The sequence below is a fragment of the Haliotis rufescens genome, unplaced genomic scaffold (genome assembly GCF_023055435.1).
Source record: "Haliotis rufescens isolate VD_foot unplaced genomic scaffold, xgHalRufe1.0.p SCAF_7, whole genome shotgun sequence".
Taxonomy (NCBI): domain Eukaryota; kingdom Metazoa; phylum Mollusca; class Gastropoda; order Lepetellida; family Haliotidae; genus Haliotis; species Haliotis rufescens.
In genome coordinates, this window is record NW_025964361.1 from 54,491,945 (window position 1) to 54,780,302 (window position 288,358).

The 288,358-nt window shown below is 41.6% G+C and overlaps 6 protein-coding genes and 1 long non-coding RNA gene across 28 annotated transcripts in view; 3 read left to right on the plus strand and 4 right to left on the minus strand.

Annotated features, from left to right (window-relative positions):
- Positions 1 to 7,482: 7,482 nt before the first annotated feature.
- LOC124133707 (phospholipid-transporting ATPase IA-like) lies at positions 7,483 to 130,521 on the minus strand. Of its 4 annotated transcripts, none has more exons than XM_048388276.1 (41): positions 130,325 to 130,521; positions 66,588 to 66,708; positions 65,435 to 65,534; positions 64,422 to 64,520; positions 63,941 to 63,986; positions 55,060 to 55,174; positions 53,579 to 53,648; positions 52,404 to 52,531; positions 51,910 to 51,980; positions 51,139 to 51,236; positions 50,371 to 50,479; positions 49,133 to 49,260; positions 48,615 to 48,692; positions 48,046 to 48,134; positions 47,123 to 47,189; positions 45,300 to 45,411; positions 44,567 to 44,649; positions 43,911 to 43,960; positions 43,098 to 43,167; positions 42,209 to 42,293; positions 41,195 to 41,334; positions 40,633 to 40,680; positions 39,995 to 40,085; positions 39,433 to 39,497; positions 37,999 to 38,088; positions 37,490 to 37,572; positions 37,118 to 37,223; positions 35,990 to 36,067; positions 34,944 to 35,054; positions 32,996 to 33,070; positions 30,095 to 30,217; positions 28,262 to 28,340; positions 27,545 to 27,606; positions 26,720 to 26,776; positions 24,175 to 24,282; positions 23,949 to 24,037; positions 23,143 to 23,241; positions 22,317 to 22,402; positions 21,129 to 21,158; positions 10,599 to 10,642; positions 7,483 to 9,996 (listed from the first exon to the last, which is right to left on the minus strand). In XM_048388276.1, the coding sequence occupies exons 1-41, from the start codon at positions 130,368 to 130,370 to the stop codon at positions 9,943 to 9,945; spliced, it is 3,483 nt and encodes a 1,160-aa protein (XP_048244233.1). In that variant the 5' UTR covers positions 130,371 to 130,521; the 3' UTR covers positions 7,483 to 9,942. The 4 variants fall into 4 exon arrangements, with proteins under 4 accessions (XP_048244233.1, XP_048244234.1, XP_048244232.1 ...); XM_048388277.1 differs by lacking the exons at positions 21,129 to 21,158; positions 32,996 to 33,070 and adding exons at positions 17,868 to 17,888; positions 31,360 to 31,434 and having other exon boundaries at positions 130,325 to 130,520; XM_048388275.1 differs by lacking the exon at positions 32,996 to 33,070 and adding an exon at positions 31,360 to 31,434 and having other exon boundaries at positions 130,325 to 130,520.
- A 41-nt stretch (positions 130,522 to 130,562) lies between these two features.
- Positions 130,563 to 164,491, plus strand: LOC124133708 (exosome complex component RRP45-like). The gene is made up of 14 exons (XM_048388279.1): positions 130,563 to 130,712; positions 134,284 to 134,378; positions 135,122 to 135,241; positions 136,558 to 136,660; positions 145,413 to 145,510; positions 147,196 to 147,235; positions 152,349 to 152,431; positions 154,808 to 154,940; positions 157,334 to 157,422; positions 158,910 to 159,065; positions 160,178 to 160,208; positions 161,061 to 161,202; positions 161,822 to 161,894; positions 164,363 to 164,491. Exons 1-14 carry the CDS (start codon positions 130,647 to 130,649, stop codon positions 164,436 to 164,438), a joined length of 1,305 nt encoding a protein of 434 aa, XP_048244236.1. The 5' UTR covers positions 130,563 to 130,646; the 3' UTR covers positions 164,439 to 164,491.
- Positions 164,492 to 167,472: 2,981 nt separating this feature from the next.
- Positions 167,473 to 173,664, minus strand: LOC124133709 (G2/mitotic-specific cyclin-A-like). The gene is made up of 9 exons (XM_046498192.2): positions 173,268 to 173,664; positions 172,663 to 172,915; positions 172,171 to 172,298; positions 171,778 to 172,001; positions 171,543 to 171,618; positions 170,739 to 170,867; positions 169,514 to 169,627; positions 169,022 to 169,155; positions 167,473 to 168,399 (listed from the first exon to the last, which is right to left on the minus strand). Exons 1-9 carry the CDS (start codon positions 173,433 to 173,435, stop codon positions 168,345 to 168,347), a joined length of 1,281 nt encoding a protein of 426 aa, XP_046354148.1. The 5' UTR covers positions 173,436 to 173,664; the 3' UTR covers positions 167,473 to 168,344.
- A 20,525-nt stretch (positions 173,665 to 194,189) lies between these two features.
- On the minus strand, positions 194,190 to 198,127 carry LOC124133710 (ninjurin-1-like). Its single transcript, XM_046498193.2, has 3 exons — positions 197,754 to 198,127; positions 195,833 to 195,908; positions 194,190 to 194,752 (listed from the first exon to the last, which is right to left on the minus strand). The coding sequence occupies exons 1-3, from the start codon at positions 197,834 to 197,836 to the stop codon at positions 194,321 to 194,323; spliced, it is 591 nt and encodes a 196-aa protein (XP_046354149.1). The 5' UTR covers positions 197,837 to 198,127; the 3' UTR covers positions 194,190 to 194,320.
- Positions 198,128 to 213,478: 15,351 nt separating this feature from the next.
- On the minus strand, positions 213,479 to 270,376 carry LOC124133711 (DNA repair protein RAD50-like). Of its 2 annotated transcripts, none has more exons than XM_048387628.1 (41): positions 270,248 to 270,376; positions 269,378 to 269,538; positions 268,371 to 268,454; positions 266,126 to 266,227; positions 263,847 to 263,951; positions 262,671 to 262,744; positions 261,018 to 261,123; positions 259,473 to 259,541; positions 258,741 to 258,830; positions 257,577 to 257,637; positions 257,399 to 257,476; positions 255,030 to 255,106; positions 252,851 to 252,952; positions 250,468 to 250,537; positions 249,984 to 250,084; positions 248,063 to 248,167; positions 247,025 to 247,126; positions 245,496 to 245,608; positions 243,574 to 243,672; positions 243,005 to 243,091; positions 240,429 to 240,521; positions 239,551 to 239,585; positions 239,329 to 239,419; positions 238,507 to 238,642; positions 237,813 to 237,926; positions 234,506 to 234,601; positions 233,843 to 233,990; positions 232,894 to 232,951; positions 228,010 to 228,211; positions 227,055 to 227,084; positions 226,009 to 226,089; positions 224,415 to 224,473; positions 223,270 to 223,417; positions 222,025 to 222,198; positions 221,188 to 221,313; positions 220,367 to 220,419; positions 219,884 to 219,969; positions 217,495 to 217,634; positions 216,943 to 217,076; positions 216,484 to 216,612; positions 213,479 to 214,425 (listed from the first exon to the last, which is right to left on the minus strand). In XM_048387628.1, exons 2-41 carry the CDS (start codon positions 269,504 to 269,506, stop codon positions 214,374 to 214,376), a joined length of 3,939 nt encoding a protein of 1,312 aa, XP_048243585.1. In that variant the 5' UTR covers positions 269,507 to 269,538; positions 270,248 to 270,376; the 3' UTR covers positions 213,479 to 214,373. The 2 variants fall into 2 exon arrangements, with proteins under 2 accessions (XP_048243585.1, XP_048243584.1); XM_048387627.1 differs by having other exon boundaries at positions 270,214 to 270,367.
- Positions 270,377 to 270,617: 241 nt separating this feature from the next.
- On the plus strand, positions 270,618 to 278,900 carry LOC124133712 (N(4)-(Beta-N-acetylglucosaminyl)-L-asparaginase-like). The gene is made up of 8 exons (XM_046498195.2): positions 270,618 to 270,768; positions 271,309 to 271,459; positions 271,875 to 271,987; positions 272,275 to 272,387; positions 274,149 to 274,336; positions 275,556 to 275,663; positions 276,178 to 276,311; positions 278,108 to 278,900. Exons 1-8 carry the CDS (start codon positions 270,636 to 270,638, stop codon positions 278,200 to 278,202), a joined length of 1,035 nt encoding a protein of 344 aa, XP_046354151.1. The 5' UTR covers positions 270,618 to 270,635; the 3' UTR covers positions 278,203 to 278,900.
- A 7,424-nt stretch (positions 278,901 to 286,324) lies between these two features.
- LOC124117802 overlaps positions 286,325 to 288,358 on the plus strand; it is an 8,351-nt gene continuing 6,317 nt past the window's right edge. The window contains exons 1-3 of one of the 18 annotated variants that reach the window (XR_007218997.1): positions 286,325 to 286,384; positions 287,270 to 287,484; positions 287,720 to 287,812. This is a non-coding gene — a long non-coding RNA (uncharacterized LOC124117802). The other 17 variants (XR_007218999.1, XR_007219001.1, XR_006858351.2 and 14 more) reach the window with 17 other exon arrangements.

Genomic DNA, 288,358 nt, shown 5'->3' on the forward strand with positions numbered 1-288,358 from the left:
TGCAATGTTACAAACAAAACATATGTAGGTGAGTTACAGTGCCAATAGCACTATTTGTATTATCAACAAAATTGTAATGTTCCAAGAATTTTACTCGATTGATGCTGAAAGAGGATTTGGTGGTTAAAAATATAATGTGTGACATTGCTAATTGCTTTGTTACTATTAGCTTTTCCGCTGCCTTGCCCAGACTTGATTACTTACCAACGGCCATGACGTTTGAATATAAGGATCACTCCGTAGTCCCATTCAGCAGAACACATGGCAGCTCAAAACTTGCAAAGATTATCATTAAGCAGACCCTTGTGTGGATTTCAGGTTAGAGTATGTCCCCAGCAACCTATGCTGGTTATACCCTAGGAGATTCTGGGCTAGAATGGTCCACTTTAACCTATGCTGGTTGTACCATGGAGATTTAGTGTTAGAATAGTCCCCCTGCAACCTATGCTCAGGATTCCTGGTTAGAATATGTCCCCTGCAACCTGTGCTGGGGATTCTGTGTTAGAATATGTCCCCTGCAACCTGTGCTGGGGATTCTGTGTTAGAATACGTCCCCTGCAACCTATGCTGGGGATTCTGTGTTAGAATATGTCCCTAGCAACCTGTGCTGGGGATTCTGGGTTAGAATATGTCCCTAGCAACCTATGCTGGGGATTCTGGGTTAGAATATGTCCCTAGCAACCTGTGCTGGGGATTCTGGGTTAGAATATGTCCCTAGCAACCTGTGCTGGGGATTCTGTGTTAGAATATGTCCCTAGCAACCTGTGCTGGGGATTCTGGGTTAGAATATGCCCCTAGCAACCTGTGCTGGGGATTCTGGGTTAGAATATGCCCCTAGCAACCTGTGCTGGGGATTCTGGGTTAGAATATGTCCCTAGCAGCCTATGCTGGGGATTCTGGGTTAGAATATGTCCCTAGCAACCTGTGCTGGGGATTCTGGGTTAGAATATGTCCCAAGCAGCCTGTGCTGGGGATTCTGGGTTAGAATATGTCCCTAGCAACCTATGCTGGGGATTCCTGGTTAGAATATGACCCTAGCAACCTATGCTGGGGATTCTGGGTTAGAATACGTCCCTAGCAACCTGTGCTGGGGATTCCTGGTTAGAATATGTCCCCAGCAACCTGTGCTGGGGATTCTGGGTTAGAATATGTCCCAAGCAGCCTGTGCTGGGGATTCTGGGTTAGAATACGTCCCTAGCAACCTGTGCTGGGGATTCCTGGTTAGAATATGTCCCTAGCAACCTGTGCTGGGGATTCCTGGTTAGAATATGTCCCAAGCAGCCTGTGCTGGGGATTCCTGGTTAGAATATGTCCCTAGCAACCTATGCTGGGGATTCCTGGTTAGAATATGTCCCCAGCAACCTGTGCTGGGGATTCCTGGTTAGAATATGTCCCAAGCAGCCTGTGCTGGGGATTCTGGGTTAGAATATGTCCCTAGCAACCTATGCTGGGGATTCCTGGTTAGAATATGTCCCTAGCAACCTATGCTGGGGATTCCTGGTTAGAATATGTCCCTAGCAACCTATGCTGGGGATTCCTGGTTAGAATATGTCCCTAGCAACCTATGCTGGGGATTCCTGGTTAGAATATGTCCCCTGCAACCTATGCTTGGTGCACAAGGTGACATCGATGCTCACAACATCAGTCACTGGATTCCCTGGTCCCGACTCGATTATTTACAGGCTGATGTCATAAGTGACATACTACTGATTGGCATGAAGCTGTAACGTTTAAAGTTTTAACAGACAAACTTCAAGGACTCACTGAAATTGTTCTTACAAAAAGACTCAAGATGATCATTCAGTACGACAGACATAGTTTATTGTACATAACAATACAATGGGTAGGCACAGCTGAGAGAAATATATTGCAATTTACAAAGCTTTACACAGGTATATCAGATCAGGATAATAATTACGAAACATTTCTGTACAGAACTCAATACTAAAGCAGACGGTACTGAGTGAAATAGAACCTACAGGTACAAGAGACACATTCCTTAAAATTTCTCTCGTAAAACAAACATGATATCTAAAAGATTAAGAAAGAAGATTTGTTATTTGTTTACCAAACTACAAAGGACCTGTTCGATTGGATGGTATTTTACATATATCAGTTTCTCGTATCAACTTAACATTAATTAACAGGTTCTATTTAGTTCTTTTCAAGATGTCACAGGCTACTGTCGCAATCGTATCTAGATACCTGTTGATGTCACTCACTGAAAGTTTTCCATCTCCTCCATGTTAAAGAGAAAGTGGAAATGTCTAATCTTCTACAGTTTGTGTATATTACATGATACCTTACATTTAGAATTCAGCACCAGGAAGTTCACAGCCACACGACAATACCCTATTACCATACTACTCAACTTATGATAAGGAAATGGCGTGATGCCATTACTGCATGTTACGAGTCAAGACAAGTGAATCAAGAAAAAGAAAAATTATCTTATTAAAAGTTGAGTAGTATATCTGAAATCGCTGTTCCCTGATGCCGCAACAAAACACTGCGGTTATGTCAGTCGGACAATGTTACATGATTCTTAGGTCCATGTGAGAAAAGCAATTCATTTTCCCCGACATGTTTACCTTAACTGGTTCATAATTTAATCTCGCTGATTACATACAAAACAAACACCCTAGTATCTATCAACCTAAGTTTGAAATAATGACATGCTGCTTCCCTTACAACTGTCGTGTATTCATATATCAAAAAGATATAACTTGTTAAAACTGTTTTAAATGTTCAAATTAATGACATTTTATGTGAAGTTGAAATAAATATTTGTGTGACAAGGTGATTAACTTAACAAAAGCACACTAATATAATAACCTTGCAACTACTGCAAGAGACAAACTTCATATATAGAATACAGTTAAACCAAATGAAAAAAGGTTAATAAACAGTACTTAAGAATACTTGTTATTGACCATCAAATATGAGTGGCGTTTCACTGCAAGTATGGTGTTTGTACAGTTTAATGTGACTTAACCTGCAATAACCTGCTGGATTTCGAGTACATCTTCATCGTCGAGGCACATATTTCAGAAGATCCTCTAGTTTAGTGATTCATCATGATGCAAATTCATAGAAAAGGGTGATTTTATGTTCCATTTTATGGTAAAGTTATGTTGACAAAATGCAATGAAAAGAAAATGTGCAGTAACATTTCCAGTCTTGAATGTGAGATAAGATTGATATCAATAACATGAAATAAGTCTTTTTAATTCACTACTGAACATGGATTAGCGTGCTCTTAGCTCCATGTAATAATATTGTAGGAACACCATACAGACCACAAGTCCCCAGCTTAGTGAGCTAATGCTTAAGCCAATGGACTTGCCCAATGCTGTATAGGGAATTATTCGTAAGGAGAGTTAAAACACTCGTTAATACTACTCAACTTTGATAGGGATAATGAAACATGTTATACTGTTATTAAACTCCAAGGACAACAAGTGGCAATATCTACTCATGTCAATCTTAAACGTCAAATAAAGCTGAAAATATGACAGCTCCATGGCAACATAATATATTATTCCTATGACCTTGTCTCCAATCAATCTGTTACATTCAGTCTCCACTTGAATTAAAATCATGATCCCTTTCAAAAGTTGAGTGGCATTATTCATAAAACCCATACATACTGAAATGTTTAACAGACATAATTAATTATTAGGGGTAAGGAGTTATTTACCACCAGCCATTGATCAATTAACCATTAAGTGGGTTAAAAGCCATTTCAGGTAATTTGCCTTAACAGGTTTAGGTGTGAAAATTCCATTTGTCATAAGTCATTTTCGTAAATCGCTAGTTACAGATGTGAAATTAGGAACACAAGTAAAAGTATGGATTCAGTTCGTAACTGGAACAGAATATTTAGGGATATCGCAAGCTGGAAGCCGTCAGCAAAGCTAATCAGCAACAATTTAAAGCTAATCAGCAACAATTTGAATAATGCTTCAAGTTATGATAAGATGATATAAACACATATGGTCTTCTAGTGTTGCATGAAACTAAAATAATGATGTGATAACCTTGTGTTACCATGACACAGGTCTGTTATATGCAAGTCATTCTTTAATTCACTGGGACAGAAGGCTGTGACTAATCAGGAAACACACATACAAGATCTGAAGTGAAATCTAGGAGGAACACTGTTGCAGGTTCACTTCCTGCACAATGAGCTGACCTGGACACAATAACATAGTGCATACTCTGTCTAGCATACAGTTGCTATAGATTGTCATATTTGACATCAATATTCCTGCTACATTATAGCTGACACCCCTAATGTTCAAGGACTTGTTCAAGGACATGTTCAAGGATAATATCTTATTCACAAAAGACCAGGGACTTGCTGCACAAAGTGGTCTAAGCCCCAGGGCTGTCATAAGTCGATGTTGAATTATGGAGTTACAATTGCCTTAGCGCTAACATGGCTTCATGAAACAAGACCCTGATAAATTAATTACTTGGTTTACAGACAGACTAAATGTATTGACGGGAAGTAGTCTAGTCAAATCTCTTTAGTACGAAAGTCTGTACTTTACTAAGAAAGTGTTATTCCAAATATAACATTTGTTAAGTTTCTTCTTGTACGTAGTTTTAACTTCAAATCCAAGGCTTGAATAAGGCCAGGCTTTTTATATTTTTAGGATTACGAATTTTTCAGCCCAAAGTCCAGGGTTTGAGGAGGGAAAAAAAAAATGCACCTGTCTTTTTAATGCAGAATGCCTGTGGCATTCATAAATTCATATGTTTTATACTAAAAGGTGATGATAACAAATAAAATAAAAATAACTGACTACGCGGCTATCAGCGGGGAAAAAAAATTGGAAATCTGATTTTTTTTTTTTAAATTCTAAAAAATCAGAGTCTGCGGGTCTGAAATGCGAAAAATATAAAACGCCTGGCCTAAAAGTGGCCTTATCAACTGACTCATTATCAGGAAGTTTCTACTGAATTCCTATCAGTCAATACTACACCACTGTTGTTTCCCTGTACCTTCCCACCAGTCAGAGACCATATACCGGTATATGGTCTCTGCACCAGTCAATCAGGACACATTTCAATTTTGGCCTAAAACATATCTGACACAATGCTAATTAATATAGATCTATCTAGTTGTTACAATCATCCAATGACTTGTGCCAAAAGTGTTACATTAGGAAGTTGAAGTAGGTGGGTCTAGATCGCATTTAACCCCAAACAATTGGAAGAAACAATGTGCAACAAGTGGTAGGTCATCACGTCTTACTGACATGTTAATTGTACTTGACAAAACCTTGTAAGAATAGGACAACACATTTCTTCAGTATGTGACGATTGATTAAAGCTTGTTTCCCTTTAAGTATCTAGAATACACTTCCCAATCATGGTCAAGGATGAGACGATTCCCCTATTCATCAAGTGCGCAACTTTCTGTTTCCTAGCCAGATTAATGATCTTACATCATGGTTCATTAAGAGGCATTATGGGATATCACTGAACCACATGAAAGGGGGCAGTCCAAACATTTCATGTGGAATATAAAATTTAATTCCTTGGGTTTAAGGGATATGAGACTTAAAAGTTTTTCATAGAGACAAGAATAACAGCCCTGATCATAGTTTTAATCTTAAAATGTGCGGAATATTTTAATTTGAATGTCAGAATTTCAACAATTACACCATTAATTTGACCTCAAACGTTTGAACTGCTCCCCAAGTTTCTTTTCCTGATACTTCTACTGCATTTGAACATTTATTTTACTTTTTACTATCACTTCATGGCAATTGTGTTATTTCTGTACTTTTCCTTCAATACTATCTGTAAAACCCAATGCATTTATTTGACTTATTGATATCCTTTGCCAGAGTTGAGATGTAATTTTCTAGCATTCTTCGTGTACTACACACTAACCAGGTAATCAGTGGCCTCATCAGCTGCTACAGCACAAGCCAACATCATCAGTTTAAAAATTGATGCAGTCCTTTAACAATCTATCAATTCATGTAAAATATCTGTCACAAAGTCAATACCAAGAGCACCATTAAAGTTAAAAGATTACACATTTCAAAGTCCCTGCAGAAGCTATCAGTAATTATTCTGCACATGCATTATTAGTTCTATGTCTAGATCACAATTTATATAAACTGGTCTTTCAAACGAAGATTGACCCTTTTGCATTTCACAGAGCAGAAAAGAAAACTTAAAAGTCTGCTTTGCTAAGCAACTCCTGAATTAAACAGAGTAGAAAACTACAAAAACATGATTATACATGGTGAACCTGACAACTGGTCCATCCCGCACACACAGCTATGCTGACATACGATTAAAACATTCTATGTTACCATAACACCAATTTCTCAATTTAAAAAAAACTGTCAACGGATCAAAACCTTGATTTTTGACTTGACGGGCTAATGCAGACCATACTCCCATCCTAAGCTCAAACAATACTTGTTACACAATGCAAATACATATACCACTTAAAAGAAGTTAAGGACCACCTGGTCATTTTGGGACCACCATCCCCATGTCCTTGTACATTTTTTTCTTGACCCTCCCTGAAATGACAAAATGAAAACACTTATTTTATAATAAAATGGCCATTTTTCATAACCCTCCCTAAATATGTGTATTTTGTTTTAAGACCCTTCCCTGGAAACAGTCATATCTTTGGTGACCCTCCCCGATTACCTCTGAGCTACCAGGCCCGGCCCTCAATAGGATGGCCCTTAACTTCCTTTGTGTAGTATATATATAAATATGTGCCTTCCGAACGTTTTTTAAAACAAACTTATATAACATTACCCCTAAAACAATCTGTGAGTGTTTTGGGTCACTTCAAGCAATATTTCCATTCTATGACAGCTAGGGAGCCGAGGAGCTGGGGAGCCGGGGATACAGGGATACAGACTTCATACATGGTACCCATATAGGAGTCAAACCCTGGATTCAACAAGTGAACACTGTAACCACTGTGCTACCCCACTATCCTCTTAAACATCAATGAACACACCCCTCTAATAACAATATGACGAACCCCTCGGAGATCCTACGATGCACCTTGCTACAAGGACCAATCATATTGCAGCATCCCTGTGTGTGGATGAACCTGGTAGTGTATCACAGCCTGTTAGAGCAAATCAACGTCTGTGAGATGTGATAAATACACACCGTCACAGCTAAATCATAAATAATAAACAAAATTAAGAAATGGTGGTGAGCAAAACATCCAATCAAATCTACTGAAAGTGAGCTAACATTGACAATGCTATTACCGTATTCAACGTAATAAGCGCCCCGCTCTAATAAGTGCCCATGGCGATATTTGCTAATATATTGGCTAGTGCACAATCACAATTAGCACCCCTTCTGATTGACCAATGTACACAAGACTTATTTATTCGTGTATTATACGTACTCGTGTGTTATATGTACCCTTAATTATGGGCAATCAAATTCTGGAAAAATATATCTGTCGTATATAAACATTTCAGGGTGTCAGCATAGACCACAAAATTTACGTTCACCATTTACCAAAATAATATTCTAATAAGAGACCCTTATTTCTAATTTTGAGAGTGCCCTTGGCGCTTATTACGTCGAATACGGTAAACAGAATTCAGGGTGGACACCAGAGACGTGGTAATTTCAAACAGAGAATACACATCCATCGCCCCTGACCACAATAGAAGCGCGTGATCTACCACCATGTGAGCAGAAGGGAACTACTTATGGACACACACAGATCTATAATAGGCCAATTCAAATAAAATTCTTGTTTCTCAAAACCAATGAAAATCATCTTTGGCCTGAATGGTTTTTTTAAATATACATGTCAATTAATTTTGTTATAAATAAAAATAGGTTTTGATCCATGAATGCTGAAATATCTCTGTCCATTGAGCTTACAAAACATTTTATATTTCAACTAACTGTATCTTTCAATTATTATATTGATAATCATACGGTCTGTGTCAAAATGTTCTAAGACCAAATTTATCCATCAATCTCTTTAAGCATGTTACTCCTTAGCTGTCAAAGGCTGAGCTTACTAGAATCTTTACTAGAGTCTTTACTAGAGTCTTTACTAGAATCTTTACAAGAATCTTTACTAGAATCTTTACTAGACCAAATCTCTACTGGACCAAATTTATCCATCCGCATCTTTTTCAGCAAATCTTACTCTTTGGCGGTCAAAAGCCAAGCTTACTAGAATCTTCACTCGACTTGGGCTTCTGACTACAGGCTAAAGTCACAGACTTTATTATAAAATTAGAATAACAAACCGACTCACCCACAAGGCAGTGAGAAACAAGGAATTGTTTAGCTGGCCTGACATCACAACACCAGAACACACATATCACATACACGCACACACACACAAGTTTCGACTCCAGCAGTGAAAACAGTCACTGGGTGGGGAGATCCATGACACATTCGACTCCGTGAAGAGTCTTGCTGCTTGTGGAGACTACCATCATTAAATATTTTCTAACCATAACACTTTTTCTGATCCATCATCACAAACTTTTCTTTATTGCAACTTCTTTAGAAGTGCGATTGATCATACTGACCATGTTTTTTATCACAGAGTCCTGATTTCATATGCATTGATAACTCGGACAGCTATTTAGCAAATGCATATAACAGATGCCGACTCATCACCCACTATCATTGCTAGTATCATCCCGTATGAAAGTAGAAAGTGCATCCGATATCCAGTGGCTAGGCAGGCATTCCTCAAGTAGCTTGACATTGATCCGGGCAATGACCTTGACCTTTGGTAATGTCAAGAGTGGATGTCAATATGCTACTGCTGGATGCATGCCTCGTAATTAAGTGATCTATAAGGATAAATGTGCTATCAAGTTCAGTGAAAAATATTTCTAAATTCTAAAAAAGATATTGTGATAAGGAACTTCAGGGACCCGAAGATCAGTCCAAAGATTCCTAAACGTTGTGATCGTTTGCAATAAGGCAATACAAAAGCCTTTTCAGAACCCTTTCGTGGGACTGCTTTAGGAATAGCAATATCGTAAGAGAGAGTGAGTGAGGTTTTACACAATGTTTAGGCAATATTCCACCAAAATGAAAGGAATGGATGTAGACACTGCACTCTTGTGAGGATTCAAACCCTGGTTGCGTTGTGCCAAGAGGACATTTTCACCACCAGACTACTCCCCCACCCATCAACATTTGTAAGACATGTAGTATAATGCATCATTATACAGAATAATACTGAACGCAGGACACTGAAAATGACGACACTACCACAGTTGACGATAATATGCACAGACATGATTATAACATAGATAAATGTACAATTTCTCAGTCTACACTATATACATATAACAGATAATCTTTGAAAAAATAAATCTCAGAAAGTTAGAAATTTCCTTTAGGAGTGCAAGCCAGCAAATACATTATGTTTCCTTTCTCTGGTGGGTCAAGGTTAAAGGTCATATATTTGGAGGGGTCAAGGTCAATAGGCAAAAAGGGTAAGAGGTCAAAGACAAACAAGACACTTTAAAGTTTGGGGAAGAAGGAGCAAAATTCAATACTGACAAGAAAATAGTAAATTTGGAAGATTATTTCTATTCTAATTAATGTCAAAAAGATGCTTTCCGATTAAAGTTATATTGACTGACAATGTGAAAAACAAAACAATTACCTTGGATAATACTAGAATTTGTGGAATAGAGATTTTCTATATGGTTGTAAATACGTTATATGTATTTAACCATTGAACACATATTCAGAGTATTCTGAGCTACTAACTCAAAAACAAAGCAATTCGGTGTAAGAATCCAATTTAAAGTGTGGAGTAGTGGATTGTCTGATGAGCTGATGAGGATGTTCTAGGTAGCGACCATGCTGAACAATGGCACAATAGTCATGCTGAGATCCGAGGACAGGAGTTGTCTCCCTTTGCTTGTTGTTGGGCTACTACAATCCTTCCGGCTTCTCTTTCGTGGTGTCGTATGCCCGGATGTATTCGGCCTGAAACACAGTCATTACTGATTACAACCAAACCCATCTCAGCTCTATTGCAGAATGTCAACTGATGCATATATTCTAAAGTTGTCATTGTTTGGAATACTTGTTGTGATATATATCTGAATCGTAGTGTATATTAATATAGTGCTTCATGATGCCAGAAATTCTACACTATGTTGTGACATTTAACAGACTGTCATTTCTTTGGCATCTTTCAATCACTGAAAGTATGACATCTGATTGGCTAAAAAGACATGCATCCTTCGTTTGATTGGGCGATATCTGTTCAGGGTCTGATGTGAACCCTGGAGGCAGATTTGTCAGCTCTTGATGGTGGGAGCCGGAGGTATTGATTCTGAGGGACAGATTCTGTTTGAGTGAAATCAAATGAGTGAGATGTTTGATCAGTATGTTTGCACCATGTCATTTCAGCTTGATGTGAGAGGAGAGTCTGAAGCAATGCAGGTCTTAGACTTTTACGTTTGAAAAATCAAAACGATAACAACAGTCTCCTTTTTCCATTCAACTTTGGGTAAATGGATCCTTGAAAAGTGAAAAAAGGCGACTGCTTCTATCCACAAAATAGTCTGTTTGCGTTAACTTACCTGTGGCACGACTCCATGCTCTTCCTGTGAGAAGGCGTATCCATCTGAAATAGTCAACAAGTTAACAATCCACTGGTCACAAGACTCACCCACACCCATGTCATTAGTGACGATGATTAAAATAAACTCACAAAAAAAGCAAAAGCAAATATACCACCACTGAAAGGGTTAGTACACAATACTTAAAAACATACCTTATATGCTCAAATAGCAACAAGATAACAAATAACATAAGCTTTATTCATAATTGATTTTTTATCTGAAAAACTAACATCACATATACTACTAAACTTTAGATAGGGATATTCTTTGTGTCCTGATGGGGATAAATCTGACTGGATGTTTGAGGATGTGGGCGTAGGAATAGGATGCTATTTAGACTAGAAGTGATCCCCACTTCGACACTCAGAATATCCCATCAATGTTAAGAAGCATATTTTAGCTGCTTTTCCTAGTTTAGCCACACACTGTAGACCAGCAACTGAGGCGATCTGTAAGAGGATTTTGTTTACCATTTTATAAGACCGTTCCCTGTATTTGTTTGTTTGTTTTGTTTGTTTGTTGTTTAACACCGCACTTGGCAATATTTCAGCTATATGACGGCAGTCTGTAAGTAATTGAGTCTGGACCAGACAATCCAGTGATTGACATCATGAGCATTGATCCACGCAATTGGGATACGATGACATGCATCAACCAAGTCAGCGAACCTGACCACCCGATCCCGTTAGTCACCTCTTACAACAAGCATAGTCGCCTCTATCGGCAAGCATGGGTTGCTGAAGACCTATTCTCACCTGGATCTTCGCGGGTCCTATTCCCTGTATACAAATGAGTATCCTATATACTAAACAAAAAGAGTTAGGGATCATAAATATTTTTATGAAATTGTCTGCTCAGTCTTCACTTGAAAAAAATGTCACCAAAAATCCTCATGATCCCAAAACCTTTCTTGTTCAGTATATATACTACTCAAAAGAAGTTAAGGAACACCCGATTCTTTCACATTACTATAGTTAATCTGTAATGCCATGACAGATTAACTTCTACAATTTGAAAGAACTGGGTGTTCCTTAACATTTTTTGAGTAGTATATAAGATAAGAATGCACTGATATTGATATTGAGTTTGTTCAAGAGCGTGTCCCGAAGATACAAGCTGTACATTGTATTTCTTTACAACATCTACACCATGTGCTCTAAGCCTTCACAAACATGTGCTATGCCCTTTTGCAGGCGAAAAACATATCTATATTCTTCGTTTTTATCCTTTCCATAGCCAAAACAAATTGGAACATAATGATTTTTCATGTTTCAAAACGTTGTATGTTTTTTCAGGTAAACAACCATTCCGGGATTGAAATAATAAAATGATGAAATATTATTTCTCAAAACACAGGACACATTTCCTCCTAGGAGCTCCACTTCTGAACATTTAGTCATTTAGTCATGTTTACAGATGAATATCTTCAGAAGTTCGATATGAAACTAAGGTGGAATTGTGTCATTAGCCCTGGGAAAGCTGCATAAATTGCAGCCTTACAGCTCGTTGATGTGGGATGTTAATAATGATACGTTAGAGAAATCATTACGAAATATACAAATTAGTGAAAAACATATCGAAAACTAGTTACATTTAATCCTGGATTGGCTGCTCTCTTGAAAAAAACATAATGGTGTATTGAAACCAAATGTTCAATATATTCACGTTTAGGTTCTTAACATATTTCTCGTTTCTAATGATGCACCTGCCCCTTAAACTGCCCATGACCACACGTTGTAAGCCCTGTTTAGAAATGTGTCTTCATGATTTGACACAGGCTGCATAACTGACTATCTGTACATGGCATTAAACAGGGATAGCTCCAATGATTTGACATGGACTTGAAACTGTGTGTCTGACTGTCCAAACTGACGGTCCGAACTGACTGTCCAAACTGACTGACCGTCCGAACTGACTGTTCGAAATGACCGTCCGAACAGAGTATCCGAACTGACCGTCCGAACTGACTGTCCGAACAGACCGTCCGAACTGACGGTCCGAACTGACTGTCCGAACTGACTGTCCGAACATGGGACTCAACAATCCATCAAACAGAAAATGGTAAACGCGCAGAGCTGGGACCATGTTAGTGAGAAATGTTGCTTATTGTCTACTTTTTGTCTACTCATTGTCTACTTATTGTAAACTTATTGTTTACTTGTTGTTCTACTGATAATGCTATGCTTGCATGTCCAACAGCGCTGAGCTTAATCTGCCTGCATTATGAAGCACTTGGATAACCTGTATGTACATATAGCAGTATATAACGTCTCCTACACTAGGTGTTAGCCTAGGAGATTCAAACATGGAAGTCGGAAAACAAACCTGTTGTATGACTAGATAGCATCACTTCATTTGTTCCCTTTATTTATTTATTTATTCCCTTTTCATTACAATGTAACATCTTGTTTGATGTTGCCATTCCTTAAAAACCAAACACATTTTGCATTAAAATAAAATATAATCCTGTGCAGGAAAATACCGTTACTGAACCTGGTAGATTTCTAAGTTACAATAATTGTTGTCAGTGCTTCCATATTTAGTGTATTCTAACAGTGTAGGACCGCCTCCATTGTCTAGTGGCAGAGCATCCACGGTTCCATCGCCAGCCCCGTCAAACCGAAATATGTTAAACGATGGTACTTGATGTTATCTTGCCTGGCGCTGGGCAATAAAGGGCTAAAACAAGGACTGGTCAGCTCGGACTCAGTATACTGTGTTCAATAATCTTGACCTTTGACCTCAGCTTACCTCTGACACAACAGTCGCTATCGTTGAATCTGATTTCTATCAGTAATGACCCAGTTGGTCCAGGCCTCATGTGACAATAGGATAGTGATAAGCGAGTCAATGAGTGTGTTATTCAGTTATATCACAGCTCGTCAGCTGGGAGGAAAGCCACAAGTGATTCAGGTCTTTTGATGTTTACCACTTTGGTGAAACCTGCAATCACACGTATGGTGTTGACAAACCTAGAAAAAGGCCAACATATATTTCCAATTATCCATTAGGTTTCTGGCACACCTAAGGGATGACTGGACCAACTGTGCATGCCCCAGAAGATGTATAAGTGTTCAGTCAACTTACAGCGCCCTCTAGGACCCGATGGAACCACGAATAGTACAAGAGTGAGTGAGTGAGTTGGATTTAACACCACTTTTAACAGTATTACAGTTATACAGTGTCAGCTTAATGTGCAGCTTGGGTTCTAGTTACAACACTGTCACACACACTCGACTGCAGTGATGAGCGAGTGAGTGTCATTTTACATATCCTTTAGCAATATTCTAGCAATATGAAGGTGGGGGACACCAGAAAGTGGGGAGTTGAACCCAGTCTTTGGTGTGACAAGCAAACGCTTTAACCACTAGGCTACCCCACCTCCCCTAGTGCAGCGATGACTTGGTATTACACAACTGCCACATGCTGATTTGCATATCACGTGACCAGACTCTTCTCTTGTTTGTAAACAAATGAACTTATTCTGAAATCTGAGAGACTGTTCTAATACAAGCCTTTAAATATTGTATAACAACATATCTGCATACATCTGTGACTGTATCACAAGCTCTGGATAGGGCTTTGATGACTGGAGGTGGAGCTGTACAACCAGTGCAATCAAAGAATAAATATGCAAATGGAAATAGTTTTTTTATGTTTCAGGATATTTTCTCAATGAAAGTTAAAAAAATCGTCAAAAATGAAACAGTTGAAAAACATGAAATATGTTGATTGGACTGGGTGAGATGAGATGAATCGTCAACACCTCGCTGCCGTGTGGCAGAGGTGCTAGGTTGCTTGCATGGAACTCTGGGTAGGAGAGTGCAGTCACACTGAGTGCTGGATCATATCGAGGAGTGTTGCTATAGTAGGGAAGGGGAGACAATCCAGGAACTTCGTCTCAACTCTAGGCATACATGGGGCGAGTTAATGTCAGGCACACATCTAAACTAACAGCTATAACTGAATGTTTCAGACACTGTCATAGTTAATAACTACAAAAGTATTAGGAATTTCAAGCAAATGATGTGAATAACAAAATTATAGGTTAATGGTTACTATTTCAGCTTTTTGTCAGAACATTATGAAATTTATTAGACTGAACCTTGTTAGCGAGACTGTTAAAGACTGTCTTCAAAGCTGATTGTTACATACTGAACCTTGTTAGCGAGACTGTTAAAGACTGTCTTCAAAGCTGATTGTTACATACTGAACTAAGAAAGTAAGGGATCATGAATTTTGGGGGGATATATTTATGAAATTGTATATCAGTCTTCACTACATGGATGGATGGATGGATGGTTTGTTGTTTAACGCCGCACTCAGCAATATTCCAGCTATATGACCGCGATCTGTAAATAATCGAGTCTGGACCAGACAATCCAGTGATTAATATCATGAGCATCGATCCACACAATTGGGATCGATGACATGCATCAACCAAGTCAGCGAGCCTGACCACCTGATCCTGTTAGTCGCCTTTTACGACAAGCATAGTCACATTTTACGGTAAGTATGGGTTGCTGAAGACCTATCCTACCCCGGCGTCTTCATGGGCCTCTTCACTACAAAATATCCCCCAAAATATTCATGACCCCTAACTTATTTTGTCCAGTATAATAACCCTATCCAAGCAATAAGTCTAAGTGAAGAGCTGGAATAAATCCTTGTCCCATAAGAGTCATGCAGGAGTGTCAGTGGGTACATCTCACAAACCATCCTCGTCTGTCCAGTGCATTATTTCTCTGTTCTATTATGATGAACATCTTCGACCCATTCGCCACAATACTTTTGTTTCCGAATTGATGTCACCATCTCTATATATCCTATCTCATAATTTAGCACCTAATTCCCTTGACACAATAGGATCCCAAATATAGACATCCCATTAATTAGTTTGTTTGTTGTTTAACGCCGCACTCAGCAATATTCAAGCTATAAGACCGCGGTCTGTAAATAATCAAGTCTGGACCAGACAATCCAGTGATTGACCTCATGAGCATCGGTCAACGCAATTGGGATATGATGACATGTATCAACCAAGCCAGCGAGCCTGACCACTCGATCCTGTTAGTTGCCTCTTACAACAAGCATAGTCGCCTTTTACAGCAAGCATGGGTTGCTGAAGACCTATTCTACCCCGGATCTTCACGGTCACGTCCCATTAAATTATACTGTTCTCTTGTGATTGAAACAAGCGAATCGACTTTTCCCTCAAATACAACCAGAACGTCTTGTAACATAAAGACTTCCCTCCCTAGTCTCAGTACTCAAGAAAACATCTTTTACATTTAAAAGTGGGTGAGTAAGTGCCTTTCCAGCAATCCAGCAGCTTCTCACAGCGATTCATCTAAAAGTATATTTATTAAATTCTTCTGATTCGACTAAATATATCGAGGTGTCACTTGGATAGGTCACCATTTTGAATGTAGATCTATTCCAAACTCTTGCCCAGAAGTGTAATTTTGATTGGTCATTTCATAGTGAGTGAGTATGGCTTTATGCCGCTTTTAGCAATATCCCAGCAATATCACGGCGGGGGACACCAGAAATGGGCTTCACACATTGTACCCACGTCGGGAATCGAACCCGGGTCTTCGGTGTGACGAGCAAACGCTTTAACCACTAGGCTACCCGACCGCCCCGGTCATTTTATAATCAAGAGCAATTCTATACTAAGCTGGTGACCATGGAGATCGAGCTGGTGAAGTAACCTAGGAAACAAAGGTATGCTGGCGACTGGGCCCAAGGGCACATCATGGACACATGATACACTGGAGAATCAATGATGATGACAGGCACTTGTAGCAGAAAATAACAAAACATACGTAAATAAAAAATAAAAAAAACCACTGCAATATGTCTCTGGTTATGTCTGAGACAAGATACAAGTGCCTGTGCGTGCTCTGAGTCATCTTAGCACTGAGACCTATGGTGGCCGTTGTGCTCTGAGTCATCTTAGCACTAAGACCTATGGTGGCCGTTGTGCTATGATGGCATTGACTGAGATGAGCTGAATGAGATGTTTTAAAACAAGGTTCACAGCAAACAAATCATTTGTTCTTTTAAAACCCCTTATCCATTGTCCCAAGTAGAGTTTTGGGGAGGTTGTGGAATTTTTCAGATCATGAACATGTTACTATATAAGGTACATAATAATAATAATAATGTCGCCAGTGAATGCTCATGCCACTACTACCCTGGTCAATGGAACAGTCAGGATTCAATTTACATTTTCAGCTCCCTGGGGAGTATACACCACAGTATATCTTAAACTACTTTGCCAAAAGGCTAAGGATTAATATAGGCCTCAGCAAAACCATAAAGTCTAAAAAATATATATTTAAAATTTAGTCTTCCATATGAACTACCAAAAATGTTATCAAATCAAGTCTGTGTTCTCCTGTCTCTCTGAAGAACAGATAATTAATATGCTGTGACCTCAATACTGTACTAGTCAACATTTGCTATGGGCCACACCTTGGACAAAAGATGACTATTTTTGTCCTTAGCAAAATGTTGAGTAGTGTTTTGTTCCCATATTTGATTAAAGTTAATATGCTGATTGAAGAATAGACGTATTAATAATTTCATTCCCATCACTTATCAGGACAGCCCCAAAATAAACAAAAATAGTTATATCAAAAAATTGTTTACTTTTGTTGTCAAGCCAGACCACTTGTTTGTATTGTGTTACCGATTGTCTTGACCAATACAAAATGAGTACAAACAAAATGCTTTTGGTGCTGAGTTATATCGAAAAGCACAAATAAGAAAAAAACCCATAGAGGCAACAACCAAAGAATTTTGGCTGCCATTTTGAAAATACCTGTTGACTTAAGGTCTACTTTCTTAAGTTCTTGAAATAAAAACATGTGAAGATAATAGAAAGAAAAAGTTGAAACAAGCTACATTTCAGATCAAAAATAATCTTGCTCATTTTAAAAAAACACATCTCAATCGAAAGAAACAAGAAACAAAATAGGTCTGGCCTAAAAAATTGTAAACCTCCAAATCTCATGGTGAAGAATAAGTTGCCTGAAGAGGTGCACAAAAAAACTCATGGCGCAAAAACCTGCCACTAAAATAAAACACTCCTGTCAGCTGTTTGTTGTTAACCATCTCCCACAAGTAGTGCTAATGATATACCAAGTCGTGTTAGTATTTGTTGCCATGGCAACAAGTGAGCAGCAACACTAAAACAATCAGTACTACAACAAAACTTACTTGACATAGTGGGTGATGGCGCTGTTTAAAACAAGCATGCTTATCGTCAACATAAAGTGGCCACAAAAATCGCAAGGGGGTTCAAGGTCATTCACACAAATCCTTGATGTGACTTCAAATGCTGAACATTGTACCAGTTATTAAAACCTTTTGTCTGAAGCTTGATATAGACAAGTGACTTGCAGCTATATAGCTACATACACTTACACACAAAACACACAGCCCCAACAATACACACAGCCACAGCAACACACACAGCCACATCAATACACACAGCCAAGCATACACAGCCACATCAGTACACAGCAACACATACAGCCACAATACACACAGCCACAGCAACACACACAGCCACATCAGTACACACAGCCACAGCAACACACACAGCCACAGCAATACACACAGCCACAGCAACACACACAGCCACAGCAATACACACAGCCACATCAGTACACACAGCCACAGCAACACACACAGCCACATCAGTACACAGCAACACACACAGCCACAATACACACAGCCACAGCAACACACACAGCCACAATACACACAGCCACAGCAACACACACAGCCACATCAGTACACACAGCCACAGCAACACACACAGCCACAGCAATACACACAGCCACAGCAACACACACAGCCACAGCAATACACACAGCCACATCAGTACACACAGCCACAGCAACACACACAGCCACAGCAACACACACAGCCACATCAGTACACAGCAACACACACAGCCACAATACACACAGCCACAGCAACACACACAGCCACATCAGTACACACAGCCACAGCAACACACACAGCCACATCAGTACACACAGCCACATCAGTACACACAGCCACGCATACACAGCCACAGCAATACACACAGCCACATCAGTACACACAGCCACAGCAATACACACAGCCAAGCATACACAGCCACATCAGTACACAGCAACACACACAGCCACAATACACACAGCCACAGCAACACACACAGCCACAGCAACACATACAGCCACAGCAACACACACAGCCAAGCATACACAGCCACATCAGTACACAGCAACACACACAGCCACAATACACACAGCCACAGCAACACACACAGCCACATCAGTACACACAGCCACAGCAACACACACAGCCACAGCAATACACACAGCCAAGCATACACAGCCACAGCAATACACACAGCCACATCAGTACACACAGCCACAGCAACACACACAGCCACAGCAATACACACAGCCAAGCATACACAGCCACAGCAACACACACAGCCACAGCAATACACACAGCCAAGCATACACAGCCACAGCAATACACACAGCCAAGCATACACAGCCACATCAGTACACAGCAACACACACTCAGTCTCCCTCTCTCTCGCACACACACACGCACACACAGTGCAACACAGCTCAATCAACAATACACACACACACCAATACCCCAACAGCCACAGCAACACACCCACAGTTACACGCACATACACAATATGAGGTAAAATATTTTAAGGAGGTCAAATTTCAGTGACATCTGAAGCACCATGCAATGTGTGAATGTCAATCAACCCTGTCAATCAAACAACTTCAGAAGACATTTCAACTTTGCATGAGTAAAGTGACATGGAACATCTTCCAAAATGCAACCTGGAAGCGAACATGAATTGTTAATTTCAGGTGAGAAACTGTAACTCAGGTGGTGAGTTTGGTAGTTTTGAACACAAATGTTATACTAGTATAAATAAACATTAAAATCAAGTTAATAATTTCACACTATTTGAATTTGTTTGAGGAGTAGCAAAAAATAGAAGAATAAAAATAACAGTAGCTCTTTAATTTTTCTTGCGAAAATATACAATTTTTTCAAATACAATCTTTTCTGCTTTTTGCTCCTAAAAATCAAAATATGCAATTGTTGATACTGTCTTCACAAAAAACTATACTAATGACTTAAAACACAATTTTGTTCTACAAAATATAAATAGTACTAATTCCAAGAATACAAATTCATGTAATTACTGAATGAAAAAAAACCACATTAAATAATAACATTGGAAAAATAAGAAATCACATTAATACTAGCAACTTACAATAATATATACCTGTACAGATCTAAAATATTTCACGACAACAGAGAATTAATTTATCATGCACATACAAGAAACAGATAATCCTCTTAAAGAAAAAATAAAATAAATTCATAATTAATAAGGATTTTACCAGTTACAAAATTGTCAAATTTATTTTAACACACTATTCAAACAGATTTGCAGGGATAATTCTATGGTGGGGCCTTGAGCTTTGAGCCCCTAAATTTGAGAAAAGGCCCACATTTTCAATACAGTGGGGCATTTTAACATTGTGCTGTATGGGCAAGTGTTGGTGTACCTCTGGAATATTTGAAATGTTCACATAAAGGGCCCATGTCAGAAAATACCTACAGTGAACCCTGGATTTGTTACATAACCCCTTTATGAACAAGTGATGTTTTATGTTCAAGATGTAAGCATTCTGTTATCTTTCTATTTAAGCCAATGAGATGATAACACAGAGGCCATTGTCCAATCAGAGCTTCCTGGTTAAAAAAAACTGTGAGACAATTAAAACATTAAAACATATCCAAAGGAGACAAAAGTAGAAAGGACTGCTACAATAAGTTCTATATCTGTCCAACTAAGTGATGAGGATGTTACAAGGAATCATCAAGATAACCAGGATACTGATGCTGGTCGACACTGACAATACGTTCATTATAGCACATATGTTTATACCACGGCAACATCGGGATCCCTTAATGTAATTATTAATTGAACCTACTTACCTATATGTCTATTATTTATTTGAGTGAAGTGCAATGGAGAGTAGGAGTAATTGCTTGTTAGATCAAGCCACACAGGGGTGTTAGTCATGACTGGCAGACTCAGTGAGTGAGTGAGTGAGTGAGTGAGTTGGGTTTAAACCTCTTTGAGCAATATTTCAGTTACACTGTACGCCAGCTTACTGTGGGAGGAATGTCTGAAGCGATGGGTAAAAACCAACCTGCTCATACTTGGTCCCTACAGACCATAGAAAGTCATGGAAATCTGGGATTTGATCTCATGACCAGAAGATCCTGGTATTGGTAAGGGACACAACTCTGCTCAGTGACTCTGACTTTCAGGGCATTTGTTTCATGGGACCGAGTGTGGGGGGGGGGAGGCGGGGAGGGAGGCAGGGAGGGGGTTGTGTTTGAGGGTGAGCAGATAAGGCTGGAACTGCTCACCTGACAACAGACATGAGGTTGTCTTTGCTTCTAGAAAAAGATACTTTGAATAACTTTGGGTATATATGGGGGAAAGGTTGATGGGATAAAATTGAAAAAAATAAATCAAATATATAAATTGGTAAAAGTTATGTTAAATAATGTTTTATCTTGAACAAAAGCTAGAGATTTATACAAATAAATAAAATACCAGTTCCGGTTAATGTAATATGAATTGATTTTTAATTCTAGCTTATCTCTCTTAAAACAAATATTAAGACCATAAATTGAAGAAAGAAAAACGTTTTAAAAATATTGAAATGAAGATGTAGAAACAGTGATATTTATTAAAAAAATCAATTACGTTCTGCACTGCCTGTAAACCAGAAAGGATACTTAGTATATTCCTTGGGGAGAGATGCTTATCAATATATATATAAAACTCATAACACTCCAACCAAAAAAGACTTCTGATTATTCAAGACAGAAGGGAAGCCAAACGTTTTCAGTGTGTGAGTGGGATCAGAATTTATCATCCAAAACATGCTTCCACAGAGATGTCGTTTTGGTGAGTTTAAAATTTAATGACATCAAAATGCTGTGCAGACTGTTGTGATGTCATCAGTTACCATGACGCACAACCAAATGACATCCCTAATCTGTCTGCCACTGAAACTGGTTTGCTGGATTTTTTACACTCAAGACACGGGTCTTTGCTGTTTACAAAAGTGAAAAGGTTGAAGAATGATTTTGGATGATAACTAGAATCTCACCCTCACGTGTTCCAAGCTCAAATACATCAAGACTCGTTGATAAAAGTAAAACTATCCTCACCAAGCCTTGGACATTTATAACTTTTATCAACTCATCTTGAAATAGTTATCTTGGAAGACACCCAGGGGAGATTCTTTATATTATTTGTCTTAAAGTCAAACAAGCTGTTTCCTTAGGATGATATTGCTGATGGTAGATGCCAGAGAGCCTAGAATATTTTGCGATTACAAATTGTGGTAACTGTTGTCCTGCACATAGCCTACGCTAGCTTCAAGACAAAAGGCCTAAATCCCAACTTAGCGTGATCAATCTACAGAACACCGTGAGTCAACTGAAAATGTTATGTTTGCACTACACAACCAACTAGACTTACTTTGGGTCTCTGATCAGCTCAAAAAAAAGGGAGATTACTCTAAACTGTGCAGTTCAACTTACGTGGTTGATTTGAAGATGGTGGTATCCTGCCCGCAGACCGGCCGAAGAATGAACATCCAAGAAGTCGTGCTCGCTCTGTTATAGGCCTGGAATTGAAATTTGAGAAAAACATGAACAATGACACATACCCCAATTCCTCTCACAACCTGCTCACACCAACATGTATTGGAAATGATAACTCTCAAGCAATCATTTTTTTAGCTGATTCATATCTCCAATGCATTTCTATACACAATGAATATAAAAATAATTTCCTTCAAAATACGAAATAATACTTCCTCTTTTTGTAAGCCTAGCTCTAGATGTTATACTGACTGACTGACTGAGTATGGTTTTACGTCGCTTTTAGCAATATTCCAGCAATATCACGGCGGGGGACACCAGAAATGGGCTTCACTCACTGTACCAATGTCAGGAATCGAACCCGGGTCTTTGGCTACCCGACCGCCCCTCTAGATGTTATAAGAGACTGGATATTTATTACAGGGATGAGGGTGTGTGTGTGCGGGGGGAGGGTGGGTGGGTGAGATTGGTCTTAGGCCACCCCATAATCTCACCATTCCCCTTCCCCTATAAAACTTACCAGTCTCTACTTAGCGTTTTGTGTGAAACCCAACCAGTACCCAGTCTAGATCAATACACATCAAAATATTCAATTTAGAAGCAATAGAGCTATGTTTGCATGGTCATGCTTAGTAGGACTACCAATTGACTCAAACTTAATCTGTAAGGCATAAACATAACATTTTGTGATAAACATTAGTTAAACACGTTCAGATCTGTTTATGTCTTTGTAATGGGTTATAATTCTACCATCCACTCTCACCTCTTCTTTTTAGGAGATCCATTCAATATGGCTTCTTTATTAGCGAGCTCCATCTCCTGAACATACTGCCTCTGGGTCTTGAAGTAGGTTCTCCGTACACTGCAAGTTGATCAGGTCAATCAGCACAATGGAACAACACGGTTCCCATCTTCATGACAGAACAACACTGTTCCCACTTTCATACCAGAACAACACTGTTCCCAGTGTCATGACAGAACAACACTGTTCCCACTTTCCTGACAGAACAACACTGTTCCCACTTTCATACCAGAATAACAATGTTTCCACTTTCATGACAGAACAACACTGTTCCCAGTGTCATGACAGAACAACACTGTCCCCACTTTCATACCAGAACAACACTGTTCCCACTTTCATACCAAAACAACACTGTTCCCACTTTCATGACAGAACAACAATGTTCCCACTTTCATACCAGAACAACACTGTTCCCACTTTCATACCAGAACAACACTGTCCCCACTTTCATGACAGAACAACAATGTTCCCAATTCATACCAGAACAACACTGTTCCCACTTTCATGAGACAACAACACTTTTATCAGTTTTTACCAGCAACAGCTGGGGTTCAGGACATTGACAGCTGAAAGCTCAGGACATGTCCTGGTGGTTTCTAGAAGTTCAGGACGTCCTGGTGGTTTCTAGAAGTTCAGGACGTCCTGGTAATTTCTAGAAGTTCAGGACATGTCCTGGTGGTTTCTAGAAGTTCAGGACATGTCCTGGTGGTTTCTAGAAGTTCAGGGCGTCCTGGTTACAGCTGCACTGTTTGTGCCATCTCACTTACACTTTCCAGGAGAAGTCTCGGAGGAGGGAGGCGAAGGGGATGATGACAAGGCCGAGCCAGAACACTGAGCAGCCGTAGACGTGACGGTCCTGAAACAGAGACACTTGCTGCATTATCTGGGGTACCATCAGGGTCCGGAGGCAGCTCATCATCCGTTCATGTCTGGTTGGATGAAATGGACTGTTACAACATTCAATCTTAGCCTGTGCAGACTTGAACAACTCACCATTCCCAACATCTCTGGAGCCAGGTTGATGGTTGGGAAGACGTGACTGTAGACGACAAGGAAGAGGAACCAGCAGACGATGCTGCCCCAGATTGCCAGGTGGGTCAGCTGCACAAACATACATCACACCATGAAACATTCATTGGTCAAACAACAGAACTTGTCTTGGAATTACAATTTACTTATAAACCATACAAAAGTCGTCATACTTTAACAATGATTGGACACAAATGAGCATTGTAACATAACACATAGGTTTATTTCTAGATAAATCTAAATATAAAAAGACATTATGTAATTCAGAAGAATCCATGTGACTAATCCCTTTCTCACAGTAGACTGAACCCACATGACAAAGTAGACTGAACCCACATGACACAGTAGACTGAACCCACGACACAGTAGACTGAACCCACATGACACAGTAGACTGAACCCACATGACACAGAAGACTGAACCCACAACACAGTAGATTGAACCCACGTGACACAGTAGACTGAACCCACATGACACAGTAGACTGAACCCACATGACACAGCAGAGTGAACCCAATTGACACATTAGACTGAACCCACATGACACAGTAGACTGAACCCACATGACACAGCAGAGTGAACCCAATTGACACATTAGACTGAACCCACATGACACAGTAGACTGAACCCACATGACACAGTAGACTGAACCCACATGACACAGTAGACTGAACCCACATGACACAGTAGACTGAACCCACATGACAAAGTAGACTGAAACCACATAACACAGTAGACTGAACCCACATGACACAGTAGACTGAACCCACATGACACAGTAGACTGAACCCACATGACAAAGTAGACTGAAACCACATAACACAGTAGACAGAACCCACATGACAGGGTAGACTAAACACACATGACACAGTAGACTGAACCCACATAACACACAAGATTGAACCCACTTGACACATTAGACTGAACCCACATGACACAGTAGACTGAACCCACATGACACAGCAGAGTGAACCCAATTGACACATTAGACTGAACCCACATGACACAGTAGACTGAACCCACATGACACAGTAGACTGAACCCACATGACACAGTAGACTGAACCCACATGACAAAGTAGACTGAACCCACATAACACAGTAGACTGAACCCACATGACACAGTAGACTGAACCCACATGACACAGTAGACTGAACCCACATGACAAAGTAGACTGAAACCACATAACACAGTAGACAGAACCCACATGACACAGTAGACTGAACACACATGACACAGTAGACTGAACCCACATAACACACAAGACTGAACCCACATGACACGTTGGACTGAACCAGGGGTCCGGAAAATTTAAAATCCCAATCGGACATTTGCATTTAGGCCACGCCCCCTTCAAATAGCGTATTTTAGTACGACTTTTCACACACATTACAAGTTTACGTATTCATAATATGATGAATTATGAATTGTTTCAATTTAAATTGTTTAATTCACAGGACAATTAATAACAAATAATATCATTTTAGATTTACATGGAAAACATACGTTTGTTTCTGTTATAATAACGATCTGTTAACGTAGTGAACGGTCTAATTAATATTCATGAGTTATATTCATGAGTCTGCTCAAGTGTACGCGTTGTAACATTTGGATCGAGACTATTATCCCATATTTGGTTATCACGTGACCTTACAGGAAAAGTTTTTTTTAAACAAAAGATTTTTTTAAAAACAAGACAGATAATTTAATCACAAATACTAAAATATCGTTGATAGCAATAGTTATTTGAATACTTTTTTCATCTGTACTTAATTATTGACCATAAAAAAATTGGATATCGATCGTCCGAGAAAGCAAAATGGCGGTCAATCAAGATTCAATATACGACTAGCTACTGAAAACAATAAAATCTGCCAATCCTCATTGTATGTCAACCAAGTGAAAGTCGTTAGCCACGACTTACAAAATGATCGTCCAGACTTTGAGGGTTTGGCAGATCCGCTCGACTGATCTGCATCGGTCGACTGGCTGTCGTCACGCTTTCGCTTCTTGTCTGAGGTTACGTATCGTAGCATTGTGAGGAAAATGAGGTACATCGATGATGCAAGGTATTAATGTACAGTTGTAAACACCTTTCACTCAAATTAACAAGATGTTCTCAGTAATTAATCCTCGATTAATCAGTGTCAACTCAGTTTATTGCCTATTACAGTGATTGACCGATTGGACTATCGTGTAGGTACGATGTATTTACAGCAATCAAAACAAACAAAGCTTGTCAGTGTAGTTAATCTTCATTGTGTTGCAACTGCAGACAGAAACTGCTCAGTCCTTACTGTTGATCATGTCCGGTCAAAATTTAAGAATGTCCGGACAATACTTTTTAAAATGTCCGGTAAGCAATATTTTAAAACGGACATTTGAGATTCCCAATCGGACATGTCCGGCGCATATGACGGTTTCCGGACCCCTGGACTGAACCCACATGACACACTAGACTGAACCCACATGACACACTAGACTGAACCCGCATGACAGGGTAGACTCACCCAGGTCCAGGCGCTTGTCTCCAGCCCTGCCTTCAGACAAACCGTCACCACCACATACTGAAACAAACAATCAATCTCAGCAACACAGGCATTTAACTATCACCAGAAGCATGGGATTCATGCTCATGCAGATTGAACCATGCTAAATTGAATCTACAGGTAACATTGAAAACACAGCATGTTTATCTCCATTCTATGAGAAACTATGGTGCTGGTGAAGACATTAACTGAAGCAGCATTGGTGGAGTCCAATGTTTTGAGGCGCTTTACGATCTGAATAAAGGGAACACAAACAACTTTAAGCAAAGCGGCGGTTTATATGCTCACACATACTCATAATTCTTTATGCTCATAATACTTTACTTGTATATATAAGATAGCTATGTGATAAATTGCAAAGAAAAATGAAGAACCAAGTGTGGTTTAATTCATGATAAAACATTGTTCTATCATGACGTCATTTCTGGTGATTCGAACATGCCCTCGCAACTTTAATATTGTAGTTGACCTTTGGTATTTGTAAGCCATAATTGTATATATCATGATTTCTAAATATTATCCTCCGCGGTGATGAGGACATCAAACTAGCTTTTTCAATCAGAGGTGATTATAGTGATTTGAAACCTCTGATTGACCAATCAGAATCAAGAATTTTCCAAATTAATGGTAGAATCACAATTCTTTGAACCGATTTGTTTTATTTAAATAACAATAAATGTCCACTAACATAACCATAAAGATCCTCAAGATCTAGTGCATGATAAAGGACTCATTTAAAGGCTGCCGGAAGTCTGTGCAAGACATGAGATATTGATGGCTACTTACCGTGTACACAAAGTTCCCCATGAAGAGATAGTCGCCAGTTTTACCATCAGAGAACGCAACATCTGTTGAGATACACAATATTCGTACAAGTAACTACTGAAAGAAACATTAAACAAGCAAACCACAATACATCTTATGAATAGTGGGCAGTTTTACATAGACAAACATCATTTCAGTTGGCAGTGGTGATGTACTTTTGTCTGCAGTCCTCCTGAAAGTGTTGTAGGTAATCTCTGCATATAAAAGAATGCCAAGCAGAACAGGTCAAAAAGCTGGAATTGTAAATCATCATGTCTAGTGGTGTTTTATCACAAATTTGAAATTTTCATCGACCAGATTTGTAATTCTCCTTTTTGTTAACCTATGATATATCTTCTGACTGCACCAAAAAAATCGTCTTTTCCCCCCCCCAAAACAGTATCCCCTAGCAGGGGTGTGGGCATTATGTTTGTGTGAGCACACGGAAGTCGGCTCTTACAACAAGTATGGCTAATAGGGTCACTTTTGATCAGTTTACAAACGAAATGTACTCCGTGTACAAAATGATAAAATTATACCCAGATTTTTTATACCCAGACCACATCTCAGAGTACCCGATTTTGGAAATCTCTTGATAGTCTTAATTGTAAATGTATCCATGATAGGTTCACAGCATTATATTGACTAAAATGTCTGTCCGTCCATCAATCCGTCCATCCATCCGATCTTCATGAGTACCTTGCTTCAGCGACAACAACGGCAGCCAGAACAGCAGGATGGAGTGGAAGATGGAGTTGATGATCCAGAACCAGAACACCTGCAACACAACACAACACTCATGGCTCACGATGTGGGCAGCGAACAGCTGTAAGCATCCACGTCACTCCAAACCCCGACACAAACTCACACAACACTCATGGCTCACAATGTGGGCAGCGAACAGTGTCAGCGTCCCCATCTCTCTAAACCCTGACACAAACTCACACAACACTCGTGGCTCACGATGTGGGCAGCGAGCAGTTGTCAGCATCCCCGTCACTCCAAACCCCGACACAAACTCACAAAACACTCATGGCTCACAATGTGGGCAGCGAACAGCTGTCAGCATCCACGTCACTCCAAACACCGACACAAACTCACACAACACTCATGGCTCACAATGTGGGCAGCGAACAGCTGTCAGAATCCACGTCTCTCCAAACCCTGACACAAACTCACACAACACTCATGGCTCACGATGTGGGCAGCGAACAGCTGTCAGAATCCACGTCTCTCCAAACCCTGACACAAACTCACACAACACTCATGGCTCACGATGTGGGCAGTGAACAGCTGTCAGCATCCACGTCTCTCCAAACCCCGACACAAACTCACACAACACTCATGGCTCACGATGTGGGCAGCGAGCAGTGTCAGCATCCCCGTCTCTGCAAACCTTGACACAAACTCACACAACTCTCATGGCTCACAATGTGGGCAGCGAACAGCTGTCAGAATCCACGTCTCTCCAAACCCTGACACAAACTCACACAACACTCATGGCTCACAATGTGGGCAGCGAACAGCTGTCAGAATCCACGTCTCTCCAAACCCTGACACAAACTCACACAACACTCATGGCTCACAATGTGGGCAGCGAACAGCTGTCAGAATCCACGTCTCTCCAAACCCTGACACAAACTCACACAACACTCATGGCTCACGATGTGGGCAGTGAACAGCTGTCAGAATCCACGTCTCTCCAAACCCCGACACAAACTCACACAACACTCATGGCTCACGATGTGGGCAGCGAGCAGTGTCAGCATCCCCGTCTCTGCAAACCTTGACACAAACTCACACAACACTCATGACTCACGATGTGGGCAGCGAACAGTGTCAGCATCCACGTCTCTCTAAACCTCGACACAAACTCACACAACACTCACGGCTCACGATGTGGGCAGCGAACAGTGTCAGCATCCACATCTCTCCAAACCCCGACACAAACTCACTAAAGTCAACAACCTGTCCTTACTTAGCCATGATTACATACTCAGCTTAAAAGGGATGAAAAGGTTGTTTTTGATTGTTGTTTAATGCCACACTTAACAATAATCCAGCTATTTGACATCTGCAAATAATCGAGTCAGGACCAGACAATCCAGTGATTGACATCATGAGCACTGATCTACAGAATTGGGAAATGATGAAGCTAGCCTGACCATCTGATCCAATTATCGCCCCTTATGACAAGCATGGCATGACGAAGATCAATTCTAACCCGGACCTTCACAGGTTTATAATATGACGCACGTAACATATAATTATACCAGTTGACCAAATGACTAACATTGAACATTTTCAAATCAAAGATTAGTCATCAATTACAGACAACATTAATTACAATGAAACAATTTACACTCCAAATCCTGGACTTTATAGAGAATTATAGCGATATTTGTAGCTTGAGGCAAGTAGACTGCAGCCATTCACGGTAGTGCTGATGATTCCAGATCATTTACATCATCTTTAAACATCCAACGAGCAAATGGAGCACAAGTAACCATGGTTTCCTGTTATATATTTTACCTTGACGTTGAAGAACCTTCCATTCTGGGTATCCTTGTATAACGTGGGGTTTTTCATCATGGTTTCTGCAGAGCAGTAGCGATCAAACAAACCCATCGCCAGTGGGGGCGCCGCTGTGAAGATCTGCCAGTGGGGATGCACACATTATTGATACACACAAGAACCTATGTGCAGAGATCGTGGGTAGAGGTAACAGGTCATATACACACTATAATCTACGGAACTGAAGAGACTTGCTTATCACAAATCCATCTTTTAGATATATCTCATTATTGACCTAGAACTAGTGTATGAAATAAAATCCTTTTTTTCAATATTATACTAGTAATACCATTTTCAGAATTAAGTGAAGACTATTCTTGTCTTTATAAGCATTCACAGTTGAGTATAATTATGATAAGGAGTATAAGGGATAACAACTTCTTTATTATACATAAGCAATGTTTCAGTCTACTTCTTGCCAACGTAAGGTGATTGTGGGGCAAGAAGTAGACAGAAACATTGCGTATTTATAATCGATGTCATCCATATCACTCCTTGTGATGACATTATACTTATTAAGCCTATCATGATCTGACTCTTAGAAGATATATAGATTCATAATCCTAAAACATAGCCATGCAGTGTCTATTTCACTTTGATGAACTGTCTATGTCTGAATAATACTTGTAATACATTTCAACATACATCACTTTGACGAACTTCCAATATCTTACATCCATACACTAATACATTTCAGCATATTTCTTCTATCAACATTGGGGGCAATGACTACAAACATCCAAATAACCTCTTTAAACCACAGCACCTGTGTATTAGGAATAACGTATTATTAATAAATATTTTAAATTTTTGTTTACAAATATTTTGCCATCAAATATTTTTTGATTTACCAAATATCCGAAAATCTAAATCTAAATAACATTATAAATAATATCTCACTAACAAAATTTCAAAAAGAAAGAAGTATAAAAAATTTTCACTTGTCAAACCCTTATCCTCTACCGTATATCCCTTCTTAAATCAAAATTCCAGTTATTGACATTTTTTGTTCCAGTTCAAAACGAAACAATTCATATCTCTATAAATCAATTGATTTTAAGTTTTGTAATCCCATTGCGAGGTATGACCTTCCTATAATGTATCATGGAGGTCTTAGATAGATTCATGTGGAATTCAACTGAGGTGCATGAGAGGCTGTATAAGGGGGCGTGTCAGCAGTCCTATGTCTACAGTGATCCGACCATGCAGGGCCCGGTACCTACCACATTGTACAGACCAATACTCCACCGCTCAAACAGAATCTGCCCTGAGAAGCCATTCACTATTTGAAACCAAAACTGTCAAAATAAAAATGACGGTGATGCACAACAACGGACATTAACACAGTATAGTCGACACAAAAAATGATGCACATTGCCTAGGATCACACAGAAACTGTCTACAAATACATTCATGAAATGTACATCACAAAAATTGAAAACAGATATCATGATCAATGTTCTCATGAGGTTTTGTAAATGATGTTTAAAATTACAATTTTTTAATATGAAGAAATTCTTGCAATGATTTCTTAGTGTTTAATTTGTTTTTAAAAATAACAAAAAATGTTCTTTACTAAGCTTAACAGTTTCTTTCTGTCATGAAACAGACATGAAATGAGTTGTTAGGAACGACATGGACTTCTATGTGATCCTGACAGCTATGTGCCTCAGTCAGGGACTGGTGATTTATTACAGGGGTGGTGGGCCGATGAGATTAAGTAAGGGGGTGGGGTGGGGTGGGGGTGTTATGAAAATAAAATGACACAGTATAAGAGGGGGTCGCCAAATTTTATCATCACAACAATATGGGGGGTGGAGGGGGGCATGAAAAAAAAAATACAGTTAAATTTTATTAAATGTTTTTTTTCTAAATATGAACATTATTTAATAGAAACTGGGTCGGTTGGCGCATGAAAAAATGTTACATAAAATTTGGGAGCAAGACCAATCTCATCGGCCCACCCCGCTATAAGTGATGACCAGTCCCAAACCAAGATGTCTGCCTGGGTACTATGTACGCCTATGTACATGCCAACTACATTGAGTACAGTGGGCTGTACACACTGACAGGGGCTACACTGTACACTGTACACTGTACATGCCACTACAACACATGGGCACACAACAACGGAGTGTATGCACAGGGAACAACACCCTTCGCCGGAACTATCAAAATATTTCTCGCGGTACGGAGTTAAAATCTGATTTGTGTATAGATGAATATTTTACAAGGAAACTCCATCTGTAGTGAATATGAACCAGTTGTGATGAGATATAGGCACAATCTCGGTCAGTTGATGTGAGGAGCTTGTTTCCGAAATGGATTTGAGCTGGTAATAAATTTTCAATCTTTAATGAACCCTTTTGCAAGAAACTACTTTCAATTTTAATGGATGTTTAAAATAGAGCAAGATGATGACAGAAACCTCATTATATTAGCATAACAGCCTACTGTTCTAAAGCAGGAAGTATGAGTAATGAATTATTGTATAAATCTTATATCTCTAATCACAGAAGCCGATCCAAGATTTTGAAAAGGTGTGTGCATATAATACCCATGTCACGAAGTGGCTTGGCCAAGTGCACAGTTAATATGTAAGGTGTCTCTGTAAAGGGGGTGCGAAAGTGTGTGTGTGTGTTTGTGCATACCCCTCGCACCCTCCCTCTGGATCCGCCTGTGAATCCTGTACACGACCTAACACATTGAACCATATTACCCGACTGAGCACAGACCCTGGGTGTGAGCCCCGGCAGTAGTTGTCTCCCCCTGGTTGTAGGACATGTACACGAAGGTCCAGTCATGCCACAATACTGACACGGACGGAGTACAATGACGGGCCGGCCGGTAGCCACATACCACATTATATAAACCCAGGGTCCACTTCTCAAACAGAATTTGGCCTGAAAACCCACTAACAATAGCAAACCATAGCTGAAAGAGAAGACGGCAGGGAGAAGCATGACACAGTGTTATAGGAGTCGGACAAGGGCCTGAGTCACAGCAGATGCAGTCTCATTAAGTTTTTATCTTAGTTCTTGCTACTGCTAAACAAAGATCTGAGGACATGCCATTACGGGTCACGTCAGAACGGCACCTTATCAGACCAATCAGAGCGTCTCTTACTAGATCAGAAAAGTGACGGTCGGAATGCGTTTTCCAATCATGCAACCTCGTAAAGGTTAACACGGGGTAATCCACATGACAATTATGGGTTGTCTATCATCGTCTATCTCTAGCTTCAATGGGATATACATTTGAATGGAAGAGGCTTTTCATAACTCATGGGAAGTACAGCCATACAATCTTGGCCATCTATTGGACATTTCAGAATGTTTTGTTAAGTTTTTGAATCAAAAACTTTGTAAATATACTTTTCAAAACAAAGTCTAGAATGAAAATCGACAGATGGAAACTAGTGCTGTGAACTCAAATAACCGCTTTCTGACTTACAAAAGTTGATTTCTTGTTACCCTGGTAGTTATTTCATTAGTCGGTCAATGTTTCTTGAAAAATTGTTCTGACGTGACCTGTAATGGGATGTCCTCATATCTTAGTTTAGTGGTAGCGAGAATCTAAATCAGATTTTAAGGAGAATGTAGCAGATGCTGAGCTCTCTTGTATGATGCCAGACAGAGTGCGTCAGTGAACACTGCCGCCATCAGCAACATTCCAGCTAGGTCACAGCGACCTGTTACAAGTAAACCTGGGCCAGGCAAACCAGTGGTTGACAGCATGAGCATCGATCCAAGTTATCCAGGTACGATGACACACTATCAGCAAAGTCTACATTGTGATCACCTGATTTTCATTTTCATCGCCGATTATGACAAGCGTGTGGTGTTGGGGAACTCTTCTAGCCCCGCGTCCCCACAGGAGACTGCACACAGAAACTATAGCATGATGAGATGAGGACAAGACTAGGATTAGTAATCAGGTTATAGGAAATCTTGCAGCTTTCTGAAAAGAAACCATTATGATCAGAATCACGTATATTTACACTGTACAGACATTGAATGGGATGTTGACAAATCCTCTGATGAGAAATACTTACATTCAGGATATTTTAAGCAAGCAAGTTGCTGATTATGGGAAAATACACAAGTGTCTCTTGCTGTGAAACCTGAACCATTCAGTCAGTGCTGACAATAGAGACACTGAATTATTAGGCTCAGGTGGTTCAAAATAAATGGAAGTGGTTGTTTGTTGTTTCACACTGAACTCAGTGTTCCAGTCATATGGTTGGATATTTGAATATGGACCAGACAATCCAGTTCAGTATTGTGAGCAACAATCCACACGGTTGGGGTACGAGGATACACTGTCAACCCGGTAACTGAACCGGACATACCGGTCCATTAAGTCGCCTCTTACAACTTGCATAGTTTACTTGGGACCTATTCTAACCTGGAAACCCGACAGGGGTAAATGAATGAGGGAGTTGGGATTAATGCTGATTTAACAGTTTTTCAGTTTATCACAGCCCCTCTGTCCCGAAGGCCACATGTGACAATGGTTGCATTCATCTTGGTAAAACCTGTTAGATATGGAGCTGACAGACCTGGGCCCACTTGCACAAAGCGATCTTAGCGCTAAGACTATCGTAAGCCTATGTTAAAGTATGGGAGTTACGATCATCTTAGCGCTAAGATCGCTTTGTGCAAGTGGGCCCAGGAATCATGACAGCATGAAACAATGACCAGCAGATCCTGGTAGCTAAAGGGACATAACTTGGCATCTAGACAACTAGGCCACCTGTGCCCCCTTCAAGGTGAGAAAGGTGGCCGGCCTCCAGCTGGTGTGTTACCTCGATGACGTAGAGACAGATGTTCTTGTAGAAGGAGTAGAGGATGAGTTTACACAGGCGGCTGTAGCTCCACGATCCATGCACCAGCAACAACTTCTGCAGGAACCGGAACTGTAACACACAACAGAGAGAGTGAGTGAGTGAGTGAGTGAGTGAGTGAGTGAGTGAGTGAGTGAGTGGGTGGGTGAGTGGGTGGGTGAGTGGTTGAGTGAGTGGTTGAGTGAGTGGTTGAGTGAGTGAGTGGGTGGGTGAGTGAGTGAGTGAGTGAGTGAGTGAGTGAGTGAGTGGGTGAGTGGGTGGGTGGGTGGGTGGGTGGGTGGGTGGATGGGTTGGTGAGTGAGTGAGTGAGTGAGTGGAATAGTGGGTGAGTGAGTGAGTGGGAGAGGGGGTGAGTGGGGGACTGAGCTAGGGAGGGAGAGTGTTAATGACACCAGCAATATTAGGACAGGAGACACCTAGGAATTGCTATCAAACCCATGTCCTTGATGTGAAAGTAAATATATTTACCACAATCTCATCACAAATAGACCTTTTATTCTGATACGATATCTCTTTGCCTATGGAATGTCAGGTGAACTTTCTAAACATCTAATCAGCTTCTAAATTCTCGGTTCAAGTGAGTGAAGCATGCAAACAAGTATATTTCATTTCTGTATGTTGAAAACGAAGTCAAATGGGCTGTTCCAAATGTAAATTGTTAAGGCAGCGCCATGATATTGCTGCAGATATTTTATACACCCAGTAAAAGATTTGATTTTAATGAGACTGAAAACCCCACTCCTGGAGGCACCATTGAGATACCACATTCAACTAGGTCACATATCCTTACCAACCAATGCCCACAGACTACCATGGCAGCTAGTGAGTGAGTGAGTGAGTTTGGTAATACTCCACTTTGACTACTACATGTATTTCAGTTAACTCCTGGTGTCAGCATGATGGGAGGAAAGCCCAAGTGATGTGGTTCTTGGTAAAGCCCACACGCACGAGCCAGCTCTCATATCTCAAGCTAGACTCCCTGCCAGCCTCACACCAGTGGGACGTACCTGTGCGATGGCGTAGTCTGATGCACAGGCAGCTTGCAGCCCCTCCATCCCACTGATGCCCACCCCAACATGGGCAGCCTGAAACACAGAGACTTGTACTGTAGCTGGTCAGTCTGTAACAGACGTGTCATCTTCTCCACCAGGAACATGGGAATGAACACACATTAGAGATGCAATAAATATAAGGAAGACATCATATTTCAAAATATTCCCCTTTGCGAGTGAGTGAGTTAATATTCAATGTCACATCGGCAGTATTTCAGCAATATCGTGACGAGAAGTTATACATTAATGATACATATATTAAGACTAAAGAAAAACCTGTCAACGATGGATATTACAATAACTAGAATATCACAGATTTGTTTTAAAACTAGTTGACTATGCAGTTGTGAGTGAGTGAGTGAGTATGGTTTTACACCGCTTTTAACAATATTCCAGCAATATCACGGCAGAGAACACAGGAAAATTGGCTTCACAAAATGTACCCATGTGGGGAATCGAACCCAGGTCTTTGACGTGACGAGCCAGCGCTTTGACCACCAGGCTACCCCTAGTCCCCTCAAATGGGCTGAATGTCACCTTCAAGATCATTGCACTTACATAGTGATGTGCATGCACGTTTGTGTATATGTTGCTGTGTGACTGCTTGTACTAGTCCGGGCATATGCTGGTTTTATAGAGCTAGCCCACTGAGATCCCAAACTCTATCCAGAAGACCACAGAGGCAGTCCAAAATACACCTGATACATGACATGTATAAGAATGTATGTAACATTCCAGTGTAAGAATACATAAAGAACAACCAGACCTAGTCATGGCTGTCATCCCCTCAACTGAAGCAATCTCAGCCATGTTAAGGTATGCTTGAAGCATGGAGACAAGTCTGACTTTTGATGGTGTGCCTGCTGGTATATGTTATTACCATTTGTGAGAGTAAAGCTTGAGTGGGTTTTCCTGTTTTACCAAGCATCATATGAACTGAAGCTTAAGTGGGTTTTCCTGTTTTACCAAGCATCATATGAACGGAAGCTTGAGTGGGTTTCCCTGTCTTACCAAGCATCATATGAACGGAAGCTTGAGTGGGTTTCCCTGTCTTACCAAGCATCATATGAACGGAAGCCAAACCTGAATCATGCCGACATCGTTAGCGCCGTCCCCAATGGCGAGGGTGATGGCCTTCTGGGATGACTTCACCAACTCCACCAACTCCGCCTTCTGCAGCGGCGACACCCTGGCAAAGTATACACCATTGTTAAATTGATGCTAATACCCTTGCACAGCATACACCATCGTCACACTACTGCACAATCCACACCCTGCTGACATTGTGGACAACCAATACCCATGCTGGACTTCTCATGACAAGCATGTGTTTGAGTTAAACTAAATATTTATATCACATCGGCAATATATTCAACCATTTTTTGACCAGGATGAAATATAGTAGAGCTATTGGGGAAGTGTTTATTTTTTAGATTATGATTAAATTTTACTCACCGACAACAGATAACAGCTTTGCAAGATTTAGCAATTTCAAGAAAGTCATGCCGACAGTCACAAGTGAGTGCATATTTTAATGTCTGAAACAAAATATTGTTAATAAAGAGAATAACATATTTCACATCTCAACAAGTCATGTACATGATGATAGCATCTTGATCTATCAGTTGTGTGCCAAGCATTAGACAACTAACTGTACAATTGATAATCAATGGAAAATGATGTCAACAGACCAAGTCCGAGCTCATTCCCTTTAAGATTTTTGTCACAGACTCTAGCTGTCCTATAGCACTTTGTACAAGGACTATTCCGGCCACATATCGGTGGGGGGGCCCCATAAACTGACTTCACTCACTGTACATGTGGGGAATTGAACCCTGGTCCTGGACCTTGTCAACACTTTAACCACAAGGCCACCCTACCACCACTTAAGCTTGGTACATCTACACCAGATCTTAATAAATATCAGCAGTTCCTCAACAACATTCTGCCCTAGTCAACCTTACCTGGCCGTCTATAATGAGGGCTACATCATTCTCCTTCCCGAGAGCATCTCCGAAGTCTTGTTTCCTCTTGATGAGGATATCTCTAGTACTCTACAAGAGGCATGAGGTCAGTATTAGTAGTTAATGGCAATGTAACATTCATACCGTAATCGCCATAAGAAGTGCCCTGGGTGCTTAGAATAAAAGCATGTATTAAAACCAAACACAAGTCAAACCTGTGACGGAAGACTTGAAATCAAGATAGCTACTTAGTTCAAATGTTGACCAAACTAAAACTGTTTTGATAATAGTAATGAGTGAGTGAGTGAGTTGGGTTCAACGCCGCTTTTAACAGTATTCCGGTTATATAACGGCGTGTCAGCTTAATGTGGGAGGAAAGCCCGAAGTAATGCAGGTCTCAGATGTTTACCACTTTGGTGAAACCCACGAGCACGGGTATGGTGCTGACAAACCTAGAATTTGATAATAGTAACAAGGCATTATATACACTGCCTTCTACATGGCTTCATGATCTTTCAAACATCCGTGACAAACATGAAAATATGGACCATCACGTAAATGTTTGGGCTTTATAGTGGGTGCATATAAAGATTACTTACAGCTTGGTCTAGAAGTTGGTTAGGGGCGGTTATTGGAGTGGGGCACTTAATATGGAAAATACAGTAAATACTTAGGCAATTTTACATGAGTCAGCAATATTGTTTTAGTTTCAGTGAATATATTGGTGTCAGTATCAGGGTGCACAGGTATACAAGAGCTGCATGGTCTTGTTCACAGCGAGTACAAAACATGCAGCTCATAAAATCCCATACATCTCGCTAGTGACATGTAATGAATTAATATTGTTATGAATAATAATGTTCTGATATGAGAAGCAGGCAACATCACATCAAAATGTCTGTTATGATGTCCAAATAACCAGCCAGCTAATCAGATATCTAGAAGTTTCTAATAGAAATGATAATTGTACTAGATAGCTGAGCTGAATGCAAATTCTCACAACACAAATGACTAAAAAAATAAAATGTTGGTTGACAAAGCTTTTCTTAGATGAGTAAGTTTGGTTATGTCTGTTCATAAAGCCATGTCAGTTTACATGTCATGTCGTAGGAATGCCCAAAGTGATGCTGAAGACAAAGTAGACACAGTTTATGGATGTTTAGCGATGTTTCAGTTTAGATCCTTATACCGTTGTCAGCCTTGCTTGACAACAGTATAAGGATCTATACCCAAATGTCACCTTTACAGTCATTAAAGAAGTCGTTATCCATAAATTGTGTCCACTTTGTAATTCATCAAATGCCTATCAAACAAACTGATGCTTCAGACTTTTATCAACTGTATGATTTTAACAGAGTGAATGTTTAGACAAAGTGAACTACCCAAATCAATACTACTAGGATATTCACAATTTATGTCTCCAGGTAGACTTACATCTAGGCTATGTTCATTGATTATCATCAGCTCCAGGCTCTGCGTCAGCAGCTTACACGAGTACCCTGAAACACCGCCAAACACATGTACCACAAATACATGTATGCAACAAAACAAACACACAAAAAACAAAACAAAGACACAAAAGTAATGTAAAGCCAAAATTAGCTTGCTGAACATTACTACAGGACACTACGTGCATCACTCCCAGAGTCTTCTTAAATGTGACCCTGCTATTTGTTATTTGATCCACATATTTACATGTTACAAATTATTTTCAGTACATTAGTGCATCAAAAACCTCTGACACCCCCCAACTATCATCCCCAACCCCCCCCCGTAATATTTGACACAGTCCATTATGTATGACCTTGTTGAATGTCAATCACGTCACCTTCTATTTCAAAACAATTTTGCCTGCCTTGTATCCCCACTCGAACATAAGCTGATACAAGTTAGTTCTGCTATTCATTCAGGCATTGCTGAGTAGAACTTTACACGGCATGTTTTCAGGACCCTAATATGAATAATCCATTCATGCCTTTGGCAGGTTTGTACATACCAATATTAATGGCGGTCTCTTGCTTGTCTCCTGTCAGAACCCAGATTTTGATGTCCGCCTTACTCAGTGTGTCTATAGTCTCTGGAACACCCTACAAGCAAACAGTCAATGACAACTGTAATACACAGTGTAACCTTAACTACTACTACTACTACTACTACTACTACTACTACAAAGAAGAAGAAGAAGAAGAAGAAGAAGAAGAAGAAGAAGAAGAAAGAGGAGGAGGAGGAGATGGAGAGTGACAATGAGAAGAAGAAAAAGATGGAGGAAGAGAATAAGAATGAGGAGAAAGGAAGGATGATGAGTGGGAAGAGAAGAAGAAAAAGGATCTGAAGATGAGAAGAAAAACATGGATGAGGAGAGAAGGGAAGTGGATGAGATGAGGAGAGAAGGATAGGAGGAAGATAGGATGATGAGAGGAGAATAAGGAGAGAAGGATTGGATGATGAGAGGACAGAATGAGGACAGGAGGAGAAGGATAGGATGATGAGATGAGTAGTAGAACAGGAGGTGAAATGGGGAAGAAAAGGAAGGAGGAGGAGATGATTCACCAGATTCCATTAACAAAGTTAATGCTCACTGAGCTTACCAACAGATATCCTGAGACAAAACGTGGAAAGTAAGGAGCCACTTACATCTTGTAGTTTATCTTCAATAGCTGTTGCACCTAGAAGCTTCAGGTTCTGCAACATCAATGGTGGGACATTAGCCACTGGTCAAACTAATTACGCAATTATCTCCCCTTGGCAATCTTGACAACAAGAAGATACTGACTACAGGACACATTATTTGAACATGCATGACCATAGATTTGAATTGTTTAACAAAAAAGACATCCTCACACAGACGGCAGGAGTGATAGGTTTGATGCAGCTTTGTACAAGTTTCACCATGTCACAGCTTAATGTGGGAGGAAAGACTGAAGTGATGCAGGTCTTAGATGTTTACCACTTTGGTGACAAACCTAGAAACATAACTGAGGCGACCCAGGGGTCACCGACATCATAGGTTCCTGGTATTCTTAAGGGTGCAACTCTGTACCACGAAATACTGAGCCTTAGATGAATTACATTTGAAAGAACCATAATCAGGGTGAATTTGTGATTAAAATCAATGCACACGGGATCCTGGTAGGCCTAAGGGAGGCAACTCAGCTCAGCCTTTTGATAGAAATAGAAAGGTACTGAAGTGCTTTACCCTCTCAATAAGCTCTGCTGCCTCCTCCAGCTTCTTCTCCCGGTTCTGGATGGACGTGCTGGCCTTGTAGAAGGTGTGCTTCCACTCCTCGTAGAAGTCCTCTGAGATGTCCGCCGTCGCTATACACAGCGTCCGCAAACCTGCAACAGGCACAACAGTCACAAGTAAGTTTGGAGAAAATGTCCGCAGACTACCAATAATCACAAACAAAAACTTTAAAATAATGTCATTTTTTTCTTCAAGACATAGTGTTTTTTTCTGGGAATTACTGTATCATGAAGCTTGTGATATGTTTTACCAACAACATCATGATAATAGGATTCAATATTGCATTCATATGGGAATTAAACTTCTACCATGAGTATTGCAAGCAAATGCAATCATGACTGACCTACCCCACTGTCCCAGAATGGAAATAAATGCTGATATATGCCTAACAACTTCTAAATAGAAATACTTGCTAGTATATGTCTAACAACTACAAAACAGGAATACATGCTAGTATATCCCTAACAACTACCAAATACTAATACATGCTAGTATATCCCTAACAACTACCAAATACTAATACATGCTAGTATATCCCTAACAACTACCAAATACTAATACATGCTAGAATATACCTAACAACTACCAAATACTAATACATGCTAGTATATGCCTTACAACTACCAAATACTAATACATGCTAGTATATCCCTAACAACTACCAAATACAAATACATGCTAGTATATCCCTAACAACTATCAAATACTAATACATGCTAGTATATTCCTAACAACTACCAAATACTATTATATGCTAGTATATGCCTAACAACTACCAAATACTAATACATGCTAGTATATTCCTAACAACTACCAAATACTAATACATGCTAGTATATGCCTAACAACTACCAAATACTAATACATGCTAGTATATTCCTAACAACTACCAAGTACTAATACATGCTAGTATATTCCTAACAACTACCAAATAGTAATACATGCTAGTATATGCCTAACAACTACCTATAGTTGCGAACTCCTCCAGATGTTGCAGAGTGATGTCCCTGTACAACTGAGTCTCATCTAGTCGGTCGTAGATCACAGTGTCCTGGAACAGAGGGAGTTAGTGAGTATTGCTTCCATAGTCGGTGTTGCTGCACAGAATCATGACCGGACCACACCGACCAGAGCAACAATCCAGGCAGTCGCTCTATCATGACACTCAATCAGTTCTGGCCCAGTTCCACAAAATGATCTCAGTGCTATGACTATCCAAGGCTATGCTAGAGTAAAGACGTTACGATTGCCTTATAGTGCTAAGATCACTTTGTGGAAAGGGCTCCACAGCTGTCGTACTTGCGGCAACCATTACACATCTTTTCAGTTGAAAATTCTCACATTGGGGGGACTAAAAAATATTTTTTGGCTTGATGAAGAAACAGAAAATGTTGGTGACGAAGTGATGGCTTCTGCTGTCAGAGCTGCAATAGCACCTAGATGGCTAATGTTTGCCTTGCCTGGGACTGAGTTTATGGATCTTCTTGACACTGCACACAAATTTCACTGATAAATAAAGGTTGACATGGGAAGTTACTCTTTGACCGATCATACGGCTAAAAGATCATTACCAACCTTTTAAAAAACCAACCATCCTCAGCGTTAGAAATTGGCACTAGTCTGTAGTCTTTAACAAACTGCCTAATAGTTCAGGGATTAATAGGACTAGTTGAAATTTGTACTTTAATAGGGTTTTGCTATATGTTATCATTATAAGGACAAGTGGACTAAAAATGTTAGTTTCTACCACTGGTTCGGTGTGAAACCAAAGTATCTAAAAAATAGGAAATAAATAAACAATGCTTGACTTGTTTGCTGAAAGGGCTATAATCTATGGGACACGCCCTGCACCTACCGCCCCCTTGCAGTACAGTTGTATGAGTCCGTCAGGACGCTTCACAACCACGGACATCCTCTTCCTCTCACTGAAACACAGAAACATGCAGGTGTTCACACAAGGATTAAACAGGCATCAGCCTCCAGCTTTCATATTGTAGTCAGATACTACCTCATTTCCATGTATATGGTGAGGTGAAGTGAAATGGGATTTAACGTTGCATCCAGATTATTGAGTTTCTTTGTTGTTTAATGCCGCACTCAGCAATATTCAAGCTTTATGATACAGTCAGCAAACAGTCAAGTCTGGACCAGACCATCCAGTGAGTGACATCATTAGCAAAGCAATTGGGAAACAAGGACATGCATCAGCCAAGTCAACCAAGACACAGTATACTGACTCTGAGCTGATAAGTCCTTGCTTTATACCCTTAATGTCGAGTGCCAGGAAGGGTAAAAACAAATACCATCCTTCAATGTGTTTGGGTACAATGCTATTATGCAGTCAGGGGATTGAACCACTGGTCTTGTTTCTCCAGGCAGACACTCTATCCACTACACCATGGAGGCATTTACATGCATGCTTTCACAGAGTGGTCATTTAGGAGATAGACCAAATACATTTTGAAATCTTAGGTTGTCTCACAGTAGATTTGATACCTATTATTTTTTATTTAGAACTGAGTGCTAATTTCATACCTCATTCTAACCAATCAGAATCAAGCATTCTTCAGTGTCATGGTAGAAAAAATGATTCATAGTCTGCGACAGAATCAACTTAATTTACATCTGTTAGGGTTTCATAATACGTGACTTTACAAACGTTACTCACCTTGTAAATTCTAAAACATTGAGTATTTCATAGGTTTCCACTTTACCAAACTGAAACAGAAAGAAAAACAATCCTGAAGATGAGCCATGTCCGACGATTTGATCGATAAGTAAGATCTACATTGTAATAAAACGGGTCTTACTTCTCAAAGTGCATCATATCATGTGAGCACCATGATTAAAAGCATGAAAAGATTTGGAAAATATCTGTTGACGCTAAGTTGACGGTACACATGCTTTGACAAATCCTCCAAGCGACCGAAATCTGCACATCAGTTTACGAACCGGATGTTGTTCCGTTACACAATTTTGATCGAACTATGCATACACTCGTTAGTCCATAATTCCAGCCTAGTTCGGCAAGGCTAGAAACTGGACTTTATAGTCAGTTAACTCCCTTGCCTTGGGAAGATGACCTTAATCCCCAGACCAACCTCTCTGACATAGAGCAGTATTCTGTAAATCATCTGGACTCATATTTCAACTACAAATTCAAGAATCCCAACTTGCTACTGAGAGGATGACTTAAGCGTAAATCCCCTACAGCCAGCTCACATATTAAACAACCATATTCCTATGAGCCTAGCATACATCCCAACACGTCAACAAGGGACCAAATGTTGTCCTACGTCGCCACTACAGAGCCAGAAGACTTACCACCTCTATAGACACGGTTTGGGGCGTCCGGGTCGTGAAGACAAAGCCAAATTTTCGTGCAGCCTTTACCAAAGCAGCTTCATCTGCAAGCATAGCAATTAATGTTGAGTTCCAGCATCTACCTCAAGCACTGTCTTACCAGTCATTATATCCAGATCTCTAAAGTGAAGCCCTATTTTTTCAAAAGCCTCAGGTCAATAACATACACGTAAGCATTCCATCCGAGTTCTGCTCACATTTTAACTGTTCTCTGGCAGGTCTATACCCATGGTCAAAACTTAAGGGGGCAGGTTTTCACATGTAAAATATTAACAGTTTAACCAAAAAATTAGTTTCGGCATTAATAGATCTAACTAGTAAATATGTTCTCCGGTAAAATGTCTGGTAAAACTGGTTCCAGTGGAACAAAATTACTGAGATAAAGTTGTTCAGGAGGTATGAACGCTAACACATGCACCCGCCATTTATTTAAAACAATCTAAGCATTAATAATTGTGAATTTTATAGGTGATCTTTAACCCATTTTGTGAAATTAAACATTACAGTATTACTCAATGTAAATTACCAAATCACCAATTCAATTTCCAAAACAGCTGTATCAGTGCTTGAAATATTCTCTCATTTCTTCACAATCTAAACCCATAATGAAAGGAAGCTTCTGTGTGCCCATGTTCGTCTAAAGGCCCAATCACATGTAGCCCCATGTCGCAGGTCATCGACTGTCACCACCCACCTGGAGAGGAAGCCTGGTAGGAGATCTCATTCAGGTCCAGCATGCGTTCCGGCACCACAGTATGACACACTGCCAGGAGTGTCAGGAAGTCCTGAATTGTTGATGATGTCACCTGCAGGGGAGATAACCCATGCAACTAAGTCAACAGGTTTAGAGTGAGTGAGTGAATATTGTTTTACGCCGCTTTTAGCAATATTTCAATATTTTTGGGAATCGAACCTGGGTCTTCGGCGTCGCGAGCTAAAGCCTTAACCACTAGGCTACCTGACCGCCCCCAACAGTTTTAGAATTTTTTTGTTTTCGAGACTAGTCCAGAGGACTAATGTAAGCCTTACTTCAGTCATCCTGAAGTTTGTAGCTTGTCCGGCTTGAACAAGACAAAAATGTTCACTATGTTTACATAGTCAGTTTGTAGCAGGACTGAAGCACTGATGAGAATGGGTTCAGAGTTATTGCCCTTCAATGATACAAGTGAACTACCATCACTAAAATTGTTTACCTCAGTGCAATTTAGTAGTCTTGTGCTGGTGGACAAGCGTGAATTTAAGAATTTCAAAAGCTGCGACACTGGTTTGCAATGTGAGTCATTACAACACTCTGTCACTGATGACAAATAAAACCTCTATTCATTATCATCTGATGGTCGCCTCATCTTGTGGCATGGTGGCTTGACAGTCCATTTTAAAGTGAGTGAGTGTGTATGGTTTTACGCCGCTTTTAGCAATATTCCAGCAATATCACGGCGGGGGACACCAGGATGGGCTTCACACATTGTACCCATGTCGGGAATCAAACCCGGGTCTTCGGTGTGATGAGCGAACGCTTTAACCACTAGGCTACCCGACCGCCCCCCATTTTAAAGTATTAAATCTGCGATATAGTTGATCACTTTACTGAGCCCCCTAAGCAGTGGTATGATGTGGAAAAAAAACTATCACAACTCCCAAGGAGCCCATAATACATAGGCAAGTATGGATTTTCTGTCCTCCTTTTGATATACTATATATATATACTATATGTATATTAAAAGTCAATTTAACAAAATAAATCTTAAATTTTTTTCATTTCAGAGACTATACAGTGAATCTCTTCTGAGTATCTTCCGAGATTAAATATATCAAGGCGAGTTGATAAAAGGATTTATCATTTAACTTAAGCATTTATCCATGACATAAGCTTATGACATAAAAACATGTATGTCATACCCCAATGACATAAGTATGCAAATTAGATATGCAAATTAGATAACCGGAAGAGCGAGCAGTTTGATTTGAAACTATATATTATAAGTGAAGTTACACCAGAGATATAATCAGATCACACAGAATCGTTGTTGTTACCGTTATTAAAGTTTCAATTATTCTGCAAAAGTCTGTACAAGTATTTTGTTTAAAATAATCCGAGGAACTTTTTTTCTCAGCGAATTGTTTATTTTGGTTTACATGGCTATGGGAAACATGTATCACTACGCACGAAAGGCTCGGCAAATACCGATTAACTAAGACTTGGTTGATATTTCCAATATTAAAAAACACTCGTGATGAATCCTCTATAAATATGCTTGATGACAATATTTGTACTTTTGTCTTTGGTCGTGATATATCTTTGAGCTTGGAACAAGTCATTCTTCCAACCTTTTCAGTTTGTAAACAGCAGTTTCCAGTGTCATGTAGTACAGCCAACCAGCTACAGTCGAGATTAGAGATTGTGATGAAGTAACCATCATGTCACAATGGTCTGCAATGCATTGTGATGCACTTTAATGTTTACGAAATGTCCTGCTGAAGCCAGTTTTGGATGATAAATGTTGGTGATGTACTTACATGGTTGGACTTGAGATTCTCCATGAGAGATTCATCGTCAAACTTGTGGATGCTTTCATCATTATTCCTGCAGGACAAACAGACAGACATTCAAATGCTGAGGCAAGTCAAGGGATACTCAGAGGATGATTTTCATCAGGAAAAATGCATTATTACATTATATCATTGTACAACGACTGTGTTGGTACTAGGCCATCTATATCAGGGCAGTCTGTAAGTAATCAAGTACCAGCGACAATGCTTGCAATGATGCAGTCAGACACATCACACATCGTCCTGCCGACCTTGAAGACACACAGACAGATCACACATTGTGTCCACTCATCGTCATGCCGACCTCGATGACACACAGACACATCACACATTATGTCCACTCATAGCCATGCCGACCTCGATGACACACAGACAGATCATACATTGTGTCAACTCATTGTCATGCCGACCTCGATGACACACAGACACATCACACATTGTGTCCACTCATCGTCATGCCGACCTTGAAGACACACAGACACATCACACATTGTGTCCACTCATCGTCATGCCGACCTCGATGACACACAGACACATCACACATTATGTCCACTCATAGCCATGCCGACCTCGATGACACACAGACACATCATACATTGTGTCCACTCATTGTCATGCCGACCTCGATGACACACTGACACATCACACATTGTGTCCACTCATCGTCATGCCGACCTTGATGACACACAGACAGATAACACATTGTGTCCACTCATCGTCATGCCAACCTTGATGACACACAGACAGATTACACATTGTCTCCACTCATCGTCATGCCGACCTCGATGACAAGCATTGGGTACTGGTGACTATGATGCTTCCCTAATCACAAGCAGCCTGAAGTTCTCCCTCCAAGAGGTATTCCACGTCCTCCCACTGGATCCACTCACCCGTAAGCTATGCCAGCTATGCTACACTTCCGGAATTCCATGACATTCTTAGTGAGTGTGCCGGTCTTGTCTGAGAAGATGTACTTCACCTGCAGCAGAGAAACTTGTATAACACAATGCAGACTCCACAAACATATTCCATACTACTCAACATTTGCTAATGATGAGTATTATATTAAACATATTACGTACTTGTGTTATTCACACCTGTCACCTCAACCAAATTAAATTTGCAGTAAAGGACATTTTTAAGATGTATAGTGAGGAAAAGAAATATTTTGACATCTGTCTTTGACAAGCAACATACCGAAAGTAACCCGAGATATTTTTGCAACGTTGTGTTTGTTGTTAAAACTACACTTTTACAGCTCTATTACACCAGCCGTAAAAAAACAGACAAACCATTGGTTGATATTATGAGCATTTGAGCCATCAGGGCTTATTCTTGCCAAGAACCTTAGGAAGTTTTCTATCAATTGTTTTGAAATTGTCAACGACCACTACTAAAGGCAGGGTCATGCCTTAGTGTATGAATACAGCACTCCACAGACACATATATATTTCCTCACCTGCCCAAGCTCCTCGTTCAGGTTGGAGGTCCGGGCCATGGCGGGGGTGTCCGTCTCAGCGTAGTACATATCCCGGTCCTGGAATACATCCAGAACAACATAGTACATCACGGAGAAATTGTAGTCTGAAACATGCCTCCCTGTAACAACATGAACCTACCCAGTGAAAGAAGATGACCTACCCCACCTCCCTGTACTGGTTTGGACCTACCCAGTGGATGAAGATGACCTGCCCCCACCTCCCTGTAATGGTGTGGACCTACCCAGTTGATGAATATGGCCTACCCCACCTCCCTGTAATGATGTGGACCTACCCAGTTGATGAAGAGCACCTACCCCACCTCCCTGTACTGGTGTGGACCTACCCAGTTGATGAAGAGCACCTACCCCACCTCCCTGTAATGATGTGGACCTACCCAGTTGATGAAGATGGCCTACCTCACCTCCCTGTAATGATGTGGACCTACCCAGTTGATGAAGATGACCTACCCCACCTCCCTGTAATGATGTGGACCTACCCAGTTGATGAAGATGGCCTGGATGAACTTGACGACCTCCAGGGTGACCTGCAGACTGATGGGGATCAAGTTGTTGTACAGGATGATAAATGTCAGCAGGTTGTAGCCGAAGTTGGTGGGCGGCATTTCTGGAATAGAACAGTGTCAGAGAGGTGTGAGTTCAGAGGAGTGCTGGATTATAGACAAGATTCTCATCATTCAAAGCTAAATGCACAAACTCCACTTTAGGCGAGGAGCATGCGGAAACCTTGTCTAGGTGATAAGGGTGGTGCATTCTTAAACTTAACTTTCATCAAATTAAATCAATGTTAGAAAATAACCTAGTACTCATTATCATGATGCATATAAGACTTCTAACCATGGTAGGCCAGGTACCAGTCTCAGTACTAACTCACCACGGTAGACCGGGTACCAGTCTCTGTACTAACTCACCATGGTAGGCCAGGTACCTGTCTTGGTACTAACTCACCATGGTAGGCCAGGTGCCAGTTTCTGTACTAACTCACCATGGTAAGCCAGGTACCAGTCTCTGTACTAACTCACCATGGTAGGCCAGGTACCAGTGTGTACTAACTCACCATGGTAGGCCAGGTACCAGTCTCTGTACTAACTCACCATGGTAGGCCAGGTACCAGTCTCTGTACTAACTCACCATGGTAGGCCAGGTACCTGTCCCTGTACTAACTCACCATGGTAGGCCAGGTACCAGTCTCAGTACTAACTCACCATAGTAGGCCAGGTACCTGTCTCTGTACTAACTCACCATGGTAGGCCAGGTACCTGTCTCTGTACTAACTCACCATGGTAGGCCAGGTACCAGTCTTGGTACTAACTCACCATGGTAGGCCAGGTACCAGTTTCTGTACTAACTCACCATGGTAAGCCAGGTACCAGTCTCTGTACTAACTCACCATGGTAGGCCAGGTACCAGTCTCAGTACTAACTCACCATGGTAGGCCAGGTGCCAGTCTCTACTAACTCACCATGGTAGGCCAGGTACCAGTCTTGGTACTAACTCACCATGGTAGGCCAGGTACCAGTCTTGGTACTAACTCACCATGGTAGGCCAGGTACCAGTCTCTGTACTAACTCACCATGGTAGGACAGGTACCAGTCTCTACTAACTCACCATGGTAGGCCAGGTACCAGTCTTGGTACTAACTCACCATGGAAGGACAGGTACCAGTCTTGGTACTAACTCACCATGGTAGGACAGGTACCAGTCTCTACTAACTCACCATGGTAGGCCAGGTACCAGTCTGTGTCTCGATGTTTGTTGGACCACACTGTGTTGGCAACTGTGCTGATCAGGGATAACACCACCAGAATCACAAACAGCAACAAGATCTGAAACAAGAAACATTTGGATGCTTGGTCTGTGATTATTTCATCACCATCTGAAACAAGAAACATCTTGATCCACATTGGTGCAATATAAAAATTAGATTTTAATAAACAAAACCTGCTAGTTAAAAATTTATGAAACAATGTCCTATAGACAAGGCTGGGATGGACTCTAGTAGGGCTGGGATGGGTAACTAGGGTAGGGTACTAAGTAGGACCCTGGTACCCATTAGACTACATGGTTAGTCACGTGATCTATTGTTTCATGACCAAAATTCACTATAACTACATGGACACACAATGGTTCGCATTTCTTTTTGACTATGCACATATTCCTTCTGACTTACATGTGTTTGAAAAAAGATAAAACTTCAGTCAACTTCATTGTATGCATGACCAGATCGTTTTACATGTGTATCTAAATACATTTTGCTCAAGCTACTGTCAAACTATTCCCAATCGGACATTTTGTACCTATCTTTTGAAACCATCAGCGGGTACCCAGGTAGGGTCGGGAAATAGGGGTGTGGGTAGCAGGGTAGTAAGTCTGGACTTGTCCCAGCCCTAGTCTCTAGATCAGGGAACACAGACCCCTATCAGATAAATCTAAGCAGGAAGTGATCCTCCTGGAGCTCCCGTGTCCTGACAATCCTCCAACTTACCTGTGTGTTAGTGAGTTTCTCCACATTGGACCTCTTGAGTGGTGCTGATGTTGAGTTGAGCATCAGTTTAGTCTGGGGACCTGTGTATACCACTACACCTGAAACCAGGAACAGGGGGGTGGTTACCGTGACAGTCTTCCATAGCAGAACACATGGACCAACGGGAAGAACAGGCTATATGCACTAGCCTGTACACGGCTCTTTTCAGTAGATATTAGTGTTATTATATGAACTATTATTTGCTGAGTTTACTTGACTGGAGAGAATCTTACAAGACTCAGGCTCTTTTTAATATTTTTTTTTATTTCTTTGTTTGCACGCAGCAATATTCAAGCTATAAATATGACGGTGGTCTGTAAATAATCGAGTCTGGACCAGACAATCCAGTGATTGACATCATAAGCATAAATCCACATAGTTGGGATAGGACGACATGCATCAACCAAGTCAGCGAGTCTGACCACCCGATCCCGTTTGTCGCCTCTTATGACAAGCATAGTAGCTTTTTACGGCAAGCATGGGTTGCTGAAGACCTATTCTACCCCGGATCTTCACGGGTACATCTCGCTAGTGACATGGAATGAATTAATATTGTTATGAATAATAATGTTCTGATATGAGAAGCAGGCGACAACACATCAAAATGTCAGACAGGTCAGACTTGGCTAAAGTCACAGGCAGTTGTGAGTGTGTTAGACCACCCATTCCCTCTATGGTAATTCCGACCCAGGAGTTGAGTGTGAGGCACTGATCTACCCATCCATCACTTACCAAAGATCCAGTTTGTGTTTTTGAGTATTGCTCCTCTCAGCAGCAGCTGGTCCGGCCCCACAGGGATGGCCCTGCAGAGAGAAACAGGAACATGCAGTCTGTACCATATGTCCTTGAGTATAGTGCACACTTGTACACACAAGTTACACACAAAATACTGAATCCCCTAGAGGGGGGTGCGCACTTAACTGAAACAAATAAGACATGCCACTACATCGTCATTGATCATGTCGGACATGCTGGTCTAATGCACAATAGGTCCATTTTTTTAAGAACTTTCTCCTTTGAGAAATATCTTAACTTTTTTTCAGAACAAACAATGGGTGTATTTCCATGACATGTATGATAGGTACGGTGACCTTTCATGATAAAAGGATCCATTTTTCTGATTTTCTATATGAAACCAGATATCACACATCATGTTTGATAATCCCAGTTAATGCCTGCCATTGTTCATGGGATTATCAAGAAGGGGTATAGGCTGTGAATCTTACATAGAATTTCGTGGTCTGATGTTCCCGACGAAGTCATACAGGTGTCGGTTGGGAGGCTCACACTCCACGTTTCCCTGGAAGTCCTGAAGATCCTCCCCAGTCAGCAACTTGGCTGTTTTCGGTACACCCTGGAATACACATACATCAGGCACTGATCAACTGCATCCGTTTCACAGACTGAGATAGAGGGAGGGAGGGAAGTGAGAGAGAGTGGGAGATGAGAGAGGGAGGGAGAGAGGGAGGGAGAGAGGGAGAGAGAGGGAGAGAGGGAGGGAGGGAGATGAGAGAGGGAGGGAAGTGAGAGAGTGGGAGATGAGAGGGAGGGAAGGAAGAAGGGAGGGAGGGAGGGAGGGAAGTGAGAGAGAGGGAGGGAGGGAAGGAGAGGGAGAGGGAGGGAGGGAGGGAGAGGGAGGGCGGGAGAGGGAAGGAGGGAGGGAAGGAAAGAGGGAAGGAGGGAGGGTGAGAGAGAGGGAGGGAGGGTGGGTGAGAGAGAGTGGGAGATGAGAGGGAGGGAGAGAGGGAGGGAGAGAGGGAGGGAGGGTGAGAGAGAGGGAGATGAGAGGGGGAGGGAAGGAAGAAGGGAGGGAGGGAGGGAAGTGAGAGAGGGAGTGAGGGAGGGAGGGGAGAGAGGGAGAGGGAAGGAGGGAGGGAAGGAGAGAGGGAAGGAGGGAGGGTGAGAGAGGGAGGGAGGGTGGGAGAGAGGGAGAGGGAGGGAGAGGGAAGGAGAGAGGGACAGGGAGGGAGAGGGAGGGTGGGAGAGGGAAGGAGGGAGGGAAGTGAGAGAGTGGGAGGGAAGGAGGGAGGGAAGGAGAGAGGGAAGGAGGGCGAGTGAGCGAGAGAGAGGGATAGGGAAGGAGAGAGAGAGGGAGGGAAGGAGGGAGAGGGAGGGAAGGAGAGAGGGAGAGAGAGGGAGGGAAGTGAGAGAGGGAGGAAAGGAGGGAGAGAGAGGGAGGGAAGGAGGGAGAGAAAGGGAGGGAAGGAGGGAGGGACAGAGGGATGGCGGGAAGGAGAGGGGGGAGGGAAAGGGAGTAAGGGAGGGAGAGGGAGTTAGGGAGGGAGGGAGGTCTTGGAGTTTTTATAGAGACACTGTTTCAAGAATGCTTCTTCTTTCAGAAAAGAGGAGCTGACCTAGTGACTGGACACACATTGCACACTTCCAATGTTGTCCTACGCACCTGTCTCAGCTTCAAGTTGGTCTCTCCATCAAGGTTGGAGGTCTCGATGTAACACATGGCTTGTGGCTCACTGAAAAACAAACATTAAGTCAGTAAAGATATGTCACTTGGCAGTTCACAGTAAATCAAGGGGCGGTGAGGTAGCCAAGAAGTTAAAGCGTTTGACACGGGTTTGATTCCCCACAAGGGTACAATGTGTGAAGCCTATTTCTGGTGTCCCCCGCCGTGATATTGCAGGAGTATTGCTACAAGCGGTATAGAACAATAGTCACTCACAATAAATCACAGATTTCCTGACCTATTAAATGATCACTGACATAACTCTCAACTGAAACTGAAAAATGTAGTTTGAGATACATCGAAGTGAGACATGCCCTGGCCTGACTACATTCCTTCTCAGATTCAAGGAATTAGTTGTCTTGTTTATATATTGAAACAAAAAACAATTTTTATTATTTTATCAGTCAAGTAGGATTCAGAAAAGGGATAACATAATGATCAAGAGAAATAGTGTCTTTTACTCCTTATGTTCCACCAGACTTTCCATGTTGAGCTGGCATTGTTATGCACAGTTATCTCCCTTGGCTTGAACTGGATTCCAAAGGATTTTTTTCAGGAATTTCATGGGAATATTTCTAAAAAATTCTGCAAATTTGCATGGTAATGGCATGAAAATAAATATTATTACAAACCGGACTATCCTTGAAATAACAAAAGAATTTACATCATATATTTTTTAATGAATGCTGTTGAAAAGATATCTTTAAAAAAATGAAAAAATAAATAAATACAAAATAATCATCATCATCATCATCATCATCATCATCACATACTGAATGTCAACATTTTAATAAGAATATTACATTTGTGAACAAGCCCATTTTCATTGACAAATAACCCTTTCCCAGTCGAACAGAATCCGAATTATTTGTTAAACTTAATTAAACACAGTGAGAAATGTTCCCATGGCTATCTGCTGACAAAACACTATGCTGAGATCAATATTCTTACACTTCTGTCTATCAGCAATCTCCCAACATCAAAAAGCCTCTTCATGAATGTTTAAAGCTTTGTCATTAAGTGATGACTTAGCTGCGTGAGCTTATTGATCAGAAGGCTTACAAGCTGATACAAGTATAATGAAATTAACATAAACATTTTGCATGTTTTTGTGTCAAAGAATCATTTGTGATCAAAACATAACTTTTGGTAAGACACACGTGAGCATCGAACCTCAGGCCTTTGGCGCTCCGTATCCACTACGCTACGGAGGTGGTCCGATGGTAAATCAAGAAAGCCCCTGTTAGAATGTCATTATCAAAGCAAGTGTAATCTTGTCACACTATCACAAGGGTTTGTTGCTCATCGAGAGCATTCTAAATAATACATCCATATTGACATGCTTGGAGCTGATAGTGGAGTCTACGTAAGAATTGACTTTCATTTTGTGTCAGTTCACTGATGACACGGAGACAACTGACCTTGATGACAGAAGAATAAGGTCGGCAGGAAAGAAGCCTCCATTGATGACCTTGATTATATCTCCTACCACCACCTCTGTCCATTTTACTGTCATCCAGGAAGTGTTGCGGAAAACTGAAACATACAAATTTATATATCAGCATAATATCAATGTACGATGTGGAAACAGATTAAACATCAATGACCGAGTGAGTGAGTGAGTGAGTGAGTGAGTGAGTGAGTGAGTGAGCAAGCGAGTAATTGAACCCAGGTCGTGAGTGTGATGAGCGAACACTTTAGCCACTAGGCTACCCCGCCGTCCCAATGAACAAACGAACGGGGAAACATACACATTAGTATGTTCTCATAACATTTATGTACAATTCAGAAACAGATTTAGACAATCGTGATGCATCGATAGTTTCACCAGTCATTACACATCTATTCAAAACACACAATGCTACAATATACAGGGGAATCTGTCTAAACAGAGGACTCACACAGCAATATACCCCCAGGAGAATCTGTCTAAACAGAGGACACACGCAGCAGTATACAGGGGAATCTGTCTAAACAGAGGACTCACACAGCAATATACACCCAGGGGAATCTGTCTAAACAGAGGACTCACACAGCAATATACACCCAGGGGAATCTGTTTAAACAGAGGACACACGCAGCAGTATACAGGGGAATCTGTCTAAACAGAGGACTCACACAGCAATATACACCCAGGGGAATCTGTCTAAGCAGAGGACACACGCAGCAGTATACAGGGGAATCTGTCTAAACAGAGGACTCACACAGCAATATACAGGGGAATCTGTCTAAACAGAGGACTCACACAGCAATATACAGGGGAATCTGTCTAAACAGAAGACTCACACAGCAATATACAGGGGAATCTGTCTAAACAGAGGACTCACACAGCAATATACAGGGGAATCTGTCTAAACAGAGGACACACGCAGCAATATACACCCAGGGGAATCTGTTTAAACAGAGGACACACGCAGCAGTATACAGGGGAATCTGTCTAAACAGAGGACACACGCAGCAATATACACCCAGGGAAATCTGTCTAAACAGAGGACACACACAGCAATATACAGGGGAATCTGTCTAAACAGAGGAATCACGCAGCAATATACAGGGGAATTTGTCTAAACAGAGGACACACACAGCAATATACAGGGGAATCTGTCTAAACAGAGGACACACGCAGCAGTATACAGGGGAATCTGTCTAAACAGAGGACTCACACAGCAATATACACCCAGGGGAATCTGTCTAAGCAGAGGACACACACAGCAGTATACAGGGGAATCTGTCTAAACAGAGGACTCACACAGCAATATACAGGGGAATCTGTCTAAACAGAGGACTCACACAGCAATATACAGGGGAATCTGTCTAAACAGAAGACTCACACAGCAATATACAGGGGAATCTGTCTAAACAGAGGACTCACACAGCAATATACAGGGGAATCTGTCTAAACAGAGGACACACGCAGCAATATACACCCAGGGGAATCTGTTTAAACAGAGGACACACGCAGCAGTATACAGGGGAATCTGTCTAAACAGAGGACACACGCAGCAATATACACCCAGGGGAATCTGTCTAAACAGAGGACACACACAGCAATATACAGGGGAATCTGTCTAAACAGAGGAATCACGCAGCAATATACAGGGGAATTTGTCTAAACAGAGGACACACACAGCAATATACAGGGGAATCTGTCTAAACAGAGGACACACACAGCAATATACAGGGGAATCTGTCTAAACAGAGGGCACACGCAGCAGTATACAGGGGAATCTGTCTAAACAGAGGACACACGCAGCAATATACACCCAGGGGAATCTGTCTAAACAGAGGACACACGCAGCAATATACAGGGGAATCTGTCTAAACAGAGGACTCACACAGCAATATACAGGGGAATCTGTCTAAACAGAGGACTCATGCAGCAGTATACAGGGGAATCTGTCTAAACAGAGGACACATGCAGCAATATACACCCAGGGGAATCTGTCTAAACAGAGGACTCACGCAGCAGTATACAGGGGAATCTGTCTAAACAGAGGACTCACACAGCAATATACAGGGGAATCTGTCTAAACAGAGGACTCACACAGCAATATACAGGGGAATCTGTCTAAACAGAAGACTCACACAGCAATATACAGGGGAATCTGTCTAAACAGAGGACTCACACAGCAATATACACGCAGGGGAATCTGTCTAAACAGAGGACTCACACAGCAATATACAGGGGAATCTGTCTAAACAGAGGACTCACACAGCAATATACAGGGGAATCTGTCTAAACAGAGGACTCACGCAGCAATATACAGGGGAATCTGTCTAAACAAAAGACTCACACAGCAATATACAGGGGAATCTGTCTAAACAGAGGACTCACACAGCAATATACACCCAGGGGAATCTGTCTAAACAGAGGACTCACACAGCAATATACAGGGGAATCTGTCTAACAACAGAAACTGGGACAGAAACTCTAACCATTTAGACAGTGGTCCACATACGTACACTTAATTAATGATAAAGTAATAAATTAAGTCTGGTATTGACAGAGATCCGTATTAGTCACAGTTTTGACTGATCCACTCCACTGTCACACACGGCCTCAGGTTACTGATGACAACCTTGAATCAGCAGTATAGTATGTTAGTGGCTGGAATGTTTTCCCCCAATATTAAAGACTATAAATTGTGCTACGTCAACAGTTCTGTAACATCAAACCTGACGGATTTGAACAAATGAGCATACCGTATTCGACGTAATAAGCGCCCAGGGCACTCTCAAAATTAGAAATAGGGGGCTCTTATTAGAATATTATTTTGGTGAAAAAAAACAGAGTTGAAAGATAAATTCCGTAGTTTATGCTGACAGCCTGAAATTTTTATATACGACAGACATATTTTTCCAGAATTTATTTGCCCATAATTGAGGGTGCATATTACACATGAGTGCGTATTATTCGCGAATAAATAAGTCTTGTGTACATTGATCAATCGGAAGGGGTGCTAATTGGGATTGTTCACTAGCCAATGTATTAGCAAATATCGCCGTGGGCGCTTATTACGTCGAATACGGTAGTTCCAAAAACCGATCCTAGCATTATTGCAACTGTATGTTTATGTCACAGGGGGACTGTCTCTGTGGCCTTGTGGGTAGAGTGTCTGTCTGGAAAGGAAGGATGGTGCTTCGATCCCTGGGTGTGTTATACAAAAAGATTTTAAAAGATGGTACTTGCTTTTACCCTGTCTGGCTCGGAGTCAGTATACTGTGTCTGAGTGGGGTATTCATGTTAAATTGCAGCATGGTGTCTCAGTAGGCTAGCACTAAATAGTGGCATTAGTCAGGACTAGTACAAGTAGCCAAAGACATTTCAGGCACATCGCTATATATGTCGATAATTTTGAACACAACGTTAAACACCATCTTACCTCACCTCACCTATTATATCATAGGGAGAATGTGCTCCAAGGTGTGCTATTAGCAATTAGTGCCAGAAATTGCGTTATTGTCTCTGTGTAATTAGTGCAATGGTTAGATAAATACACATCATGGTTATTTCAATTAGCACAATGACTCCATTCAAACTTGATACAACTGCCAATTTATCTTGTCTCTAGTCCTCCCTTGTTTGTTTGTTTGATTGTTATAAAACCCCACTCAGCAACACTCCAGCTTAATGACAGAGGCCAGACAAGAGTGATCAATAGTGGGAGCAACGATCCACGCCATCGGGCAATGAGGACACGCAATCAACCAACCCAACGAGCCTGACCACCCGATCCATTTGGTCACCTCTGACGACCAGCATAGATTGCTGGGAATCAATTCTAACCCGGATCCCCACAGGGGTTGGACAGAGGGAGGACTATGATTGCTTTGAAGATCACAGCCCTGAACTATTGTGAAGCTGACCATACGCCATCTCCTGGACGAAGTCAACAACACGCCTTGATGTATCCTGACAAGACACCCACATCCTAGAACGGCAAAGGATGCATCAGGAAAGACCAATCAATTTCAACAGAATGAGAAGTGTCAATCAGCCAAATGTTTGGATTAGTAAAGAGTTTGTCAGCTTGTGGGGGCTGATAATTGACTCTCAGTCTTCCTCACGCAGAGGAGTTCTCGGCAAATCAACCCCATTTTGCTCAAGGGTACTCCAATCAAAGGCCACTTTCTCTGTCGAAAATGTTTGTAACTACACTGCATATTCAAACACATGATTTGTAATCGAAAAGTGTTTGGGCAGTTTGCGACAGTAATGAAAGTAAATGTCCAGCTGCTTGTGAAGACGAAATTAGGAGCCTGAAGGTTGAACACATTGATTGATTGTGATGGACAGTTCCATGCCTAAATCACATCCTAGTCGTACGCCAACCTCACCAAGCATCCACAAAGATTTATCCCCCATCTGGACACAAAGAATATCCCTATCAAATGTTGTGTAGTGTAAATGCTTACATGTATTTCCGAATGACCTTTGACCAGTCTTTATTCAAAGCAAAGGCAATATTTTGCATCAATACTTTGCCATATTTGTTTTAAAGGCCTCTCCTCAATGCTTCTTGGTAAAGTTGGTTAAACCAGCGTTTATTCTAAGATTTACGATAGTTCAAAGTAAGGCAGTGTTCTCTTCCTGAACATGAAGCTCTGAAGACACATAGCCATGAAATTGCCTTTTGCAATTCTGGATTTTTTTAAGTCTTAATTTCTTTACGGTTACAAGGCAGCAAGCCAGACTCATGTGGAAACGAAGGTTGGGAGCATTTCAGGAGCATAAGTTTGTTTTGTTTGTTTGTTTGTTGTTTAACGCCGCACGCAGCAATATTCCAGCTGTCTGACGGTGGTCTGTAAATAATCGAGTCTGGACCAGACAATCCAGTGATTGACACCATGAGCATTGATCCACCCGATCGGGATACAATGAAACGCATCAACCAAGTCAGCGAGCCTGACCACCCGATCCCGTAAGTTGCCTCTTACAACAAGCACAGTCGCCTTTTACGGCAACCATGGGTTGCTGAAGACCTATTCTGACCCAGATCTTCACGGGACCGGGTGCATAAGCACCCAACTGTTTAATATTCATTGTGAAACTTTGCATACACATCACACAAGATGCGACAGGTGTGCTTTGCATCAGAGGACTTTAACACTGAGACATTTGTTCAAATGAGTAGCGTTCATTAACACTGATGCACACATTCATATGAAAGTAGTGTTCATTTCTGGAGCTATCCTCATAGGCTGGTGTCTTTTGCTTTTCAGATTATTAATTTTTTATGTTTAATCCATGGCAAAAACGTGTACTTCTAAGAACTGACTTCAATTCTTTTGTATTTATGGGGGTATAAATGTTTGAACTAGTGTGCATACTGTGTGAAAACTTAAATTTTGAATAAATGTCAGAAAGTGCTGAAAAGGTTCCTTATGCAATTCATGAGATTTTGTGTTTAAAGAAAAACATTCAACTTTGTTCCATTGTAGGTAAGGCACTGCTGAACTGGTGCCTTTTGCAAGTCTGGAATCTAAACTTTAAGTTCTTGCGTTGCCCTGGGAGAAGCTTATATTGAGGGTAGCATTGTTTCCAATGTCAAACTTATAAACCTTTTAATATATCTCTAAGAAATGTAAGATCAATTAGCTTAAACCATGACATTTTGAGAACTGGAACACATATAAACATGAGTTTTGTTTCAAGAGTATAGCTCTCAAAAACATTCTGAACTGCTCGAAGAGGATTTGCACATATATCTATCATTGTTCCTTTTGATTACACACAACTGGTAAGGTGGCTATTACTGTGTGGGCAATTTATCTAATACATTCCATCTTCATTTTCTATTGATTTAGATAGTTTCTTACATGAAGGTCGAGTATTAAGTCCTTTTACATTTTTTTAGTCATTTTACAAAAAGTATATGGCCCAGAATTCAAGGTAGGTCGTTGGGGGATAAATTAATAATAATTTTCCACTTCCAGATTAGTACTGCAAGAAATGAAGGAAAAACAAGTATTTGTCACAGAGTGACGAAATATCCCCCGCCTGTACACCATAGTACCAAATATGAAGACAATCCAGCGATTAGTTCTTGAGATATTGTGGCAACACCGTTTTCCAACTCCAAAAACAGATTTGCCTGCTGTGACCTTGAAAATGGGGTCAAGGTCACCAAATCTGACAGGTGTATGCGGTGTCTGTATATACACTATAGTTCCAAATATGAAGACAATCCAGCGATTAGTTCTTGAGATATCGCGGCAACACCGTTTTCTAACTCCAAAAGCAGATTTGCCTGCTGTGACCTTGACAAGGGGTCAAGGTCACCAAAACCGACTGGTGTCTGCGGTGTCTGTATATACACCATAGTTCCAAATATGAAGACAATCCAGTGTTTAGTTCTTGAGATATCGCGGCAACACCGTTTTCCAACTCTAAAAGCAGATTTGCCTGCTGTGACCTTTAAAATGGGATCAAGGTCACCAAAACCGACTGGTGTCTGCGGAGTCTGTATATACACCATAGTTCCAAATATGAAGACAATCCAGTGTTTAGTTCTTGAGATATCGCGGCAACACCGTTTTCCAACTCTAAAAGCAGATTTGTCTGCTGTGACCTTGAAAATGGGATCAAGGTCACCAAAACCGACTGGTGTCTGCGGAGTCTGTATATACACCATAGTTCCAAATATGAAGACAATCCAGTGTTTAGTTCTTGAGATATCGCGGCAACACCGTTTTCCAACTCTAAAAGCAGATTTGTCTGCTGTGACCTTGAAAATGGGATCAAGGTCACCAAAACCGACTGGTGTCTGCGGAGTCTGTATATACACCATAGTTCCAAATATGAAGACAATCCAGTGTTTAGTTCTTGAGATATCGCGGCAACAAACAGGTGGGACGTACGGACGGACGTACGGACGTACGGACGTACGTACGGACGGTCGTGAATACTATATCCCCCGCTTCGCGCTTTCGCGCGGCGGGGGATAATAAACAAGTTTTAACATGGTAAGATACAAAAAGATAGTTGATCATGTTGATTAATTTTTTTAATTAGCATAAACATTATTATACACATTATCAGTGAATAATATTTCCCCAAATTTCATTCAGACAACCAGACTGGCAACATTGCATAGTTAATAGACAAGTAGACAAGTCATCTTAAAGCTCGCCACGAAGAGTTGCAAGGCTGCTGATGCAGTGTTAAGCAATAATCACTCACTCACTCACTCAAAGCAAACACTAACAGAAGTCATCTTAAACCTTGCCACGAAGAGTTGCAAGACTGCTGATGCAGTGTTAAGCAATAATCACTCACTCACTCACTCAAAGCAAACACTAACAGAAGTCATCTTAAACCTTGCCACGAATAGTTGCAAGACTGCTGATGCAGTGTTAAGCATTAATCACTCACTCACTCACTCACTCATTCAAATCAAACACTGACAGATGTCATCTTAAAGCTCGCCACGAATAGTTGCAAGGCTGCTGATGTAGTGTTAAGCAATAATCACTCACTCACTCACCCACTCAAATCAAACACTAACAGAAGTGATCTCAGGGCAAGGACAATCAATACAGGAGGCAGCACGCTCACATCACCCTGTCACAGGTGATGCAGGTGTAGCTGTAACAGCAGAGGCTCAGCAGATGGTGCTCCAATCAATGGGGAGGTGGAAAGGCAATTAGTGAGGTCTTCCGTCACCAAAATGACAGTTGCAGTGCCAACAACATGGAATCAATGGGACAGAATTGTGTGTGCTGTGAGTGTGGCCTATGAACAGCTCTATGTTTGTTTGTTTGTTTATTGTTTAATGCCGCACTCAGCAAAATTTCAGCTATGACGGTGGTCTGTAAATAATCGAGTCTGGACCAGACAATCCAGTGATTAACATCATGGGCATCGATCTACCCAATTGGGATATGAAGATGTGCATCAACAAAGTCAGCAAGCCTGACCACCTAATATCTTACAACAAGCATTGGTTGTTTAAATCAATTCTAACCAGGATCTTCACAGGATTTATCAACCAGAAGAAACAGCAGTTCAGCAAACTAGATTTCTAATTACAAGAAGACATTGCCTCAAACATGCATTATCTTAAATATAATTCAGTGCCAGTTCATGTTGTCTGACAATTCTAAGATCAAAGAATCAATTAGTGCCACAAGAGATTTGGGTAGAAAAACTTGTCTCTCTATGTCGATGTTAAGGTTGTCCAAAGGTAGTTTTATGCAACTGGCGAATATTTTTGTTAAGGTAACCTTAACGTTAACTTTAGTCACTAAGTTCAACCTTAGTAAAGGTTGTTTTGTACAATGGTACCCTGGACCCAACCGCCACCATAGCTTCTTTTCAGAAGTGATGTCACCATCTCGATCAATTTTATCTCTTAAAATAGAAATCTTAGCACAGAATTTCTCGTGCTTATGAGAATAATGTGATTCAACGGCTTCTTTTGCATTTTGCCACTCAAATCAGGCTCTTAACCAAACTTTGGTGGCGAATGGGTCCAGGGTATTCATCAAAATATAATAAAGATGAAACACTCTGAATAATTGAGGACACACAGGAAGAAGTGGGGTTTTCCCACCTTGCGCATTGGTATGAAGTGTGGGTAGCAAGATACTATTATTTGCACAACTGATTATGGATAGTTGACAGTGAAGAGAACCTCTGTTGACAATCTGAAGATATCAGCCAAACTACAGGATTTTATGGCTATGATGTAATAGAGGTAGGGTATTCACAAGAATTATGATTCACTGAATAATTGAGGATGCAGGTATGTGAGAACCATGCATTTCTTGGAATAAAATAAAATACCCCCAAATACTTACCATTAACTTTCCTATTATTTACTGCATCATCTGCTCTGTGTCGTTTCTGCAATTAAACAAAAAATATTGTCTTAACTGTTGAATGTATTTGAAAAACATCAACAGTTTATTAAAATGAAGTTATCTTCTCACAAATTGAAGTTTATTTGAATATTTTTGAAATTCCCAAATTATGTTAGATGCTTCTGTATACGCCTGTATAATTTTATTTTTTTCTAAAACCTTAGAAATTTGAATAACATCTACAAAATGTATGTATTTGTACATTTATGTGCAGCGAAGATTTTGCAACCATCCCTAAACTTGAAGATATCAATGAAGATATATCTATACAATAAACAAAAGTATAAATACCATGGGAAATTTACATCCAAAAATGATAAACTAAATTGTTTGCATTGTGAATGGACTTTGCCTAGATAAAACCATCTCTGATAAGCAAATTGACTTTCAATGAATTGCAGTGTAAATGCTGACTTACAAAATCTTCAATCAGCTCCTTGATGGCTGACACCATAAGAATGAGCAGGAGAGGTAGTGCAGTTGTGTAGCGCCCCGTTGGGGAAACATTTGGGATTTGCTGCAAAACAAAATAACTGAGCTAGTGAGTGGGTATGGCTTTACTCGCACTTCGGCGCAGTGGTGACTCAGCATAACAACACTGCCACAGGCTAATTTGCATATCATGTGACCGGACTTTTCTCTTGTTTTTAAAAAAACACGTTTTTTCGGAAATCAGTATAGAATGGACTAACACAAGTATTTGGGGGTGCTTAACACATTGTTTTGCATAATTATATAGATATGCTACTACAACTGCGACAGTGAATTTCATGACAATATATATCTATACATCAAAGTGACCGTATCGCTAGCTCTCCGTTGGGCTTCGATGACAGCACGTGGAGCCGTACGACCAATGTAAACAAAGGATAACTACGCAAAAAACAGATAGATGTTCACGTATTAGCATACTTTCTTAATGAACCGTAAACATTCTTTGACATTTGTTTATGAAAATGTGTGGACTTGTCAAACATGAAACGGATGAAAAGCATATGCAATATCTTGGATGGACTGTGAAAGATGTGACAAATCATCACATGGTGCTGGCCTGTGGCAGAGGTACTATGCTGGCTGGCTGGCTGCCAGATGCATGGAACTCTGGGTAGGAGAATGGGCTTTACTCTGTTTTTTTAAATATTCCTGCTATGCCAAGGTGGAGGGACAGCAGAAATGGGATTCGAACCCGGGTTTCGGTGTGACAAGCCAAGGCTTTCACCACTGGGCTAACCAACTGCCTCTTAAAACTAAATGAACATGGCATGGTAATTAAACACAGACTGGTGCTCCCTTCTTACCAGTGTGAGCCACATTTCAGGTTTCCATCAAATACATTCCACCAAGTCATTTGCTAGTTTCAATAAATTAATTATTAAATAATGGGTTTGTTTTAAACTAGGTCTCAAATTGCCACATTACTGTTGACCTTACCTGTATAAGGGCAATGAAAAGGAAGAATATATTGGCATATTTCCGGAACTGCTCGAAGAGGAACTTAGGGAGAAAGGTTAATATGTTGTACTTGGCCGTACTGAAAGAACAAAATTGCATAATTGGTGAAGTGAAATAGGGTTTAACGTCGCATTCAAGATCATTGCACTTATATAGTGATATGCATGCACGTGTGTGTGTCTGCTTGTACTAGTCCGGAGTAATGCTGGCTTCATAGTGCTAGCTTACTGAGATACCATGCTGCAGTTTAACACGAGTACCCCACTCAGACACAGTATACCGACTGTGTTGACCTGTCCTTGTTTTATCCCTTTAATGAGCGCCAGGCAGGGTAACAACAAGAAACATCTTTTGATGTCTTTTGGTATGACGCGTCTGAGGACCAAACCTCGTGTGGCATTACACGGCCAAGGATCGAACCACTGACCTGCCGCTTTCAGGGCAGACGTATTGCATAATTGACACAAGTTGGTACATTTGAATTCACATAATGAGTGACCCTTACTAAAACAGTACAAGTGTGATTCATAAAACGATTACAAAGAACAAGGAAGGATACGCACTTTTTTGGCCTATGGGAAATGTAAACTTTGAAAGTTACAGAAAACTTTGTCATAATGTAATGAACATTACAACACAACCATGTTTCCGCCATGGCTCCTGGAATTTCTAGGCTAATTTCTAAGGTTGCTATAAATGATATGTAACATGTTGTTAAATGACAACTTAGTCCAAATATGCACCCAAAACTTTTGACACATCAAACCAAACTTGGTGCCTTATATAAGTATCATTTTGATTTTCAGTAGAATTCTATTATACACTGCAAACTGAGCATACTAGACCTGACTAGACCTAGAAAGACTCGGGCTAGAGGTAAAAGAGACTGTTCTCCATCTTATCATTGTTATGACAGAAACATGACAACTTCAAAAACACAAGTCCAGCAAATTATGTTTTTTCACATAAGCTAATAATAGTCCAATAAACAATGCTAAAATCTACTGAAAGTGATCCTGAGTGACAGGGTCAGCCTAGTAGATTCAAATCATTTTAGACAAAGACAGGAAAAAATATATTGTTGGTGATATGGTCGAGAGACTGACATAACTGAAGTGTCCACACAGCACACCTGATTTCATTGTGGCAGAACTTGGAGAGCTGCGGTCCATTGATCCGGATAACTCTCTGCTGGTGGTGGTCCGCCTCCTCAGTGGTCTCGGACGCCTGTGCCTCCTCCATATGCCGATAATCTGAAATACAGACACAAGATTAACTCCCTATGTTCTCAGACAACTGTATGGGCTCTGTCGTAAGACTTAAGTATCTATTCCGTGGGGATTCCATGTTAGAATAGGTCCCCAGCAACCTATGCTGGTCGTGAGAGGCAGCATAATGGATCAGGTCGTCAGGGTCAGTGACTTAGTTGATTGCATGTCATCGTATTCCGATATCATACCTCGGTTCTCACAATATTGATCACTGGACTGTCTGGTCCAGATTCGATTATATACGGGCTACTGTTAGACATCAAGTATAACGTTACACCACCAGTCATTGGTTTGTCTGAACCAATCACTTGAAACAATCAGATTTCATCATTCTCATTGCCGTAGATCTATGTTAAAGTATGATCATCTTAGCGCTAAGATAACTTTGTGGAACGGGCCCCGATCCAATATAGTGCAGGATGCAATGACTGGAATAAACAATGTTATCACACCTCCATGTCAGAATGGTTCACATGATCTTGATAAAATTCTATGTATCCCGTCTGGAGGGAAATAAATTTTGAGAGGGGGAATCAATCCTTTATACCCCCCCATGAACAATACAGGATGCACGTGGATTTCTGAGATGGAGTATAAATCCCTTATACCCGAGTTCGAAGCAAAAGAGTTAACCTCAGCTCAATCGAACATCTGTTTCTTATCAAATTGAATTTGTTTTAATTTCTTTACAATGTCATACTAAAACACATCGTAGGATACATTCATTGTAGCAGTATCTGGCGAGTGGAATTAAACCTATCGAGGGACGCATAAAACCACATGTACGCCTTGTGATACTGCTTCAACTCATATTGACCCTGTGTGGAATGGAATAGATCCCCAGCACTTTACTGCTTGTCATAAGAGGCGACTAATTGGATCCGATTGTCTGGCTTGGTGACTTGGATGATTCTGCGACATTGCCCATTACATGAACTGCTTCATTATTTTCAGACCACCATGATAAAGCTGGAATATTGCTGACTGCAGACTAAAACAACACACAAGTCATAAAACGTTGCTTAATTACCCAACCTCTCCCCTTACAGATTTTATAAACCGGTACCCCCATTCTCAACATACACACCCCACCCATTCACTCACTCACCCATCTCACACATCCACTCACATCACCAAACAAACTCATTCACAGTTATCAAAGTCAGTACATTGATTTACCAGTGATACATGTATACAATAAAATTACAAGTTTTACTGGTGTAAAAACATGTGAATAATCATGATAATAACAGAAACTGTTCAACCATCAGCTGACGCAGATTCTCTAGTATTTCATGGTAGGACATAAAATGCATAACATTCACAGTGCCCTCTACCAATATATTTCTGCCCATCTTTGATCTCTGAAATTTAATAACCAATGTTTCAGGGTTGTGATTCACCTGCAAACAAAGAATATCAACTTGTGAAACAAAAGAACTGTATTTCGGTACGAATCGTATCGCACCCATAGTATCGGGATACGTTTTGTATCACAACAACACTGTATCATCACACCTCTAATTTCAGACACCTATACTATCAAACAACAGAGAAAAATTCCTTTCAAGCATTTCAGTTATACAAGTCCTGCACCACGACTATGGAATGTATCATTTTTAGGCATTTGTTTTTACAAAAAGCCAAGGCAAGTCTAGATCAAACTAACCAAGTCTAGTTTGCTTTATCAAAACAGCAGAAGAGGAAGGTTGTTTCGAAGAAAAAATTTAAAGACATGTTTTCATTGACTAAGTGTTAGTCTTGCATTTCAGATCACAACCGGCACTCACTCCCCCTCTCAATCAGAGACAGTGAACCGCAGTGGTGTGGCAGTAGCAGTAACATGGCCTTGAATAAGAACTGCTGACCAGAACAGTACGAAGTCCTCATACCAACCTCCAATCAAATAAGACAACCCCTATGAACACAACACCAACAATTGTGACCCGCCAGGAGAGTAAGTGAGTGAGTGAGTACGGTTTTACGCCCCTTTTAGCAATATTCCAGCAATATCACGACGGGGGACACCAGAAATAGGCTTCACACATTGTACCCATGTCGGGGATTGAACCCGGGTCTTCGGCGTGACGAGCGAACGCTTTAACCACTAGGCTACCCGAACGCCCCCCAGCCAGGAGAACAGGGACCTTATGAATGCTGGGATACAACTGTGCTGTTACGTCATAAAGACGTTTGACATCAACTTTCGCCGTGAAGCTGCAGAATCGCTGATGCAGCGTTAAGCTTACTTCCACAAAAATCGCCATGTAGGCAGACTGTACACAAATATCTTATTTTTCTCATTAGCTCGTAATCTTATAAAACATTATTTCAAAACATTTGTCTTCTTACAATTAATCAGTCACCATATCTAAATTATTACAACATACATTCTTTCAAGACTGAAAATAGGATTTTGCAGAAAATTAGTTCAAATGTTTGATTCCATGTATGTCTGTAATACATATGAATTGTTGCTTGTGATTTATATTTTTGTTTCTAAAATACTGTAGTTTTAAAATATAATAAGAAGTCAAAATTTGATTTTTCCCCCATGAGGTCCCTTATTTCCTAGTGGGTCACATATACAGGTTTTCAAGACTGCTACAAGGCCAACAAACAGGCAATTTGTGAAATATCCCACACAAGACATATTCCTAACAACCAGCATACACTAACATTCATTCATGCAACCTCTACTACGGGAACCAACCACAAAGAGTGCACAAGTACCTGGATTGGTCAGGCCAAAGCCCCCTAAGCGACAAGAGCAGATATGTACTTCCTATCATGTATTGGTGAGAAGATCACACGTTGGATGGTGGAATCAATACTTGAGGCTAGCTGACTCCGGTTGGGACTCCCCTCAGCTGGGAGTGCGGGGGAGAGTTGAAGCCATTCAAACAGAGTGTGCCAGGGCTTCCATGATGGACCGGTCTTGGAAGACATTGACTGCAGTAGAGGGTCATTGACCTTCACAAACACTCACTTCTTTGACAGTGAGTGAGTGAGTGAGTGAGTGAGTGAGTGAGTTGGGTTTAACAGTTTGTTGAACAGTATTCCAGTTTTATAACTGCCTGTCAGTTTAATGTGGGAGGAATTTGAGCCCAAAGTGATGCAGGTCTCAGATGTTGACCATGTTGGTGAAACCCACAAGCACTGGTATGGTGCTGACAAACCCAGAAACATAATCAGGGCGACCTGGTATTTGGTTCCTCTCAAATAGGTTCCTGTCGAATAGGTTCCTGTCAAATAGATTCCAGTGGAATAGGTTCCTGTCAAATAGGTTCCTGTCAAATAGGTTCCTGTCGGATAGGTTCCTGTCAAATAGGTTCCTGTCAAATAAGTTCCGGTCAAATAAGTTCCTGTTGAGCAGTTGATAACATGAGCAACAATCTACGCTGTTAGAATATACCAACATCCAATCAGATGGACCACACATGCCTCCCACATCAGCTCTTCTGATACGACATGTACAGGGTGCTGGGGCCCACTCGGATCCCATCCTAATGTTACCTTAGCAGGGAGCTGACATGCCCTGGACAGCGACCCCTAAGTCCCTTGCTCAGTGGGAAAACCCACAAAGGCCAAAAGCATAAGATTAGTAGTTTCCTTTTCTCACATAATTCACATAACATGTATAACTTCAAGAAAATTTACAAATTTTATGATCGTTTTGGTCTTAACCTCTGTATGTTTGAAAACATCAGGATACTTTTTTATTATACATGTAACGTGTATTTTGCTATCAGGAATACATGTGAGCCATATTGGTTCATTTGTCCCCTGGTTAATGAAACCTTGGCTGTTTCAAATCACCCACCCAGTTTACAGTGCCTTGTGCTGAAATAAATCCAGCAGGCAGGGTTAAGAAGTGTGCTAGAAATTCAACAGGCTAAAGGTCAGAAGAAACAAAATCAACCAATTCAGAGACGGCCATGAACCATGTCACAAGGCCTATAAACACGTTAAACACCTGTGCACATCTCATTCTTACGACACATAAATGAATCATAACATGGATACCTACTAACTCCTAACAACATGTCAGTCACAAACACACATTAAATGAATTAAAAAGTGTCAAAAAAATTCCATAATCATGAGAAATCTCTACTAGAAGCTAAGCCCACTATACAATTCCGATCATGCCATAAGCATATGTTTACGAACCCCTACCAAATGATAATGACACTAGGTGTTCACAAAAAGTCGAAAACATGCACAAACCCAAGTGGAAGTTGGCCCACGGTGATGCAATTCCAAGTACGGCAATGTTTTCCCAGTGAGATAAGATGACTACAACACTGACATCTCTGAGCAGCTGTGTATGGAGTTGTGTATCCCTGGACTGGTGACAGTCAACATGTAAATGGGGACACAGAGACTGCCAGTTTCAACATACAAAGCCCAACTACAAACACAAAATGAAGACAGCTAGCCTTTCCACAGGAAAGAAGTTTTGATGAATGAAAACAAATCAATACTTTCATTTAAGGCTTGTTGTTTTTCAATTTTTGTATTGTTCAATAGAATCTGAACTGTATATGCTTTGGAACTCAATTAGCACGTAAATTCTACACAAACATCTACATCAAATATAATTTAAAGATTTATAATACAGTGTGTAGATTAATTTTCAGAGCAACAAGAATTTCATGCATTTTGATGATTGCTATATATTTGCAACTGATACGATAACCACCACAACCCAGTTTACAAGATACCGCCATGTCAGAATGATGAGATCTGATTGGTCCACGACTCCACGTAACGTTGATAGAATACTGTGTAACCTGCCTTGGAGGGTAATAAATTTCTCCGCAGCATTAAACAACACTCACTCACTCGACTTCTGAGTGAGGTAAAGCTCCCCCTACCAACCCAGCATAAATTTTGCTGAATTAAACATTATAGAACCCTATCCCTTGGCAGGAAAATTGAGCCATCGATAATCTGATAATATCTTAAATGAACAATTATGTTGAAACAAAGTCTAAATTTACCAAAACAGACTTGTTATTATCGATCATGTCAATTGCCAAAGACGGAAAGTAACTGTTTTTGTTATAACTAAAATGTCCACAGAGTAATCCATACAGAAATGTGTTACCACTAACCAGTGGCATGAAGTGGGTTGATTTCTTATGGAGTTGTTTGCATATTTGCACAGAATTACTTCGCTGATATTTATCGATAATTGACGAATATTTAGTTAACGATTATCAATCTCTATGATCTGTATCGTTAGCCAGCCCTAATCAAAATATTTCAAACAATTCCTGTTAATATAAATATACAAAACACACCGAAAACTGTGATCCAAATCTATATGATACAACTCATAATGGGGTGTTTTACAACAATCTCAGTCCACTCTACAACCTTTGGAATCTGTTATTGGTGACATCCTGGCGTGATTGAGCATTGATGGACAGCTGGCACAGTCAGTGTGCAAAACAAAGTGTGGTTACATCAATCTCTGTTATCATTGGTGCAGCTTTGAAGATGTTGTGGATTCTGCATTAATTCGGACATTGCTGTCGGTCCACAGCTGAGACTACTGATTACAACGACTCTTGGCATCTAGGTCATTGCTAAAAAGGGATAGCTCTACAGACTTACCAAATATGGAAGTAGTTCTGAGAGATTCTCTCAACAGATGATGTTTGAGGATGGTTCATGCATTCAATGTGGGTTGGTGTGTTGAGGTGAGGTGTGGGTGGGGATGAGGTGTGGGAGTGGGTGAGGTGTGGGTGTAGATGAGTTGTGGGTGTGGATGAGGTGTGGGTGTGGGTGTGGGTGTGGGTGAGGGTGAGGTGTAGGCGAGGGTGAGGTATGGGTGAGTTGAGAAGATGAGGTGTGTTGAGGTAAGGAGTGGATGAGGTGTGGTGTGATAGGGTGAGATGTGGGTGAGGTGTAGATGAAGTGAGGTTTGGGTGAGTTGAGGTGTGGGTGTGGCATGAGGCCGGAGGGTTTGGAGTTTGATGGAGCATCACTCATGCAGTAAGAGCAGCACATTCTCTCAAGAGATTAATTTACAATCTGTTGCTCTTTCTGCATAACGTTATCAAAACAATTTGAACAAAGAAGTGAGTGAATGCTGTTTTATGCCAAACCCAGCACTATCCCAGCTCTACTTGTGCAGTCTGTAAATAATCCTGCTTAAGCAAGGCAGACCAATGGATGATTATGCATCACAATGATCCACTCTATTAAGGTAGGATGATACACAACGAGGTCGCACGTCATCACCCCCTGATCTCATTTACCTGGCTATCCATCCAGACAACCATCCAGGGATACTGGGGCCCTTTTCGTTCTGGGATACCCTATAGGTGTAAATAGGAACATTTGGTGATTGACAAACAATCAAGTGAATTACTCAGGATTTGTCAGGCATATTATTGCTATCTCACATTCTCAGACATTGAAGACAAATTGCTGATGCGGCAGTATTCATTCACTCCTTCGTAATGATTTCTATCTTTATGGCAAGCAAACATTTTTATCAAACTAACCAAACAAACGAGAGCCAATGTGAGTCTCTAGCCAACAGAGAGTAACTATTCTGCCAACAAAACTACAGTTCTCAGACATGCCGATTCAAAGCATTTCAAACAATGTAGCCTTGATGTTAAAACCTTCTGCAGACATTTTAAGCTCAGTCATGAAATACCATCATGACAACTGAACTACAATTTGATGGAGTTCTCATTTCTTATAATTAATGTAAAACATGTCTACCATATAAATGGAATTTCTCATTTCAAATAATTAATGACACACGATTCCATGACTTTCTTCAATATCACCATATTTCTGCTGATTCATCATTGTTCCAATTTGGGAATTCCCTAAACATCACTGCACGGATTATTGAAGAAGTTTATGCTAATGAAGGATCAATACTTATTTTGGACAGTCGCTTTACATGCTTAACTCTGCTTAACTGTGCTGATGCACAAAGCCTGACTGATACTTTACACTGCTTAACTGTGCTGATGCACAAAGCCTGACTGATACTTTACACTGCTTAACTGCCTTTACAAAGCCTGACTGATACTTTACACTGCTAAACTGTGCCGATGCACAAAGCCTGACTGATACTTTACATTGCTTAACTGCCTTTACAAAGCCTGACTGATACTTTACCATGCTTAACTGCCTTTACAAAGCCTGACTGATACTTTACACTGCTTAACTGCCTTTACAAAGCCTGACTGATACTTTACACTGCTTAACTGCCTTTACAAAGCCTGACTGATACTCTACACTGCTTAACTGTGCTGATGCACAAAGCCTGACTGATACTTTACACTGCTTAACTGCCTTTACAAAGCCTGACTGATACTTTACACTGCTTAACTTCGCTGATGCACAAAGCCTTACTGATACTTTACACTGCTTAACTGTGCTGATGCACAAAGCCTGACTGATACTTTACACTGCTTAACTCTGCCTTTGCTGAGCTCTGCTTTACAAAGCCTGACTGATGATTCAACTCTGACTATGTGCTATGCATTAACTTCCCGATACAAGTATCTATCAAAGATGCACACTAGGAGAAAAAACAAACCTTCTTACCTTCAATGTTTCTTTAAGTGTTACATCAAACAAACACAAGAATAGAATTAAATATTTTCATCTGATGTGCTATAATCATGATAATTGACACTGGCACAAACTTGAATGCATATCATTATCAAATACATATGTATTATCAACACAGTTTGATTGGTGAAGTGGCTAGGCAGTATCCAATCACGATGACACTAGGTAGTTTGACAGCTTGCAGCAATTGGAGGACAACGGCAAGATGGTCCGGCTTACAAGCCCTGCCAACTGTAAATTTTCAAAAAGATGGAGTGCGTGTGTACCACAGAGTAGCCAAAGATGTATTGGAGGTCATGCCAAGCTGTATCAAGACATATCAGAAACACAACCAACAAGTACATGCAAGTATCGTGATACATATCGGATTGTGAGCAAGGTATAGTGATACATATCAATTGGTACATATCGTCCCAGCTCTACTAGTAAGGCACACCGTGGTCAACTTGTGATGAAGACAGCTGATGTTACTACAAACATGTATATACAAATGGGGGCTTCATGAGAACGATGTCAACACCCTCTTAAAAAAATAATGAACAATATGAAATGATCCTGTAAGACCTCTGACCTAAATTAGGTGAGTGCTGCAATCACATTGGTTCAAAACACAAGGTAATCTTAATCCCTGGATATAAAACAATGCCTAGCAGAACAAAAAATACAATTTAAACGGTAAATCAACATGTCTAGTGATTTTTTATCTCAAATTTCGAATTTGTACAGACCAAGTTTCTCATCACCCATTCGTTTGCCGGACTTCGCTAAAGGGGCACGGTGTAATTTTTTTTCTGCGCTTGGTATTCAAATTTTTTATTTTCCAAGATATTGAATCCGCTAGAGGGGGGTGCGCATTATATATGGGTGCGCACTATACTCAAGAAAATACGGTAAACAAGATTTAAATCCTGAAAACATTTTGAAGTTATAAATTAATGTATGTCTGAATTTACAATTCTTAAACATACTGATAAGTATTCATTTTATTTCAATTCAAAATTTTAAAAGAGTGCCATTTGGGTCGGAAAAATGGATGCCCAACAAAAAACCAATAAATTTGATCAAATTTATCAGAACACGTTTGATTTAGCTGGGTTATTTCCCACATTCAGCTAACCAGGCGAGTTAAGTTATCACGGAAGTATGACATCAACCATTGTATCATGACGTCATAGCATTCCAGGGTGAAGTCATGTATCACTCTATCTGGTCCAAACATAATTTCTGGGTATTAAATACCTACAATGCCAATCTGAAAAAAACCCATAATAGGTACAAGTTAATATATCAGACAGGGTACACGTAAATATATCAGACCTAGACCTTTGTACAAGTAAATATATCAGACCTGGGTACAAGTAAATATATCAGACCTTGGTACAAGTAAATATATCCAACTTAAGGTGAAGTAAATATATCAGACCTGGGTAGAAGTAAATATATCAGATCTGGGTGGAAGTAAATATATCTGATCTGGGTGGAAGTAAATATATCAGACCTGGGTGGAAGTAAATATATCAGACCTGGGTAGAAGTAAATATATCAGACCTGGGTGGAAGTAAATATATCTGATCTGGGTGGAAGTAAATATATCAGATCTGGGTGGAAGTAAATATATCAGATCTGGGTGGAAGTAAATATATCAGACCTGGGTACAAGTAAATATATCAGATCTGGGTGGAAGTAAATATATCTGATCTGGGTGGAAGTAAATATATCTGATCTGGGTGGAAGTAAATATATCAGACCTGGGTGGAAGTAAATATATCAGACCTGGGTACAAGTAAATATATCTGACCTGGGTACAAGTAAATATATCTGACCTGGGTACAAGTAAATATATCTGACCTGGGTACAAGTAAATATATCTGACCTGGGTGGAAGTAAATATATCAGACCTGGGTGGAAGTAAATATATCTGACCTGGGTACATGTAAATATAATTGACCTGGGTACAAGTAAATATATCTGACCTGGGTGGAAGTAAATATATCAGACCTGGGTGGAAGTAAATATATCAGACCTGGGTACAAGTAAATATATCTGACCTGGGTACAAGTAAATATATCAGACCTGGGTGGAAGTAAATATATCAGACCTTGGTACAAGTAAATATATCAGACCTGGGTACAAGTAAATATATCAGACCTATACCTTGGTGGAAGTAAATATATCAGACCTGGGTGGAAGTAAATATATCAGACCTGGGTACAAGTAAATATATCTGACCTAGGTACAAGTAAATATATCTGACCTGGGTGGAAGTAAATATATCAGACCTGGGTACAAGTAAATATATCAGACCTGGGTACAAGTAAATATATCAGACCTTGGTACAAGTAAATATATCAGACCTGGGTGGAAGTAAATATATCAGACCTGGGTGGAAGTAAATATATCAGACCTGGGTACAAGTAAATATATCAGACCTATACCTGGGTACAAGTAAATATATCAGACCTGGGTGGAAGTAAATATATCAGACCTGGGTGGAAGTAAATATATCAGACCTGGGTACAAGTAAATATATCCGACCTATACCTGGGTACAAGTAAATATATCTGACCTGGGTGGAAGTACATACATCCAAGTGTACCCTAGGTATAACACGATGGAGCCCAGGTGCAGTAGGACACCCCCAGCAGCACTAGCAACCTATTCCCATATCAGAATCCATCTACCTCAAACATGAACGACGAAACATCTTTGTCATAACACTAACACAACACAAAAGAACTGAGGACCTCCTAGATCATGTAGATTCAAATACTAGCAAACATCAAAGACCCACACACACACACTCTACTTTTCCCCTAGCCCCACCCCCACCTGACAATTCTAACTACTTTTCACCTGCTATTAGCGATCAGACCACAGTAATCACATCAACAGCATCCGCCCAAGGACAAGCTACTTTGACCATAACCTGATTCATCATCTCCTGATAAGATAGGTCAATGACCTCACAATTTCCCACATGTGACATTAATCTGTCCGTACAAGTCACAATATTGGATTTGTCCTATCAAGTTAATCAATTGCATTTGTCCATACAGGTAATAAACCCCCATTTATCCATACAGGTACTAAAATAACATTTCTGTTTACAGGTAATATACCCCCATTTATCCATACAGGTGCTAAAATAACATTTCTCTCTACAGGTAATATACCCCCATTTATCCATACAGATGCTAAAATAACTTTTCTCTCTACAGGTAATATACCCCCATTTGTCTATACAGGTACTAAAATAACATTTCTCTGTACATGTAATATACCCACATTTATCCATACAGGTGCTAAAATAACATTTTTCTCTACAGGTAATATACCCCCATTTATCCATACAGGTACTTAAATAACATTTCTCTGTACAGGTAATATATCCCAATTTGTCCATACAGGTACTAAAATAACATTTCTCTGTACAGGTAATATACCCCCATTTATCCATACAGGTACTAAAATAACATTTCTGTTTACAGGTAATATACCCCCATTTATCCATACAGGTGCTAAAATAACATTTCTCTCTACAGGTAATATACCCACATTTATCCATACAGGTACTAAAATAACATTTCTCTGTACAGGTAATATACCCCCATTTATCCATACAGGTACTTAAATAACATTTCTCTGTACAGGTAATATACCCCCATTTATCCATACAGGTGCTAAAATAACTTTTCTCTCTACAGGTAATATACCCCCATTTATCCATACAGGTGCTAAAATAACATTTCTCTCTACAGGTAATATACCCCCATTTATCCATACAGGTACTAAAATAACATTTCTCTCTACAGGTAATATATCCCCATTTGTCCATACAGGTACTAAAATAACATTTCTCTGTACAGGTAATATACGCTCATTTGTCCATACAGGTACTAAAATAACATTTCTCTGTACAGGTAATATATCCCCATTTGGCCATACAGGTAATAAACCCCCATTTATCCATACAGGTACTAAAATAACATTTCTCTGTACAGGTAATATACCCCCATTTATCCATACAGGTACTAAAATAACATTTCTTTGCACAGGTAATAAACCCCCATTTATCCACACAGGTAAATCAACAGTATTCAATCACACAAGTTATAAAATAACATCACCCTGTACAGGTAATACCACATTTCGTACAGGTAATAAAATCAATATAATCCTATTTCTCCATACAGGTAAATCAACAGCATTTTGCCATACAGGTAATAAAATATAATTTCTCCATACAGGTTATACAATTGTTTAAGGTTCCTTCGGGTACTAATATTATTGTAACAATATTGCATTGTTCATACAGGCAATAAAATAACATTTCTTAAAATATGCTCTGAAAATTAAATGCTTTGTCCGTATAGACAAAAAGAACCCATTTGAACATACATTAATAAATAAATTCAACTACTTTAGTATTCTTATAACCTTTTCAATTTTCCTTGGTAATATACTACTCAAAAAAAGTCAAAGAACACCTGATTTTTTGTTCTGACTATAGTTAATCTGTCATGAATATCAAAGTCCTGAGAAACCAAGTCTACACCTGCACATACAGCAATTACAAAGATATGAATCATATAGTTACTTGAACCATGCTTCAGGTAACCACAAGTTCCCTACACTGTATTGGGGGGTGGCCCAGTAGTCTAAGGCACTGCAATTTGCTGTGCAGTTGCCTACCTTGGATACGGCACGACCAGTAGTCTAAGGCACTGCAATTTGCTGTGCAGTTGTCTACCTTGGATACAGCACGACCAGTAGTCTAAGGCACCGCAATTTGCTGTGCAGTTGGCCTACCTTGGGTGCGGCACGACCAGTAGTCTAAGGCACTGCAATTTGCTGTGCAATTGTCTACCTGGGGTACGGCACGACCAGTAGTCTAAGGCACCGCAATTTGCTGTGCAGTTGCCTACCTTGGGTACGGCACGACCAGTAGTCTAAGGCACTGCAATTTGCTGTGCAGATGGCTACCTTGGATATGGCACGACCAGTAGTCTAAGGCACCGCAATTTGCTGTGCAGTTGCCTACCTTGGGTACGGCACGACCAGTAGTCTAAGGCACTGCAATTTGCTGTGCAGATGGCCTACCTTGGATATGGCACGACCAGTAGTCTAAGGCACTGCAATTTGCTGTGCAGTTGCCTACCTTGGGTACGGCACGACCAGTAGTCTAAGGCACTGCAATTTGCTGTGCAGATGGCCTACCTTGGATATGGCACGACCAGTAGTCTAAGGCACCGCAATTTGCTGTGCAGTTGCCTACCTTGGGTACGGCACGACCAGTAGTCTAAGGCACCGCAATTTGCTGTGCAGTTGCCTACCTTGGATATGGCACGACCAGTAGTCTAAGGCACCGCAATTTGCTGTGCAGTTGCCTACCTTGGGTACGGCACGACCAGTAGTCTAAGGCACTGCAATTTGCTGTGCAGTTGCCTACCTTGGATATGGCACGACCAGTAGTCTAAGGCACTGCAATTTGCTGTGCAGTTGCCTACCTTGGATATGGCACGACCAGTAGTCTAAGGCACCGCAATTTGCTGTGCAGTTGCCTACCTTGGATATGGCACGACCAGTAGTCTAAGGCACCGCAATTTGCTGTGCAGTTGTCTACCTTGGATATGGCACGACCAGTAGTCTAAGGCACTGCAATTTGCTGTGCAATTGTCTACCTTGGGTACGGCACGACCAGTAGTCTAAGGCACTGCAATTTGCTGTGCAGATGGCCTACCTTGGATATGGCACGACCAGTAGTCTAAGGCACCGCAATTTGCTGTGCAGTTGCCTACCTTGGGTACGGCACGACCAGTAGTCTAAGGCACCGCAATTTGCTGTGCAGTTGCCTACCTTGGATATGGCACGACCAGTAGTCTAAGGCACCGCAATTTGCTGTGCAGTTGCCTACCTTGGGTACGGCACGACCAGTAGTCTAAGGCACCGCAATTTGCTGTGCAGTTGCCTACCTTGGGTACGGCACGACCAGTAGTCTAAGGCACTGCAATTTGCTGTGCAGATGGCCTACCTTGGATATGGCACGACCAGTAGTCTAAGGCACCGCAATTTGCTGTGCAGTTGTCTACCTTGGATATGGCACGACCAGTAGTCTAAGGCACTGCAATTTGCTGTGCAGTTGTCTACCTTGGGTACGGCACGACCAGTAGTCTAAGGCACCGCAATTTGCTGTGCAGATGGCCTACCTTGGATATGGCACGACCAGTAGTCTAAGGCACTGCAATTTGCTGTGCAGATGGCCTACCTTGGATATGGCACAACCAGTAGTCTAAGGCACCGCAATTTGCTGTGCAGTTGCCTACCTTGGGTACGGCATGACGAGTAGTCTAAGGCACTGCAATTTGCTGTGCAGTTGCCTACTTTGGATATGGCACGACCAGTAGTCTAAGGCACCGCAATTTGCTGTGCAGTTGCCTACCTTGGATATGGCACGACCAGTAGTCTAAGGCACCCCATTTTACTGTGCAGTTGCCTACCTTGGATATGGCACGACCAGTAGTCTAAGGCACCGCAATTTGCTGTGCAGTTGTCTACCTTGGGTACGGCACGACCAGTAGTCTAAGGCACCGCAATTTGCTGTGCAGATGGCCTACCTTGGGTACGGCACGACCAGTAGTCTAAGGCACCGCAATTTGCTGTGCAGTTGTCTACCTTGGATATGGCACGACCAGTAGTCTAAGGCACTGCAATTTGCTGTGCAGTTGCCTACCTTGGGTACGGCACGACCAGTAGTCTAAGGCACCGCAATTTGCTGTGCAGATGGCCTACCTTGGATATGGCACGACCAGTAGTCTAAGGCACTGCAATTTGCTGTGCAGATGGCCTACCTTGGATATGGCACGACCAGTAGTCTAAGGCACCGCAATTTGCTGTGCAGTTGTCTACCTTGGGTGCGGCACGACCAGTAGTCTAAGGCACCGCAATTTGCTGTGCAGATGGCCTACCTTGGGTACGGCACGATCAGTAGTCTAAGGCACCGCAATTTTCTGTGCAGTTGTCTACCTTGGATGCGGCACGACCAGTAGTCTAAGGCACCGCAATTTGCTGTGCAGATGGCCTACCTTGGGTACGGCACGACCAGTAGTCTAAGGCACCGCAATTTGCTGTGCAGTTGTCTACCTTGGATGCGGCACGACCAGTAGTCTAAGGCACCGCAATTTGCTGTGCAGTTGCCTACCTTGGGTACGGCACGACCAATGATGGTGTGGGACAGCACTCCATCTCTGATAATGGAAGACAATCCACAAGCATACACACTCTTCCACAAGGACTGAATTGGGTCTACATGATGTAGCCAAATGTCCCTGCAGTAATGGTGATTTCTGACTGCTATCACGAGTCATTAGTCAGGTATTAGAGTAGGTCTTCAACAACCCATGATTGCCTTAAAAGGCGACTTTGCTTGTTGTAAGAGGAGACAAACGGGATCAGGTGGTCAGGCTTGCTGACTTGGTTGATGCATGTTATCGTATCCCAATTGCATAAATAATCAGATCTGAACCAGACAATCCAGTGATTGACATCATGAGCATCAATCTTTGCAATTGGGATATAATGACATGCATCAAGTAAGTCAGTGAGCCTGACCAGCCAATCCTGTAGTAGCCTCTTACGACAAGCATGGGTTGCTGAAGATCAATTATAACCCAGACTTTGACAGGAGGTTATGGGTTAGAAGAACAGGCTGATGTATGCAAATCATCCATGACACAGACCTACATGTACAAAGATAAACAAATAGATCAGGTATATCAAATTCATAGAATTACAGTTAACTCCAGAGCTAACAAAATCAGACCTTGTTTTTGACAGAACAAACTGATTTCGTATATGCATGTAGGATAAGCTATGTACAAACAACCTTCTCTACTCGGTCCACACCAGGAAGCTGCAACAGATTGGTGCAGAACTGCCATATGTAGCCTCTCGCTGTGGATAGCACATCTTGGACATTACAAACTGATTTAATTACTGGTTGATTATTTGCTGATGTGAAACTAGGTAGGATCAGCTACAGCACAAATCATTTCCTTGTTCTACATCAGCTATATTCAACACAGTTGGTCAATATTACCACATCAGCTGGCAATGCACTTGCTGTCTCATCCCAGATGGAAGCATACCTGTCAATTAACAATGGCCACAGAGACCAATAATCAATACCGCTTGGAATGCAGTGACAATATTGGCGCCGAAGTGAGATGAATCAAGACCACAGTCTTGTTTAAGGTACATACCAGTCCCCCAAACCTCCATCACAATGGACACAGGATGACATTCACAATATCGAACAAATTTACAAGTTGTCATATATACCGTCTCAAAACTGTCAGGAATCAATATCTGCCAGGACAGCACGACACTTGGGACACCAGTACCCAACCACCATAGCTTGTGTTATTAGCTGAATTCATAAACAACACACTTATGTCAGTAAAACAGATGCTGCACATCACGTCCGAGGTGACATGCAGTGGCAGCAGCTTAAATCTTGGACGAGGATGTTGAGAGACGTCGGAAGAAGGATTACTCTTAAGACATATGGCAGGTGAAATGTACCATTGTCAGTAGCACCAATGACCCACAATGAAATACCAAGCTTGCGGGTTGTGTTGTTAATCGCATCTATCAGCGAGTGGGGGATGGTGGGTAATTAGTGTACTGCCGTCAAATGTCATTCAGATCTGTGTTGTGATGTTGTGCTGAGTGAGGGTTGTTGTGTTGGGTCAAGGTCGCATGTGATGGCAATGCTGTCACACTGAGTGGGTGGTGTGTGTGCTTAATGTACTACCGTCAACTGTCATGTGATGGCCATGTGACACGGAGCGGGTGGTTGGTGGGCCATCTTCCAGATGCAAGGGAGTTAACCATTGTAAAAGTCCAGTTTCCACCCTTGCCGAACTAGGATGGAATTTGGGGGATTGATCTAGAGCCATTAGTGTCACATCTTCCCGAGGCAAGAGAGTTAACTGATTGTAAAATTCCAGTTTCCACCCTTGCCGAACTAGGATGGAATTTTTGGGCTTGATCTAGAACCATTAGTGTCATGGAGATCAAGGTCGAATGTGATGGCCAGGTCACACTGAGTAGTTGGTTGGTGTGTAGGGTCAAGGTCACACATGATGGCGATGTCACACTGATTGGTGGTGCATGGTGACAGTGCCAAAACAGAGACCATGTACCAAGGGACGGGCCTGGGGGCTAATTGAAGACTGATCACTCCCGCACAAGACCAAGGGGCACTTTCACGCGAGACTGTGCGAGATTCGATGATTGACATGAAAGATTTTCGTGAATTGACTAAATGTCCATCCCTTTACATATTTATTAACGTTGAGTTATGTTAGTTTCTTTTTGTTAAAGGACAACTACAATAAATAAGTAACTTAATGTATACACTGACATTCTTGCAAATTATCAAACGGAAACATTGTACCACATCCCATTGTTCTATTGTACAAAAAAGAAAATGGGTCTTTTGTAATGGGAGTCCATCAGAAAGTATCACTAAAATGATTACCTCGTTACTTTTTGTTGAAAACACTTCATTCTGCATGTATCTCGGTTAAACATTGTCATAATTAACTAGCTGTAGATTTGACATATGCCCATTATTTTGTGCATGTAGTCATGATAAAAAATAGTTTCAAAGTTTCTTTCTGATTTTTTCTGCATTTTAGAAAAAATTTGAATATTTCAAGTGATAATCGTGTTGTTGAGATGGTGTTTTCTTGAATCTTCATTATAAAGATGTAATGTTTGGACTACTTTCTCTGCTAAACGACAGATAAAACTAATCAAATATTTTACTAATTAACGCAATAATTAACAAATGAATTTTAATCAGAACTAATTAGGATGTCTTCACCATGATATATTTGTTGTAAAATTATTTTATTCCTTCCCTGTTTCTATTATTTTTTGTTGTCATACATGAGGCCTAATAAATCAATTACCAGATTCTCATCCAACTTTCGAAAAAAAAGGAAGTGGGAGGCATTTGACAAAGCATGCATGTTAATCCTGTTATTAACCTATCTGGTCATACAGAGTGTTCATTGTATATCTGGACTTATGTTTGTTGTCTCTTTTTATTAATTTTATTCAAAACTTCATTCATTACTGTTTACATTAATTTTGGTGAAGTCGTGTGTTAACTGATCAGGTGATCGCTGCAACTCACTGTTATTCACAGTATGATAATCAGATTACTGCTAATGGCGCTTTGGAACTAACGTTAGTTGACAGAGAATGGCTATGTATATCATAAAAATGCCATATTTTGACTCGTTTAATGTTATATTTGTTGTAGTTTGATTATTACATGTCAACATATATTTTTCGTGACCTAATTAGCAAAAATGCGGCAAGGGTCTAATGGTGACCCACCAAGCTGTCCATACGTAAAACAATTCCAGTTGTATATTAAAGTGCTATGTTAATGGTTATTATTAATAATATATTAATTAATTCATAAAGCTGTAACTACAGTAACCCGATATGAATATACCATTGCTGAAAAAACAATAGTTTCAGATACAATTTCTTCCAGTCAATGCACCAAAATACCTTCAAGTTATATACTATTGAGTATTTTTTGTTAACCAAGTCACCGGCAGATCTGGGAGAAAATGTGTGTACAGCTGATTGCTTTGTACGGCTTCGATTACAAAATAATATCTTCATCTCTGCATAGAAAACAATGCCTTGGAGAACAGGAAAATTAATTGAAATGGTAAATCATCATGTCTAGTGATGTTTTCTTGCAATTTTCACATTTTCATTGCGCAAGTGACGACCAAGTTTGTTACAGATCTTCTGTTTGTTCCCCTGAAGCAACTTGACAGTTTTTGACTGCGCTCAGCCCAATGCTCGAAATATCAGTGAATGTCAGCATGTGGGCTTGAGGAGAAGCGAAGGGAATTAACTCTTAGCGTTCAAGCATTGTGTAAGATTGTTTACTAGACTACGGAAGTCCTCAAATAAGAGCATCTGTGCATGTGTCGTGCGTCTTGATCGCTGACGGGAGAAAAGCAGCAGGGTGTCCCAGTGTATCCGTTACACTCATGGGTGTGGCAGTGATCCTTACTGATAATCTCCTGCTGAGGCCTGTCTCTGGGCATATCTTCTTGAGCCAATATCAACTGGTGCTCTGGTCAAGGTCACATGTGATGGTGATTTTGGCGCATTGAGTGAGGTTGGTATGCGATGACAGTAGGAAAGGCAACTGTTGCTAGGGTCAAGGTCACATGTGATGGTGATTTTGGCGCATTGAGTGAGGTTGGTTTGCGATGACAGTAGGAAAGGGAACTGTTCCTCTGGTCAAGGTCACATGTGATGGTGATTTTGACACATTGAGTGAGGTTGGTTTGCGATGACAGTAGGAAAGGCAACTGTTCCTCTGGTCAAGGTCACATGTGATGGTGATTTTGACACATTGAGTGAGGTTGGTTTGCGATGACAGTAGGAAAGGCAACTGTTCCTCTGGTCAAGGTCACATGTGATGGTGATTTTGACACATTGAGTGAGGTTGGTTTGCGATGACAGTAGGAAAGGCAACTGTTCCTCTGGTCAAGGTCACATGTGATGGTGATTTTGACGCATTGAGTGTGAGGTTGGTTTGCGATGACAGTAGGAAAGGCAACTGTTGCTAGGGTCAAGGTCACATGTGATGGTGATTTTGACACATTGAGTGTGAGGTTGGTTTGCGATGACAGTAGGAAAGGCAACTGTTGCTAGGGTCAAGGTCACATGTGATGGTGATTTTGACACATTGAGTGAGGTTGGTTTGCGATGACAGTAGGAAAGGCAACTGTTCCTCTGGTCAAGGTCACATGTGATGGTGATTTTGACACATTGAGTGTGAGGTTGGTTTGCGATGACAGTAGGAAAGGCAACTGTTGCTAGGGTCAAGGTCACATGTGATGGTGATTTTGACACATTGAGTGAGGTTGGTTTGCGATGACAGTAGGAAAGGCAACTGTTGCTAGGGTCAAGGTCACATGTGATGGTGATTTTGACACATTGAGTGAGGTTGGTTTGCGATGACAGTAGGAAAGGCAACTGTTCCTCTGGTCAAGGTCACATGTGATGGTGATTTTGACGCATTGAGTGTGAGGTTGGTTTGCGATGACAGTAGGAAAGGCAACTGTTGCTAGGGTCAAGGTCACATGTGATGGTGATTTTGACACATTGAGTGAGGTTGGTTTGCGATGACAGTAGGAAAGGCAACTGTTCCTCTGGTCAAGGTCACATGTGATGGTGATTTTGACGCATTGAGTGTGAGGTTGGTTTGCGATGACAGTAGGAAAGGCAACTGTTGCTAGGGTCAAGGTCACATGTGATGGTGATTTTGACGCATTGAGTGTGAGGTTGGTTTGCGATGACAGTAGGAAAGGCAACTGTTGCTAGGGTCAAGGTCACATGATATAGTGATGTGAACACAATGAGAGAAGGTTGGTGTGTGATTAATCACTTCAGTCAGCTGTCATAGAGGTCAAAGATGCAATTGTGACATTGTCCTGCCTGGAGTGACAAGATCAGACCGATTGATTGATGTCGTTAATTACCAGACACACTCCCCGTGAATGGACTGTGAACCAGGATCTGCCTTGGACCTGCATCAGGGCAGGTCAGGTCAAATCACACCCTGTGCCTTCATGGAGGCTACACACACCAGATTTACCATACACAGCACCCAGTTGACATTGGAAGACACCTACATTTCATACACAGTACCCAGTTGACATAGGAAGACACCTACATTTCATACTCAGTACCCAGTTGACATAGGAAGACACCTACATTTCATACTCAGTACCCAGTTGACATAAGAAGACACCTACATTTCATACTCAGTACCCAGTTGACATAGGAAGACACCTACATTTCATACTCAGTACCCAGTTGACATAGGAAGACACCTACATTTCATACTCAGTACCCAGTTGACATAGGAAGACACCTACATTTCATACTCAGTACCCAGTTGACATAGGAAGACACCTACATTTCATACACAGTACCCAGTTGACATAGGAAGACACCTACATTTCATATACAGCACCCAGTTGACATAGGAAGACACCCGCATTTCATACACAGTACCCAGTTGACATAGGAAGACACCCACATTTCATACACAGTACCCAGTTGACATAGGAAGACACCTACATTTCATACACAGTACCCAGTTGACATAGGAAGACACCCACATTTCATACACAGTACCCAGTTGACATAGGAAGACACCTACATTTCATACACAGTACCCAGATATGGAGCAACATACACAGCAAGACTGAAGTCGATGACTTGATGCACATGGTTTTAATCTTGAAACAAATTGTAAAATGAATGGCCACAAGCTGGTTGGCTGCAATAAATTGTTGAACGGGATTGGATACCACAAACTTTTGCTGTAAGTAACAATCTTTTTCAAGGAGAACACATAACACTTTCATCAATATTCACATTTTTGTAATCAATTCAGTATCAGGAGACATAATGTACTGATCCAAGCATATTATCCGAGAATGACAGCACCTTGTGCATTTAAACCATACAGATGACGCAATGCTAATGTTGTTGCAGTTGATTATGAGCAGGAATTCACAAGCCATTGTGAACATGCACTTTAACAAGTAAAACTGGCGCAGCTATAAGTCATTTTGCCATGTTAAAGGGAAGATATATACAAACAATAAAAGGGTTTAAGTCGGAGAAATCACTCCGGTCAGATGTTTAAGGTGATTCCTCCATTAGAGATATCAGACTGTGAGATACACACGACCTACCTCTGCTACCCCTGTTGATCCAGATGGTACTGGTCCATGAACTCATCCATATCAACACCTGTCCTGATGGACAAATCGCTGGATGCAGAAATGATCAATCTAGATATTCCACTGACTTGAAAGAAGGGGTTTAAGACAGATCCACTGAGTTCTGACTACAGGAACATTTGTAACAATGTCAAGACTACATTAGACATCAGTGACTGCGTGTAATTCATCAACATGATGAGACGTGATGAGCTACTTGGCTTCCAAGCTGGCGGAGACACTTCCTGAATCCAATACCCTCTGGACTCATCACCCACACCAAGAAGTAGCGTGCTCTTAAAATATAATGATACGAGGGAAACTGTTTCATGTACATCTGGGATGCTTCATGATTTCATAATCGTAAAGTGTCATACACACCACACATAATTAGTACTTAACATACAAGAGCAATATGAAATACACCACGGACAACCTGTACTTACATATAAAACTAGGACATTCTCTTGTCCCTTAGACACCTGTGAAGGACAATCGGTACTCCATATACAAGTAGAAGAACAACAAGTAGTTTCAGTACACCACAGATTTTCTCTAGTCTCATTTACACCAAGGCCTGTCTCTGGTCCCATATACACCAAGGCCTGTCTCTGGTCCCATATACACCAAGGCCTGTCTCTGGTCCCATATACACCAAGGCCTGTCTCTGGTCACATATACACCAAGGCCAAGCGCTAATCTCATATACATCAAGGCCAATCTCTAGTCCCATATACACCAAGGCCTGTCTCTGGTCCCATATACACCAAGGCCAATCTCTAATCCCATATACATCAAGGCCAATCTCTAATCCCATATACATCAAGGCCAATCTCTAGTCCCATATACATCAAGGCCAATCTCTAGTCTCATATACACCAAGGCCAATCTCTAATCCCATATACATCAAGGCCAATCTCTAGTCTCATATACACCAAGGCCAATCTCTAATCCCATATACACCATGGCCTATCTATTGTCCCATATACACCAAGGCCAATCTCTAGCCCCATATACACTAATGATAATCTCTAGTCCCATATGCGCCAATGATAATCTCTAATCCCATATACACCATGGCCAATCTCTAATCCCATATACATCAAGGCCAATCTCTAATCCCATATACACCAAGGCCAATCTCTAGTCCCAAATACACTAAAGTCAATCTCTAGTTTCATGTACACCAAGGCCAATCTCTAATCCCATATACACTATGGCCAATCTCTAGTCCCATATACATCAATGATAATCTCTAGTCCCATATGCGCCAATGATAATCTCTAGTTCCATATACACCAAGGACAAATGTGATTCATCATAAAACAAGGCTACCCTGTATACACTAAGGATGCTCTGATACAACGGTATACACCTATATGCCAAAGACAATAGACACCAAGGGCAATCTCTAGTCCCAGATACCCCAGGACAATCTGCCGATCTGTACTTCATCTTAAAACAAGAATACTCTCCAGTTCTGTATAAACCAAGTCCACACACCAAGGATGCTCTGATATATACACCTATACACCAAGGACAATCTAAAGTCTCATTTATACGAAGGACACTGTTATTCCCTGAACACCAAATGATGCTGTGTCCCCCAGAATGACCGTTTCCTACACACACCAAGGCTACTCACATGAAATATTCACCAGAGATGTTCTCCACCACACATCCACACCGTAATTCAAAGTAACCGCTGGCCTCACACTCCAGCAAGCAATGGTCACATATATTCCCAAATGAGCCCTCTCTGTACAAATGACCCCTGCCGAAATGATGCACAAACTACAGTCACTTACTCACTCCATAGAAACAAATCCTATTACTCTCACTCCCACAGCTCAGTCGTGGCGCACGAAAGACAACTCAACTTGATAGAGAATGCACCACATCCAACAAAGGTCAGTATCCATCTGACCAATATGCATTGAGACTGGGAATGTTACTGCCATAAGCCTGTTCAATAATGTCCCTTATCCACAGCGATCAACTGCGTCATTTGAAATACAGCAACAGAGGCCTATCATTCAAGGACTGTCTTACCAGCACCACAGTACAAGAGGGCCCTTGATGATTTCGTCAAGATACAATCTACTTCTGCAACATACTGTCCCAGTCTCTATGTCCATCATTCCGCCTAGACACGTCAATATGACAACAGCATGGCCATTTATATTGCTTCTTGATACCTTCGCCAGAAACTGACAATACTCATCACTGAAATCGATACATCTTATCGTCAATTTTGTCTTTGCACCTGGATGCTCATCATGATCAAACCTGATTGATCTGTGTCAAATTACAACTGTCTTAGATCAAAATTGTATTCAACCAAAGATCTTACAGGTGAAGAATATGAAATATTGAACAATTTTTACTTAATGTATATGAGCACTGGGTTCGTGAACACGTCAATTGCTTAACTAAAATAGACGAGAGTTATTATGAGATGCAGCTCAGTACTGATAGGCCATCACAATGATTGATGTTTAATCACACAATGCTGTAACTGACTGATTACGAAGATCTTCAGCGGGTGAGTAACAAGATTGAAATAAGTTGAAGGAAAATAGTACCTTCTCCAGTCTAACACGCTAGGTACCTTTTTATAATTTGCTTTTTTTCTCATCTTTTCATCTCCTTTCTTGAATAGTTTGTAGTCCTTGGGCTAGATGAAGTCTCGTCAGTCAGCGGCTACAGATATGGTTGTGAGGTTGTTCCTTGCTGCCTCTCATTTCCCTAAGGATTGTGGGATCTGGTCAAATCACTGTATCCACAAGCCATGGTTTACTCAAGAGGGACGGTTTTTGTACTTACAGCTGATAAAAATCAGTGATGGGACTAATGCAGAAAAAAAATATATATCAGATATGTTTTGATATGAAATCTGTTACAATCAATCTCTTTGCTTTTCAAGTTTGATAAAAAATATATTGGAGCAAAACCTGAAATAGAAAGTGATTTGCTGTGAAAGATTCATGTGCTTAAAACAAGCTTTCACTTTGTGTGCCTGTGTAATCTTCCTGCTGCTCAGTCATCCATGCATGTGATTACTGCAGTGTGTTCACTTGCACTTTGTCGGCACATATTTGATTTGATAAAAGCCATAATCATCTATAACTCATAATTTGTGATTACAGCAGCCTCTGTTACATTGGGGGGGGGGGGGGGGGGGGGGGAAGAAGTCTCAAGGGGGTCAATTGCCTGTGCCTTGTGTTAGAGTAATATATTTTATTGCTCACTGTTTTGCATGCATTTGGTATCTGTGGGTGCTAGCCCACTGAGATACCATGCTGCAGTTTGACATGGATACCCCTCAGACACCCTGTGTTGACCAGTCCTTGTTTTATCCCCCTAATTCTGAGCACCAGGCAGGGTAACAACAAGAACCATCTTTTAATGTCTTTTGGTATGATGCGACCAGGGGACTCAACCACCGACATTACGCTCTGCGGGCAGACGACCCATCTACTAGACCACAGTGACAGTCAAAACACTTTGAAAAGCTTGGCATGTGCAAAAAGTTGGATTCCTATACTAAAAACAACATTCAAGGAGCAACAGTTGTTTATTGACAGTATTTAAAACCAAATACTTTTAGAGGCAGAGGCAAATATATGGATTGTTTCATAATCAGAAATGCCTGTGTAATGGAAAAAAAAAGACATTTTCAAACTGTTGGATGAGAATTCTGTGATCACGTTTTGGAGACAGCAAAGCTGGGATCAGAAAATGTTTCTACAAATACATGTATTACCAGTAGGAGGGTAGAAAAAAATAAATGAATTTGCCATCTTTAGCACCATTATCTTCTGTAAGCTTTTTATCTTGGAAGACAAAGGGAGTTAATTTCGTCAAAGTCTGTGTATCAAGGACAAGGGACATAACTCTAGATATAATATGTAAGGAATTTTGGTATGACAAGTCTGGGAAATATAAATTTCAAATTGAGCATACCGGTAATCTGTGCTGGAGATGGTTTTTTAATCTCAAAATAATTTTGCATGTATGATGTGTCAGCAAAAGATAGGTGTTAATTTGGCTTATTAATTTTTCCAATTTTCAAGAAAATTGGGTTGGCAGATCCGTGATCCAACAAATATATAAATGGTGAAGTTTAAACAGGCCCAAATAGATATCCAATAATAATCATTTTAATAGTCATCAACGAGACGTGGGGAATAACATACAAGATCCTGATAATACTCTACTGATGCCCCAATCATCATGATAACAGAAGCAACAAACTATGTAGGAGGTTCGCAATTAATAACAATAGTGTTTACAATCAATAGTCTACGAGAAAGCCCTGGAGCAGACATATGCCGTGCTAATTGATCGGGAATGGGCTTTTGAACGATACTCCATTAGGTTTAGCCAGATTATGCTCTCCGTTAACAGACATGAATCTAGAATCTGGGTTAACTACAAACCTGGTAATTATATCTTACAGTAATATGGGTCACAGTGAATTCGGGAAATGTACATTTGTTTAAATTCTCAAGTAGTTGTCAGTGTTTCAATGTTGCTATAAATTGGGACAGAAAAGAATTGACAGAAAATGTAAATATAGTAAACATCTCGTTCAAATAGAATTAGCTACAAACTGTGAGGACTAGTCACATAGGGGTGACACTAGTCCTTTGGACTAGTCTTGATGAAACAACAACATGTGTCTGCAGTTGTATCGAACAATTTAATTGCTCCTTAACCACCAACTTACTTGCTCATCAAGTCCATATTTCGTTAACTCACTCTTCCCTTCACTTCCTACCCTACTGACAAAAACTCAGGAATGTGAGCAGGTTTTCCCCCAAAAAGAGGAAAAGTCTAGGGGGGGTTCTCACTCACCTATTTATTCACTTTCCCTCACTCACTCACCTCCCTACTCCCTTTCCCTACCTCCCCTACTCACGCCCTTCCTCTCCCTCACTAACCCACCATCTACTCTGTCAGTCTATTCATTCACACCTGCAACAGCTGGGCCCATCAAGCTCATATTATAGTAGGCATATGAGATGCCCTATATTCAATCACAATTCTGCCTCCTGTACCGTGCATAACTCATGTTATATACCGCATGCTAATGCATATTGCCACAATATTACAAAGTCATTGAGAAACTTGATACAAATCATTCCTCTGTCTAGATGTGACAATACACACATTACATTACACACAGTGGGTTAATATTAATCACTGTATGAATGCATTAGGGTTAATATTAATCACTGAATGAATGCATTGGGGTTAACTAAACCCCAATATGAATGCATTTGGGTCAAAATTAATGACAACATGAATACATAACATTGTCCACCATTGTCCTTTCGGTATCGATGCAAGACCCACCCACCTCTTCCTTCTCCTTACTCACACATTCCATAAATCCCCTCCCTTACTCACCATCCCTCACTCATTCACCCACTCCCCTCACTCATTCACCTACTCCTCACTAGGAGTGAGTGAGCAAGCATGGTTTTATGCCTTAACAATATTCCAGCAATATAATGACGGGGGGTACACCAGAAAAGGGCTTCACACATTTTACCCAAGTGGGGAATCAAACCTGAGCCTTCAGTGTGATGAGCGACGCTATAACCACTGGGCTACCTCACCACCCCTCCCCACTAGGATGCATGTGTTACTGACTACAGCATCTACATCAACACAATAACATCACTACTCCAGTATTCCACTGCACACCATGACAGATGACTGGAGTTGGTTGTATGCAATGAATGAAGACCTTGAGCTAACTGTAGGATGAAAACATGATTTGCGTTGACAGGGAGGTTGAAGATAATTTCTTTGATATTCAAATATTTTGCAAAATGTTTCAAATATCTGAATTGAAATAAGAATCACATCACTGGGTAATGTGGCATGAAAAAAACAGAGATACTTCTAGTGAATAAACAACATTGTATAAATATTCAAAACACAAATTATACTGCAACTATTACATATAAGCCACTGAAATAGCACATCAGCTTCGAAATATCAAACAGAGAATCATTTCACAGCAGTGCTACTTAACCTGGAACATTAAATTGCCGTATTTCCTGGTAAAGAACTGAAACATTAACTTGCCCTATTTCCCGGTAAAGAACTGAAACATTTACTTGCTTTATTTACTGGTAAAGAACTGAAACATTTGTTTGCCCAAATAGTGAGATACAAATAATTACTCTTCACGAGGTCAATATGCGAAAACAAGAACACGAGGACCCTAGGACCTGACCTTTGAGGGTGCAGGCTAAGGTCCGGTCAGACCGCCGAAGTGGTCGGGTGCGAAGGTCCTTGTTTTTGCATATGGACCTTGTCAAGAATAACCATTCGATTTGTTAATACTGAAATTCACTCTAAAGTTCATGAAGTTTTCCAACTCTGTTCTCTGTTCCTCAGTTCCACTAAAGTGACCTGGCTGCGAACTGTGAACTGTTACTACCAGATACCATCTTGTTTAATTGCAGACGAGTCAATATTCATCACGTGACAGGTCAATATTGATCATGTGACGAGTCAATATCTGAGGTCAGTGTCTCACATGATTTGGGAGTCCACATTGATTTGTTTTGTTTGTCATAGTGGTATGGATTAACCAATGGAATTGCAACATTCTTAAGTACACAATAACATATAATAACCTGAAACATTTACTTGCCCAAATAGTGATACCATAAAATAACTTTAAAAATTTAGTGACAACATGGAATGAACTGAAACATTTAATTGTCCAAATAGTGATAACAAATAATAACCTGAAACATTTACCGGTAATGACCTGAAACATTCACTTGCTGTATTTACAGGTAATGAACTGAAACATTCACTTGCCATAGTTACAGGTAACAAACTGAAACATTCACTGGCTGTAGTTACAGGTAATGAACTGAAACATTCACTTGCTGTAGTTACAGGTAATGAACTGAAACATTCACTTGCCGTAGTTACAGGTAACAAACTGAAACATTCACTTGCCATATTTACAGGTAATGAACAGAAACATTTGCTTGCCATATTTACAGGTAATGAACTGAAACATTCACTTGCTGTAGTTACAGGTAATGAACTGAAACATTCACTTGCCATATTTACAGGTAATGAACTGAAACATTCACTTGCCGTAGTTACAGGTAACAAACTGAAACATTCACTTGCCGTATTTACAGGTAATGAAATGAAACATTCACTTGCCATATTTACAGGTAATGAACTGAAACATTCACTTGCCATATTTACAGGTAATGAACTGAAACATTCACTTGCCATATTTACAGGTAATGAACTGAAACATTCACTTGCCATATTTACAGGTAATGAACTGAAACATTCGCTTGCCATATTTACAGGTAATGAACTGAAACATTCACTTGCCGTAGTTACAGGTAACAAACTGAAACATTCACTTGCTGTAGTTACAGGTAATGAACTGAAACATTCACTTGCCATATTTACAGGTAATGAACTGAATCATTCACTTGCAGTAGTTACAGGTAAAAAACTGAAACATTCACTTGCTGTAGTTACAGGTAATGAACTGAATCATTCACTTGCCATATTTACAGGTAATGAACTGAAACATTCACTTGCCATATTTACAGGTAATGAACTGAAACATTCACTTGCTGTAGTTACAGGTAATGAACTGAAACATTCACTTGCCATATTTACAGGTAACAAACTGAAACATTCACTTGCCATATTTACAGGTAATGAACTGAAACAATCACTTGCCGTAGTTACAGGTAACAAACTGAAACATTCACTTGCCATATTTACAGGTAATGAACTGAAACATTCACTTGCCATATTTACAGGTAATGAACTGAAACATTCACTTGCCCAGATAGTTATAACATATAATAACACCCCCAGAAAGCCTACAACACTAGACTGACTTGACATAGTGGTCCATTACATCCCTGGTTTAATCTCCTTCAGATGACTGACACAACTGCCATGTATATGACAAATATGTCCTACCAAGACAAATGACATCCATAATACATTATACAACCACACAACACACTGATGCACCAGAAACTCCGTCCCTGGTCATGTAACATTACTCACCAAGGACTGTACTGTGTGTTGTTTAACATACAAACACTCAACCAGTATTGTTGACTAAACAATCACCATCCTCGCCACTGCCAAACTTGCTGATTGATTTATCTGCTAATTACAAGTCCCTGCTACTGTACAGCCTCACCTGGGCCAGTGACAAGCAACATGGAGTCCTACACTCACTAATGTTAGGATCAAATTAAACCTGCCCATGTTGCCAGCGAGGTTCACCCATTGTCCTTGTATCAGTGCTTCTCACTGTAAGCATGGTAAGAGAATCTGATTAAATGGTAACAATGACAACCAATATCCACTGCTGGGGAATTAAATGACATTGGGAAGAACTACTTAGTGGAATAATTATACCTAACTATGTATTACTGTTAACATTCGTTGGTTCACACAAATTTCATCAACTTGATAATTATATTTTTATATGGTGCTGGTATAATGCTTATCATCACTATCATATGGCTGTATATATGAAATATGGCGCTTCTCTATCTCTGACTGTGATGATAACATGGTTATATGCATCTCAGTGAGTGGTGTGACGTCATAAAAGTCGTGTCACTGGGAATGGTTTAGGACTTAACCTTTCAAGGTTTGATTTATTTTCTTCAGAAGTGTTTTTTTATCTCTGAAAATACATAATTTATTGAAACAAGCATTTAAATTGAAAAGGAGCCCCAGTGAGATGGGAGATTCAGAACCTAAACCTGTGCAAAATCTAGACTTGCTTCATTCAGTGCTATAGCATTACAGAAAGGAAGGGGAAGTAATATTATTCGGAGACTGAGACGGAGTAGTGTGCCTGCTTAATGTTTTCTTAAAAGTAGCTGTTGTACACACCTTCAATCACTCTCATATATGCAAGACAAGTATATTAATTCAAACAAACCAAAAGCAACATACTTGGTTTTAAGGCTTTCTTCTGTGCTTTATTAATTTAAATTTACAAACATCTGGCTTGCCCCTGCAGTGTCCACAATAACAGCCAGCCCGCCTGCCTGTGGCTGGTAACTTTTCTGTTGGGTTGCATGAAATTTTACTCCCCTTTCCCGACTGTCTGGCAGATAACTTTAATGACTAATGACTACTTAGGTATTCAGTTTTTTATAGATTCTCAAGTTATTGGTAGAGCGTCCGCCCGCAGAGCGGAAGGTCCGGGGTTCGATCCCCGGCCGCGTCATACCAAAAGACGTTAAAAGATGGTACTTGTTGTTACCCTGTCTGGCGCTCTACATTAAGGGGCTAAAACAAGGACTGGTCGGCTCGGAGTCAGTATACTGTGTCTGAGTGGGGTATTCATGTTAAACTGCGGCATGGTATCTCAGTGAGCTAGCACTATAAATCGGCATCAGTCCGGACTAGTACAAGCAGCCACAGACACACACGTGCATGCACGTCGCTATATAAGTGCAATAATCTTGCAACACGACGTTAAACCCAATTTCACCTCACCTCACCTCACCTCACCTTATTTCTACTGAATCAAGACACTTGTCTCTTGTTTTTCACTTTTGTTCTTGTACTGTCGTCAACGATCCATTATTGTTGTTTGAAGAGAAGTAACTCTCACTTTTGTAAACTATGCTTTCATTGGTCAAGTAACTTTAAAGAGGGACAGGCAACATTAATGGGTCACCTGAGCCCACATTCAATTTTAAATACAATTTAGTGGTGACAAATCAGCAGTAATATATTAAAATATGTCACCAAATATGGCAAAGATCTAATAGTGATTGCTTTCATGAGAAGTAGGGCGGTCGGGTAGCCTAGTGGTTAAAGCGTTCGCTCGTCACGCCAAAGACCTGGGTTCGATTCCCGACATGGGTACAATGTGTGAAGCCCATTTCTGGTGTCCCCCGCCGTGATATTGCTGGAATATTGCTAAAAGCGGCGTAACACAATACTCACTCACTCACTCACTCACTCACTCACTCACTCATGAGAAGTAACAGTGAGAAGTGAACAGTATTTCCATTATGTCGGAGTGTGTCAGCTTGATGTGGGAGGAAAGCGTGAAGTGATGGAGGTCCAAGGCATGTACCACTTTGTGGAGACCCACAAGCATGGAAACCTAGTAACAATAATGCTGCACCGGGATTCGAACTAACCATCAGAGCTTCTGGCATACTGGCAAGAGATACAACTATTCTCATCAAATTCAGCAGCCTTAGACAACTGAACCACTTGTGCATCCACAAGACACAGCCTTACAGAAAAGCAGTGTGTGGATGTGACAAGTCTGAGCTGTATTGATTGTATTGGCAAGAACCTGGGTGTAATACACAAGTAAATGTCATGTTTGAAACTGACACGAAACTATGTTAGGTCATGCAGCACCGAGACGGAGGTCATCAGACAGGTCTTAAGTTCCGCAACCCATGTTCATGTCATCAGCTCCCCCACCTACCTTCATGCTCAGGGGGAGATAACTGCACCTCCACAGTTTCATATACACCAACTTTCTTCCCCAACATCACATATAGACCACACAGAATATCAGCTGAGAGTCATTTCTGCACATAGTTCAATGACAATGTTCGGTCTGTCCGTCTGGGATGCTGTGGGTAAACAGTCAGTACACCCTGTGAAACAAACTCGTGAAACTCAATCTGGTCGGTTGTCAAAGGTTTCCAAGGGTACATAACAATGAAACAGTCACTTAAAGAAATTCAACAAAAGCCGTGACACAAGTGAAATAGTTATTGTGCATTGATTAACTGGCCAAAACCTCCACCCTAATTCCCACCTCTGGAACATGAAAACAACTTCAGTAAAACATTGGGTATGTGTAGAAAAATGAAACTTGAAATATAGATAAAGTGATGCCTTGTGTGAGTGAGTGAAGGAAGGAGTGGGTGAGTGAGGGAGGAGTGAGTGAGGAAGGACTGGGTGAGGGGAGGAGTGAGTTCGTGGGCTTTGAGCATTGAGTGAGAAAGTGGATGGGTGAGTGAGTGAGTAAGGGAGGGGAGCTGGGAATGAGTGAGTGAGTGAGGTAGGAAGAGAGTTGGGAGGGAGGAAGAAGGGAGGGGGAATAAGTGGGGCAGGGAGGAAGGGAGGAAGGAATGAGTGAGTGAGGGAGTGAGGAAGAAGGGAGGGGCAGGGAGGGAACAAGAAAGGGGGGGTAAGGGGGGCAGGGAGGGAAGGGAGGAGGGAATGAGTGAGTGAGTAAGGGAGGCAGAAAGGGGGTGGGGAGGGAGGGAGGGAGGAAGAAGGGAGGGGGAGGGAAAAAGAAAGGAGGGAGGAATAAGTGGGGCAGGGAGGGAAGAGGGAAGGAATGGGTGAGTGAGGGAGGAGTGAGTGTGGAAGGAGTGAGTGAGGAAGGACTGGGTGAGGGGAGGAGTGAGTTCATGGGCTTTGAGCATTGAGTGAGAAAGTGGATGGGTGAGTGAGTGAGTAAGGGAGGGGAGGAGGAAAGGAGTGAGTGAGTGAGTGAGGGAGGTAGGAAGGGGATGGAAAGGAAAGGAGTGAGTGAGTTTAAATTGAGAGAATGAGTGAGTGCGGGAGGGAAGAAGGGAGGGAGTTTGGGAGTAAGGGGGGAGCGAGTGGAGGAGGGTCCTGAAGGAAGGAGGGCGTGGGGGAGGGAGGGAGGGAGGAGATATTACATACAGGTTAATGATGTTAGCATCACATTACATACTGCAATGTAAACTTCACTCATTTGCAAAGTGTTTTAACAAAAATATAATTTGTGCTAAATACACATAACAAATCACAACAACATCTCTATTAAATGTTTTACCCACTCACTAGATCCAACACAGGTAACACAGACAAGAGAAAAATGTCAAACTTGTGAGTTGTGACCCCGCAGAAATAATAAATAAAACAACATAATTTTGCGTTATAAACACAAGCAACAGTACAACAAAAGACCAATGACATCATACATCACGTCCATGGAGATACAGAATGGCCATCGCGGATTCACACGTTCCATAGAATACACGTTTTGAATTTCCCAGTGGTACTCTATCAATGTTGCAGCAGGTGAAGAGTCAATTGACAACAAGAAAACAGCATTATCACAACCAATCCAAAATAGCATGACAATTTCCGAACTCTGTTAATATTGGTAGAGAGTTTCATAGAAAATATATAAAAAAGAATATGGATATATATGATCCAGATACTAACGCACCCCACTAGTTACCTGTTTGAAAGCAACCTGTATTTGGGTGAAGTCCAACCTGTTGCTATAGAAACAGCAAAAGGCACCAGTTCAGCAAATACCAATGCAAAGCTTCATGATAAAATATTAAACGGTTTCAGAGTTATGCCCGGAAGGACGGATGGACTGCACCCATTCTTACATCCCCTCCAACATCATGGCAGCGGATATTAAAACATGAGAGAACTCCTACCCTACTGCTGATTATGCCTATTAAATATTAATCTCTATCTTACATAAGCATATTTGTTCAAAACACTGAAAAAATTAAATTCTATTTTCAAACTTAATGCCTTAAATTTGCTTGGTTAATGTCAAATATGTTTATCACGCAAAAACAAGCACTATTCATGCAAGCAACTGAGCGGCCTGATTCAGCTTTGTTGTATCTGTCTACAACATATGCTGGGAGGATTGTATTTCTCTCAAATACACACCTCACTTCCATAATGCTTTCCACTTTCACACTCTCCTTTCACTCTGTATGCTAATGTTTAGGGATGTCTACCCATAAGTCAGTGCTCTACCCATAAGTCATTGCTCTACCCATAAGTCATTGCTCTACCCATAAGTCAGTGCTCTACCCATAAGACATTGCAGGAAGTAAAGGTAACAAACAGATCACATTCCCAAGGTATTTTCTACATAATTAATGACTGCAGTTTGCACACAAACCATACTGTTCACACAATCAAACATTTCAGCATGGGGTCTGTCCGTGTAAAATGGAAGAATGCCAACATACAGAATAGTGCAGTGACTGACCCCAGCTAGGATTGTATAGCAAGAATATATGCATGATGCAGTACACACTAATTTCAGTATTTACAGTATGTTTTTGCACAAACTATTTTGCCTTGTGTGAGGTGAGTTGAAATGGGGTTTAACGCCACGTTCAAGATTATTGTAGTTATATAGTGACGAGCATGCACATACATGTGTGTGGGTGCTTATACGATTTTATAGTGCTAGCCCACTGAGATACCATGCTGCAGTTTAACATGAATACGCCACTCAGACACAGTATACTGACTATGAGCCATCTAGTCCTTGTTTTAGCCTCTTAATCAAGTTAATGCCATCGCCAGGCGGGGTAACAACAAGTACCATCTTTCGACGCCTTCTGGTATGATGCGGCCAGGCACCTTCACTTCTCCAGGCAGATGATCTACCACTAGGCCACTTGTTATTTAAAAACTCCAATTTCAAATATATTTCTTTATTTCATCAAAATGTCTTGTAGGTAGTTAAAAATAGAGAAAAAATAGTGGGGGTGGGAAGAAAGGGGAATTGTCATAAATTGTGTCTCTGAGGCTTCCTAAGACAAATTTGCAACATAGTATTTTAAATAAATGAATTATATTGAGAGCAACAGTAAATAATTGTTTTTTTATATTTTACTTTTTCAGTTTTGCGGAATAAAGAAAACACTGGGGAGAAGGGGTAGTCACACATGCAGGGCGAGGGGTCATGAGTCTGAAGCCAATTAGCTAGCAGTTATCTCCCTTCAAGCACCTGCTGCAAACGTGCATGAAACACCTCGCCTCATCCATTTAGCTCAACCAATAACACTAAGCCTGAAGCTGCTGGGGGCTCTCCCACGCCAAGCCACCTTAACAATTAACTTCAGATTGGCTCACTCTCACAATGAAACCTCTTTTCCAAGATGAGGCCCTATTTCAACAATTTCTTCCAAAGCAAGTCAGCGCCAAATTTATTTTGGTCTGTTTCCGCAATTAGGCGAAAACCAAATGACTGACTGGGTTTTTAAATCCAAGTCTGTGTCTGGCATGTCAAAGCAGTCTTTGAGGTTCTAATACACCAAATCAGATTCAGTTGTTCGGAAAGCCGCTTTCGTAGAGAAGATTGAGTGTGCAGCAAGATCTTTGGCAGCTGTGACTGGATGATATTGTGTAAGATCATTCTATTTTTTTCAAATATAAATCCATCCCATAATTCAAACTGGCCATGTTTTTCAATATTTTGTGCTGTCTTTTTTAACATGACTTAAGCTGAATTATGCCACAGATATTTTCAAGCAGGTGACATTTGCTGTGGAACTGGGGTTGGTGAGTTCAGCTTCCTGTACTTGGATTGGTTGGTTGGTTTGTTGTTTAACGCCACACTCAGCAATATGTCAGCTATATTGATGATGGTCTGTAAATATCGAGTCTGGACCAGACAATCCAATGATTAAGATCATGAGCATCGATCCACGCAATTGGGATCGATGACATGCATCAACCAAGTCAGCGAGCCTGACCAACTGATCCTGTTAGTCGCCTCTTACGACAAGCATAGTTGCCTATTACAGCAACATGGGTTGCTGAAGGCCTATTCTACTCCGGATCTTCACGGGTCTCCTGTACTTGGAAATGGAGCTGGCTAAGCTTGATAAAATGTGTGTGTTTATTGCAGCTTAAAGTGCAGACTGTGCTGCTGAATGCTTAGTTATGTAAAAGTTACATAACATTACCATAGAAGTCGATCAGGAAGCATTTGGTTGGGTGTAACCTTGAGTATACAAGCTAGAGGACATGTTTGAGGATATAATTCTACCATCTGAGTCTGTCCTAGCAGGTCACAAGCAAGAGTTGGTCAACCAAATATGCAGTGTCAGTATATTTCCACTTGGTCATTGCTTTCCACATCATCATCATCATCATCATCATCATCATCATCATCATCATCATCGGTCTCAATATGATGGCCCTGTCATTAGGCCTTTAAGAAAGTCATGTTTAAAGGCTTCTCTTTTTTCAAAAAGTAATACAAAGTTTTGCAATAACCCTGCCTGTTAACAACTTGGTCAAGCGTTACATAACAATGCTAACTGTCCACTGTGAAAATAAATGCAAAACCTGATTGCATGTTCTATAAAAACAAGTCCAAATTAACAAGTTAAAAGTGGAGAAACTAATGCAAATACAGCACAAATCATGCAAATTAAGGATCGTGATGAATATAATAATGAATGAAGATTCAAGTATCGCAATACATATTGATTCATGAGGTAGGCATATCGGAGCCCCTCGACTGTTAACAAGGCCATCATTCATCATTAATACCATCATCAATACTGCCATAACATGTGAGAAATAACACATCACCACATGATCAGCCCCATGTGTAACACAATGTTTATTATGACAATGATTTGCTAATATTATGAGCACATAAACTGTGGTTATGGAAAAGCAGACACTACAGCCGTCAAATAATCCCGGACGGAAGCTTGTCTGACATCATACCGAGCCACCTGCGCTGTTTACCTGGCTTTTGTAATGGTCAGGTACCTCAAACCTAATATAGTACCAGTTCAGCATAAATATGACAGTCACCTAGCAAACATTTGACCCGTGAAGATCTGGGTTAGAACAGGTCTTCAGCAACCCATGCTTACCGTAGCAGGTGACTATGCTTGTCGTAAGAGGCGACTAGCGGGATCGGGAGGTCAGGATAGCTGTCTTGGTTGATGCATGTCATCATATCCTAATTGCTAAGATCGATGCTCATGATATCAATCACTGGATTGTCTGGTCAAGATCAGATTATTTACAGACCACCGTCATTTAAGCTGAAATATTGCTGAGTGCAGCATTAAACAAACAAACAACCAAAGCAATCATTGAATACACACAGTGTGTACCTGATTCAGAGTGTTTGCATGTATTTCTACAAAGGTTGTCAGCTGGAGTGATCTTTTTTTCACCAGCATACATGTGCAAAATCATAAGGTTATTCAGTCATGTTTGACAGAGACGATTCTGCCTGGCCATGTTGATCTTGCCCTGCCGACCGAAGCCTAGCCTTGCTCCAAGCCTGTACTGTATTATAAGTTCATGGATGTCTAGTAACTCTATCCTTTTAGTTGGCGAGTCTAGGTTAACAGACAGTAAAGATGCAAGTCTTTTTATTGGGACAACTTGTTCTTATTACTTATACAATCTAGGAATTATAATTTAAACTAATAATCATTTCCTTAGAGACTTGTGCAAGTCTAACTGAAGCCTTGATCAGTGGGTACATGGCTGACAGGTATAGTCAGCGTAATTGCTGCAAAAACAGCAAAATCTGGATAGATGTTACATCAACATTGTAGTTCCTAGTCCAGTAGTTTTGAAATGATCAAAGCCACTTTCAGCACAATCCCTATTGATTGTTTCTCTGACATCACCATCAGTCTGGCCAATCACAGGGCTGAAATGGGTAATCAGCGTGTCTGGGGAATCCCTTACTTATTGCACAATTTCCTGGTGTGAGGACCAATTAGATGATCTTGGCTATAGCTAATACAGGTATCAAGATATTAAGACCGACAAGTATGATTCCGAATGATTGACAATACAGACCAATGATGAAACATTACAACTGATGGCTACTTCCGAACAGGCATTTTTCACACAATACGATAACAGATATGGACGTTTAGTGTAGATTGATTTGTAAAGTTAACTTACTCTATGCAATCGAAAGATTTTAGCTTTAAATTTTTCCAGACAAGGATAGATAAAATTTACAGGCACTAACCAAAAATTATCAGCCAGACACATTCCGGAGTATATAAACACTGACCTGTCCTTAAAAAAGGTGGGAGAAATTGGGTTTAACGTCGCGTCCAAGATTATTTCACTTATATAGTGACGTGCATGCACGCGTGTGTGTGTGGCTACTTGTACTAGACCGGACTGATGCCGATTTATAGAGCACACTCACTGAGATACCATGCCGCAGTTTAACATGAATACCCCACTCAGACACAGTATACTGACTCCTAGCCGACCAGTCCTTGTTTTAGCCCCTTAATGCCGAGCAACAAGTACCATCTTTTAGCGTCTTTTGGTATGACGCGTCAGGGGATCGAACCCCGGACCTTCTGCTCTCCGGACGGACACTCTACCACTAAACCACGGTGGCGGTCTGTCCTTAAAAAAAACCTGGCTTATTACATCATTACAGTGAATGAACTCAAACATTTCTGTCACAGACTGTGAGCTGTGACACAAGTGTTGTAATTATATCACAGCTTGCAGTCAGTACCAAACACTGTTGAGTCTACTAGCCTGGGTGCCGTTGTACAAAACAACCTTAGCTCAAAGACTGTCGCATGTCTATGTTAAGGTATGGGAGTTACGTTCATCTTAGCGCTAAGATCGCTTTGTCAAATGGCCACCAGATATTAATCTTAGTTTATGGACCAGTACAAGCTTATGTTACTGGACCATAAGAAATTTTACTAGACAGGGGCTCAGGACTAGTAGATAAAGTCGCAGACTGAGACGGTCAGATTAATATGGGACATATTGCAGACATTTCCTACTTTTGAGTACCACTGATCACAGACATGGCGTGTTCCATGATCAAGGTATGGTGACGATGTTTAGTGCTCCAACTGTTTAGCGCCATCATGACCCAGACAAGTGCACATCACGTTGCAGAGAATTGCAAGGTAAAATATCGACACTCGGATACTCAACAAAAATGACATCTGAAACAATGTCAACAAGCAGCATTGCATTGGGAACAAAAACACCTTAGTTGTCCAATCCAATATCCTAAAGGTCAATTACCTGAAAAGTAGGATGAGAGGTAATGTGACTGTTAGCCATCTTGCACCTCACAGACAGCTTGGGTTGTACACTCCCCAAGGAGCTGAGAAAGAAAATCGAGTGCACACTGATCCATTCCAATGAACGCGGGGAAAAATGGTGTTCGTGCTCTCAGCATGCCTCAATGGATGGACTACAGCGCAAATATCTATTTTTAATATTATTTCTATTATTATTTGTAGTGTGATTATGATTATGATAATGATTGATGATGATGATTATTATTAATTATATCATCATAAAGCAACAATTAGTTCAAACATATTTCTTTCCCCATACAAGATGAAAACAAACAGAAGTTGTGAGTGACGTTCCGAAGTCACAGTTCGTGAAGGAGTATTTGTCCAGTACCTGATACACTACTCCATGACACAGATCACACACGGGATCGCTAACACATAATCATTATCACATTAACACAATGCCATGCAATCCTCAAACAAAACTCATTTCCGTATCCTCTTGGCTTAGTCCTGCCTAAGATCAATGTTTCACAAGTTTGGTTAGAATACACTCCCTTGTCAACAAGAAGGGATGAATATAGATGGGTATTAATCTTGTAAGTTATTCTGAGAACCGATCAACTGAAGTACGCCAAGGTCTTCCAATGTAATAGATGTAAATGAAAGATGATGCTCGCTGAAAGATGGTCGAGCTGAGCAAATGAAAATAAACATATTACAAATATTGATTATAGAGCTGGTATTGTAAAATTCAGTCATCAGATCTTTCCGACATGATGATCTATGGCCTGTTATGTGCATCAGTGAACTGGACAGCAATTCATGGATCCACGATTCCGTGGGGACTCCGGGTTAGAACAAGTCCCCAGCAACTAATGCTGGTTGTAAGAGGCGACATAAACGATTGGGTTGTGAGGCTGACTGACTTGTTTGCTTGCGGGTCATCATACCAGGACAGTGTGGATCATTGCCCACAATATCCATCTTCCTGAGGCAAGGGAGTTAACTGACTATAAAAGTCCAGTTTCCACCCTTGCCGAACCGGGCTGGTATTATGGAGTTAGATTTTGTCTGGACTAACGAGTCTATGCAAAGTCCAATCAAAATCGCGAACCGAAATCCAGTTTGTACACTGTCATGCAGAGTTCAGTATATTGCAGGATTTGCAAAGCATGTGTACCGCCAACTCGATGTCAACAGATATTTTCCAAATCTTTTCATGTTTTTAATCAAGGTGCTCACATGATTTGATGCACTTTGCGATGTAAGACCCGTTTTATCATAATATAGATCTTGATTGTCAATCAGATCGTCTTGTCTTGGCACCGCCATTTTGTTTGAAACAAATGCAAGTGAAACAAGAGGTGGAATCTGATTGGTCCATAGGAAAGGCATAGAAGGGACATAACTCTTAACAGCCACTCATGGTGCAACAATCGAGCCCAGAATTCTAGCCTAGTTCGGCAAGGATGGAAACTGGACTCTTGCCTCAGGAAGATAAAAAATATCGATCACTGGTCTAGACTTGATTATTTACAAGCCGCAATCACATTATTGAAATAACACAAAAGATCATGGAAATGTGGTAATCCTAGGCTTGGCTTCATTCAACAATTCTGTCAGAACGTAGTGGACATTGTAGTGTCTGTGAATCCACACGTTAAAAGACATTGGAACATTTTGGTGTTGTATGTAGATCCAATAAATTTGATGAATACTTTGTGATGTATTAAAATTCGCACCAGGCAAGCCCCCAATTTCAATCGGGTGTGATTGATGCACCCGATTTTTTATGACATCTAATCTGAATTTTATGACATCTTTTATACCTATCCATGTAAAAAAAAATAGTACTTTAGTTAAGTGTGGAACATATCAAGATATTGCAAAGTGACTAAAGTCTACATCTGAAACCTGCATGGTAAAATGTACTGAAAACATCACAAAGACAAATGAGGCCAGTAGACCAGCGGAAGAAACTACCATTTTTAGTCCACTAGTCCTAATAATGATAACACAAAGCAAAACCCTTAAAAGGGCAAATTTGTACTTGTCCTTATGATACCTTAAAATTATTGGGCAGTTTGGCAAGGACTAGAAGATTTATAGGTGCCAATTTTTAAAGCTGTAGACAATGGTTTTGAGATATTCTGCAAGCCAACAACCTTGCCTGCTTATATCACTAGATGTATGATAAATTATTTCAGCAACAGCTTTCCAACTTCACACATTATGCAACAAGGATACAATCAGATGAATATTGTGATAAAATACAAATATCTGCAACAGTTTTGGACATGTGCCAGTTATTAACCTGATCAAAGTTTCAGGACACAACCGCCTAATAGCCGCCATTATTCAAGGATATATCAATCAACTTATTTACCATGTTTTATTAACACATACAACATTTAATGTATATTATTATAACATTACTGACTTTCTGTTACCATGGTTACACCTAAGGGGTAATATACAAAGTAAACATCGGCTGTTAATTCATTTGACATTTTCTAAAATCTAGATCACTATTATCCACAAAAAGCATACACTTCTTAATGGAATTTCAAAGTGTGAGTGAGTGAGTGAGGTTTTACACAGCCGTCAACAACAAGCCTGCAAATGGAATAGTTGGGGCTTCAGCCCCGTCAGACACGGAATCCATGTGGATTCAAATCCAAATTTATAAAAAGTGGAAGCAATCACTTTAACTAGCATGCCTTTTACCATTGCCACTATGCTTCTTCACTTGGGGTGTCACGATTCACTAATACACCGGTGCAATCGATAATATTCTGACTATACACTACGTGATACACACTTACCTGTATCAAGTCATATTTTAATCCTGTATCGATTCACATTTTAATCCTGTATCATTTCCCATGTGAACCTATTCATACATATTCAATTTATTTAAATTTGGAGGGACATCCAAGGCATTTGGCAAACACGGAATTTGATATGTCAATTAATAAAAGAAAATACTTGTGTTGACACTCTGGTCTTATCTGAAATAAAGTATTGATTGATTGACATATTTTTATCTTCAAATATGAGACCAGATATTCAGGAAGTTTCAAACCTTTTTAATGGTGTTGATGCCCTTTGAAATATAAAAAAAATTACACAAAATTGCCGATATATATCATATCGTGAACAAAGTATCTTGATGTGTATCAGATCGGGAGATAGTATATCGTGACATCCCTATTCTTTACCCTTGTCCAATGGCAAAGATCAAAAGATAAATTTTATGCTTGTAAATTTAATGGGTGTCCAACCAACCAACCAACCAACCACAGGTTATTTAATTAACAACACAAACTCAACAATACCAGTTTCCCTGGACTCAGTAAAATCAAACTTCTACACAAAGGTGCCAACATTCTGAAATGCAAAGATCCTGAATTGAATATTCATAAGCCCAATATAAATTGTGCCAGACCAAAAAAACACAACCAATTTCAAAACAGCAAAATCACATATTCATCAAACCTTCCAGTGAGTCTGTCTCACAATCTAAGAACCATATTATTTCCCTTCCGCCCAGCCCTTACTGTAATGCATAAGCCCTCAATGAATCAAGTCTAGACTTTCCACATGTTTCATCTAACTGGAGCTCCTTTTTCAATTAAATGTAGCTGCTTGTTTCTATCAAAACTCAACCTTATACAAAAACCAAGCATCAGTCTACCTTTAGTTGGTTGGTTTGGTTGGTTTGTTGTTTAACGCCGCACTTAGCAATATTCCAGCTATATGACGGCGGTCTGTAAATAATCGAGTCTGGACCAGACAATCCAGTGATTAATATAATGAGCATCGGTCCACGCAATTGGGATCGATGACATGCATCAACCAAGTCAGCGAGCCTGACCACTTGATCCCATTAGTTGCCTTTTACAACAAGCATAGTCGCCTTTTACGGCAAGCATGGGTTGCTGAAGACCTATTCTACCCCTGGAATCTTCACGGGGCTAGTCTACCTTCAACATGTTCAGGTATATATGAGGTTGTTTAACATCCCACTGAAGTCCTCCATACAAACACAGACAAGACATAATCATGGCTTCAAACATGCAGTTTGTGTAGACCCATTCAACATGATAAGTTGTTTTGTTTGTTTGTTTATTGTTTAACGCCGCACTCAGCTATATAATATATTCCAGCTCTATGACGGCGGTCTGTAAATAATTGAGTCTGGACCAGACAATCCAGTGATTGACATCATGAGCATCGATCTACGAAATTGGGATATGATGACATGATCAACAAGTCAGCGAGCCTGACCACCCGATCCTGTTAGTCGCCTTTTACGGCAAGCATGGGTTGCTGAAGACCTATTCCACCCTGGATCTCTGCGGGTCTGATGTGCTTAATTGGTGCTTCACGACACAACTGTCTGATCCTATTTTCAGAAACGAGATTCTCACGTAGTAAACTGACAGTGTTAAGGATCCAATTAACCAGTCGGGAAAACTCATCTAAGCATCACGATCCAATAATTATACAACTGAGGTTACCTAGCAACTACTTGTAATAAATCTATATCAAGATGTGATGCCAACTTACTCAAAAACATTTGCATAACATTTGACAAAATCTTATTTTAGGAAAACAAATTGCAATGTGCAAGCCTATTTAGAATACAGAAACACACAAGGACAATGATGTCTTTATCATATGTAATGTTATATGTAAAATAATCAAAGTTTATGACATACATGGCAGGGATTGACTTCGGCCGCGATTCCGCGATATTCTTGCATAGTTGTCATAGACATTGCATTAACATTAATTCAGCGTGATTGAAAATAGCATCTACCTTTCAATAGTTTTATCCACATTGACACTCTCATTTTCACCTACAAACATCGAAAAAGTTGTATTGCTTGAATAAAATTATCTACCAGGGATAATTCTAGGCCCTCTTTCAAATACAATGAGGCATTTTAACATTGTGCTGTACATGCTGTATGGGCGTACCTCAGGAATATTTGAAATTTTCACATGAAGGGCCCATGTCAGAAAATTCCTTGAGTGAACCCTGATCTACTGTATCTAAAAATGTCAATAAAAAACTTACTCGATAATTTCTTCAATCGTCAAAAGTTGTCAATCGAATCAGCGATTTGCATACTCACAACACTGCATGCCATCTCTTACAGGTGCATAACTGATTCCTATGGCACTGCGTGGAGCTTTGCACTACATTTTTTTATACTTGATTGTCAAGTCGTATTTGGTGATCTTCAACATGTCATTAGCCATATTTTTTTGTCACTTAAATCCTAGCAGAAATCAAAGACGTACAAGAATGTGCATCCGTGCAGAAATCAAGAGAAATAATGCAATCACGGCTAAAGTTTTAAAACACAAGCAAATTTCCATGTTGGAATGACAAAACCAAACCTAAATGAATATACATACAACTCTTTCTCCATAAAAATATACCAATTTCATATCACAAACAATGAGTGTTTTAGATGAGATTCGCCTAGACTTTAGACAAGACAGCACTGGTTTTCATGAACGTAAACCCTCATGAGAATGGCCGACGTGCATGAATTACAAATTTTGAACTATTTCTAGTGGCCAAACAGCAAGTTGGAGATCTTTTAGAATATGCTACGATATGTTTGCTTCCAGATTTGTCCATATTTATTGAAAACTGACTTACATAATTGTTGCTAATTTAAACAAAAGGGTGATCCTGGAGCAAAAATCAATGTATATTGAACTGTCATTTCTTATTAATTAAAAAGGCCATATTGATAAGATTTCATTTGATATGGTCAGACAGCCGGTCTTTGATTACAGTACACACTACATACACTTCAAGACAGTGAAATTGACAAATGCACTGGAATGTAAATTATTTTATTTTTTTGCGCACAAACTGTTACACCATTTACAACTGTCGCTATTTCATGTCATCGCTTTGAATATATTAAATTACGATCTTAACAGACATTGTCGAAGACCTAGAAATTGTTTGTTCCCCGCATGCGAACGAAATGAACAGCTGATGGTGGTATAAACATGCCTTATCTATAATAGTTCTTGCAAATAATTCCTCCTAAAGTCGACAATGAACTGAAATACATAAATATTCATGTATTTTCTCCTAAAGTAGACAATGAACAGAAATATAAATATTAATGCATATTTTTGTTGATACTAATGCTTATATTTTTAAATATTCACAGTGGGATAATTAATGTTTGAAAATATCTGAGGATGTATCTCATCACACACCCAAAAATCTCATTGCTTTCAGACCAGGGGGATTTTCTCTCATTGGTAAAAAATTCAAGGTTAATCCTTGCCATGGTATTTTCATTTCTGAAGTAACTTCAGAAATAGGGTAGGAATACAATGCCTGAGTGAACTGCCCCATTTATGATATAGTGCCAAATGACTTGCAGTCATGATGGTTTACATCAGCACTTATATACATCGGGAAACGTAAATGAACTATTTACGATACGACTCATTTTTTGGGTAATAATCTCCTCACATGCTTCCTCTCAAACCAGACGGAACTACATCAGAACTACATACAGTTTTTTACAGGAAGGAAATCGCAGGAAGAAAAACACTTTTATCCACTTACCAAATTTAACACACAAAATTCCAAGGGTTTGAGCTTATCACAAATATAAATCAATTTGTATTGTTGATAATAAATGGAACATGCCAGAAATATTTAAGACAACTGATAATTTTAAACTCCTCAAATAAGTTTGTAATGACTAATGTTCGAAGCAAATGGTTGCAAAATTATTAATTTGTCCTGAAGTATCACACAGTTGTGGTCTAAATAGCATCTGGTCCAAACTCGATTATTTACAGGCCGTCGTCATATAGCTGGAATATTGCTGAATGCTGCGTTAAACTAAGATCAAACAAACAAACAATACAATACAATAAAGTCACAACCATGATCCAGTCACAAACATTCACAACCAGTGATACTGCCTTCTAATCAGCTTTACTCCCATCACTGAGCAATCAATCCCATCAACATGATCAATACTGTTGGTCAGTCTAATTCATCAGCAAAATCTACTGCAACAAGGCAGTTCGCAATAAACAGCTCCAAATATATCCCACAAGACAAGAACCCAGTTCTCTAACGCACATCCACAGCGCTGTGAAACCCATCTCAATCATTCTGTGGGAGGATCATGTCAGCCTTGTATTCTATAATCAGACTCAAAATCTATTTCTGATCACGAATTCTACACCTAGATATTAATCAAGCTGATGCACAGGGTTGCTGAGATTCAAGATTCAATGGGTGCCGTCTTAATGCAAATGATACATCAAACCCAGCATCCACATGTCACTATCTAAATTATTCTAGTCAAATAGGGCGAGAGAAGAACATCCACAAATATGATGAAATATTCATGAAAAAAACAATCATGTATAAAAAGGTATTCAAACCAAACGGTGCAGTGCCAAAGCAAATGATATGCGAAGCTCGTAGAACAAATTTTCTACCTGGCCGCATTAGTTCCATTGGAGAAACAAATCTCGCCATAGTGACCACGTTGGCTGTCCTTGATGCAGATATATTTGCTACATTTGACACAGACTTACAGACATCCACCAGGCAGTGAATTGTTGCCACTGTGCAACATCGGTTCAGTAAAATCCGATTGGAAATTTCCTTGCGAATACTTCATGTTGTCTAACCAATACATCATGAGAAGCATACAGAAACATAACGATACATTATCCACTGGCATCAAAATATCAACGTCTGCATGATGGTAACGAAATAGGGAAGTCGAAATATTTACGCAACGCCAAGGTTTAACTGGTATTCAAGAAACACTCACATTGATCTAAATCAATACATTATTAATTTGTATCGCTCTGCTAGCACACAACAAGCCAAGTAACCCCAAAGGACTACATATGGAACCCTGCCACAAAGCCAAATATGGTGGGTGGGAAACTAGAAGTGGAGCAGACGTCAACTTCATTGACCTGAAGGAGGATTTGACCTCACTGATCAAGTTCATCAACACATAATATAATTTGTTTATGGGGGCATTTTCTATATAAAGGTACTGTGAGCTGGCTAAAGGAGATGGTATGGGCTGACTGCTGGCTTGGTCGACCAGGCGTGGGGTGACCATGCCACAATCAATATCGGGGCAGGAGCTGGTGTACGTAGTCAACGTCTGCAAGGTGGCGATCAGCCGCGGATGGAAGACAACACTAGAAATATGGCAGGGCCAGGATCATTAGTTAAAGCACATTCAGGTCCTCAGTGAACACTTAAGTGTGCTGTAACAGTCCAGAACATGGAACATGTTATTGCAATGTCTCTGATGGTGGGAGAAGTATCACCAGACAGCTTGGCCCCACGGGGACATGTAACATATGGAGAGTTTGTAGAAAGGACATTTTGTCTTCTGCCAAGGATAAAAGTACACATGACTTTGCATGTAAACAATTATAGATGAGACAGATACACATGACTTTGAATGAGAGAAATCATATGTGGACCAGGTACACATGAGCTTGCATGTTAACAGTTATATAGGGAACATACAAGTTATGTTAAGAGTGAATTATTATTATTGATTTTGAAAGAAAACAATTCAAGTTTTGAGAAAACTCCACATGAAGGCCCAAAACGATGAGGTTGTCAGCTGTAAACAGTCAAAGCCATACGTGGAATATTGAGCACCCTGCTCCCAAAAAGCATCCCTCCCCACAACCCATCCTCCAATGTTTCAAAACCAGAATCCAAAGTTTCCTAAAATATCAAGATTATACAGAAATCTAGTCTGGCAGTCTGCGACTTTATCCACTAGTCCAAAGCCCTAGTCAAGTAAAATTCTGTTCAGTCTGGTAAGCTCAGCCGAAACTGGTCCATACAATAACACAAAAATCTACTCAAAAAGTGTCAAGTTCAGGCTAGTAGACCCACAAGCTTTTGGAACACACTGGTCTATTAATATTTCTTTCAGGCTATCAGGCTCAGCTTGTGACAGCCCATTGTAAGGCTCACACATCGGTAGTAAAGCCCCCATGTTAGGAGTAAAATCTTCAGAAAACGATGTGGAAAGAAAAGGTCAGGGGATTTCATTAAGTCTGCTTGACACAAAGTGGAATTGGTAAGTTTTTCTATGCACTCTGTTTTGAAACTCAATAGGCCCGGACCCATCAACACATCCCCAGCATGTTACAGACCAATTGGGCACGCAATACACTGAACACTATACTCAGGTCTGCCAATGAAAACTGTCTAAGTCTACAATACACTGGGAAGCAGCAACAGAAAAAGATGAAAATGTAACTACCCGGTAAAAACTAATAAAAAGAGCATCAGAAATCTGAGAGCCCACTGCCGAAAACATGGAAACAGTAGCACTAAAACAGACAGAATGTAACATTCCAAACAAGACATGCGCAGAACAAGTGGGAAGTTGATTGCCATGTCACGAGGATCAACAAATAGAGAGCAAATTTACATATTACAGCGCTAATATAGAAGATGCTAGATTTGTATTTTTATATTAGAGTTGTGAAATGTAAATTTACTCTATGTTTTCGGCAGTGTACTCTTACACTCATGATGATATTTCTTAGTTTTTAGTTACGATCTCATTTCCTTTTGTGTATTGATATATTTTTTTTTGTTGCAGTCTGTTTCCTTTGGTAGGTCTGACACTTATGTCACAAAAATAGGATAAACCTAAAGATGAATCAAAGCCCACATGATAGTTGGCTAACACAATCAATCGGGGAGGAACACTGTAGACAGTATTAATGGTATGCATCTATTTGGACTGTGACAGACACTTTTCAGATGGACGATGAGCACGGCTTTTGGTATGTTATCATACTTATCTCTGCAATATGAAAATGTGTCTACAAGCTTTTTTCCAAGCTCGTAGACACATTTGGAATACAGCATACAAACACTACTTACAAATTTAGATTACAAATGGAATACTTCGGGTAAGACACCTTCAGATGAATAATCCATTCTGCATACATGACTGAAGACACAATTAGATCAATAATTCATCTGCAATACTTGACATGAGACACCATCAGATTGAAAATTCATCAGGAACATCTGGCTTTCAGACACAACATGGCCGGACTGCCAGCCAAGCTTATATCTTATCTTGACAATATAAAAACACTTACAAGTTCATCCAAATGCTGATGCGACAATGCAAATGAACATACGTATACCCATAAAGATCTGGCTTAGAATAAGTCTCCAGCAACCCATGTTTGTCATAAAAGGCGACTAAAGGGATCGGGTGGTCAGGCTCGCTGACTTGGTTAAAATATGTCATTGTATCTCAACTGCATAGATTGATGCTAATGTCAATCACTGGATTGTCTGAGCCACAATGAATTATTTGCAGGCCGCAGTCATATAGCTGGAATGTTGCTGAGTGCGGCGATAAACAACAAACAACAACAATAGGATATATGTACCTTATGACTTGACTACAAGCAGAGCCAGGAAGCACAGGAACACGTCAAACACGTCCCTCCATGTTAATCTGGAAGATAATTCCTTCTACTCCTGTCTCAGAATGACCAGTAGCCATGATGAGGGCTGTCATATGGTACATAGCTGATGCACGAAAATATCTTTAATAGCATTGAACTGTGAAATGATGACGCATTAAGAACACGATGACGACGTGATAATGCTGCGAAGGCTAGTGACCCACCCCGAATCCCCACGGTTTGACCTGTGTAGTACTAAGCTCTGGCCAACTTTATAATCACTTCCTCATTAACTCGCACTATTTACGAGCAGGAGAAAGAAATCAATATCACAGAAATAGGCCTACATTTATAGCTCCGCAATATGTAACATATCATGAATACTTCAAGTGTATTTCTTATGCACAGTCTAAGCAGCTGAATAGTTATTGTACCAGCCTCAGCTTCAAGAGTAGCAAGTGAAGGAGTGATCGAGTTATGAAATGTCGATCTGGTTGATGAGGATGTGCGTGATCTGGGAGCAACCAAAGTGTCCTGCTCAGCCTTAGAAATTTGTTTTCTTTTAAGACTAGTCCCGAGGACTAGTGTAAACCTTATTTCCCCAGTCCACAGTGTTTGAAGCTAGTTCTGCTTGAACATGACCAATAATGCTTAATATATTTACATTTTCTGTTAGTTTTATCATGTCTAACCGGTTCTGATGTTTAGCAGAAAGAGATGGTTAAGCATCATAGCCCTCAAATGCTGCTAGTCAGTGAGCACTGGTGAGCCACTGGTGAGGACAACCATCATTTTGACTTGCTCTCAGCACACTTTAGTAGTCTCTGCTAGTTGACTAGTCTGTCTTACAAACCCTGATACAAATATATATCAAGTACAGCCCATGCAAGTCTATAATGTTTGGCAAGTCTAGATTACTGCAGTATCAAGAGAGTCACTGGGCTCCCTTTTATTATATTTTTATTAAGATAACTGAACAACTGTTTTTTCTGTACGATATGTTCATTTCAGAGACTAGATGTTAGTCTACTTGTGGACTTGCATGATTCTTTAAGGCTGAGTCTTAGTTCTTAGAAATAAGAGAGATATCAACTAGTGTTAGACACTGAGTTGGGTCAGGGTAGCAACTAAAGTGTCCTATGCAGACTTTGTTTTCGTCTTATAAACTCTATGCCGCTTGTCCTCAGAGTTGTAGCTAGTCCTGCTTGTACAAGACAACAATGTTTACGGTACTATTTACATTTGCTGTCAGTTTTATTCATGCTCAATTCGTAGCAAAATTAAAGCATTTAGAAAGAATTCAGAATTTTAGCCCTCAAATGCTACTAGTGTTTGAGGACTTCCATCATTGTTCTCAGCACCAGTGCGTTTTAGTGGGGGGGGGGGGGGTGAAATTGGGGAGGGTGCTGGGGCCTAGAGGTTTTTAACTTTAGTATTTCAATACAGCAACTTGTGGATGTTCACATATATCTTTAGATTGGATTGTGCTATTGAGTATATGATGGTCAGGGATTTCTGAAAATGCATGAATTAATCAACATTGTAAATACAAGTTTGCTAATTAAAAAATTTGCAAGCACTCTCTTTGTATTTGTAGTCAAACAAGCCGTGAGACAGGTTCTTTTGAGTATAGCGACATCTCTGTATAATGAATGCTATCATATACTGCCATGACATTCAGAAGAATGAGAAAAGACAGATGGTTTTCTGTCAAATGTATATTAAATTCAATAAATAACGAAAATAATATTCATGTTGCCATGCCAACACATTCTGTGCACATATGGTTACTGAGACGAAAAATGCTATCGTGCTGAAGAGTTTATCACAGTGACACTGAAAAATAACATGTGGTGTCTCCATTAGAGACTGAGATTAAGTCTCAGAAATAAAATTATCTCATAAAAAAATATATATATCAGCAATATAAAAATATCTAAAATCTAAATGGAGCCCAGAACAATCCTTAATTTCTAATTTCTAGAGCTGTGGCAAGACTTGCGAAATCATTCTAGACTTGAGTTGAACACCTTCTTCAATTTATTCTCTAGGGTCTGGGAGACAGACATGTTTCCTTAGGCAAGTGACTTTGTTCGAAATATGCCTCTGTTCATACAGCAGTGAATGGGTACCTGATAGGATGACATGGTCATGTGACTGTTAAACGTCTAGCACCTCACAGGCAGCTCAGTTGTATACTCCCCAGGGAGATGACGATAAAAATCGAATGCACCCTGATCCACTGATCCCAGTAATAATGGTCTCTGGTACCATTACATCTTCCTGAGGCAAGAGAGTTAACTGACTATAAAAGTCCGGTTTCCACCCTTGCCGAACTAGGCTGGTATTATGGAGTTACATTTGTGCTGGTCTAATGAGTTGGGCTTAGTCCAATCAAAATCGTGCAATGAAATCGAAATCCGGTTCGTAAACTGTCATGCAGATTTCAGTCGATTGCAGGATTTACAAAGCATGTGCACACACTATAGATCTTGATTATCGACCAGATTGTCGCCATTTTGTTTGAAACAAATGCAAGTGATACAAGAGTAGGAATCTGATTGGTCCATAGGATAGGCATAGAAGGGACATAACTCGTAATAACCAATAACTTTTTTGTCAAACCTAGTTTTCAACTGTATACTTTCTTTTGCCTGCCAGCTTAGCTCAAAATTAACAAAAGAACATGGTGTGAAAATATAACTGATTTCTGACCTGGTCTTTGCTAGCAAATCATGGCTTGACATAAGGATCTTGGTGCATGTTGACATGAAAAGCTAGTTGCACCAGACAAATCCAGGTTGCACCCTTGTCCAATACATTTATCCAAGTTGAAAAAAAGATCCTTAAAATAGTTTAAATAAGTACAATCTTAGATCTCTGATGATTGTGTCATGTGTCATGAATTACACAAAACACAGCAATTAGTGATGTAGTATGCTAAATAAAGCTTAGAGGTATTGAGTGTGTTCAAAGATTGATGTTTAGTGGGTAAGGGCTAGTCCGACACAAATTTGAATTTTTTTACATGCACTTGGTGCTTGTAGACATAAATATTAGGATGCACTTTTCAATAGTAGGTTGCTCTGGTACATGTGTTAGATAGCTAAATCGAGCCTTGCAAATATAACTAATGTCTGTGAACCAAGTAGCCAAGTGGGCCAGATAATAATAATCAAACATATTTTTTAAGGATTCACTTAAAGTATGATAAGTGAGTGCATGGTGTTTAATGCTGCAATCAGCAAACAGCAATATCAGCTATATCATCCCGGGCGGAACACGATCAAGTCTGACCTTGGGGCATACCAGAGGCAGGAAGGATGGCCAATGATCGTAATCACCGAGGCATGGTGAAGTCATCCAATGGATCATCCTATTCATTTGAGTTGACACTTACGACAAGAATGAGGTACATGACAAATAATTCCCAAAACCCAATCAGTGTGCAAATTTGTTGAAATCTCAAAATGCACAATAAACATGACTACTGCCATAACTGTAAGTATCTCTTTCCTCATTAAGAAGGACGTTTATTTGTTACTATTTACTGCTTATTGTTTACTGCTGGGCTCTGTTTAATACACCAGCCAGTAGTTTATTGGTCATAGCGTACTGCCATGTCAGCTCTGTCTAATACATAAGCCTAGTATGAGAGGCACAACATTTCAGATTGTCTGTCCCTCGCCTATAAAATTATCCCTTGTTCCTCATAGCCTGTTGGTTATTCGCTAAGTATTCACAATAAAATAAATAGATAGATAACAGGCCTACCAAAGCAAATCACCAGAGGGTAACAAAACTATGTAATATGTACACACTATAAATAGATATAGCCACATAAACTACAAACAAGACACAATCCCCATAAAGTTTGCATTGTAATTTGTAATGATTAAGACTGTCAGATTTTCAGTGAGTGAGTTGGGTTTAATGCCGCTTTTAATATTATTCCAGTTATATCACGGCATGTCAGCTTTTTGTGGGAGGAAAGCCTGCAGTGATGTAGGTCTCAGACGTTTACCACTTCGGTGATGGGTATGGTGCTGACAAACCCAGAAACATAATCGGGGCGAGCCGGGATTCGAACCCACAATCATAGGTTTCTGGCGTGCCCAAGGGCGCAACTCTGCATAGCGAATCGCGGTGCCTTAGACGACTGGGCCACCTGTGTCCCCTCAGATTTTCAATGGAAGCAAACACAGTAAATCACACAGACTGAAACAGACTGCAACAGACCAAGTTTTCAATGACAATGTGGCGGGTTTTGATCATTACAATGTAAACTTTATTGTGTGTACACATTCCTAAGTTTTATTCCTGCTGGTTTTCTTTGCTAGGGCAGGATTATCAGTGAATCCACAGTTTGCAACAGGCTACCAATGACGTAATCTGCTTGTTCTATATCACTGACAATCACTTCCCTGTAAAACATAGCTGAACATACTCCTGTATTGCACTGTAGAGTGAGTGAGTGAGTGAGTGAGTGAGTGAGTGAGTGAGTGAGTGAGTGAGTGAGTGAGTGAGTGAGTGAGTGAGTGAGTGAGTGAGTGAGTTGGATTTATCAGTACTTTAAACAGTATTCCAGCATTATCACAACGTTAATGGTTTCAGGAAAATGATTAACAGGTACAAGATTCTTCAAACAGTGACAATCCTAATAAAACTCTACCTCCTGTCAAAACTATATCATCTACACGAGTTTCATTCAAACCCCGAGCAACATCAGAGCAATCTACTAGGCCAGATCATATTGCCGCCATTTCAATATCACCAACCCATCGGATAAAACTGATACTGCAACACTGATCATTAGAACATTTGTCATTGTTCCCATGAAACAGCTGACATTATTCCACTGGGTTATTTCACACCGTGCAGACAACAGTGATATATCTGTAGTCTGTTTACACCGCCGATACTTTTAGAACCGAAATAATCCCGAAACACCATCTGTACTCACTTCAAACACTTCCAAGATTAAACTTCATGAACACGGTGAAGCTGCCTTGAAATAATCCGGAAGTTGACACAAAAGCCAAGCTGATATTTACATTGAGTAGGCTGAAGCCAAGCCAACCTTACACAGGAATTAATTAGCCAATATATCACCCTGATTAGGCTGCAATGTGAAAATGTCAATTACGCTATGAGCACCTAGTCTGGTGGAATGTCTGTAGAAATAGCATGCGGCATCCACTACTCCACTGAAATAAACAACTGTTGATATATGTTCAGGTATTATACAGGATTATATTACTATTCATAGCTATTAACCTTTATGATACCAACATATATGTTTCCAATGAATTTATATTACAAACTTGAAAGGATTATGATGAATATTTTTGAAAACGATGAAAGGTACAGATGCCGTTTCATATTGATTTTGCTTTGTTATTGTAACAGATCATTCAGCAGATGATGAATTAGGTTTGTAAACTAATCATCCCTCTTGTATTGAGTATTGTTTTACGCCACTTTTAGCAATATTCCAGCAATATCACGGCGGGGGACACCAGAAATGGGCTTCACACATTGTACCCATGTCGGGAATCGAACCCGGGTTTTCCGACCGCCCCATATCCCTCTAGTAATCATGGTAAATGTCATTTAACATCATACTGAAAATAAATGAGTGAGTGAGCGAGTGAGTTGGGTTCAACATCACTTTGAACAATATTCCAGTTTTATCATGGCGTGTCAGATTAATGTGGGAGGAAAGCCCAAAATGATGCAGGTCTTAGATGTTTAACACTTTGATTAAACCCACAAGCATGGGTATGGTGCTGACAAAGCTAAAACAATAACAGGGGTTAACCAGGACTCGAACACAAGATCACCGGTTTCTAGCACGTCCAAGGGACGCAACTCTGCACAGTGAATTAGGGTCACGGCCTAAATGACTTAAATAAATGAAGACTGAAGTGGTCTGATCATGTACAAAAAAAACTGGTTGATACGTCTTCAGCACCTACAATAACTTTCTTAACCTGGCCATTGCGAAATTTCTCACAGGCTATTGAAATGTTTGAACAAAACAACAACATTTTATCTACAGAACACATCAACAAATTTGCACTAAAACTAAAGTATTACATGTATACGATCTTGATATATAAGCGTCAACATCATGTATCATGTATATTTTACAGTAAAGTTAACAGATAGCTCAAACATATTGAATTCTGACAGTTCTTTTCGGGGCATTGGACTACAATATTCACTAATGTGTGAGAACTTAAATTACCACGGCTACATATTCTAATCCAGCCACTCTGCCATAACAACATTGACATCATATTACATAACTCCAATATCCTCATACCATTTCACCTAAGAGGCTAAGACCTTGCTCCTCAGGCTAAAAAATTAATTTGCACAATGCTCAAAGTCAAAACGAATCATTGATAATCAGATTAGTTTCTTGGACAATCAGATTAGCCAGCGGCACAGGTACTACTCTGTAAGAATGTCCCATTATAGTATACAGCCAGCACTGTAGTTTTTAACCACTGTGCCCCTGGGAACGCTTTCCCCTCAAGTAATTGTCAAATACATATCTTTAAATCCTTAAGGCTGTGATAACTAATCACTTATTCCTCTGTCCTCAAAGCACTTTTGGTTGAACAGTAGCAGTCACATGCCAACACCATCCCTTGTGACAGCAAACAGGACTATTTTAAGAAAATAATTTGTAAACAACATCGACTTCATATTCACAAAATGTTTTAATCTGACAAAAGGGTTCGCAACATTTTACAAAGCAATTGGATAAATTCGTAAAATATGCAAATGTAACAGGCGTTAGAAATTGACACTAGTCCTGTAGTCCTTGCCAAACTGCCCAAGAGTAAAGGTATCATAAGGACTCGTAGAAATTAGCCCCTTTTAAGGGTTTTGCTATAAATTATCATTATAAGGACTAGTGGACAAAAACTGTTAGTTTCTATATCACTGATGTAAACTATTTCCTCTATATGACGCATTTGTCCAATCACAGTTGTTGGGAGTGTTTGTCACACCATACCAGAACATACACAATACTCTAGTGTTGAAAACATTTTTTGAAAAGCAAATGCACCTGAAATCTTTACCAGCCCATGTTAACTAGCCCCTATAACACATAAAGACATACGTTAAATATCTGAAGCTCTACCAGCCCTTAGGATACCGCCATTAAAGAAACTGACATGAGTCTGCTTACAACCGTCAGTTTGCATCCCTTATCAGTCAGTCAGACAGTTTAGCCACCAGTTCAATTCCTGAGTCCTGAATTTCCTATGGTCAAGTGAGGTCTGACAATAATAAACCAAATATTGACACTAACATCTACTGATGCCATTGTGTAGACAAAAAAGCAGCCTTTCTCCAAGGCTGTACTGATTGATAAGTCCATGGATGTATAGTAGTTCTATCTTATAGTAAGCAAGTCTAGATAAGCAGCTTGGACAAGGACCAGACAGATAAAGCAGTCTGCACATGGCATGTTGATAAAAGTACCACCATGGGTGTCTCAGTGCAGATATAGACTTCAGAAGTCAGTAAGGACACCAGTCCCTCACAGGATTAACTTGTTCTTATCATCTTTCAGCATTAGAAATTGACACTAGTCCTGAAGTCCTTGCCAAACTGCCTCATAGTTAAGGTACCATAAGGACAAGCAGACATTTGCTATTTTTTAGGGTTTGTTGCATGTTATCATTATAAGGACTAGTGGACTAAAACAGTTAGTTTCGATCGCTGTATTTATATAATCTAGGAACCATGATTTAAAAAAATATTCATTTTTTTGCACAAGTCTAACTTAAGACGTTTGGGTAAGGACTGCACTATGAACAGAAAATAATCCATAGTCAAATGCTCCTTTTCTCTAAAACAGTTTTTCCCTGTGGTGAGAAACATATTGCGTCAAATCACCTGTGATGTCATAGAACCAACGAGAGCTCAGTTAGTACGTAACAGTACAGCATCAGCAGATGGCCTCATCACTTCGATTCCAGCCAGTTAACTGTTCACATTAGGACTGAATTCATATAATTGTATCTCCACAATGTCTCCCTGCCTGAGGATACAAGATATAATGGCAGGCTTCCCACCTCTTAATCAATACTGCTGACTGTAGCTGAATATTCCTGCTACAACCTCACAAAGCAATCATGGCACTATTGTTGTAGGTGGTATAGGTAAACACAGACTTGTTGTAGGAGACTGGGTGTACACTGGACAAGGTGCCAGCTGGGGTACAATGAACGAGATGCTTATAATCTATCAATGGATCAAACTTGAATATTCACAGCAACATTTAAGTTAATTGTCAAGGCTTGTGAATAAAAAATCAGCATTATTCTCAATATCCGACTGTCATAGAAATTTGATTCACACGAACCCTAAGCAAGATTCTGGTGAATGACTAACACATCTTGTTACAGCCATAAAACAGTCATGAAACTCATCAAAACATGTTCATATATAATAGAATTAAAAATAAAGGTTTGGGTCAATATAGACATTTGTGTTGGGTACCAGCAACTATTTCTGTTGCCAAATGTTGATATTACTTGACTCAGTGCTACCTAGATAGGCAGTCGATCAAGTGTCACGCGACTGACATGATACATGTCATGCTGCCCTGATACCCGATGTCATGTAAGAAAACATACTCATTGTTTACTGAACCATAGCCTGGATGCCCCATGAAGAAATGTATCTAGAACTCTAAACTAAGTGCCCTTGGCCATGTTGGCAGGCAAACTGGGGAAATCAATACTTCGTTTTTATTGTCCTAAATTCAAAGGTATATTGACATTATATTTTTGTGGAACATTGTAAAAATTATTAAAGTTTCTTCTATTTTATTGGTCTTGTTACCAGTAAAATGCAAATTCCCTCTTCAAAGCCATAACTTTAGTTATAGACATAATAGTATGAATTGGGAAATTAATAATTCCAGTCTAGGAATTTTGACTAACATTCGCTGGAGACTTGGGGTCAAATAGCGGCTCTGTGTGAAGGTCTCGATACCTACCTATATAGCCTCATTTATCCATTCCACATGCACGATTACATCCAACACTAGTTACTATTCACATCAGGCCTACGTGTGCTAATAAAAGATATGATATGACCACAACTCTTCAAATGTTGATGAATTTATTTCTCCCCAGACAAGAGGGAAGCTATTTCCAGGGCCCACTTGCACAAAGGGACTGTAGTGCTGTGACTGTGACTCCATTCATGGCATTAGAAATACTTTGTGCACGTGGACACAGGACCAAATAATAATAATAATAATAATAATATGCACATATTTATAGTGCATCAAATCCATTATCTAAAGCAGGCTCAAAGCGCTACATTATCACCCCAGTCAAAGGATCAGTGTGCACTCAATTTTCAATATCAGCTCCCTGGGGAGTATACAACAAGTTGTCTGTGAAGCGCTAGTAGGTTAACAGTCACATTACCATCTCATCCTACTAGGTACCCATTCAGTGCTGAGTGGACTGCGGCATATTTAAACAAAGTCACATGCCAAAGGAGACACCACGTGCTACATGAGCTTCAGTGAGAAGCCCTACAAACTCAGAAATCAAGCTGCAGAAACATGGTCACCCATCCAACTACCGGTACTCGCCACGACCAACGTTGCCTAACTCCAAATTATGAGTCACTTGTACACTGTCATCTGTTGTTACCAAATATTTGATACCCAGAAATATCATTTCAAAGAGAACTCTCTTTATTGTAAAATTGTATAAAACATGTAAACATTTAAATATACTACACGATATTCATGTTGCCTTACATATGTTGCAAAAGGCTACATTTTTTAGAAATTTGGGATAAGAACACTATATACCGTATTTGACGTAATAAATGCCACGCTCTAATAAGCGATACCTGCTATTATATTTGAATAGTGAACAATCCCAATAAGCACCCCTTCTGATTGATCAATGTACACAATGTATTCGTGTATAATCTGCACTCGTGTGTTATATGCACCCTTAATTATGGGCAATTAAATTCTGGAAAATATATCTGTCGTATGTAAACATTTCAGGCTGTCAGTATGAACCACGAAATTTACGATCTTTCAACACCATTTTTTCAACAAAATAATATTCTAATAAGAGCCCCCTATTTCTAATTTTGAGAGCGCCCTGGGTGCTTATTACGTCGAATATGGTATACCGAGTGAAAAGTCCAGATTTCCAGCTTGGAATTCCACCTGGAAATGTTTTCCTAACAACCTATTTGTGTCATACCTAGTCTGTCTCCCAAACCCTAGAGAATAAATTAAAAAAATGAATCCAACTCAAGTCTAGAATTATTTAGCAAGTCTAGATTGCCTCAGTTCAATGAAAATTAATTAAGTATTGTTCTGGGCTCCATTTGGATTTGATTTTATATTTTGTAGATGTATGTTTTTGAATAAGACAACTTTATTTCTGGGACTTAATGTTAGTCTATTGCATACCCATCTATCTGTTTTACAATGCAAGCTGACCTCTCGGACAGGAAGACTGGTCAGCATGTCCAGGTCAGTGGCTTGTTGCTGTAAGTCGGAGCAGCTGATTTCTTCAACTCTGACCTTTGCCCAGACATGGTGTGTCATTACAGTAAAGTGTACCATTGATTATGCGAGTTATATGAGAAGGTCTTTGATCAACTAAAATGTGCCACTGTTTATGATTTTTTTTCCCTGTATATCAATAACTTACATGTATGGTCACAAAATATTAAGGATGTCATTCTGATGGATGTGGAGCACCTGTACAAGAAATCGGGTCATAAAAAAGAGTCACATAGTTTATTGGGTATGTTGTCAAGTGAGTAGGTCTAGCATGACCTAAATTTACATAGCTGTATAATCTATCAACAAACACAAAATCTTTAAATGTCACAGGTGTTGATTGAGTAGTATTTCATCTGTATCCATATTGTTCTTTTGTTGTTTATTTCAAAGTTTCATTTAGCCAGATAGGTTACGATAACCTATGTGTCTACGACCAGTTAAAAAAACCATATTCTTACCAAATCCCATACTCATTTATCCCTCTATCCTTTCAGCAACAGTGACAGTGACACATACACACATGACATTTTTACCTTGTTATGCAGTGGTTTTGCTGGTTAATGTGATCCCTATTATCTACCCTCTATATCCACTGTCCCCTCCCCTTCCTTTAGTCCCTAAACCACCCTCCGCCCTCTCATGTCACGTGTGGTATTCAGCACTTGTTCCAGCCCTTAAAGTGCACAATTAAAAACAGACCAAATCTACTGTGGACAGTGTAACCATGCCGAGCAGGATAGAAACACTGGAATAAACGGGGCCATTCCTTAAAAATAATTTGCAAATAAAATGTAAAATTAAAACCTAAATTAAAGCTTGGAACAAGAACTACAAATGTTCAAATACAATAAGATTTCAGAAAGTAAAGAAGAAAATAAAATAAAATTTGAAAACTTGATGTTAGATTTAAAACTCTTTCATTTTTATTGCTTTATGAGTAGATATATTTGTGTTACCGTATTTGATGTAATAAGCGCCCACGGCAATATTTGCTAATATATTGGCTAGTGAACAATCCCAATTAGCACCCCTTCCGATTGATCAATGTACACATGACTTATTTATTTGTGTATAATATGTGTGTTATTTGCATCCTTAATTATGGGAAATTAAATTCTGGAAAAATATATCTGTCGTATATAAACATTTCAGGCTGTCACCATAAACCACAAAATTTATTATCTTTCAACTCTGTTGTTTTTCACCAAAATAATATTCTAATAAAAGCCCCAGATATATAATTTTGCGAGCGCCCTGGGCGCTTATTATGTCGAATATGGTAATCTATTTATTTCTTATGGAATTAAAAATGCATTGTCTGCAAGAGGTGTCGGCTGGTCAGTCAGTAATCAGCTATCACCATGTGGCATGGTCAAGCCTAAGGGCCAACACAGAGGCTGTAAATGGAATGTACTCTGATAACATCAAAACCACAAGCTCTGCTCATGTCAGAGCAACCCCCCACCACTTGAGTATATAGTATTTCATGGATACAAAGGTCGCAAAGGAAGAACCACATTTGGTATTGATAATATATTATCTGAGTCATATTTCGCCCTATATCATTTCTAGTTTTATACGGTACATTTCCATACTGATAATCAAAAATGGATTCATTTCATTTACAGATATAACAACAGTTAAAGGGAGTCTGAGAAATTGGAATCGCAGCTAGAAGCTCAAACACCAGTTTCTTTGTCAGTAATATTTTATGATGAACATACCCACTGAACAGTCATAAAATTACCCATGTACACGATGTCTCAGTTTCACATGAGACACTAATTACAACACCCAGATCTATACTGAATTATAAGTGAATATAGCCATTGTGCAATGGAGCAGAGACCCTCAAAGGATGCCATCAAGTGCCAAGTATACTCCCCAGGGAGCTGAGAATGAAAATCAAGTGCACACTGAGCCATTGACCGGGGTAATAATAACTAATGCAGCGCCATGACTATTCACATAAGTAGAATTGTCCGCATTATTACTGAACAAAATATGATGTTCAGAGGGATCCTTTCTAAGCAAAATGGACCAACTCATTGTACAGATCTGTGCCACAAGGGACACTGGCTGACTTCATGAATGGTAGCGAGTGACATTTTTTTATACACTGTTGTCAGTAATATTCCAGCTACATATCATGGTGGCCTACAACTGATCAAGTCTAGACAAGATAGACAACTGACTCAAAGCAACAAACCATGCCTGTAGGTAAGATGACAATCAGCCAAGTCATAGAGCCTGACTGACCTCCATTTTAGCCAGCATGGTCAAGAATGAGTTACGGAGATAAGTCGCGCCTAGAATCCCCACAGTGTTGAACGACTGATAGATCCTTGTGAAAAAAACATGTTGCAAAACTAACAATCTTTCATGAGTATTTGTTAACTGAAATTTCTCACAGCAGTTATCGAATTTAGGTTTGTCTGCAGAAGGGAATTCCATCATGAATCTACAAGATAACAGTCAATGACAACCTGTAATCAAGTGCTCCTAGCTTCAAGGAAACTGGCACGACAATCAACAGACCAGTCAAAATAATACCCAAAGAGGAGCAGAATTCTGTCATCTGGCAGTCAATCAATTTTGTGGATATGAGTCACCACTGCTTACCTTAAGATTAGTTTTCAGGTATAAAATGGGTGCAAAAATCAAAATAAATAAATGGGGTTTTGCAGTGTTAGAACTGCCAATTGATGTAGCTATTCCTTGTGTATATGACATTATTTAAAAAATCAAATACACAATTTCCACAATACACCACCAGCAGACAGCGGGTATTGATGCAAGTATCATGAGTATGAAATCATTCATTGAATGCTTTTGCATCTTTACTATTATTATTCTGTAAATTGTTGGTACTATTAAGGTATACATGGTTGTGATAAGTTGGGTAAGTAATATAAATGAATAAACTTATCACAACAATAACAATATTGATTAAAAAAAATGATCGTTGTTTAATATTTTCAGTTCTAACTGTAATTAGATCTATATGATAATCGAATCTATTCTATTTCTTCTAATACATTTAGGAATATATACATACTCTGACACATCGATCAATTATCCAATTCAATACAAATTATATTTGTATGTTAAACAACATTTTCTCATTTGCAGTTTTGCCAAAGACGTATATACGTCTTTGGTTTTGCATATAGTTTCCATGCCCCTGAATGATTCGTCTGAGCCATGATAAACAGTCTGCTTACCTCGACTTGCGCGGCCAAAATCGGTCATATCTTGAGCATCCGCCATTTCCAAACGGAAAGTAATTCCCCTTGATGTTTTAGTTTAGTTTTGTTTTTGAAATATCAAATCATCTTTTACATAATCACGGTATCGGCATGAATCACATTTTACAAGATGACAGCAACAGTACATGAGGAAGTAAACAGTTATCTCCCCTAACATCAATAGATGGCGTTGACTTCAGTCAAAACAGGAAGTTGTCAGAGTGCACATGGCGATTATTGTGATTTTGTCTCCATGCTTTTAAAGTAATCTATTGCATGTTACCAAGAAAGGATTACAATGCGGGAAACACCTTTATCCAGCTGCGAAAGAGAATTCATTTTGAAAGCAATCACCGAGCACAAGGTTCAGTTGACTGTCTCAATTCTCTCATGTGAACAGACTAGATACTTACTTCATCTGATCAACGTTAATAAATATTTTACAGCATTGTCACCAAGCTTAGTATGGTCATTCTCCACGGAATATGGGAAATATGTGAATAAATCATCTTGCTAAACCTGTCTCTAAGTCAGCCTCACTAAAATAAAAATAAAACATTCTGTTAAAGTCGTATAAAAGTTTCTATTTTTAATATGAAATCATATTCATGGCAATAACGGGCTCTAATTCCTGGACAGAATACATGCCCCCGTACCCCATGCAAATGATACTGGGTAGAGGTGGGATGAGGGATCTTGTGTTTCATCATACCTCATCAACCTTCAGCTTTCATGATGGATTGTGATTGACAATATCTCAAGAACTGTTTTTAGATATCTTCATAATTCCTTTTTTTTGTATTCCTTGTTAGTTTAAAGTAAGTAGTTACAATTTTGACTGCTGGTTCCTATATAAAGGTACAGTACATCATGGGTACTGTTTTTTTTAAATCATGCATGAAATAATTTCTGTGTGTGACTTCACACACCCAAATCAAGTCAGAACTATAGAGATCGAAGCCGACAACACAAATGCTGTGCAGAGTGAACTGGCTTCAGTCATGTTTTATTATGAGAAACACAGGGATTGACTTAGGCCGCGATTCCGCAATATTCTCGCATAGTTGTCATAGATATCGCATCAACATTAATTCAGCGCGATTGATAATACTGTACATCTTTCAATAGTTTTATCCGCATTGACACTCACATTTTCACCTGCAAACATTGAAAAAGTTGTATTGCTTGAATAAAATTATCTACCAGGGATATTTCTAGGCCCACATTTTCAAATACAATGAGGCATTTTAACATTGTGCTGTATGGGCGTACTTCGGGAATATTTGAAATTTTCACATCAAAGGCCCATGTCAGAAGATTCACTGAGTGAACCCTGATCTACTGTATCTAAAAATGTCCCCAAAAAAACTTACTCGATAGTTTCTTCAATCATCAAAAGTTGTCAATCAAATCATTATCGCAACACTGCATGCAATGTCTTACTGTGCATTAATGATTCCTATAGCACTGCATGGAGCTTTGCACTACATTTTTTCATACTTGATTGTATTTACTACTGTCGCTATTTCATGTCATTGCTTTGAATATATTAAATTATGATCTTAACAGACATTGTCGAAGACCTAGAAATTGTTTGTTCCCCACATGCAAACAAAATGAACAGCTGACGGTTGTAAACATGCCTTATCTATAATTATTCTTGCAAATAATTCCTCCTAAAGTCGACAATGAACTGAAATGCCTACATATTTATGTATTTTCCCCTAAACATGCTAAAGTTGACAATGAACAGAAACATAAATACTAATGCATATTTTTGTTGATACTAATACTAATATTTTTAAATATTTACAGTGGAACAATTAATGTTCGAAAATATCGGAGGATGTATTTATATAATCGAGTAACATTAATTGCAACATAATTCGAATAACAAATACCGAATATAAAATACAGTTTCCACTGTGGGAAGACAAAATGTCTATGAAAATTTACAAAATCTCATCACATGCCAAAAAATCTCATTGCTGTTAGATGGGGGGGGGGTTCACTCATAGGTAAAACATTCAAGGTTAATCCTTGGAAACAAATTGAAGAGAAGCTTGTGTGTTTTTCTTATGGATGAGTTGCATAATACAAATTGCCAGCTTGATTTGATAAGAAGCCTGTGTTGATCAAAGCCTATATTACAAGATAAATTGTTGTATGAAGTCTTTCACTCTCCCACACAGATTTTCTTGTGGCCAGCCTAGCACCTCTGTCACATCAGAGACAGCTCATGTGTTGAAAAACTATTTCCTTGTGCATATTTATCCTCATGCTGTAGTCAAAGCCCAACAGAAAGCTAGCGATTCAGTCACATTGATGTGTAAACTATATTGTTATGCACCTCACTGTCACAGTTGTAGTAGTCGATCTTTATAATTATGAGAAACAATATGTTAAGCGCATCAAAATGCTCGCATAAGGTCCTTCTGTTCTTATATCAGAGGGTTGGTCGGGTAGCCTAGTGGTTAAAGTGTTCGCTCGTCACGCCGAAGACCCGGTCCCCCCCCCCCCCCCCCCGGGATATTGCTGGAATATTGCTAAAAGCAACATAAAACCATACTCACTCACTCACTCACTCACTCACTCACTCACTCACTCACTCACTCACTCACTCACTCACTCACTCACTCACTCACTCACTCACTCACTCACTCACTCACTCACTCACTCACTCACTCACTCACTCACTCACTCACTCACTCACTCACTCACTCACTCACTCACTCACTCACTCACTCACTCACTCACTCACTCACTCACTCACTCACTCACTCACTCACTCACTCACTCACTCACTCACTCACTCACTCACTCACTCACTCACTCACTCACTCACTCACTCACTCACTCACTCACTCACTCACTCACTCACTCACTCACTCACTCACTCACTCACTCACTCACTCACTCACTCACTCACTCACTCACTCACTCACTCACTCACTCACTCACTCACTCACTCACTCACTCACTCACTCACTCACTCACTCACTCACTCACTCACTCTTATATCAGAATAAGTGTGTTTGTTTACTAACAAGATGCCAGTCCAGACACTTGATAAGCCTACACCCGTAGTCATTGGAGCAGAAAATTCTGTCATGGAGTAAGGCAAGCACAGCCGAGTGATCTCTGGGGTTAATGGCTATTGTTTACAAACAATGTCAGAACGGTAGACGTACTGTTCGATTAATAAGGATCAAACCACATACTATGATATTAGTGTCAACATTTGTCTGTCTGATCCAAACTTGATTATTTACAAGATGTCATCATGGTCATGCCAAGGTAAGGGGGCCCCGATTTCTAAGTCTCCATGATTTGATATGCAGTGTTGCGTCCCTTAGGCAAGTTAGACGTGCCAGAAACCTATCTTCATGGGTTTAAATCCCAGATTCACCTTGTTTATGTTTGTAGGTTTGTCAGCACCATGTGCATACTTGTGGGTCTCACCAAAGTGGTAAATGTCTTGCACCTGCATCACTTCAGGCTTTCCACGCACATCATCTTAAAGGACTGAAATATTGTTCAAAATGTCGTAATCACAAAACTCATTGAGTCACCTACAGGATGTCATGATTGATATGGCTGTAACACAGCCAACTGAGGCTCAGTTATTTAATTACCCTTGTCACTTCATTGCCCTGTCGTCTTAGGCGCCACATTTTGCTGTGCAGATTTGCGTCCCTTGGGCTCGCCAGAAACCTATGATCTTGGGTTTCAAATTCCAGCTTGCCCCGATTCTGTTTCCAGGTTGGTCAGAACCATACTTCTGTGCTTGTGGGTTTCACCAAAGTGGTAAACGTCTAAGACCTGCATCTCTTCAGGCTTACCTCCCTACGTAAGCTAACATGCTGTGATATAATTGAAATACTGTTTCAAAGCAGCATTAAAACAAACTCATTCACTCACTCATTGCTTTACAGAGATTTGATGGAAGGCAAGCATACGATTACAGGAAAGTAAAGATATCATTTGGAGTCGACCGTGGCTGCTGCCAGGTGCAGTTAGGAGATACGAGGTAAATCTGAAAAGAGTCAATATGCCACGTCACTTGCGTCTCTGAATCTCTTTTCACATCTGTTACAAGCCAGGGAAACTCACCAAAACCCATATTTTAAATTTCTTTTTGAAGTTTTAAGTGTGTCACCTACCTCCTAACCCTAAATATTAATGGGGTGTAACTTGAAACATCTGGAAGGGGGAGGCTGTTGGATCAGCCACTATTATAGTTCAGTTATCAGCTGAGGTGGACCAAACCAATTTTATTTTTAAATATATTCTGTTTAAATGTATTGGTGTTGTATTTTTCAAAGTTATTTACCTAATCAAGTTAGAGTTTCGTTTTGGTAATAGGCAATAAGGGACATATGATGCATGTTTCTGCTTCATGATTACTGTGGTGTTTTTCTGTGTATTTAATTATCATGATTATGACTAATTAGTGCAGCTAATTGACATACCTCTGGGGAATGTTCATGACACTCTATTCAGGGATCATTGGTTTTTCACATTCTGATCATGTTTCTGTGAGTTGAAAAGAGTACACCAGTTACCATGGTTACTGAGTATGTCTGACTCATAGTTGGAACAATTCATGCAAAAATATGATCTGCCAAGTCCATGATGATATTCAGTGTGTCATTCAGAAGTATTATCTGATTATTGAATAATGATTTGCTGTTAAAGAAGTCCAATTAATTGTTATTAGATAGGATTTTATTCATATCAACAGGCAGATGATTATACAAAGTTTCATTTCAGGGTTTTAGCTCAAGTGTCGTGTGAAATCACAGCACCAAAACCTACACGGCCTACAGATGGAGTTTTATTTGTCAATGTGGAGTTGTCTCCCATGGCATCACCGGGCTTTGAAATTGGGAGGTAAGATAGAAAACAATCTCATTAAAATCAGACCTCAGTTCTCGCTGCCGCTTAACAAAGATCTGAAGACATCCCATTAGGGGTCACGTCAGAACGACCTTTCCGACCAATCAGAGCATCGCTTACCCGACGATAGTTACGGGTTTAACAACTGAATCCATACAATCTAGACCATCTATTAGCCATTCCAGAATGTTCTTTTGTTCAGGTTTCAAATTTTTAATCGAGAATTTGTCAAAATATGTTTCGAAGCGTAGTCGCCAATTTGAAATTAGTGCCGTAAAGCACGAGAAAGCTGCCTTCTGATTGGTCATTCCATTGGTCGGTCAAAGTTCGCGCAAGGTCGGTCTGACGTGACCCGTAATGGGATGTCCTCAGATCTTTGTTTAGCGGTAGTGAGAACTAAGGTCTGATTTTAATGAGATTGGATAGAAAACAGTGTCAAGAATCAGATCGATGACTCTGTTTCCATACCTCTTTTTGTCACGATATGACAAACCCTTCAGGGGTCACGTCAAGTCTTGTGATTTTTTTGATCAACCAATCTGTGTGGACAATGCTAACGGCTTTTAAATTCTTGGAACAAATGAGCAATGCATTTGGAGCTGCATATTTGGTTAGCGTATCACAAAAAATGAATGTTAACTGGCAGTTCCGAATGGAAAATATTCAAGGCCATGCTAAAGATATTATAGATAATACAAACATCCTGTAATTCCGGAGCATCATAACATCTGCATGCAAAACGGTTCATTATTAAACAAACTTTGTGTTCTGTGTAGGTTTGTTGTAGTTAATCAAATTTTATGAATGGAGAAGGTAAGGAAATGAAGCCTAATTACTTTAGAAAGCAAGCATCTGATTGGTCCATAGAACCAAAAGCATCTTTCATTTAGAAAGGTCACTCAGGGTTCATTGATGGACCCCCCCTGGAGAGTTTGTTGTCAGATCTTGAGACATTGAGATCACTTAGACATCTGGGCTCCCTTCCACTGAACGATCTTAGCCCTATGTCTGTCATAAGCCTGTCATAGAGTTACGATTCATGTTCACGCAAAGATTGCTTGGTGGATCGAGGCCCAGATTTGAATGAGATTGGATTGTAATCAAGTTTGATGAAACAGGCAAATTGAACTTTGAATGATAAATTGACAATGCAAAGACATGGTAAGCTAATGAAAATATAGTTTCGTAAAATTATAATGTATGTATGTACTTGGTATATGATTTGGATGATTTTTTTCACTGCATATTTTTTTCAGTGATTAGTCATCCCTTAAGGTGGCTTGTAACATGTACACACTCCTCCATTACAGGCCATCCGAGTTTGGTGTAGAGCTGACCCGCCTTCTGGAGCGATGCCTGAAGGAATCCCGATGTGTGGACACAGAGTCTCTGTGTGTTGTGGCAGGGGAGAAGGTAGAGTCTGTGTGTTGTAGCAGGGGAGAAGGTAGAGTCTCTGTGTGTTGTGGCAGGAGAGAAGGTAGAGTCTCTGTGTGTTGTGGCAGGGGAGAACGTAGAGAGTCTCTGTGTGTTGTGGCAGGAGAGAAGGAGGAGAGCCTCTGTGTGTTGTGGCAGGAGAGAAGGTAGAGTCTCTGTGTGTTGTGGCAGGGGAGAAGGTAGAGAGTCTCTGTGTTGTGGCAGGGGAGAATGTAGAGAGTCTCTGTGTGTTGTGGCAGGAGAGAAGGTAGAGAGTCTCTGTGTGTTGTGGCAGGAGAGAAGGTAGAGAGTCTCTGTGTGTTGTGGCAGGGGAGAAGGTAGAGACTCCCTGTGTGTCGTGGCAGGAGAGAAGGTAGAGAGTCTCTGTGTGTTGTGGCAGGGGAGAAGGTAGAGAGTCTCTGTGTGTTGTGGCAGGAGAGAAGGTAGAGAGTCTCTGTGTGTTGTGGCAGGGCAGAAGGTAGAGAGTCTCTGTGTGTTGTGGCAGGGGAGAAGGTAGAGACTCCCTGTGTGTCATGGCAGGAGAGAAGGTAGAGAGTCTCTGTGTGTTGTGGCAGGAGAGAAGGTGGAGAGTCTCTGTGTTGTCGTAGGAGAGAAGGTAGAGAGTCTCTGTGTGTTGTGGCAGGAGAGAAGGTAGAGAGTCTCTGTGTGCTGTGGCAGGGGAGAAGGTAGAGAGCCTGTGTGTTGTGGCAGGGGAGAAGGTAGAGAGTCTCTGTGTGTTGTGGCAGGAGAGAAGGTAGAGAGTCTTTGTGTGTTGTGGCAGGAGAGAAGGTAGAGAGTCTCTGTGTGTTGTGGCAGGGGAGAAGGTAGAGAGTCTCTGTGTGTTGTGGCAGGAGAGAAGGTGGAGAGTCTCTCTGTTGTCGTAGGAGAGAAGGTAGAGAGTCTCTGTGTGTTGTGGCAGGAGAGAAGGTAGAGAGTCTCTGTGTGCTGTGGCAGGGGAGAAGGTAGAGAGCCTGTGTGTTGTGGCAGGGGAGAAGGTAGAGAGTCTCTGTGTGTTGTGGCAGGAGAGAAGGTAGAGAGTCTTTGTGTGTTGTGGCAGGAGAGAAGGTAGAGAGTCTCTGTCTGTTGTGGCAGGAGAGAAGGTAGAGAGTCTCTGTGTGTTGTCGTAGGAGAGAAGGTAGAGAGTCTTTGTGTGTTGTGGCAGGAGAGAAGGTAGAGAGTCTCTGTGTGTTGTGGCAGGAGAGAAGGTAGAGAGTCTTTGTGTGTTGTGGCAGGAGAGAAGGTAGAGAGTCTCTGTGTGTTGTGGCAGGAGAGAAGGTAGAGAGTCTGTGTGTTGTTGCAGGAGAGAAGGTAGAGAGTCTCTGTGTGTTGTGGCAGGAGAGAAGGTAGAGAGTCTCTGTGTTGTGGCAGGGCAGAAGGTAGAGAGTCTCTGTGTGTTGTGGCAGGGGAGAAGGTAGAGACTCCCTGTGTGTCGTGGCAGGAGAGAAGGTAGAGAGTCTCTGTGTGTTGTGGCAGGGGAGAAGGTAGAGAGTCTCTGTGTGTTGTGGCAGGAGAGAAGGTAGAGAGTCTCTGTGTTGTCGTAGGAGAGAAGGTAGAGAGTCTCTGTGTGTTGTGGCAGGAGAGAAGGTAGAGAGTCTCTGTGTGCTGTGGCAGGAGAGAAGGTAGAGAGTCTGTGTGTTGTGGCAGGGGAGAAGGTAGAGAGTCTGTGTGTTGTGGCAGGAGAGAAGGTAGAGAGTCTGTGTGTTGTGGCAGGAGAGAAGGTAGAGAGTCTCTGTGTGTTGTGGCAGGAGAGAAGGTAGAGAGTCTCTGTGTGTTGTGGCAGGAGAGAAGGTAGAGAGTCTTTGTGTGTTGTGGCAGGAGAGAAGGTAGAGAGTCTCTGTGTGTTGTGGCAGGAGAGAAGGTAGAGAGTCTCTGTGTGTTGTGGCAGGAGAGAAGGTAGAGAGTCTCTGTGTGTTGTGGCAGGAGAGAAGGTAGAGAGTCTCTGTGTGTTGTGGCAGGAGAGAAGGTAGAGAGTCTGTGTGTTGTGGCAGGAGAGAAGGTAGAGAGTCTCTGTGTGTTGTGGCAGGAGAGAAGGTAGAGAGTCTCTGTGTTGTGGCAGGGCAGAAGGTAGAGAGTCTCTGTGTGTTGTGGCAGGGGAGAAGGTAGAGAGTCTCCGTGTGTTGTGGTAGGAGAGAAGGTAGAGAGTCTCTGTGTGCTGTGGCAGGGGAGAAGGAAGAGAGTCTCTGTGTGTTGTGGCAGGAGAGAAGGTAGAGAGTCTCTGTGTGTTGTGACAGGAGAGAAGGTAGAGAGTCAATGTGTGTTGTGGGAGGAGAGAAGGTGGAGAATCTGTGTGTTGTGGCAGGAGGGAAGGTGGTGAGTCTGTGTGCTGTGGCAGGGGAGAAGGTAGAGAGTCTCTGTGTGTTGTGGCAGGAGAGAAGGTGGAGAGTCTGTGTGTTGTGGCAGGTGAGAAGGGAGAGTCTGTGTGTTGTGGCAGGAGAGAAGGTAGAGAGTCTCTGTGTTGTGGCAGGAGAGAAGGTAGAGAGTCTGTGTGTTGTGGCAGGAGAGAAGGTAGAGAGTCTCTGTGTGTTGTGGCAGGAGAGAAGGTGGAGAGTCTGTGTGTTGTGGCAGGAGAGAAGGTAGAGGGTCTCTGTGTGTTGTGGCAGGAGAGAAGGTAGAGAGTCTCTGTGTGTTGTGGCAGGAGAGAAGGTAGAGAGTCTTTGTGTGTTGTGGCAGGAGAGAAGGTAGAGTCTCTGTGTGTTGTGGCAGGAGAGAAGGTAGAGAGTCTCTGTGTGTTGTGGCAGGGGAGAAGGTAGAGAGTCTCTGTGTGTTGTGACAGGAGAGAAGGTAGAGAGTCTGTGTGTTGTGGCAGGAGAGAAGGTAGAGAGTCTCTGTGTGTTGTGGTAGGGCAGAAGGTAGAGAGTCTCTGTGTGTTGTGGCAGGAGAGAAGGTAGAGAGTCTCCGTGTGTTGTGGTAGGAGAGAAGGTAGAGAGTCTCTGTGTGTTGTGGTAGGAGAGGAGGTAGAGAGTCTCTGTGTGTTGTGGCAGGGAGAAAAGGTAAAGAGTCTCTGTGTGTTGTGACAGGAGAGAAGGAAGAGAGTCTCTGTGTGTTGTGGCAGGGGAGAAGGAGGAGAGCCTCTGTGTGTTGTGGCAGGGGAGAAGGTAGAGTCTCTGTGTGTTGTGGCAGGAGAGAAGGTAGAGAGTCTCTGTGTGCTGTGGCAGGAGAGAAGGTAGAGAGTCTGTGTGTTGTGGCAGGAGAGAAGGTAGAGAGTCTCTGTGTGTTGTGGCAGGAGAGAAGGTAGAGAGTCTGTGTGTTGTGGCAGGAGAGAAGGTAGAGAGTCTCTGTGTGTTGTGGCAGGAGAGAAGGTAGAGAGTCTCTGTGTTGTGGCAGGAGAGAAGGTAGAGAGTCTTTGTGTGTTGTGGCAGGAGAGAAGGTAGAGAGTCTCTGTGTGTTGTGGCAGGAGAGAAGGTAGAGAGTCTCTGTGTGTTGTGGCAGGAGAGAAGGTAGAGAGTCTCTGTGTGTTGTGGCAGGAGAGAAGGTAGAGAGTCTCTGTGTGTTGTGGCAGGAGAGAAGGTAGAGAGTCTGTGTGTTGTGGCAGGAGAGAAGGTAGAGAGTCTCTGTGTGTTGTGGCAGGAGAGAAGGTAGAGAGTCTCTGTGTTGTGGCAGGGCCCAAGGTAGAGAGTCTCTGTGTGTTGTGGCAGGGGAGAAGGTAGAGAGTCTCCGTGTGTTGTGGTAGGAGAGAAGGTAGAGAGTCTCTGTGTGCTGTGGCAGGGGAGAAGGAAGAGAGTCTCTGTGTGTTGTGGCAGGAGAGAAGGTAGAGAGTCTCTGTGTGTTGTGACAGGAGAGAAGGTAGAGAGTCAATGTGTGTTGTGGGAGGAGAGAAGGTGGAGAGTCTGTGTGTTGTGGCAGGAGAGAAGGTGGAGAGTCTGTGTGCTGTGGCAGGGGAGAAGGTAGAGAGTCTCTGTGTGTTGTGGCAGGAGAGAAGGTGGAGAGTCTGTGTGTTGTGGCAGGTGAGAAGGGAGAGTCTGTGTGTTGTGGCAGGAGAGAAGGTAGAGAGTCTCTGTGTTGTGGCAGGAGAGAAGGTAGAGAGTCTGTGTGTTGTGGCAGGAGAGAAGGTAGAGAGTCTCTGTGTGTTGTGGCAGGAGAGAAGGTGGAGAGTCTGTGTGTTGTGGCAGGAGAGAAGGTAGAGAGTCTCTGTGTGTTGTGGCAGGAGAGAAGGTAGAGAGTCTCTGTGTGTTGTGGCAGGAGAGAAGGTAGAGAGTCTTTGTGTGTTGTGGCAGGAGAGAAGGTAGAGTCTCTGTGTGTTGTGGCAGGAGAGAAGGTAGAGAGTCTCTGTGTGTTGTGGCAGGAGAGAAGGTAGAGAGTCTCTGTGTGTTGTGACAGGAGAGAAGGTAGAGAGTCTGTGTGTTGTGGCAGGAGAGAAGGTAGAGAGTCTCTGTGTGTTGTGGTAGGGCAGAAGGTAGAGAGTCTCTGTGTGTTGTGGCAGGAGAGAAGGTAGAGAGTCTCCGTGTGTTGTGGTAGGAGAGAAGGTAGAGAGTCTCTGTGTGTTGTGGTAGGAGAGGAGGTAGAGAGTCTCTGTGTGTTGTGGCAGGGAGAAAAGGTAAAGAGTCTCTGTGTGTTGTGACAGGAGAGAAGGAAGAGAGTCTCTGTGTGTTGTGGCAGGGGAGAAGGAGGAGAGCCTCTGTGTGTTGTGGCAGGGGAGAAGGTAGAGTCTCTGTGTGTTGTGGCAGGAGAGAAGGTAGAGAGTCTCTGTGTGTTGTGGCAGGGGAGAAGGTAGAGACTCCCTGTGTGTCGTGGCAGGAGAGAAGGTAGAGAGTCTCTGTGTGTTGTGGCAGGGGAGAAGGTAGAGAGTCTCTGTGTGTTGTGGCAGGAGAGAAGGTAGAGAGTCTCTGTGTGTTGTGGCAGGGCAGAAGGTAGAGAGTCTCTGTGTGTTGTGGCAGGAGAGAAGGTGGAGAGTCTCTGTGTTGTCGTAGGAGAGAAGGTAGAGAGTCTCTGTGTGTTGTGGCAGGAGAGAAGGTAGAGAGTCTCTGTGTGCTGTGGCAGGGGAGAAGGTAGAGAGCCTGTGTGTTGTGGCAGGGGAGAAGGTAGAGAGTCTCTGTGTGTTGTGGCAGGGGAGAAGGTAGAGAGTCTCTGTGTGTTGTGGCAGGAGAGAAGGTGGAGAGTCTCTCTGTTGTCGTAGGAGAGAAGGTAGAGAGTCTCTGTGTGTTGTGGCAGGAGAGAAGGTAGAGAGTCTCTGTGTGCTGTGGCAGGGGAGAAGGTAGAGAGCCTGTGTGTTGTGGCAGGGGAGAAGGTAGAGAGTCTCTGTGTGTTGTGGCAGGAGAGAAGGTAGAGAGTCTTTGTGTGTTGTGGCAGGAGAGAAGGTAGAGAGTCTCTGTCTGTTGTGGCAGGAGAGAAGGTAGAGAGTCTCTGTGTGTTGTCGTAGGAGAGAAGGTAGAGAGTCTTTGTGTGTTGTGGCAGGAGAGAAGGTAGAGAGTCTCTGTGTGTTGTGGCAGGAGAGAAGGTAGAGAGTCTTTGTGTGTTGTGGCAGGAGAGAAGGTAGAGAGTCTCTGTGTGTTGTGGCAGGAGAGAAGGTAGAGAGTCTTTGTGTGTTGTGGCAGGAAAGAAGGTAGAGTCTCTGTGTGTTGTGGCAGGAGAGAAGGTAGAGAGTCTCTGTGTGTTGTGGCAGGGGAGAAGGTAGAGAGTCTCTGTGTGTTGTGACAGGAGAGAAGGTAGAGAGTCTGTGTGTTGTGGCAGGAGAGAAGGTAGAGAGTCTCTGTGTGTTGTGGTAGGGCAGAAGGTAGAGAGTCTCTGTGTGTTGTGGCAGGAGAGAAGGTAGAGAGTCTCCGTGTGTTGTGGTAGGAGAGAAGGTAGAGAGTCTCTGTGTGTTGTGGCAGGGGAGAAGGTAGAGAGTCTCCGTGTGTTGTGGCAGGAGAGAAGGTAGAGAGTCTCTGTGTGTTGTGGTAGGAGAGGAGGTAGAGAGTCTCTGTGTGTTGTGGCATGGAGAAAAGGTAAAGAGTCTCTGTGTGTTGTGACAGGAGAGAAGGAAGAGAGTCTCTGTGTGTTGTGGTAGGAGAGAAGGTAGAGAGTCTCTGTGTGTTGTGGTAGGGCAGAAGGTAGAGAGTCTGTGTGTTGTGGCAGGAAAGAAGGTAGAGAGTCTCTGTGTGTTGTGGCAGGAGAGAAGGTAGAGAGTCTCTGTGTGTTGTGGCAGGAGAGAAGGTTAAAGAGTCTCTGTGTGTTGTGGCAGGGGAGAGGGTAGAAAGTCTCTGTGTGTTGTGGTAGGAGAGGAGGTAGAGAGTCTCTGTGTGTTGTGGTAGGAGAGAAGGTAGAGAGTCTCTGTGTGTTGTGGTAGGGCAGAAGGTAGAGAGTCTGTGTGTTGTGGCAGGGGAGAAGGTAGAGAGTCTCTGTGTGTTGTGGCAGGAGAGAAGGTAGAGAGTCTCTGTGTGTTGTGGCAGGGGAGAAGGTAGAGAGTCTCTGTGTGTTGTGGCAGGAGAGAAGGTAGAGAGTCTCTGTGTGTTGTGGCAGGAGAGAAGGTAGAGAGTCTGTGTGTTGTGGCAGGAGAGAAGGTAGAGAGTCTCTGTGTTGTGGCAGGGCAGAAGGTAGAGAGTCTCTGTGTGTTGTGACAGGAGAGAAGGTAGAGAGTCAATGTGTGTTGTGGGAGGAGAGAAGGTGGAGAATCTGTGTGTTGTGGCAGGAGAGAAGGTGGAGAGTCTGTGTGCTGTGGCAGGGGAGAAGGTAGAGAGTCTCTGTGTGTTGTGGCAGGAGAGAAGGTGGAGAGTCTGTGTGTTGTGGCAGGTGAGAAGGGAGAGTCTGTGTGTTGTGGCAGGAGAGAAGGTAGAGAGTCTCTGTGTTGTGGCAGGGGAGAAGGTAGAGAGTCTGTGTGTTGTGGCAGGAGAGAAGGTAGAGAGTCTCTGTGTGTTGTGGCAGGAGAGAAGGTGGAGAGTCTGTGTGTTGTGGCAGGAGAGAAGGTAGAGGGTCTCTGTGTGTTGTGGCAGGAGAGAAGGTAGAGAGTCTCTGTGTTGTGGCAGGGGAGAAGGTAGAGAGTCTGTGTGTTGTGGCAGGAGAGAAGGTAGAGAGTCTCTGTGTGTTGTGGCAGGAGAGAAGGTAGAGAGTCTCTGTGTGTTGTGGCAGGAGAGAAGGTAGAGAGTCTCTGTGTTGTGGCAGGAGAGAAGGTAGAGAGTCTGTGTGTTGTGGCAGGAGAGAAGGTGGAGGGTCTGTGTGTTGTGGCAGGAGAGAAGGTGGAGGGTCTGTGTGTTGTGGCAGGGGAGAAGGTGGAGGGTCTGTGTGTTGTGGCAGGGGAGAAGGTAGAGAGTCTGTGTGTTGTGGCAGGAGAGAAGGTGGAGGGTCTGTGTGCTGTGGCAGGAGAGAAGGTAGAGTCTCTGTGTGTTGTGACAGGAGAGAAGGTAGAGAGTCTGTGTGTTGTGGCAGGAGAGAAGGTGGAGGGTCTGTGTGTTGTGGCAGGAGAGAAGGTGGAGGGTCTGTGTGTTGTGGCAGGAGAGAAGGTATAGTCTCTGTGTGCTTTGGCAGGGGAGAAGGTAGAGTCTCTGTGTGTTGTGGCAGGAGAGAAGGTAGAGGGTCTTTATGTGTTGTGGCAGGGCAGAAGGTAGAAAGTCTCTGTGTGTTGTGGCAGGTTGTGGGTCATCCCCACTTTGTTTCCAAGGGGAGGAGACTGTTCCTCACATGCCATGTTGGTGTTGCAGGTGTGGGCCATACCCACATGGTCTCCAAGGGGAGGAGGTTGTACCTCACATCCATTCTTGGTGTTGCAGGTGTGGGCCATGCCCACTTGGTCTCCAAGGGGAGGAGGTTGTTCCTCACATCCATTCTTGATGTTGCAGGTGTGGGCCATGCCCACTTGGTCTCCAAGGGGAGGAGGTTGTTTCTCACATCCATTCTTGGTGTTGCAGGTGTGGGTCATCCCCACTTGGTCTCCAAGGGGAGGAGACTGTTCCTCACATGCCATGTTGGTGTTGCAGGTGTGGGTCATCCCCACTTGGTCTCCAAGGGGAGGAGGCTGTTCCTCACATGCCATGTTGGTGTTACACTTGGTTTCCAAGGGGACGAGTCTGTTCCTCACATGCCATGTTGGTGTTACACTTGGTCTCCAAGGGGACGAGTCTGTTCCTCACATGCCATGTTGGTGTTACACTTGGTCTCCAAGGGGACGAGTCTGTTCCTCACATGCCATGTTGGTGTTACACTTGGTCTCCAAGGGGAGGAGGCTGTTCCTCACATGCCATGTTGGTGTTGCAGGTGTGGGTCATCCCCACTTGGTCTCCAAGGGGACGAGTCTGTTCCTCACATGCCATGTTGGTGTTACACTTGGTCTCCAAGGGGACGAGTCTGTTCCTCACATGTCATGTTGGTGTTACACTTGGTCTCCAAGGGGACGAGTCTGCTCCTCACATGCCATGTTGGTGTTACACTTGGTCTCCAAGGGGACGAGTCTGTTCCTCACATGCCATGTTGGTGTTACACTTGGACTCCAAGGGGACGAGTCTGTTCCTCACATGCCATGTTGGTGTTACACTTGGTCTCCAAGGGGACGAGTCTGTTCCTCACATGCCATGTTGGTGTTACACTTGGTCTCCAAGGGGACGAGTCTGTTCCTCACATGCCATGTTGGTGTTACACTTGGTCTCCAAGGGGACGAGTCTGTTCCTCACATGCCATGTTGGTGTTACACTTGGTCTCCAAGGGGACAAGTCTGTTCCTCACATGCCATGTTGGTGTTACACTTGGTCTCCAAGGGGACGAGTCTGTTCCTCACATGCCATGTTGGTGTTACACTTGGTCTCCAAGGGGACGAGTCTGTTCCTCACATGCCATGTTTGTGTTGCAGGTGTGGGCCATCCGTGTTGACATCCATGCTCTCAACTATGAAGGGAACCTGCTAGATGCTGCTAGTGTGGCTGCCATTGCTGCCATTGCTCACTTCAGGTAATGTCGAACCAGGTTTTCAAACCAAACTTTATTCAATACTTTCAGGCCATGGGTCTTTTCTACAAAGGGGACAATAATATAGAATACAACCTAAGATTTAACAATAGAAGTGTCTTCAGAAATTATGAGTAATTGGGTGTTATAAAAGTTGGAGTACTTGTGTTCTAACGGCATAAGTATGAATCAAGTTCTTTGCTGTATTGATATTGATAATAGAGTCTTCCGATGACAGCAGTGTATTGAACTATTAAAGTCAGGTTTTACAGGGAGTAGCAGTTGGATGTGCAAGGTAGTTTCAGAGAGAGTTACATAGAGGTGGGTCAGCCATTATGTAAAGCGTGAGCTGCTTCTGTTCAGTTAATAGCTTGACCAGTTTGCTTGTTGATGACACTGAAATATTATACAATTGACTCTGAAACATTCACATGGTTTTAGGGTTGTCACGATTCATCCGTTCACCTCGAATTATGATACAGTGTACGATACACCTTAGTCCTGCACCATGACTGTGGAGTATATTTATTTTATGAAAAAAAATAATCTAGAAATGCATACAAAAGCAAGTCTAGCCAGCTCAAGCTAGCTCTATTCCACCATCAGCATAGGGACTTTTTTTAATTTTTAGATTACACAATAAAAAAAATCTAAAAAGAGTCAAGAAGGATATTGTGTACTATAAGATTTCAGAGACTAAATGTTAGTCTAGATACACCTCATCAATTAATGTTATAATTCTCCATCAATCTTCAGGAAGTAATATTTACTATGTTGTGCAGTAACTCTGATAAGTACATGGACTAACTCTACCTAAATGCAAAATCTGATTGCATTAAACAGTTAGAACAAATGTACATAATGAAGCCATGCAAGTTAGACACACACTGGTTGATAGCCTCAACCCCTTGGTAGTTGAGTCACATTGAACACGGAGAATTTTTCTGAAAAATGTCGCCGATTTAGAATCTTGTTGTGACTCAAGAATCGTGATACTTATTGATATGAGAGGTAAGCCTAGCTAGACATCTTTCTGGGGTTTGTTGTCAGGCATCTATAGATATTATATTTAAGAATTGACTTCAATATGTACATGGAGGTATAAACATAGAAACCGATGTCCACACTTTCCATAAATCAACTACAAAACATATTGAATGCTTGAAAATAAATATGTCAACAATAATAACATCATAAAGTGGATATTCAATTTTTAATTAAAAAAACATCATTCAGCGCAATATAATGCAACACAAGCCCAACCCATTCTATTATCAGCCAATCAGGAAACAGTGAGTGAGAGAGTTTGGGTTAACGCCGCTTTTAACAGTATTTCAGTCATATCAGGGTGTGTCAGCTTCATGTAGGAGGGGAGCCCGAAGTGATGCAGGTCTCAGACGTTTACAGCATTGGTGAAACCCACGAGTTTGGGTACGGTGCTGACAAACCTGTAAACATAATCGGGATGAACCAAGATTCGAACCCACAATCATAGGTTTCTAGATGGCCATAGGGACGTAACTCTGTGAATTGCAGCGCCTTATTGACCGGGCCACAGTGTTCCCCAGGAAACAGTAGCAGTGGGCATGGCCTTTTGTGTTTGGTTTCTTTTTATAACCTAAAGACAAAAAATAGCTAATTAAATGCTTTGGAATCACTTGAACTCAATTTTTTTGGGCATGTTTCAGACGTCCCGACGTGACAGTTTCAGGGGAGGAGGTCACAGTGGTAGGTACTTATTGCTTGTTGAAGAATATGGCTGTCTGATTGGTCACACACTGGCTTGTATAAAACCTTGCATGACTGATATCTGGCCAATAATGAGGTCCTGGTGTTACCAACTTTGTTTGATGTAATGTCACATGCTTGTCTCAATTAGATTTGTCATACTCTAATATCATTCTCTACATGTCAGCTTCATTGTGTACCTGGGTAGGAGGTCTATAAATGGTCACAATGACCAAGGGGTCAGATGCCACCCTGCTGTCACCTTACTTTTGAATAACCAAGGGGCAGTAACTCTCAACTGTCGCCCTGCTGATGAATAACCAAGGGGCAGTAACTCTCAACTGTCAGCCTGCTGATGAATGACCAAGGGGCAGTAACTCTCAACTATAACCCTGCTGATGAATCATGCTCCTCACAGCGATAGTACGTTCCCGGAGCTCTCTATACTATCGCTGCCACCAGTCAAAACTCCCCACTGTGAATAGGTGGCCACAACCATGCTTGGAGTTGAACTCGCAACCGAATGACCGTTATGTTTACAAACAAGTGACGACTGTCGTGACGCCGAATACACTTATCGCTGCTAAAATACTTTCTTCGTTTGTCAATTTGAATTTCTGTTTCATTAAAACTATCGTGTTATTGATATAGTAAGAATGTAAGGGAGAAATTGGTTGATTTTCCGTTAGTCTGCAATCTCGAACCAATCTGATTACCAAAACAACAAAGTAAATTCATTTGGAAAATATGGTCAGTCGTAAACCTTTTCAAATTGAAATATGATGGCCTTCCCAAAGACATAAACAAAAGTATAAACATTACTACATATGGGGTTGGAGGGCAAATTTCAAGATTCTTGAAATGGCCGCGCCCACACTGGTGGCAGCGATGTTACCGAGAGTGTAACGAAGGTGTCACGCGCTGGGAAGGAGCTTGCTGATGAATGACCAAGGGGCAGTAACTCTCAACTGTCACCCTGCTGATGAATGACCAAGGGGCAGTAACTCTCAACTGTCACCCTGCTGATGAATGACCAAGGGGCAGTAACTCTCAACTGTCACCCTGCTGATGAATGACCAAGTGGCAGTAACTCTCAACTGTCACCCTGCTGATGAATGAACAAGGGGCAGTAACTCTCAACTGTCACCCTGCTGATGAATGACCAAGGGGCAGTAACTCTCAACTGTCAGCCTGCTGATGAATGACCAAGGGGCAGTAACTCAACTGTTACCCTGCTGATGAATGACCAAGGGGCAGTAACTCTCAACTGTCACCCTGCTGATGAATGACCAAGGGGCAGTAACTCTCAACTGTCACCCTGCTGATGAATAACCAAGTGGCAGTAACTCTCAACTGTCACCCTGCTGATGAATCAAGCTATTCACAACGATAGCCTGTTCGTGGAGCTCTCTATACTATCACTGCCACCAGTCAAAACTCCCCACTGTGATAATTGGTCACAACCATGCTTGGAGTTGGACAACAGACCGTTGTGCTTACAAACAAGCGATGACTGTCGTGAGGCCGAATACTCTTACTAAATTGTTTTCTTAGTTTGTCAATTTGAATTTCTATTTCATTTCAACATGTAATTGGTATGGTAATAATGTAACGGGGAATTTGAGTGATTTTCCATTTGTCTGCAATTTCGAACCAATCTGATCAAACAAGCAAGAAGTTAAATTCATCTGGGAAATAGGGTCAGTCATAAACCTTTTAAAAAATAACTGTATGCAAAAGTATAAACCTTACTACATTTGGGGTTAGAGGGCAAATTTCAAGATTCTTGTAATGGCTGCGCCTATACTGGTGGCAGCAATGTTAAAGAGGGTGTAAAGAAGGTGTCATGCGCTGTTTTACTGATGAATGACCAAGGGGCAGTCATTCTCAACTGTCACGACCGCCTCCGTGGTCTTGTGGTAGAGCGTCCCCCCGGAGAGCGGAAGGTCCAGGGTTCGATCTCGGGCCGCGTCATACAAAAAGACGTTAAAAGATTGTACTTGTTGTTACCCTGTCTGGCGCTCGGCATTAAGGAGCTAAAACAAGGACTGGTCGGCTCGGAGTCAGTATACTGTGTCTGAGTGGGGTATTCATGTTAAACTGCGGCATGGTATCTCAGTGAGCTAGCACTATAAATCGGCATCAGTCCGGACTAGTACAAGCAGCCACACACACACATACACGTGCATGCACGTCGCTATATAAGTGCAATAATCTTGGACGCGACGTTAAACCCAATTTCACCTCACCTCACCTCACCTCAACTGTCACCCTGCTGATGAATGAACAAGGGGCAGTAACTCTCAACCGTCACCCTGCTGATGAATGACTAAGGGGCAGTAACTCTCAACTGTCACCCTGCTGATAAATGACCAAGGGGCAGTAACTCTCAACCGTCACCCTGCTGATGGATGACCAAGGGGCAGTAACTCTCAACTGTCACTGCGACTCCGACACACCTAATTTGCAATCACTCATTAATCTCGTTAATCCGACACGGTGATCATCTGCCCGCGAGTACACAGCCCGTGTTATGATGCAAGACGAGTCGGCTGGCAGCTGCATATTACAACGGCTGCAGAGATAAACTTGCTTAACAACAAACAATTAATGCTTTAAATAAAGAAAACAGGATTTATTACATGCTTAGATTACCTCAATCTCATTAAAATCAGATACAAGTTCTCGCAATCGCCGAGGACATCCCATTACAGGTGGTCACGTCAGAATAACCTTTCCCAAATTATGACCGACCAATGAAATAACTAACAGGAAGTTAACATAAGCCACTTAGTAAGCAGCTTTCTTAGCTTTGCGGTACCAGTTTCAAACTTGCAACTTCCATTCCATTCCAGTATGAATAAGTCATACAAGTTGTTTTGTGTTGAGCTTTAGAAGTTGCATGATTAGAAAACATAATCCGTTAACAATGTAACATAACAATATGAATATTTCATTTATATTTTTTATTACCGTATATGACCGCGGATAAGCCGACCCCGTAGATAAGCCGAGGTGTTAATTTGACCATTGAAATACGAAAGAAAATGGTATGACCCGCAGATAAGCCGAACCAGGAATTAAAAGGCAAAAAACACTGCGAAGTCGGACTGCAAGACATGTGCCGGTACTCGCAGATATTCAAAAATATAAGATGAAAAACGTTGTAATTATATTGAAAAAGTCATTATTATTTCTAATAAAGATTTAACAAACCAGTCATCCACTTTCATAATGTGGGAAGCTGTTTCTCGTGGGTTTTTTTAATCTCATAATGATCGTTATATGTTGCCATCAACAACGAAGCGCCATTTTGTGAATCGGTGCATATAGAATTATGATCCCGTGAGAAAATATATCGACTAGTGCGAAGACGCGCAGTTTGAATTCAGCATCGTAAGCGTGGCGTTTTCGTTTCAAACTCATGATGAGAATGTCAGTCAGTAAAAATATACCAACTTTTATAACCCCCTTACACCACTATTGTATGTTAATCCAATTGAATTAAATAAACTATCATACTATGAACACATTGAATGACCATCACTTACTCACAGGCTTCTCCAGTTTAATAAACTAATCTCTCGAAAACAAAGGAATTAAGCCCCTACTCCCAACACGATCGCTAAGCACCCACAACTTGAAAATGTTTGTGTAAACAACATGACAATACCAATCGGCCCGTTATTATCAATGCTCATTTCCTTGTGTACCGTGTTGCTTTAAACAACAGGAAGCAATCACAGTGGTCACCGTTTGTGACGTCACAGGAAACAGCTGATCACATGTTTTTGCAAATGGCGAACGGAATAACTCGCAGATACAGTTGTTTATTTGCCTCTTTCAATAAAGGTAGACACTTGTTCACTATCAATTTATGAACTTTGCAAAACGTACGTAATAGCTATTGGCGATTTCATTTGGGGATTATATATTATAGCTGTGAATTACATATATTGTTACATGTAAAGATCGCGGAGTTTACGAAGAATGATAAACTTTGAACATTCAATTGAAAACTTATTATCGGAAGTAGTAACATGCATAACTTTTTTTTTAATAATGACAACATTGGTGTATAATAATAACTTTATTGATAATTTATAACAATAATGTCTCTAGTCGTGGCAACTTCCAAACTTTCGGGAAGTTGTTATCTAACGGACCGTCATTCAGGCGATGTTTTTGACCGATCACGATCTGAAAAATACTATCATGAAAGTGTATCCCGTGGATAAGCCGACCCCTTTCTACAGAATCTTTTTTCTGGTCCTCAAAATTCGGCTTATACGCGGTCATATACGGTACGTGTTTGTATCGTTATCTATCGTGTAGTTGTCCAATTTTCGATCACAAACGTTGATACTACTTTATTTCATTTATCCGACATACTCGTTAATCCAACACAATCATATGCAACAAACAATGTCGGAATAACGGGACTTGACTGTAGTTGAAATAAAATAGAAATTCAAATTGAAAATAAAAGAAAATAATTTAGTTGTGATAAGATTTTTCAGCATCATGATAGTCATCAGTTGTTTGTAACCATAACGGTCAGTCGGTTGCAAGTACAACTCTATGCATATTTGTGGGGAGCTTTGACTGGTGGCAGCAATTACGCTACTCTTGCCCAGACTTATATAAGGGCTGCTGTGATATATCTGGAGTATTGCAGAATGAACGTGGATGCAAACAAACAAGGATACTGTGGAAGGATACCTACTGTGTGTGAACTCACGGAAGAAATACATTTTCTGCTGGTTGTTGGGCCTGGTGTTGCCTGATGATATAGCTTGATGTGCAGTATCAGTTGTGGGTTTGTCTGTACCAGGCCTGACTATCTGTCACTTTCCTGTTACTTGATGTCTGGCTAATTGGTGATCCTAATGATATAGCTTGGTCCTCACAGCGTTATCCATTGACGACCACTGGCTGGGCTGACATATTGCTGACTCTGACAAGCACAGTTTCGTAAATCAGCATTTATGACTCACAAATTTGATGCCAGGCTCATGCTGATGTAGTGGGAATCAATACTGACTACATTACACCACAATCGTCATGTATTACTTTCAAAGTAAAGTAGCATATTGTATACTGTGTGTTCCAGCACAGCCCAGAGGAGCGAGACCCTGTACCCCTCAGTGTCCACCATATGCCCATATGCTGCACATTCGCCTTCTTCACGCAAGGGTAGGTCACGGTTAGGCCATGTGTACAAGGGGAGGTCATGTGTACAAGGGGAGGTCATGTGTACAAGGGGAGGTCATGTGTACAAGGAGAGGTCACGTGTACAAGGGGTGGTCATGTGTACAAGGAGAGATCATGTTTACAATGGGGAGGTCATGTGTACAAGGGGAGGTCATGTGTTCAAGGGGAGGCCATGTGTACAAGGGGAGGTCATGTTTACAAGGGGAGGTCATGTGTACAAAGGGAGGTCACGTGTACAAGGGGAGGTCATGTGTACAAGGGGAGGTCATGTGTACAAGGGGAGGTCATGTGTACAAGGGGAGGTCATGTGTACAAGGAGAGTGAGTGAGTATGGTTTTACGCCGCTTTTAGCAATATTCCAGCAATATCACGGCGGGGGACACCAGAAATGGGCTTCACACATTGTACCCATGTCGGGAATCGAACCCGGGTCTTCGGCGTGACGAGCGAACGCTTTAACCACTAGGCTACCCGACCGCCCCTGTACAAGGAGAGGTCACGTGTACAAGGGGATGCCATGTGTACAAGGGGAGGCCATGTGTACAAGGGGAGGCCATGTGTACAAGGGGAGGCCATGTGTACAAGGGGAGGCCATGTGTACAAGGGGAGGCCATGTGTACAAGGGGAGGCCATGTGTACAAGGGGAGGCCATGTGTACAAGGGGATGCCATGTGTACAAGGGGAGGCCATGTGTACAAGGGGAGGCCATGTGTACAAGGGGAGGCCATGTGTACAAGGGGAGGCCATGTGTACAAGGGGAGGCCATGTGTACAAGGGGAGGCCATGTGTACAAGGGGAGGCCATGTGTACAAGGGGAGGCCATGTGTACAAGGGGAGGCCATGTGTACAAGGGGAGGCCATGTGTACAAGGGGAGGCCATGTGTACAAGGGGAGGCCATGTGTACAAGGGGAGGCCATGTGTCCAAGGGGAGGCCATGTGTACAAGGGGAGGCCATGTGTACAAGGGGAGGCCATGTGTACAAGGGGAGGCCATGTGTACAAGGGGATGCCATGTGTACAAGGGGAGGCCATGTGTACAAGGGGAGGCCATGTGTACAAGGGGAGGTCATGTGTACAAGGGGAGGTCATGTGTAAAGGGGAGGTCACATGTACAAGGGGAGGTCACATGTACAAGGGGAGGCCATGTGTACAAGGGGAGGCCATGTGTACAAGGGGAGGTCACATGTACAAGGGGATGTCATGTGTACAAGGGGAGGCCATGTGTACAAGGGGAGGTCACGTGTACAAGGAGAGGTCATGTGTACAAGGGGAGGCCATGTGTACAAGGAGAGGTCATGTGTACAAGGGGGGTCATGTGTACAAGGGGAGGTCATGAGTACAAGGGGAGGCCATGTGTACAAGGGGAGGTCATGTGTACAAGGGGAGGTCATGTGTACAAGGGGAGGTCATGAGTACAAGGGGAGGTCATGAGTACAAAGGGAGGTCATGTGTACAAGGGGATGCCATGTGTACAAGGGGAGGCCATGTGTACAAGGGGAGGCCATGTGTACAAGGGGAGGTCATGTGTACAAGGGGAGGTCATGTGTAAAGGGGAGGTCACATGTACAAGGGGAGGTCACATGTACAAGGGGAGGCCATGTGTACAAGGGGAGGCCATGTGTACAAGGGGAGGTCACATGTACAAGGGGATGTCATGTGTACAAGGGGAGGCCATGTGTACAAGGGGAGGTCACGTGTACAAGGAGAGGTCATGTGTACAAGGGGAGGCCATGTGTACAAGGAGAGGTCATGTGTACAAGGGGGGTCATGTGTACAAGGGGAGGTCATGAGTACAAGGGGAGGCCATGTGTACAAGGGGAGGTCATGTGTACAAGGGGAGGTCATGTGTACAAGGGGAGGTCATGAGTACAAGGGGAGGTCATGAGTACAAAGGGAGGTCATGTGTACAAGGGGAGGCCATGTGTACAAGGGGAGGTCATGAGTACAAGGGGAGGTCATGAGTACAAGGGGAGGCAATGTGTACAAGGGGAGGTCATGAGTACAAGGAGAGGTCACATGTACAAGGGGAGGCCATGTGTACAAGGGGAGGTCATGAGTACAAGAATAGGCCATGTGTACAAGGGGAGGTCATGAGTACAAGGGGAGGCCATATGTTCAAAGGGAGGTCACGTCTACAAGGAGAGGTCATGGTGATACAAGAGTATGTACATTATGTTGCAAGATTAAATGTATGCTTGCAGAAATGGAAGGGCTTGCTTGTTTTTTTCCCTGAAACGGAATAAAATTATTTTTCATGTAAAGGCACATGTTTTGTAAAGGTTGGCAACTGTTTCTGTACAAACTGTTTCTGAATGTGTTTTGAAACATTAAAGTAATATGTTTTGCTAAACTTGACAGCAAGCACCTGTTGGTGGACCCAAGCCTGGTGGAAGAGAAGGTGATGGATGGAAAGATGGTGATAGGGATGAACAAACACCGGGAGATCTGTATGCTGCAGATTACTGGAGAAATGCTGCTACTCAAGGAACAGGTGCTTGTTTTGTTTGCTCCCTCTTTAGTGTAAAGATTCACCCAAGTGTCTGTGTACTGGCTGAAAAAAACGGTTGGCGGTGTTTCCATTGTCTAAGGCTTTGCTATTTACTGTGCAGGGTTATCTCCCTTGATCATATCGGGTCCAAGTTTTGGTTTCAGATCCTACATTACGATCGTTGGCTTGTCACCACCATACCTATGCTTGGGGTTTTCCCCAATGTGGTGAACATCTACAACTTTGAATGGCATTTACTCATGAGGAAGAGAATTATGGATGTCAATTTCTTTAACCTCATAAAATCCAAAAATTCAATTCATCTTCCCTAACATCTAAGACATATATCCCTTTGGGCTTCCAATTCAAGTCGATGTAACAGAATAATGTTTCAACAACTCTCAAAACTTTCTGGACATCTTTAGGAAGATTTGTACAATAACGTTCACATTTAGAGAACTTAAGTGAGTAGGTTTTGTTACAGAAGTATTGCTTTCAAAACTGGATTGTTTGGGTTTTGCAAAGTGATCCAGCTATAGGGCCTTTTTCATTATACACAAGTACATGTACATCAAGCTACGAGGGTGTCTATTACTGTTTGGGTAGTTTTAAACCTTCACTTTCAACTGATTTAGACTGTCTGTCATACGAAGGTCAAGTGTTTCACCTAGTGAATATGACTGAAAACAATAGTCTTCGGAAAAAATCATCTTCCACGTAAAAATATAATCAAAAGATTTTCAAAAAGGCCAGTTACAACCCTTGCCGAACAAGGCTGGGATTCCGGAGTTACATTTTGGCTGGACCAACAAGTCTATGCATAGTCCAATCAACATTGTGTAACAAACACGATGGATTTCGGTCAATTGCAGGATTTGCAAAACATGTGTACCACCAACTGGTAGGCAGATATTTTGCAATTTTTTCATGTTTTTAATGTGATTTGTTTCCCTTTCCCGGGGGGGCGGTCGGGTAGCCTAGTGGTTAAAGCGTTCGCTCGTCACGCCGAAGACCCGGGTTCGATTCCCGACATGGGTACAATGTGTGAAGCCCGTTTCTGGTGTCCCCCGCCGTGATATTGCTGGAATATTGCTAAAAGCGGCGTAAAACCATACTCACTCACTCACTCCCTTTCCCGGGGTAAGACCTGTTTTACTACAATAATGATCTTGATTATCAATCAGATCCACTTGAATGGGCGCCGCCATTTTGTTTGAAGCAAATGCAAGTGATATGAGAGAAGGAATCTGACTAGTGGCGCTACGATCGAGCCTTGAAATTCCAGCCTAGTTCAGCAAGGATGGAAACTGGACTTTCATCGTCAGTTAACACTCTTGCCTCGGGAAGATGTGCTTCCATCTTGTGGATTGCCTGGGCCTGGAATTCCTGGATGTCCAAACATCTTAGCAGACGCTCTATCCTGGCCAGGCAAGGTGGCTCCCACAATGAAAAGTTCATCCTGAGACCTTCAATCTCGAGGAACAACATCGACCCCACTGCAGCATCCCCTCAATTCTTGGCTGAATACCTGTTGTACCTGCACATTCCACACACCCTAAGGGAGGTACCATCACAACCTACCTGGTGGCCATTAAAACAGGGTTGACGGTTCCAGAGGATCGAAAAATGACAAAGGTTCCGGAACTGCAGGCCCTCCTGTGTTCCCTCTGCCTTGAGAATCGATCAGAAGGCCAGGTCTCGACCACTGCGTGGGATCTAAACATGGTATTTCGGCGTCTGCTTGGACATCTGTTCACAGCAATTGCTCCATCAGATCCATCATGGTCATTGCAAGCCACTACCTGATGCATGAAGGCTTCCAGGTTTGGTCGTCACCCAGCAGTTCACCATTTAAAGACGTCAGTAACCTCTCCACCTATCTGGATCACATCTGCCAACCGCCGCACTTTCCGATTCAGATGCAATAAGGAGTAATGCGGGATAAGGTTAAAAAATTAGTAAAATCAAAATATGTTTTACATTTGTATCGGGGCCACCCGTTGCAGAGCTGCCTCTCCCACAATGTCTTGACCTTATGTTCCAGCAGTAATGTGAGGATGTGTGACGTCATCACATCCGTTAGCGCAGTGCAATAGGGACTGCCTCACAACTGGTTGGAACAACTTCTTCTTCAGCACTACTTCATGCAGCTTCGTTTCCTGTCAAAGAAAGCAGTAAATCCTTTACATGCGACAAGTATACAAATGTAATAAATATTTAGACATTACTACCGGGGTAATTATGTAAGTGCTTACTGGAGGATCATTTAACTGAAATAATATGTTGCCTTGTCAGGAAAAGTTTCCTGATGGAATATATTTGCTTTTACTTACTTTTACTTTACTTTTACCTGAATTGTATCTTGCAACACAATAATTTTGTTTTTCCTTTTGCAGGTGTTGAGGTGTTCAAATATAGCAGTTGTCAAGGTAACAGAAATATCAGAACTCATCCTGAAGGCTCTGGAGAATGACAGAGTAGCAAGGTCAGTTGAAACAGTGCTATTCAGCAGTATTCTGAAGTATGACACAGCTAGTCAGCAGTATTCAGAAGTATGACACAGCTAGTCAGCAGTATTCTGAAGTATGACACAGCTAGTCAGCAGTATTCAGAAGTAGGACACAGCTAGTCAGCAGTATTCTGAAGTATGACACAGCTAGTCAGCAGTATTCAGAAGTAGGACACAGCTAGTCAGCAGTATTCTGAAGTAGGACACAGCTATTCAGCAGTATTCAGAAGTAGGACACAGCTAGTCAGCAGTATTCTGAAGTATGACACAGCTAGTCAGCAGTATTCTGAAGTATGACACAGCTAGTCAGCAGTATTCAGAAGTAGGACACAGCTAGTCAGCAGTATTCAGAAGTAGGACACAGCTAGTCAGCAGTATTCTGAAGTATGACACAGCTAGTCAGCAGTATTCAGAAGTAGGACACAGCTAGTCAGCAGTATTCAGAAGTATGACACAGCTAGTCAGCAGTATTCTGAAGTATGACACAGCTAGTCAGCAGTATTCAGAAGTAGGACACAGCTAGTCAGCAGTATTCTGAAGTATGACACAGCTATTCAGCAGTATTCAGAAGTAGGACACAGCTAGTCAGCAGTATTCAGAAGTAGGACACAGCTAGTCAGCAGTATTCAGAAGTAGGACACAGCTAGTCAGCAGTATTCAGAAGTAGGACACAGCTTGTCAGCAGTATTCAGAAGTAGGACACAGCTAGTCAGCAGTATTCTGAAGTATGACACAGCTAGTCAGCAGTATTCAGAAGTAGGACACAGCTAGTCAGCAGTATTCAGAAGTATGACACAGCTAGTCAGCAGTATTCTGAAGTAGGACACAGCTATTCAGCAGTATTCTGAAGTATGACACAGCTAGTCAGCAGTATTCAGAAGTAGGACACAGCTAGTCAGCAGTATTCTGAAGTATGACACAGCTAGTCAGCAGTATTCTGAAGTATGACACAGCTAGTCAGCAGTATTCTGAAATATGACACAGCTAGTCAGCAGTATTCTGAAGTATGACACAGCTAGTCAGCAGTATTCTGAAGTATGACACAGCTAGTCAGCAGTATTCTGAAGTATGACACAGCTAGTCAGCAGTATTCTGAAATATGACACAGCTAGTCAGCAGTATTCTGAAGTATGACACAGCTAGTCAGCAGTATTCTGAAGTATGACACAGCTAGTCAGCAGTATTCTGAAATATGACACAGCTATTCAGCAGTATTCTGAAGTATGACACAGCTATTCAGCAGTATTCTGAAGTATGACACAGCTAGTCAGCAGTATTCTGAAGTATGACACAGCTAGTCAGCAGTATTCTGAAGTATGACACAGCTAGTCAGCAGTATTCTGAAGTATAATGTTACACCTCAGTAAATGTATGCTGACCTGAATCAGCAAAGTGCCATCAGTATTTTGGAGTATGCTGTTTGTATTCAGTCGTGTGCCACTAACAGTATGATTCTATGACAGGGCATCGGGTGAGAAATGTGGCTTTGCTGAATCCGTGGAGCCAAAGAAAATAACCACTACAAAGACAGACCGGCAGGATGTTGACATGGAGGAAGATGCAGCAGACAAGATGGCAGAGGCATCACACAGTAGTGACGATGATATGCAGATTGCCAGGTGAGTTCTTCGAAGCAGTAAGCTGTAAGACCGTCCCATGACAAGCCATTTCAGACTAGCAATTGACTGGGTCATGGGTGGGAGGTTAGCCTAGTGGTTATAGTGTTGGTTCATCACGCCTAAGACCTGGGTTTCATTCCCAACAAGGTTACAAAGTGTCCTTGAATGTGAATGTCCAGAATATCACCAAGAGGGGCATATAACCGTACTTTATTTAAGATTCAGTTGAATATTTTATGCACTTACTGACTTGCTTATTTACCTCCCGTGGGGATTCGTGTTAGTACTAGCCCCCGGCAACTTAAGCTGGTCATGAGAGGCGATCTAATGGATCGGTTGGTCAGACTGTGAGTTGGTTGATTGTGTGTCATTGTACCCTGACAGTGTGCATCGTTGCTCGCAGTATCAATCATATGCAGTGAGTGAGTCAGTGCGTGCATCTTCCCAAGGCATGGGAGTTATCTGACAATAAAAGTCCACTTTCCACCAGTTAACTACAATATTAATATTAGTCACACAAAAATATAAAAATGCTATTACCTCACAATATATTATTGAAATCAAAGTGTACAGTCGTTTGTCGTTTGCTGAACAATATTTCAAATGTCAGGTAACGCTACTAGCATTAGTTTCATAACAGTTTAGGTTAGGGTTGGTACTAGGTTTGGTGATATGTTAATTTTATTATTTACTACAGTCAAACCTTGTTATCTCGAACACTGATAATTACCCGTGTCTTGAACCTATTCTCCTCCTGCCTCAATATATCTCAAATAAAAGGCGACTATGCTTGTCATAAAAGGCGACTAACGGGATCGGGTGGTCAGGCTCGCTGACTTGGTTGATACATGTCATCGATCCCAATTGCGTGGATCGATGTTCGTGATATTAATCACTGGATTGTCTGGTCCAGACTTGATTATTTACAGACCGCCATCATATAGCTGGAATATTGCTGAGTGCAGCGTTAATCAACAAACCAACCAACCAACCAAACGTTATCTCAAATGTCCGGATATCTCGAAGTTACAACACGGTCCCGTTATGTTCGAGATTTAGGATTCGACTGTATGTGTGTTCTGGAGTTTTTATCCAGTCTTGTAACATTTCAGACCAGGGGATAGTTCTGAAGTCAAAGTCCTGGTAAGTATAACGGTTTCAGTTAATACTGTAGTGAATATGTAGACGCATAACATAGAACACTAAATGGTTTATTAATTTTAATAGTTTTGTTTTCTTTCAAACAAATACGTACTTTATGTCCTTACGGAGCAATGAAATAAATAATTGTGTCACTCTGATATTGGATGCAGCTAACGTTGCCTATGTCCTTTACTCACTGAATGCTGAATATCACAATGAGCCTATTTTGGGTCAACATGTTTTCAGCAATGAAGACAGAGCTGACTCATAGCTAGCAATGTGTATATTCTTTCAATGCAGTGTTTTTGTTACAGATGCGTTTTATCTAGCAAGTTGTAATGGGACTTGGGGGGCATGGGAGGCCCAGTCTAAGGCACCGCAATAGTTGTGCAGAGTTGCGTCCCTTAAGTTTGAATCCCGGTTCGCTCCAAATATGTTTCTAGGTTTGTCAGCACCATACCCGTGCTCGTGGGTTTTCCCGAAGTGGTAAAAATCTGAGACCTGTATCCCTTCAGGCTTTCCTCCCACATTAAGCTGACACGTCGTGATATAACTGGAATACTGTAAAAAGGGCGTTAAACCCAACTGTAATGGTACTAGCATCTGTACCAAAATGTCACAAGAACAGAGAAGTTGATATTCATAAGTCAGTTGATGCTACAGCTTCTTAAGACCGTGTTTTCATCACTGTAAACTGATCCGATTCTCCCAGTTCTGATGTTTCCTGCCTATCATTAGTTGCTTGTACTGCTGATATTTTCAACCACTTGTCATCAACATCCAGACACCTTGATACAAGGTTATGATGACTGTATGCAGGTATCCTTTAGCCCTGTTTTCACTGTGTTCCAGGACAAGGGCCTAGCTGCTATTGGAGAGGGAGGTCAGAATACGTGGGACATGGACGACGATGCTGCGACAGAAGCCGTGGCAGATGCTGCTGCTGCTGCGACCTCATCACGTCTACAGGGCAAGGGAGACAACCAACATCAAGGTAGGATGCAATGGAATCAACAAGAGGTTCATAGAGGTTTTGTGATCAATACAAGGACACTCTGTGACTTCCTGATTAGTTAGGGGCGGTCGGGTAGCCTAGTGGTTAAAGTGTTCGCACGCCCAGCCAAAGACCCGGGTTCGATTCCCGACATGGGTACAATGTGTGAAGCCCATTTCTGGTGTCCCCCGCCGTGATATTGCTGGAATTTTGCTAAAAGCGGCGTAAAACCATACTCACTCACTCAACTCACTCCTGAATAGTTATAGAAGATTTATAGAATATTTGGTGTTGACATTGAAGTAAGGGAATAATTCTTCACTTTCTGTATGCAGCAGTTGCCCCTATGGGATTGTAGGGTCCCCAGTTATATATGCTTGTAAGAATCAGCTGAAATGGATTGATATGGATTGAGTGGTCAGGGTCTGTGACTTGCTGTTGATGGCATGTTACTGTCCTTATGGCATGGATCGGTCGTCAGGCTTTCAATGACTTGAATACAAGGCTTATTGGTTTAGGCTGGAATAGTGCTGAGCGTAGCCTTAACTACGTTCACTCACTCGCGTATATATTCATCACTCTCAAATCCTCATATTGGCATATTATCATCTCATTTCAGTCATTGACCTTGACAGTGGCAGTGAAGAGGAGACAACTGTGACGCTGAGTCATGATGACCTTCAGACTCACAGGTGTGTACCTGGGAGGGGGTGGGAGTTGACCTTCAGACTCACAGGTGTGTACCTGGGGTTGGGAGTTGACCTTCAGACTCACAGGTGTGTACCTGGGTTGGGAGTTGACCTTCAGATTTACAGGTGTGTACCTGGGGGTGGGAGTTGACCTTCAGACTCGCAGGTGTGTACCTGGGGTTGGGAGTTGACCTTCAGACTCACAGATGTGTACCTGGGTTGGGAGTTGACCTTCAGACTTACAGGTGTGTACCTGGGGGTGGGAGTTGACCTTCAGACTCGCAGGTGTGTACCTGGGTTGGGAGTTGACCTTCAGACTCACAGGTGTGCAGCTGAGGTTGGGAGTTGACCTTCAGAGTCACAGGTGTGCACCTGGGGGTGGGAGTTGACCTTTCAGACTCACAGGTGTGCAGCTGAGGTTGGGAGTTGACCTTCAGAGTCACGGGTGTGTACCTGGGTTGGGAGTTGACCTTTCAGACTCACAGGTGTGCAGCTGAGGTTGGGAGTTGACCTTCAGACTCGCAGGTGTGCAGCTGAGGTTGGGAGTTGACCTTCAGAGTCACGGGTGTGCACCTGGGGGTGGGAGTTGACCTTTCAGACTCACAGGTGTGCAGCTGAGGTTGGGAGTTGACCTTCAGACTCGCAAGTGTGCAGCTGAGGTTGGGAGTTGACCTTCAGAGTCACGGGTGTGCACCTGGGGGTGGGAGTTGACCTTTCAGACTCACAGGTGTGCAGCTGAGGTTGGGAGTTGACCTTCAGAGTCACGGGTGTGTACCTGGGTTGGGAGTTGACCTTCAGACTCACAGGTGTGTACCTGGGAGGGGGAGGGAGTTTTGACTAGTTGACCAGCATCCCAAGGAGAGGGCGAGTTAAAATTTAACACTGAATCAGCATTATTTCACCCATCTATAGCAACAAGAACAGGCTGATATATAGGCTGAGTCATAAATACAAAGTTATGTTTAAAACCATATTTGGGCACAACAATATTATTTATAACTGTTCAGATCAGTGACGAACATGGGCCTATTAATTTTCTAGTCTAGGAGACTCCCAGTTGTTATTTGGGGAGGGCATGAAGAGAAGTCCAGTAGTGCCGACTTGCAGCATGCTTCACTTGATACTGATAGCTTTGCACGTTCCGAACCCTAAAGCATATTGTAGATGTTAAAAAAAGTCCCCACTGATACTGAGTGTTTTTCTTACCCTTCCATTCATTTACACGTAATGTGCAAATGATTAGATGCAAGGATTCAAAGAGGCATACCATTTCCGGCCGCCAGGACTCATAATATACTACTTAAAATGATCCTTTATTGTTTTATTAAATTTGTTGTTTTATTACTTTGTAATTTCTTTGCATCCATTTCGTCACGATATGGCTGAAATATTGCCGATGTGACGTAAAGCATTACCTCACTCACTCCCTTTGCATCCATTCTCTATGTCTATGCGTACAGAATTTATCTCCTAGATACCTCAATCACTCTCCATCTTTGATAATCCAGGGTATTATATTTCCTTGTTTGTTTGTTGTTTAACACCACACTCAGGAATATTCCAGCTATATGACAGCGGTCTTTAAATAATCGATGACTTGCATCAACAAAGTCAGCAAGCCTGACCACCCGATCCTGTTAGTTGCTTCTTACAACAAGCTTATAAACCTATTCATTGGGATCGCTATTAAGTAAGAGACTTCTTTCTGTAGGCATTAAAACCTATTGTGAGGTTTTACTTTCCAGTTGGGTTAAATCTCATAAACAGTGATGTTGTAATGTCCCTGGGATATTATATAAAATCCCAGGGACATTACCAGTTTTATATAATGTCCTGGGTATTTTATAAATATAACTTCCGTTCAGATTGTAACATGTAATGAAATGTAAAATCAATGACAAATGTTTTCTTTATATTCCCGAGGATCAAACTTGCAACCTTCATATCTGTAGCCCAGTGAGTGTAACACGAGGCTACAGAGGTGTTGATAAGCCTCACTGTTTTTTAGAATGTCCTTTTCAAGATCCGTATGCCAGCAACAGATATTTTCCGTTTCCTAAGGTTCATGGAAAGTATGTTCGAAACATAAAATGTTGATAAATGTTGTTTTCAGTTTCTTTTTTCGGTTTATAAGCATGGAAAGACACTTTCCCTCGATTTTCGTAGACAGAGCATGCCCTTGGGAGAGGGAAAAGCCAATACATAGTCACCTTTTACGTCATATCTCCTTGTAAATACCCTAGACCCAATCTGTCATAGCTTCATGACATCATTATCTCTATCACTAACTTATCACTCAGGAGAGGCAAGTATATTTGACAGTGTGCCATTTGAATCAGAATCTGATAGCAAAGGGGTCCAGGGTATTTATCCTAATAGAAAGGAGATATAATCCCCTGATAATGGAGGATGACCCTTCTCACACCAAGTCTGTGTAGCCATGTGTAGCATATGTCCATCTTCTTTCACAGGCCCTCAACGTCGCCAGCACAACCGGCAAGTGGAAAGTCTGAGGCCAAAAAGGGAAAGAAGAAGAAAAAGAAATAATGTCACAGTAGCTCCATGTACATTCTCATTGTATAAATCCTCTTCATACCATAGAGCTTGTCTTGTTTCTGTGGATACTTTGACATCATACAAATAATTATCAAGGTTCTTATACGAAAACAAGGACCTACCCCTGAGGTGGTTTGACCAAACTGAAATTCACTTAAAGATTATGAAGTCTTTAAACCGTCCTCTGTTTCGTTACAGCAACTTAGCTGCGAACCTTAAAATGTTTGTACAAGACACAATCTTGTTTTCTGTCACATGATTCGGGGACTTCATTGAAATGTATTGTATCATAGCGTGGTACGGATTAACCAATGGAATTGCAAGATTCTCAACAGAGATATAAGATTAGCATATGTTAACTGCAATGCAGTAGTGGCACTGACGCAGAGTATGGCCTGACATAGTTCAGCGACTCATTATGCTGAGGTTGATGACCTCAGTGATGGAGCAGCCATTTTGTCTTCAGCTGCATTTGACAATAGGTTGGTTGTTGGTTGGTTTGTTGTTTAATGCCGCACTCAGCAATATTCCAGCTATATGACGGCAGTCTGTAAATAATCATCGAGTCTGGACCAGACAATCCAGTGATTGATATGAACATCAATCCGCGCAATTGGGATCTATGACATGTATAAACCAAGTCAGCGAGCCTGACAACCCGATCCCATTAGTCGCCTTTTACGACAAGCATAGTCACCTTTTACGGCAAGTATGGGTTGCTGAAGACCTATTCTACCCCTGAATCTTCACGGGTCTTTGACAATAGGTCACATGACACGTTGGAAACCCAGCTAGGAATTACTGGAACAGCTGGATTCATCTGGGACCTATTTTGTTCTTGTTCTACAACACGGCTAGAGGCATGTGATGCAGTATCACACGGCATTGCTGATAGGCAGATGGCTAACAACTACTGACAGCTCCATGTTGACACAACTGAACTGATCATTCTTTCTTCCAAATTTGACAGGCTCAAGATGTTCTCCCTTAATATCACCATTGGCATCTGTCATTACGCCAGCACAAGCTCGTAATTTGGGTGTTTCTTCTCTCAGCCCGAAATGCATGTAAATACCATCTGTCAATGTTCCAATTTCACATCAGGAATATGACGAGGTAGACCAGCAGAAGCTACTCATACACACATAGGTTATATCCTGTCTAGATTACTGTAACGCTTTATGGGTTCCCAGGGCGGTCGAGTAGCCTAGTGGTTAAAGTGTTAGCTCGTCACGCTGAAGACCGTGGTTTGATTCCCAACATGGGTGCAATGGGTGAAGCTAATTTGTGGTGTCCCCTGTCGTGATATTGCTGGAATATTGCTAAAAGCAGCGTAAAATCAAACTCACTCACTCTATGGCTACCTACAGCAAGAGGAATTTAGCAGCATGAGCAGCTACATTCAAATGATTGTTTGAGCACATCATACCAGTGGTTGCCAGTCCACCAGCAAAAAGCATTTTGACTACGTGTTCTTGTGTTAAAAGCCCCTCCACGGTCTGGCACCTGTGTAACTTGTACAGTCGCCAGCCCTAATGATCACTGAGGTCTTGTGATCCAAACATGGTCGTTATCATGCCATCAAGGTCCAGGGCATTAGGTGACAGACAGCAGTGTCATATCTGTGGAATAATCTACCTATGCCTAAAGAATAAACCAAAATCACTGAAAACATCTTTTGAGCAGGCCTATGAAATGTAGACTTGATCGCTTTTTCAAGACATTACTCAGACTCAAGACACTTTGGAGCAGTAGTTTAATGAATATACATCTGTATAGTGCGTATATCAAGTAATGAGTTGGCAGTGGCAGCATAAAGATGTGGGTGAAAAAAATGTTTTAAAATTCCTGAAATAGCACCACTTCAGCCCTTGATTAATACACCTGGTTTGGATGAAAAATGTCGAATTGCTTTTGTTCTGCTCAAGAACCTACCCCATGTTCAGCTAAGTCTAACATGTTTCCATGGAAGCAGGGAAAAATTAAATGTGGAAAATTACTCAATAGTACCATTTAGTAAAGAACACCTACACAGGCGCCGTACACCTTTGGTCAAATCCAACTTCTGCAGTTCATTGACACATTTATATAAAAGGTCTGCCGGGCAAAAACAAAGTATACACCCGTCTTTCATGGTGTCTAAAAAAGGAAACAAGAAATTGTTATTTGATGATGTATTGGATATGGGCATCAGATGTTTTGCAGTGTTTCAGCAACTTGTTTTCAGACGTTTGTAATTTGTCAAATCCAGTTTAAGCATACTTTGTCTGGAAGTTTTTGAAGACTTTGGAAGACTGGACCATCGGATTTTCACTCTTGGCAACCCCCATTAAAATTAGTAAAACAAGAAATAGCGATATCACTGTCCCAAGCCATGGGACACATGAGAATTCATATATTGTGAACATAATCTATTGAAAAGTCATAAAACCTAAAAGACACTCAGGCCGATGTGTCGACAAAATAATTTCCGGTAATATGAAATTACACAAAAAAGGTCCCATCTCCAATAAATGGCACCAATTCTTGAACTCTGTATTGACAAATATCTTAGATGATCAGGCAAACTTTCATTCATGTTACATCAGCAGTTTGAAAAAAAACTTGTTCCAATTTCATGCAGTAGTCAGCAAGCTGAAAAGCACTGAGCAAAGAACATAACCTGTAATACAGTAATCGACAGGACCAATTTTCAACTCATTGAGATCATGAGCAGTAAGTGTAAAATTTTATTTCTCAAACTTAAATAGTTTAAGAAAATTAGACCCCTTCGATGTCAACATGTTTTTTCACCTTTGGACCCCAATTATATAGTTGCAACTGAAATTGTCTTTCAGGCAGGGACTGGACTCCTCCAATCCACGCTTCATGCCGACTTCTGAATCTTGTGTGCAATCTAAAGTGCAGTTTACAGAAAGGTTCAAGATGTGCATTGAGAAAAGATAGAGAAGATGTCATGCATTTTTGTTCAGCTCGGCATCTGCAGGTGTAGATTTGTGAAATATGAATGACTAGGAACAAGTTATTTATCATACTTTGTACACTTTATTCAGTTGATATACATAACATCTTACAGAAATAAGATGCCCTAAAATAATACAGTAAAATGTACATGGTCCTCCTTAACTCCTGAAACTTAACTGTACATAATGCACCATAACTGGGTGATGTCGGAATAGCACTAGATTTGATAGAACAAAGGTAGGCCAAGTTGGGAAACAGATGACAGACGAAAGATAAGATAACCTCAGCTGGTCTACGAAAAAAGGGAAATGGACAGAAAAAGAAGGCGAAGTTAAGAAAACGAAATATAAAGAATTCAGGAATGTTTTATTCAGTTAAAGTCAAGGGGAAGAGCATGGTCTGAATGAATATCATCAAGCCAGGTCACTTTGAATTTTCTTTTTTCGTGATTGTTATGTCTACTGTTCAGAGTCAATGTCGCATACAAAACATACGTCATTAAAAATCTGATATAAAAGCTAAGTTAAGATCTTGGGTTAAAAATTTAAGGACCTGATTTAGGGTTATTTGACCTGATTCCATTCACGCAAACAAATTCTCATGAATAAAACTTACATGTGCATGCCTTATGTACAGTGCCATATAAAACGTCAATTTGTAAAAGCATTCAAGACATTTCATCAAGCGCTCACTCAGTCACTCCCGATTCACACATTCTAGATTATGAAATGCATTATTGCACAGACGAGCATGACATGGTTGATAAAATGAATTTCCAGATGAACTAAAAAGGTTAAATAAGAGGATATAAACAACTGGGTTGGCTCCTGATAGAGTCTATGAACACACTGGAGAGATGATAGTGTACAATGTACAATGATATTTGGATTGTTTGGCCTCTGAAAGCTCGTTGGGTTAATACTGGCAGCCTTTTCACGGCACAAGGGAGAGGGTTTCTGGTGGACTGAGCAATGAGACTTGATGGTATCTGAAACAAGGAAACAATGTAAGTGGTGGTAGATCTAAATAATATGAATGTTTGGAGTATTTGACGTCTTGATGCAGAACCATAGGCAATCATATTGCTGATAAATATACCAAATATACGCTCTCCATTTTGCTAAGTTGAAATGGCATGTTTCTAATTTTATGATCAAGGAAGAAATATTTCACAGTAAATCATCCAGTCTGCAACACCAATACTTTTACATGGGCGTGTGACAGGAAAACATGTAGATACCAGAATATTCTAAAATACTGAAGTTTATTTTACTCAATTTAGGACATTTATATCAAAACCATGTTAAACTGAAGTATCCCTTAATATATGTACAAGGTTCATACAGACATGGAACACAAATGGCTTGTGTCTTTTGGCTTAAGTTGGGTTTATAAGCATTAGTTTTGTAAATATCTTAAAATCCAACATATATTAGTTGCAAAATCTAAACAAATGCAGTCGGACATATTTTGTACAAATCCAAGGCTTTAATGTTTACACTAAAACCATGAAATAAATCTTGGCTTTGCAAGAGGGACCTTAAATTCAAGCCTGTATGAACCTTTTTGTTAAATATTGGGGATATCGATTGATGCAAAAAATAACTTACTTTGGTGCCCTGTATTTCTCCCTGATGGCCTGCTGTGGATGACTTGTTGCATTGCAGAATGTTCTGTACAGATGTTTCAGTGTTTCTGCCAGCTGTGTGAGGCTGTACCTTGTTTGACTTTCTAGTGATGACGGCTGAAACAAGGAGACAATGTAACATCTATGCTATGAAGGTGTTTTCAATATGTTAAGTAGTTAATGTGAAGAGAATCAGAACAAGGCTTACACATAGAAGTGTACGACAGACTGTCACTGAGGCAAGAAGACACATGATCTTACCACCTGATCCTCTTTAGCTAGAACCCTTTCAGACCATAGATATACAGGTTATAGTATGAAAGTTTGATATGTTAAATAAGTCCATTACAAAAAAAAGGAGGTGTTAACATACAAAATGCAAAAAACAGGTTGATAATCATGATGAAATTTACTGCTACAGTTGAAAACCAATGCTCAGAAAAGCCAGAAATTCAAGCAGTTATTGTTTACATACCCATGACTCCTTGCCAAGTGTGTAGTTAGCCAAGCACAACGCTGTTGCAGCCAGTTGACTCGGGCAATATTTAAGGTAGGGTTCACATTCAACCAATGTAAGTTCAGCCAAGTACTGGAAGAAACAAGTTAACATTAAGGAAAAGGTATACCATACTTGTCATGAAGCAAAGGTGAATGGTAAAGAAGTGAGTGAAGTGTCCGTCAATGTAAATATTAAGAGTTATATATACAAGGTCCACCCTATTTTAAATTCATTGAACAAGGTTGATTTTTTTTGTAAAGGCGAGCATTTTTTTTTTCATGAGTAAATGCTATAATGTACATGAAATGATTTTTCCTTACAACAATTAACAAAAATAGCTATTTATACCAGTCCCTATTTTGCAACAACAAATGTCGGTAGAAATTACAAATGTCATAAAATTGCAACTAAGTCTCTTGATATAAAATATATATTAACACGAGTTAGCTATGTGCTTAGTGATAATCAAAAGGTTGATATTTTATATTGAAAGATGAGGGTGACACTTTCACTTCTCAAACAGAACCAGTGCAGTGAAACCTCTGCCAGAGAAAAGAGAATTATGTCACATTTCGTCCACAAAGGGCAATTGCTTTGAAATTCTAGATATGTTACTGGACAAAGGATGGTACCATTTAGATGTCCAAGAAAAGTTAGCCTGTAATGCGAAAGGGACATGCCTCAATATTGAAGTAATCACATGTGTCAATTTGAACACAGAATCTCATTTCAAGAATTATGTTGAGACATGATGGTATATATTGTAAGGTGTCAGAAAAGACAAATTTTGGGATTCAAAGCATGCCTTTATATGTTTGCATATGTCCTAGCTGACCCCAGGTAAAAGATTGCAGCGTCAAACTCATATTGTACCCTGAATTAGGAAAACACTCAATGCTGATGAATCGGCAGCAATACAGAAAATGTTAATTTTCTCGTAAGGCATTTTTAAATGAAAAATACAATTATAGGTTACAATCTCTTGGTTGCTACTACATTCACTAAAATGACTGACTAATGACTTATCCTTTGTGTCAAAGCAGTGATGTGTGGTGTAGAACTTAACATTGTATGTCTATCACAATTAGCTTGGCCTTAAAAGGGTGATTGGGTAAAAGCATGAAATAGGTATTTTCATAAATTATTAACTAAGTTGGTGTACTGTAGTTTTTGAAACTGAACAGAATTATATGAAACTTACCATGGTTAGGTGTTCTGTCTTGGAATCTGCATTGCTGATCTTCAAAAATCTATCACAGAACCAGTTTGTTGTTGGTACAGCTACATCAAAGGATAAGACTTTCAGAACGAGGTGCTCCATCCTTAGAACCTGGAAAATACAAGATGTTTTAGAAGAATGGAAAAATAACAAAAAAGGTATCTGTACAGTAGTTATGTCATTGTCCTCAAAATTGACAATGAACTTGTAATATTGCATGTCTGTTGCATGTACAACTGATAGGGAATACACCTTTTAACTGATCAGCATGCAAGGGTTTCAAAATTGACAATGCATGGACAAGCAGTGGTCCTGTAGCAGGGTCCCAGTCCATAAGTAATTATGACACCATGGCCCACTTGCACAATGCGATCTTAGCACTACGCCATAAGCCTATGTTAAAGCATGGCACTAAGATTGCTTTGTGCAAGCAGGCCCATTTTATCAAGGGAAAACTATTCCTAATCCTGTGCATGTACCTAGAAAGACAATCCAATCCTAAAATTCTGCATACATTGCTAGATATGTAAAGCTTACCACTTGCATTAAAAATAAATATTGTTGAAGACAAATTGAGTGGTTGAGTATGGCTTAACACAGCTTTTAGCAACATTCCAGCAATATCGCGGCAGGGGGGCACCAGAAATGTGCCTCACACATTGTACCTACGTGGTGAGTCGAATCCAGATGAGAGTCCTTAAACCACTAAGCTACCCCACTGTCCCGACAAATTCAGTGAATAACTGATCACTGACAATTTTATTTTTTTCTAACAGGACAAATTACCTGTTGTGCTGTGTAGGTATCATCAGTAATGTAGACAAATTCTGCAACATCTGGAGGATAGATCTCCTCGTATTTCCTGAAAGAAAAGAAATCACATGAAGTAACACCACACAATTGGTCACATTATGATAATTTGTGGGAAAATAACCAAGGGTTTCTTTTATAGTGATAAATTTACTTGTTGCAGTCATGACAATTTCTAAAAAAAAAGCAAAAAGGTCAATGAAACACTTACCCAGCAAGGAACATGCTAGCAGCACCAACAAGCTGCAATTTGCCTCTGTTGACGGACATATGCGAGAGGAATCTGTCTATGTAGTTGACGGCAAGGAAGAGTGTCTCCCTGTGTAGTTTGTACTCTTCTGCCACCTCTACGAGCCAGTCAACAAGGATGCTGCGCATAGAGTTGGTGATATCGGGCTGCTTCTTCATGTAGCCTGGTTTTGGACGGTTTCTGAGCTGCAGGATTGAAAAAGTTATTTTTAAAATCAGTTCATAAAAAAAATAAATGAATTGTTGTCCCAAACATGAATGAGCAATATTTTCACAAGTCATGAATATTGAGTTACATTATATATTTTGCTTGTCCAATATTCCCCAATAGCATCAACACTGATGTTGCTCATACCTCAGCTTCTCTCAAGTAGTTGTAAATATCTTCTGCATATTCTGGAACAGTTAGTATCACGGCTTCTCTGTCCAACGGTTTGGACACAGATGATTCGTCAAGTGTTGTGTCCAATACCATGGGTGAATCTGAAAGTGTTATAAGTCACAAATGAAATCAGGGATGTCAAGAATGCCAAACTGTCAGTATGTGTCTTGGCAGAAAAAATAGACAGAGGATGTAATGTATAATCATTAATAGCCCTCTAATTCATGTTATCAGCAAAATACAAGTCACCTCTGAGGAACTGTGGAAAGAACTATAGTATAAGTTTAAGAATAACATTTAACTAAAATTATTTTTAACTGTAGACATGAAGTCTCTAGGAAGGTCAAAGTGGTTGCTGGAATAACTTAGATTTCTTTTGATTTAAGATATTGGACTACCCCATACGATTTCAAACGTTCAGATTTCCTATATTGATTCTGGCGTTTGAAGTTTATGCCTACTTACCAATTTCGTCAACATGAATGGCATTGTCTTGAAGTGATGTGAGCGTTGATGAAACATCTGATAATGAAGTCACTGCGTCTGATAGCTTAATGCCCGATGTGTTCGAATCAGTCGAGTGACATACTGATACTGGTTTAAGAGCTTGTAGAGTTGGTTCCTCGTCGACAAAGATTGAAAATCCCTGGGTAGAATCTGCGAAAGGCTTCTGACGTGCAAAGCCATTTTCATCTTGACCCGTGGAATAATTACTACCCTGAAAATATAGAAACCACCACATAAATGCACTTCTCAAAATTATTCCAGATTTTATCATGAATCATACAGTAGGGCAAACAGTGGGCTGGGCAACTCTTTTGAACAGCTGTGCCAATATGGCCGATGCATTTTGAACTTGAACGCAGTGCAGCGTTATGTATGTTGTCAATGGATATGTGGATGGTAAGCATCGTGAACACGGCATTAGCAGAAAATATCCCGTTCACAAACATTAATTTATCATTTTGCAGTCAAAGTATTACTAGAAGTGTGAACATATCTTGAAAACGTGTGCTTTTGTCTGTGGAGGTCAATGGCTTCCCGGACGTTCATAACTGAAACCAACTTACCTTAGCAGCACGAGATGGTTGCTTCCTAACTTGATTAGTTATCGTGCCAAGAGCTGTTCGCTTTGGAGCAGCTTGGTTTGAAGATTTAACTGAAAGTCCCTTTGTCTTCCTCGTGCCTTCTGCATTTTCATCTCCAAAATTAGTCCTGGTTTGTTGTAAAAGAGACATATCTGGTTTGTTTCACGAGCCTCCAAGGGATGAAATGAGACTCGTTTCAATAAATATACCACTCTCAGGTGAGTTGGTAGTCTCTAAGAGATGTAGTTCAGTTAAGTAAAGTGACTCCACTTAAGACAGCAGCTTCAAACAGACGAAAATTTTGAAACTCTCTTGTCTTGTCAGGTCAGGTCATTCGTGTTGTGTGTCTACCCGTTGAATTCCCCGCTGTAGCTTGAACCGGCCAATAAAACCACGCTTGGCGAGTCACGTGATAAACAATTTCTAAACGAGGCGAGTGCACAGCTGCGACTGTCCGATCTTTTATCTTGCGATTTCCCGTGTTATGTAACTAGAATCGTGCAAATTGCCAAAGCGCACTAATTCGCGAAATCATTTAGAAATGTTGTAAAAATCAATCTATTCTTTTCTCACACATTCATGACAAGCTGATAAACGTGCGAAAAATTGTGAAAAGTGTCGTTGCATGGTTTTTTTACCAGAAAATAAAATTTGAATAAGAATAGAATAGGAAACTTCTTAAAATATCAAGATAAAATTTAGCCAGGAAAAGCAGAAAATATATTGCAAATAAAACATTCTTTCGTACATATAATTCGTTTCTAACTGAAACCTATATCATTGTTCATGGAAAATCCATAGTATTAATTTAACATATAGTGTAAAATCCAGACTTTTACATGGCATGAGACCCGTGAAGACCCGGGGTAGAATAGGTCTTCAGAAACCAATGCTTGCCCTAAAAGACGACTATGCTTGTCGTAAGAGGCGACTAAAGGGATCGGGTGGTCAGGCTCGCTGTCTTGGTTGATGCACGTCATCGTATCCCAATTGAGTGGATCGATGCTCATGATGTCAATTACTGGATTGTCTGGTCCAGACTCGATTATTAACAGACCGCCGTCATATAAATGTATTGCTGGGTGCTGCGTTAAACAACAAACAAAAAACATGGTATGATTTATTATTTACAAATATATATTTTATAATAAAAACTATCGCTGCGAATATATATCTTAATAATAAACAAAATTCTTTAACATTTACATTTATAGTTTCTTAGATTAGATGTTTCTATAAACATCAGTGATAATTCTGACTGAAGACCCCAAAAGACCACGAGAAACGTTTCCCATGCGTAATAAAAACAGATGAGGTATGTTCAAGCTCAATGCATTTTGTTATTTTCGTATGACATGGTCAGTATGCATGGACAATAAAACGAGTCCTTATTTTGCTTCTAAATACCAGTTTTCATTGCATTTTACAACACTTCTTATTCATGGGCCATGTATGCATGTGCCAAAATGTTTTTATTGTTACAGTGGCATTTCCTCTCCAACAAATCTCGCCCCGATAACATACCTATTTTCATAGGACAAATTGTTCATTTTTATGTTTGTTTTGGGGGATGTGTGTGTCAAGTTTCCAACAATCTATGTAACAAAGCCTCATCCATAATATCCCCCCAACACCACGCCCCAGCCACGCCTTTCTTTCACCTGTCACATCCAGGTACGTCACGTGTTTATGTAAAAAGTGTATAGATGGTAGACATCCACTAAGTGTTTTATTACTCGGAAGCTGGACCAATTAGTCTTGTCTGGCCTTCTTGATTACATGGAGAAACTGAATTTGTCACCTTTTCAAAGTTAATGTGAATAATCGGCGTTTGTTACCGTTCATGACATAATTGACCGGAATTGCTCAACCCTTGAGATATTGACCATTTAGTATCTATTGGAAAAATTCACACCGCACGTATATGTTACAGTCAATGTGAAAAATCAGTCAATGTGTAAAATGATTTTAAAAATGCCAAAATCTTTATTAAGTTTGAAAGGTCTTAAAGACACAACAACAGACTAATAATGCGAGAACTAGAAGCCAAAAATTAAAACAAAATATCATTTAATCCTGTCATTTTCAGTCACTAGGTGATGACATTCATTTAGATTATTACATATGTACGTGAACTCCGATGGAAGGTCACACATATATTAACACAGATATGAACCAATGAAAACCATGCAACCTTACTCTGTCATGTTCATAATGAAATAGAGCAAAAACGTGTTTGGAATTTGTTATTATGATATTATAAATATAAATGTAATTGTAAACTATTTTCGCTTTTTTGTAAATAGCTTAAGTGAAATTTAAGTCATTTTACGCATTGACTGTAACATATATACGCACATAAAGTGATGCATATACATATCGGTGCCACTTCATATGTAAATATATGCACACACACATACATCACTTTACGTGTGCGTGTATATTCAATCTTATTGACGAAGTGTTTATACTAATTTGCTTAGTAAATTTATTTTGGTAATTCCCCCGTGTATCCAATCCAATTAATAAACAAACAATAAACTTTAAACAAACTAGAAAGTGCCAATGTAATTGTACAGTGGAGACGTGTAATCTCTTAATGGCCTTGACATAATATCTCTCCTTGACAGTACGAGCGTGTTGCGCGTGCACTCTCGCCTATTGTGTTCCTCATAGTGCGATTAAACAACAAACTGCGACCTTGTCTAAACAAAAGAATCGTTTATGTTTATTTATGTTACCAAATGTCAACACATAATATCGTTACACAATTTACAACTTCAATCGCAATGTTCATTTAATTTACGAGATATATTTTAATATCAAAATCAATAAAATGGTTACAGATTTAAGTAACACGCCAGTTGGATGTTTTATCAGGAAATCATTATATAATTCCTGGTATAAATATTATGTGTAACCTGCATAACATATAGCGATAGAGAGATGAGAGAGAAATAGTTTATTTATGTGTCACACCTTACATAACCTGTGTATATATACCAAGAAAAAGGACGTATAATCTAAAAGTAACGTCCAGCCTTAAGGCTTAAGACAAGACAAGACATTCATATATATATCAAACAAAAGAAGGATACTGTTCGTATCCTGTACATAACAATACTGTATAACTAACATTTAGTCCCAGAATTAAAGTTCTCTTATTTAAAAAAATATATATATCTACAAAATAAAAAAACCCATTTAAATCCAATTTGAGCCGAGAACAGTCTGTAATTTCAGTCTAGAGATGAGGCAATCTAGACTTGACAAATCATTCTAGACTTGAGTTGGACTCCTTTTTTAATTTATTATCTAGGATCTGAGCAACAGACTAAATATTATACATTAGTGGCGGATCCAGAGAGGGGATTCTGGAGGTGGCCACGCCCTTTTTCACATCTGATTACATTTTGCATGAACATTTCCAACCACGATAACACGTTGATTTGCAAAATAAATAATTATGATTAATAATGGTTTATATATAGTATTTGGGACTTTTTTGTAGACTTTTTTTGTAATACACATAGTGCGTTTATATAATGCACCTAACATATAACAACTACGCATTGGCGATTTAAGGACACGTTTACACATCTGGGTGCCGTTGTAGAAAATAACCTAAGCGCTACGACTGACGTAAGTCTATGTTATGATATGGGAGTTACGATCACCTCAGCGCTAAGATCGCTCTGCACAACGGCACCCTGGTCATATTCGTTGGTCATCTGAACCTCATACATGGGACCGTGGGGTTGCCTAGTGGTTCAAGCGTTCGCCCTTCACGACGATGTACTGGGTTCGATTTTCCACATGGGTACAATGTGTTAAGCCCATTTCTGGTGCTCCCCGCCGTGATATTGCTGGAATGCTGCTAAAAGCGGCGTAAAAACACACTCACTCAAACAGTATGATGTGATAAAGCTATTGATACTGTAAATCTGGAAATTAATGCGTCTCCAAATTAATGCGACTGCTGACCCCTAGCCAAAAAATGCGACTCAATATGAATGCGACTCCCCCCAGTAGTATATATTTTGTAGCTCTGCTGTCGCATACACCATATGCACAATGTTCTTATTTATGCGGGTATTTAACTCGCATAGTACCGCTATTTATGAAATTTAAAAAAACACACCAAAAACCAAGAGCATTTATATAGTATAATACCTTTAGAAGTCGATATTAACAATCAAATAAAAGGTGTAACGGATTTAATGTTTGAGGTGCATGAAATATTGTCCATACATGTAAGCGGTTGTAATATGTCCGTAACAGAGTGGAAAACAACGTTCAAAAACGCGCTTTATGCATCGACAACTCTGTTTATCAGTTATCAGAAAAGTCAACAATTTAACATATCTGGGGAGATATCCACACATTTTAAAATATTGTAGGCGTCGTCATCAACATAAATCTTCAAAGAACATGACAGTTATTGTTAAAGTCATCAGCAATATCAGTATAATATGATGTTTTTCAACAGAAACAAATGCGCGAAGCTGATGAGCCCAACCAACATCACTGTCGTCGTCGTTGCAATTACAACGCAACTAGCGCCAAGCCGAGAGTCCTTCGTGTGATCATCGATGACCAGTCATGGTCACTTGACTTTCAATAACGTTCTAATTAGTCGCTGTTGAGGATGTCGGCTTTTCAAACACTTCTCTGACGTAAGAGGATTACAGGAAAACCAACATGTGAATGCCGTCTCAATATTTCAGTACAATACAGGTCCGGGGTTCGGGCTACACGGAACGAATGCGCATGGCGCAACACTCTTGGTATCAATCGGCGACCAAGGATGGGCCTGTGAGTGAAGCATTGTAATAGCGGTGTCCGTTTAACATTATTTCTTCATTATAAGCTTCAAGCTCACGGATCAAGAGAAATCGCTCATTGTTCGCGCTCTTCATTTTCTGTGACTTTACACGGAGAATTAATTAAAATCTATAAGGGTGTTGTAAGTGTTGATTATATTGGCCCTCATGCATCGCCCAAAGTCCCAGTCCATCAATATTTTAATGTTTGTTTGTGCTTATCGCGTTACATGCCACTGACTGCAATAATAATATAATCGTAATGTGATTAATTAAGCGTAATGTTTGCTTCGGTGTTACTGGTATAAACATATAAGAACTAGTCATAGAAAGATATATACAAAAGCCAGCGCTCAACATCAGGATAATTATTTCAGGAAAATTGTTTGTCTAAATTTTAGAGGAGAAAAATGTTTTGTGTAATTAAAGATTTCATAAAAAATATGTTAGTCTAATATAGAACGAGATGTCCATTATATCCGTGTTGAGTACGATTGAGGTATATATGCACAGTAAGGGTAATTATGGCTTAATAGCGAAATCGCAATTTCAAGTAAATAAAAGTGTTTTGTGTCATTTCCCACCCCATAAATCTGTCCAAACGCCTTACCACTAAAATAATGATGGCGAAGAATGCTTCTCTAGTTAATGCTATAACGCGCATTGCGTGTTCAATCACCGCTGTAGTCATTTTTGAGCTGTAAAAATGTCACACGTGATTGATATAGGAGGCTCTTGTCGATTAGGTGATAAGAAAAAAATCTATTATCTATGTTGATAAATATTCTTATCAGTGCTGGGGTCATTACGATATAGAGATAAGACATGCATTGCTTGTCAGCTGAACTTTCCACCGGGATGGCCGACGGTCATTCGAACTGAGCTGCTAGTTTTGCTACGGGGTCTCGTCCTGATTAGGACACAGACAGACAGACAATAGTTTATTAACGTCTCACTCCCGTACATGCATAAAACAGCTTTATACAACCTGACATAGATAAAATGTACAGAACCATTCAATATAATTATGAGAGACGAATTATCACAGAATTTATACATAAATGATATAAAGATGATATAGTACAAAGTCATCCATATAAAAGATGTTTTCTACGATTAAGAATTAAAAAGCAGACTTTGGCAAGTATAAAACACACACTGGAGTCACTGAAAATAAAACAAAGTTTGTCGATATCAGGTATATCTAAAAAATTATAAGATGAAGCAATACATTCATTAAAAAGAGTTGCCCTGATATCATCATATAATACGCAGTGAAACAAAACATGGACCTCGTCTTCTACGCTGTCATTACAGTGAAAACATTTTCTATTATTGACAGGTACACCTTCGTATCGACCGGTTTCCACTCGAATAGGAGCCACTCCACATCTAAACACATAGAGATTATGGGACGTGGTAGTCTGTCACACAGGCCCTGCAACAAATATATCCAAAATAACACTGGCAAGTCTACAAATTTGGCAAGTCTAGATTACTGCAATTTCTGAAACGAAGAGAGTCTCTGGGCTCCTTTTTATTACATTTTATTGAGATAATTTAACAAATGTCTTTTTTCTGTCAAATATATTCATTTCAGAGACGAGATGTTAGTCTAGGGACGTGGAGAAGGTATTATATTGATAAGCTGTGTTTGTTTATGTAGATGATAAGCTGTTAAGTGGAACAATAGTTACAAAACGGCTTGACCATATCCCTCGTGTTTATTTACTCGCCGAAAAGGATTTCAGATACATGGCGACGTGTTGGTTTGGTATGGGAGAAACGCCCGATGTGATGCAGGTCTCAGACGTGTACCACTTTCTTGAAACCCACGAGAAGGAGTATGGTTCTGTCCAACCTATAAACAATCAGGGCGAACCGGAATTCGAACCCATAATCATAGGTTTCTGGTCTGCCAAAGGGACGCAACTCTGTACAGCAAATTGCGACGCCTTGGACAACTGGGCCACCTGTGCCCCCGTACTATATATGACGTAATAAGACGATCCTCTCTTTGGATGGGAGTATAATGACGTCATCTTACTCACAGTCATATGTTATTATGTCTAATATGGTGTATATCTAGCTATGTGACGCATACCCACTCTCCTCTACTCATGTATATTGATATGCACAACACAAGGCGTGTCAGTATGGCGTCTGACGTTTTATAGCCCCTGACGTACTATTATGTAACCTTTGGAGTGAGTGAGTATGGTTTTACGCCGCTTTTAGAAATAGCCCAGCAATATGACCTACACTAGACATGGGCTTCACACATTATACCCATGTGGGGAATCGAACCCGAGTCTTAGGAGTGAAAAGCGACCGCTTTAACCACTAGGCTACACCGCCGCCCCTCATCGTTTGGACATGAGGTGATGTAAAATAATGTTTAACGTTGGGTCGAGATTTATTTATTCTCTCTCTATTGGATATATGTGTTTCAGGGTATAGGACAGACTATATGGTGCTCTGGAGAGTATTTCGTCTAAAGCACCGTGACGTTCCAATGCTACATTGTGACGTACAGTAAAGCACCGTGACGTTCCAATGCTACATTGTGACGTACAGTAAAGCACAGTGGCGTTCCCGTCTCATACGTTTTAACGAAGCTGAATTGATATAATATGTGACTTTGACCACAGACCATCAAATAATTATTTTATGGTCTCTACCTTGATGTTATGCGACGTCTGTCCGTTTGGACGTCAATATTCAATACATTACGCGATTCAGTGATAAGAGTGAGTGAGTGAGTTTGGTTTAATGTCAGTTTGAACAGTATTCCAGATATGTCACGGCGTGTCAGTTAATGTGGGAGGAAAGCCGGAAGTGATGCAGGTCTCAGACGTTTACCACTTCGGTGAAACCCACGAGCACGGGTATGGTGCTGACAAACCTAGAAACATAATCGGGGCGAACCGGGATTCGAACCCAAAATCATAGGTTTCCACAGTATTCCAGATATGTCACGGCGTGTCAGTTAATGTGTGAGGAAAGCCGGAAGTGATGCAGGTCTCTGACGGTTACCACTTTGGTGAAACCCACGAGCACGGGAATGACGCCGACCAACCAACAAACATAATCGTGTCGAACTGGGATCAGTGATAAGAATAGAGGATAGCCTGAAGAGATTCTTGCAGCACCCAACTGTGAGGACCGCCTCTGTGGTCTAGTGGTAGAGCGTCCGCCCGGAGAGCGGAAGGTCCGGGGTTCGATCCCCGGCCGCGTCATACCAAAAGACATTAAAAGATGGTAAATGTTGTTACCCTGTCTGACGCTCGGCATTAAGGGGCTAAAACAAGGACTGGTCGGCTCGGAGTCAGTATACTGTGTCTGAGTAGGGTATTCATGTTAAACTGCGGCATGGTATCTCAGTGAGCTAGCACTATAAATCGGCATTAGTCCTGACTAGTACAAGCAGCCCCACACATACATACAAGTGCATGCACGTCGCTATATAAGTGCAATAATCTTGGACGCGACGTTAAACCCCATTTCACCTCACCTCACCCAACTGTGAGAATCATTGGTGCTGCTTCAGAGACACCAGTCTTTGGAAATCGTGCAGGAACCATATCATAGCAATAGCCTGGCGTCTGTAAGTGGTCGAATTTGGAACCATCAGACCATTCGTCGGGAGTCTCCAATATATATTAATTCATCCAACTGATTCCCATGTTGGTCCCCACTCGTGTAACGAGCATGTAGAAACTAACGTTTGTAGTCCACTCGTCCTTATAATGATAACATATAGTAAAACCCCGAAAATTGGCAAATTTCTGCTAGTCCTTATGATACCTTAACTATTCAGCAGTTTGGCAACGACTACAGGAATTGTTTGATAGACGTTACTTAGAAGTTGATGGATCTCCTTTGCAGTAATTAAAGAAGTTGACATCCATAAATTGTGTCTGCAAGGACTACAGGACTAGTGCCAATTTCTAACGCTGGGTACTGGTGCCCTGCTCGACCCTAGAATCCCCGCGGCGTCGGTTGCACAGCGTCACAGACTGAAGTAGCTCCATAGTATTGTTAGCATTGTGTCCGTGATGGAGACACGTTCACGGTAGACCTGGTAACGTGGACAATGATGGTTAAATGCCTATAGTTGTAATAGAGAGAGCAGGGCTGTGAATGAACACGACCAGGCCTTGAGAGTGGAACTGTCACAAGAGATAGTCCTATCTTTGTAGATGTCTTTTGCCATATTCTTAATTTAATGTCAGGATAATTAATACGCACGCAGTCATCCTTGCTTTTCTTAGTCCTATCTTTGTAGATGTCTTTTGCCATATTCTTAATTTAATGTCAGGATAATTAATACGCGCGCAGCCATCCTTCCTTTTCTTAGTCCTATCTTTGTAGATGTCTTTTGCCATATTCTTAATTTAATGTCAGGATAATTAATACGCGCGCAGTCATCCTTGCTTTTCTTAGTCCTATCTTTGTAGATGTCTTTTGCCATATTCTTAATTTAATGTCAGGATAATTTATACGCGCGCAGCCATCCTTCCTTTTCTTATTCCTATCTTTGTAGATGTCTTTTGCCATATTCCCGATTTAATGTCAGGATAATTTATACGCGCGCAGCCATCCTTCCTTATCTCACACAAAACATGCTTAAATCCCCTTTACTTTGTAACAATGTCTCGTGACAAATGGCCCCCAAAGCCAAGAATGATGTAACCACCACCCGGGGTATCCACCGCCTTATATTAATTTCAACTCATACACCAGTTACCTCCCCTGTAATGAAGACAACACTGCTACCGATGCAATAACGTTATTTAGCATCAGGGTTACGACCTTTGTGCTAAGGATGGACCCCGGGCCATCTGGCCCAAGGATACAGAAGTGGCGTTTTCTGCCGAGGGTCAGGCTTAGAACCAGGAAGGTGTCAACGAGCTTTTAACCTCCACCCATCAAAGTAGTTCGGACCCAAAAAGAATCCCCAATTGTTTTCACAATGCATATTTCGTATAATGCTTTAGTCTCGACCTTTGTTGGGTTTTCAAATCAGAGTGGTTATCCTATTGTCATCTGAAAACCCTTGTCCACGTGGCTCGGGGGGTTGTGATCAAAACTGAAGCAGACGACACACGCGTCTAAGGGTTGTCTACATTCCCAAGTGCAGGCAGACAGATGTTTGTGTTTTGGAGAGGGATTTATACAAACATCGGTTTCCAAGAAGGTTTCTGTTTTCCTTTCCGTGGGTGGTAATCTGGTGGATTGTCAAGCCCTTGAATACTACTGATCTGTAGAAATCACACAGACATTTAGACATATGCGACATGGCCTGACCATAAGGAACGAAATTTGGAATGATGTTTATTTTCTTCAAATATTTAGATATTCCTTATCTTTGGGATGGATTTCCACTATGTGAATACAAAAGTTGTTACAGAATGCTTATTACAAACAGCATGTAAGCTTTCACCACAACCAAGATGCACTCAGATGTTGGATAAATGCCTGATTCTCAGGAAGACACGTGGCTTTGACCATCATGCATAGCACAGAACGCAAGAAACCGTGTCTGTCATTAACTTGTCGCTTTAAAATGACCTCTGAAAAATGTATACTAGACTAACATTTAGTCTCTGAAATCTTATATTACACAATATCCTTCTTGACTCTAAATTATTTTTTTTCCTATGCTGATTTCAGACTAAATGTATACATTCAGTTCAAAATATGCTCCCTACACAATCAAAGGCTGTCATGTCTGTGACAACAAAACTGGGGGATCTCCTAAACATCCACCCGGCCAATATCAAGTATTTCTGATTATCACACGGGAATCTGAACCTCAAGGTCAACACTTCATCGCCAAACAGAAATATCCCTGGACCACAAATGGACGTTGGTGTATATTTGTAACGAGGAAATATTTTTATACCCACAAACCTCCCACCTCGGCTACAACAGAGGGTTTGTCTTTGAACGCCCTCAGTGAAACATACTATAAAGACATGTACTATTGTCAAAAGAAAAATATTTATCATGTCCCCATTCAACAAAACAAACGCCCTCTATACCAAACACGACAAGTGCCCCTTTGACAGAATTTATGTCTGTCTTCTAAGTAACACGCCATTACGATAGGAACGGCCTCCTGTGCGTCTGTTACACCATCTGACGACATCAAAGGGGTCCTCGCGCACCAAGATGGTCAGGCGGTCAGAAACGCGAGTTCCCAAGCTACAAGTCATCTCTAGGTCATCTGGGCGATGACCTAGAACGGCGCTGTGCTATATATAGCTACAACGTAAGGGCTTATGCTGTCATTTAGCGGATTGAAGGACAAAAAGTGAAAGAAAATGAGTTCACAGTGAGGTCGGAGTAGGAATGTTGACATCCGGGGTTCTTTTTATTAATGAATGTACAGTTTCTGAATGACGAATGTCTTCACATTGAAATAACTTCTACTTTAAACTAATGCCATTTAAAGGGGATGATCGCCTCTGATTTATTAGGATGGGTGGAGCTGAATCTTAATCAATATCGAGCCCTGGCATCCACGAATAAGTGTCAGGAATGATTTCTTCACAAATTAACTGGTTTGGCGTTTTGACATCTGCCTGATCCATTTGAAACATTAACAATTCATCCCGTCTATTGACTAAGGGTAATATGCGTGTTCAGATATGGTTGAATTCTACGTATCAGAACAGGACGCTTTAAGAGCGCAGAACTAGTTGATGATAACATTGTGAGTGTGTCAAGAGGATCATTTGGAATGTTATTATGATATAAGTGTGCCAGAATCCTGTGATTTGGGGTTCGAATCTCGGATGATTATGAGCCGTGGTTTGTCGGCACCATACCCGTGGATTTCACACCTTGCGTCACTGCTGTGAGTGGCATATAATAAGACTAACTCGCTTTATTATTATACCCTGTGACCCGTGAAGTTCCGGGGTAGAATAGGTCTTCAGCAACACAAGCTTGTCGTAAAGGGCGACTAACGGGATCGGGTGGTCAGACTCGCTGACTTGGTTGATCATGTCATCGTATCCCAATTGTGTGGATCGATACTCATGATGTCTGTCACTGGATTGTCTGGTCCACACTCGATTATTTACAGACCGCCGTCATATAGCTGGAATATTGCTGAGTGCGCCGTTAAACAACAAACAAACACATATTATACCCTGGACCCAATCGTGTCGTGCCACCACCCCCGTTTGTATGATGTCCAAATATAGTTGTATGAGATGTAAGAATTAAGCTGGTCTCTATGGGGACCTGGGTGGCCTAGTCGTCTAAGGCGCCGCGATTCGCTGTGCAGAGTTGCGTCCCTTGGGCACGCCAGAAACCTATGGTTGTGGGTTCGCCCCGATTATGTTTCTAGGTTTGTCAGCACCATACCCATACTCCTGGGTTTCACTGAAGTGGTAAACGTCTAAGACCTGCATCACTTCGGGCTTTTCCTCCCACATTAAGCTGACACGCCGTGATATGCCTGGAATACTATCGTCAATACTTATGTACACAGGAAAGTAGTATAAAAATCCGAGAAAGTACTGACAACGAGAAAATACTACTGCGAGTTGATAGCTTTTTATCTATATATTTATAGAATCATGTTTTTCTCGAAGAACAGTAGGTTCGTCACCTTGTGTGTTTCCATTTTATTCTTATTCGGAGACCGGCTCCGTGGTCTAGTGGACAGAGCCTCTGCCCCGAGAGCGGAAGTTCGGTGGTTCGATCACCGGTCGCGTCATACAACATACATTACAAATTAGTAAGTATTGTTACCCTGGCGCTCGGCCTTAAGGGGCTAAAACGAGGACTGGCCGGCTCGGAGTCCGTACACTGTGTCTGAGTGGGGTAACCATGTTACAATGCGGCACGGTATCTCAGTGGGCTAGGACTATAAAACCAGCATCAGTCTGGACTAGTACAGGAAGCACGCACGCACGCTACATACACGTCGTTATATGAGTGCAATGATCTTGAACGTGACGTTAAATCCCATTTCAACTCAAATGAACGTTTATTCCGAACAGTAAACATGATTATGACAGACCAATGGTCTTATAGCCCGTTCACATGCACCTCTGTACATATCTGTGTATGTGTGCATACGTGTGTAGAAATAGGAGTACTTGTCATGTAAACGCGTTTACTCATGTGTGTATATTTACACCAGGAGCAAATTTGCATCATGTCTGGAGCAGGTGCCAATGTGAATGTAAATTTGCACTGTGTGTATATGTTGCAGTGTGAACGTTTATGTCAACGTAAGAGGATGATCTAATTAATATCTATTGCCAACACCAAACAAATTGTCAATAGTTGCCAACTTTTATGCGTATATACAGAGTTGAGCGGAGGTTGTTTTCTTTTGGATTCAGGGAGTCAAAAATTTGTGTACAAATCAAATCAAACACATGTTGCTTCACGCGAAAGTTTTCGGTGAAATTGCTCTCTTCTCAATCAACTTTGATTGGAAAACAACCTGTTTTGTGTTGAAAGTCGTGAACAGACTGACGGATATGTGTGCCCTACACAATTTACATACTTTATTTACACACCTAAGATGCTTTTCATGTGAACGCATAGTAAATGTACATATACACACGTATGTTAGTAAGTGTTGTGCATGTGAACGGGGTATTAGTCTGGGTGGATCTGGGAATAAACCTCCCGACCGGCAAATACCTCCATGTCTGGACCGCTTCATGAGAGTCCGACTATTTGATAGTATGGGACGGAGCCTACTCCGGATAATGATGGAAAAAAATAATTTGTTATAAGGTTCGTTCTGAAAATAATATGTCGTGGGACAAAGTTTGTTTTGAGTGAGTGAGTGAGTAGCAAGGATGTTGGAGTTGGGTGGTAACAATGCTCATGGCCGGTGTATGTCTTGACTAGTCAGTGGTATGTAAGCAACTGGACAAGTGAGTGAGTTGGGTTTAACACCGCTTTTAACAGTATTCCAGTTATATCGGCGTGTCAGCTTAATGAGGGAGGAAAGCCCGAAATGATGCAGGTCTCAGACGTTTACCACTTCGGTGAAACCCACGAGCACGGGTATGGTGCTGACAAACCTAGAAACATAATCGGGGCGAACCGGGATTCGAACCCAAAATCATAGGTTTCAGGTGTGCCCAAGGGACGCAACTCTGCACAGCGAATCGCGGCGCCTTAGACGACTGGGCCACCCGTGCCCCCAGTTTGTTTTGAAGCTCTGGTTGAATAAATCATCGTCTCAAACAATAATATATCTTCGTATCACACTCAAAATTGCAAATGACTTGTTGGTGTCACAGTTTTGATGGTATTGAAACACATCACCCGACAGTCCACAGTGGGCGTGTAGATCGTTAGATGTGAACGCTTATCAACAGAACACAACATGAACAAACCATCGGCTGCTTATTCAAACTGGTAAATGGCGCAACATTAACGTGAGGTGAAGGTGAGCTGTCCATTTCGTAAAATTAAGGAGACGAATTTCATTTTATGTGAGAATGTCGTGATTTTTATAGCATCAGACATATAAATCTTCCATCACATTGTTGTTCATGTCACTGTGTTAACAAAAATATTTTTTATAGTGTGTTTTTACAAACAAACCACTTAGAAGAAAATATGCTTCAGCTATATGTCAAAAATTTAATATACTGATGAGCAAAAGAAACTATACCTCTCACTTGATTTTATCCTATGTTTGATTTTTAACTCAAAATGTCTTAAGTTATCGAAATAATTAACATTATTGGCGCTTAGTCAGCACTAAAAGAATACTCATACATGGTTGTTTTTTAAAAAATATAATTTGATTTAAAACTTTTAAAAATTAAAAAAAATAAATCCATAAGACACAACTGCTGATAAGTATCTTAAACACGTTATCTTCGGAAATCAATAAAAACCGCTTTTTTCGGCACAATTTTACATTTCAAACATGCTAGGGTCATTTGGTTACAAATACATTTCAATCATCAGTCTTCATTTAACCAATCTATTGTTACACAACATTACCCAGCCACAGGGGGCACGGGTGGCCCAGTCGTCTAAGGCGCCGCGATTCGCTGTGCAGAGTTGCGTCCCTTGGGCACGCCAGAAACCTATGATTGTGGGTTCGAATCCCGGTTCGCCCCAATTATGTTTCTAGGTTTGTCAGCACCATACCCGTGCTCGTGGGTTTCACCGAAGTGGAAAACGTCTGAGACCTGCATCACTTCGGGCTTTCCTCCCATATTAAGCTGACACGCCGTGATCTAACTGGAATACTGTTAAAAGCGGCGTTAAACCAAACTCACTCACTCACTCACCCAGCCACAGATGACTTTTTATAAACTGTTGCTCATCTTCCCGCGGGAAGGTGTTAACTGTCTTTATAAAAGTCCAGTGGAAACCTGATGAAGGAGTAAGTATGTAATACTCGGAAACGTTGAATTCTTAATTATAAAGAAGTTGACATCCATAAATTCTCTTCATATATCTTCAGTAAGATAAGATTGAACACAGTTTTTAAACCAATTAAAAGCCAATTAAAACTGTGTTTAATCTTACTCCACTTATTTAATTATTACTATATTGTGCCTGAGAGTTATAACTTTACTGTGCTTATGTGTGTGTGTGTGGGTTAGTGTGTGTGTGTGTTAGTGTGTGTGTGTTAGTGTTAGTGTTAGTGTATGTGTGTGTTAGTGTGTGTGTGTGTGTGTGTTGTTGTTGTTGTTGTTGTTGATGTCTCTGTCAGTCACCATCTGGATTTTATGTTATAAGAAAAACTTACTCTTCTTCTGCAATGTGGATTTACCAGTGATTATAAGAAATATGAAAAAAACACATCTCCTCCTTTGATTTGTTTTCCAGCAACTTTCCAAAATTATACTATGGACCTGTGGCCTCTCCTAAAAAGAGGTTTCCTTGTGGTGTTCGCGTGTTCTTTAACTTCCCTGTGTCTGCATGTCAATTCTTTGAGAACATGTGGACATTGTTGTGTGTGTGCATATAGTCCGACTCCCTCATGCGGATAATAACTTACAAAAACACTTGAACACGAATCAAAGTGTACCTACTACGGGACGCCTATTACAGCTCAGTGATACACAGTAACAAGTGCAGTGGTATTCACCGCCACGGCAATTAATCCCACGTGAGAGGGATGCTTTGAAACACACACCCTCCAAGAGATATCTACGAGAGTAATTACATGTCAATTAGCCAGCCGTCTAATAGCCTCGACCATACATCGATGTGGTCGGGTTGTTATGTACAAGTCCCTATCATGTCAAGGCATAACATTGACACAAGTGGGTGTTGTTGGTGGATATGATTACCCCGTAGACACTTGACACGTCCAGTTGCATGTGGATTGCACTGGACACTGTCACGATGAGGTAACTGCCCGGATGTGGGAGGGGATGGCTACCACATGCTGGCTGCAAGGACTCTGGTAAAGAGAGAGATGGACAGACTGACCCTTGTCGGTGTTCTGTTTCGCCTGGAAGTTATAACGTTAATGGAACATAGGCTCACAAAATGAACGGCAATAAGAAAAAAATTAAGAGTTTGAAAATGAGGTTATTTTTTTCTCAGAAAGTAAGAACTCAACAGTTTTCAGAACCCAGAACAAATTGTTTCTCAGAACATCAAGCTTTGCTTTATATAGGGTGAATGCTATATTTTTGGGGTGGTGGGATTTTTTGCATGACCCGCGAGGCACTTTAACGCGGAAAGGGTCGAGTGGTGACGAATGCCTTCTTTTTGAATGCGGAAAGGGGCGAGTGCTGACGAATGTCTTCTCATGGAATGCGGAAAGGGGCGAGTGCTGACGAATGTCTTTTCATGTGTTACAGAAAAGGGCGAGTGGTGACGAATGTGTTCTTGCAGATTTCGGAAAGGGGCGAGTGGTGACGAAAAGATCGAAGGAGGTGACGTCCTTCACACGGCATTCTTATCATTGCGAGTTGGCCTGAAAATGTCCGTGTGAAAAAGTGTATATACCCGGGCTATATATTATATAACGTAAGTTGTTAGTATAACGGGTTGATAATGTTGGTCATTATCTATTCTGTCATTTAGATATAAATCGAAAAACTGTGGGATTCGAAGCCGACCTTTTCTGAGGCTAACGAATATATAACCTCCTTCCCTGCGGATCGAGAAATGTGTGTTAATTAATGGCAAAATGTTACCATCAATATTGCATAGGGGTAAGTGCATGAGGGAAAGTTTGAGCTTTTTTCGGTGTACTGAGCTATCTTTGAATGTACATGAATGAGTGTTCGGGAGGTTTTTAATAGTCAAATTAAGGAAATGATCAGAGACAAAATAATGTTGTCCTTGACGATGTTTTCGCATAATACGGTCTCTCAATATGGCCAGGCAATATAATTGTGATGGATAAATATGCCCGTGTTGGTCTCGTCGGAATCGTGTACTGGCCCCAGAACATGCATTTTAAAACCAAATCGCCAAAGAGCGAGGTGCACGTGCAAAAGGCTGGGGAAACCTATTGCACGTGCTGGTACGACTGACGCAGTGTTCTCGTGGTTAATTTGAGTTCTTTATCAGAACAATTTTAGGCGGTCATAGGTTATGTTATTGTCCATGTTTTACCAAATCAGCAACTCTCGTTCTCTGATGTCACTTTGTTGAAATAATAACTCGATTGTGTCCATGCCGATATTATCATGTGAAATTGCGTGGTGTTAAACAAAATTCGCTCACGCGACAGGAGCGCTCATACTTAACATGTTTTTTTTGTTATTTGACCACAAATTCGAATTTAAGATATCAAGAATTCGAGTTTTAGTTATCACAAATAATTATTGATGTCACAAAATCGAAATTGACATATCATGATTTGATTTATTGATATAAAGAAATCGATTTTCAGATATCATGAAATGAATTATTGATATAAAAAGTGAGTTGTTTTAGATATAATAAATGATTGACATCACAAATTCGATTTATAGGTTGCTTAGAAGGAGTTATATTTACTATCAGAATGTCATAGTAGGCTTAATTAAATAACATTAAGTCGCTAAACGTAATTGTAATAATTCACCATCCCCAAATATATTAATTGTAAGTGTAACAGAGAGAATTTGTGACAAGTGAATTAATTATTTACTGCGGTTTGAGTTTAAGGGAGAATTTGTTTCATGAACCCAGACGTAAATTATTGATACCATTCGATATTCTGATATCAATGATATATTGAGAATTTGTGATATCAATAATTCGATCTAGTGATATATCAAAATACATCGGTTTTAGTCATTTTGCAAAATCGAATTTGTGGTATCAGTAAATGGAATTATTGATATTAAATAGTAAAAAAATAGTAAAATAGTAAAACGGCGCCTTCTGTACATGAGCACCGGAAGGATTAACGTGAGTTATCTAGCTGGTGTGAAGAACGCCTGACACTTTGTATCTGGACCAAACAAAGTAGCCCGAGACGTATCTGCATACAATAATTCAACGAAATGAAGCAGATTTGCCATCATCCCGTAATTCCAAAGGAGATGCCACCTCAAGGCCGGGCGATGACATGGCGGACAACAATGCGAATTTGTTGGCAAGCAGACGTGTAGGTTTTACAACACCAAGGTGGAGACAAAGACCGGGGTGTTATAAATACGCATTGTGGAGTCAGTCCTGACACGGGGGATCCCTTGGGGGTCGGGATTGTGAGTGTCCGGGTGGGGAAGCGTCAGTCAGGGACGCATCCTGCTGCGAAGTGGCACCGATTGTAAAAGGTGTTTAACATGAAGCCTGGACAAGATGGCGGGCAATTTGAAACCTGTGTTTGTTTTCTTGCCTAATGTGCTAGACATGAAGGCTTTTAGGTCTTGTTTTCATGTGGTACTGTTTTGTTAAGAGTCCCTACACAACTGAATGTGTTGCACTACAAACCCCAACGTGCGTTAAGATGGAGTAGAACGTTGGATATTGTGACTCGGGAAATTTTGTAACGCCCACAGCATCCTGAAGTTTTCAATGACAAGATACCGCATACCAATATGGTCTTTGTAATGGGTTATTGGAATTCCCGTTATTGTGGAATAATGGGTAATTATCATTTCCCGAAACACGAGTGAGTGAGTATGGTTTTAGGCCGCTTTTAGTAATATTCCAGCAATATCACGGCGGTGGACACCAGAAATGGGCTTCACACATTGTACCCATGTCGGGAATCGAACCCGGGTCTTTGGCGTGACGAGCGAACGCTTTAACCACTAGGCTACCCGACAGACCCCCGAAACACGTATGTGGGTATATAACACTGCATGTGAAATGAATGACATGCCCAAACCATATGTGCCCACTCATCTTAGGCGCCGCAATTCGCTGTGCAGAGTTGCGTCCCTTGGGCACGCCAGAAACCTATGATTGTGGGTTCGAATCCCGGTTCGCCCCGATTATGTTTCTAGGTTTGTCAGCACCATACACATGCTCCTAGGTTTCACCGAAGTGATAAACGTCTGAGACCTGCATCACTTGGGGCTTTCCTCCCACATTAAGCTGACACGCCGTGATATAACTGGAATACTGTTAAAAGCGGCGTTAAACCCAACTCACTCACTCACTCCTACATTAAGCTGACTTGCATATAACTGGAATACTGTTCGAAGCGTCGTTAAACCCAATTCACTCACTATGAATATTTCAATTTATTTAACAGAATAATTACATCACATACTACCCAACATTTTAATCGAGTCATGCATGCACTCTTCTGATTTATCCAGCGTGCTGATATAGAGAAAAGAACGTATACCACAAACCATGACACATGACATAAAATGATTTTCCAATATGAAATCATACACCTTAAAAATCAACTGTTTCACATCAGCTGAGAAGCGCACATTGTCAGTCAACAACGAGGTATGCTACGCATGGGCGGATACAGCCTCTTTTGAAAAGGGGGGGGGGGGGGGGTTGCACAATTAAGACCATTTATTGTCTTTGGTGGTAATTTATACAGAAATAAAGATTTTTTTCGAAATAAAAGGGGGGGGGGGGGGATCTGTATCCGCCCATGGCAGTGCGTGATTTCGCTGTTCCTCCTATCGCCGTGTCCCCTCCGTTCACGATGTCAACTTGTACATTTAACAGCATGATACTTTCTTTTTCAACCTTTACCAGTGATGGGAATGAAAATAACAAACAGCAGATATTGTTGGGTTCAGGGTTTTCATTGCCTCGTTGACATTTAACAGTGTATTCCAGATTTTGCATTATTTTGCAATTCCCTGTACTCATTTGGAGCCAAACGGACCTGTAGTTTGAAAAGCTATACAATAGCACTCAGAATACCTCCGACACTGTGTTAACAGGCACGCAGCTATGGACCTGATGCTCATTTCTGTCTCTGTATAATACACGTAATACGAATTCATATTTCACTACCGCTTCATGTAGTTAAATGTTAGCGACAGCCATAATGAAATATTTTACTGACGCCTCGTCCCACCACTCGCATCTTTCCGTCATTCGTGACCAACTCGTGTTATTCCGGGACAAGCCGAATCGCTATTCGGCTTGTCCCGGAATAACACGAATTGGTCACGAATGCTTGTGCCCCTATCTTGGCCATTTTTGTGACTGGGTTCCGCCAAAGCGGAAACGGGCATAGTGTCAATTTACCACGCCCTCGTGAAGATCTGGGTTGATCTTTTTCCTTTTCTGAAGGACAGCCTGATCAAGATGTAGCGGCCATAAAATTTCCGAGTCCCGTGATGGGATTCGAACCACGGACCTTCTGATCAGAGGTCGGACGCCTTGTCCACATGACCAAAGAGGTTAACCACGTCAGCAAGCTGACAAGGTAAGGGATGTCATCTGTGGGACGACTCCACGCCCTGCTACTAAGGTGAGGTGAGGTGAAATTGGGTTTAACGTCGCGTCCAAGATTATTGCACTTATATAGCGACGTGTGTGTGTTTGTGTGGCTGCTTGTACTAGTCCGGACTGATGCCGATTTATAGTGCTAGCTCACTGAGATACCATGCCGCAGTTTAACATGAATACCCCACTCAGACACAGTATACTGACTCCGAGCCGACACGTCCTTGTTTTAGCCCCTTAATGCCGAGCGCCAGACAGGGTAACAACAAGTACCATCTTTTAACGTCTTTTGGTATGACGCGGCCGGGGATCGAACCCCGGACCTTCCGCTCTCCGGGCGGACGCTCTACCACAAGACCACGGAGGCGGTCCCTGCTACTAAGACATCGAGGGGATTTCAACACTGTCGTTCACATGTGATGTGTTTTTCACATTGACGAACCCACCGATAAACATGTTTAAAAGAGTCACAATCAAAACAAGCGCCATTGAGACATAATTCAAAATGTCAAGCACCCCGTCTCGTGTCGGTCGCGTCGACACAGGTTGCACTTCCGGATCACGTGACACTGGGTTAATTCGATCTTCCCGGATCTTGATAGCAATAATAATGACAGCAAATACAAACTGAAAGAAAAGAGAGAGAGACACCGACCACAGCACCAAAGAGTAAAACTCCAGACGGCTTGGTCCAACAGACAGAATGACCCTCAGCTGGGAAAAATTGGCAGCCACCAGAGCCAGGTCCAGCATACACTGGACAGTTGTCCTCCGTACACCAAACTCGTTTACTGCATCCGATTTAACACCCTGCAATATAACACACAACTCGGATTAGAAATGACTTGCTTATACCGATATTAAGATGAACGACGATTGTTTTTGCGCTAAAAAATTAAATGATTCTCCGTAAGAAAAGTGTATGTTTGTTGTTTTACGCCGCGCTCAGCAAAGGTGTATGGGATATATGCTAGATGCTGGTTGCGTTTTCCTCGTCTACTTTATACCCCGTCAACCCGTTGGTTCGGAAAAGCCCGTTTCCGGAATGTCCAAAGTGGGACATGCCCCACCGTGTTCGGATAACGTCTGTACAACTGCCGCTTCTGCGCAGTCCTATTATTTAAAACTAACGCTGTACCCTTAGTGTGAAATTTCAACTCATGGAAACATTGAGCATAGATTTACCTGATACATATGTTTGCATATGAGGCGCGAACCGGGATTCGAACCAACAACTCATGGAAACATTCATCTTCCCGAGGCAAGTGAGTTAACTGACTATAGAAGTCCAATTTCCACCCTTGCCGAACTAGTCTGGTATTATGGAGTATTATGGTATTAACGAGTCTATGCATAGTCCAATCAAAATCGCGCACTGAAATCGAAATCCGGTTCGTAGAGTGTCATGCAGATTTCGGTCGACTGCAGGATTTGCAAAGCATGTGCACCGCTAACTAGTTGTCAACAGATATTTTCCAAATCTTTTCATGTTTTTAATCAAGGTGCTCACGTGATTTGATGTACTTCGCGATGTAAGACTCGGTTTATCACAATATAGATCTTGATTATCGATCAGATCGTCTTGGCTGGGCGCCACCGTTTTGTTTGAAACAAATGCAAGGGATACGAGAGGTGGAATCTGATTGGTCAATAGGAGAGGCATAGAAAGGACATAACCCGTAATAGCCACTGGTGGCGCTACGATCGAGCCCAGGAATTCCAGCCTAGTTCGGCAAGGGTGGACACTGGACTTTTAAAGTCAGTTAACTCTCTTGCCTCGGGAAGATGGGAAACATTGAGCATAGATTCACCTGATACATATGTTTGCAAAAAGAAATTTTTAGGCCTAGTTGCTTTACATATGACTCTGAGTATATGTACTGAACTCACCCGGCTTCCGTCCGGCTCGTCAAACCCCGGAGTAGCGTCATGGGGAGTAACGGGTCGCTCTTCTCCATCCGGGGTCCTGCGTAGAAAAGGTTTTATTGATAGGGTGTTATAGTTGAGAGGTGAGTGCGTTAGCTGGCCAGGGGTTCAACGCTAGTGAAGTGATGTAGGTCTCCGACTTTTTCACTTTAGTGAAACCCACGAGCACACATTGTACCCATGTAAGGAATCGAACCCGGGTCTTCGGCGTAACGAGGGAAAGCTTGAAAGCTTTAACCACTCGGCTACCCTACCACCCCAGAAACAAAGGAATAAGGTCAATCCCATCTTAAAATCATAAGTTTACTTTATGTTATAAATGCAGTAGAAAGGGGGACATGGATGGCCCAGTCGTCTAATGCGCAATGATTTGCTGTGCAGAGTTGCGTCCCTTAGTCGTACCAGAAACCTATGATCGTTGGTTCGAATCCAAATTTGGCTTGATAATGTTTCTAGGTGTGTCATTACCATACCTGTGCTAGTGGGTTTCACCAAAGTGGTAAACGTCTTAGACCAAAAATTTGCATCACTTCGATGTGTAACCCAAATCATATCTTCTACATTGTATATCTATCGTGCCACGAGTTTTGGTAAAACCGAAGACGTGCTTCCAGTGGAGGTAAACATACGCCCACACAGACCACATGTAAGTTCATATCTACGTGGCCCGTGAAGATCCGGGGTAGAATAGGTCTTCAGCAACCCTATGCTTGTTGTAAGAGGCGACTAACCGGATCGGGTGGTCAGGCTCGCTGACTTGGTTGATGCATGTCATCGGTCCCAATTGCGTGGATCGATGCTCATTATATTAATCACTGGATTGTCTGGTCCAGACTCGATTATTTACTGACTGCCGTCATATAGCTGGAATATTCCTGAGTGCGGCGTTAAACAACAAACAAACAAACAAATCATATCTAGGTTAGCAGCTTATTTCCGGATTCTGATTCACAGTCTATTGACTACCGGAAGTGACATCAATCCTGTAATTCGAAGAGGCCTTTACGTTTCCTGTGTCGAGGTCAGTGGCACCTTTTTCTTGGAAATATATACATAAACTGGAACTTGACTTCACGGCAGATACATATAAGGTATATATTGAAATGATCTCTGCATGAACGCTCACAGCGAATGCCAAGTTTAATTCAGACTTTTATTATATTTTTAGAACATCAGCGTTGATAACATCCCGGTTTTTGCATTCCCGTCACCCAACCAATCAAATATCAAATAAGTGTTTCAGCTTTGACGTTTTGCCTCTTTTTGTGATTTTGTTTATCAATACTTACACGACCATTTCAAAAGCCGTTATATACAGAGAGACATCTTACGAAGAAGGATTCCGTGTGTTTGGTAGGTGAGATGAATGGGTTTAACATTATGTTCAGGATTATAGCCCGTATATAGCGATGTGCATGTACTTGTGTGTTTGTGTGCGTGTGGCTGCTTGAACTTGTCCGGACTAACGCCGGTTTATATTGCTAGCTCACTGAGATACGGCCCGTGGAGATCCGGGGTAGAATAGGTCTTCAGCAACCCATGCTTGCCGTAAAAGGCGACTATGCTTGTTGTAAGAGGCGACTATACCGAGATCGGATGGTCAGGCTCGCTGACTTGGTTGATGCATGTCATCGCATCCCAATTGCGTTGATCGATGCTCATGTTGTCAATATCTTGAGTGTCTGGTCCATACTCGATTATTTACAGACCGCCATCATATAGCTGGAATATTGCTGAGTGCGGCGTTAAACAACAAACACTGAGATACCATGCCGCAGTTTAACATGGTTATACCTCTCGGACACAATATACTGACTTTGAGCCAAGACCTTATAGAAAAAAGCCTTCTATGTGAAATATACATGGGGGTGTATGCGAGACTTACCCATCGGAGGCAAGATTACTTGACTCCTCCAGTAATGCCGCACTACTGAGGCTCATCTCCACCTCTTCCTGAGAAGTCCCCATTGCAACTGATCACCTTCAAGACCGTTGTTTCAGACTGAAGTCAAGGTTCAGGCCACCGGAGGGATGTAGGACCAGTTGTTTCTCTAGGAACACTTTTCCCTCCTTGGTCAAAATTGATGATTGCTAGTTTGAATCCTGAATAAAACAGACCTGCAGAAGACGGTGCTGATAGACTCGTGGAAGGCAGGTGGTCTTGGCGATGAACCAGGTTCAAACAGGATGGAACATAGCGGCAAGCAGAAGTTATATAACCCCAGGGTCGGGAAAGTCCGCCTGCACGTGACCATCAGTCCACAACCACGTGTACATGACATCGTCATTTTACGGAAGGAAATGATTCCTTTCTATTTTAACATGGATTTTACACAATGAACAATTTTGGAGAAAATGAGTCATGGGCAAACTGGGTCAACGAAACTGGGGCGCATCAGTAGAGGATGTAATATGGACTACACTGTCCACCACTGTAACTCAACATGTCTGCAGTTCCCCAAACTTGTTGAACTTGTTGAACCCAGACTTGTCGTTAGAGGAGACCAACGGGATCGGGGGGTCGGCTGACTTGGTAGAGCGTATCCTGGTTGCGAAGATCTATGCTTACGATGTAAAACACTGGATTGTCTGGTCCAGATTCGATTCTTTACAGACTTATCATATAGCTGAAATATAACTGTGGTGTGTGGTGTTAAACAACCAACAAAACAATGTTTAGTGAACGTACTCGAACAAGTACTGAAATGACCGTGTCATTAGAATAAGAATGACATATGCCCCAGAGCAAAGTGTCCAAGTCCAGCGTATGATGTCAGTCGTCTCAGACGCCGCAATTCGCTGTGCAGAGTTGCGTCCCTTGGGCACGCCAGAAACCTATGATCGTGGGTTTGAATTTCAGGTTCGCCCCGATTGTTTCAAGGTTTGCCAGCACCATACCCGTGCTCGTGGGTTTCAACAAAGAGGTGAACGTCTGAGACCTGCATCACTTGGGGCTTCCCCCTCCATTAAGCTGACACGCCGTGATATAACTGGAATACTGTTCAAAGCGTCCTTAAATCCAACTCACTCACTCACTCAATAGAGTAAAGGGACTGGGAGAGATATTGTATTATGGAAACGGTGCTTAACGCTTATGGGTACCATCAATGATTACTAAGATCTATAAGATCTGTGAACAGGGACAGGCTATCCTCGATTACCCAGTATATCATGTCTCTCCCTTGTGATCGAATATAATTGAATGGCGATACAACCCACTGGTTAATCGAGGATGTGTGGCTTTCAGAAGAGGCAGTTTCATTGGTTGGTGATTTTATGCTGATGATTTTGTTTGTTTGTTGTTTAACGCCGCACTTAGCAAAATTCCAGCTATTTGACGGCGGTCTGTAAATAATTGAGTCTGGACCAGACAATCCAGTGATTGACATCATGAGCATCGATCCACGCAATTGGGACCGATGACATGCATCAACCAAGTCAGCGAGCCTGACCACCCGATCCGGTTAGTCGCTTCTTACGACAAGCATAGTCACCTTTTACGGCAAGCATGGGTTGCTGAAGACCTATTGTACACCGGGTCTTCAAGGGCCTTATGCTCATGAAGGAGAAATATTTTGTATTAATTAGTGATAAGAGCCAGGTGACGTCACTTCCAAAACGAAGCCATGGTGGCGAATGGGTCCAGGGTTGTCATCATGATAGAGTGACGACATAATACACTGGATAATACAGTTTGCGGACACTTTGGTCCATTAATTAGGCGTCCGGTATATATAGGTTTCAGGTCAATGTTTAATTTTTTCTCATGAAATATCGCACCACGATATAATTGAGGTGAGGTGAAATGAGGTTTACCGTCGCGTCCAAGGTTATTGATTGTGTGTGCGGGCTTGTACAAGTTCGGAGTGATGCCGATTTATAATGCTAACCTACTGAGATACCATGCCGCAGTTTAACATGAATACCAAAAAGCCCCTTAATGCCGAACGCCAGACAGGGTAACAAGAAGTACCATCTTTTAACGTCTATTAACAACAAAAACCACTGACCGAGCCTTTAAAAATTTCATGTATATTTTTTTTCATGCGTATATAGGTATATTCGTTAGTAATTATTTTGAACGTTTTACTAGACTATATCACATCCCTGTGATCTTTGAAGGAAGGATGATTACACTGCAGTCTTTGTTTTTCAGGAAGCATGCAAAACTGCTTTGGACAGGCGGCCTCACTGTTACTTCCGTCCGGGTTTTTAAAAAATATCAAATCGTGTCTGGTACAAATCAATTTTCGACATACATCTTTCCTCGCTTTGGAATTTAGGTTTTCATACTCTCAATATATTTTCTTGTTTCAAACTGCGAATGAATGTTTTCTTTGTTTGCAATTAATTGTTCTAGTTCCCTTATAACATTCGGGAGGGATTTTAGCTTGGATCAACAGTGATCAAAGGTATAACTTCGGTGTTGGGGCGGTCGGGTAGCCTAGTGCATGGTTCCCACTTTTTTTCTTCCGAAAAATTTCCTGACATTTCCCTGATATTTCCAGAGAACTTAGAACTTTTCCAGACTGCATTACACGGCCTCCATTATAACAACTGGGAGTGGTGTTTTAACTTTATTATATAAACAGCTTTAAAATAGACCAATGGAAACGTCTTTTTTTTAGAAATTTCTGTACAAAAGTGTGTTATGTTTGGTTTAAGGAAAACTAAGTCACCAAGTAATTATCCTCCCCTTAAGGCCATCCATCTGCCACCATTTAAAGAGTTCAAACTACAAATTAACTCCATCAATCATTGCCTAAGCAAAACAAGTATTACAATTTTTGAAAATGGACTTCAGGACTAGGATGTCACAACTTTAGAAACATGAACTTGAACTAATTAGTAACATTATAATAAAGTAAATACCATCACTACTTTCAGTGCAACATTCATGCACAGCATTTCACAAACTAACCATTCAAATATACATCTGCACTTATAAAAGGTCACCAGGGAATAGATAATTATAATAACAACTGAAGTCACCCTAAGTTTTTCCAATGATTTATCTAACACTGATACACTTTTCATTAACAAAGAGCTTTATAGAATCCTAATTGCATTATTTTGTTTGTTCTTGAACAGTAGAACTTTATGAGATTTGAAATTTTACATTCAAATTGATTTCTGAAATTCAAATGGTAAACTAATACCAAGGCAATGTAATATTTTACTCAAAATATTTTAAATTTAGAATTTAGTTAGCTCTGAGGTAAGGGGCGCAAATCCCTATCAGCCACATTGACCTTGACCTTGATATAGTAAAATTTGACAAATACCTCTTTTTCAAACGGATAAACTCCATTGCTTAAATTTGAGTGGCTGCCACAACCATTAAATAATAGAGAGTATGAGTTCCAAGAGCAAAAAATCCCTGATAAATCCCTGATTTTGAAGTTTTTAGTGAATTCCCTGATATTTCCCTGACTGGAAATTTTTCCAACACATTTCCAGGTTTTCCAGGTTTTCCAGTGGCAGTGGGAACCATGTAGTGGTTAAAGCGTTCGTTCGTCCCGCTGAAGCCCCGTTTCGATTCCCGACAAGGGTACAATGTGTGAAGCCCATTTCTGGTGTCCCCCGCCGTGATATTGCTGGAATATTGCTAAAAGCGGCGTAAAGCCATACTCACTCACTTCTGTGTTATCTGGTGTCATCGCTGGATAGATTCGCATAATTTTAACTGCAATTTTGCTCTTACATTATCATCCAAAGCTGGCTTCCACAATAAGCAAAATTATTTATTTCAATAAAATGTCAGCCACCTCCATCGATACAATCGATACCGTCATATTGTATTCTGCTCAACAATGAAGCCCTGTTAGCTTCAACCATGGACACTTAATCCATGCTTCAACTGACCAATCAGCATTGAGAATGCACATGTGCAAATACCGTAAAGATATTACACACGATCATTCTACCCTTTTGGGTAATAGCAAGTTATATCACCTTGGAGTTATCCCTACAATGAAAATTACCCCGCACTTTTTTTTAGGACATTGTGACGTCATCTTATGAAATAACGTCCGAATCAAATGACGTCACTAACCTCTCTGCCACTGAAGCTGACTAGCTGTAGTTTTCGCACTCACGACACTGGTTATTACTGTTTACAAACTGAAAAAAAGTTAGAAGAATGAGTTTGGATTATAGATAGAATCCCCCCTTGAGTCATTTGATATAAAATAATATATCAACACTCATCGATAAAAGTAGAAGACTCAACGTGCTAAAATGTTCGATATCAAAAGACACTCGTGTTAGATTCGCTATGTATCAAAGTTTGTAGGGTAAGAATTCGTTAACATTACAAAATGAAGGAGTGAGTATGGTTTTACGCCGCTTTCAGCAATATCCCATCAATATCAGGGCGGGGGGATACCAAAAATGGGCTTTACCCTCAAGGTGCCTGGACGTCAGTCAGCCTGCAAACCGCTCAGTGCCGCACTGTGCTGACGTCGCGGTTACAAAAACGTATACATTGTATCAAAAGTGTTGAAACGTCTTTATTTCTTCACACAGTGTAACCAAATTGTATAACATGCAACTCGAGTTGATTGTCTTTCCAACAGTATCTAAAGTCACCAAATCCAAAAGATCTATGCACTGCCCAGCCATCGATAAAAGTGCTGGTATTATAAGTTTCCTAATTTTCCACATTAATCGTAATATGGACGCACCCGAATATGGCAGGCAAAGTCAAGTAAGCGCCCTTGTTTGAAATCTAAATGACCAATAATTCATATCATTGGCAAGTACATGTCCTAACAGTGATAAACATATGATATTTATGTTGAAGAACACATTCACTGAGAATTTTCCGTGAGTTATATTTACCGATAAAAAATCCCGATGAAATTGTGCGTGTTTTTGACGTCAAAACAAAATTGACGGAAGTGGTCGTGATTAATTCATACGCAGACTGTTTCAAAGATTATGTCACAAAACGAATGACAGTTTGGAATGTATATCTTGAAGAAATCCCAGTTACGTCCATGTATGTTTCAGTGACCGTGCTCTTTTATTACTTATAAAAACAACTTCGGGGTAACTGACATCGTACATTTTCAAAGGACAAAATGTGAAAGATCGCTAAACAGCCTTAACAATACTCAAATTGACATAGCTCAATATCGGGCATCATTATTATTTCTTGATAATTAACAAGATTATACTAACGTTACACCACCCAAGAGTAAGTACATGTAGTTTCAATCAAAATTGTTGAAACGTTTTCATGGGCAGCAAATCTATTCAACAAACCTATTTTCGATCACTCGCAACTCGGGCGCCATATGTCATTGTTTCACTATGGCCACCAGAAAACATACATCCTCTTATCAGCTCGTATTTCGCACTTGGCTGCCTAACTTAGACCTTTGCTCAAAATATACTCGTATGGCCAGTCCATGAAATACCACTTTTTCTTTCATTTATTCAATTGATTTATAAATACGACTTTAGAAGTGTATTTACACCTAGCCAGGTATGCACATGTACATTTAAGGACATACGTGATAGTTTATTTCCACTAGTTTCCCATTCCATCCATTCTACTAAAGGAAAAGTTTGAAATAGATAATGATCGTAGGTCAATGAAAGTAATGGAATTATTTGTCATAAAAGGAAAAATATATTCATGGTATTGAACTTCGAAAATTTAACCAGCAAAATCTTTAATAAAAATGGTTTATTATGTCTTTCCTTTTTTACCCCTTAATTTTGGCCTAGCTAAACTACAGCCTGGAGGGAAGATACACAAATTAAAATGGTGAAAAAAACCCCACAAGAATGCATTGATTTTGCTCTTAGACAAACATTTATTTAAAAAAAATATCTATTTCATACTTAGGATACAAAACAAAGTAGAATCTAATTACTACTATGTCACTGGTCGAAGTATTTGGTAATTTAGATAATGCAAAGTGAAAAAAAGACAACTATAAAAAACAACTATATAAAATATAACTATATAAAACATCAAAACGAAATCACATTTACACTGAAAACTTTTTGTCTTTCAGAAATTGATTATCTATATATTGTGAGTAGATCTAATTACTTTTACTGTTTATGTTATAAATTGAACCATTCGAGATTCCAAAAGATGAAGCTAAAATGTTAAAAATCTAGGTTGTTTAATATTGGATCCATTTTGACAGCTTTCTCACTGTACTCAACTAAATGCACATAATATTTTTGGAATATCAAGCATTCAAACAGATATGAAAAGCACATGTCAACATACCAAAATTAGAAAACTGCGCCAAATATTCTAACACTGTTCGTCAAATGATATGCGGTCTCATTCACTCGGTCGCCGTAGACATTTTCCAATCGTGATGTACTAGATATGCTTTCTAGTTCAGTCAAAGAGAATATTGTTATTTGGAAAATGAAACCACGTGTATCCATTATACTACCACAACATTAGATCAGCTGTTTCATGTGACGTCATCCACGTCACAACACGCGAGGTCAAATCACGCGCACCTGTCCAGACGACAAATTCACAGCGGCGGGAAATCACGGACCGTCTATTCGCCTATTTGAATAAAATTGCAGATTGTAACGAAATAAAATTAATTTTACTCATTGCTGACATTTCAGATGACATATCAAATAAGAGTTGAAGACTTGCAATAGATTATCATACGTTAATCGAGAGTACAGTGTACATAAATAATTTGTAAATCTAATATTAATTTTTGATCTAATATCCATGGCAGAATGTTTGAAAACGAGCTATAATATATTCCATTTTCTGAAGAGATTAGTAATGTGTATTTGATGATATATATGCATACACAATTGGTTATCAATTATCCTCTACAATCACAGCATGTACCATGTACATTAGACTCATGGAAAATACTATTTCAGCAAACCAATCACAGCGCCATTATCACAGTTTCAATGAAAGGAAAAACAAATCGAAATCGAACCTAACAGCACAGCGTATCCATAAGCGGTTAATCCAAATACAAAAAGGTATTGCTGGCATTATTGTAGAAGTTATGTTGATGTTTTCAGTAGTTGCATTATGTTTGTATCGCGTGTACCATCGACAGAAACGGGGCCCGAGCTACCACATGTGGAACCGACCTTGACACAATTTGTTTACAATATGGCGTCGACTCACGTTAGATGTCGTGGCCACACTTTTGAAATCTCCATTTGCGACAAAATGTGAAACAGTTAGGGCAAGTCACTCTCACGGTCAGGTAGTTTGAGCAATCACACATGACTCTTAGTCATTTCATAAGAAAAAAGTAGCAGTTATTTGTCTGAACGGGCGAGTATGTAGGACAACCGGTAAACAAGAAATCGCGGGACAGATATGAGGCGAACGTGCCCTGTCGATCACTTCGGGCTTGGCCATTCAATGTTTAGGTTTTGATCATGAACCTCCTGCCCATAAATATACACTATACCAACTTAAAATTAACGATTATAGCTATCTTTCCATATCTTTGATTTGAAAATTTTCCGTAAATCAGCATCATAAACAAAAAGACAATATGCACTGTCGGTTGGTATGTAGCGCCGTGCTAAATCGCCATGACACACAGTCGATAAACATATGCAATACTTGAACAAAAAACTTCCGTGGCCGACTAAACGTTAGTACTCTTACGCCAGTAACTGTACAGTGGGGACTAGTAAATCTTTCTGACCAGTCCGATCAGATTTCTTTTTCAAATTGGCTGTCTGATATAATAATATTTACGTGTATGTGACATGGGTGCATAATAAAAAATTGCCTTCATTCACATGAAGTTCAACATGGCAGAAAAAGATCTAGAAGCACGGTAACCACATTACTAATCTCGCCATATTTCGCAATCCGTAGCACTGCATAAAATATGAGTTACACGATATTAACGTTGAGATGATTAGGGTGATGATGGTTATAAATTCATTCAATGTACGTCATAAATGTAATGGAAATATACACTGTCGTTTTCTCATGTGTACCGACCATTCCGCCATTACCGATAGTCGATAAAAATATACAAAACGTGTAAATAAACTTGTTCATAAAGGAGTAAACAGAATTGTATTTACGTGAATAAGTATACAGTTGGGAAAAATATGTCTTTCTGACCACTCAGGTCATATTTTTTCTTATGAACAAGGATTTTGTCTGAAAATATTTACGTGTATGTGACATGGGTGCATAATCAAAATTCGCCGTCATTCGCTTGGTGTTCAAACATGGCAGAAAAAGGCCGAGAAGTGCGGTAGCCACTTTACTAATCTCGCCATATTTCGCAATCCGTAGCATTGTATAAAGTATGAGTTAAACGATGTTAAAGCTAAGACGATTGGGGTGATGATGGTTATAGTTTTGACTTTGCGCACTCAGTGTTAAATATCAAAATTCACAGTTTAAAAAGGGCATTTTCTCTGGACCATATATGGTCCCCTGGCACTATGCGGGTGTGAAAAGTGAGGGACCATATATGGTCCCGTGGCACCAAGAGGGTTAGCATCCTACCCACGTGGGGAATCGAACCTGGGCCTCCGGTGTGACGCTGAAACGCTTTAACCACTAAGTTTCCCCATCGTCCCCCATCACAAAAAGAGCAATGTTATTGGGATACACATCATGAGCATCAATCTACGCAATTGGGATACGCTGACATGCATCAACCAAGTCAGCGAACCTGACCACCCGATCCCGTTAGTCGCCTCCTACGACAAGCACGGGTTGCTGAAGCCCAATTCTAACCTGGAATCTTCACGGTGACTTAGCGGAGTCCGTATGAACTATCTGCATAAGGATGTTGCTTGTTGCAAGGCTAACAAGAAGTCTGAGGCTTGGGCTACGTCTATCAAGTACGCCCAACATAATTGGGTTCAGACCTCGTGACCAGGAAATTAGTTGTGAATCGAACTGAGTAAGGTCGGGCATTGTCATGTTGAAAAACGACCTTTCGTTGGTTCATGAACGGAATGAAATGATCTGTAAATAAATGTGTTTAGAATGTACACACACAATACATGTTTAGGAATAAACGGAATATTTGGTATGTTCTATCTAAGTGCGTTTTGGGTCTAAATACCTGAAAGAGCAATCGTCTCAGAGCCTTAAAGGGGCACTGATCTAACGCAATTCCCCGGGACTGGTTGTTGCCTTTGTTATTGTTTTTTCCCAGTGAGTACCCGGATGTATAGCAGAAATCTAGACTTGTTCGCGACCTCTGCTGCGCTATTCGTAAGCGCATTAATCAATGGGTAGTAATAAGGGCGTATGGTCACATTGATCAACAAAATTAAATACAGTTTTCGAGATAAAAAGGAAATGTAGGTATCTTTGTGGGTAGCATCGGTAATGGTGACGAAGTTTTGATAAGTCACTTGCTTGGTAATTTTGCGATTTTTGTTTACACTATTTCGACTTGCAACACAAAGTAAATATTTCACCTAAGCATTGCTTTTTTATAGTGTGTATATTTTTTTACTGTCAAAATGTGTAACAAATTTATTAAACGTCTAAATATTCAGTTATTTTACAAAGTGACTGAAAAACATTTCCATCTGTATTATTATGATAACGAATTCCAAACATTTTGATGTTTAATGTCATCACCAAGAGACTGAAAATGTTACGTTGAAAAGTACATTTCTATGTTGTTTGGCTTCTCATCCTACATAATAATCTGTTGTGGTGTTTTTAGGACCGTTGGATCGTCTTAATCAATTTTAGTCAATCTGGACAGATTTTTCAGTCAAAATGCCTGAAATATTTACACATTTTATAAATTGCCTGAGAGAATCAGATTTTACAAATTGACGGTAATATATACACGCTTACAAAGGATACTTGTGAAAACAACGTCTATCGCGCATTGAAGAATTTCCCAACCAAGATGTAGAGGAACAAGAACTAATCGGTTCAAATGAAGGAAAACAAAATGCAAATACCATAATTACAACCTACCAAATTTATGTGTATAAATTTTAGGCAGCTTCCTTGTTCGAGGAATGTATCCGTGAATATCCATGCACACAAAGGAACAATATCCTACTCGTCTGCAGCTGTACAAAGAAAATTATTCGATGTCACGTGTCTCTGTAACAATCAAATATTTTAAAAGATATATATCGTTTCGTGTTCGTTTCTCAACTGATCACTTAGATTGTTTCAGGTGTTTCACATAGGTGTCAAGTCTCAAGGGTCGGCTGAGAAAGCCCACGTGACAACTATTTTCATAACGTCCACGGTTCCTAAAAAATCCATTGAGTGATAGATAACAATGAGCAATCAATCAACGTATTATCAGTTAACCCTTTGAACAAAGTATGTTGTTTTTACATCGGCACTTCACGCCATGATGTGAGTGTATTCCCTTTGTTTTAGTAAACCTAGACATGTAAACACTCACTTTTGACATATCCACTGTGCAAGAAAACAGTGATTAATCAATCAACGTATTTTCTGTTAATCCTTTGATGGCTAGGAACGATCCGTTGATTTACAAAAAAGAGAAGTAAATCAACTGATCATTCATCTCTTGCTGGGATGCCACGTGCATATTACATAACACACATTTCATCTCACTTCAAACCTGGATTTAGATTGAATAATTACCCCAGACACAATAAATGCCAAATGGGAACCTTTGTCAGGTAATCTAAGTGGTGCTGCCACTAATTGTACCTGTAATAAATTCATTAACTGAGCATCAAGTGAATGACGACAAATAAACAAGTGTAGGGTTATACGAGAAAACGTGGATGGTCTCTGATGACAACAAGGGAGTAGTAATCGTATTATCGACGCAATCGGAAATCCGAAAATGCTTTCACTGCAAGGATACTTTTGTTAGTATTAAACTATAACCATCTCGGGTATTTCCAAATGACGACATCCGATGAGCTCCGTCGTTCTTTTTGTCTGTTTGTTTAGGCTGGAGAAATTAATTAACATGCGCCCTTTGTCGAAATTTTTATAGATCACAGTTAACCAATCAGTGTTTATGCAAAAATGCGTAAAACAAATATTGCCTCCAGCCTCCAAGTTTATTTAGCTGTCCTTGCAGACGGTAGCCCAGTCTCTGGTCACGCTCAGTTGCGTTGCGTATCATCCGGGTACTCACGGGGGAAAAAACAATAACAAAGGCAACAACCAATCCGGGGAAATGCGTTAGATCAGTGCCCCTTTAACACATCATCCGTATAACCTAAAGATGTTTACGACAAAGTGCTTATCATTGTATATTATCCTAATAATCTAATCACGTTTACAAAAATGCACAAGTTAAATTTTGTTTATAGATCTGTATGTGTGAGGTAAATTCTTTGTAAGAGCGTTCTGAGGATTCAACGTTGTTGTTGTATCGTTGTGAAAACCCAAGTAGTTACTTCCCTTCCGGAAGTGATGTAATCCGAGTAGTTACTTCCCTCCCTTAAGTGACGCACGGACGTATATACGTCTTTGAGTGACGCCATCAAATGACAACTTAATATTTAAATAAGTCGGCCAATTTGCAATCTGAAAATAAACCAAAAGTGTAAATTCTCTTAAGGCCATTATAGTGTGAGTAAATCCTTTTATGGCCATTATAGTGTTCGTGAGATTCATGGGACTTTCTTTTCAAATTTCAATATATGTTCTGATACTTCTATTTACTTACATCTATATTACACACTGTAATGAAATTACATTAATCATTTTATGGAATGTATAATTGTGCAGCTATATTGCACAACACATGCATAGCTTTTGAGTAGTCATTATCAGCAGAATCTATTATCATGCCTCCACATCAGAATGATATCTGATTGGTCCACGCGATCTTAATCAAATACTGTGTAGCCCGCCTTGTAGGGGAATAAATCTCTTATACCCCGCCTAGTGCAAATCAGGCTGCATGTGGATTTCTGAGAGACAGAATAAATCCATTTTACCCTGCTTCAAAGCAGAAGACACACTCCCAACCACCCACCCCTTCCCCCCGAGTCAATGGAAGTTGCCTGACATAGCTCAAGCTAACCTCAGCTCAATTGAACAGCTGTTTTATCAATTTTGAATATGTTTGAATTTACTGACAATGTCATATTAAAACATGTCAAGATAAATTCGCAGGGGGCAAGTGGTATAAAACATCGAGGGACACATATAACCCCATGTACCCTCGTGATCCTGCTACAACTTATAGTATATTAAAAACCTATATTAAAAATATATAGCATTTATCAGCATGATATGATTTTGGGGTTAAATTGGCAAAATCATGTTATGATAAAATGTTTCGTTATAGACACTTTTTAAAATTGAAATGTTATCATGAACACTTTTTAAAATCATTTTTTCTATACGATGTCTACTGAATTGACTTAATACTATTGTCCTCTTGCTGTATTGTTCAATGACGACCAGGATAGCAGTATAATGGATACTGCATGGGTCTTTCGGAAAGATATGCAGTCAACTTGTCTCAAAATAAGAATGTACACAAATAATTAATCTTACCTCCAATGTGAGAATGTTAAGATCCGATTGGTTCACATGATCTTGATAAAATACCATGTCCCACTCCTGGTTGGGAAACAAATCTCTTTGTCGTATAATAAATGCCTTATTACCCGCCATGAAGAACACAGGCTGCACGTGGATTACTGAGCAGGAGAATAAATCCCTTATACCCCACTTCGAAGCAAAAAGCAGAGTCAATGAACGTCCCATGACACAGTACAAGCTCAATCGAACACTTAACGAGAGACCCATAAAATCACATGTTCCAAGAATGATACTGCGACAATGAATTTATCTTACCAACATATTTTAATCCGAGAAGCATTAAAACAAATTAAAAAGTGATTTAGGTCTTCGACGGGTATGGTGCTGACAAACCTAGAAACCTAAACGGGGCGAACACATCAAAGGTTTCTGGCGTTCCAAGAGAACACAACACAGAGAGAATTACGAATAATTGTGACCGCTCCCTGTACCCCCGGTCAGCTTAATGTGGGAGGAAAGCCCGAAGTCATGCAGGTCTCAGACGTTTACCACTGCTTTGAAACCCACGAGCACGGGTATGGTGCTGACAAACATAGAAACATAATTGGGGCGAACAGGGATTTTAACCCACAATCATAGGTTCCTTGCATGCCCAAGGGACGCAACTCTGCACAACAAATCGCAGCGCCTTAGATGACTGGGCCGCCCGTGCTCCCTCACAGTGAGAGCTGCGTCCTATAGGTCCCAGGAACTTGGGTTGCGGTCCAGCTCTCCCTAATTATGTTTCTAGCTTTGCCAGCACAAAGCAGTGTGGGTTTTTCATCACTTTGGGTTTTCCTCCCACACGTCATATCACGGAAAATAGTGTCAAGTCAGAGTTAAACCAAACTGATTCACTCACTCTGATCTCATCTGTAGTTCACAGAGTCCAACTTTCAATTATTCAGGATTATATATACAGTCAAGTCCCGTTAATCCGACATTGATGGTTACATATGATTGTGTCGGATTAACGAGTATGTCGGATAAACGAAATTTAGTAGTACTGAACAAACAAAGTTAAGGATCATCAATATTCTTAGGGATACTTTCATGAAATGATCAGTCTTCACTACCAAACATATCCCCAAAAATATTAATTCCCAACTCTTTTGTTCAATAAACATACATCTCCAAAAAGAACAAAAGAACCCCAAATGTATATCAGCATAAAGGTTTTATAACAAAATAGGTGATTGAAAACAAGAATGAATTGTGAAATAACAAATCACTTAACAACTCTCTTTTAATCATTCCAGTGAAATACCGTATTCGACGTATTAAGCGCCCCGCTCTAATAAGCGCCCACGGCTATAATTGCTGATATATTGGTTAGTGAACAATCCCAATTAGCACCCCTTTTGATTGATCAATGTACACAAGACTTATTTATTCGCGTATTTGTGTGTTATATGCACCCTTAATTATGGGCAATTAAATTCTGGAAAAATATATCTGTCGTACATAAACATTTCAGGCTGTCAGCATAAACCACGAAATTTATCTTTCAACTCATCTTTTTTCACCAAAATAATATTCTAATGAGAGCCCCCCTATTTCTAATTTTGAGAGCGCCCTGGGCGCTTATTACGTCGAATACGGTACCCAGATTGCTCAGTACACAGATTCATTACCATACACAGGTTATATTTTCCACGTTTTAGTATGAGGATCATCTAGGGAAAGACTGCTGAAACAAGGATTTTGTTACAATCTTACACTATAGCACATCATTTTTAAAATACAAGGTGTTACCACAAATCTTTGTAGGATAGTATTTTCTCACACCAAAATATGCATGTCCAGTGATATCTGATCTATATCAGGTCAGGTCAGTATAATCCGGGGGCAAAACAAAACATACTAGGATAAATTTAAATTTAAATACATCCCATTGAAATAAACGTTCAAACTTAAAAAATTTGGAGGGTTCATCCAAGAACAGCAGTTTTTAATTAATTTTCTTACAAATAAATAAATTTAAGGATCCGATGATAAAACAAAACATATAAGAATAAACATACATTTAGATACACCCCCTTGAAATAAATGTTCAAACTTAAAAAAGAAATAGTGAAATGTTTGTCTTTGTTCATCCAATTACAGCAGTTTTTAATTAATTTTCTAACACATAAATAGATTTAAGGTGTACTCCTCAGTAAAAGAAGAAACAAACTGGTCTAGCCTGACCATGAATGATGCATTCGAACCTGACCTTGACCTTGACAATAAAACACACAGCAGTATCTTATTTTAATATAGGTTCCTGTCAGATCCTCCAATGACCCCTTCATGCCATGTACAAGACATATGGTGATACAGTGGTGTATTACAAAGCAGAACCTGACTAAACTGGACACATAATGAAAGACCTTCTTCCCCCGGGTAACCTCGTTGGCAAGATGCTGAGTGAAACAGTGGGACAACCCAGGGTCAGGTGGTTCAACTATTAAACTACCACCGAGCTGGCTTTAGCTGCCGTTACCATATCTCTTTGCTTCTCCCTATAAAAAATTTTGATTTTGACTTCACAGAGCCACGGGCTGTCCCATACAAAGTGTTTTCCTACTAGATTCCCGATTCGGAAATACTCTCTAACAACCCTGCCATAATTCGTAATCCAACGAAAACTGCAACACCATTTGCTTCATAAAACACTTGCCTTGAAATATGCATCTTCCCGTGGCAAGAGAGTTAACTGACTTTAAAAGACCAGTTTCCACCCTTGCCGAACAAGATCGTAGCGCCACTAAGTGGCTATTACCAGTTATGTCCCTTCTAAGCCTCTCATATGGACCAATCCGATTCCACCTCTTGTGTCTCATGCGTTTGCTTCACACAAAATGGTGGCGCCCAGTCAGGACGATCTGATCGATAATCAAGATCTATATTGTGATAAAATGGGTCTTACATTGCGAAATGCATCAAATCACGTGAGCACCTTGATTAAAAACATGAAAATATTTGGAAAATATCTGCTGACAAAGAGTTGTCGTTGCAGATGCTTTGCAAATCCTGCAATCGACCGAAATCTGCACGACAGTTTACGAACCGGATTTTGATTTCGGTGCGCGATTTTGATTGGACTATGAATAGACTCGTTAGTCCAGCCAAAATGTAACTCCATAATACCAGCCGAGTTCGGCAAGGGTGGAAACTGGACTTTTATAGTCAGTTAACACTGTTGCCTCGGGAAGATGTGAAATATGTGTAGCTTTCAATGTACTTGTCGGCTTGGAGTCATCGAGGGTACAGAGCTTTGGCCACCATTGCTGTGCGCAATGGCGGCTAAAAAATCTTCACTGATCCAGTTTCCAACACATTAAGTAAAGATATTGTTTGACGATTTAAAATATGAGTACTTGTATTTGGAGGTAAGTCTTAGGAAGATAATCCTGTTGCATTTGTTGTTAGATCACGATGCATGCACTTTACAGAAGCATATATCGTGTGATGCCGACTTGTGTCGGGAAAGTATTAGGGAAACACTGTGGGGCAGCTGTAGGTCTGTGCAGCAGCAAGTCAATATCAAAATCGTTTACAGGAATCAGCACGGAGATATTGTTACTGCAGCTGGAATTCAAATCTGCAGAATTCCTCCCAACCACCAAGTTTTGCAAATGGTTGTCATCTGTGCCTTTCTGTTCAAAACTACTAAGTTACTAAGTACTATTAAGAACTATCACTGAACTGATTGAGTCACTTACTTTAGTCATATTACCCCATTTTTAAGTCTACAGATACATGATTGATGTGATGAGAAGTTTTGAGCTCTGTACACAGGCTGAGTGTGACCAGATGACAAGTACCGTCCTGCAGGTTGTCATGGAGATGATGATGACCCAACATACAACGTCTATAGATACCATGGTTGATGCGACACAAGGTGTGTGCTCTATACACGTCGTCTGAGAGAGACTGTGTTGATGGTGGATACGGCTCGTGTCACATGTTTCTTGTCTGGGTGGAGCAGCACAGCCCTATCTTGTCTTAACCTCGATGTAGATTCTCTACCTTTGACTTTGTGATGCAGGAATACCCTCTGAAATACAACCAGGTTTGTTATCCAATCTCATTAAAATCAGATCTTAGTTCTTGCTACAGCTAAACAAAGATCTGAGGACATCCGATCCCATTGCGGGTCATGTCAGAACAACCTTTTTCATCTGACCAATCAGAGAATCGCTTATCAGATCATGAAAGTGACAGCTGGAATGTGATTTTTTAGTGTGCAACCTCGAAAAAACACACAGAGTGTACTCTGAACGACAGTTATGGGTTTTATGTCTGTATTCATACAATCTAGACCAGCTATTAGACATTCCAGAATGTTCTTTTGTTCAGTTTTTAATCGAGTCAAAATATGTTTCGAACCGTAGTTGCCAGTTTGAAACTCGTGCCGTAAAGCTTGATTAAGCTGCCTTCTGATTGGCTATTGTTGATTTCTTGTTAGTCATTCCATTGGTCGGTCAAAGTTCGAGAAAGGTCGGTCTGATGTGACCCGTAATGGGATGTCCTCAGATCTTTGTTTAGTGGTAGCGAGAACTACGATCTGATTATAATGAGATTAGTTTGTTATCTTACTATGCTGGGATCTGGAGATTATAATTAACTGTGCTATGTTTGGAAAACACAATTCCTGTGATGTGTTTGTGAGACAATTCAGTGCTTATGAGACAATTCAGTGCTTATGAGAAAATTCAGTGTTTGTGAGACAATTCAGTGCTTATGAAACAATTCAGTGTCCCTGAGACAATGCAATGTTTGTAAGACAATGCAGTGTTGGTGAAACAATGGAATGTTTGAGAAAATGCAATGTTTGTGAGACAATGTGTTTGTATGACAATGCAGTGTTTGTGAGACAATGCAGTTTTTGTGAGACAATGCAGTGTTTGTGAGATAATGCAATGTTTGTGAGACAATGAGGTGTCTGAGACAATTGCAGTGTTTGTGACACAATGCGGATGTTGGGTTGTGTTTCGCCTGAACTTTGTTTTGCACTATATATTGTCAGAAACAGACTTCTGTATTTTCTTCATTTAGATCACATTACACATATTGGTGAAGGTACATATCACATTTACTGGTGAAACGGTGCAGTGTTGTTTTATACAATGTTGCTGTCATTGTGAGACAAACTTTGTGTCTGTGATACAATGTTGCTGTTGATGTGAGACTGCTGTTTATCATCCCAAACTGGCTCCCACAGGAGATATCGCTTGGGTGAGATCAAGCAATATCTACACTGTAGATATTGCTGCAATGAAATTGCATCACAATGCTTTGCAGACCATTGTGACGTCATTGGTTATTATGACATCACAATCAAATGACATCACTAATGGCTCTGCTACTGAAGCTGTTAGCAGTACTTTTTACACTTAAGACACTGCTTATTACTGTCTACAAACTGAAAAAGTTGGAAGAATGATGTTGGATGATAAATAAAATCTCACCCTCGTGTCTTTTGATATAAAATATATCAACACTCGTTGATAAAAGAGGAAAAAATCCTCGGCAATCGTCGGAGTTTGATATCGAAAGACACGAGGGTGAGATTCTCTATTTGTAACACAATGCTGCTGTTTTGTGAGACAAACTTTGTGTCTGTGATATACTGTTGCTGTGACTGTGACTGCTGTTTGTATCACAATGTTGCTGTTTTGTGAAACAACTTCGCGTCTATGAAACAATGTTGCTGTGGATGTGAGACTGACAATTTTACATCTGTGAAACAATGTTGCTAGTATGTGAGACAACTTCGTCTATGAAACAATGTTGCTGTGGATGTGAGACTGCTGTTTGTAACACAATGTTGCTGTTTTGTGAGACAATTTTACATCTGTGAAACAATGTTGCTAGTATGTGAGACAACTTCATCTATGAAACAATGTTGCCGTGGATGTGAGACTGCTGTTTTTAACACAATGTTGCTATGCTTTCTGAGACAATGATGTGTTTGAGAGGGAAACATTGCTTGTGAGACAAAGTTGCTTTGCTGTGGATGTGAGGCAATGTTTTTGTGAGATAATATTAAATGCAGTGTTTGTTAGACAAAGATGCTTTGCTGTGTCAGTTCAAGAGGACAGATATTACGTACGACTCATCTTTGCTGATCCTATAAAAGTCTTCCACATACTCTGACCGCCCAAGGAGTTCCACAAAGTCTTCGTCATGGGTGATCAGCACTAGCTGAAAGTTGCTCTGGCAGGACCGAGCCTTGATTATCCTGACATAGATAAAACAGTGTGAATACAGGAATGAAACACACACAGGGAAACAGTATGACAACTTCATGATACACTATATGGATGCTCATATAGTGAGTGAATAAGCGAGTATGGTTTTACGCCGCTTTTAGCAATATTCCTGCAATATCACGGCAGGGGGGACACCAGAAATAGGCTTCACACATTGTACCCATGTGAGGGTCTTTGGTGTGACAAGCGAACGCTTTAACCCCTAGGCTACCTGACTGCCCCGGATGCTCATATAGATCTACATTCACCTACTCAAGAGACTAGAGCATAAGCGAGATGTTCCACATCCTCCTACTCACGAGACAAGAGCGTAAGCCAGACTTTCTATGTTCTCCCTATCCAGGTTGGTCGTAGGTTCATCCAGGGCCAGAATTCCACAGTTGACACAAAACGTTTCCGCCAACGCCAGACGGATGATCAGGGACGCCAACACCTGCACATAGATGTTGTTGAATATGTTGCATGCAAGAAAATAATGATCCACCAGATGGGAAACATGAATTTCAGAGATAAATACTTCACATACCAGAAAATTGGATTAACTATCATCACTTTTCCTTCATAATACTTTCTTGGCAAGGTATGTTATAAAAGAAACACCTTCAGTGAACTTTTCAAAATTGGAAAAATAGGATGAGAAGATTCCTAAGAACACATCATGTACTCATTGTGGCACAATAAACAACAAGTTTTTCGGTTATTCCTCTTCAAGATTTGATAGATGTTAAAAGTGGGTGGAGGGTGGGGGTGGGGGTGGGTGGGGGTGTTGCGGAGGGTGGAGTTCGTGGTGGTGGTAGGTCTGTGGTTGTGACATGGTACAAGCTACAAGTGGGTGGAGGGGGGGTGCTGACCTTCTGTCCGGCGCTGCATCGGCCTCTCATGTCTAAAGCAGTGTCACCCTTGATCATCACCACACGGTAGTGGTAGACACGACGGGACTTCAGGGCACCACTGTCCTCATCATCAGAACGAATCTCAATTGTTTCAATATCTGAAATGAAAGTTTTAGAATAATTTGCTATTGTACTTCAAACCAACTAATTTTTTCAACAGACACTGCTTGATTATGGGTCCCCAAACTCTCAAAGAGTCATTCTGCCGCAGTAACTTTATACCTACTTGATGGTCAACATTACTGCTTTTCAGATCACACTGCCTTTATGATGGATTGTAGGCTTAGGGACTGGTCATTTATTAGGGGATATGGGAAGAGGAACACTGCAGGCTTTTCTCCCCAGGTCCCCACCCCCTAACCGTTGCCGCAGACGGTGTTCCTCCCCAGTTCCCCACCCCCTCACCGTTGCCGCAGACAGTGTTCCTCCCCAGTTCCCCACCCCCTCACCGTTGCCGCAGACGGTGTTCCTCCCCAGTTCCCCACCCCCTCACCGTTCCAACGGAAGGTGTTCCCCCCCAGTTCCCCACCCCCTCACCGTTCCAACGGAAGGTGTTCTCCCCCAGTTCCCCACCCCCTCACCGTTGCCACAGACGGTGTTCCTCCCCAGTTCCCCACCCCCTCACCGTTCCAACGGAAGGTGTTCCCCCCCAGTTCCCCACCCCCTCACCATTCCTCGGTAGGTGGTCCTCCCCAGTTCCTCACCCCCTCACCATTCCGCGGTAGGTGGTCCTCCCCAGTTTCTCACCGTTGCAGCGGTAGGTGTTCCTCCCCAGTTCCACACTGTTCCCGCGGTAGGTGTTCCTCCCCAGTTCCCCATCTTTCTTGCGGACGGTGTTCCTCCCCACTCCCTCACAGTGCCCGCGGTAGGTGTTCCTCCCCATCCCCTCACCGTGCCCGCAGTAGGTGTTCCTCCCTACTTCCCCTGCCGACCGCCTCCGTGGTCTAGTGGTAGAGCGTCCGCCCGGAGAGCTGAAGGTCCGGGGTTTGATCCCCGGCCGCGTCATACCAAAAGACGTTAGAAGATGGGACTTGTTGTTACCCTGTCTGGCGCTTGGCATTAACAGGTTAAAGCAAGGACTAGTCGGCTCGGAGTCAGTATACTGTGTCTGAGTGGGGTATACATGTTAAACTGCGGCATGGTATCTCAGTGAGCTAGTATTATAAATCGGCATCAGTCCAGTCTTGCACACACACACACACACACACACACACACACACACACACACACACACACACACACACACACACACACACACACACACACACACACACACACACACACACACACACACACACATACACATGCACGCACGTCGCTATATAAGTGCAATAATCTTGGACGCAACATTAAACCACATTTCACCTCACCTCACCTCACTTCCCCTGCCCCTCACCGTTCCCGCAGAAGGTGTTCCTCCCCACCCCCTCACCATTCCGCGGTAGGTGTTCCTCCCCAGTTCCCCACCCCTTCACCGTTCCCGTGGTTGGTGTTCCTCCCCAGTTCCCCACCCCCTCACCGTTCCCGTGGTTGGTGTTCCTCCCCACCCCCTCACCGTTCCCGCGGTAGGTGTTCCTCCCCAGTTCCCCACCCCCTCACCGTTCCTGCGGTAGGTGTTCCTCCCCAGTTCCCCACCCCCTCACCGTTCCCGCGGTAGGTGTTCCTCCCCACCCCCTCACCGTTCCCGCGGTAGGTGGTCCTCCCCAGTTCCCCACCCCCTCACCGTTCCCGCAGTAGGTGTTCCTCCCCACCCTCTCACCGTTCCCGCAGTAGGTGTTCCTCCCCACCCCCTCATCGTTCCCGCAGTAGGTGTTCCTCCCCACCCCCTCATCGTTCCCGCAGTAGGTGTTCCTCCCCACCCCCTCACCGTTCCCGCAGTAGGTGTTCCTCCACAGTTCCCCACCCCCTCACTGTTCCTGCGGTAGGTGTTCCTCCCCAGTTCCCCACCCCCTCACCGTTCCCGCGGTAGGTGTTCCTCCCCACCCCCTCACCGTTCCCGCAGTAGGTGTTCCTCCCCACCCCCTCACCGTTCCCGCAGTAGGTGTTCCTCCACAGTTCCCCACCCCCTCACTGTTCCTGCGGTAGGTGTTCCTCCCCACCCCCTCACTGTTCCCGCGGTAGGTGTTCCTCCCCAGTTCCCCACCCCCTCACCGTTCCCGCAGTAGGTGTTCCTCCCCACCCCCTCACCGTTCCCGCAGTAGGTGTTCCTCCCCACCCCCTCACCGTTCCCGCAGTAGGTGTTCCTCCCCACCCCCTCACCGTTCCCGCAGTAGGTGTTCCTCCACAGTTCCCCACCCCCTCACTGTTCCTGCGGTAGGTGTTCCTCCCCAGTTCCCCACCCCCTCACCGTTCCCGCGGTAGGTGTTCCTCCACAGTTCCCGGATGATCTTGTTGATCTCCTCCATCTTCTGGACATGGTAGTTCATGATAGCCCTGGAACACCATCGTAAAGGAAGATAACTTGGAGATCAGACCTCATACACTCGGGAAAGCACAAAGAGAACTTCTATCAAATATATCAACACTTGATGGTTGCCATAGGAACACTGGTAGTCAGCAATACTGCAGCCGTACCACTGTCATCACACCGAGTAAGAGGGGTTGCTAGGGTAACACTTGATTGACATCCTTAACACACAAGACAGGTCACAGTTTAGAGTTATCTCCCCGGCTAACATGTCAAAACAAGTTACAGAACATCCACGATTGGAAGACTGTGTGTTGCAATACCTAGCCATGACAGTTAAACTAAAGTCACATGAAAAAATCAGGTGTAGTCTACATGGAAGCAGGCATTGCAAACTGTTTTAGCAGTTCTACATCAACTTACTTGTCCATAGCTCTGTAGTATTTCTCCAAGTCACTATTGGCCAACTCAGTTGTCTGTAAAACACAACTTGACGAATCAGCAACTAATGATTTAACAGTGAACAGACAAATGTAAAGGGAGCTACCATTTGATTATTCCTGTGTGTGAAGATTTGTGTTTGAAATCAGGATTTCTTAAAATGTTTAAGTGCCCAGTTCTTTTTCCAACATGAACAGGTGCATATTTATGTTTTATATTTATTTATATTCTGCAACAAAAAGGCACATAACTTTATTCCTACAATGCAAGGCATATGTACCATATTCGACGTAATAAGCACCCAGGGCGTTCTCAAAATTAGAAATAGGGGGCTCTTATTGGAATATTATTTTGGTGAAAAAAACAGTTGAAAAGATAAATTTCGTGGTTTATGCTGACAGCCTGAAATGTTTATGTACGACAGATATATTTTTCCAGAATTTAATTGCCCATAATTAAGGGTGCATATAACACACGAGTGCATATTATTCGTGAAAAAATAAGTCTTGTGTACATTGATCAATCGGAAGGGGTGCCAATTGGGATTGTTCACTAGCCAATATATTAGCAAATATCACCGTGGGCGCTTATTATGTCGACTACGGTAAATGTTTTTCAGTACAACAGCATCATAATGTTTTGAAAATCAAACGGCTGGTCCCTGAAGTCATATTTTTGTAAAATTGCGAAGCATAACAAGGAAACATTACCATCGTAGCTACTTTCAGCAACATTTATGTTTGAGGTCACACTCGCTGTAAGTACTTAGTGCTTGGGAGATTCCTGTTAGCTAGTGTTCTCACCCTCATCTGGATCATCATGTCTCGGTACTTGGAGCCAGCATCCTTGAACATGTCTGTCTGGAGCTCCCTCTTCGTGTTGCGGATCATGTCGTCGAGACCCTGCTGGCGACCTTGGCAGATGTTGCGCTGACAACAACAATAGTAAAGCATATCCAGTTGTAGATATTAACTTTTCCAGAGGACTAGCTTGAAGTTAGTCCTGCTTGAACAAAAACAATGTTTTCTGTCAGTTTTGTTCAGTTCTTGCAACATTGAAAACTGGTTCAGTATTTTAGCCCTCAAATGCAATACCCATCATTGAATTTTTACTTGTCCTCAGCATAATTTAGAAGTCAAGGACCAGCAGACTAGCATGGATTTCGAGGGCTGATTATTGCCAAAGTGGTGGCCATTTTGAAAATCAGGGGGGGGGGGGGAGTATGTTAAGTTTCAGCTTCATTGCTCCAGTGGGTTCTGAGGAAAAGATGTTCAGTCAGGTGAGCTAAAAACTGAACTCCACAGAAGGATGTGTATTAAACAAATCTGTTTTATGTTTGTTGTTGTTTGTTTGTCTATTGTTTAATGCCGCACTCAGAAATATTCCAGTTATATGACGGCGGTCTGTAAATAATCAAATCTGGACCAGACAATCCAGTGATTCACATCATGAGCATCAATCCATGCAATTGGGATACGATGACATGCATCAACCAAGTCAGCGAGCCTGACCACCCGATCCCGTTAGACAAGCATAGCTGCTTATTACGGCAAGCATGGGTTGCTGAAAACCTATTCTACCCCGGATCTTTACGGGTCAGTGTGCGCTATAAGGATAGAAGTACATCACTTGTGTCCAACCTCTTTCTGCATCTCATCCGCTTTCTGCAGCAGCTTCCTCCTTTCCCTCTCCAGATTGGCGGTGTCAAAGTCCCCCATCTGGCCTTGCAGGACACCGATCTCACGCTCCTGGCGACCGACCTCCTTCTGTTTCTGCCGTAGCTGGAGGTTGTCCATTAACTCGCGCTCTCGGATCTGACCAGAAGGGACCAGGTATTAATTCGGCTCTAGTTTTGGCTTATATTCTTTTACCCAAATAAATTCATTTCACCAAATCAGGACTTTCTTAAGAGCCTTTAAAGATTTTTCCAGAGTACCTGCGCTGTGTTGTTGTTTAATGTCGCACTCAGCAATATTCCAGCTATATGACGGCGGTCTGCAAAAATAATCCAGTCTGGACCAGACAATCCAGTGAGTGACAATTGGGAAACATTGACATGCATCAACCAAGTCAGCGAGCCTGTCCACACAATCTTGTTAGTCGCCTCTTACGACAAGCATAGTTGTTTTTACGGCAAGCATGGGTTGCTGAAGACCTAATATACCCCGGATCTTCATGGGTCTGGACTAGGCTAAGGCTAACCAGTGGTAGATACGAGCACCGTCCCACTCTGTCGTGAACTCACCTGATGAGAGAAGGCTGTATGATTTCTCCTGTGAACTCACCTGATGAGAGAAGGCTGTATGATTTCTCCTGTGAACTCACCTGCTGAGAGAAGGCTGTAGGATGTCTCCTGTGAACTCACCTGCTGAGAGAAGGCTGTAGGATGTCTCCTGTGAACTCACCTGCTGAGAGAAGGCTGTAGGATGTCTCCTGTGAACTCACCTGATGAGAGAAGGCTGTAGGATGTCTCCTGTGAACTCACCTGCTGAGAGAAGGCTGTAGGATGTCTCCTGTGAACTCACCTGCTGAGAGAAGGCTGTAGGATGTCTCCTGTGAACTCACCTGATGAGAGAAGGCTGTATGATGTCTCCTGTGAACTCACCTGCTGAGAGAAGGCTGTAGGATGTCTCCTGTGAACTCACCTGCTGAGAGAAGGCTGTATGATGTCTCCTGTGAACTCACCTGCTGAGAGAAGGCTGTATGATTTCTCCTGTGAACTCACCTGCTGAGAGAAGGCTGTATGATTTCTCCTGTGAACTCACCTGCTGAGAGAATGCTGTAGGATGTCTCCTGTGAACTCACCTGCTGAGAGAAGGCTGTAGGATGTCTCCTGTGAACTCACCCGCTGAGAGAAGGCCGTATGATGTCTCCTGTGAACTCACCTGCTGAGTGGCCAGGTCCTTACTGAGCTTGTTGACGTTCTCGGTGATCTCCTCCCGTTCCTGGTTCACACCTGTCTCCTTGGCCGCGATGTCCGTCATCCGCTCTCGACTCTTCTCAAGTCTGTCTGCCTTCATGGACTGGTTGTACCTGAAGACACACAGCAAACAATGACACTCATTTTCCTGACTGTACTCACTAAATCCTGTGTACCAACACTCTGTCCTTGACGTCTAGCATATATGTTTCTGCCCTACAATAAACCATCCTTGATCTATGAATTCTAAAAACAAATGAATCGGGACTGTGATTTACCTGCAAAAAGGAAGAATATCAACTTATGAAATGAAAGCACAGTATCGGGAAGTGAAACCTATCACATCCATACTATCAGGATACATTTTGTATCGCGACACCCATACTATCGGGATACATTTCGTATCATGACACCCATACTATCGTGATACATTTTGTATCGTGACACCCATACTATCGGGATACATTTCGTATCGTGACCCCATCGCATTGTTACACCTCTGGTAGTTACAACAGAATTCCTACATGCCTTTTAAACTGTCAGTACTTACTGCTAAATCACAAAGAACAGATGTAGCTGGGCTACGCAGCTAAACGCAGTGGCTGAACAATCGCATCCAAAAGTGGGAGAGATATGACAAACGGTACTAGGAGAAAAGGTATAGATAATCGATTTGATGATTGTGAGAATATGCGGAAATATCAAACTTAACCCACCTGTTCTTAAAATGGACTTGTCCGACATTTCTGAGGTCAGTTTCTATTTAGGGAGTCATAATTAGTAAAATTTGGGTAAATATTTTTAAAGCTTGTACATTTTATCAACGTCCTTAAAGAGGCTGTACATAATGTTGATATCTCATATAAGAAATAAACGACGCGCCCCTCATGGCTTATTCTCCCTGCAGTTTTATTGTACGATAAACAACTCCCAATCGTCGTTCATTTCTTAAATAATTGTCCACCGAAGTGGTAAACGTCTGAGACCTGCATCACTTCTGGCTTTCCTCCCAGATTAAGCTGACACGCCGTGATATAACTGGAATAATGTTAAAAGCGGCGTTAAACCCAACTCACTCACTCACTCACTTAAATAATTGTCAATACTCACTGCTTGATGTCACTGTTGATGTCCTTCACCTGTTTCGCCTCGGACCGCACACACTCAATCTGTAAAACACAACAACATTCACAGACAGCTAATATTACAAACACCATCCCTCCCTGTCCATCTGCCTCGGACCGCACACACTCAATCTGTAAAACACAACAACATTCACAGACAGCTAATATTACAAACACCATCCCTCCCTGTCCATCTGCCTCGGACCGCACACACTCAATCTGTAAAACACAACAACATTCACAGACAGCTAATATTACAAACACCATCCCTCCCTGTCCATCTGCCTCGGACCGCACACACTCAATCTGTAAAACACAACAACATTCACAGACAGCTAATATTACAAACACCATCCCTCCCTGTCCATCTGTCAAAGGACTAGTTCTCTCTTTACTTGTCTTTCAGGGAGTTTGGTTTACGGCTGCTTGGAAAAGTATTCAAGTTATTTCACAGTATGTCTGCTGGATGCGAAAGAAAGCCCAAGTATTGCATGTCTATGAGCATGGGTGTCGTGTCGACAAGCCTAGAAGCAAAACAAAGCAAATCAGGGATTCATCCATCTATCAGAGGTTCCCTGCATATCTAAGGGAGGCTACTCTGCATGGTGAATTATTTGATCATGCAACTCTAATGTTGGAATTGGGTTGGAATCATTGAGCGGGTACAGACTATAGGCTGCCATCGCTGAGTGCAAGTAAACAATCTTTACCAGTCTGTTTTCCAACTTGGTAAGTAAATATATTGTGGTACAATCTAAAACATAAGTATTGTATTTGAAGGCAAGTGTCATAGGAAGTTAATAATGTTGCATTTGTTGTTATGATCATGACATATAAAGTGTGACACAATTATGGGGCAGTCCGAAGCTCTGTGTAGCAAAAGGTCAATATCAAAAACATTTATATGGAGCATCACAGGGATAAGGTCACCCCAGCTATACCACAGCAGGCTGTAAATGAACAAAGCAAGGCATGATCAACGTTCCTGGTTGGCAATGACAAACAATCCATCAAGGGCCAGACCTTGACAACCCGATTCTCATTCAAGTTGCCTCCATCAACGAGCACAGAGCTAGGGACCTAAGGGACCAGTCATTTCAGGGTTAGAAATTGGCACTAGTCCTATAGTCCTTGCCAAACTGCCCAATAGTAAAGGTATCCTAAGGACCAGTAGAATTTTGACATTTTTAAAGGTTTTGCTATATGCTATCATTATAAGGACTAGTGGACTGAAACTGTTAGTTTCTACCGCTGCATTTATTACAGGGGCGGGTGGTGAGAGGTAATTGATGCACTAATGTACAAAAGCTGGTCATATTTTCAGCTGACCCTCCCTATGTATTTGTAAAAAAAATTCACGACCCTCACCGAAAAGACAAAATCACTTTATATTTTACCATAGTGGTCCATCTTTTAATGACCATGTCCGAATATGTGTATTATTTTTTATAACCCTCCATGAAGTTTGTCACATTTTGTGGTGACCCTATCCTGATTCCCTAAAATAAATGACCGGTCCCCAATCTGACCTGGAATCTCAAAGAGGACTGAGGAAGGAAATGGTGTTAAGCTGATCTTACCTCCGCCTTGGCTCCGTCAATCTTGTCGTCCTTGGTAGCCACCAGCTTTATCTTCTCCTGGCGCTGACGCTCGATCTGCTCCTGTATCGGTACCAGTGATTGTGGGCAGGGTTTGATGACGTTTTCAACAGCAATTCAGTTACAGTGAGTGGAAGGAAATGTTCTTCATGGGCCTACTGCCCTGTGTTTAAGTATCGACTGATAATTGCAATGGACCAGAGATTCAAAATAACTTAAAAAAACAAACATATATATACGTTGAATAAAACATTTTATCCTACATAATCTCAATCTTGAACCATGTCTTTTCACCAACAAATATCACTGTGCCAACTTACAAACTAAACTACAGTAATCCCTCATAATAACACACTTCATGATTCCACAGACTCGTTAATCAATGCGCTGCGTAATCAATGGCTCAGATATATTTCATTACTGAATGACGGGAGTTGATCCTTTTGTTCCTCATCAGGTAAAAGTGTTCGCTTGTATACCTGGACCTATGTTTGTAATCTGTTTATTAAATTCATTCAAAATTGTTCAGGCTTAAAAAAATAAAAGAATTGATTCTCAGGCAATGTCTTTTGAAAATACAGCGCTGGCGGGCAGTGTTTTTTGGTTGCTTTTTTGGGGTGGGGTGGGGTGGGGGCTTGTTCAAAGTAGTATGTAACCAAATAATCAGTTGTGTACCATCAACCTGGGAAAGGGCCTCTCTACATATACACGCATACAAACTCCTATTGCTGCCATGACCATAACACGAGATGTGCAGTAAAGCAGTGCGCATGTAAAGGGAAGTAACTGCATGCTATTTTGGATCGCATTGTTTTTAAGTGCCAGGACTTTATGATAATGCGGGCGGTGCCTAAGAACCAAAACCATTATTTTTTGTAGCCTTACATTCATCATTGTGTGTGTCAACTACTTTACAGATCGCACAAACCCACCGTTAATTACAGCAACCATGATCAGACTTAATATTAGGGATAGCGCCGAGCTAATGCAATTCACATCATGGGTAAGTGGGCGTGATTATTACTTACCTCCAGTGGTCTTATCTGGGTTCTGGCTTCCTGCAAAACAGAAAGATGAACATGTACCTCCAGCATTACATCAATATCGACTTGTTGAAAAACAAAGATAAAAAAACAGCAAGCTTTGTTGTTTTTCCAGATGCAGTTTTACGAAACATCTGCTGTGGTTCATGACAGTAACTTATAAGGATAGTACATGTCATCACTGAATGTGAACTATCCAAAACATGAATAATTTAAATCATTCATTTTCATTTTTTCAATCAAATAATGGCTGTAAATCTAAAAAAGAAGGATATGACTACAATGCTGATATGTTTTAAGGACACCGATTGGATGAAATTTGTGGAATGACCAATCAAAACAGGTGTCTCTGTTGAGCTTGTGTCAAACTAGCAGGAATCTGGGACCCTCTTTTGGTGGGAGGTCAAGTGTAATAGTGTAAATTTAAGGTGAGGTGAGGTGAAATGGGGTTTAACCTCGTGTCCAAGATTATTGCACTTATATAGCGACGTGCATGTATGTGTGTGTGTTTGTGTGGCTGCTTGTACTAGCCCGGACTGATGCCGATTTATAGTGCTAGCTCACTGAGATACCATGCCGCAGTTTAACATGAATACCCCACTCAAACACAGTATACTGACTCCGAGCCGACCAGTCCTTGTTTTAGCCCCTTAATGCCGAGGGCCAGACAGGGTAACAACAAGTACCAGCTTTTAACGTCTTATGGTATGACGCGGCCGGGGATCGAACCCCGGACCTTCAGCTCTCCGGGCGGACGCTCTACCACTAGACCACGGAGGCGGTCCGTAAATTTAAGCCCAAATCTTAACTATTGCATCAAAATTGTAATGGTTGGCATCTATGGGTTTCCTATTAATATCTAAGTATCAGTGACAGATTGTAGCATCAGCCGCCTGTGTAGATCCCAGCCAATACACATCCATGGCTGAGGGGGACCTACCTGGATGTCTTGTTCATGCATCTTGTTGTCGGTGCTGAGTCCGGCCTTCGTCTCCTCCAACTTGGTCTGCTGCTGCAACTCGCTGTCGATCTTCAGCTTCTCTTCCTTCAGCGTGTTCACCTTTGACCTCAGCTTCTGCACATGCTCAGAGTGGTCACTCATCTTCTGTCGCTTATGATCCAGCTTGCGATTGATGGTATCTCTGTAAGCCATGGAAGCATAGTTTAGTGTGAGTGAGTGTGATAGGTTTTATGCCACTGAATTTACAAGGTGCACATCAGAAATGGCTTCACACATTGTACGCATGTGGAGAATCGAAACCCAGCCCTTCATCGTGGTGAGCCAGTTTGGAGCCTGGACACAGTCCTGGCAGGTTCATAGTACAGGGGCCTATGTCAGATTCACTAGCCAAGTGTTCCAACGTGGGGTCTCACCAGCAAATGATTTATATCTGTTGTCATGGTAATAAACAAATAGCATCACAACACTCTGAACCTCACCTGAATGTTCTGGAATATCATATCATTTTATTTCCATACAACTAAAAGAAGATTATAACTGGCATCCCCATCTACATCTGGCATCTACTGCCTATAACAGCCATAACAGCCAACATGCGGCATCCCCAGCCTACAACTGGCATCCCAGCCTACAACAGACATCCCAGCCTACAACTGACATCCCAACCTACAACTGACATCCCAACCTACAACTGGCATCCCAACCTACAACTTACATCCCAACCTACAACTGACATCCCAACCTACAACAGACATCCCAGCCTACAACTGACATCCCAACCTACAACTGGCATCCCTGCCTACAACTGGCATCCCAACCTACAACTGACATCCCAGCCTACAACTGACATCCCAACCTACAACTGGCATCCCTGCCTACAACTGACATCCCAGCCTACAACTGACATCCCAACCTACAACTGGCATCCCTGCCTACAACTGGCATCCCAGCCTACAACTTACATCCCAACCTACAACTGACATCCCAACCTACAACTGACATCCCAACCTACAACTGACATCCCAACCTACAACTGGCATCCCTGCCTACAACTGGCATCCCAGCCTACAACTGGCATCCCTGCCTACAACTGGCATCCCAGCCTACAACTGACATCCCAGCCTACAACTGACATCCCAACCTACAACTGGCATCCCAGCCTACAACTTACATCCCAACCTACAACTGACATCCCAACCTACAACTGACATCCCAACCTACAACTGGCATCCCTGCCTACAACTGGCATCCCAGCCTACAACTAGCATCCCTGCCTACAACTGGCATCCCAGCCTACAACTGACATCCCAACCTACAACTGACATCCCAACCTACAACTGACATCCCAACCTACAACAGACATCCCAGCCTACAACAGACATCCCAGCCTACAACTGACATCCCAACCTACAACTGGCATCCCTGCCTACAACTGGCATCCCAGCCTACAACTGGCATCCCAGCCTACAACTGGCATCCCAGCCTACAACAGACATTCCAGCCTACAACTGACATCCCAACCTACAACGGACATCCCAATTCACAACTGACATCCCAACCTACAACTTACATCCCAACCTACAACTGACATCCCAACCTACAACAGACATCCCAGCCTACAACGGACATCCCAGCCTACAACAGACATTCCAGCCTACAACTGACATCCCAACCTACAACGGACATCCCAATTCACAACTGACATCCCAACCTACAACTTACATCCCAACCTACAACTGACATCCCAACCTACAACAGACATCCCAGCCTACAACTGGCATCCCAGCCTACAACTGGCATCCCTGCCTACAACTGACATCCCAGCCTACAACTGACATCCCAACCTACAACTGACATCCCAACCTACAACTGGCATCCCAACCTACAACTTACATCCCAACCTACAACTGACATCCCAACCTACAACAGACATCCCAGCCTACAACTGACATCCCAACCTACAACTGGCATCCCTGCCTACAACTGACATCCCAGCCTACAACTGGCATCCCTGCCTACAACTGACATCCCAGCCTACAACTGACATCCCAACCTACAACTGACATCCCAACCTACAACTGGCATCCCAACCTACAACTTACATCCCAACCTACAACTGACATCCCAACCTACAACAGACATCCCAGCCTACAACTGACATCCCAACCTACAACTGGCATCCCTGCCTACAACTGGCATCCCAACCTACAACTGACATCCCAGCCTACAACTGACATCCCAACCTACAACTGGCATCCCTGCCTACAACTGACATCCCAGCCTACAACTGACATCCCAACCTACAACTGGCATCCCTGCCTACAACTGGCATCCCAGCCTACAACTTACATCCCAACCTACAACTGACATCCCAACCTACAACTGACATCCCAACCTACAACTGACATCCCAACCTACAACTGGCATCCCTGCCTACAACTGGCATCCCAGCCTACAACTGGCATCCCTGCCTACAACTGGCATCCCTGCCTACAACTGACATCCCAGCCTACAACTGACATCCCAACCTACAACTGGCATCCCAGCCTACAACTTACATCCCAACCTACAACTGACATCCCAACCTACAACTGACATCCCAACCTACAACTGGCATCCCAACCTACAACTGGCATCCCAGCCTACAACTAGCATCCCTGCCTACAACTGGCATCCCAGCCTACAACTTACATCCCAACCTACAACTGACATCCCAACCTACAACTGACATCCCAACCTACAACAGACATCCCAGCCTACAACAGACATCCCAGCCTACAACTGACATCCCAACCTACAACTGGCATCCCTGCCTACAACTGGCATCCCAGCCTACAACTGGCATCCCAGCCTACAACTGGCATCCCAGCCTACAACAGACATTCCAGCCTACAACTGACATCCCAGCCTACAACGGACATCCCAGCCTACAACTGGCATCCCAACCTACAACTGACATCCCTGCCTACAACTGGCATCCCAGCCTACAACTGGCATCCCAGCCTACAACTGGCATCCCAGCCTACAACAGACATCCCAGCCTACAACGGACATCCCAGCCTACAACGGACATCCCAGCCTACAACTGGCATCCCAACCTACAACTGACATCCCAGCCTACAACTGACATCCCAGCCTACAACTGGCATCCCAAACCTACAACTGGCATCCCAGCCTACAACTGGCATCCCAACCTACAACTGACATCCCAGCCTACAACTGGCATCCAAACCTACAACTGACATCCCAGCCTACAACTGGCATCCCAACCTACAACTGGCATCCCAGCCTACAACGGACATCCCAGCCTACAACTGACATCCCAGCCTACAACTGGCATCCCAACCTACAACTGGCATCCCAGCCTACAACTGGCATCCCAACCTACAGCTGACATCCCAGCCTACAACTGGCATCCCAACCTACAACTGGCATCCTTGGTCTACAACTGGCATCCCAAACCTACAACTGGCATCCCCAGCCTACAACTGGCATCCCAACCTACAACTGGCATCCCAGCCTACAACTGGCATCCCAACCTACAACTGGCATCCCAAACCTACAACTGACATCCCAAACCTACAACTGGCATCCCAAACCTACAACTGGCATCCCAAACCTACAACCGGCATCCCAAACCTACAACTGGCATCCCAACCTACAACTGGCATCCCAGCCTACAACTGGCATCCCACCCTACAACTGGCATCCCTGCCTACAACTGGAATCCCAGCCTACAACTGGCATCCCAGCCTACAACTGGCATCCCAACCTACAACTGACATCCCAGCCTACAACTGGCATCCCAACCTACAGCTGACATCCCAGCCTACAACTGGCATCCCAACCTACAACTGGCATCCTTGGTCTACAACTGATATCTCCTGCCTACAACTGGCATCCCAGCCTACAACTGGCATCCCAAACCTACAACTGGCATCCCAGCCTACAACTGGCGTCCCAACCTACAACTGGCATCCCAGCCTACAACTGGCATCCCAACCTACAACTGGCATCCCAAACCTACAACTGACATCCCAAACCTACAACTGGCATCCCAACCTACAACTGGCATCCCAAACCTACAACTGGCATCCCAACCTACAACTGGCATCCCAAACCTACAACTGGCATCCCAGCCTACAACTGGCATCCCAACCTACAACTGGCATCCCTGCCTACAACTGGCATCCCAGCCTACAACTGGCATCCCAGCCTACAACTGGCATCCCAACCTACAACTGGCATCCCAAACCTACAACTGACATCCCAGCCTACAACTAGCATCCCAGCCTACAACTGACATCCCAACCTACAACTGACATCCCAGCCTACAACTGACATCCCAACCTACAACTGACATCCCAGCCTACAACTGGCATCCCAACCTACAACTGACATCCCAACCTACAACTGACATCCCCAGCCTACAACTGACATCCCAGCCTACAACTGACATCCCAACCTACAACTGACATCCCAGCCTACAACTGGCATCCCAACCTACAACTGACATCCCAACCTACAACTGACATCCCAACCTACAACTGACATCCCAACCTACAACTGACATCCCAACCTACAACTGGCATCCCAACCTACAACTGACATCCCAACCTACAACTGACATCCCCAGCCTACAACTGACATCCCAACCTACAACTGACATCCCCAGCCTACAACTGACATCCCAGCCTACAGCTAGCATCCGTGGTATACAACTGATATCTCCTGCCTACATCAATACCTACAACTGACATCTCCTGCCTACATCCATATCTACAACTGATATCTCCTGCCTACATTCATACCTACAACTGATATCTCCTGCCTACATCAATACCTACAACTGGCAATACTCACAACTGCATCTGCTTGTCTTCTTTCTCCCCAATCACAGTCTCCAGGGTCCGTCCAGAATCTGAAAACCAAATAATTTCCTCTTTCAATGTTTGAAAGACAAAAACCACTGACAATATCCTGTTGCTTACAGAGGGTATAGGCTGCTTCCGTGATGTACATGCATCGCATCATTTTAAAAGAACAAATATGTTCTAAATAAATATTAAGGATAGACATATTTAAAGAATAACCAAGGAACTACAGGGAATAAGGGATTAATTGACAAGTCTGGATCAAAGCCTCTACTGATGAACCTGACTACCTCGTTGGCCATGCTACAAACCCAACTAAACCTGAGCCATGCTACAGCCCCTACTAAACCAGTGCCTTGCTACAGCCCCTACTACACCTGTGCCATGCTACAGCCCCTACTAAACCTGTGCCATGCTACAGCCCCTACTACACCTGTGCCATGCTACAGCCCCTACTACACCTGTGCCATGCTACAGCCCCTACTAAACCAGTGACATGCTACAGCCCCTACTAAAACCTGTGCCATGCTACAGCCCCCACTAAACCCGTGCCATGCTACAGCCCCTACTACACCTGTGCCATGCTACAGCCCCTACTACACCTGTGCCATGCTACAGACCCTACTAAACCTGTGCCATGCTACAGCCCCTACTAAACCTGTGCCATGCTACAGCCCCTACTACACCTGTGTTATGCTACAGCCCCTACTACACCTGTGTTATGCTACAGCCCCTACTACACCTGTGCCATGCTACAGTCCCTACTACACCTGTGCCATGCTACAGCCCCTACTAAAACCTGTGCCATGCTACAGCCCCTACTACACCTGTGCCATGCTACAGCCCCTACTAAACCTGTGCCATGCTACAGCCCCTACTAAACCTGTGCCATGCTACAGCCCCCACTAAACCTGTGCCATGCTACAGCCCCTACCAACCTCCTCCAGACAGCATGGAACTGTGTGTGGCGATCTTCTTGTCCAGTTCTCGAATCTCGCCATAGTAGCGATCCATCATGACGATGTCTGGCTGCATGCTTTTCCCGGTGACCTCGTCTGTTTCCTTGGCCTGTAGCTCATCTTCCTTCTGTTAACACACCAGGACAAACACACCACAGGTCAGACACCAACTTTCAGAAACAAGAGATGAGCAACACTTCAGGCAGCACATGTGAAACACATGTTAGACACATGTAAAACAGGTGTGAAATGCAATTCGGTTTTAAAGACAGGTATCAACCAAGTCAGTGAGCCAAACCACCTGATCAACCTTCATTGAAATACTGGTACTTGTTCAAGGTCACACTAGGTGACAGTGTCTACACCAAACATTGAATATTCATTGAACTGTCTGGCTAAGTTGGGCAGCATCTTGTAAACTTAACTTCTTTGGTCACTAACAAGAAAAGGATCTCCAGATGAATTAACAATTTCATATAATCATTTGTCAACGAATAGGTCAGCAAAGAAATTAAACTACACTGATCTGACAGAAATGGTTTAAACTTTCCATCAATTTGAAACAAGCCAATTTATAACTAATCAATCTGGCCAGGATTTGTGTCTCCCCGATATCTCCGGCAGACATGTTGGTTGACTCACATTCTGCACAAGATCCCGGAGTTTCTGTATCTCCTCGTTCAGGCGGCGCTGTTTGTTCTTCAGTTGTGGAATCTCTGCATCCCTCAGGGTCACGATCTACACAGCAACAATACCACATACTGACTCACTGCCCTCTCAGGGTCACGATCTACAGCAACAATACCACACACTGACTTACTGTCCACTCAGGGTCAAGATCTACAGCAACAATACCACACACTGACTCACTGCCCTCTCTGGGTCACGATCTACACAGCAACAACACCACACACTGACTCACTGCCCTCTCAGGGTCACGATCTACAGCAACAATACCACACACTGACTTACTGTCCTCTCAGGGTCACAATCTACACAGCAACAATACCACACACTGACTTACTGCCCTCTCAGGGTCACGATCTACACAGCAACAATACCACACACTGACTTACTGTCCTCTCAGGGTCACGATCTACACAGCAACAATACCACACACTGCCCTCTCTGGGTCACGATCAACACAGCAACAATACCACACACTGACTTACTGCCCTCTCAGGGTCCACATCTACACAGCAACAATACCACACACTGACTTACTGTCCTCTCCTGGTCACGATCTACACAGCAACAATACCCATACTGTCTTACAGCCCTCTCAGGGTCACGATCTACACAGCAACAATACCACACACTGACTCACTGCCCTCTCAGGGTCCACATCTACACAGCAACAATACCACACACTGACTTACTGTCCTCTCCTGGTCACGATCTACACAGCAACAATACCACACACTGACTCACTGCCCTCTCAGGGTCACGATCTACACAGCAACAATACCACACACTGACTCACTGCCCTCTCAGGGTCCACATCTACACAGCAACAATACCACACACTGACTTACTGTCCTCTCCTGGTCACGATCTACACAGCAACAATACCACACACAGACTCACTGCCCTCTCAGGGTCACGATCTACACAGCAACAATACCACACACTGACTCACTGCCCTCTCAGGGTCCACATCTACACAGCAACAATACCACACACTGACTTACTGTCCTCTCCTGGTCACGATCTACACAGCAACAATACCACACACTGACTTACTGTCCTCTCCTGGTCACGATCTACACAGCATCAATACCACACACTGACTCACTGCCCTCTCAGGGTCCACATCTACACAGCAACAATACCACACACTGACTTACTGTCCTCTCCTGGTCACAATCTACACAGCAACAATACCACACACTGACTTACTGTCCTCTCAGGGTCACGATCTACACAGCAACAATACCACACACTGACTTACTGTCCTCTCCTGGTCACGATCTACACAGCAACAATACCACACACTGACTTACTGTCCTCTCCTGGTCACGATCTACACAGCAACAATACCACACACTGACTTACTGTCCTCTCAGGGTCACGATCTACACAGCAACAATACCCATACTGTCTTACAGCCCTCTCAGGGTCACGATCTAAACAGCAACAATACCACACACTGACTCACTACCCTCTCAGGGTCATGATCTACACAGCAACAATACCACACACTGACTTACTGTCCTCTCCTGGTCACGATCTACACAGCAACAATACCACACACTGACTTACTGTCCTCTCCTGGTCACGATCTACACAGCAACAATACCCATACTGTCTTACAGCCCTCTCAGGGTCATGATCTACACAGCAACAATACCACACACTGACTCACTACCCTCTCAGGGTCATGATCTACACAGCAACAATACCACACACTGACTTACTGTCCTCTCCTGGTCACGATCTACAGCAACAATACCACACACTGACTTACTGTCCTCTCCTGGTCACAATCTACACAGCAACAATACCACACACTGACTTACTGTCCTCTCCTGGTCACGATCTACACAGCAACAATACCACACACTGACTTACTGTCCTCTCCTGGTCACGATCTACACAGCAACAATACCACACACTGACTTACTACCCTCTCTGGGTCACGATCTACACAGCAACAATACCACACACTGCCCTCTCTGGGTCACGATCAACACAGCAACAATACCACACACTGACTTACTGCCCTCTCAGGGTCCACATCTACACAGCAACAATACCACACACTGACTTACTGTCCTCTCCTGGTCACGATCTACACAGCTACAATACCACACTCTGACTCACTACCCTCTCAGGGTCACGATCTACACAGCAACAATACCACACTCTGACTCACTACCCTCTCAGGGTCACGATCTACACAGCAACAATACCACACTCTGACTCACTACCCTCTCAGGGTCACGATCTACACAGCAACAATACCCCACACTGCCCTCTCTGGGTCACGATCAACACAGCAACAATACCACACTCTGACTCACTACCCTCTCAGGCAACAATACCCCACACTGCCCTCTCAGGGTCACGATCTACACAGCAACAATACCACACTCTGACTCACTACCCTCTCAGGCAACAATACCCCACACTGCCCTCTCTGGGTCACGATCAACACAGCAACAATACCACACTCTGACTCACTACCCTCTCAGGCAACAATACCCCACACTGCCCTCTCAGGGTCACAATTAACACAGCACTAGTAACAGACACTTAGTTACTGTCCCACTGAAAATGGGGTGACGATCAATCCATATCATGGAGTGAGTGAGTGAGTGAGAGTGAGTGAGTGAGCGAGCGAGTGAGTGAGTGAGAGAGAGAGTATAATCCTCATATTTTTTTGTCTTTGATTCTTTATTGTTTTAATGAAATAATTATCTGACACAATGTACCTGAAGTATGTTGTATGAGAGATGAGTTTGGAACAAGTAGTCATCATAGTGAGTGAGTGAGTGAGTGAGTGAGTGAGTGAGTGAGTGAGTGAGTGAGTGAGTGAGTGAGTGAGTGAGTGAGTGAGTGAGTTGGGTTTAACACCGCTCGCTTTGAACAGTAGTCCAGTTATATCATAATGCGTCAGCTTACATTTGGAGGAAAGCCCAAAGTGATGCAGGTCTCAGATGATTGCACAATCAAAGGTTTCTGGCATACCAAAGGGACATTCATCTTAAAGAAAACCTGTTTTCCTTGGTAGCAATTAGTGAATGTTGTTAAATACTGCAGTCAGCAATATTTCAGCACTAAACCTACCTAGCCAAATCTGTCCCTATTGTACAAGGTGAGGTGAAATGGGGATTAACATCGCATTTAAGATTATTGCACTTATATAGTAAAGTGCAATGAATCAATGTGTAAAATCAACATAGCTGAACATGTGCAAATAAACAATAACTAGATCTCCTCTACTGACATTTTCCCGGAGGGGCTTTAGCTGTGTCATGTTGTCGTACTTGAGCTGGAAGTCGTCAAGGTCTTTCTCTGCCTTCGTCAGGTGGGTCGGCACGAGGCGGAGCTTGTCTTGGAGCTGCAGGGAGCAACAGGGTTTGTGTTACAGCATTTCTGTGTCCTAATAATGTAACATCAACTTATCATATGTACATAGGTTCCCTTATCACCTGAACTCTGTGAATCTGTGAGCTCACACACTTGACAGTACCCACCTCTAGGATCAGTTCCAAGACCTCCTGATCCATGGCAGCTCTCCGACTGTGACCTCACACTTGACAGTACCCACCTCTAGGATCAGTTCCCGGACCTCCTGATCGGTGGCTACTCTCTGACTGTGACCTCACACTTGACAGTACCCACCTCTAGGATCAGTTCCCGGACCTCCTGATCGGTGGCTACTCTCTGACTGTGACCTCACACTTGACAGTACCCACCTCTAGGATCAGTTCCAAGACCTCCTGATCCATGGCAGCTCTCCGACTGTGACCTCACACTTGACAGTACCCACCTCTAGGATCAGTTCCCGGACCTCCTGATCGGTAGCAGCTCTCCGACTGTGACCTCACACTTGACAGTACCGACCTCTAGGATCAGTTCCCGGACCTCCTGATCAGTAGCAGCTCTCCGACTGTGACCTCACACTTGACAGTACCCACCTCTAGGATCAGTTCCCGGACCTCCTGATCGGTGGCAAACTCTCGGTGACACAGGGGACAACAGGGACTGTCTTTCTTCAGGTCATCCTGATACTTCTTAAAGAAATGTTCCGCACCGAGAAGGGAGCCACGTTTACTGCAGAGGCAGATAATGGAAATCATTTGAAGATAAGATAAATCATGTTGAGGGAAGTAGGTCATTATATTATGAATTGAAATCCCAATACAACAAAAGCTATTTAAGGCATTGCCTTGTCAAAAACATGGGGGCAGTCAAACAAAGATACATTGATATTTTTTCTCCTGATTTATATGGTTTTTCGGTGTGGTTTTTGTGGTTTGTTGTTTAATGCCGCACTCAGCAACATTCCACCAATATGAAGGCAGTCTGTAAACAATCAAGTGATTGACATCATGAGCATCGATCTACGGAGTGGGAAACGATGACATGCTTCAACCCAGTCATTGAGCTGGACCACCCAATCCCATCAGTCGCCTCTTGTGACAAGCATGTGTGGCTGAAGACCAATTCTAACCCAGATATTCACTGAACTTAGTTAGTTGTATGATATACATCCATGTACCTTGTTATATAATCATGCCATATGTGTATATATCCTGTTCTCTGTTACCAGTGATTAAGCACTAACATTCACTGTAAGGTTGATTTTGTTAACACATTCTTTATGTATGCATCAAACCTGAAATACTGCACGTCAGAGAGGAACGAAATAAGTCTGTACTTGTCAGCCGATCCATTAAAAAGAAAAGAAAAAAGAAGTAATGTGTACACCTCCCCAATTCCCTGACCCAGGGACTCACTCTTGCGCCTGTGCCATCTTGGACTGTACGGACTTGAGTCCATCATCGAAGTCCTGGCTGCCGCACACATCAAATATCTTCTCTTCAAGCCCTGGGAACAGAAGAGCATTCAGTGTTCAATTATTGTCTGTTATGCTCATAGGGTTCTGTCACGCCCAAGGGACGTAACTCTTCTACACTTTGCAATGATGCAGTGGTTGAGTTACTTATTTCTGGTTTTACCTGTCAGCTTTTGTTCACTATCCTTGATCTGCCTCCTACAAGAAAAAGACAAAACACATTTATGAAAATCAATGCTTGAAAAGTCTCCATTACCATGTAAATGATAAAAGACACCAGGCCTTTACATATCAACATATATAACATAGCTACGCAATAAATCGCAAAGAACAATGAAGAATGAAGCTTGGTTTATTTCACGATAAAACAGTGTTCTATCATGATGTCATTTCTGGAGATTTGAACGTGCGCTTGCAAATTGATGACATCGTAAATTTTCAAGAGGGAAGTGTCTAGCGAGTTGTTCCCCCATAGATGTAGCTGGACAGCACAGATAAACACAATGGCCGAACGATCACACTCGCAAGTGGGAGAGATGTGACAATCGGCATTGAGAGAGAGACACAGATAAACACAATGGCCGAACGATCACACTCGCAAGTGGGAGAGATGTGACAATTGGCATTGAGAGAGAGATACAGATAAACACAATGGCCGAACGATCACACTCGCAAGTGGGAGAGATGTGACAATTGGCATTGAGAGAGAGATACAGATAAACACAATGGCCGAACGATCACACTCGCAAGTGGGAGAGATGTGACAATCGGCATTGAGAGAGTGATACAGATAAACACAATGGCCGAACGATCACACTCGCAAGAGGGAGAGATGTGACAATCGGCATTGAGAGAGAGATACAGATAAACACAATGGCCGAACGATCACACTGGCAAGAGGGAGAGATGTGACAATCGGCATTGAGAACCCAGAATTACAGGTTTTGGTGTGACCATGGGACGCTACTCTGCTCAGAGAATGGCAGCGCATTAGATGACTGGCCACCCACTTGACTAGAGCACTGAGGCAGCCATATTTACCCCAGCATGTTCTTCTCGGCCTCCTTGGAGGAGAGATCGGTCTTGGCCTTCTGCATCTCAGCGGAACACTGCTTCACCTGCTCCGTCTGCTGCCTGCAATCAAACAGAACAACATGGTGGACAACAATACTATATTCCTACAACAATTCAACATAAAGATCAACTTCTTTCACGTAGTACGCAGAAACCGTTTGATATTCCCCATATCTCACGATCTACAATTCTCTACATATTCAGATTGGCCTTACTTGACAACAAACAGTATGTTCACCACCTCTCACTGAAAACTCATCTTCTTACTAGCTTTGTTCAACACAAAAACCTTCAGTATATTTCAAATCAGTGATCATAAACAGTTCTTAATTTTGAAGCATGTTAACTACCTACAACTGAATAAATACTGATAATTATTTGCATAAGCTGCCAGATGACAAATATAACATAACTTGATGTTTTTTTCTTTCAGAAAATGATTTAACCATAGGCTTAAAACAATAAAAGAATTGGTTCTCAGGCCATGGCAATGAAAATTTGGGGGTTTGCAGTGTTTTATTTTATTTATTTTTTGGTTGGGTGGGGGTGTGTTATTCATAGAAGTATTTAACCACATAAACAGTTGTGTAAGCAAATAAACAGTTGCAATCAACCTTGGAAAGGGCCTCCCTAGATAAATGTGTTCCTTGATGAATACAAGAGGCCCATAGGGCCTGTATCACTCACCTGGATATTTATGCAATCATGACAAAATATACGTCTAAATATTACTGAAAATATTTCGTAATTTTGACCCTGTCAGCATTTAAAATGGGTGGATGGCAAATCTGACAGCATGAACGTGTGTTTCTCTAGATACAAATGTAGCTTAAAGATCTGAACCGTTACCATGTAATGATCCAGGACAATTCATATTAAAGGTATTCTTCTCTTCATAAAAACAGATGTATCTGTTTATTATAGGTTGGGGATAATATTGGTTTGCATGTTATGGTCAAGGTTCTAACTCCTTTGGGAGTGCTGGACAGATGAACAGAAGGGCCAGTCCTGGTAGCATATGTACATTCCTCTCATAATACTCTCAATTGTACATATGGTTATACGGTGGGGATCTTAACTGTGTCCAAGTTATGAACTCTTTTTAGCCCCTCCAGTTCTCCAATTTGAATCCCCACCATTGGAGAATGCTTCCAACCAAATATGGTTGATATCTTTCTCTTAGTTCCAGAGAGGAAGTCACTTAGAGCAATATAGCCAAATCACTCCTATTTGGCCCCGCCCCTCAACCCCTTGGGGGGGATCGATCCCTCCATTTGTACAATTTTTAATCTTCATCACCGGAGAGTGCTTCCAACCAAATATGGTTGATATTTATCTTAGTACCAGAGAAGAAGTCGCTTAAAGCAATATAGCCAAATTACCCCTATTTGGCCCCGCCCCTCAGCTCCTTGGGGGGGTCGAGCCCTCCATTTGTACATTTTTTAAACTTCACCACTGGAGAATGCTTCCAACCAAATATGGTTGATATTTATCTTAGTACCAGAGAAGAAGTCGCTTAAAGCAATATAGCCAAATTACCCCTATTTGGCCCCGCCCCTCAGCCCCTTGGGGGGGTCGAGCCCTCCATTTGTACATTTTTTAAACTTCACCACTGGAGAATGCTTCCAACCAAATATGGTTGATATTTATCTTAGTACCAGAGAAGAAGTCGCTTAAAGCAATATAGCCAAATTACCCCTATTTGGCCCCGCCACTCAGCTCCTTGGGGGGTCAGCCTCCTCCATTTGTACAATTTTTAATACCCACTACCTAGGGACGATTCCAGTCAAATTTCGTTAATTTCCAATTAGGGGTTCAGGAGAAGAAGTCGTTTGAATACATTGTTGACATACTGACATTGGAGGGACGATGGTTGGTGAGTGAGTGAGTGAGTGAGTGAGTGAGTGAGTGAGTGAGTGAGAGTGAGTGAGTGAGTGAGAGTGAGTGAGTGAGTGAGTGAGTGAGTGAGTGAGTGAGTGAGTGAGTGAGTGAGTGAGTGAGTGAGTGAGTGAGTGAGTGAGTGAGTTGGGTTTAATGCCACTTTTAACAAACAGTATTCCAGTTATATCACGGCGTGTCAGCTTAATGTAGGAGGAAAGCCTGAAGTGATGCAGGTCTCAGGCTTTTACCACTTCGGTGAAACCCACGAGCATGGGAATGGTGCTGACAAACCTAGAAACCGGCATTTGAACCCACAATCACAGGATTCTGGCATGCCTTAGGGACACAACTCTGCACAGCGAATAGCAGCGCCTTTGACGACTGGGCTACCTGTGCATCATTCAGACCCGTTGAGCTTAAAATACTGGAATACAGCATTTGACTACCGTTGAGCTTGGAATATTTATGGAATTTTTAGTTTTTTTCAAAAATGGAAATAAAAACGAAACATGCAGCGAACTTTATGATGATGCAAGCAGTGCCTGGGAACCAAGACTATTGTTTATTTTTAGCCTTAACATAGTATTTTCTGAGGAAGCCTTATTCTAAAACTGTGAAGGAGAGGCACTTTTGATGTTAGAGGTGAGTACAGTGGTGCTGACCCTATAAAGTCCTCGAGCTGTCCACGGATGTTGGTCGTCGGCATGTGGCCCAAAAGGTAGGTCAGGCCGTCCTCGTGTTTCGCCTTCCTGCATACAACAGATGAGGTGACATTAGGTTAGTTCACAAATTCTGGTTTGAAAATGTTTTGTATAATGAGTGAAAACTTATATCTAATCAAAGGATACACAGAGATTTGCTGCTACAATGAGTGAGTGAGCTAGTGAGTTTGGTGTAATGCCGCTTTAAACCTCAACGCAACAATGAAAATGACAATATCAGTAAGGAATGTTACTTCTGCAAGAATGCAAGATTTGGGTATTTATGCTGTCAGTAATGTATGTGGCCGTAGGCTGATTATTTCGATATTAGCATTGCCAAATAATGTTCTTTTCCACTAGATTGTATGTGTTTCTCAAGTGAGTGAGTTGAGTTTGATAGCACTTTGAACAGAGTTTCAATTTAGCAGGCGTGTCAGGAGGAAGACCTTTAGTAATACAGGTAGATGTCACCACTCTGAAACCCAAAGTATATCTACACTGAGGCCGGCTGCAGCAGAGAGAGAACTCACAGTCGCCGGATGATGTCCTCCTTGGATGTCCTCTCCTTCTTCAGCATGTCCAGCTGGGTCTGGGTCTCCAGCTCCCGGTTCAGACGATTCATCTCCGAGCTGCACGGAGAAACAAACATCGCGGGTTAGTGACGACGAGCAACAACAGACGATTCATCTCCGAGCTGCACGGAGAAACAAACATCATGGGTTAGTGACGACGAGCAACAACAGACGATTCATCTCCGAGCTGCACGGAGATACAAACATCACGGGTTAGTGACGACGAGCAACAACAGACAATTCATCTCTGAGCTGCACGGAGATACAAACATCACGGGTTAGTGACGACGAGCAACAACAGACTATTCATCTCCGAGCTGCAGGGAGATACAAACATCACGGGTTAGTGACGACGAGCAACAACAGACGATTCATCTCCGAGCTGCACGGAGATACAAACATCACGGGTTAGTGACGACGAGCAACAACAGATGATTCATCTCTGAGCTGCACGGAGATACAAACATCACGGGTTAGTGACGACGAGCAACAACAGACGATTCATCTCTGAGCTGCACGGAGATACAAACATCACGGGTTAGTGACGACGAGCAACAACAGACGATTCATCTCCGAGCTGCACGGAGATACAAACATCACGGGTTAGTGACGACGAGCAACAACAGACGATTCATCTCCGAGTTGCAGGGAGATACAAACATCACGGGTTAGTGACGACGAGCAACAACAGACGATTCATCTCTGAGCTGCACGGAGATACAAACATCACAGGTTATTGACGACGAGCAACAACAGACAATTCATCTCCGAGCTGCACGGAGATACAAACATCACAGGTTATTGACGACGAGCAACAACAGACGATTCATCTCTGAGCTGCACGGAGATACAAACATCACGGGTTAGTGACGACGAGCAACAACAGACGATTCATCTCCAAGCTGCAGGGAGATACAAACATCACGGGTTAGTGACGACGAGCAACAACAGACGATTCATCTCTGAGCTGCACGGAGATACAAACATCACAGGTTATTGACGACGAGCAACAACAGACGATTCATCTCCGAGCTGCAGGGAGATACAAACATCACGGGTTAGTGACGACGAGCAACAACAGACAATTCATCTCTGAGCTGCACGGAGATACAAACATCACGGGTTAGTGACGACGAGCAACAACAGACAATTCATCTCCGAGCTGCATGGAGACACAAACATCATGGGTTAGTGACGACGAGCAACAACAGACGATTCATCTCTGAGCTGCACGCAGACACAAACATCATGGGTTAGTGACGACGAGCAACAACAGACGATTCATCTCTGAGCTGCACGGAGATACAAACATCACAGGTTAGTGACGACGAGCAACAACAGACGATTCATCTCCGAGCTGCACGGAGATACAAACATCATGGGTTAGTGACGACGAGCAACAACAGACAATTCATCTCTGAGCTGCATGCCCGATACAAACATCACAGGTAAGTGACGACGAGCAACAACAGACTATTCATCTCTGAGCTCCCAGAAACGAACATCATGGGTTGGTGATTACGAAAATCAAACATCACAGGCTAGCATTCACTTGCAATGCAAACGGTCTTACTTTCAACTATCAACAAATATGGCTTTATGTCGAAGGGCAACAAACATCATGGCTTAGTGTTAACTAGCAACAAATGTTACGGCTTGGCGGGGAGTAGCAAGAAACTTTAAGTATAAAATAACATCTAGTATACAACCAGAACAAGGAGACACAAAACTCAGGAAAGTTTACAGAGAACACAGATGGCCTTCTTTAGAACTGCCAACAGTTTCCAATGTAGCAGACAAACATCTATTTAATGAAAGTACTCAGACAGTTAGATTTGGCTTAAATTTGATACATGTGAACACAGATAATGAGAACCTACTTCAAATCACTGAGAGTTGTGTCCAGCTGTCGTCTGTCCTTGTCAAGGAGAGTTATCTCCCTCTTCAGATCTTCCAGGTTGACTGTCCCCTCTGTGCTGCTCAGGTCTAGCTCCTACAAACAGGTCAGACTCGGGACTGAGTGAGTCAACCAACACAGGTCAGCTAGATACTGGACTGGGTGAGTCAACCAACACAGGTCAGCTAGATACTGGACTGGGTGAGTCAACCAACACAGGTCAGCTAGATACTGGACTGAGTGTGTCAACCAACACAGGTCAGCTAGATACTGGACTGAGTGTGTCAACCAACACAAGTCAGCTAGATACTGGACTGAGAGTGTCAACCAACACAGGTCAGCTAGATACTGGACTGAGTGTGTCAACCAACACAGGTCAGCTAGATACTGGACTGAGTGTGTCAACCAACACACATCAGCTAGATACTGGACTGAGTGTGTCAACCAACACAGGTCAGCTAGATACTGGACTGAGTGTGTCAACCAACACAGGTCAGCTAGATACTGGACTGAGTGTGTCAACCAACACAGGTCAGCTAGATACTGGACTGAGTGTGTCAACCAACACAAGTCAGCTAGATACTGGACTGAGTGTGTCAACCAACACAAGTCAGCTAGATACTGGACTGAGTGTGTCAACAAACACAGGTCAGCTAGATACTGGACTGAGTGAGTCAACCAACACAGGTCAGCTAGATACTGGACTGAGTGTGTCAACCAACACAAGTCAGCTAGATACTGGACTGAGTGAGTCAACCAACACGGGTCAGCTAGATACTGGACTGAGTGTGTCAACCAACACAGGTCAGCTAGATACTGGACTGAGTGTGTCAACCAACACGGGTCAGCTAGATACTGGACTGGGTGTGTCAACCAACACAGGTCAGCTAGATACTGGACTGGGTGTGTCAACCAACACAGGTCAGCAATATAATGGACTGAGTACAAAGTCATCCTTTTCAACTATAATCAGAGGAGGCTCTCAGAAAAACACAAAACAGCAGACTAACCTTCCTTTGGATAGACATCCATGTACAATACTGCTGGATTGACTAAAGTCAGAGAGTCAGACCATTAAACTACCCAAGGGAAATTAAGAAGGGCATTCACACACTGTACCCAATCTAATTTAATACCCGATCTAATTTAATACCAAAAGAGTGATTCTGTTCAATCCTAAGGACTCCTTTCCACAAGGGGATTTTAGTGATGAGGTGATCGTAACTCACATACTTAAACATAGGCTTATGATCACCTTAACACTAAGATCACTTTATGGCCTTAGCACTAAGATCGCTTTGTGGAACAGGGCTCAGGTGCCATGCTCAGTATACGGTTAGACATTATTCAGGTCTTGTAGAATGAGAAATTGTTTCTGTGTAACAAGGGTAATTGTAAATTGTTAGATTTGAGTACTGGTAAGCATACAAACTAATGGTATGTAATGTCTTCCATCAATTTGCAAGGACTGTTACTTGACCAAGCCTCGTCTCCCTTCAACGACCTACTTACTGCCCCCTTCAAGTCCCTGGTCAGCTGGTCAAGTCGCCCGGCCGAGGCCTCCATGTGGCTCAACTTCTGGTTAATCTGTCGGATCTCGTTTGAGTTCTTGGTCTAGAGAAGTACAACAACAAGAGAGGACATATCACACAGCTACACTGTTCTCTAGTTCCTCGGTCAAAATAAAATATATATACCTAATTTTATTGTAAAAATTCTTAATGGCTGACAATTTATGATTCTGCATTTCCATGAGATATTACATATGAATTCTTCAAATGTATAGTGTGTGATGTCTAGTATTTCCTGTGTGCATTCTGCCAATGTACCGTATGATTGTGAAAATTCATGTATCCATGTGTAACACTATATACCATATCTATCTAGGGCAGTTCATGTATGTGTAATGGCCATAAGAAACCCATAATGGGATTCACACCATGGACTGTATGAGCCAAGGTTGGTTTGACACCTTGTCGAAATGACCAAAGAGGTTAACCCTGTCTGGTGACAAGGTGAGGATGTCATCTGTTGGATGACTCCACGACCTGCTACAAAACGTTCTGGCCAAATTTACGCCGAGGTCTTTCTTGGGCAATGCATTCTGTCACAATATTTACCATGAGGTCTCATTGTCACAATATTTACCATGAGGTGTATCTCACAGTATTTACCATGAGGTGTCTCGGGACACAATATTTACCATGAGGTCTCTCCATCACAATATTTACCATGAGGTCTCTCTGTCACAATATTTACCATGAGGTCTCATTGTCACAATATTTACCATGAGGTCTCTCCATCACAATATTTACCATGAGGTCTCTCCATCACAATATTTACCATGAGGTCTCTCTGTCACAATATTTACCATGAGGTCTCTCTGTCACAATACTTACCATGAGGTCTCTCCATCACAATATTTACCATGAGGAGTCTTTGTCACAATATTTACCATGAGGTCTCCATCAGGTCTCTCTGTCACAGTATTTACCATGAGGTCTCTCCATCACAATATTTACCATGAGTACTCTCTGTCACAATATTTACCATGAGGTCTTTCTTGATGCGCTCACTCTGCTCCAGCTTGGTCTTGCTGTCCCGCAGGTCGTCCATCTTCTTTTGAATGGAGGCTTCCTTCTCCTCATATTGTGTCTGCAGGTACACACACATGCATCTACTCAATAACCACATTTCCTGGGACATGTCATTGCTTAGCTACTGTGATGCGACAGCGACATCCACACTGTTCTAAAACAGTCCAACACTTTCACAATTGAGTAAAAACTTGACGTTGCAAATGTAACTTTACAGCCTGATAGCCTATGGTCGATTATTGTCACTATGGGCTTATATTGACATCATGGTCTAATATTGGCACTATGGTCTAATATTGACGCTATGGTATAACATTGTCACTATGATCCAATATTGACACTATGGTCTAATATTGACGCTATGGTCTTATGTTGGCACTATTGTCTAATAGTATCACTAAAGTCTAATAGTGCCACTATGGTCTATGGTCTAATATTGTCACTATGGTCTAATATTGTCACTCTGGTCTTATGTTGGCACTCTGGTGTAATTTTGACACTATGGTATAGTATTATCACAATGGTCTAATATTGACACTATGGTCTAATAGTGTCACTATGGTCTAAAATTGACACCATGATCTAATATTGGGACTATGGTCCAATATTGATGCTATGGTATAATATTGTCACTATGGTCGTTTATTGTCACTATGGTCTAATATTGTCACTATGGTCTAATATTGTCACCATGGTCTAATATTGACACTATGGTCTAATATTGACACTATAGTCTAATATTGACGCTATGGTCTAATATTGACGCTATGGTCTTATGTTGGCACTATGGTCTAATATTGACGCTATGGTCTTATGTTGGCACTATGGTCTAATAGTGTCACTATGGTCTATTATTGTCACTATGGTCTAATATTGTCACTATGGTCTAATAGTGTCACTATGGTCTAATATTGATGCTATGGTCTTAGTTGGCACTATAGTCTAATAGTGTCACTATGGTCTATTATTGTCACTATGGTCTAATATTGTCACTATGGTCTAATAGTGTCACTATGGTCTAATGTTGGCAGTATGGTCTAATATTGTCACTATAGTCTAATATTGTCACTCTGGTCTTATGTTGGCACTATGGTCTAATAGTATCACCATAGTCTAATAGCGTCACTATGGTCTAATGTTGGCAGTATGGTCTAATATTGGTTCTCTGGTGTAATTTTGACACTCTGGTGTTATATTGGCACTCTGGTCTAATATTGACACTATTGTCTAATATTATCACAAGGGTCTAATGTTGACACTATGGTCTAATATTATCACAAGGGTCTAATATTGACACTATGGTCTAATATTATCACAAGGGTCTAATATTGACACTATGGTCTAATAGTGTCACTGGTCTAATATTGACACTATGGTCTAATATTATCACAAGGGTCTAATATTGACACTATGGTCTAATATTATCACAAGGGTCTAATATTGACACTATGGTCTAATAGTGTCACTCTGGTCTAATGTTGATTCTATGGTCCAATATTGGCACTCTGGTCTAATATTGGCACTCTGGTCTAATATTATCACTATGGTCAAATATTGACACTATGGATAATAATGGTCCCGAAAACTTCACTAGGTAAGATGTAACCCAATCAACCAAGTACCGTTACTGACCAACCAAGTCCTCTAGTAGCCTCTCATGACCAGGTAGATTGCTTGGGAATGATTCAAATCAGGAATTCCCCCAAACAAAAGAAATGTAATCATCACAAAAAGTCAAATTGCGGTACTACCATGATACATTCTGGTTTTTTCCTTGACACATGGACAAGACAAAGTTTCATTAATAATGCTCATGTGGGTTAATGACAACATGTCTATTGAGCGACATGCCCATGGCAATGGAGGACACCCACCTTCAACTTTTGAGTGTCGGCAACCATTCCCTCCAGTTTGCTTCTGACATTTTCAAAGAAGTATTTATATTTCTCATCCGAGATTTGCCCTCTCTCAAACCCTGTAAACATGAAAAACTAATTAAATCATTCACACTTATAAACCATTGTTGAACACTGGCAAATTATCATAAAACACGAAGATATTTAGTGTGAATAGCAATAGATTCTCAGATAATACATGTTGGAATATGTCTTCTTAGCAGAGAATTGGGATCGATGACATGCATCAACAAAGTCAGCGAGCCTGACCACCCGATCCCGTTAGTTGCCTCTGACGCCCAGCACCGTCGCCTTTTATGGCAAGCATGGGTTGCTGAAGACCTATTCTACCCGGGTCTTCATGGGCTAATACATTTGGGAAAGTGTGTACAATGCTGATGGGAGTATTTGTGCAGTGTGTTGGACTTTATCGAATAAACTTGTCCCAGCTGTGCAGTCTCACCTTCAAACTCGTACTGGGCAGCCAGGGTGCAGATCAGGCCATCCCGCTTCTCAACATTCTCTTTGTGAGTCTGACAAACAACATATTAAAATCAATTGACAATATCATGAGTGTCAAAGGACATGAGAAAATAAATATGTAATTCACAGTGGTCGGGAAGTGAGAGCAGGGATCACCTTGACCTTCTGACAGGACGATTACCTTGACCTGACAGGGAGATCACCTTGACCTTCTGAGAGGGAGCAGGGATCACCTTGACCTTCTGAGAGAGAGCAGGGATCACCTTGACCTTCTGACAGAGCAGGGATCAAAATCCTTGTAAGTATTTCAGTAATGACAGTATGTCAGCTTATTGTGGGTGGAAAAGCCCCTAGTGATGCAGGTCTTGGATATTACCACTTAAGTAAAATGGGCATGGTGCCTGACAAACCAAAAATCAAAATAAGGACAAATGTCATATGGACCGAAAATCTTAGACTACTGGACCACCTGTCTCTATATGGGATTACTTAGGGCCCCTCTAAAAACCCTACCTCACCTAACTGTCTCACCTGGCTTCCTCCCCACAAGACACTGTCTCACCTGGCTTCCTCCCCGCAAGACACTGACTCACCTGGCTTCCTCCCCGCAAAACACTGACTCACCTGGCTTCCTCCCCACAAGACACTGACTCACCTGGCTTCCTCCCCGCAATACACTGACTCACCTGGCTTCCTCCCCGCAAAACACTGACTCACCTGGCTTCCTCCCCACAAGACACTGACTCACCTGGCTTCCTCCCCGCAAAACACTGACTCACCTGGCTTCCTCCCCACAAGACACTGACTCACCTGGCTTCCTCCCCGCAATACACTGACTCACCTGGCTTCCTCCCCGCAACATACTGACTCACCTGGCTTCCTCCCCACAATACAGTCACTCACCTGGCTTCCTCCCCACAACACAGTCATTCACCTGGCTTTCTCCCCACAAGACACTGACTCACCTGGCTTTCTCCCTGCAATACACTGTCTCACCTGGCTTCCTCCCCAAAATACAGTCACTCACCTGGCTTCCTCCCCACAACACAGTCATTCACCTGGCTTTCTCCCCGCAATACACTGACTCACCTGGCTTCCTCCCTGCAATACACTGACTCACCTGGCTTTCTCCCTGCAAGACACTGACTCACCTGGCTTCCTCCCCACAATACACTCACTCACCTGGCTTCCTCCCCCACAAGACACTCACTCACCTTGCTTCCTCCCCGCAAGACACTGACTCACCTGGCTTCCTCCCCGCAATACACTGACTCACCTGGCTTCCTCCCCGCAATACACTGACTCACCTGGCTTCCTCCCCGCAATACACTGACTCACCTGGCTTCCTCCCCCACAAGACACTGACTCACCTGGCTTCCTCCCCGCAAGACACTGACTCACCTGGCTTCCTCCCCGCAATACACTGACCCACCTGGCTTCCTCCCCGCAATACACTGACTCACCTGGCTTCCTTCCCGCAATACACGCACTCACCTGGCTTCCTCCCCACAATACACTCACTCACCTGGCTTCCTCCCCGCAATACACGCACTCACCTGGCTTCCTCCCCGCAATACACGCACTCACCTGGCTTTCTCCCCGCAATACACTCACTCATCTGGCTTCCTTCCCGCAATACACTGACTCACCTGGCTTCCTCCCCGCAATACACGCACTCACCTGGCTTCCTCCCCGCAATACACGCACTCACCTGGCTTCCTCCCCGCAATACACGCACTCACCTGGCTTCCTCCCCGCAATACACTGACTCACCTGGCTTCCTCCCCGCAATACACGCACTCACCTGGCTTCCTCCCTGCAATACACGCACTCACCTGGCTTCCTCCCCGCAATACACGCACTCACCTGGCTTCCTCCCTGCAATACACTGACTCACCTGGCTTCCTCCCCGCAATACACGCACTCACCTGGCTTCCTCCCCGCAATACACGCACTCACCTGGCTTCCTCCCCGCAATACACTGACTCACCTGGCTTCCTCCCCGCAATACACGCACTCACCTGGCTTCCTCCCTGCAATACACGCACTCACCTGGCTTCCTCCCCGCAATACACTCACTCACCTGGCTTCCTCCCCGCAATACACGCACTCACCTGGCTTCCTCCCCGCAATACACGCACTCACCTGGCTTCCTTCCCGCAATACACTGACTCACCTGGCTTCCTCCCCGCAATACACGCACTCACCTGGCTTCCTCCCCGCAATACACGCACTCACCTGGCTTCCTCCCCGCAATACACGCACTCACCTGGCTTCCTTCCCGCAATACACTCACTCACCTGGCTTCCTCCCCCTCAAGACACTGACTCACCCGGCTTCCTCCTCGCAATACACTGACTCACCTGGGCCTCCTGCTGCAGCTTGCCCACCTCCAGCTGCAGCTGTGACTTCTCCCTGCCCAGCTTTTCCACCGATATTGACAGCTCCTCCTTCCGCCGCTCCATCTTCACCATCACAACGTACACCATTATACATATAAAGCATATGATTCTGTGGCATTTGATTGGGTAACCAAACATACACTCCATGTGTTAATGTTTCCATAAACCAAACATACACTTCATGTGTTAATGTTTCCATATACCAAACATACACTCCATGTGTTAATGTTTCCATAAACCAAATGTACACTTCATGTGTTAATGTTTCCATAAACCAAACTTACACTCCAAGTGTTAATGTTTCCATAAACCAAACGTACACTTCATGTGTTAATGTTTCCATCAACCAAACATACACTTCATGTGTTAATGTTTCCATCAACCAAACATACACTCCATGTGTTAATGTTTCCATCAACCAAACATACACTTCATGTGTTAATGTTTCCATAAACCAAACATACACTTCATGTGTTAATGTTTCCATCAACCAAACATACACTTCATGTGTTAATGTTTCCATCAACCAAACATACACTTCATGTGTTAATGTTTCCATCAACCAAACATACACTTCATGTGTTAATGTTTCCATCAACCAAACATACACTTCATGTGTTAATGTTTCCATAAACCAAACATACACTTCATGTGCTAATGTTTCCATCAACCAAACATACACTTCATGTGCTAATGTTTCCATCAACCAAACATACACTTCATGTGTTAATGTTTCCATAAACCAAACATACACTTCATGTGTTAATGTTTCCATAAACCAAACATACACTTCATGTGCTAATGTTTCCATAAACCAAACATACACTTCATGTGCTAATGTTTCCATAAACCAAACATACACTTCATGTGCTAATGTTTCCATAAACCAAACATACACTTCATGTGTTAATGTTTCCATAAACCAAACATACACTTCATGTGCTAATGTTTCCATAAACCAAACATACACTTCATGTGCTAATGTTTCCATAAACCAAACATACACTTCATGTGTTAATGTTTCCATAAACCAAATGTACACTTCATGTGTTAATGTTTCCATAAACCAAACGTACACTCCAAGTGTAAATGTTTCCAAAAACCAAACGTACACTTCATGTGTTAATGTTTCCATCAACCAAACATACACTTCATGTGTTAATGTTTCCATCAACCAAACATACACTCCATGTGTTAATGTTTCCATAAACCAAACATACACTTCATGTGTTAATGTTTCCATAAACCAAACATACACTTCATGTGTTAATGTTTCCATAAACCAAACATACACTTCATGTGTTAATGTTTCCATAAACCAAACATACACTTCATGTGTGAATGTTTTCATAAACCAAAATACAATTTAGCCTCCACTACTAATGGCCTAATGTTTCCTGATTGGCTGATAATAGAATGGGTGGGTTTTGTGAGCTGAACAATGTCGCTGATTTGGTATTGTTGTTTCTAGCTTATTGTGTGTTAATGCTTAAATAAGCAGTATGTGAAGTTATTTACTTATAAGAATTTACTTCAATCATTTTTCCATTTAGGGAGTTATAAACGTAAAAAACTGTGCACAGTTTATCGTAAATCCACATAGGAGATTTACACAGGAAGTACAAAGGTTTTGATGTTATAACTCCCTAAATACAAAAACATACTGAAGTCAATTCTTAAATGACCATGCCATGATTGTAGTATAAATAATCCTGGCATTTTATGAATGATAATTTCAATGGAAAGAATCTTCTTGTAAAAGTCTCTGAATTTTGTGAGTGAGTTGGGATTAACGCCACTTTTAACAGTAGTCTAGTCATATCATGGCATGTCAGATTAGTGGGAGGACAGCCTGAAGTGATACAAGCCTTAGATGGGTACCACTTTGGCAAAACCCACGAGCAAGTACATGATGCTGACAAACCTAGAAACATAATCAGGGTGAACCAGGATTCGAACCCACAATCATTGGTTTCTGGCGTCCCTAAGGGACACAACTCTGCACAGCTCTCCCACTTCAGAATAGATCTCCTATGGCAAGAATAGCAAAGATACTACTTAGGGAAGCTCTGATGAAGACTCAAGGGACAGACATGTGGAACAGACCATCCCTTCCAACGTGTCGTCCTCCTGTCCTCACCTGCTGCACGGTGTCCTTCCTCTCCTGAAGCTTGTCCTCAAAGTCCTCCAGGACCCCCTTCAGCTCCTCTGTGGACCCTGTGCCACACAACACACACTGTAGCCTGGCCCTAACCAGGGCCCACTTGCACAAAGCGATCTTAGCGCTAAGATGATCGTAACTCCCACACTTTAACATAGGCTTACATTAGTTGTAGTGCTAAGATCGCTTTGTGCAAGTGGGCCCAGGTGTGATAGGGGATCTTTTACAAATTTCAGTTGTCTGATTCACATATAGAGACAGATACTACTGACCCTAAAACTTATCTATTTAGCCAACACAGATACTACTTACCATGGAGACAGCTTATACAAACTAGTTATTAAACTAGTGTTCATTTTGTTGATACTACTTTCCCTGTAACTTATGTCCATTGTGTTGGGACAGATACTACTTTCCCTGTAACTCATGTCCATTGTGTTGAGACAGATACTACTTTCCCTGTAACTTATGTCCATTGTGTTGAAACAGATACTACTTTCCCTGTAACTTATGTCCATTGTGTAGAGACAGATACTACTTTCCATGTAACTTCCGTCCTTTGTGTTGAGACAGATACTACTTTCCCTGTAACTTATGTCCATTGTGTTGAGACAGATACTACTTTCCCTGTAACTTATGTCTACTGTGTTGAGACAGATACTACTTTCCCTGTAACTTATGTCCATTGTGTTGAGACAGATACTACTTTCCCTGTAACTTATGTCCATTGTGTTGAGACAGATACTACTTTCCCTGTAACTTATGTCTACTGTGTTGAGACAGATACTACTTTCCCTGTAACTTATGTCTACTGTGTTGGGACAGATACTACTTTCCCTGTAATTTATGTCTACTGTGTTGAGACAGATACTACTTTCCCTGTAACTTATGTCTACTGTGTTGAGACAGATACTACTTTCCCTGTAACTTATGTCCATTGTGTTGAGACAGTTACTACTTTCCCTGTAACTTATGTCTACTGTGTTGAGACAGATACTACTTTCCCTGTTATTTATGTCTACTGTGTTGAGGCAGATACCACTTTCCCTGTAACTTATGTCCATTGTGCTGAGACAGATACTACTTTCCCTGCAGCACACAACTCACACTGTAACTTTTACCAATTTCAGTTGTCTGATTCACACAGTGACAGATACCACTGACACTAAAACTTATTTAATTGGCCGATATAGATACCACATACCATTGAGACAGCTAATACAATCCTGTAACTCATGTTCATTGTGTTGAGATACTACATTCCCTGTAACTTATGAGTGAGTAAGTGAGTGAATTGGGTTTAATGCCGCTTTTAACAGTATTCCAGTTATATCACGGCGTGACAGCTTAACGTGGGAGGAAAGCCCGAAGTGTTGCAGGTCTCTGACGTTTACCACTTCGGTGAAACCCAAAAGCACTGGTATGGTGCTGACAAACCTAGAAATATAATCGGGATTTGAACCCACAATCATAGGTTTCTGGCATGACCAAGGGATGCAACTCTGCACAGTGAATCGCGGCGCCTTAGACAACTGGGCCACCCGTGCCCCCGTGTAACTTAAGTCCATTGTGCTGAGACAGATACTACTTTCCCTACAACTCACGTTCAATGTGACACTACAGATGATACTTATCACAAAACTAATGCTCAATGTGACATTACAGATACTACTTACCCCGAAACTCATGTCCAATCAGACACTACAGATACTACTTACCCTGAAACTCATGTCCAATCAGACACTACAGATACTACTTACCCTGAAACACATGTCCAATGTGACACTACAGATACTACTTACCCTGAAACACATGTCCAGTGTGACACTACAGATACTACTTACCCTGAAACACATGTCTAATGAGACACTACAGATACTACTTACCCTGAAACACATGTCTAATGTGACACTACAGATACTACTTACCCTGAAACACATGTCTAATGAGACACTACAGATACTACTTACCCTGAAACACATGTCTAATGTGACACTACAGATACTACTTACCCTGAAACACATGTCTAATGAGACACTACAGATACTACTTACCCTGAAACACATGTCCAATGTGACACTACAGATACTACTTACCCTGAAACTCATGTCTAATGTGACACTACAGATACTACTTACCCTGAAACACTAGGCTAATGAGACACTACAGATACTACTTACCCTGAAACACATGTCTAATGAGACACTACAGATACTACTTACCCTGAAACACATGTCCAATGTGACACTACAGACACTCCTTACACTGAAACACATGTCCAATGTGACACTACAGACACTACTTACCCTGAAACACATGTCCAATGTGACACTACAGATACTACTTACCCTGAAACACATGTTCAATGTTGTCCTGGAGTTCCTGAATGTTTTTCTCCAGTTGTCCCTTTTCACTCTCCAGTTTCTCTGCAACACATCACACTGAACATCAGATTCTGATAATACTTCATTAACATTAACTCAAGATTATTCCACTTGCTTATATCATTCGCAAATCTGAACATACCAATTTTAGTCTTCACTTTGTAGATCTCATTAGCATTCTGTTGTATTTGATCAAGACGCTCCTGAAATGAGAGAATAAATCTGAAAATGCATAAATTACATCTGATTGGAATCTTAAATTCACAACAGAAATTGTTTCCGGTTTCTGCTCATCTGGAAATGTTTGTAACCATGGTAACAGCCATCATCAATGTCTTGTCTGGCTCTGACAACATTTGGATGATGACTGACCTACAATTTTGACCTGGTTCAGGTCCAGCAATATCTGGGAAAGATCTTTACCCAAAACATATAAACTGATTTTCAATATGGAGCCAAGTTCTCAGCCAGTTCTGTTGATAAACAGATTAGGTTCCTTGATGAAATATTGTAGCTGTTATAAACAAAAATATCAATTACAAAACAAGAACAAGAACACAGCAATGTAACCATGGTAACCGAGCCACAAACAACATATACTACTCAAAAGACGTTAAACAACAAACAATTTTTTTTCATATGACTATAATTAATCTAACATGACTGGTGGGTATTGAAACACACAGCCTTACAGTTGTGGGATTTTTGTAACTTTTTTTTAGTAGTAAAAATGTTTCCATCATAAACTGGAATAGTGAGTGAGTGAGTGGCTTGTAAAGAATCAAGTCTTAAAAGAGTATAAAATTCCCCAAAATTTTAGGCAGACAAACCGGACTTGCAATTTTGCAAATGTACCAGACAAGATAAAATGTTGCCAGTCCAGACTTTTCCAGGCTAACAAATAAGTCAGAAACAAAAGAGTAAACATAAGAATAGTACTGTTGAATGTAAGTTCTCAGAAAAGAGCAATAAAACTGGGGGATTGTCAGCCTAGTAACTGTAACCCCTGACCATCGGGCATGCAACTTTTCAAAACTGACCGTCCGCCAGCAAATCAGGCTGTCTCGGACTGCTGGGCAGGTGTGTATTTTAAACACTGGTCTTGACCAGGCAACCAATGAGCAAAGAGCCACACCATCAGGGTGGTGACAGGCAATCAACAAGTCCCTCAGCCTGACCACTCCATCCAACTAAGTCACCTTAGGATGACCAGCAGTAGAGTGATGGGGACCCAAGTCCCAAAAGTTCAACACCCTGGAGCGTCCTTACAAGATGTGATGTGTACTGAACACTAGGCTGTACTGACCTCTATCGGGCCGAGTTGCACGGTTATCTTGGCCACTGACTCTTTGGATGCTGCCGCCTTGCCGTTGAGTTCCTCCAGGTCGGACTGCAGCTGCAACACATGGAAGGGCAGCTGTTTTCACCACAGCTGTAACACATGGGTGGAGGGTTTGGGCAAGGGTGGGGGCACCTGTTTTCACCACAGCTGTAACACATGGGAGGAGGGTTTAGGCGAGGGTGGGGGCAGCTGTTTTCACCTCAGCTGTAACACATGGGTGGAGGGTTTAGGCGAGGGTGGGGGCAGCTGTTTTCACCTCAGCTGTAACACATGGGTGGAGGGTTTGGGCAAGGGTGGGGGCACCTGTTTTCACCTCAGTTGTTATCACCATAGCTGTAACATATGGGAGGAGGGTTTGGGCGAGGGTGGGTGCAGTTGTTATCACCACAGCTGTAACACATGGGTGGAGAGGGGTTCTGTGAGGGTGGGTGCAGCTGTTTTCACCTCAGCTGTAACACATGGGTGGAGAGGGGTTGGGTGAGGGTTGGGGCACCTGTTTTCACCACAGCTGTAACACACGGGAGGAGGGGTTGGGCAAGGATGGGGGCAGCTGTTTTCCCTTGTGGCCATGGTTGGCCAAGAACTGCCCTAGGCTATTATTTCCATAGGGAAGAAGTAACCAGGGGTATGTTTCACCCTGGGGCATGTTACACCGGCCCCTCCCCCCACATCCCCTTGCCCTCCCCACTGTCCTACCTGAGCTGCCTTGTCCTTGTGATCCTTCAGGTACTTGAGGTCCTGCTTGTACAGCTTGATGCTACCGTCCTGTCAACACAGAGCAGGTGAATGAGTGAGTGGGAGAGTGATTGAGTGAGTGGGAGAGTGATTGAGTGAGTAGGAGAGTAAATGAGTGAGTGAGTAAGTGGGAGAGTGATTGAGTGAGTGGGAGAGTAAATGAGTGATTGAGTAAGTGGGAGAGTGATTGAGTGAGTGGGAGAGTGATTGAGTGAGTAGGAGAGTGAGTAAGTGAGTGGGAGAGTGAGTGAGTGAGTGGGAGAGTGAGTAAGTGAGTAGGAGAGTGAGTGAGTGAGTGGGAGAGTGAGTGAGTGAGTGAGAGTGAGTGAGTGAGTGAGTGGGAGAGTGAGAGTGGGAGAGTGAGTAAGTGAGTAGGAGAGTGAGTGAGTGAGAGGGAGAGTGAGTGAGTGAGAGGGAGAGTGAGTGAGAGTGAGTGAGTGAGTGAGTGAGTGGGAGAGTGAGTAAGTGAGTGGGAGAGTGAGTGAGTGAGTGGGGGAGTTATTGAATGAGTGAGTGGGAGAGTGAGTGAGTGAGAGGGAGAGTGAGTGAGTGGGTGGGAGAGTGAGTGAGTGAGTGGGGGAGTTATTGAATGAGTGAGTGGGAGAGTGAGTGAGTGAGAGGGAGAGTGAGTGAGTGAGTGGGAGAGTGAGTGAGTGAGTGGGGGAGTTATTGAATGAGTGAGTGGGAGAGTGAGTGAGTGAGAGGGAGAGTGAGTGAGTGGGTGGGAGAGTGATTGAGTGAGTGGGGGAGTTATTGAATGAGTGAGTGGGAGAGTGAGTGAGTGAGAGGGAGAGTGAGTGAGTGAGTGGGAGAGTGATTGAGTGAGTGGGGGAGTTATTGAATGAGTGAGTGGGAGAGTGAGTGAGTGAGAGGGAGAGTGAGTGAGTGAGTGGGAGAGTGAGTGAGTGGGAGAGTGAGAGGTTGGATGGGAGAGTGAGTGAGTGAGTGGGAGAGTGATTGAGTGAGTGGGAAAGTGATTGAGTGAGTGGGAGAGTGATTGAGTGAGTGGGAGAGTGAGTGAGTAAGTGGGAGAGTGATTGAGTGAGTGGGAGAGTGAGTGAGTGATTGGGAGAGTGAGTGAGTGAGTGGGAGACTGAGTGAGTGGGTGAGTGGGAGAGTGAGTGAGTGGGAGAGTGAGAGGTTGGATGGGAGAGTGAGTGAGTGAGTGGGAGAGTGATTGAGTGAGTGGGAAAGTGATTGAGTGAGTGGGAGAGTGAGTGAGTGATTGGGAGAGTGAGTGAGTGAGTAGGAGACTGAGTGAGTGGGAGAGTGAGTGAGTGGGAGAGTGATTGAGTGAGTGGGAAAGTGATTGAGTGAGTTGGAATGTGATTGAGTGAGTGGGAGAGTGAGTGAGTGAGTGGGAGAGTGATTAAGTGAGTGGAGAGTGATTGAGTGAGTGGGAATATGATTGAGTGAGTGGGAGAGTGATTGAGTGATTCTGCCCCGAAATCCAACAGGGAGACAAGCATGGGGTTCTGGGGTCAAGGAATACCATGTACAACTAACCTGTTCCTGTTTGAGTTTCCGAATAGTCTCGAGCACCTTGGTGTATCTGGTCGAGGCGAAGATGGCGTCAAACTTTTCCTTCAAGGCCTTACCCTCACACAGTGGCCTGGACAGAAGCAGACTCCATGACAACATTATCTACTGTATCTCTACTGCACGACAACATTCTTGTCATCTTCCCAAGTCCAATCAAATTTGCGTAACGAACGTGGCATCCGGTTTGTAAACAACATGGATTTCAACGAGCAGATTTCAACTGTAGGATTTGCAAAGCATGTGTACCGCCAACTGGGTCAACAGATATTTTGCAAATCATTTCATGATTTAATTGAGATGCTCAAATGATTCGATGCACTTCTTGAGGTAAAACCCGTTTTTATTTCAATATAGATCTTGATTATTGATGAGATCATCTTGACTTGGCGCCACAATTTTATTTGAAGCATATGCAAGTGATATGAGAGATGGAATCTGATTGGTCAATAGGAGGGACACAGAAGGGACATTACTCGTAATTGCCACTTTTGGTGCTACGATTGAGCCTGGAAATTCCAGCCTTGTTTCGGCAAGGGTGGAAGCTTGACTTTCATAATAAGTTAATGCCCTTACCTCAGGAAGATGCATTCTTGTCCACGTTGCAACTCTTAATTACTTAACAGTTCAGACAAGTCAAGTCAAGAAACATATTATTCATCTTTTGAGTTGTCTTGAGCAGTATTCACAGGGCAAAAGCACATACGGTGTAAAAATATTGACGTCCAGTTCAAATGACAGGATGCTAAATAATATCTGTTCAATGAAAATACCATCTTCTTTCATGACTGAAACAATCTCATTAAAATCAGATCTGAGTGTTCACTACATCTACACAAGGTCAGAGGACATAACATCAGAACGACCTTTCATCTGTCCAGAGCAGAGATTACGAGATATAGAACGTGAAAGTCTGAATGTGTTTTCTTATCATTCACCATCCAAAGGGTTAACATGGGGCATTCTGAACGACTGCTACAGGCTGTAAGACTGAATGCTGGACATCTCGCGCTTCAATGGGTTAAACAGTGTATTTGAAACGGGAGAGACCTATCATAGCCTGTGCAAGGCCGTAGTTAACTTTTTTTGACAGGGGGGGCAAATATTTGTAAAGTATCACTTGTCCCCAACTTGTATTTTCATGATTCAAATAAAACTGTTTTCTATAAAAATTCAGGGGGGGGGGGGCAACTCCCCCCCCCCTGCCCCCCCCCGGCTAACTACGTCACTGCTGTGGGAAGTACTGCCACACCATCTTGGCTACCTGTTAGCATGGTTTGACATACCAGATTTCAAATTTTGAATCAAGAATTTTGTGACAAGTCTGGAATGGAAGTCGTCGCCATTTGAAGCTAGTGCCGATAAATCTCGAGAAAGCTGCTTTCTGATTGGCCAATGTTGACTTCCTGTTGATTGGTTGGTCAAAGTTTGTGTAAGGTTGTTCTGACGTAACCTGTAATGCGAAGTCCTCAGATCTTTGGCGTAGCAGATAATTGAGGATGTCTGAATTAGGAAATGTTTCCAATTTTGGAATGTTTCCTGAAATTTGCTGCAGACCCAAGGCTGAAGCTGGTCATAATTGCAGTTGTCATGACTACCAGCGTACACAAACAAGCTTACCAGTTGGACTCCTCTTGGTGGCAGAAGATGACGTTGTCCAGCACGGCCTTGGACACACCCAGTGCTGTCACCATCTGCAGCAGTCACAGATGAATATATACAGCCATGTCCACCACCTTTCCATGGTGTGTTTTGTTTTACCTATAGGTGTATTGGACTCAACACCTCACCTTTTCACTTGCAAGTGTTGGTCTATCATACACCTAACACCTACATTTTTCTCATATCAAAGTTATTTCTACATTGCGTTCAAGATTATTGCACTTTGAGATACCATGCTGCAGTTTAACATGAATACCCCACTCAGACACAGTTTATGGTTCCGAGCCAACCAGTCCTTGTTTTAGCCCCTTAATGCCGAGTGCAATACAGGGTTACAACGAGTACCATCTTTTAACATCTTTTGGTATAAAGTGGCTGAGGATCGACTCCTGACCTTCCGCTCTCCGGGCGGACGCTCTACCACTAGACCTGGGCCCCGTTCCACAAAGCGATCGTAACTACAATCAATCTTAGAGACTTACGTCGATTCTAAAATTGTCTTAGCTAAAGTTTACAACCGTTCCACAAAGCGATCTTAGGGCGATTGTAACTTTACAAGTTCTTAAGTAGCTGATCTTAACAAAGATCGGAATCTTCAGCCATAAAGATACAAAATTTTCCCATTTTCCCTTGGGTCATGTTTAGCAGACGACGCATTTCCTTGCACGCCATAATAAAAGTCGCCATCTTTGTTGTTATGGTACAATATTTAAGATCGATTTTAGCAATCCTAAGTTGGTCCGGAGGAACTTAGCATTTTGATCTTAACTTACAACTCTCTAAGTTAAGATTGCTTTGTGGAACGGGCGGCTGATTGTAACAAAAATTTAAGATCTCATACTTAGTGAGTTACAATCAACTTACCCCTCAGATTGCTTTGTGGAACGGGGCCCAGGGAGCAGTCAGGAGGAGCAAAGTCAGACGTGATGCAGGTCTCACTTTAGCCTCTAAATGCCGAATGCCAGGCAGGATATCATCAAGTACCATCTTTTAATTTCACTTTGGTGTGACCCAGCCAGGGTTCGAACCTTTCACTCTCCGGGTGAACACTGTACCACTAGACCATGGAGGGGTGACATGATGGGGAACTGGGGACCTATTCTGCCCTGAAAGAATCAATTAGGCGTGACGTACCTCCTTGTCCAGTTCGGCACACCTGGAAGTGATACTCTTCTTCTGTCCATCAGGTCCCCATCTCGAGATCACTCCATCTAGTGTCCGCGTCTCAATCTTTTTCACCTGATACACACAAATAGAGGTGAGTTTAAGGAGTTTAACGTCGCGTCAAAGATTATTGCACTTATATAGCGACGTGCATGCACGTGTGTGTGTGTGTGTGTGTGTGTGTATGTGTGTGTGTGTGGCTGCTTGCACTAGTCCGGACTGATGCCGATTTATAGTGCTAGCTCACTGAGATACCATGCCGCAGTTTAACATGAATACCCCACTCAGACACAGTATACTGACTCCGAGCCGACCAGTCCTTGTTTTATCCCCTTAATGCTGAGTGCCAGACAGGGTAACAACAAGTACCATCTTTTAACGTCTTTTGGTATGACGCGGTCGGGGATCGAACCCCGGACCTTCTGCTCTCCGGGCGGACGCTCTACCACTAGACCACGGAGGCGGCCACACACAAATAGAAAGATAGGAGATATACCTACTGTGTTTAGAAGTATGAGGTAGTCTTACTGTCTATTAGATACCTCTTATCTAAATTTAGAACCGAGCAAAACAAAACGCGAACTCTTGGGTGTTGGCAAAAGTATTGAGTGAAGTGGCATATGCTGTGTCCAAAGTTTACAGTGGGTTTTTATATGAAATTAGGAAGCCATGATAACCTTTAAACAAATTATGGTGCAGTTTTCTCCCACATATGATGGGCATTGCAAGCCTGATGCACAGCTACTGAGGCCAACATGAAATGGGTACCCTTTAGAAAATGAAGCAAGCCTAGCAAAGTTTAGTTCATCTTCCCGAGGCAAGGGCATTAACTGATTATAAAAGTCCAGTTTCCACCCTTGCCAAACTCGGCTGGAATTGCTGGGCTCGATCGTAGCACCACCAGTGGCTATTACCAGTTATGTACCTTCTAAACCTCTCCTATTTACCAATCCCATTCCACCTCTCGTATCACATGCATTTGCTTAAAACAAAATGGCGGCTCCCAGTCAGGACTATCTGATCAATAATCAAGATCTCTATTGTGATCGGGTCTCACATCGTGAAACACATCAAATCACATGAGCACCTCAATTAAAAGCATGAAAAGATTTGGAAAATATCTGCTGTGGGTGCACATGCTTCGCAAATCCTGCAATCGACTGAAATCTGCATGACAGTTTACAAACCGGATTTCGATTTTGTTGCGCAATTTGGATTGGACTATGCATAGACTCGTTAGTCCAGCCAAACTGTAACTCCATAATACCAGCCTAGTTCAGCAAGGGTGGAAACTGGACTTTTATAGTCAGTTAACTCCCTTGCCTTGTGAAGATGAGTTTAGTTCTACACCACACATCTCTATCATGATGTTACTCTGCTCACTGTGATGCAAAAGACAGAAAGTCAGTCGGCTACAGAAAAATGCTCTCTGTTCAAACTGAAAATACACTATCTCAGGCTAAAAATAATAATAGTCTTGGTTCTCAGGCACTGTTCGCATCATCAGAAAGTCTGCTGCACATTTTGTTTTTATTTCCATTATAAAAGCAATAAAAAAAATCCTTATACTTAAAAACAATGCAATCCAAAATAGCATGCAGTTACTTCCCTTTACATGCGCACTGCTTTACTGTGTATCTCACATTATGGTCATGGTGGCAATAGGAGTTTGTATGCTTGTTTATGTAGGGAGGCCCTTTCCCAGGTTGATGGTACACAACTGTTTATTTGGTTACATACTAGATTGAACAAGCAAAAATAAACAAATGCCCTCACCATATTTTTGAAATTGAAATTGAGAAACAATTCTTTTTTTTTTGTAAGCCACAGCACACTTAGTCGATTTCTAGGGTGTTTACTGCCCCGAAACATTAGTCACACACACTTTGAATATTGTAACTGCAACTCTGCAGTTTGTAATCAATAACTGGACTCATTTTTTAAAAGTACCTACTGAAAATGATTGTCAGAGAAAGAAGTACTTTTCTAATAATAGTATTGAGTGAGTGAGTTTGATTTTACGCCGCTTTTAGCAATATTCCAACAATATCACAGTGGGGGACACCAGAAATGGGCTTCACACATTGTACCCATGTCGGGAATCGAACCCGGGTCTTCGGCGTGATGAGCGAACGCTTTAACCACTAGGCTACTCGACCACCCTCTAATAATAGTAGCTACCACAGTGATGTGGCTGTCAAATGTTTAATGCATGAAAGAAGAACTGAGATGTGTCTCCCTTGGGTTACCTTCTGTGTGGCTGTGATGGACCTCTGGACGCTACACTGCTGACCGGTCATGTCTCTCATTAAGAGGCGGATCTGACCCTTCACTTCCCGCTCGTGGGCAACCTGTTCCATGGGACCAACAGTCATCACATAAATAAGACATACTTCCAATTATTAACACAGGGCTTGATGTAAGGAACTTGGTATAATTGCACCAGGTGCTTGTTGACCTTAAAAGCTAGTTGCACCAGACATTTATAGTTGCACCCTGGTCCCAGTGTCAGCCTATTAATGATGTATTGCTGTAAAACGTTACAGGAACAGGTGTACATAATCTTAAAGTGTCTACAGTTTGATGACATCAAGCCCAACAAAACATGACAAATTACACATAACACAAGATAAGTGATATATTATTGTAAATAGTGCTTAGAGGTATTGTGTTCAATTTCAATGTCGTGAGAAGAATAAAGGATTAGTCACACATATATTTATATTTTGGTGCTTATAGACATAAATATTAGGTTTTCAATAATAGGTTGGACTGGTGCATGTTTTATATAGCTAAATCGAGCCCTGTTAACATGTTTTGGAGGCTTAACAAAGGTCATTGGAACTGAAAATGTTATTGACAAGCAAGGATGGGGCAAAAATCTGTCATCCTGTCCATTTCATGGATTTCATTTACTTGAACTATGCATCTGAAAACATATCTTGACATTGAAAGCGATTGTGTTATGTCAATGTTTGCAGTTAACATTTATTATTACCTAGACCATTTGTCCTTATGCAGAAAAACTGTGTAAAACATGGGTATTGGTAATGGCACCATTCCAAGTGAAATCATCTAGATTAACAAATTTTGGGATCAACGAGTCATGTTCTGACAATGAAGGTTTCACTGTTTACAAGTTCATAGTTGCCAATGATTCTGAATTAATTTTAACATGTAGAGAAGTATGTCCCGACCAAAGATAAATTTCAAGTAGATGGTGAAATATCTACGAAACCTAAGATTGCGATCTTACAAAAATTGACCCAGGAAGACAATCTCATTAAAATCAGACCGTAGTTCTCGCTACCGCTAAACAAAGATCTGAGGACATCCCATTATGGGTCACGTCAGACCGACCTTGTGCGAACTTTGACCGACCAATGGAATGACCAATCAGAAGGCAGCTTTCTCAGGCTTTTCGGCAATTATTTCAAATTGGCGACTACACTTCGAAACATATTTTGACAAATTCTCGATTACAAATTTGAAACCTGAACAAAAAAACAAAAACATTCTCGAATGGCTAATAGATGGTCTAGATTGTAAGGATTCAGTGGTTAAACCCGTAACTATCATTCGGAATACCCCATGTTAAAGTTTTCGAGCTTGCATGATTAGAAATCACATTCCGACTGTCACTTTCATAATCTGGTAAGCGACGTTCTGATTGGTCGGATGAGTGAGTGAGTGAGTATGGTTTTACGCCGCTTTTAGCAATATTCCAGCAATATCACGGCAGGGGACACCAGAAATGGGCTTCACACATTGTACCCATGTCGGGAATCGAACCCGGGTCTTCGGCGTGACGAGCGAACGCTTTAACCACTAGGCTACCCGACTGCCCCTTGGTCGGATGAAAGGTCATTCTGACGTGACCCCAAATGGGATGTCTTCAGATCTCTGTTTAGCGGTAGCGAGAACTAAGGTCTGATTTTAATGAGATTGCCCAGGAAGAAGGCAGCATGGGAATTCCCCCAACTTGCTTCAGGGTTTCTTGACATTTCATTTTGGTCATGTTGGTGGGCTTTGCCAATTTTGACTCTAAGCTACAGACAAGCTGTGTATTTGCGTAAAATACCCCCTAAAGTTATTCAAAACCCAATTACTTTCAATTAACTTGCATACAGAAACGCAGTCATTAAATGGAAAACTCATTTGTTTGAAAACAGCACGCGTAAATACCCAATGAAGCTTTTTCAGCATTTGTATAGCAGAGCTAATTTCCGAAACAATTACGAGCTAATTTACTTTCTGAGTCAAGCCTTTATTTAGAACCGTTACATACTTCTTAAACATTATTTCATTTTTTATCAAATCTCAAAATGCTTACTCATTTTGGGAAAAACCCAATAGAGTGATGAATAGATAAGTGAAAAAATTGGTTACCCAATGAAAAATGTAATAACCCAATTAAAATAGAAACCTTTGAGTAAAAACTCAATTGCTCAGAAAGTTATCTGGAGCTCTGCAGCATGACTGGTACTGAGTTACCTTGGGATCATGGATGAACGCTCCCCCCTTGCTGCCGGGGGGCATGTCACCTGTTGTCATGTACTTCAGACACTCGATCACAGTCTGAAACATACATCCTCGGAGTGTAGGTTGTAAGAAACCTGAGTGTTGCAGTGCAAGTCTGTGTGATCGGAATACTAGTAACTTGGAACCCTAGCCTTCAGAATTGTGTTACACCTTTGGATGTTGGTGATTATCACACCGCTTTGATCAATATTCTAGCTATAATAGAGCATGTCAGAATGATGTTGGAGGGAAGCCCGAAATAAGCAGGCCTTTGACGTGTACCACTTTGGCGAAACCCACTTACACAGGCATGACGTTCACAAACCCGGAGACATCAGAGTGACCAGGATTTGAACCCACGATCTGCTTTATTAGAGTGCAGTCAGCAATATTTGAGTTATATCATAGGTTCCTGATACACCTAAGGGACACAACTCTGAACAGCAAATTGCGGAGCCTTAGACCACAGACATTCTCCCAGACACAAGAGGTGAGGTGAAATTGGGTTTAACGTCGCGTCCAAGATTTTTGCATTTATATAGCGACGTGCATATACGTGTGTGTATGTGGCTGCTTGTACTAGTCCGGACTGATGCCGATTTATAGTGCTAGCGCACTGAGATACCATGCCGCAGTTTAACATGAATACCCGACAGTATACTGACTCCGAGCCGACCAGTCCTTGTTTTAGCCCCTTAATGTCGAGCGCCAGACAGGGTAACAACAAGTACCATCTTTTAACGTCTTTTTGGATGACGCGGCCGGGGATCGAACCCCGGACCTTCCGCTCTCCGGGCAGACGCTCTACCACTAGACCACGGAGGCGGCCCAGACACAAGAACTGTGCTCATTAATATAATGAACATGATGATGAACTCATTTTACATCAGATGCAATACATGTAACTTGTAATTTTGATTTGATAAAATTTATCGATGTATCGTGGAATAAAATTATCAGCAGTAGTCATGGGCACGTACAGTTTTCCCTGTACCATTAGGGCCAAGGATGAGAGTCAGGGGCTTGAAGAATGTGATGACCTGTTTGTTAGGATCATCTGGACCGAAGCTTCGCACCCCCTGAATGCTCATTTTCTCTATGGTTGACATTGTTGAAGGTTGGTTTCTTACTCTGAAAGAACCTGACAGTGAAGACAAAATTAATTTTTTTAAACATGTGATATGACAAATGAGTGGACCAAAACGAAAATTATGATACATTTATTATTGACTGTGTCTGTATATCCATTTTTTAATGAATATATTGGAACCAGTCATTTATTAATGGGATGGGAGTGTCCAGAAGGAATCAGTGGAAGAAATGTGAATAGGGAAGGGTCTTAAACATACACACAAATGGGGGAAGAGTGTCATGTTTAAAATGGAAAGTTCATAACATAAAGTGCTTTGGCATGTTGTCTTTTCAGGGAGTGTCATTAAAAAAATGTACAAGGACATGGTGAAAGCCATCCAAAAATATGACAAGCATTAGGTTAGGGTTATTATTTTCAGTACATTGGTGCATCAACTAAAAATATCCCCTCCCCCAAACTGGTCACTTACAATAAAATAATTATTATTTATAGTTAACCCTTTCATGTGGCATGAATATCGCATATATCCTAAAGACGACTGGGGCATACTCCGATCTGCTGGTCACAATGCTATTCATCTGCGTGAAACAAAGACTTCTCTGTAAATCACGTTTTCCGACAAGATATTCCACGCAACAAAACTGACTGTTATCTGGTTATCGTCTGGTATTTAGCAGGTTAGTTCGCATAGGTGTTTTTTCTAGTCTATGTCATCGAACATACCAAATTAGAGGTGACAACCACGCCAAATCCTTACTAAATTAACGAGGCACGGGTACACCATTTAACGAGCTACCATGTTGTTGAAAACAACTTATATCCCTGAAAAGAAAACACGCCAAAATCAACACAAACTCGCTGACTGTGACAGTTTCCCGCGAAGGGAGCACTGGGTTAAGTTATAACATGCAAGTCCTAAGTTGAATCAGCGATATATTTAGTTGAATCACAAAACCGTCATAAGGGTATAAGTATTAATTCATCTATAATTATTTTGCAAAATAACTCTAAAAGGGTCTCAAACGTTACAATTAGAAAAACATGTTAGCTGTACAATGATTTCTCCCCATGCGCTGCCTCAAAATAGGCTGTGTGAAGTCCAAAGTGTCATCCGTGTAAGGAGATTACAGTCACATGATTTCAAAATGGCGGCGCCCATGGGATTACGAGTTTTATTATTTGATGTTGCTGTTTTGTTGTGTTTCTCTGTAAATGGGAGTGCAGGCCCACTGCCTCTTGTAATCAATACATGGCCGTTCACGAACGCAACTTTGAAAGGTATATTCTTGATTTTGTTTCTAAGAATATGGATTCTGTTTTCTCGTTCTTTTGATATTATCATATGTTCAGGATATGACATACATTTGAAATTTGTGGTGTCCTAATCATAAAGATGAATAAACATGTTTGAATAGATTTGAATGAATTAGAGCACCGAGATCAGACAATGAGAATCTATTTAATAGAATCACTTAAAGAAACTATCACTTTTCAGGTTCAACGACAATATCATGTCGGACTTTCATTTTTGTGGAAGCCGCGGTGGCTGAGTGGGTGAGATCGCTGACACCGTGTGCTGGCGATTAGGCGCCTCACTCTGGCAGTGTGGGTTCGAATCCCGGACGGGACTCAACCCAAAAAAGTACGAGAATCTGTACTTTACTCAGAAAGTGTTATCCCAAATATAACATTTGTGACAATATCATGTTATAAGTATGAGAATATGTAAAAAAATAAGAAAACTAAGGCACTGTTACCTACTGTAACATCCAGCAGATTACAGTTCTGTGTCTGAGTTTGTGCCTGTTGTTCATTTAGCTTGGAGTGAGATTCAGACAGGGAGCTATCTGGATGCCCTGGTTGCGGGATGCAGTGAATGTGAGAGCCAGCAGTGTGATGGAACTGTGGGATATGGAGGCAGTCCAGATGAAATTGGGGAGACAACTCTCGATGCCATGATCATGGATGGGTATTTAGACAATATATGATCATATTTGTGTTCTCTATGAATAAAATAAAGATATATTTGTTGAACACTGTATCATTTGTATTTGGACTATCATATAGATTTTATAACATATTCACCGAGAATAACTGTCAAGGTTACTTATATATCTCTGTCTATAAGGCAATTTTTTTGTACCTAGAATGAGTAATTGCTTTTGGGGCGTGAGGCAATAGGCTATTCACTAACTTATCTATATGTACATTAATGTGTTATACATGCATGAGGATACTTTATTGATGGGAAAAATCTTTAGGAATGTCAGTCATGCTTAGTCTCAAGATGCACCTTGACTTATGGTATTCTGTTAATCATGTTAGTCAGAAGAGTGAAAATGCTTTTTTATTTGGTATAATGAAATAACTGTTTTGGTTGACAGAGAGACCCATGATGTTGGATCAGTTGGAGATCTGAGACGTGTGAAGAATGCAATAGGCGTCGCCAGAGCTGTAATGGACTACACTCAACAGACTCTTCTTGTGGGAGAATCAGGTAACCATGTGACTCCAGTGTACCAATTGACACGAGGGACAATGCGATTCTGTGGAAATTTTGAACTAGTATTATGAAGATCATTTTCTTTTCAACAGCATTGTGTATAATATCCCATTTTCAGATGTCAATCATATAGTTTAAAAAAAATCAAATATACACTGATATTGTCCATGATATTTGGACGGTTTTGTATTTGTAGAGCTTGTAACACTCCTTACTATTAATAAGGAGACTTTTTCGATTTTTGGTCCCTTAAGTATACCTCATCACTCAATTTGTTTAAGCCAAAGATTTTGCTGTTGAGATGGGATTCAAAGAAGAGAGTTTAACGACTAACAGGTCAGCAGAGATACACAGTTCTTGGCTCCAAAACAAGTGTCAGCCTAACTATAGACAGGTGAGTGTCTTATCTCCATCAATCCTTGAGGGAGAACCCGGCCTGGGTAACTTACAGTTACCCCATGCTTGATGTAATAGGTGTCTGAAAAGGGAAGTAATCTGCATTGTTCAAAATACATATTCGCTGCCGGGATCCCGTTTCTATTCCAGAATCACAACTGTATGGATTGATGCTCATGATGTCAATCACTTGATTGTCTGATCCAGACTCAATTATTTACAGACACCCATCATGTAGCTGGAATATTGCTGAGTGCAGTATTAAACAATAAACACACACACACATATACCAGAATCACTGTTAGACATGAGGAAATCTTCAATAAAATACAGCAGTGAAATGAATCAGGGTGTATATATGGGGGGCCATCTTTATGATATTCGAGCCATATCATGGAAGGGACACCAAGACACTATCCTGGAACTGTTCTGGGTGAACAATACCTTCCAAATGACGTGCTGGTTTTCTTGGGGAATTAGTCAGCAAAGAGCCAGAGTCACAGGAGACAAATCACAATTTTATTTACAAGAACAATTAACAATTTACAATATCTTAGAAAATAACTGAGGGTGCCACAGAGAGTCGGTACACACTCTGGGCTGTGGGAGAGAGGTCTGCTTGGTAAGAGAGTCAAACCCCTTCTCTCCTTCTCTCCTCTCAATCATTCTGGACCAAGGCTTATATAGCCAAGGTCACCTGACATTTAGTAAGTAATAAATATAAATGTAAACAGTAAATCATCAGTGACATACTTGCACATCCTGTTCAGGATGGCAGACGGTCGATGTACACAAAACTGGGGATTAACAATTAGGATTAGCATCTTATAAATAACAGCAATTAAATGTTTCAAGGCATATAGATGTCATGGCTCCAGGGTAATGAGCCTTTGCAATCAAATGTTCTTCAGACAATGGGTGTCGTAAATCAGTCACCATGACAACACTCTCCTAGTTTACACCCGTACAAAAGTTGAAAGTTTGGGTTGTTCTGACCTGTGTAATGTATATGTTATCACTAAACAGGTTAGTAGACTGTCCAGGGGGCAGGTGTGTAAGGTGCTGTGCAGAGTTACGTTCCTTAGACATGCCAGGAACCTATGATCATGGCTTCGTGTCCCATATTTGTGCTGACTATGTTTCTCTGTTTTTCAAAATGGTTAACCCCTTTGACCTGCATCACTTCTAACTTACCCCCAGATGAAGTTAGAATGACTTCATAAAGTTGAAATACTTGTCACATTGGCATTATACCAAACCAACCCTCTCACTAGTAGGCTTTCCGAATTCGTTTCTATGAGTGCACTCTAGGGCTGGGACGAGTCCAAATTTACTACCCGGGTATCCGACCCCCTATTACCCGACCCTACCTGGATACCCGCTGTAGGTCTCAAGAGTTGGGAACAAAATGTCTGATTGGGAATTGTTTTACCACAGCCCTGGCCAAAACTATTTAGATACATGTATCAAACAATCAGATCATGGTACACTGAAGTTTGACTGAAGTTTTATCTTTACTCAAACATATACAAGTCAAAAGGAATGTGTGTATCGTCAGAAAGAACATTAGCGACATATAGTGTAACCATTGAGCTTGGTGAGTTTTTGTCATTAAACAGTATATCATGTGACTAACCACGGGTCTGGGTAGTCCTGTGGGTACCCGGGTCCTACTCAGAACCCACCCGACCCGAGTACCCGAGTTACCTGTCCCAGCCCTAGTGCACTCTATGACGTTTATTTTACTGCTTGCTTACAGAATGTTTCCCCAGATCCAACAAAGAGCTGTGGCCCCTACAAGCCGAGCAGTAAGCTGTTCACACATCGAGATTTTGTTAAACCAATTCACAGATGGAACCATGATACTATTGGGATGGTGGTGGTTGATAAAGACGGGAAGATTGGATCTGGCACCTCCACCAATGGACTGTCACATAAAGTACCAGGGTAAGCTTGTATAGGTCATATGTTAATATCATTAATGTGGATAATTTTATCCCTAATGTGGATTCCGGGTAAGAATTGGTCCCCAGGTCCCTATGCTGGTTGTATCGTGAGATTTGGGGTTAGAATGTGTTCCAAGCTACCTATGCTGGTTGTCCCATGGAGATTCTGGGTTAGAATTGGTCCCCAGCTACCTATGCTGGTCGTCCCATGGAGATTCTGCGTTAGAATGTGTTCCAAGCTACCTATGCTGGTCGTCCCATGGAGATTCTGGGTTAGAATGTGTTCCAAGCTACCTATGCTGGTCGTCCCATGGAGATTCTGGGTTAGAATGTGTTCCAAGCTACCTATGCTGGTCGTCCCATGGAGATTCTGGGTTAGAATTTGTTCCAAGCAACCTATGCTGGTCGTCCCATGGAGATTCTGGGTTGGAATGTGTTCACAGCAACCTATGCTGGTCGTCCCATGGAGATTCTGGGTTAGAATGTGTTCCCAGCAACCTATGCTGGTCGTCCCATGGAGATTCTGGGTTAGGATTGGTCTCTGGCAACAGATGCTTGTCCTACGAGGCGACTTAATGGTCAGCCTCAGTGACTTAGCTGAGTGGATTGATGCTCACAATATCCATCACTAGATTGTCTGGTCTAGACTTGATTGCTTACATGCCAACATCATAAAGCTGGAATATTACTGAGTGGGGCGTAAAACAACAAACGCACACATACAGACAGATACAGATATTTTTATCAAATGACATATCCTTGCAGTTTCTTCTTCTAATTTTCTTGGGGTGGTCGGGTAGCCTAGTGGTTAAGGCGTTCGCTCGACCTGGGTTTGTACATGGGTACAATGTGTGAAGCCCATTTCTGGTGTACCCCGCCGTGATATTGCTGGAATATTGCTAAAAGCGGCGTAAAAACCATACTCACTCACTCACTCACTCTCATTTTCTTCTTGTTAATCTGTGTCCACACTGCCATCAAGTAGCCCTCGCATGAAGTGGAGATACAAGTTTTGTCAGCATCATTGTAGTGCCTTTAGTTTTAACACCATTTGATTTATTCAGTATCCCATTTATAAATACAGAGTTAGTTAATAATGGTGGCTTAATTTTTATTTGTTATGCTACCATATTTTTTTAATGTTTCCTATCCAGTTACCATAAAGTTTATTAGACATGTGTCATTGTGTTAGACATTTCTAATCTCACACCTGTTTGCAGGCGAGTGGGTGACTCTCCTATAGTTGGTGCAGGATCGTATGCCAGCGGCGGAGTAGGGGGCGCTGCAGCCACGGGGGACGGAGACATCATGATGCGCTTCCTACCCAGGTAAGTATTTCGGTTCGTGTCATTGCTTCACTAGAACTGTGGTGGCACATGATCCTGTGCACAGCGCACAGATCACAAATCAGGTGAAGTTAAGCAACGTTGGTCTCGGGGAGTAGATGGATGGTTGACTACGTTCAGCAGCTTGACTCCTGAGATTTTCTAGGGCTGCGGTCCTGCCCCACACTGAAGCACATGTACCACATGTGGTGTCTCCCTAGGCAAGTGACTTTGTTCGAAATGTGCCTCTGTTCACCCAGCAGTGAGTGGGTACCCGGTAGGACGAGATGGTAATGTGGCTGTTAACCTTCTAGTGCTTCACAGGCAGCTTGGGTAGTATACTCCCCAGGGAGCTGAGAATGAAAATCGAGTTCTCACTGATCCATTCTCTGGGATAATAATGTAAGTGCCATGAGCACACGAGCTGGTATGGAGTTTGGCGCCATACAAATGGACTCATTATTATTATTATTATTATTATTGAGAGCATGATACAATGATTGTTGCTGTATTTCAGTTTCAACGCTGTCATGATGATGGCTAATGGAGACACGCCCCAGAAGGCAGCTGAGAAAAGCATCATGCCAATCATCAAGGCCTACCCCAAGTTCGTGGGTGCTGTGATAGCGGCCAATACAAAGGGCACATATGGTGAGGAAAAGGGTTTACTGTGCAGATGTTTGAGAGCTGCAAGGTTGCATGAGAAATATGAGAAATATTGCTGTTTGTGAGATGTAATCTGAGTGCTCTTGGTTGCAGCATTCGCTGATTCCCTCTCACTGGAACCGGTTGGGTCTTGAATTGGTGGTTAAAAATAGCGGATATAACAAACCTATTTTTGGTCCCAACCATTTGCTGTATATATGCTTATAACGAACTACGGTTATAACGAACTAAAATTTGTGGTCCCTTTGAGTTTGTTATAACCATACATCACAAAGAGGTTCAAGTATTCATGGCAGATGCAGGACTGTTGTGTCTGCAAACTGATTGAGGATGCTGTTTGATTGACAGCTCTGATGTTATTGTTAAGACCCCATTTTCAAATTCTCCTCTTAAAGAAATGAACCATAGGTGATTGTGGCACTTAAAAAAAGTGATCACTTTGCTTACAGAATGTTAATCCAATTACCAATGCAGCCATTACAGCAGACATACAAAGTCTAATCGAGGTCAATGCACTCACAGATGCCTAGGATTTGTCTCTATCAAATGTCTTGAATGAGGCGCGTGCTTGTTCTTGAATCCTGGAACCAGTGTTAGAAGCAGGCAGAAAAGACAGCAATTTCCGACAAGTATCCTGTCCATACTAGCAGAGTAGAGAAGTCGCAAGTCAGATCATAGAAGGCCTTAAATCGCCTTCGTCTCACTCTTATACAGTGAATTTTGTTTATAACGAACACGGGGGCGGTCGGGTAGCCTAGTGGTTAAAGCGTTGGCTCGTCACGCCGAAGACCCGGGTTCGATTCCCGACATGGGTACAATGTGTGAAGCCCATTTCTGGTGTCCCCCGCCGTGATATTGCTGGAATATTGCTAAAAGCGGCGTAAAACCATACTCACTCACTCACTATAACGAACACGCTTAGAACAATCTGATGGATATAATGAACTGGTTTTAGTCCCGGCCATTTACTGTATGTATGTTGTACACATGCTTGTAATGAACTACGGTTATAACGAACTAAATTAGTGGTTCCTTTAAGTGTACTCATAGCCTATCCCAGTGTCAATGCAAGCTCCTCACAGCGATAGTACGTTCCCGGAGCTCTCTATACTATCGCTGCCACCAGTCAAAACTCCCCACTGTGAATAGGTGGCCACAACCATGCTTGGAGTTGAACTCGCAACCGAATGACCGTTATGTTTACAAACAAGTGACGACTGTTGTGACGCCGAATAAACTTATCGCTGCTAAATTACTTTCTTCGTTTGTCAATTTGAATTTCTGTTTCATTAAAACTATCATGTTATTGATATAGTAAGAATGTAAGGGAGAAGTTGGTTGATTTTCCGTTAGTCTGCAATCTCGAACCAATCTGATTATCAAAACAACAAAGTAAGTTCATCTGGAAAACATGGTTAGTCGTAAACCTTTTCAAATTGAAATATGATGGCATTCCCAAAGACAGAAACAAAAGTATAAACGTTACTACATATGGGGTTGGAGGGCAAATTTCAAGATTCTTGAAATGGCCGCGCCCACACTGGTGGCAGCGATGTTACCGAGAGTGTAACAAAGGTGTCACGCGCTGGGAAGGAGCTTGGTGTCAATGCACAAAAGGGGGATAACTCTCAAGATTTCTTGTTGTTGCATACCATCACTAAAAAAGATCTAGAAATAATGGGACTTGATATGTTGTGAATGTTTCAGTTAGCTGCCACTTTCTATCATCAGACATTATCTTACAATATATAATTCCACATTACATATTTGTTCTGTTTCAGGAGCTGCTTGCCATGGGTTAGGGTCCCCCTTCAAGTTCTCTGTGAGAAGTCCTGACACGCCCACTGTCACTGTTATAGAGCAGCCATGTATATAACTCGAGGTCATGTTGTTTATCTGTATGATTTGTGACATTGTTGATGGTTTGCACTTCAAATACGTGAAGCATATGTACACGCTGGTAATATAACCACACACCAAGCCCTACTCTTTTGGTTGGTTGGTTGGTTTGTTGTTTAACGCCGCACTCAGCAATATTCCAGCTATATGACGGCGGTCTGTAAATAATCAAGTCTGGATCAGACAATCCAGTGATTGACATCATGAGCTTCGATCCACGCAATTTAGATACGATGACATGCATCAACCAAGTCAGCGAGCCTAACCACTCGATCCTGTTAGCCGCCTGTTACGGCAAGCATGAGTTGCTGTATGGATTTGTGACATTGTAGGGAACATGTGATATATAGAATATTTTTGTTTGGTCTTAGTACAAGGAATGGGTCGATAACTGGATTGTCTGGTCCAGACTCGATTATTTACAGATCGCTGTGATATGGCTGGAATATTGCTACCAAGAAAGGGTCAATCACTGGATTGTCTGGTCCACACTTGATCTTTTACAGACCGTTGTCATACAGCTGGAATATTGCTGAGTGCAGCGTTAAACAACAAACAAACAAACAAACAAAACAAGGAATGGGGATAGTGCCTAATGTGTTTTGATTCACAAGGTGCCTTGAATTTATGATGTTACTTGTTAAAATGCAAACATAGATGTCTTTAATTTGATTATTAGAATGATATTCTGTATTTGAATATGAATATGAAATTATAGATATTTTTTTTGTAACAAGCAGTGGTTTGTTTGAATACATCTTTATTAACATACATTGACAGGGGCGGTCGGGTAGCTTAGTGGTTAAAGCGTTCACTCGTCAGGCCGTAGACCCGGGTTCGATTCCCGACATGGGTACAATGTGTGAAGCCCATTTCTAGTGTCCCCTGCCGTGATATAGCTGGAATATTGCTAAAAGCGGCATAAAACCTCATCACTCACTCACTCACTGGCAATTTACACCGACAAGGACTGATAATATTGTCCTTAAATTTGAATATGCACATTTTCCTGTGTTTCATGCCTTCAAGTATCTACACCCACTTCGTCCAGAATCAGCAGCGTGTCTTTCAAGGAGTAACTGATTTTTGTTACTTGATTTCATTTGACCATATGAATAATCAAACCTTTCACTCCACCCTGATGTAAATATGCTTATCCATCAGTTTTGTATGAAAAGAAACAGTAGTCACATTATCAACCACACCAAAACAAATTTATATTTTTTATTACGTTTCTGGGCAATTCAAACATGTGGTACCGTATTCGACGTAATAAGCGCCCCGCTCTAATAAGCGCCCACGGCGATATTTGCTAATATATTGGCTAGTGAACAATCCCAATTAGCACCCCTTCCGATTGATCAATGTAAACAACACCTATTTATTTGTGTATAATACGCACTCGTGTGTAATATGCACCCTCATTCATGGGCAATTAAATTCTGGAAATATATATCTGTCGTATATAAACATTTCTGGCTGTCAGCATAAACCACGAAATATATCTTTTAACTCTGTTTTTTTTCACCAAAATAATATTCTAATAAGAGCCCCCTATTTCTAATTTTGAGAGCACCCTGGGCGCTTATTACGTCGAATACAGTATTTGTTTTCTAAGATAATATTGATAGAAATCCTATGTTAGGGTCATCATCTCTTCTTATACATATCCAAATTTTAAGTATTCATTTTATGCATCTGTCATAGATTAAGACCCCACCCCCAAAGCATGATGTTTCAGGCCCTGTCTGTATTATTTTCAACTTCTGTCCGTGTAGTCCTGTAGGCACCCGGGTCCTACTCAGGACCCACCTGACCCGAGTACCCGAGTTACCCGTCCCAGCCCTACCAGAAACATTATACTTTAGGGTGGGCTGTGAGTGAAACATTACATTTCAAAACCACAAGGCTGACCAACATTACCTTACCTGATGAATGAGTGAGTGTGTTTAGCATGTTTAAGGACCCGTGTGTCACAGTGTGTCAGCAAGTAGGGGAAGAGAGCTTCAGTTAAGTGATACAAGTAGTCCATGTTTACCAATCAAATGAAATCCATAAATATATGTTTGATGCTTGACAAGCCAAGGTTCATATTCGGGGCAAATCTTGGATTTGAACCAGGACCAGAGATTCCTGGCAGCCATGATGACTGTGTGGCACCTTATACCACCGGGCCACCATGGCCAATGATTATGTGGATAGTTTTATCAGGGTATGAAACTCCCAAAAATTTCTTCCAGACCACAGGACTGGCTAGCTGAAATACTTGCCAGCCCTGACCAAAACCTGCCTGCCCACTATAATCATATGTTTCTATGGATAAGCTAACGGGATTTCTTTTTGGTTACATTTTATCATTCATCTTTACATGTAAATTAATGATTATCATCGGGAAATATTTAGAATATTGTCACATATGAAATATAACCCGACCGTCGGGCAGGGGGATTTGAAAATCTGGCAGCCCGAGTTGAAATCAACCCATCTCGGACGGTCGGGCAGGCAGGTATTTCGAACACTGGTTTTATGTGATAATTATATTGTACATCTTACCGAGGCAAGGGTGTTATCTGTCAATAAAAGTCCACTTTCCTCCCTTGCCAAACTAGGCTGGAATTTCCAGGCTCAATTGTAGTGCCACCAGTGGCTATTATGAGTTATGTCCCTTCAATGTCCCTCCTCTTGACCAATCAGATTCCACCTCTCATATCACTTGCTTCAAACAAAGTGGTGGTGCCCAGTCAAGATGATCTGATCGATAATCAAGATCTATATTGTAATAAAACGGGTCTAACCCTACGAAGTGCATCAAATCACTTGAGCAGGTTGATGATAAACATGAAACAATTTGCCAAATATCTGTCAACGCCCTGTTGACAGTACACATGCTCTGCAAATCCTGCAGTCAACCGAAATATGCACGCTGAAATCCACGTTACAAACCGGATGTCTTGTTCGTCACACGATTTTGATTGGACGATGCATAGACTGGTTAACCCCGCTAAAATATAACTCCAGAATTCCAGCCTTATGCAGCAAGGGTGAAAACTGGACTTTTAGTTAACACCCTTGCCTGGGGAAGATGAGGACTGTATGTAGTGACTGTTTGTGTTGGCCTAGATGCAGAACATCATGCTAGGTCTGCTGAGTTAGCCTGGCCTATAAACTGGAATCTTGTTGAAATGTCAGTGCATGGATTGTACCATATACAGATGTTAAAGTTAGCAAAATGTCAAACATGATCTTGCACTGAATACATATATTGATTTTGCAAAATGAAATTGGTTATTTTTTAACTATTTTATGAGATTATTTTGAAATTGTGAAAAGATGTGTCATTTAAGTTTTCAGTATGATTGACATGCTCTCATTTCTTTTTATTGATTTAACTGTTGTCTTACTGGATAGGGGGCGGTCGGGTAGCCTAGTGGTTAAAAGCGTTCGCTCGTCATGCCGAGTCCCCTGGTTCGATTCCGACATGGGTACAATATGTGAAGCCTATTTCTGGTGTCCCCCGCCGTGATATTGCTGGAATATCGCTAAAAGCGGGGTAAAACCATACTCATTCACTCTTTCTGGATACGTCTTACAAACGGGCATTGATACATTCCGTAAGCTGTTATTCGGCTTGTCCCGGAATAACATGAGTTGTAGTCTGTCTTACAAACCCTGAAACAAATATATCAACTACAGCCCATGCAAGTCTATAATGTTTGGTAAGTCTAGATTACTGCAGTATCAGGAAGAGAATCACTGGGCTCCCTTTTTATTATATTTTTATTAAGATAACTGAGCAACTGTTTTTTCTGTACGATATGTTCATTTCAGAGACTATATGTTAGTCTACATGAGTTGGTCACGAAGGACATTTCACTGTCACAAACCAATAGAAACGTTCATAAAAGAATCATGCCTGTGACGTCAGTTCCCAGGCTGTTCAACATCTTCTGCATCTCATAGCAGCATCTGTGCGGTTTGCTGGTCCTGTACCTGGGTGTCACACCAAAATACTTTTTGAGATGGTACTTGTTGTTACCCTGCCTAGCGCTCGTCATGAAGGGAATGTGACAAGGACTGGTTGGCTCGGAGTCAGTATACTGTGTCTGAGTGGGGTACACATGTCAAACTGCAGCATGGTATCTCAGTGGACTAGCACTATGAAACCGGCATTACTCCAGGCTTGTGCGAGCAGCCACATCCTCGCAAGCACGCACGCACGTCGCTTTTTGTACGGGAAGTAATCTTGAATGTCAAACCCCAATTGTACTCACCTCATTTTTTCTGAACCTGAATCAAGTTCCGAATAAAATGCCAATTTCTGCCAGTTTGTTTTAGATAAAAACATACATTTATCATAAATGTCGTGTAATAAGTAGTTCGGCCCCGTTCCACAAAACGATCTTAGCGTTAGGATGATCGTAACGCCCATACATTAACCCTTACTTACAATAGACGTAGCGCTAAGATCTCTTTGTGGAACGGGGTCCAGGGCCCACTTGCACAAAGCGATCTTAGCGCTAAGATGATCTTAACTCCCATACTTTAACATAGGCTTACAATAGTCGTAGCGCTCAGATCGTTTTGTGCAAGTGGGCCCTGATCATCCTTTTCACTGGAGATATACGCTAGAATCTGATAATGTTGGTTGGTTGGTTGGTTTGTTGTTTTACGCCGCACTCAGCAATATTCCAGCTATATGACGGCGTCTGTAAATAATCGAGTCTGGACCAGACAATCCAGTGATTAATATCATGAGAATCGATCCACGCAATTGGGATCGATGACATGCATCAACCAAGTCAGCGAGCCTGACCACCCAATCCCGTTATTCGCCTTTTACGACAAACATGGGTTTTATATGAGACACATAAGAGAAAGGTACAGTTTGATTTAAAAGAAGGGAGAGAGAGGGAGGAAAACATCCATTGGCTGAAAACACTGGTAAGGATTCACGCTGTCGGAGTAAAATGACACACCATCAGCTAAGTCACCCAACATGACCAACCAATCCCCATTCTCTTCGACTGCGACATAGGGTACTGGTGACTTACCAGCATGGAATGTCACGATGTCTGGAACTTGTTAGACTTCGACGGAGCAAATTCTATTGCAGAAGAGGTGAGGTGAAAGTGGTTTAACGTTGAAGATCATGTCACTTACAGAACGACGTGCATGCACGTGTGTATGAGGCTGCTTGTACTACTCCTATCTAATGCCGGTTTTATAGTGCATGCTAGCATACTGAGATACCATGCCGCAGTTGTCACATTTAACGCTGAGACACAGTATAGTAAGTCCGAGCCGACCAGTCCTCGTTATATCCCTTAATGCCGAGCGCCAGGCAGGGAAACAATAAGTACCATTTGATTTTTAGTTTGTTGTTTAACGCCGTACTCGGCAATATTCCAGCTATGTGACGGCGGTCTGTAAATAATCGAGTCTGGTCCAGACAATCCATGATTGAAGTTATGAGCATCGATACGCGCAATTGGGATACGATGACATGCATCAATCAAGTCAGCGAGCCTGAACACCCGATCCCGTTAGAAGCCTTTTAAGACAAGCATAGTCGCATTTTAAGGCAAGCATGGGTGAAGTACATTTGGACGCGGCCGAGATCGAACCACCGACTTCCGCACTAAGGGCAGACGCTCTACCCACTAGACCACGACGCGGTTAGAAGACGACAACATCGGGTTATTTACATGTCGATCGGTTTGGATCATACATTCACTGCATGGACGCGTGACCTACGTGGTAGTCCATTTTGTCTTATCGAACATTCGTTCGTCTTCTCCAAGCTTGATTCTTCACCGGTCACTGTATTTTTGCTCATTATTGGGTAGCCAAGTGGTTAAAGCGTTCGCTCGTCACGCCGAAGTCCCGGGTTCGATTCCCCGTATGGGTACAATTGGTAATGTTCCCCGTCGTCACGCCGAAGTCCCGGGTTTGATTCCCCGTATGGGTACAATGTGTAATGTTCCCAGTCGTCAAAGTGTTAAAAGCGGCGTAAAACAATACTCGCACACTCCTTATGGCTTGAGAAATGGGGGTGGTCGGGTAGCCAAGTGGTTAAAGCGTTCGCTCGTCACGCCGAAGACCCGGGTTCGATTCCCGACATGGGTACAATGTGTGAAGCCCATATCTGGTGTCCCCCGCCGTGATTTTGCTGGAATATTGCTAAAAGCGGCGTAAAACCATACTCACTCACTCACTTGAGAAATGGAAACTCGGTTACTCGTTCAGATTCCATACAATTGGCTAATGTATATAATCAGCGAGGCCGAATAGCACCCCATGCTAACTATTGAATTGCGTGATGAAAATCAAATATATTCCAGATATGATATTTGAATAATATTTAAAACAAACAGGGCTGTCATTGAAATAGGCGGTTGAAACAAGCTAAGCATGTTCACAAACCTTTGGGCAAATCTGAAGTGGATGCCTAAATAATTAAATCTCCTACTTCTTGTCAAATCTGTAATAATGACTGCTCCCTCTGGACTTTGCCTTGCATTAAATCACGGCAACCTGAAAGCTGTTTCCCAAGCTGGATTAAAAACGGTTGATTTGACAGTTACAAATTTCTTTAAGATACTTTAGCATCTTAATCTGACAATGAAACTGTCAAAATGGTGTTGAGAGATGGCAGTTCTCAGAACCGGTTAACAGAAAGGTTCGTTTCTGCTGCACCAAGACGAGATAATATTGATGCGTCTTTTCAGCATATAAAGATATATTCCATTTGTTCTCATACCACCTGGAACAAATGGATACACAGATCACATGGTACCTGACACCCCGCTTAGTTACATATTCCGGTCTGTCTTTTCAGCATGTACGTCCGAGTCAACCTGGCCGGATAAGTGAGTGAGTTTTGTTTGACGCCGATTTAAACAGTATTTCAGTAATATCACGGCATGTCAGATTCTTGTCCTCAGACATTTACCACTTTGGGGAAACCCATGAGCACGAGTATGGTGCTGACACACCCAGAACAATAAAAAATGGCGAAACGGGATTCGAAACTACGCCTAAATGGACGAAACTCATTCGTCACCACTCGCCTCTTTCCGTAACATGCAAGAAGACTCGTCCCCCTATCGATGAATGTAATGTGCGAAAATGCGACAAATCAATCAGAATGCGCGTATGACTTTGGTCAAAGAATCCCTCAGGAATAATTTATGATTGTGTATATGTCTTGCATCTAAAATTATATCACAAATACATATATGTTCAATCATACTGTATAAATACCGTAAGCCCCGATGTGTTTAAATTGCATCTGGAAAACTTATGATATATGGGGGAAAAAAACCGCGAATCAAAACGCAACGAGTTGACAATTCTTTTAGCTATGCCCGTTTGCGCTGAGAGAGAGAGAGAGAGACATATTTCGTAAGACGATCGTTATGATGCTAAGATTACATGTATGCACTTTGATTGTATCTGGTACTGTGATTCTGGAGAGTGAATGGTTTTACGCCGCTTTTAGCAATATTCCAGCAATATCACGGCGGGGGACACCAGAAATGGGCTTCACAAATTGTACCCATGTCGGGTATAGAACCCGGGTCTTCGGTGTGACGAGCGAACGCTTTAACTACTAGGCTACCCGACCGCTCCTCCGTTTGCGTTTACGACGAAACCCAGGCGCAAAAATGGCCACGAGTGGGGCACGAGTCACTATTCGGCTTGTCCCGGAATAACACGAGTTGGTGACAAATGGGACGAAACTCACGTTACGCAAAGGGGCGAGTGGCGACGAATGAGTGAATTGCGTAGCCTCGTTTTTAAAGCGTTCGTCGCCACGTCGAAAGCTCGGGTTCGATTCCCCACTTTAGTGCAATATGTGACGCCCATTTATGGTGTCCCAAGCCGTGATATTGCTGGATTATTGTCAAAAGCAACGTAAAACCATACTCGCTCACTTTATTTTATTGTCAAGAGAAGTAGGATGTGAAGAGCACTGACGAGGAGCACTGCCAGCTTCGTCACCACTCGCGCCTTTCCGTAACCAATACACCGAGTCGGTCTTCCTCGGTATGGAGTTACCCTTTGAAGATCCGGGTAGAATTCATCTTCAGCCACCCGATCCAGGAAATATTACCTACTACTAGCACAGAGTTGTTAGCAACTATGACCTGCTACTAGTAGGTACAAAGACGGTCTCTACGTCTCTGGAGACTAACATTTACTGCTACTACTAGCTAACGGCAAAGGAGCATGTCTAAAATGATTTTCATTGGTCAACGAGTCTACGTCGACAGTATGCAAGCCAGGCTCTGTCTCAACAGAAAAATAAATAGATTACCGCAGAGCAACTTCAGCCTGTAACCAGCTAGCTTTCTAGATGTAGAAGTAGCTTCGTAATGGTGAAATGCGCCATGCAAACCTTTCAACCACCATTCCAGTATGTTCCCAGTCACCTGGAATTACAAATAGAATCTACATTATCATGAAGAAAATTATACGGTAACCATTGATAATTACATCACCAGCTGGTCACATGACCTCGTCATGCATCATCATCCGCCGCCATTTTGTGTAAGGTCACGTCATTTGTTCCACTCAACCTAGGCCAAGTTTAGGCTAGTTAATTGTGTCTTTTCTCTAAATAGAGCACAACAAACGTGGGTGTTTTCATAACAATAAATACTCTTCAATATTCCTACCATTGCCACAAATGGGAACGTAATGTCGTGCGTGTTTTCTACAGGTAGCCTTCTTTGCGTCCCTAGAAACAACGTCGACGTGCACAAGCAGGGTCACGCATCATAAATGCCGTTTATTCTAAAAGAAAGAGTGCTTTACCGAAACAGTATGTCCTACAGTACTACCTATCGTACATTGTATTGGAGTTGTTGCCTGGTATAAAGCGCCCATGTTTTGACGCGAATCACTTGCATCCAAAGACGATTGGGTCACGTTCCTTTTCAGAATCGCTCGTTTCTTTTAGTCCAACTGGTATAGTAATTACTAGTAATTAGTACTTACATATATATACTATTATATGTCGTATTCTGTTTACATTTCAGCAGTATGCATCGGAGGCAGAAAATTTATTCAAGCTCTGAAGTCCCAAACAACTGAAAATGCTCCAAAACACCATCACGTGACCCTGGTATTCTCAAAGGGCTGGTGAAAGTGTTTGTTTTGTAGGCCTAAATGTTTGTTGATAGTAGAGAGGCTGATTGATAGACTTTATAACAAGTCATGATCAACATTCCCCAACTGTTAGTTAATTACACTGGTCAGTCTACATCTGTATTGTTTCTTTGCAACCTCTGTCAACAAACTCAAATTTATCCATTTAAATACCTGAATAATTGTGTTGTCATATTTTAAGATTATGACTAGGCCTACAGCATCTAACTAACTGTAATCCTCTGATAACTAAATGTCTGAAGGCAAAATACCATTTTATTGATGAATTTAACTCATACAATTTAGTGTAGGGTGTAATGTTGGAATGTTTTTGTTGACAGTAGCAGACACTACATCTGCCTATGAGCAATGGACAGAACTGAGAATACCATATCATGAACCGTAGTGAACATTGCTGGCAACATCCTGTTTTAGTAAGTATAATTGAATCCCCAATTATAATGTCCTTGTACACACAAAAAATGACATGTGTTGTTTTTAAATAGTGATCTGTTTGGCAGTGTTTTATATATTGTATATTTTTCTTTTCACTTTGTCTACTGGCCTGCATTTGTCCTTGTCTTTTTCTTGTTATTTCTGATACATTCCAAAATAAGATTTGTCTATACAGTACCAGCACACTTTAATAAGGACTAAGAGCAAATGTGCCTATTTCTCAGTGTTTTAGACAATTTGTGTTGTACCCAAATAGAGGGAATATTGTTACTGTAGTTCTTGTCATTGTCTTGGTGGCAAGTGCCACATGATCATGGGCACTACTTCAGCATGTTTAGTTATACACATTTACCAGTGAAGATCAGGGTCAGAAAAGGTCTTCAGCAAACCATGCTTGCTTTAAGAGGCGACTATCCTTGTCATAAGAGGCGACTAACGTGATTGAGGGGTCAGGCTCAGAGACCATGTTGATGCATGTCATCGTATCCCATTTGCATGGATTGATGCTCACGATGTCAATTACT

Excerpts from the sequence above, each read along its gene's own strand:
- LOC124133710 (XM_046498193.2), bottom strand. The coding sequence starts at position 197,836 with ATGGGGACTTCTCAGGAAGAGGTGGAGATGAGCCTCAGTAGTGCGGCA. Across the intron at positions 195,909-197,753 it reads AGTAATCTTGCCTCCGATGG|GACCCCGGATGGAGAAGAGC; the intron begins GTAAGTCTCGCA and ends TTTTCTACGCAG. Across the intron at positions 194,753-195,832 it reads ACGAGCCGGACGGAAGCCGG|GGTGTTAAATCGGATGCAGT; the intron begins GTGAGTTCAGTA and ends GTTATATTGCAG.
- LOC124133711 (XM_048387628.1), bottom strand. The coding sequence starts at position 269,506 with ATGTCAACCATAGAGAAAATGAGCATTCAGGGGGTGCGAAGCTTCGGT. Across the intron at positions 250,085-250,467 it reads TGCCCAGTACGAGTTTGAAG|GGTTTGAGAGAGGGCAAATC; the intron begins GTGAGACTGCAC and ends TCATGTTTACAG. Across the intron at positions 227,085-228,009 it reads TGCATGAACAAGACATCCAG|GAAGCCAGAACCCAGATAAG; the intron begins GTAGGTCCCCCT and ends TCTGTTTTGCAG.
- LOC124133707 (XM_048388276.1), bottom strand. The coding sequence starts at position 130,370 with ATGGCGGATGCTCAAGATATGACCGATTTTGGCCGCGCAAGTCGAG. Across the intron at positions 55,175-63,940 it reads AAATAATAGGAAAGTTAATG|TTTTCCGCAACACTTCCTGG; the intron begins GTAAGTATTTGG and ends TGTATGTTTCAG. Across the intron at positions 48,693-49,132 it reads AGGCCATCTTCATCAACTGG|GACCGGGATATGTACTACGC; the intron begins GTAGGTCCACAT and ends GATGTATTCCAG.
- LOC124133709 (XM_046498192.2), bottom strand. The coding sequence starts at position 173,435 with ATGTCTCTTTTACAACAAACCAGGACTAATTTTGGAGATGAAAATGCA. Across the intron at positions 172,299-172,662 it reads CATTCATGTTGACGAAATTG|ATTCACCCATGGTATTGGAC; the intron begins GTAAGTAGGCAT and ends TAACACTTTCAG. Across the intron at positions 172,002-172,170 it reads ACTACTTGAGAGAAGCTGAG|CTCAGAAACCGTCCAAAACC; the intron begins GTATGAGCAACA and ends TCAATCCTGCAG.
- LOC124133708 (XM_048388279.1), top strand. The coding sequence starts at position 130,647 with ATGCGGGAAACACCTTTATCCAGCTGCGAAAGAGAATTCATTTTGAAA. Across the intron at positions 136,661-145,412 it reads GTGTTGTGGCAGGGGAGAAG|GTGTGGGCCATCCGTGTTGA; the intron begins GTAGAGTCTGTG and ends TTTGTGTTGCAG. Across the intron at positions 154,941-157,333 it reads TGCTGCTACTCAAGGAACAG|GTGTTGAGGTGTTCAAATAT; the intron begins GTGCTTGTTTTG and ends TTCCTTTTGCAG.
- LOC124133712 (XM_046498195.2), top strand. The coding sequence starts at position 270,636 with ATGGCGGCGCCCATGGGATTACGAGTTTTATTATTTGATGTTGCTGTT. Across the intron at positions 271,988-272,274 it reads TCTTCTTGTGGGAGAATCAG|CCAAAGATTTTGCTGTTGAG; the intron begins GTAACCATGTGA and ends AATTTGTTTAAG. Across the intron at positions 272,388-274,148 it reads GTCAGCCTAACTATAGACAG|AATGTTTCCCCAGATCCAAC; the intron begins GTGAGTGTCTTA and ends GCTTGCTTACAG.